The sequence below is a fragment of the Eptesicus fuscus genome, chromosome 3 (genome assembly GCF_027574615.1).
Source record: "Eptesicus fuscus isolate TK198812 chromosome 3, DD_ASM_mEF_20220401, whole genome shotgun sequence".
NCBI classification, from domain to species: domain Eukaryota; kingdom Metazoa; phylum Chordata; class Mammalia; order Chiroptera; family Vespertilionidae; genus Eptesicus; species Eptesicus fuscus.
Window position 1 is genome coordinate 85,830,801 of NC_072475.1, and position 244,815 is coordinate 86,075,615.

At 40.2% G+C, this 244,815-nt stretch overlaps 4 protein-coding genes, 2 non-coding genes and 1 pseudogene across 9 annotated transcripts; 3 read left to right on the forward strand and 4 right to left on the reverse strand.

Moving 5' to 3' along the window:
* Nucleotides 1-31,077: 31,077 nt before the first annotated feature.
* Nucleotides 31,078-31,476, reverse strand: LOC129148613 (peptidyl-prolyl cis-trans isomerase A-like). Its single transcript, XM_054714064.1, has one exon. It carries the CDS (start codon nucleotides 31,474-31,476, stop codon nucleotides 31,078-31,080), a length of 399 nt encoding a protein of 132 aa, XP_054570039.1.
* A 32,994-nt stretch (nucleotides 31,477-64,470) lies between these two features.
* On the reverse strand, nucleotides 64,471-137,174 carry NSUN3 (NOP2/Sun RNA methyltransferase 3). 2 transcript variants are annotated; one of them, XM_054714062.1, is made up of 7 exons: nucleotides 137,064-137,174; nucleotides 136,179-136,288; nucleotides 120,422-120,765; nucleotides 108,688-108,842; nucleotides 107,816-107,937; nucleotides 68,254-68,487; nucleotides 64,471-64,666 (listed from the first exon to the last, which is right to left on the reverse strand). In XM_054714062.1, the coding sequence occupies exons 1-7, from the start codon at nucleotides 137,076-137,078 to the stop codon at nucleotides 64,660-64,662; spliced, it is 987 nt and encodes a 328-aa protein (XP_054570037.1). In that variant the 5' UTR covers nucleotides 137,079-137,174; the 3' UTR covers nucleotides 64,471-64,659. The 2 variants fall into 2 exon arrangements, with proteins under 2 accessions (XP_054570037.1, XP_008153802.2); XM_008155580.3 differs by lacking the exon at nucleotides 64,471-64,666 and having other exon boundaries at nucleotides 66,586-68,487.
* On the forward strand, nucleotides 66,738-66,844 carry LOC114227794 (U6 spliceosomal RNA). Its single transcript, XR_003613869.2, has one exon. It is a non-coding gene; the product is annotated as a U6 spliceosomal RNA (small nuclear RNA).
* A 4,119-nt stretch (nucleotides 137,175-141,293) lies between the features above and the next one.
* On the reverse strand, nucleotides 141,294-222,842 carry ARL13B (ADP ribosylation factor like GTPase 13B). Of its 3 annotated transcripts, none has more exons than XM_054714060.1 (10): nucleotides 222,474-222,842; nucleotides 204,577-204,643; nucleotides 196,421-196,670; nucleotides 165,683-165,788; nucleotides 164,161-164,363; nucleotides 161,451-161,565; nucleotides 157,608-157,833; nucleotides 152,385-152,501; nucleotides 151,345-151,413; nucleotides 141,295-142,098 (listed from the first exon to the last, which is right to left on the reverse strand). In XM_054714060.1, the coding sequence occupies exons 2-10, from the start codon at nucleotides 204,629-204,631 to the stop codon at nucleotides 142,022-142,024; spliced, it is 1,218 nt and encodes a 405-aa protein (XP_054570035.1). In that variant the 5' UTR covers nucleotides 204,632-204,643; nucleotides 222,474-222,842; the 3' UTR covers nucleotides 141,295-142,021. The 3 variants fall into 3 exon arrangements, with proteins under 3 accessions (XP_054570036.1, XP_054570035.1, XP_008153796.3); XM_008155574.3 differs by having other exon boundaries at nucleotides 204,577-204,647; nucleotides 222,474-222,618; XM_054714061.1 differs by lacking the exons at nucleotides 196,421-196,670; nucleotides 204,577-204,643 and having other exon boundaries at nucleotides 141,294-142,098; nucleotides 222,474-222,618.
* Nucleotides 170,532-192,324, forward strand: LOC103298796 (uncharacterized). The gene is made up of 3 exons (XR_008555608.1): nucleotides 170,532-170,783; nucleotides 183,377-183,562; nucleotides 192,226-192,324. It is a non-coding gene; the product is annotated as an uncharacterized LOC103298796 (transcript).
* STX19 (syntaxin 19) lies at nucleotides 186,342-187,318 on the forward strand. Its single transcript, XM_054714063.1, has one exon. The coding sequence runs from the start codon at nucleotides 186,432-186,434 to the stop codon at nucleotides 187,314-187,316; it is 885 nt and encodes a 294-aa protein (XP_054570038.1). The 5' UTR covers nucleotides 186,342-186,431; the 3' UTR covers nucleotides 187,317-187,318.
* Nucleotides 222,843-227,385: 4,543 nt separating the features above from the next.
* On the reverse strand, nucleotides 227,386-227,914 carry LOC129147516 (60S ribosomal protein L17-like; annotated as a pseudogene).
* Between the last annotated feature and the right edge of the window lie 16,901 nt (nucleotides 227,915-244,815).

Consider the following 244,815-nt stretch of genomic DNA (forward strand, 5'->3'; position numbering starts at 1 on the left):
GTATACAGTAGGGTCTCAATAAACATGACAGCAACAGATAAATTCTCCATGTTTCACAGATGTGGAAGCTGAATTCAGAGGTGTAGGGGCTCGTGCAAGGTGGAAAGGCATATCCCAAGCCTGGCTGACATCAGCAGTCCCCTTGCCCTCGCCCACCTTAAGGTCTGGAAGGCCCCTGATGCTGCATTCCTGTCAGGCAGCTTCCTAGAAAGACTGCAGGTTTCTTCTGTTCCTCAAATGAAAGCTGGCTCCAAGAGAGTGACACCTGATTAGTAGGATGCATAGTGGAAAATACCGTTTACCGTAGTGATAACATCCCGCTCACGTAAACTAGTGATGACATTTCTGACTGCTGCCTTACTTCTCAAAGCTGCTAAGAAGGGTCATTTTCTGTTCCTACATGATTAAAATCCCTTGAGATCTTTGTGTGCTTAATGTAATCAAAGAAGAAAAGAGAACATTGCCCCCTATCAAGTGTACTTGGAAGCGTTTTCTCTTCCTGGGGATTACATAACACCTTTCAGACAGTTCAGTGTCAATTAATAGGAAGCAAACCTTCATTGCGATTATGGGTACTTAAGGCAGGTGCGATTCCCCTTGCTGTGTTGAGCCAGATCTCCTGCAGACCCTTTCCATGTAGCACCTCTCAGTTTGGTCTGATCAAGGTCGATTGGCATCCTTTCCAGTTTACTCTGGCACAGCAAGCTTCCAGTAGAATCTTGTCAGTGCGATTTCACACACTGGGAGGGCAGATGTGTTCTGAATATTAGGAGAGGCTCCTGTTTGCCAACGCAACAGGTCTTTTATTCTGAATTCATTTGAAGCCTCACATGAGGTTACAACGGTAAATATCACAGAGGAACAAGTTAACAATGACAGTCACGGTTCTCAAATAGCTTGGCTTTGTCCACCAAACCGTCTAGGAGGAAACTTGCTATACTGTGCTCTGTTCTTGCTGCTTTTTAATTAGTAAGGCTCTGATTGTTTTATTAATGGAAACTATGTTTTGTTTTTCATTGCTTATAAATTAAATGCATAGGGTAGGTAAGATTAACTCTCATTTCTTACTTGATGCATTTTATATTGTTTGAATTTTCAAGTAGCATGTGCTACCTTAGTAAGTTTATATATTAATAAATAATCTTTAAAATAATGGACATTTTTCCAAATAAGCAAACACAAGCACCTGCTTGTTTTTTTAAATTCAAATAATGCCAAAATATACAAAATAGAAAGCAATCCTACCGTCTAGAGACATCAACTGAGAATATTAGTATGTATATATTAAATTGTGAAAATACTTTTAACTTGACTAATATAGTTTAGTTATATATTTATTTTATTTTTTATTTAATTCTTAATATTAGTCTTTATTTTTTAATCTTTATTGTTGAAAAGATTTAATAATTTTAAAAAAGTATTACCTATGTCCCACTTTTTTCTCCCATTAACCTTTTATAGCCTGCCCCACCCCCCAGGCCTCCACCCCCCTATTGTCTGTGTCCCTGGATAATGTATACATGCATATAAGTTTTTTGGTTGATCTCTTCCCATCTACCCACCCACCCCTGCCTTCCCTCTGAGTAGTTATATATTTCTTTGCTTAATAATACATAATGATCATCTGTCCATATAAATGTATGAGTCTCCGCAACTTTATTTTTAAATTATTTATTGTTTAAAGTATTACATAAGTCTCCTTTTTCCCCCACTGACCTCTCCCCCGCTGTCCCCACCCCCAGCAATGCCCTCACCCCCCTACTGTCTGTGTCCATGCAACATTATTTTTAATGGCTTTAAAATATTCCAATTTGGGCATGTCTTAAATATTTTTAACCAATCCCCTAAAAATACATTTATTTAATTTGCTTCCAATTCCTCAATGTTATAAATATGCTACATAAACATGTATGCACTTCTGTGATTAATTCTTTAGGAAAAGGAGGTTGAAGAGGATGCATATTTTAAGTCTCTTGCCAGAGCATCATCCTAAAGTTTGAACCTTTGTATTCCTACCCACAATATAGTAAAGTTACCATCCATTTATAATGGTTATATTTCACCACAGGAAAAAAAGAGAGAAGCTATTTTAAACATTCTAATTAATGAAAATAAAAGTTAGAAAAGCAAAAGTACTAACACCAGTACCAGCTTTGTTCAAATTCCTTTTCTTGGGAGGAAAGAGGGAGCTAACTACATTTTGTGGAGTACCGATAATGGACCAGTCAATCTGCAGTACCTTGACATAAGGTATTCCATTCAGTTTTCATTAATGACCTTAGGGATAGGTACATATTATCTCCATGTTACTGATAATGTCATTGAAGCTCATGAAGATCAAGTATCTTGACCAAGGTTACCTAGATAACCTTGACCACCTGAGATGTGCAGGTAGATTTGTCAAACATTATGTTCTTTTGTCATTCAGATTATTCACCAGATTCCCAACTGGCTACCTGTTAGTGATACATGGCCTTGCTGAGTTCCATGTAATGCAAGGTCTCAGGTACGGAAGAAATACCTGATTCAACATATTTATCTTTTACTGTTAACACAGAAAGCAATTAGGGAGTAAATTAGGAACAATATTAATTTGTAACATTTTCACATACATTTCAACTCAGAGGTCATTCATACTCTGTAACAATTCTCTCAAAGTTTGAGACATAAAACTTTTCAAATAGGTTTTGGGAAAAGACATTATAAGCTGCACACTTTTGCCTTAAATTAAAAAACAACTTTAACTTACTAATGATATGCACCTTGAGAAATAGACAAAGGAAAATAAAAAGGCACAATGAAAGCTTAAAAAGCAATACTGTGCATCAGGAATATGCACTTAAGAACAATAGTGACAACTTCTAATGCATAACTCACATCCCACACAACCCTGTGAAAGGCAACATCTTAGTAATAGACTTAGCTGTCAATTATAATAGCTGTTCTCACACTTAGTGTTAATAAAACAAGCAGCAGGAGAAAACACATTTTTTTGTTAGAATAATTAGGTGACTTCATTTGCTCCAACTGTTTAGGTTCCCTTTGTTGACTACACTTTCAGATTTTTTTAATGTTTTATTTTAATCATAAAGTCACAATTTTGAAAAGAGAATTACCCTCTTGTAATACCCAATGCAGTATCTTGCTAACATGTATAACTTCAGTTATGTATCCTGCAGAAATGATCACTCTTGGCACTTGAATGAAATAGGCAGAGCAACACAAAGGTTTTGTTTTCAGCCTTCTCCCCTTTTCCTTCTATCAAAACCTTTTCTAAAAATATATGCTGTGACCCAATTCTTATAGAAAATTCTCGAAATTCATAGGAAGCTAATCTTGCTTTTTTTGTCTCACAACTTTAATTTACAAATGGAAAATTAAAGTCAGAAAAGAAAGAAACTAGGAACATCCTTGCTTACACTTGGGAGAGAGAAATGTCTTTTTTTCTTTTTCTGCTTGCACATAAAAGCCTAAAGAGGAAAATTTAGGAGCAGAAGTGATGCTGGCATTCTCATTTAATCTAATAGATGTTTGAAAAGCAGCTCTTCATTCTCATTTATCTACTAGAGGCCTGGTGCATAGATTCGTTCACCAGTGGGGTCCCTTGGCCTGGCCTGTGGGATTGGGCCAAAACCTGCTCTCCAACATCCCCCCAAGGGATCCCGGATTGCGAGAGGGTGCAGACCAGGCCGAGGGACTCCACCGATGCACAATTGGGCTGGGGAGGGACCACGGGAGGGCTCTAGGGTGTGTCCGGCCTATCTTACCCAGTCCTGATCAGCCGGACCCCAGTAGCAAGCTAACCTACCGGTCAGAGTGTCTATTCCCCTGGTGGTCACTGTGCATCATAGCGACTGGTCAAACGGTCAAATGAACAGTCGGACACTTAGCATATTAGGCTTTTATTATATCGGATACTGTGGGAAATCAGTTTTAACCATGCTTTGATAAACGACATCTTCCAGAAATGCACATAGGGTGGTATCTTCTATCTAAGATGAAGTCCAAAGTGTTCTTCCACCCTCATCCTCTCTCATGCACACAGGGGGTCCCTGTCTTCCTCACAGAGAACCTTTGGAATACCCCATGTCATCTATTCAGCACTCATCTCAACTGGAGCACTTCTTACATCAAATCAATTATTTTAATCCTCTGAAAGAAATCTCTCCAAATAAACAAATACTAGAATAGTACGGCCTTATATTTACTGAGCATCAGACGTTTTAGATTTAACAACATGCGGTAGAGTGACTAAAATGAATGACTTTCTAACAAATACAAGACATTGGCATCCATTGCTCACACTATTAAAAGGAAAAAAAGGCATGATTATACTATATGTGATGAATCCCAATTTTAAAGGCCGCAGATAAACTCTGTTTAATGTAATTTGTATTGGTCAGAAAGCATCCTTCAATTCTCTTAGACGTATTGGGAACATAGCCTCATCCAGCTCCCATGTCCCTGCCTGAGCAGAGGCAAAAATTCAAAGGTGAGAATTGTGCCATTGGAATGTGTAAGAGGCAGGACAGCTGTGCTCAGCTCGGCAGGCAGTGTTCATTAGAACTCTGGGAGCTGAGGTCTCTCACCAACTCAATTTAAGTAACTTTTATTTACTTAACACCTAGAAAGCTCATAAAGAAAGAGCAGGTAGCCTTCAGGCTATTCCTAAATTACCTCAGGAATAATACAGCTCTTCAATTCCGCTGGGTAGGGAATCCACTTACATTTCCAGAGAGGAGTTCTACTTTCCCTTTCACTTTTATTGACAGCAGCATGGGTCTTCTACTGAGATTCAGGCCTGGGGGCAATTTTAATTAGAGCAGACAGAGGCTTCTTAAGAGTCTTACTATTATTTTGACCCAACTGCCCTAATACCCTGGGTTGGACTACACACAGATTGGAAGCTGGTGTTTATACACAATCTATATATCCATCCTTGCTACATTACCAAAAATGTAAGATTGGAACACTGAAAATGATGGTGAGGGTACACTTAAAGTCATTGGATTTTTTCCAGACCATGAAAACGCCACCTGTGCGGCAGACCTGACATTACTATATGTACATTAATGAGCAAATATAAAGAGCAAACACACAGTGCTTACTTAGTACTAGTCACTGTTCTAAGTGCTTTACATATATTAAACTCCCTAATCCTCACAACCCTACAAGGTGGGAACTGCTATGATCATACTGTTACAGAATAGAGAGCTGCAAGTTTAAATAACCTATTCAAGGTCACACACCTAATAAACCAGCTGGTGGAGCTAGGTTCATGCTGCGGCATTCTAGCTCTAGAGTTCATGCTCTTATTTTTTTTTTTAATATATTGATTTTAGAGAGGAAGGGAGAGGAGAGAGAGATAGAAACATCAATGATGACAGAGAATCATTGATTGGCTGCCTCCTGCACGCCCCCTACTGGGGATCAAGCCTGCAACCCAGGCATGTGCCTTTGGCTGGAATCGAACTTGGGACCCTTTAGTCCGCAGGCTGACGCTCTATCCATTGAGCCAAACCAGCTAGGGCTAGAGTTCATGCTCTTAACCATCATATTATACAACCTATTTTCAGTTTTTGGAAAATAATTACAATTTACTTTTCCTGTAAACCACCATACAGAGATATTAACTTGATTTATTCTCAGCACTCAATCCTTCCCTCCATTTCCAAATGCCCTGAGTTTATCATAAAAGTATGCACATTGAAGTTTTTATTTTCTCAGAGATGATTTTGTAAATAACATAACATTCTTTGAAATTCCCAATTAAATGCAAATAAAATTTTGAGTCAACATTTGATGTGCTAACAAGTTGTGCCAAAGCAATTTTTATTAGCATAAAAGGCAAGTTTCAATGGCCTGATGAATCTTTTGTTTATTTATTTATTCAATTATTTATTTATAACATCTAGAGCATCCGATCTTTTGGGTTAATTTTACAGATGAAAAATTTCAGAGATTGGAGAAAATAACAGATGGTGTAATTCCAGGAAACTTAGTAGTTTTCTGCATAGCGATTTAAAGTAAAATTCATATCAAAACTGAAACTGATGACTAGTCAAAGAAGGCAATCTGTTGTCTGGGTTAGAGTTTATAGGAAAAGCTTAAGTTCACCAGTAAGCATATCATCTCTGACTCCAGGGATGTTCCCACACCCTCTCGTTGGTGCCATTCTGTACTAATCAATACATCACAAGCACCTAACAGACACTCCTGCGGATCCTGGGGAAACAACCTGCACCACAGAAAGCCTTGTAGCCCTGAATATTCATAGCCAAGTGCAAATGTTAATTCATGCAGTGCTTGCGGTAAACTGGTCTAATTATCTACTGAAGGAATCTGTTAAAGGCACGCTGTCAATCCTACCGATTGAGTTCAGCAAAGTGAAACTGAATTGCATGCCTTTTCAGCTATTTACAAGATTCTGCCTGGCATGCTTTAAGAATGGTAAAAAAAAGTTACACACAGCCAGGACACAGCTCCCCAACACACACTGTCTCCTTTCTTATCATCAAGAAAATACAAGACATGATGATACAAGAAGAGAGGCACAGCCGAAACCGGTTTGGCTCAGTGGATAGAGCATCGGCCTGCGGACTGAAAGGTCCCAGCTTCGATTCCGGTCAAGGGCATGTACCTTGGTTGCTGGCACATCCCCAGTGAGGGGTGTGCAGGAAGCAGCTGATCAATGTTTCTCTCTCATCGATGTTTCTAGCTCTCTCTCCCTCTCTCTTCCTCTCTGTAAAAAATCAATAAAATATATTTTTTTTAAAAAGAAGAGAGGCACAGCCTAGGAGACCTGTGTCCCTTCTTTACATCTATTACCTATATATATAAAACCCTAATAGGCAAATTGACCCCTCAGGAGTTCCACCAGGAGACCTGGAGTTCGATCGCTCACTATGACGTGCGCTGACCATCAGGGGGCGGCACAGAACGAAGGGAGGCCCCAGCCAGCAACCAACAGCAAGGGAAGGGAGGCCCCGGCTGGAAGCTGGAAGGCCCCAATCGGGCCTGATCGCCAGCCAGGCCTAGGGACTCTACCCGTGCACGAATTTCATGCACTGGGCCTCTAGTGGTCTCATAAGGAATGTGGCATGCCACAGGTACCCAGATTATTAAGAAATCTTAAGCTGCATATAATTGGTTTTTTACTGCATTTATTGCATAACCAATAACTTCTAAACACTTAGAGATATTCCTCAATGGCTATATTTTGTATTCCTATATATTTAGCTAAAAATATTCTGTCTATAGAATTATGTTTGCTTTTGTCTCCAATAGTAAACTGAAAAACCAAGAGGCTAGTGGGAATCTTCCCTTCTGCTTCTTCTACATCCTCTAGCTTGACTGGGTCTCAACTTTCAACCAGCTCATTTCACACTCAGACAATGCTGAATAGACTTTATAAGGAGTACAGAGAAAGCAGTGTATAATATAGCAGTATCTAGATAATATACTAAAATACTTTGTGGGGTGGAGCCAACTTGCTGTCAAAACCAGATATTCTTTTCCTCTACCTGCCAATGTTCACTATCACCCAGTCCAGCCAGAATTTCCATACCCTCTTGTCATACAGGTTTCATACCATCCACACCTGGGTTTAAAACAGATAGAAACACTAAATTCAAGATAATAACCCTGAGCTATCAAATAGGCTTCTTCAGCATCAGCATGTTATTATGGAAGCCACACAGCATTGAGGATATTTTACAAATATTATCCTCAAGGATTAATAAAGGATTGATTATTATATTTTTCAGAAAATACACACTGTATTTATATACTATTCCTCTTTCTCTCACATGACATGTCTAAAAATAACATCATGTCTTGCTTAGACCACAGCAATAGCCTCAAAATCTTCATATATGATCCCACCTTTGCCCCTCTCTTAGTCTACACAGAGTGGCCAGATTATTATGATCTCTTAACGCATAATAATCTAGCCACTCAGTGTGTGTGTGTGTGTGTGTGTGTGTGTGTGTGTGTGTGTATGTATTAGAGGCCCGGTGCATGAATTTGTGCATGGGTGAGGTCCGGCCAGCCTGGTCTGGGGGAGGGGACATGGGCGGTTGGCAGGCCTGCCTGCTGGTCGAACTCCTGGTCAAGGGGACAATTTGCATATTAGCCTTTTATTATATAAAATATACACTGAGTGACCAGATTATTATGCATTCAGAGATCATAATAATCTGGCCACTCAGTGTATATCCCCTTCACACAGAAGCCATAAAATAGAGATAATATAACCTAATAATACCCAAACATGCAAATTGACCGCACCTTCGCTACGCCCACAGCCAATCAGAGCGAACAAGATGGCGGTTAATTTGCATATGCGGGTGCTGAGCAGCCTGAGTCCTGTAAACGTCCTCTGGACCCAGGCTGCTCAGAGCCTGTAGGCCTGCGCTTAGGTCCTGAGCGGCCTGGGTCCCCTAAACATCCTCCGGACCCAGGCGGGATCGCTTAGGTCCTGAGCCGCGGGGACCCCAGAATGCCCCCTGGCCACTGGGAGCCTTGGTGGGCGGGAACATTCCCGCGTCGCCATAGCGACGCGGGAATGTTCCCGCCCCCAAACACTTGCAGCAGTCTGGGGTCTGGGACCTAAGTCACTCAGAGCCTGTAGGCCCGAGCTTAGGTCCTGAGTGGCAGGGGCCCCAGAAGCCCCCTGGCCACTGGGAGCCTTGGCTGGGCGGGAACATTCCCGTGTCGCCATAGCGACACGGGAATGTTTCCGCCCCCAAACACGTGCAGCAGTCTGGGGTCTGGGAAACATCCTCCAGACCCAAGCCTCTCAGATCCTGTAGGCCTGCGCTTAGGTCCTGAGCAGCCTGGGTCCCATAAACATCCTCCGGACTCAGGCGTATCGCTTAGGTCCTGAGCGGCGGGGGCCCCAGAACGCCTCCTGGCCACTGGGAGCCTTGGTGGGCGGGAACATTCCCACCCCCAAACACGTGCAGCAGTCTGGGGTCTGGGACCTAAAGCTGCTCAGAGCCTGTAGGCTGGCGCTTAGGTCCTGAGTGGCAGGGGCCCCAGAACGGCCCCCTGGCCACTGGGAGCCTTGGCGGGGCGGGAACATTCCCGTGTGGCTATGTTCCCGCCCCCAAACACTTGCAGCAGTCTGGGGTCTGGGAAACATCCTTCAGACCCAAGCCTCTCAGATCCTGTAGGCCTGCGCTTAGGTCCTGAGCAGCCTAGGTCCCATAAACATCCTCGGGACCCAGGCCGATCAGAGCCTGTAGGCCTGCACTTAGGTCCTGAGGGGCAGGGTCCCAGAATGCCCCCTGGCCACTTGGAGCCTAAGGGTGCAGGCGCCAAGGGGCTGGGTCCCGCAAACATCCTCAGGACCCAGGCCAGTCCGAGCCTGTAGGCCCCTTGCTTAGGTCCTGAGTGGCAGGGTTCCCAGAACGCCCCCTGGCCACTTTGAGCCTATAGGTGCAGGAGCCAAGGGGCTGGGGGCGGGGTGGGGTGGAAACATCCCCTGTCACCATAGTGCCCCCAGCCGCTTGGGAACGCTCCAGCACCAAGAGGCAGTTTGGGTCCACGCCCCCAGCCTGGCGCACACGATGGGGGGCTGGCTGCTGGCCTCTGGGGTGTGTGGAGACCCTTGGGGGCCACCACTGCGTGCGGCCCAGGGGTCCCTGCATGCCCCCCAGCCTGGCGCCCATGGTCAGGGCTCATACAGGAGGCAACCAATCAAAGTGTCCCTCTCACATTGATGTTTCTCTCTGTCTCTCCCTCCCTAAAGAAAGTTGTCATTTTTTCTTGGTGAAGGGACTGGAGTCCGTGTTGATGAAAACACCTTCGTGGCTGTGGTGACTGGTAGTGGCTGCAGCAGTGGGGTGATGGGGCTGGTGCCTTCCCCTGATCAGCCCGGTTGCCTCCCACAAAGGAGAGTGGGGAGCGGGCCTAAGCCATCAGTAGGATATCCCCTGAGGGCACCCAGTATGTGAGAGGGGGCAGGTTGGGCTGAGGGACCCCCCAATCCCAGTGCACGAATATCGTGCACCGGGCCCCTAGTATTATAATAAAGTCAAAACATAAAAATCATGTCAAAGTGAAATAAGCCAGTCACAAGATGACAAACACTGTATTTTTTCACTTAGATGAGGTAGCTAAGTAATCAAACTCATAGAAAGAGAAAGTAGAATGGTGGTTTACAGGTGTTGGTAGGAAGGAAAAGGGGGGAGTTGTTGTTCAATGGGTATAGAGTTTCAGTTAACCAATGAAAAAGTGTTTGAGACCTGTTGCACACTGTGAACATAGTTGACACTACTGAACCATATAGAGAAAAATGGCAAAAAAAAAATTTTAATTAAAAATTCATGGCAGAGCTTATCTTTCCTCTACTCAAAAATCTTCTCAAGGCTTCACATGTACTTAATGAAATTCTAAATCTTTTCCATGACCCAGAGGGCTAAGCATGATTGGCTCCCAAAGCCCTGTGCAGGGTCTACACCAGTGCCCACCTGTCCTACCTTACCTCCCACTCTCATTCTCTCCAGCCAAACTGGCCTTCCCTCCGTCTTTAACGCGCCAAGCACATGCCTTTGTGAAGCACAGTCTTTCTTCCAGAGAGTCACACTATCACTCATTTACTCCATGGAGGGCTCTGGACAAATATCACCTGTCAGGGATGATGCCACTGAACTATCTAAAATCACACCTGTGAGCAGTACCTTTTTCCTGATTTACTTTTCAGCATTTATCAGCACCTGATTAGTTTTCTATCTAGTTCTTCTCTGTCTTGCCCAACTAAATATATAAACTCCAAGAGACCAGAAACATTTTTTTCTTCACTGCTCAATCCCCAATACTTGGGAACTGGTCACTGGTCAAGAAATATTTATTGAATAACTGAATGAATAAATGGCATGCGTGAATGTGACTGTGGATAACTAAACCATCAAGGGAAATAAATTTCATTAATTTTTGTTTGAAAAATCATTACAGCAATTCCTGACCTCACTTCCTAAGGACGCTCAGCTTAACTCAATATTATTTTTACTAAAGTGGACAAATTTTTTATAGGAACTAGGAAATATGTTAATATAAGATGTACAAAAGTAGTTTTGTCTAGTTTTTTTTTTATTATTGTTTAAAGTATTACAAATAGTAGTACATACATCTCCTTTTTTTCCCCAATTGACATTCCCCCAGCCTCCCCTACCCCCGGCACATGTCCTCACCCCCCTCCCAGTGTCTTGCGTCCATTGGTTGTGCTTATATGCATGCATACAAGTCCTTCAGTTGATCTCTTACCTCCACCCCCCAACCCTCCCCAGCCTTCCCACTGTAGGTTGACCGTCTGTCTGATGCTTCTCTGCCTCTGTATCTATTTTTGTTCATCAGTTTATGTTTTTTATTATCCATAAATGAGTAAGATCATGTGGTATTTTTCTTTCACTGACTGGCTTATTTCGCTTAGCATAATGCTCTCCAGTTCCATCCATGCTGTTGCAAATGGTAAAAGTTCCTTCTTTTTTATAGCAGCGTAGTATTCCATTGTGTAGATGTACCACAGTTTTCTAATCCACTCATCTGCTGATGGGCACTTAGGCTGTTTCCAAATCTTAGCTATGGTAAATTGTGCTGCTATGAACATAGGGATGCATATATCCTTTCTGATTGGTGTTTCTGTTTTCTTGGGATATATTCCTAGAAGAGGGATTACTGGGTCAAATGGGAGTTCCATTTTTAATTTTTTGAGAAAACTCCATACTGTTCTCCACAGTGGCTGCACCAGTCTGCATTCCCACCAGCAGTGTACAAGGGTTCCTTTTACTCCACATCCTCACCAGCACTTGTTGTTTGTTGATTTGTTGATGATGGTCATTCTGACAGGTGTGAGGTGGTACCTCATTGTTGTTTTGATTTGCATCTCTCAGATGATTAGTGACTTTGAGCATATGTCTCTTGGCTTTCTGAATGTCCTCTTTCGAAAAGTGTCTATTTAGCTCTTTTGCCCATTTTTTGATTGGGTTGTTTATCTTCCTTTTGTTAAGTTGTATGAGTTCCCTGTAAATGTTGGAGATTAAACCCTTACCAGTGGTAACATTTGTAAATATGTTCTCCCATGCATTGGGCTTTCTTGTTCTTTTGCTGATTATTCCTTTTGCTGTGCAGAAGCTTTTTATTTTGATGTAGTCCCATTTGTTTATTTTATCTTTAGTTTCCATTGCCCTAGGAGCTGTATCAGTAAAGATATTGCTACGACAAATGTCTGCTATTTTGCTGCCTATGGCTTCTTCTAAGATTTTTATGGTTTCCCATCTTATGTTTAAATCCTTTATCCATTTTGAGTTTGTTTTTGTGTATGGTGTAAGTTGGTGATCTAGTTTCATTTTTTTTTTTTTGCATGTATCTGACCAAATTTTCCAGCACCATTTATTAAAGAGACTGTTTTGACTCCATTGTATATTCTTGCCTCCTTTGTCAAATATGAAAAGAGTATAATGGCTTGGGTCAATTTCTGGGTTCTCTATTCTGTTCCATTGGTCTATATGTCTGTTCTTGTGCCAGTACCAAGCAGTTTTGAGAACTGTGACTTGGTAATATAGCTTGATGTCTGGTATTGTGATCCCTCCAACTTTGTTCTTCTTTCTCAAGATTGCTGTAGCTACTCAGGGTCTTTTTTTTTATTCCAGATGAGTTTTTGGAGAGTTTGTTCTAGATCTTTGAAATATGCCATTGGTATTTTAATAGGTATTGCATTGAATCTATAGATTGATTTGGGTAGTATGGACATTTTAGTGATTTTGATTCTACCAATCCATGAACACGGTATGTCCTTCCATTTGTTTATGTCTTCCTCTATCTCTTTTTTCAATGCCCTGTAGTTTTCCAAATACAAGTCTTTTACCTCCTTAGTTAAGTTTATTCCTAGGTATCTCAGTGTTTTTTGTGCAGTGGTAAATGGGATTTCTTTTTTCATTTCTCTTTCTGTGAGTTCATTATTGGTGTCTAAAAAGGCCATAGATTTCTGGGTGTTAATTTTGTATCCTGCTACATTGCCAAATTCATTTATTAGGTCTAGTAGTTTTTTTGATGGAGTCTTTGGAGTTTTCTATGTATAGTATCATGTCATCTGCAAATAAGGACAGTTTTACTTCTTCTTTTCCAATTTAGATGCCTTTTATTTCTTCTTCTTGTCTGATCACTATGGCTAGTACTTCTAGTACTATGTCAAACAGGAGTGGTGAAAGTGGGCATCCTTGTCTTGTTCCTGTTCTTAGGGGAAATGATTTTAGTTTTTGCCCATTGAGTATGATGTTGGCTGTAGGTTTGTCATATATGGCTTTTATTATGTTGAGGTGTGATCCCTCTATTCCCACTTTGCTGAGAGTTTTTATCACGAAAGGGTGTTGGATTTTGTCAAATGCTTTTTCTGCATCAATTGTTATGATTATGTGATTTATGTCTCTCAATTTGTTTATGTGATGATTTATTGATTTGTGGATATTCTACCTTTCTTGCATCGCCAGAATAAATCCCACTTGGTCATGGTGTATGATCTTTCTAATACAATGCTGAATCCGATTTGCTAGAATTTTGTTGAGGATTTTAACATCTATGTTCATCAAGGATATGGGCCTGTAGTTCTCTTTCTTTGTGGTGTCTTTATCTGGTTTTTGGATTAAAGTAATGCTGGCTTGGTAGAAAGAGTTTGGAAGTGCTCCTTCCTCTTGAATAGTCTGAGGAAGATAGGTTTTATTTCTTCTTTGGATGTTTGATAAAACTCCCCTTTGAAGCCATCTTGTCCAGGGCTTTTGTTTGTTGGATTTTTTTTTTTAATTACTGCTTCAATCTCCTCCATAGTTATAGGCCTATTCAGATGTTTTTGATTCCTCCTGGTTGAGTTATGGAAGGTCATATTTTTTTTTAGGAATATGTCCATTTCTTCTAGGTTGACCAATTTGTTGGAGTAGAGTTGCTCATAGTATTTTTTTTACGATTCTTTGTATTTCTGTGGGGTGTGTTGTTATTTCACCTCTTTCATTTCTGATTTTATTTATTTGGGTCCTCTCTCTTTGCTTCTGGGTGAGCCTGGCTAGAGGTCCATCAACCTTGTTTATCCTTTCAAAGAACCAGCTCTTGGTTTCATTGATCTTTTGTATTGTGTTTTTTTTGTGTGTGTGTTTTTGGGGGTTTTTTTTGTTTTTGTTTTTGTTTTTTGGTCTCTATGTCATTTATTTCCATTCTGATCTTTATTATTTCCTTCCTTCTGATCACACTGGGCTTTTCTTGTTGCTCTCTTTCTAGTTCTTCAAGTTGCAGAGTTATAAGGTTTATTACCAATTTTTCTTGTTTTTTAAGGTAGGCCTGTAATGCTATGAACTTCCCTCTCAGGACTGCTTTCATTGTGTCCCAAAGATTTTGGATTGTTGTGTTTTCATTGTTGTTTGTTTCCAGGATGTGTTTTATTTTTTCTTTTATCTCTTTGGTAACCCATTCATTGTTTAATAGTGTGCTATTCAGCTTCCAAGTGTTTGAATTTTTGTGATTGTTTTTACTGTAGTTGATTTCTAATTTTATGCCATTGTGATCTGAGAAGATGCTTGATATGATTTCAATCCTCTTGAATTTGAAGAGACTTTGCTTGTGTCCCAATATGTGGTCTATGTTTGAAAATGTCCCATGTGTGCTTGAGAAGAATGTATATTCTGTAGTTTTGGGGTGGAATGTTCTAAAGATGTTGATTAAGTCCATCTGATCTAGTGAGTCATTTAGGATTCATGTTTCTTTGCTAATTTTTTATCTAGAAGATTTATTTAGTGATGTTAATGGGGTATTAAAATTTCCTACTATGATTGTGTTGCTGTCAATCTCACCCCTGATACCTTCCAGAAGTTTGTGTGTTTGTTTGTTTGTTTTTTATGTATTTGGGTGCTCCTGCATTGGGTGCATAAATATTTACCAGAGTTATATCCTCTTGTTGTATCATTCCCTTTAGAATTATGAAGTGGTCTTTATTGTTTCTTGTTATGGTCTTCACTTTGAGGTCTATTTTGTCAGACATAAGTATTGCTACCCCAGCTTTTTTTCATTTCCATTTGCCTGATAGATATTTTCCCATCCCTTCACTTTCAGTCCGTGTGAGTCCCTTGTTCTGAGGTGGGTCTCCTGTAGACAGCATATATATGGTATGTGTTTTCTTATCCATTCAGTCACTTGATGTCTTTTGATTGGAGCATTTAATCCATTTACATTTAATGTTATTATTGATAGGTACTTGTTTATAGCCATTTCTGTACTTTATGCCTGTGTTCCTTCCTCCCTTTCTATTTCTTCTTTTTACAGCATTCCCTTTAGCATTTCTTGCATTGCTGGCTTGGTAGTGATAAACTCCCTTGCCTTTTTTATCTGCTATGCTCCTGATTTCCCCTTCAATTTTGATTGATAGTCTTGCTGGATAGAGTATTATTGGATTCAGTCCTTTGCTTTGCATCACTTTGTATACCTCCTTCCATTCTCTTCTAGCTTGATGTGTTTCTGTTGAGAAATCATTTGATAATCTGATGGGGGATCCTTTGTAGGTAACTCTCTGTCTCTCTCTTGCAGCCTTTAAGATTCTCTCTTTGTCATTAACATTTGCCATTGTAATTATGATGTGTCTTTGTGTGGGTCTTTTGGGATTCATCTTGCTTGGGACTCTCTGTACTTGTATGACTTTTTTTCTTCCCCATATCAGGGAAGTTTTCTGTCATTATTTCTTCAAATAAATTTTCTAATCCTTGCTGCTCTTCTTGTCCTTCTGGAAGCCTTATTGTATGTGTGTTATTTCGTTTTGCATTGTCCCAAAGCTCCCTTAGGCTCTCCTCCTATTTTTTAATTTTTTTCTCCATTTGCTGTTCAGATTGGGCTTGTTTCTGTACCTTATCTTCTAACTCACTACTTTGGTCCTCTGTTTCTTCTAGTCTACTATTGAAACCTCCCATGGTGTTTTGATTTTAGCTATATCACTTTTGATTTCTTCGTGATTTTTGCATAGGCTGTTGATTTTCTCATCCATCTGGTGTATGAACTGTATGACCATTACTCTGAATTGTTTTTCTGTCATGTTCCACACCTCAGTTTCACTTATTTCCTTTCTTGGCGATTCCTCCTTTTCTTTCCTTTGGGGATTTTTTTGTTTTCTCCCCATTCTAACTAACACCAGAAGGTTCAAATGTCAGGTTGCAGGGGCGTGGGCAGTGTGCAGTGGGAGTTTCACATCCCTCGAGTGTCACTGAAGAGCTCCAACACCAAGACTTGTGGCTGCTGTGGGTTGGTGGGAGCCACGCTTGCCCAGGATCAGAGTCACTGGCGCTCAGTGTGGCCTCGTGTGTGCACCTAGAATCTGGAACCCTGCCTGCACTGTGCTGAAACAGAGACCCTGCTGGCATGTGCCAAAAATCAGAGTCCCCTAGCATGTGTCAGGAGTCAGAGACCCTGTGCCCATGCCAATAATCGAGTATCAGAGTCTCTGTTGCTTGGTGCAGCCTTGCACCGAGAATCAGGGTCCCTGTGTGCACATGTGCCAAGAATTGGAGTCACTGGCTCTTAGTGTGAATGCACTGGGAATCAGGGATCCCAGTCGCGTGCGATGAGGAACAGAGTTAAGTCACCTGTGCTCAGCGCTGCCTCTCCTGTGGAGAATCAGGGTCTCAGGTCTGCTTGGGAGACCAGGTTGCACAGCTGCCCTGTGTTGGCAGGAGGTCCACTCCTGCCCTGCGGAAAAGGCCTTCCATGTGCGCTTGCCCTGAATCAAAGTCAGGTGGCACTGCTGCCCTGTGTGGGCATGGGGTCTGGTCACGGGAAACAAACTTCCTGTGTCCCTGAACCTAGACTCAAATTCAGCACAGCCTCCCTGTGTGGGTGTGGGGCCTGGTCGCGGGAAACAAACTCCCCAAGTTCGCACACCCAGGCTCAAATTCAGGTAGAGCCACCGCTGCTATGTGTGGGCAGCAGGCCTGTTTGCGCAGAGAGGGTCTGGCAGTTCCTATGCCACTGCCATGGGCTGGCAGGGAGGGGGATGGGCTCTGTCACTCACAGAAGTCTGCAGCCGGGGTGTCTGGATTCTTGGTGTCGGTGGGTCTGCAGCTGTGGTTGCAGGTCTTTCACCTGAGTGGCTGTAGGGTCCCAGTTTGTGACTGAGACCAGATTGGGTAGTGGCAAGACCAGGATCCTAGTCTCAAGCAGTTCTGTTCTTACAAATGGTGTGGTCTCTGTGCTGGCAATGCCCTCCCCGGACTGTGTGTGGTGGCAGAGGGGTTTCCCCATCTAAGACTGCCCGGTGTGGCAGCCCCTTGGAAGACCTGCACGATCTAACTGTCCCTAGCTCTCTCACACACACACACACACACCACACGTCCACACACTCCTCTATCACTTCCTCCCTCTCTCACACACTCTCCCTCCTTACCTTCTTGCCAGTCACCATCTTGTCTCCCATTTTGTCTAGTTTTTGATGTTGTATATTTTTTCCATTCTCCTAAAGTCATAATATACCCAAAGACAGCATGTGATATGAACAGTATTGCTTAGCAAAGCTGTCCTGTAGCACAAGTATTGAATGGTCTCATTTCTGCCAGGGGGTGACACAGGGAATTAGCCATAAATTACACGTCAATTAAACACACACACACACACACACACACACACACACACACACACACACTCACACACACACACATCAAAATCTGTGTTTTCTAAAGCTAAACTTTAGCCTGCAATCCCGACTGCTGATATGAATTGGTGTCAAGAGGTCTGTAAGGATACATCTTTTAAAGATAGGAATGTAAAGAGGAGAAACATTGTTAAGAAAACTGGAGCAAAAGGTATAAACAAAAGAACACTTCATTTGTAGCAGGCAGATAAATCAGAGCCACTTTAAAAAAATGAAAAAATGCAATATCAGAAGTTAAATAAGGTCATTCATAAGAGAATATCTGTAGCAGGTTTCCAACCCACTGTGGGAGTAAAACTCATGAATAATATTAAAGGTATTTACATGATCCACTGTTCTCCTGAATAGTTCTTGCTAATATAGTAAGACATGGGTAGCTTGAGCAAAACACAAAATTTGCAGTTATAAGACCTAAACCTGACTGCCCATGTTATTAAAAAGAATACAGTAGTTTACATGAATATCATCACTCTGTTCCATTTGTTACAGATCATTGTGATTAAATTAATACTCAGTAATACTTATACTATACTACCCATGATATTCTATTCTCCTCTTTGAGTAGACTTTGATGTTGGTTTCATTTAAAACAATCTTAAATTAGAATTTAACTTAAACAATCATAGACTTCCTTTGTAAAGTAAATAACGTGAGAAAAATGCAGCTTATCCTAAAGAAAACAGAATATTCTTTAATAAATTAAAATTGCTCATCTTTCCAATTTTTATAAAGTCACTTTTTTCTGGTATTTTTGCAGTTATTTAAAGTGACTTTATCTTTTATTAAATTTATTGGGGTGACATTGGTTAATAAGATCATATAGGTTTCCAGTGTACATTTCTATGATACATCATCTGTACTTGCCTTGTGTGCCCACCACCCAAAGTCGAATCAGAAGAATTGTCCAGATGACTCACAGATGACTCTTCCGTCACCATATATTTGAGCTCCTTTCCCCATAATTACCCCCTTCCCTCTGGTAACCACATACTGTTGTCTGTGTCTATGAGTTTTTATTTGTTTTTCTTGTTTGTTCACTTTTTTAAAACATACATCTATCTTATTTTCTTCTAACTTTTAAAAATTGACAGATTCACATTTAAAATGCAAAAAGCAAATATTTATAGTTAAGAAGCTTTCCTCTTTCTATTTTTTTAAATCTTATCTCAGTGCACATATGTATATAAAAAATCCTTGGAGGAAAATGAATAAAATAACTCCTTTATTAATATCAAAATTTCTAGCAGAACATGTCTCTCAAATTCTCTGAGTAAGGATCTCTTGTCTTTATCATTTAACTGTATTTTACCTGAAACTTATCTCCAGATAGTTAGGTCCTCGTGGGAATAATTTAAATGCTTGTTGTAAAAGGCTTGTTTTATCCTTTATTAATATCATTACCTTGGTTCAACTAAGGCAAGCGTTTTTTAACCACACCTTTCCTGTTCCCTGAGCACAAGTCTATATGGCTTTGGCTCCAACAATTTTAATTTCGCTGTGGCTCAGGGCAGAACTTCCGGCCCTTTTGCTTCCCTTCTAGTTGTTTTGTTGTTGTTCTTAGCCAGCATTTTAATTATCCGAAGAAATCAATCCTTATCTCTCCTCAGAAGCACCAGATGACTGTTACTAAGTCAAGTTGAATGTGTTTCAGTTTTCCTCAATAAATAGGGGAGTATTCCAGCTACCCAAAAATAATAGGAAAGCACCTTGAGTTACAGTATGTACATGCTCCTTTAGAGCCACGTGGGTGTGGAAGGACATCTCAATATGGCACTCACTCCCTGTGCTCTTTATTGCAGGTTCGTATAATTGATTCAGCAAATATTCTGAGAATCTGTTCTGTGCAATGTGCCATGGAAGATGAGACGAGTTAGGTATGTTCCTTGTCCTCAAGGAGCTCAAAAAACCTAAGGATTTACATTTCAGTCTTATGTATCACAGTAAGTTACGAAACATACAGAAATAAGACAATCGTGTAAAATGTTTGGCAAGCAAAAAGCTCTGTATGAGCATTCTATCAGATACTGAATCTGTAAAGAAAGAAATGGTGGTAGGTTGCCAAAATGCCCTCAGTTCCTCACCTTCTCTGCATGCCCTTTGCAGTGTGATTCACTCCTCCCTGCTAAAGGTAAAATCCATTTCCCTACCCCTTGAATCTGGACTATCCTTTTAACTTGATTTGGAAAGCAGAAAGTGCCAGAAAAGTCCATGTGCCAGTTCCGAGCTTGGGTTTCAAGAGGCTTAGATCACTCTTCTCTCCCTTGGAACCTTCCCAACAGTATATGAACAAGCCCAAGATAGATGGCTAAATGGTGAGATACACCTGGCCTGGTCACCTCCATCACCCCAATCAGCAACCAGCACACAGACAGATATGAGTTAGGCTACTCTAGATGAGGCAGCCTCCAGATGTGCCAGATTTCCATAGACATGTGAGCTAGCCCAGCTGAGATCCACTGAGCCTGGTCCAGATCAGCAGAACTGTCCAGATGACTCACAAGCTAATAAGCAATAATACAAGTTTATTCTTCAGAGCCCCTGAGCTTGAGACAGTTTATTGCATGGAATAATGTATTGTGGTGGTGATGCATAACTGATAAGGGATAGTGGATGTAGCATTTGTAAGTGCATGGGGAGCCATGGCTTTCTCTACCAGTAGTATGTGAGTGCATCTCTGTAATTTGAGTTGTCTATATATTTCAATGTTAAAAATAAAATAAATGAAATTTCATCAACAGAAGCGTACGTTCTACAAAAACATGTAATTTTTTTTTCTATTTTATTCACTGATGGAGCCCAAGCATAAAGAGGAGTGACTGGCTCCAAAAAGTTTTGTTGTTGTCGATAAAATAAGTGCGTTTAAGCAAGTATTTATTTGATTACCTCTGAATGCAGAGTTAAAGCCTCGGAAAAGGCATTTAAATGGATTCTGAGGAAATGAGTAGAGTCCAAGAGGAAAATAGAATGCCGCAGTGATATTCCAGATGCCCTATAATGAGATTTTAAATTGGAGTGGTGACAGCAAGAACAGAAGAAGAAGGACAAGATCAATCTGGCCCCATTAAACAGGCTGCACTTGCCCCCAAATGTGTGTAACAACCCATTCTCTAGAATCCCTTCATCTGTCCACTTCAAAAAATAATGAAAATGTGGTAGAGTTTCCAACCTCAAGTACTCACAGTCTAATGATGAAAACATTCTAGCCATGGCTCCTTTGTATTACAGCTCACTTTGACAGTGCCATGATGAAGGGAAATGTAGGCAGAAAATGGGGATGCAGCAGAAGCGTTTTCCTGGGAAAGGTGATCTGTTGTTGAAGCCAAAAGAAATACCCACATAAAGGACCAGGTGAAGGATGTGTAAGGGAGAAGCAATGAACACAAGGAGGTGAGGCAAGAGAGAACATGCATTTGGAAATTGCAAATAATTCAGTCTGGCTGAAGTAAAGCTCCCAAGAGGAAGTGAGGCAAGGGAAGAAGTAATCAGGGATTAGCCCATAAAGGACCTTGGAGATATCGATAAATTTTCAGGCTCATGAGGAACCTCCGAGGTTTTTTAAACAAAATGAGGATTAGAGTTTAGAAAGATCTTCCAAATGTACCATGGGGGTTGGGTGGAGAGAAGCAATAATGATGCCAAGGAGCACATTCAGTAAACTGCCTCAGTGCTCCCAGTGAGAAATGGTGGGTGCCTGATGACCGCACTAGCACTGAAGATGTGGGTATATAGATAGATTGGATATTTTTGTAAAGGAAATATGAGGCAGCAAAGAGTAGATAAATAAAATTCTGACTTTGGCAACTTGTGGGTGGAAAAGTCAATAATGAAACTAGAAGATACAGGGTGGGTAGCAGGCTAGAGGGAAGATGCTAAGTTCACTCTTTGACATGTTATGTTTGAGATCATTTGAATCCTGAGGTAAAGGTGTGCAAAGAGAAACCATCCTCTTATCTAGCCTTTTGTCTAGTCCTGTGTGGTACCTGAAAAACAATCAGTGCTCAATAATTAACTTGTATATGAACAAAAGAAGCTCAGCAAAGAGACCTGGACTTAAATGCAGAAAAGGGAATTAATATATACCTAGAAGAAGTTAGATCTGATCTGTTCAAAGTGTGGACTGCACACAATGCTGGTTGGTCCTCAAACTGTCACCTGTTCTCAATGAGATAAGTATAGATATTAAAAATAAGCATTTTGAAATTTTTGTAGCAATTGGACAGAGTCATTTTGTTTGAATGTTGTAGTGATATTCCAGATGTCCTATATATACCTAATATAAAGAAATTGATCTAGTAGTCTATGTTTTTGTTTTCCTTTTTAAATTGTATTTCTCTAGTAATTTATTCTCTTTGTACTTTTATAAAAGCGTCGGCCTGTAATGGGTTGTATTTAAAAGCAAACAAATAAACAAAACAAAAAGTCCTGGTCCCTTACCACAGGTACTTTAAGTGCTGAATTAGACCATTTGGGAAAATGTTTATAGCAGCTCCTCTTTGACCCATTCTTACCTTCTATTCTTCCTTCTTAACTGTTTTTCTAAACCAACTTTATTTCCTCTCTGGGATCCCAATAGTAAACTAAGGCCTCTTTTTGAATTTTGTATGCTTATCCAATTTGGCTCCAAAACTGTTTCTATCCCAAAGATAAAAGGCACTTCTTTTCCTTGCCTGAGTCCTGTAGAAAATATAGTGTGGGAGACAAAATTCTAAGGTAACTCTCTGGTGTTATGACCTGTATAATCCATAGTCTTGGCAGGACTATGACTTGCCTCTAGCCAAACGAATATGGTAAGCATGATTGAATGTCACACTCTTGATTGTGATAGAAAGACACACAGATAGGCAAATTCACTCTTGCACTGGCCCTGAGGAAACAAGCCACCATATATTCTAAAACAAAAGAAAGAAAGAAAGAGAGAAAGAAAGAGAGAGAGAGAGAGAGAGAGAGAGAGAGAGAGAGGAAGGAAGGAAGGAAGGAAGGAAGGAAGGAAGGAAGGAAGGAAGGAAGGAAGGAAGGAAGGAAGGAATAATTTTATCAACAACCTGTCTGTGGGGCCTTAGACATAGATCCTTTCCCAGTTGAGCCTTCAGATGCAGCCTCACTCTCAGCCAGTATCTTTACTTTAGACTTATGAGACCCCAAACAGGGGACCCTGTTAGTCATGCCTGAAATTCTAAGCCAGAGAAAATGTATGTTGTTTTAAGTGGCTACATTTGTGGTCATTTGTTATGCAACATAAACAACTAGTACAATTAGACAGGCAGTAGTTTCTTGGATTTGGGTGAAGAGAAACTTGGATAAATGGGCACTGGTGGTGCTATTTCTATCATTCAAAGCATGAGGAGGGAAAGAAAATTAATTTTGATGGAATGAATTTATAAGACTGAAACTAATAAAATATCTACGTATCTTATGCTTACAACTTAGAAGAGACACACATTTGTTGTCCACTATTTGAGTGAATCATTATTAAAGGAAATGTCATATAACAGAAGAACACAGAGAGGTTGGAAAGAAGAGCTATGGGGACGCCAGGAGTCATGAGAAAGTCTCAGAAATGAGGAAAAGAATTCATGAAGAAGAGAATTGAAAACCAAGTAAAGTGCTTAAGAGATGTCAAAGAGAAGAATTATGAAAGGCCATTATATGTCATAAGAAAATGGAAAATATCACTGGGCCTTTTGAGGGCAGCTTCTCTAGACTATGGAGCTTCAAAATCAATATTGTAAGGAACTGAGAGAGGATGGATGGTGCAAATTTGGAGATACTGACTATAAATAAACAGAATAATTTTTGGAAGTTAAGGAAAGAAGAACTGTTTAATGGAACTTGGGTGATACAGAATGAGGATTAAGGAAAGCACATTTCAAGATGGTGGAAGTAGAAAGAAGGAATGAAGTTGAGTAAGTAACGATGCTGGAGGAAGAGATGAGGAAGGCATGACACCTGGAGCTTAAGTGAAAGTGTTGGCCCTAAAGAAAGATACCTTTACTTGTAAACTCATTTCATCTAAAATTAATTTTCTTTCCCCCTCCCAGTTTTCCCCCTCATGCTTTGAATGATAGAAATAGCACCACCAGTGCCCATTTGTCCAAGTTTCTCTTCACCCAAATCCAAGCAACTACTGCCTGTTAAAAAAAAAATAGACAAAAGAACATGTAGAGAGGATAGGATATTTTTTTAAAGCTTCCATATAATCTCTAACTTCTTGATAAAGAAGAGAAGTTGTCCACTTCAAAATGAGAGGGAAGAATGGGCCCCTGAATTGGAAGTGAGTGAAGGTTTGGAAAGCTCTTGTGCAGACTGTGTTAGAGGATCAACAAGAGATTAATGAAAGGATTAAGAAGCAATTAAAGTCAGGCAGTGTGAATTGGTAGGAGGCCAAGTCTGCAGAGTTTCGCTTGAAATCTGTCACTGATGCCGGGTAACAGCTAGCAGAGAAGCTGGATTGATGACGAATCGCTGGCTCATAGAAAGCACAGCATACATCACTAAGAATGAGACCTGCCTACACGACTTGATTCGAAAGCTCAGCCAGGAGATGGAGATTTTACCAGAGTTGGCAAAAGTGCTTTCAGCTACCTATGACACTGGTCAATTTTTAAAATTCAACCAGTAGAAAATGGAAAACACACTAAAGTGCTTTTATCACAGCCTAATATTGCATTTTCCTTAATAATACAGTTAACTTCTTTAGACCAGTACTTTTTACTCCCAAGTTCCTTATATATTTTACTTAAAAATATGTATGAGAAACTGCTATTTTTTTTAAATGTTTAAAACAGAAACAGCATGGCCTATAAGGAATTTGTAAGTAGAGCATAGTGTCCTGATTCACTAGTTTCATCGGGAAAGTTATTTCATCTCTCGGTGCCTTAGATTCCTTATCAAAGGAGGACAATAATCTCCGACTCTCAGTGTAGGTTTGATCATTAAATGAGATAATTTGTATATTGGTACCATGGCGTGTATAATAACGTTATTTAACTTTTGTCGTTAAAGCAACATTATTCCATATACTATTTTTTTTTTGTTTTCTAAAACAAGAAAAGCCAATGAAATACTGAGAAAAATTAGAACACACATAAAAATAAAAGAAAGAAGGTAAAAGTGATTTTTTAAAAATCCAGCATCTAAGCATTAACACTTTTAATATTTTAATACCAACTGTGAAATTTTACAACGTTGAAGCCATAAATTTCAATCCCTGCCTTTTACCGATGAGAAAACTAAGGAGCACAGAATTCAGCTGGCTTTCCTAGGAGCACAGCGCTTATTAGCTACAGAGCCAGGGCGAGCACTGAGGTCTTCCATCTCCAGCGCTTCTCCACTCACTGCGATGAGGTGGGTGAAGCCCTGCACTGTCAACAACCAGTATTTATTGGGCCCACACACACTCGGGGCACTCACTGCTCTGGGTGTATAATCATATTTGTTATAATTTCACACCTATTAAGAAACCAATTCAAAGTGTACATGTAGATCAGCAAAAAGACAATCTTCCTAAATAAAGTGGAAAAAAACACCTTATACCTATGCCTTCAGCATAAACTGTACAAAATTCATTTCCTCCAATATCACAGTTTGCAAAAAGTCTATTTTTGCAAGAGAAAAACATCATTTTTTTCAACTGTCCTTGATATCAAGGAAAGCATGATGGCTGTAAGTCATCCACTTTGTAGCTCTTAAAACTCAGTCCCAGGGGCCCTTGTGTCTTATCAACAGGCCTAAATGATATAAATTCGTTCAGGAAAAAAATTTCCCAGTTGTTAAAGACCTCAAGCCTAGCCCAGGGACTCCGTACTTAGCCTGCGATGTGGTAAGATGCAAACTAGCATTCGGAGGTGAACAAGGGTAAAAAACAAGGAGATATAGAGTAACCTGAAAATGATGTTCCCTGGAGGTCCATGTTTGAGTTCAATTTGCAGATGATAATTTAGCAAAGAAATAACTGCAGAATATTTTCTTGTAATGACTTAGACATTAGTTCCCCAAATCTTGTTTACACAATTTTAAAGTTATTTGCAAAAAGAACACTTCTGTCTGCTTCTTTTAAACCACTAAGAAGTTGAGGATTATTAATTGGACAGCATACCAGCCTAGGGGCATGCCTCTAGCTCCAGGTATGTTTATGGAGTCTGTGCATGTTTGGTTAATGTTTTTGTTTGGTCAATGTGAAGAGCCAGCTTTGGTCAGTGCAAATATTTTAATTTGGGTTAATAAAGACTCTCTGCCTACTATGTGTTAGGTTTTTTTTTTTTTAGGCCCTTGAGGATACAAAGCTAAGAAAGTTCCAGGCCCTGCCATGCAGAATTCTATAATCTTCTCAGGGAGGCAGACACAAAAACAGATAGCTTCAATATGTTAAATTAGAGATATAATGAGGACTCTATTTTGAAGCACAGAAGGGAAGTGGGTGGGTGGGTGGGCAGTATTAAGCCTCATCTTTGATTCAGGATTCCTGAAGAAGATGACTAATGAATGTACTGGATAGGATGACTAAAGAGTTAGCAAGGCAGTAAAAGTTCAGAAAGGTATCTAGGCACAAACAAAAACCTAAGTAAGGCATGAGACAGTATAATATGTTCTGAAAACTACAAGCTGTTAGGTACTGCTAAAAAACACATTTCAAAGCAGAGAGTAGAAAGCAAGAAGGATTAAGAGGTACTTATGGCCAGTTATTGGAGAGACTCATGTACTTGATTCTGTAGCTCACAAGGAACCAATCAGGCAGGAGCGTGTGGTAGAAAGTTCTCTCGGCAGTGTGGTGGGTGAATTTAAAAGGGACTGGACGAGAAGGACTCTACTAGCTAGAAGGGTCCAGAGGAGATATGATGAGGATCTCATAGATAGATAATAAGTGTGCATGGAAGGAGTTCATAGATGAGAGAACGATTAAGGAGAGGAGGTAAGCTTGGAGGAAGCCATGATGTGTCCAAGCAGGAGAGGGAGGAGTCCAGGAGGTCGCTGCGGTTTCTGGCATGTGTGCCTTGATGTTTTTACCTATAGTTAGGAAGACAAGAAAGAGCAGGGCGCGGGGAAAGGAAATGAGTTCAATCTGGTACATGTTGAAAGTAAGGTGTCTGTGAAACATTCAAGATAAGTGGTCTGGCAGGTGGAGGCTGCTAAGACTGATGTGCTGGGGTTTCTCGTGATGACTACCTTCCTTCTGTCCGATAGCTTATGGCAATTCTTCCCGGCACCTGCCCCAGGAAGAGCTAACCCAGAGAATCCGGCTGGAAGCATATTCCCTTTGCACATGGAATATATTCCCGCCTAGGAAGCCTCTCCAGCGTGGCTAGAGAGCTAGCCTCCGAATAGGGACCGAGAGACGCCAATAGGATTGTGTGGCACGTAAAAACTGCGGTGCCTCATAGGACACCACAGTCAGTTACTTCTGTCAACCTGTTTCTACTGACCCGGGGGACAGCTCCAGGTACCAAAGGCAATGGGGTGGCCAACCATATTCCCACACCCTCCATCCCAGTACATCTTGTAGCCTCTTCTGTTTTTGTCTCCCAACCTCATAACAGAATCCCTCCCCAATGGAACTGGATGGCTCAAGACCACATTCAAGTCTAACTGCATGTCCCAGACACCCACCTTTCCATCTTCCCTTGCTTCATGCCAGACACTTCCCTCTGCCACCTCTGCCTCACCCACCACCCCACACCAGTCAGCTCCTTTGGTCTTGCATTTCACTCACAACATGAAGGATTCTGAATATAGATCTTATTTAGTAACATATGTTTTCCTTCCACATTACAGACTTTGTAGCCCATTTTGTAAACTCAAGGATTTTTTGTTTGTGGTGAGGTGACACAGTGGACTTGGATTTGTATCCCAAATCTACCACCGGAATATGAAAATATAAGTGGAGGTAAAAATATTTCCTTTTTTTTTAGATTGGCATGAAGATTAAACAAGAAAGCAGGTTAAAGAGTCTGGAAGGTGGTAGGTAAGCCGGATTCTCTGGATTAGCTCTTCCTGGGGCAGGTGCCAGGAAGAATTGCCATAAGCTACCGGACAGAAGGAAGGTAGTCATCACGAGAAACCCCAGCACATCAGTCTTAGCAGCCTCCATCTGCCAGACCACTTATCTTGAATGTTTCACAGACACCTTACTTTCAATAAGCATTCTTTCCCTTCCTGCCCTTTCTTTAATTCTAGCTCTCATCTCTTCTTCATAGTGCATTTCATTTTTGTTTTTCTACTTTCATGTTTTTTTTGAGTTTTTATTCCTCATCCAGTTTCTCTCCCTGTAGTAACTCCTTTCTGGTTTCATACTCCCGGTGCAGAGATGAAGTAGAGCTGTGAAGAGAAACCTAGATTGTAAAACATGTACAGTTATGATATCACAGTTTTCTTCTCATATCTCTCATTTCTTTTAAAGATAAAGTCTCCTGGAGCAAGACATATCTTTACTTATTTCTATAGCTAAATAACCACCAAACAGATACTTAGTCAACATTTCTAAATCATTACTGATGTGTATCTCAGTGGATTAAGTATAAGTGAGTCTCCTTTTTCTCCACCACTTTTCTGTGCTGCTCCTCTTGTCCCCATACTTTAAGACAGAGGTAATCTGCTCATTAGTGCTTGTGTTTCTCACCCCTGTGTCCTGAGACAACTTCTCTATAACAAAAGGTTGCAGATTCCTTTCTATTCATTAATACCAAGCCCGTAGCTATGCAGCTCACTCCATAAATTAAATTAGGTAGATTAATAAGATCTCAGGTCTCCAAAGCTGTTTATTGTTTCTTTAACCATGCTTGAAAAGGAAGGAGATTTTTGTGTGCTGTTTAATTAAAGCATTAAGGGAATGGCAGACTCCTCCATAGGAAAAAAAAAAAAAAAACCTCTACAAATTCAGAGTATTTATTGCCTCAAATACACTTACAGCTTATTAACAGAAAATTCACTAAAAATGGCTTCAAACTTTATCTCATATTTTAGAAGTCCAGAAGTAGCATTCATTTGTGGTTAATTCAGTGGGTCAGCCTTGTCACTAAGGACCCAGGTGCTTGGCATTGCACTAATCTGCCATATCCTGCATGTCAGCGATCCTTGCCTCACAGATTACACAGCTGCAGCAGAGCTAGGCCTCATTTACCAACAAGACCATGTTTAGCAAAGAACAGAGGCTTCCTCCTTGTCTATTCCTTTTTATTAGGAAGGACACTTTTCCCAGGAGCACCGCAGCAGAATTCCTCGAGGTCCCACTCACCAGGACTCGATCACATATTCATGGCAACCAATCACTGGCCAGAGACCTGGGCACCATGCTTGCCTTAGACTTATCCTGACTCAAAAATCATGACACACCCCGTGGGGGCGGGAAGAAGCTCATTCCTGAACACAGAACTCTGTGGAGGCACCTGAATAAAACTCAGTCTGTATCAGCTTGACAAAAAGAAGTGGCTGTTAGAGTTACAACCTACAGTGTCTTGCCACAGTCATAGCAAATATTGGTTAAGTACTATTCCCCAGCATAATGCAGTGGATCAGAGCCGAGATTAGGGCACCTGAGGCACAAAATTTAAGGCGACATTTACTCTTTTTGTTGTTGTTACTTAGTTTTTATTTCATAATCATAAACTTAATTCTGCAATCCAGCTAGACTGGGAAGGGTAGGGAAATTATGGAACCCAATGAACTGGGGCAAGAGCACAAACGTTAGAGAACACTAGAGGCCCAGTGCACGAAATTCGTGCGCTGGGGGGATGTCCCTCAGCCCGGCCTCCACCCTCTCACAATCTGGGACCCCTGGGGTATGGTCCCTAGGCCTGACTTGGGATCAGGGCCTATTGGGGCTTTCCTTCCCCCAGCTGCCGGCAGCTGGCCCCACCCCACCGCTGCCACTGCTTGCCATCTGTGTGGCGCTGCCCCCCCCCCACTTCCCCACCACTGGTGGCCTCCCTCTGGGGGTGACATGCATGGGGTGAAATCACTTGGCTGGCCTGGAGTGCAATCACTTGACTTCCTCTGTTGGGTGATCACTGGCCGGCCTCGCACACCCACCACAGCGTCCCTAGCTGGTGGCCTGGGCCTCCCTGACTGGGTCAATCGATGGGGAGCCCTGTGATCAATGGGGAGCCCTGCAATCCATTGCCCCAAAGAGGGAGGCCCAGGCTACCTGGCCGGGGTTCCATGAACCATCACCGTGCAGAGGGAGGCCCTGCCCACCTGCTGCAGCCCACCCGCAGGAGCGCAGCCAGGTATCCTGGGCCTCCCTCTTTGGGACGATGGATTGAAGATCTCCCAATGGATCACCCAGCAGAGGGAGGCCCCACCCTCTTTGGGGAGATAACAGAGGACCCCCTCCCCCATTGATCACCCTGCCAGCCGGTGGCCTGGGCCTCCCTCTGCGGGGCGGTCATGGGGTGATGGTGCCCCTTGACCCCCCCCACCACCAATTGCATCACACCTGCCTTGGCTGGCCTCTCTCCCGTGCATGTTTTAGCGTGGTCTTTCAGATGGTTGTTCTGCTGTTGGGTGGTTCAGTAGATTTGCATATTACACTTTTATTATTATAGACTAGAGGCCGGGTGCACAAAATTCGTGCACGGGGGGGGGGGGGTGTCCCTCAGCCCAACCTGCACCCTCTCCAATCTGGGACCCCCTTGAGGGCAGTCAGACATCCCTCTCACAATCCAGGACTGCTGGCTCCCAACCACTTGCCTGCCTGCCTGCCTGCCTGATTGCCCCTAACTGCTTCTGCCTACCAGCCTGATCACCCCCTAACCACTCCCCTGCCAGCCTGATCGACGCCTAACTGCTCTGCTCCCCTGCCAGCCTGATTGCCCCTAACTGCCCTCCCCTGCCAGCCAGCCTGGTCACCCCTAACTGCCCTCCCCTGCTGGCCTGGGTCTCCCCCAACTCTCCTCCCTTGCAGTCCTGGTCCCCCACAACTGCCCTCCCCTGCAGGCTTGGGTCCCTCCCCCAACTTTCCTCCCTTGCAGGCCTGGTCCATCCCAACTACCCTCCCCTGTTGGCCTGGTCTCCCCAAACTGTCCTCCCCTGCTGACCTGGTCTCCCCCAACTGCCCTCCTCTGCCAGCCTGGTCACCCCTAACTGCCCTCTCCTGCTGGCCTAATTGCCCACAACTGCCCTCCCCTGCTGGCTATCTTGTGGTGGCCATTTTGTGTCCACATGGGGGCAGCCATCTTTGACCACATGGGGGAAGCCATCTTGTGTGTTGGAGTGATGGTCAATTTGCATATTACTCTTTTATTAGGTAGGATTCCAAGCTGTTGGGGGTGAGGGGGTGCTCTTCTGAGTTACAGAAGGAATGGTCTGGTAGTTAAGATAAAACACAATTCAAACATATATGAGTTGTCCACAGTCAGCAATGGTGATCTTCTTGCTGGTCTTGCTATTCCTGGACCCAAAGCACTCCATGGCTACCACACATCCATGGCCTCTCTCAAATGACAGAAGACCACAAGCTTGCCATCCAACCACTCGGGCTTGGCAGTGCAGATGAAAAACTGGGCACTCTTTGTGTTAGATCCAGCATTTGCCATGGACAAGATGCCAGGGCCTGTATGTTTCAGGATGAAGTTCTCGTCCTCAAATTTCTCCCCACGGCTGGACTTGCCGCCTGTGCCGTTAGGGCGTGTGAAGTCACCACTCGGGCACATAAATCGCGGACTAATTCTGTGAAAGCAGGAACCTCTATTACCAAGTCCTTTCTCCCCAGTGCTCAGAGCACGGAAGTTGTCTGCCAACAGCTCGAAGGAGACGCGGCCCGAGGGCTCGCCATTGATGGCGATGTCAAAGAACAAGGTGGGGTTCACCATGGCTGGTCATGGCGGCTCCAGGGTGCCGGCATCTGCAAAGCCGTGACATTTACTCTTTGCACTTGTCTGACCCTAACCGTAGATGACTTCTTACATTTTGTGTCCTAGGAACCCTGCTGGCTTCAACCTAGTCCTGCTGCTGGCTGTGGACATAGTACAAGCTCAATAAATGCATTCATTTAATTTTAAGGTGTGTTAGGAAACCCATTTGCCCATAAATATCTCAACTGATTCTTAAAATTCTATCAGTAGCAGTTTATTCCTTTGTGTAAAGCCTTGCCTTCTCTCTATGATATATTTTCCTACCTTCAAATGCCCCTACAGAAGGAGTTTATTAAACTATCACAATCTTTGCTCCTACAGAACAGATACATTTTGTTTTTGGTGTGTTGTTTTTCTTTTTAACTTTAAGATAGCATTCTTCTTTTTTTAATGTTTATTGGTTTTTAGAGAGAGAGGAAGGGAGAGGGAGAGAGAGATAGAAACATCATTGATAAAAGAGAATCATTGATAGGCTGTCTCCTGCACACCCCACACTGGGGATCCAGCCCGCAACCCGGGCATGTACCCTTGATCAGAATCGAACCCGGGACCCTTCAGTCCACAGGCTGACACTCTATCCACTGAGCCAAACTGGCTAGGGCCAGATGCATTTTGGAATCAAACCAGTGGGTTATTTGCACACATTATCTGTGTGAGACTTGGGATGCTTAAGGCAACTTCTCTGGGAATGTTGTACGTCAGCAGAGTGCCTTCAAAGCACCATGGTATCTTCATACATTTTGAGGACAATATCACTGGAAAGGGATGAAGTAGGAGAGGGTAAAGGGAATGATGTTGTAAGCAGTTAGCTTTGGCTGCAGAACAAATCATCATCAAACATAAGAGGCTTAAAACAACAAACGCATTAACACTCTAGAATCTATGCATCAGCTGACAGGTTCTGCTGACTTGGGATAGACTCAACCGATATCCCTTCGGCTCACTCATGTGTGGTTTGGACAGGAGCTGCGTGGCATTGGATAGTCTCACTGTAGTGGGCCATGTGTCTTCCATCAACCAGCAGGCAAGTCCTGGCTTAAAACCTTTCTCTTTTCCATGTATAAGAAGAGCACAGGAGCAACCCCAAAAGTGCAAGCGCTTTTGCAGGCCATGTTTGTGTTATTTTACTCATGTCCTATGGGCCAAAGCAAATCACACTGCCAAGCTGAGAAGTGATGTGTGAGGATGGGTGTGGGGAACAGGATGCTAACAGGGCGTATATAGAGGGTGTCTGGGTGTGTGTGTGTGTGTGTGTGTGTGTGTGTGTGTGTGTGTGTATTCGTGGCCATTTTTGCAATATGATACAGGAAGAGTTCTTGTAAGGCACCTGCAGAAGGATTCCAGAAATTGCTGACAGGCTTGCTATGGATGTATGTGAACCAGAGGAAAACCTGTTATGTAAAGAAAGAGTATATCATTCAGAATAGCTGTTTCGACAAAGCTGCCACTGTGGCCAATACTGGCAGTATCTATCCAGGTACTGTCAAGGGGAGGGACACCCACAAAATCCAGACAGACCTTCTTGTCGCCATGTATATCCACCTGTGGAGATGGAGGAATCAGGTTCTTTGAATCACAAGCACCTTTGCCCTACTTCTTGCTCATAAAGCAAGCCTCCTGCACTTCAACTTATGAATTTAGTCTTTAGAAGGAACAATACAGTAAAAACAAATTGAAGATTTGGTTGCTATTCCTCTGTAAAAATGACTACATTAGCATTGCAGCTTATAGACTTCATTATTGTAGGAGATCTTAACAGTACCTTAGGCATTAATTCCAAAACAAATCACAGATCTTTTCACATCACATTGCTACATGAAATATTTGCAAGATACGATTTATGTTCATCACTGCTTCACCAGAACTTGTTATTTATTGAGTTGATAAAGAGACATAGATTACCATAGCATAAAATTTTATAACTGTATTTTAACATAATTTTTATTATAAATAATCACTGGCAAATGTATTTTATTACTTTAAAAATTATTCTGAAAACAGATCCTCGAGCTTAATAAGATTACAAAGGGGGAAAAAGCTTTTAAAAGGTTATATATCCTGAGTTACCATAAGCCAGCCTTACCTGATGTAATAAAATCTAAAGCACTGATATGAGTTATTGGACTTGCAAAGCTAAGAAGCAGATCCTAAACCAAGTAAAATTACTATGGATATGCCACTCTTTGTATTGTAAAATTACATAGATATCCTCCCATACTTAATAGTGAGCTGGAAATACCAGGGGTGATCCTGAAATAAGGATATTGGACTGGCCAACCTCGAGTGGCCATTTCAGTCTAACATTCTGCATACAACTCTGTCCTCCCTCACGCCCCAGACCCAGTCATTCCGTAACTAAATGGAGAAACTTTTATTTGGTCTTTTAGAATTGGGATCACAAACTCCTACCCACAGGTCCACTAACTGCTTTGGCCTTGCTTGTGAGCAAAGACTGTTTTCTACATTTTTAGTGGTTGAAGATGTCTGAAGAAGAATATTTTGTGACACTTCAAAATTGTATGAAATTCACATCTCAATGCCAATAAATTATGCTCCATTGCAGCACAACCACATTCTTTCGTGTGTGTACTGTCTATGGCTGCTTTTATGCCACCCTGGCAGAGTTGAGTAGATGCGACAGAGACCATATGGCTTGCAGAGCTGGAAATATTTACTGCCTTGCCCTTTACAGAAAAAGATCACCAATCCCTGTTCTGGAGGAAGGAAACTGAGTATCTGATCCTCCGCTTCTCTGTTCCCATTAATGTTCCTTCTCAGATTAAGCAGACCTAGAATAACCCGCTCCCGTCCCTACCTCCACTGCTGTGTGGACAGGTTTCAGTGTGTGTTCCACACCACTGGTAGCAAGTCAGGCAAATCACACATATAATTCACATTTTAAATGAGTTAATTATTTAAGTGCTCAATCTTTTAGTCCATCAGCCAGCATTATAACTAGGAAATGAATAAACATGAGGACACTTCATCTCCCTCCCCCCATCATTCATTAGAAACATTTCAGAGATGCATTAGGAGTTTAAGCAGCCTTTCTAGTAAGGAGGCTGATAAGATGCCAGGCATTACGCTCCAACGCCAGGAGTATCGCCTAAATGGAGGCAGTGAAATTCCTGTCAGCTCAGTAGAAATTAGCTGTGACTCAGCCTCTCACTGCCTTTCTCTAGCTCTTCAGGAAAATCTAATTCCATCTCTGTGATTTATTTAAATTGCTGGGAAAATGGTGAAGCAAATAAAGCACTTGGATGCATAAAATGAGGTGTCACCTGCATACCACGGAGTGCTTTCTGTTCTATCGTCAGGAAATGAAAGAGAGGAAGAAGAAAACAGGCAGTCTTTAAAAGGAGTTTAAATCAGAACACTGCATACCCAGACTCTCTCATGGCTCCTAAAAGCCTCCAGTGTACTTTGTCCATTTTATGACTTTACGATGGCAAACGTGTTCTTGTACTTTAAATTCTCTTTCCAAAACACATGGTCGCTTTTAAACAGCCACACTGGCAGCGCCTCTGAGTAACTTGTGCTGAAAGGCACACAACTGTCTGTGTCTCGTTCTGAGCTGCCTGTTGGTCCCGCTGTCGTCTCACAGGACATGGGTTGTAGCAGGGCGGTGGACAGTGACCTTCAGAAAAGTCCCTCGGGTCCAGAGTCTTTTGGTGGCATTTCATGATATTTCGTCTTTATGGCCTCTTGCAGTTTCTCTGCTCTCATCTGGTTGTTGTGCTCATTCGGGAGCTTATTAAAAAGAGCATTATGTTTCCATAAAGGAGCAGTCACTTGAGAGGGGTAACGAAGAAGGGGTTTGTGCTTCCATTTTTGTGTCAAGGTCTGGAGCATTAAAGAAAATGAGTGCCTTTTGAATGCTTGTAGTTTTTGCACTTACTCTTCGTCTTGCAAATCCCTGGAGTTCATTCAACCGGCGTCCCCGGTGCCAGCGTGGCATCTGTCCGCAAAGGCGGGCCCGATGAAACTGTCGACTCCTGATAGCGGGCTTCCAGTCCCGTGGGTCGGAAGTGTACGCCTCGTGGGCAGAAGTGTTTGTTTTGGCAGAAAGGGAAAGGACAGCAGATTGGAGCCTTGAGCTGCCGCTTAAAATTAAAGTCGGCCTGCCCCCTACGAAATGGTAACACTTGGCAGTGAAGTGCTTCCAACGCAAAATAATGAGCTCGCTCATTAAAAAGCAATAGTTTGCAAAGTAAAATTTCAAAGCATAATTGATGAGCTTGTGGAAAGTGCCAGGAGAACGGTAGCCTAAATGTCAGTGTTGAGTGTGACATGAGTTTATATGTGGCCGGGGGGATATTCGCTGGCAAGGTTCGAAGGTTTACCCAAAACCTCAAACAATTTTTTCTTTCATAAACGTATTTTACTACTTTCTTTACCACCCGTTGCTGATCATACTTCTCTTGAATTCAGAGTCTAAAACATTTTCATTGAAGCTTTAAAAAACATATGTAAATTGTCATCTAAAAGCTATTAAAATGTTTTTTGTGAGAGCCAATCACTATATGCCTCAGACTAGAATGATTAAATTTTCCAATGCAAAACTTTGAACACATGGTCCCACAGAGGAACAGAATACTTAAATCAGGATTGTTCCAGCAAATCCAGGATATTTGGCTACCATAATAAAAAGTTTAATATTGCAAATGCATTTACTCTTAGTGTAGTAAACCCTGGTGCCTACTACGTTTGTCTGCATAATACGCAAGCATCCCGTCCCTCCTTTTCTGTTGACAAATACTGCCCAGTCCCCCATCCCCTGCCAAAAGAGTGAGCAAGGGTTGGCCCTGGGAGCTCATCACACCATCCTGGCCTCTGTGACTCCTTCACGGGAGGGTAAGCGACCAAGCAGGGATCCAACAGAGACTCTTCCTGGCATTTCAAATGGAAACTGGGGGGAAAGTCTTGGCTCTCTTTGAAGATGAAAAGCTGGTATTCTAGAGGCAGAAAAGGGATGTGTGTGTGAGGGGGGGGGGGGGGGGGGAGTGCCAGCAGAAGAAAGCTGGAAAGCAATAGGAGAGATTGAGGCTAACACACACACAAAAAAGAGGTAGAGCTGAGTAGTAGAGAGAAAAAGACCTGAAGACATCATTTGTATCCTGGGTCTGGTCATACTTGGTACCACTTTCTTTTCTTTCTACCAGGTGCTTAATCAATAAAGTGCATTGTTTTGCTTAGGCTGGTTTGAGTTGAGTATCTGTCTCTTATAATTTAAGAAGATCTGACAGTCTGTCAATAGGGGAGATAATCTCTCATAAAGAGTGCGAAGTCTAGGTATAATGAGAAAGTTATTGAAACTGTATTTAATCAACTCCACGGCAACTGTATACCAGGGAATGATATAATTCGCCCTTTTCTAGTTAAAATAAAGAGGATATTGAGCAGGAAGAAACAGAAGATTAATGATAGCTATCTTCAGAATATTAGTGCCATAGAAAAATGTTAGATGAACTGGCCACCTTAGGGAGTCCACAGAATTTATATAAAATGAAGAGTTTAAAACTATAAAACAGACAATAGCAGGCATACTGATTTTGTTGAATTTTCAGAATTTGGGGGCTTTTGTAATTTTCCAGTGCTTACTATTTCAGTGCCACATAGATATTTCCATGTAGATTAAAAGAAAAATTCTCTAAAAGTTCCCTGTCAATGTAGGATAGAGGAAAACTGAGGATATATTCATGAAGGTAAAGCAACATCTAGGACTGGGGAGCCAAAACCTAAAGAGCGAGCCCTGGTCGTTGTGGCTCAGTTGGTTGGGCATCGCCCTGTGCACTGAAAGGTCGCGGGTTCAGTTCCTGATCAGGGCACTTGCCTGGGTTTCAGGGTTGGTCCCCAGAAGGGGGTGTGCAGGAGGCAGCCAAGCAATGTTCCACATCAATGCTTCTCTTTCTCTCTCCCTCTCCCTTTCTCTCTCTCTCTCTAAAAAAAAAGTCAATAAAAATATTAAAAACAAAACAAACAAAAAAACTTAGAGAAAGACAACTTTTCAAATAATGATTTCAAGGTTGTGCAATCTTAAAATTGGTTAAGACATGTTGGCAGCACATGCATTTCTTCAGCAGCATAGACCGTAACTGAGCCTAGTTAGCAAGACAAATTAGTCAAAAAGCAGCAGCTGCCAGGTGGTGCACGTTGTTAATCATCCCATCTGTGAATTACAAGGCTGATTTGTGGGTACATTTGATGCTTCTTTTCTTGGACAGCAAAGTCAGTAGTAAGAGCTTTCTGGAGGTGCCTGGGTGCTCTAGTGGCTTCACAGGTAACTAAGTATCTTCTCAGCCTGGAATTTTGAGGAAAAGTGGCTTCTTCAAGCCCAATTGTGTCATGCTACACAAAGAGCAAACTGTGTCACTAGTACTTGGGGTTATAGTGAATGGTCCCCTTTTTCAAAATCTAGGAAATTCGTAAAATGAAGAAGTCTTTAGAGTGTTAAACTGTAACCTGGATAAGGATATAGATGTGCAAAGTCACTCAAAGGAGCCAATCCTCTAGGCCAGTGGTCGGCAAACTCATTGGTCAACAGAGCCCAATATCAACAGTACAACGATTGAAATTTCTTTTGAGAGCCAAACTTTTTAAACTTAAACTTCTTCTAACGCCACTTCTTCAAAATAGATTCGCCCAGGCCGTGGTATTTTGTGGAAGAGCCACACTCAAGGGGCCAAAGCGCCGCATGTGGCTCTCGAGCCGCAGTTTGCCGACCACGGCTCTAGGGAGAGGAGTTTGCGTCCAGCCAGGAAGCAAAGAGAAAGGAAGGAACGGGGTCTCAGTCTTGGCAGAGCCTAACTTTAGCTAAATGTAGGGGGAAAAAACACTCAACACTTCAACTGACTTCAAGGAGTCCTAGTCCCACTGGTGAGGTTGGATGGAGGTGGCATATGGAGGCTACAGGCAACACATTTTGAATCTCCAGGTAGGTACATACTAGTAGACATTTCAGACTAGTGGCATTCTGATGTCATTAGATAGCTTGATTCTTTGGATAATCTATTTTACTTTTGTTTTTTTGTTTTTATTGAATTTATTTGGATGACATTGGTTAATAATATATGCATTTCAATTGTACAATTCTATTACACATCATCTGTGTATTGTATTGTGTGTTCACCACCCCAAGTCAAGTCTACTTCCGTCACCATTTATCCCCCTTTACCATCTTCTACCAACCACCCCCTTTTCCCCTGGCAATCACCATACTGTTGTCTGTGAGTTTGGGCAGCTTTTTAGCTTAATCCCTTCACTTTTCTCCCAGCCTTGCAACTCCCCACCCTTCTGACAGCTGTCAGTCTGTTCTCTTATTCTGATTTCAAAAGCAAACGTCTGAATCCAAAATTGGCCAGTCTATGCTGTAGAATGTTCTAATTATTTGAACCTCAAGTATTTCTATGCATGTTATAGTAATTTTAAACTTCATAAAGTGCTTATTGATAATTATTGTCTTTTCATGTATTAAGTTAAACCTTATAAATGTGCTAATATTTAACTATTTTTTTAATGAATCTTTATTGTTCAGATTACAATTGTTTCTCCTTTTTCCCCACATATCTCCCCACCACCCAGTTCCTACCCCCCCTCTTCCCTTACCTCCCCCCCCCCGCTGTCCTTATCCATAGGTGTATGATTTTTGTCCAGTCTCTTCCCATACTCCCCACACAGACACCCCTTTCCCCCTGAGAATTATCAATCCACTCCCATTCTATGCCTGATTCTATTAAGTTCACCAGTTTATTCTGTTCCTCAGATTTTTAATTCACTTGACTTTTAGATTCACTTGTTGATAGATATGTATTTGTTGTTCATAATTTTTATCTTTCTTCTTCTTTTTCCTCTTTTTAAAGAATACCTTTCAGCATTTCATATAATACTGGTTTGGTGGTGATGAACTCCTTTAGCTTTTTCTTATCTGTGAAGCTCTTTATCTGCCCTTCAATTCTGAATGCTAACTTTGCTGGGTAGAGTAGTCTTGATTGTAGGTTCCTGCTATTCATCACTTTGAATATTTCTTGCCACTCCCGTCTGGCCTGCATGGTTTCTGTTGAGAAATTAGCTGATAATCGTATGGGAGCTCCCTTGTAGGTAACGAACTGTTTTTCTCTTGCTGCTTGTAAGATTCTCTCTTTGTCTTTTGCTCTTGGCATTTTAATTATGATGTGTCTTGGTGTGGTCCTCTTTGGATCCCTTTTGTTTGGGGTTCTGTGCGCTTCCTGGACTTGTAAGTCTATTTCTTTCTTCAGGTGGGGGAAGTTTTCGTTCATTATTTCTTCAAATAGGTTTTCAGCATCTTGCTCTCTCTCTTCTTCTGGTACCCCCATAATTCTGATGTTGGTTCGCTTGAAGTTGTCCCAGAGGCTTCTTACACTATCTTCAACTTTCTGGATTCTCTTCTCTTCATGCTTCTCTGGAGGAGTGTCCTTGGCCTCTTTGTATTCCAAATCTTTGAGTTGATTCTTGCAATCCTCTAGTCTGCTTTTGGGTCTCTGTATAATATTTTTTATCTCAGTCAGTGTATGTTTAATTTCTAGTTGGTCCTCATTGAATTTATCGGCCTTTTCCATGAAATTCTTGAAAAACCTTATAACCGTGGTTTTGAACTCTACGTCCAGTCGCTTGTTCTCCTCCATTTCTTTGGTTTGTGATCTGTTTCCTTGCCTTCTCATATTCTCTGCTTCTCTAAGTTGGTAGGGTAGTTTTGTGTATTAGGTGTCCTATTGGTTCAACGGGTCAGCCTCCTAGTTACTTGAGGTGGACACTCTTGGTGTACCCTTGTGTACTGTGTGTCCCCCAGCAGGAGCTACAGCAAGGGCTAGTTTTCTCCTCCTTTGCTTGGGCGGTTTTGGAGCAGTCTGACTGGAGCTGCAGTTAATTTATTTAACTATTTTTAATGTACAAAATAATACCTTTATAACTTGACTACATCAATAAAATGAATAAAAAACACAGGCATCAAGAATTTTTTTTCTACATGTCACTTAATTTATTTTGCAAGTTAATAAACTGGAATTCTAGTGTCTACCTCAGAACCATTTGCCTTTAAGTTAGTGTAATACATATAATCATGAAAAGTCATAAATGGAGAGTACCAGGTATCTCTAATTTTACAAAAGAGTAAACCAAAGCCCAGACTGGTTCAGTGACTTGTTTGAAGGTGCACAGCATCCCAGTGTCAGAAGTAGGTCCTGACCTTGGCTTCCAGTAGAGTGGTCTTTCCAACATATTGTGTGGAATATGCTATGCACCAGAAACAGCTAAGGAAAAAAAACTGACCCAAAATAAGAGATGAAAACCTTGTTCTAGCTCTTCCTTCAAGCTTTAACTGTTCATGCTTTTATTATTATACACACTGTAAAAGGTACTGTACTATTAAAAATATATAGTATTCTAGTTATAATTTTAAATGTCTTTACTATAGAAAAATTGGAAAATGCACAAATGTATGCCAAATAATAAATATGATCTGTAATTCTACCCACACAGAAAAAATGATATTAACACTTGACATATCTTAACAGAACTTTTTTCTAGGCACACATTTGTGTGTTTTGCTTCCTCCGCATGCCCAACAGTACCTAGCAAAGAAAAGGAAGAACCTATGTGGATTAAGAACACAGACTTAAAGCAAAACCATGTTCTAATTGTACTGACCATGTGACCTTAGGTAATTAATAACTTTCCTACTCATGAGGTCAAAATAGCTCCTACTTGATTACAAAGTTATAAAGATTCAGTGACATTAATATTTGGAAATGCTTTGAATAGTCCCTGGAATATAAGTGCTAGATAAATATAAATAAAATAAACAAATAGGTACTTAATAAATATCTATTGGATAAATAAATATATGTGTATACACAGAATAAAAACTATTATAATGAATATAGAGTTTGTATCCTGCTTGTTTCTCTAAATACTATATTGTTAACTTTTCCTATGTTAATAAAAGAAATCCAGTTTCATCAGTTTTTCACTTTCTACTGAATCATTCCTATCAGTTTACATATTACTATTTCCCTTCAGATTTCTGCATAGCTAACACCATCACTCAATCTTTGGTCATACTGCCTTCTCTGTGAGACCCACCCTGGCCATTTTGTAGCCACCAACCCCAGCCCGCAATATTTTGCTCTAATGTATGTTCTCCACAGCCTTCATATTCTATAAATATTAATTATAAATATTAATTTATTATATTTATTTTTGTCTTCTCCACTAGTCCATAAACTCCCTGAGATCAGGGAAATTATTTTGCTCACTGATATGTCCCAAACTCCTAAAAAGAAAATCTGTTACAGAGCAGGTGTTCAGTAAATATTTGCTAAATGGAAAGGGTTCTTTCCTCTTTTTTACTATTATAAATAATGTGGTGATGAGCATTTCTGTATTTAACGTTCTCTCACAATATGTATTTATGTCTTTCATATCCTAAAAATTGTTAGATTAAATTATGAGAGCGCCTTTAAAGTTCCTACTATTTATTGCAAAACAGTTTTCCAGAAAGTTTCTCTCTTAGGGAAGATAAATTTACCAATTGTATAGTGTGTGGGGGGCGGGGGAGGGCGGGGGGGGGGGGAGTGTGAAGTGAAATATCAACAACCAGCCCTCCTCCATGCTTCTGCTGTGCCAACCCGATTCCAAAGCCATGGGGATATGCTAATCTGATCCAAATCCTGGACATTGATTGGTAAAAACATAGAAGTGAATGAGGCAACTTTGTACTATATTAAAAGATGTGGCATCTATGTGTGTTCTCTCTCAAGTAGTTTTCTTTATTGGAGCACCTTCAGGAATTGTAAACACACACCTCCTGAAGCAGCCAATTATCTTTTTAGTTCTTTTGATTCAGTCTATTTTATCCTATGCATAGGGTCTAGGTCCATATTCTGAAATTTAACTAAAAATACAAATCTTGAGTCCATTGAGTTTACTAAATATTGGAATATGTTTCTCATATGACATAGATTTTTAAATATCCTAACATTTTGAATGTTCTTATGTGAGGATAGCTTTGTTTGTTTCCATTCTTTTAACAATTTGCTATTCAAAATATAATGCAATATTCCAACAACTGTCTGAGCAGAGTATGCTATCCCCTTTCTCATTCTAGATAGCATTCTTCTGTTAATACCCATTGGTTTTATTGGCTGCCACAACACCCTGTGGCTCATTAAGTTTCTTGTTGAATTTATCTTCCATTTGGCAATTTGTGCTGACACCCAACCTCCTCTTCTCTATACATATGTCCCTGTATTTTGGAATTAGGTTCCAGGTCTTACATAGTGTTAGTTCTCATAGAAAAGAGATTAATATTCACCCCATAAAAACCATTTGTTCATTTCTAGAGAATTTTCCCAATTCTAATCTCATGTTTATAATAAGCATTGTTAAAAAAGAAAAGAAATATAAACATGGTATATGGGGGTATGTGGCATACGCAATCAGAAAGGGAATTTTCAGCATTTTCTGTAGCAAAATTCTAAGCCAATTTTAAAGGATGCTGACTACAGAAAACTGGTACAGGAAATAAGTCAGCAAAAGAATTTAAAACACAAAGGACAATAGAAGTACTAAGCACAAAAATGGCAACATGAGTTGGTTTATACATATGGCAAAATTAGACTGTCATCTTTAAGCACTCATTAATTAGATCTTAACTTTGTACCTCTTTCACAGACATAAGTTTTGTGTCTAAATCTCACGTGTTTAAACACTCAGATTATATATCTGTATTACTTTGGTGGAGTACCGCTGGGAGAATTGCTTTAATTATATTTAACCCTATTTCAGACTGATAGAGAAGCATTGTAAAATATTGGAGGAGGAGGGTAGATGTAAAATTCAGGTCAGAGATTTTCTATGTTCTTATGTATTTCTTATGTTCTCCCTCTAGTATTGCATATAAACATTTCTAGGATGAAATAGTTGGGTAGCAAACCTAGAAAAACTGGAGGAAATATGTGCCACTTGCTTTGAAGAATTGTATCTTTCTTTGAAGGCCATACTTGATGGAGAATTTGTGAAATGACAAATTATATTTCACATTTTAAAATCATGATTCCTGTGTCTCTCTCTCTTCTCTTAATGTAATTTTCCCTGATCTCCTTCTACCATCTAAAGTTCCCTCTCTTGTGTTTTATTCCATTGGGAACCAGCTAGCTGACTAGCTAATTAATAACTTAGCATGAGATAAGGATTGTTATTTTAGAGAACCTATCTATTGATCTTAGGGAACTGTGGGAAGCTTTGGACAATTCCTGAAACTCACCTTGTGCCTTAAAAGAAACATAATGAAAGTGGTTTATGGTTGCCAATTTCCCAGGTACCATGTTCAGACACTACCAGCAAGAGCCTTGTACTACTCAGGACAGCATAGTGGTTAAAAATAAAGTTTGTGCCGAAACCGGTTTGGCTCAGTGGATAGAGCGTTGGCCTGCGGACTCAAGGGTCCCAGGTTCAATTCCGGTCAAGGGCATGTACCTTGGTTGCAGGCACATCCCCAGAAGGGGGTGTGCAGGAGGCAGCTGATCGATGTTTCTCTCTCATCGATGTTTCTAACTCTCTATCCCTCTCTCTCTTCCTCTCTGTAAAAAAATCAATAAAATATATTTAAAAATAAAAAAAATAATAAAGTTTGTGATGAAATTCTAACTCTTACACTCACCTAATGTGTGAAAAGACCTTTCTAGGACTCCATTTTCTCATCATATAATGAGAATAATGCGGCCAATTCAGAGGATTAGTATGAGAACTAAATCACTGCTCGTACATGGAAGGCATTCAAGAAGTGCAGCGATTATTATATTCATTAACTACTGCTATGTAACAAATTACTTCAAAACTTACTAGCTTAAAACAATGAAAATTTTTTATCTCATAGTTCCTATGGGTCAGGAGTTGGGAGCAGCTTAGCTGGATGGTTCTGCCTCATGGTCTCCCATGAGAGTGTAGACACAATGTTGTCCAAAGCTAAAGTCATCTGAAGGCTTGACTGGGCCTGAAAGATGCACTCCCAAGCTGGTTTATTCACAAGGCTGTTGGCAGGAGGACTCGTTGCTTGCCCTGTGAATCTCTTCAGAGTATTATTTTAATGACCTCCTGACATGACACCTGGCTTCCCCCAAAAGCAAATGATCCTAGAGAGAAAGCCTGAAGCTGCAGTGTCTTTTATGACCTAGCCTCAGGTAATCATGTCCACAATATCCTACTTGGTTGCACAGGTCTTCCCGATTCAACATGAAGAGAACTACAAAAGAGTGTGAATTCCAGGAGGCAAGAATCATAAGAGCCATCTTGAAGACTAGGTGATGATACCAATGTTGATGGCACAGACTCCAAGATTCAAGAGCTCACACAGAACCCAGCCGAAATGAGTGACACTCCTTTTGCCTCAGAGTACAGAAGAAGAAGCTGGGTATTCAATGTGACACTCTGATTATTTTACAGTGCCTTGGAGAAAGTTCCTGAGTGAACTGTTCTCTTGAAGAACTATATAACTTACCATTTTCCAGGTTCCTAAAATATAGTATATTCTAACCTTTCTCAACAAATATTGCTAAGTGCTAGGAACTCTTCTATTTGCTTGAGATACATCAGTGAACAAAACAGGCAAAGATTCCTGCCCTAGTAAAGCATCTATTATAGTGGAGAGAGAAGCAATAAAAACTAACAAATTATATAGTTTGTTAATGATAAGTGAAAGAAAAAGAAGGTGCACAGTATAAGGGGGATCTGTAATGTTGGAATTGAGTAGGGGGCTGATGCAGGGCTAAATAGCTTATAGGCCTACCTCTGGGAGAAAAAAACTTCGTTTATATACACTGAGGAACATAACTTAAAACACTAATAAAAGCAGTAGCTTATAGAACCTGAAAGACATACTCCATGCGGTGCTGGGCCTCAGAACACCAATGAGAGTAGCTGTTAGACTGGACACATTAGGAATAGCACACAGAGGCCGTGGAGCTGGACACTGTGTGTGGCAACCAATTATCCAGTGCAGTACGATCACTGTGAATGAGGCCCAGCCAAGAGAAAGGGTGGTGGACTGGAAGCTTCTGCCTATCTGGAGGTCTCCAACGTGTAGGCCATGCAGTAACCTTTATGGCAGAATTAGCATCTATATTACACAGAAGAGAAAAACAACTATTCAGAAGCCAAATGGCTTGTTAGGCACCCGACTCTTTTCAGTGGGGATCACCCCCAGAAAAGCCTGCATTCAATATGGCAGCAGTGGCTACTGTAAGGGAGGAAAACTTTTCCTCAACCTTCTTAGGGTCCCTGGCTGAGCCCACAAATTGAACTGACAAAGATTAGCAGGAGAAATTCAACAAATGTATTTACATGACATGGAAGCCTTCATAAGAAAATGAAGACCTGAAGAAATAATTAACCTTGAATGTTTTTATAGTAGGTTTGAGGAAGAGTGGAAAGTTGTGGGGAAATGTGATAGGATAAAAAGATATACCGTAAGCTAAAGATACAAACTGAGGGAAACAGCAACACCCATTCCTTTAGATTCTTCTCCGAGACCCTCCAGAGATAAGACCCTCCCTGATCCTTTGGGTAGAGGGAAGGCATCTCTCACATAGGATCTTATGACCTGCTGTGGGAGAAGAGGGAGGTCACCTGCTGATCCTCAAATTCCTTCAGTTTAAAATATTCAATATGCCAATAGGTCGGTATTTGGGAGTAGCATGTTCTCAATCCCATGACTATGAATTTGGATCAAATGGCTCTCACTTAATCAACTCTGTTGACAAGTACACAGAATACAACTAATCCTTAATAGCCCATTGGAAAATTCCATTATGTGCTCATACTTATGATTATTCCTTAGTGAAGTTGGACTAGACGATTTACAATTCTTATTTTTGATACACAAATAGCTTGAATGCTAAAACAGCATGCTACACTGGAGACAGAGATAGAGAAGACCTAAATATGTATTGCCCAAGAATTTTGAAGGGCTGGTGATCCTTATGTCATTTTTCTACTTTCTAAAGACCATTTTTTGTAGCCTTAATAGAAAAGAAGGAGAGCATAGCGGTGACAGCTAAAGAAATCATGCCCCTAGGATGAAATGAGTGGTGTAGAGCCGTGGTCGGCAAACTGCAGCTCGCGAGCCACATGAGGCTCTTTGGCCCCTTGAGTGTGGCTCTCCACAAAATACCACGGCCTGGGCGAGTCTATTTTGAAGAAGTGGCGTTACGTTAGAAGAAGTTTAAGTTTAAAAAATTTGGCTCTCAAAAGAAATTTCAGTCGTTGTACTGTTGATATTTGGCTCTGTTGACTAATGAGTTTGCCGACCACTGGTCTAGAGTATTCCTCACAACATACAGAGGCAGCTCTCATCCCATGGGATTCTTTGGAGACTTCTTGTAAATGGTCCAGTGGCCAAGCACCTGTCCTCAGTCTATGCCCTTGCTGCATGGTATTAAATAACTGCATGTGGCATACCAAATGTATGCTGATGGCTTAAAAGCAAATGAAGCCAACAGTAACTTGCTGAGTAAATACAACTACAACCTCACCTTGCTCTTTGTAAAAAAAAAAAAAAATGTATTCCTATATATAAATCATAAACCCACTAAGCTCAGCCTCAGAATTTGAAACCAATCTTTTCTCTTGAGAGTCATTACTCAGGTCCTTATCTTTGAAAGAGAACGGTGACATTTTTGCTTTAAAAGGAACTCATTTTAATTTTAATTCCTACCCACCATGCATATTAAATTATTAAACCCAGCAGTGTGAGCGGTGGAATGCTTGCCTCTGCCCCTGCCAGGCCCAGAGAAGCCAGGCCAGGGGAGGGAAGAGGAAGAGAAACACCAGACAAGCCTTTGAGAGCCTGAGGATGCTCGGGGCAGGCAGAGGCCTCAGCAATCAACACAACCTTTGACAGTTGTCACGTCACTGTTGTCATCTCCCTTTTACCAATGTTTAGCTCTTATAATTTTCAAGAATTAAATTCTCAACTTTAAGGGGGGAAAAGAATGGAGATAATGTTTATTCCACATACTCTTATCTCTGGTTTGCCAAGCTGAGTTCTGAATATGTAAATGCATTGCGCATGGAGATGTAAAAGACTGTCTTCATGCTCTTGTTAAAGATAGGAATTAAGCCAGAATGTTCTCAGGGTAGGCTGACAGAGAAGGCAGGGAGGTATATTTCTACTAGGGTAGCTGTTGAAGCTAATTTATCTAGAAATCCTGACAAAATGACTAGGTACTTTGTAATTGCTGTTTTAGAAATACAGGTTTAGGGTAGCTGGGGGAGGGGCGTTGAGAGCAAATAAAGGGCTTTAAGGAGAAAGCGTGTTCCACTGTTGACAGGTTTTTGTTCCAAGGTACTCACCAGCGAGGCAGCCTGCCAGCATAATGCATGGCTCTCTGAGCAGAGCACGGGCATTTGCTTAGCAATAGCAGCTTATGGTGAGACGCTTGGGAGTCATTAGGCCTTTGAGGTATTTTAATCTGGCAGTGCTTGAAATTTGTGACATTAGATGCTATGAGTAGAGACACATCACACTCAGGAAATAAAATACTCTTATACTTCAGAGTGAAATATATGATTAGCACTTTGCCCATTTCTTGAAATAAAGCATATTTGTGCTCTACATTTGGAAACATGCTTAAGTATTGATAAGCCATTTTTGACGGAGACCTTCACATAAGGTTGAACATTCTGGTACATCTTTTTGCCCTCTTGGCTGCATTTCAGAAGAAATAAAAAGCCAAAAGGGAGACTGAGTGGCAAAAAAAATACATTACAAGAATGTTAGAGGGACAGGATCAATGCATTCCTCTGTCACCCTATGACCTCCTTTCTAAGTCCCAAGTCTTTAGTAAAGGTTACTGACACCCACAGAAGTAAAATCTGTTAATAATTCTGAGGGACAGTTTGAGGTTTTTCCTTTGACTGAGAGCTACGATTGTATTTACAAACACGCTGAGAGCTATTTCTACTGGAGTTAAATCAGAAAAGCAGGCACAAGCGAGGTGAAGGTTGTGCCAAATACCTTTTCTCACAACTGTTCTTCGATGAGGTTTATTGAACATTGCATTCATTCATTCCTTCACTCATTTATTCACTCACTCCTTCATTCCCTCATTTATTCAACCAGCATTTACTTTTTAATTTTTAAAATATATTTGTATTGATTTCAGAGAGAAAAGAAGAGGTAGAGAGAGATAGAAACATCAATGATGAGAGAGAATCATTGATCGCTGCCTCCTGCACACCCCCACTGGAGATGGAGCCTGCAACCCGGGCATGTGACCTGACTGGAAATCAAATTGTGACTCCCTGGTTCATAGGTCGGTGCTCAACTATTGAGCCACACTGGCTGGACTCAACTAGCACTCATTGAATGCATACTATATTCCATCATTCTAGGGTGCCAGAGATAAAAGCTGAGTAACATAAAATACCTTCCTTTAAGGAGCTCACTATCCTGTGGCACTCCTCTCAAGCTGCTGGGATTCTGCAAATGACAGAGATGAAGCCTAAGAAAAATGAAATTACTGAAAGCATCTATGGACAGAGAGGCTGATCCTCCGTCATGGATATTGATACAAAGGAACTGCTCCATGAGTTCACTGAAAGTTATCCTATCTAATAAAAGAGTAATATGCAGATTGATCATCACTGCAACACACAATATAGCTGCCCCCATGTGGTCAAAGATCCTGCCCTCATGTGGACACAAGATGGCCACTACAAGATGGCCAGCAGGGGAGGGCAGTTGGGAGGCACCCGGCCTGCAAGGGAGGGCAGTTGTGAGGGACCAGGCTTGCAAGGGAGAGCAGTTGAAGGTGATCAACCCTGCAGGAGAGGGCAGTTAGGGGTGACCAGGCCGGCAGATGAGGGAAGTTGGGGGCAAACAGGCTGGCAGGGGAGCAGTTAAGCATCAACCAGGCTGGCAGCGGAGTGGTTAGGGGGTGATCAGGCTGGCAGGCAGAAGTGGTTAGGGGCAATCAGGAAGGCAGGCAGGCAAGCAGTTGGGAGCCAGCAGTCCTGGATTGTGAGAGGGATGTCCGACTGCCCGATTAGGCCCGATCCCAGTTGGGCAGTCGGACATCCCTCAAGGGGTCCCAGATTGGAGAGGGTACAGGCTGGGCTGAGGGACAACCCCCCGCCGTGCACGAATTTCGTGCACCAGGCTTCTAGTAATATATGAATGTGTAAGATTATAATTCCTCATAAAATAATAATTGTGTGAGAGGATAATGGAAGTATTTTATCATATTCCAGAATTAAATTATCAACTTTGAGGGGGGGAGGGGGAAGAATGCAGATAATGTTTATTCCCACCAATGGTGGAGGAGTACTTGCTTCTGTATAAAGGGGTCCCCTTAGATGAATCTCTTGCTTAGACACCTATGACATGCAGAAACAGCATTAAACAGGGAAACTCAATGTTCATGTTCTAGTCTTAACTCTACCACTAATTCACCATTATCAGAATCTTAACTGATTTGGGTATATTAGCATCCTTAACTGCAAAGCAAGAGGGATAGAATATATAAGATTTGGCTACGAAGTTCCATAATTCTTTATATCTTGCATTCCTGAATCAACTAGTAATGGGTATAATCAAAAACTAATAAAATCCAGCCCTGGCCGGTTGAACTCAGTTGGAGGGGTTGCCAGTTGGATTCACAGTCAAGGATACATGCCCAGGTTGCAGGCTCAATCCCCAGTGGGGGGCATGCAGGAGGCAGCCCATTGATGTTCTGCTCTCACATCAATGTTTCTTTTCCCTTCCTCTCTAAAAATCAATAAACTCTTCTTTAAAAAAAAAAAAAAAAAGGGTAATAAACTCCAGATAGGCCACTGCTCTTCCACTCTTAAATCCTCAAGCCTCTGTTCTCACTGCTCTGTTAACAGCTCAGCATTCACAGTCACCATCTCTGAACCTCAGAATTACCAAGTCCAAGCGGCTGTTGTTGCTGTGCTTTCCTGTGAGCTCTCTATAGCACTTGACGCTGGTGGTCAATAGCTCCTCTTCACAATTAGTTCTTTCCCTGGCAACTGTGGAACCATCCTGCTTCCATCTCAAACTGTTCCTATGACTGAGCTCTGAGCCTGACTAAACATTGGCGCTGTGATAGCTCAGCTAGAGTTTCTCATCTGAGCATGGCATGCAGACCCCACGCTTTAGTAGTCACCTCACTGCTTTTCTCCCTCTCCCCAAAGTCTTTCCAGGAGATTCCATTCTTACTAGTGGTTTACAATTTCATCTCTCTCTCTCTCTCTCTCTCTCTCTCTCTCTCTCTCTCTCTCTCTTTCTCTCTCTCATTTTCCTGAAATCTCAGTTGGGTATCTCCAATTGCCTGGAAAATAGTTTCAATTGCATGAGAGAAACCACCCTCAGACCCACCATATCCAAAATGAACTTTTTGTCCCCTCAAAGTAGTTCTATTTTAGCTTTTGCATCAACAATAATACAGGTTCACTATCCTATATCCAAAACCCTTGAGCTGTATATGATTTGAAGTTAGATATTTTCAAACATTATAAAATTAATATGTTACATATACCATGTATTTTTTAAAAATGTATAGGAATATCTCAGTTGGTACTCAAATGTGTTCCTTTAATTGAGCAACAAAACAAGATGAGGGCTATATATTTACAAAGATGCTAAGGAGTTGAGTCAGGAAAACAAGTTGAGTCAGACAAATCGAGGTCATGAAGTTGAAGCAAATATCTTCTCTTACCCTAAACATATTAATATTCAGGGATCAAAACATATTATTATCTACACAGTAAATAAAATTCAAAAAACTCCTCAGTTCAGGAAAAGTCATGCTACTAAAAGACTTCAAGTCAGGTGATCAAAAAATATAGTTTCAGAGCTTAATGGGTTTGGGGCTTGTGAATTAAAAAATATGGTCATAACAATTTTAAAATTATTTTACTAGAAACCAACAAGCACTCAAGCACTGTGCTAGACATTTTATATATATAACAATAATAATACAAACGTGTGCTTACTATGAGTTAAATACTCTCATTACCTTATTTTACACCCAGGAAAACTATGAAGTACTACCATCATTTCTTAATAGCCAGGCTGGAAATCCAGTCATTTTTAGTTCTCTTCTTTCTTCCTTCCCCATACCTAATTAGTCTTCAAATCCTATTAATTATTCCTTTCCTTCTATACCTCCTTTTGAAGTCCCATTGCTATGATATGACCTAAGTCAGATTCTATGACTCCATAGGCCATTTCTCAGATCCATAGTGTTATATAGACCAGAGCAATATTCTCTTTCCTCGCCCTAACCCCGTGGTTGGCAAACTGCAGCTCACGAGCCACATGAGGCTCTTTGGCCCCTTGAGTGTGGCTCTTCCACAAAATACCGTGGCCTGGGAGAGTCTATTTTAGAAGAAGTTTAAGTTTAAAAAATTTGGCTCTCAAAAGAAATTTCAATCGTTGTACTGTTGATATTTGGCTCTGTTGACTAATGAGTTTGCCGACCACTGACCTAACTGGTTTGGCTCAGTGGATAGAGCGTTGGCCTGCGGACTCAAGGGTCCCAGGTTTGATTCTGGTCAAGGGCATGTACCTTGGTTGTGGGCACATCTCCAGTAGGGTGCGTGCAGGAGGCAGCTGATTAATGTTTCTCTCTCATCAATGTTTCTAACTCTCTCTCTCCTTCTCCCTTCCTCTCTGTAAAAAAATCAATAAAATATATATTTTTTAAAAATGTTCTCTTTTCTCCAATTCAACCTTCCCCCAATTATTACTCTCCTTAAAATAGTATGTTTAGTATGTATTCATTCTTTTTATCTAAGAACACTTATTCAATATTACTGTGTGGCATTCATCTTCTGAAATAAAGGCCAAAGGATTGCCATTGCCTATTGAATTAAGTCCAAAATCCTTGGATTCATATTTGAGGATTCAAATAATATCTACATTTTCTACTTTATCTCTTCCCATTCATGTAGTTGAACTGTGGACTGCAGCCAGACTGCCACCAATATATTTCACTGTGTACACATCTGCTCATGTTATCCCAACCTCCTGGAACATCCCCTTCTATTCCCTCCATCTGGCGACACCCTGCCCATCTCTGTAGTTTTAGCTGTGGTCCTCACTTCCCATAGCCATCTTTGACATCGCTAGTCTATAACTCCATTATTTAACACTCTCTATTCATTTGGCTTATAATTATATACTGCCTTCTACAGACACTTAACTCTTCACGTTTGTAACTTACCTTTACAACTGGATTGAAAACTTATTGATAATAAAGGTAATTTAATATTTTGTCCTTTCTACAATGTTGACTATAATTCAACTGAAAGTTATAACAAATTTTCTGTCTAAACAACTTGGTACAGTACAGATTTTAAAAGGAAAGAGAGAACCAATATCTTCCTAACTCTTTACCATTTCAATCATATTTCTCTCGTTGGTTATCTCAAGGTGTCCTAGATAATAATAATAGTACTAGGAACAATATACTAAGGTGGTTTCTTTATTAAATTTTGGGTCTAGAAACAGAGTATTAAATGTAAATAGCATATAAAATATTGAAAAGTCTCTTAGGAAACTGCTATATTGGGGATCTACAAGCTACCAATAAATCTAATATATCCAGCTTTTCCTCCAATCTTAGAAAAAAAAGTGCTGGATCTTCAATTTAGCACCCTAGATTAAGTAGATAAGGGCCATGTTATCTAATTAATATGTGTATATAAATAGTAGAGGCAGACTGAGAGTGACAAAATGTTCACAGTAACAAAGGCCTACAGTGAGAGTACATCAGCCACAAGCCTCTCATCTTATACTCACTAGAGTATAAATTCTCACTGAGTGTGGGATGGTGGAATCAAATGTGACTCTCTCTTTTTAGTCACTTGTTTCCCAAAAGTTAAATGCTTGTTTAGAGAGGATCTGAAATTACTTCTTGTGTTAGGCAGAATTCTAAGATTACCACCGCCTATGACCCACACCCTTATATAATTTTCTCTTCTTGAGTGTGAGACAAAACTGAGACTATGATGGAATATTCTTCCCACTATTGGTTTACTTATAGGTGACTCTGAGTTCATCAGAAGGGAGATTATGCTAGGTGGGTCTGACCTGATCAAGTGAGTACTTGCAGGGACTGGGAGACTTTCCTGAAGGAAGAGATTAAGAGATTCATAGAGTGATACAGGTGGAATCTAAGTAACAAAATAAACTGATGAACAGAGTGGATCCAGAGACATGGAAGCATGGAACAGAGTGCAGAATCTCAGAGGGAAGGTGGGGGAGGATGGGTGGGTGGGTGGGAGGTAATCAACCAAAGACCTTGTATGCATATATGCATAGCCCATGGACACAGACAATAGGGTGCTGAAGGCCTAGGGTGGGGTGCAGGGGCAGGCTGAAGGGAGTCAATGGGGGAAAAACTGTGACATATAATACTTCCAACAATAAAGAATTATTTTAAAACAATTCGTAGAGTGAGAGGGCTTATGGAGGGGGCCATGTGACAAGAATCTATCAGTGAGTTCTAGCTGCTGAGAGTGGTTTGAGGCGACAGCTAGCATAAAAATTACACCAATAATCTAAGGGAGCTTAGAGGTACATCTCTCCCTAGGCAAATCTCTAAACATGGCTTATACCTTCATTTTAGCCATTTGAAACCATATACAGACGGCCCAATGAAAATATGCTTAACTCTTGACTCATGAAAACTGTGGTAATAAATTTTTGTTTTTTTAAGCTGCTAAGTTTGCAATAATTTATGACACAGTAAAAGAAAACTTAATACATCTGTTTTTTTATATATAAGACATTGTGCTCAGCACTTTAAATTCATGATCTTTTAACTGTCCTTAGTGTAAAGGATCTCACATTTAAAGGAGTTATATAACTTGCCCAAGTTTGCATAACTGTGAAGTGATAGAGAAAGGTTTTTGTATCCAGATTTACTAACAAAGCCCATGTTCTTAAACATGGCTGATACGAAAGTTGAGCATTCTCCTTTGGTCTCATGGTGTCAGCTAATGTTCTAAATATCAAATTCTCTGTGCATTCATCAAACTCTGTGGGGATTTTCACTCCTTTTTTACTGAGATTGTTTTTGCTTTATTGACATTGAAAGGAACCTGTTTAATTAATAAATTTTATTAAAGATTTATGAAACACCTACTATAGGAAAACACTGAATGAAGTGCCAGGGGAATCCAAAAATTAATAAGACAGTCCCTGACCCTCAAGCTTCTTGCATAATGATGGGAAAATAAACTCAGACATAAATATAATGAAGGAGTAAGTAAGAGGTAAGGTGGAATCACCCAGCCTCAAGAGTCCAAGACAAAACATTCATCTGTTTTCATTTGACAAAGGGACATTTATAAAATGAGATGCAGGGACACATTTATATGCTCACTCAGGTGTTTATGGGACTTGTCTGATTCTGTAACCCTGGGAAATAGGAAACCTTAACTAATTGTATATTCGCTTCTAAAGACCTTAGATGGCACTGGTAATTGCTTCATTCATTATCCCCTTATTATAGGCTAAGCAATGTTCTAAGAATTTAAAATTATTATCTTATTTAGCTATAACAAAACTTACATTATATAGATATTATTATTATCCTAATTTTACTGATGAGAAAATTAAGATACAAAGAGGTTAAGTAACTTGCCTAACATGACAAACTCAGCTGTTTAACTCTGGTACATATTCCCTTAGCCAGTACATCTTCCACAATATGATCATTTTATCAAAAAAGGAGGATAAAGGGAGAATAAAAGCCATATGGAGAATGGGTATGTGAAGGGAGATAAAAATACCTGCTGCAACTGATGATAGTATTTAGCTATGGTTCTCACCACCCAAGCAAAATGAGGGGAAAAAACATTAATTTACATAGGCTTCCTAAGCTCAAAACATTCATTGAAATCTAACAGAAGTTCATAATAAGGGTCCTTACATGGGGAGGACTTTGAATGACATAATGCACCATGTCATTAGGTGTGTTTTGTGTTGTTTTTTTAATGTTTTGAAAGTGACTCTTACTTAAACCAAGAACAAAAGAGTACATAGAAGTTCTGTAAGGACACATGGAAATCAATTAACATAGTACAGTTATGTGCCCTTTTACTTAACTTCACACAGAAGGGAATGGCTGGTTAGCAGTGGTCTCAAACTGCAAACCACAAACCATTAGTGGGTCATGAATTCAACTGAATGAGTCACACCATTTTTTTAAAAAAAAATTCCATATGGGCAGGTATATCTTAAGTTTAAGAATATTGTGGAATAGAAATGTCTATGGGTTTGCATGTGTGTGTCATTTTGCAAATGTGATTCACATTGTTTTACAGAAGTTTGAAATCCACTGCCCTAGCTGAGACTATTCATTTTGGCTATCAATTATCTCAGCTGGGATCTTGTCAAAGCTCCTTAAAAAATAACATCAGAGTCAAGTCATTAGAGAGTGCTTGGAGTGTAGCATCTGAGCTGTTGATTAAAAGGAGATCCTCATGCTTTAGATTTCAGGCAGAGAAGTGGAAAAGAAGTCATCCAGATGGGGGAGCATCTTATTTCTGCAGAAAGGGGACTGTAGGAAAGTGTGCGGGAAGGACACCAGCCCTTCTCACGAAGCATGAGAGCTATTGATCTATTCAAATGAATGAGTGTCCACCCTCACCCTGCCCCATGCTCATTTGGGGAGACCACCTGATCTGTGTGCCCATGATAGTCCTAGTTACACTGGTTGTCCATTAGTTTTTTAAATATATTTTATTGATTTTTTACAGAGAGGAAGGGACAGGGATAGAGAGTTAGAAACATCGATGAGAGAGAAACATTGATCAGCTGCCTCCTGCACACCCCCTACTGGGGATGTGCCTGCAACCAAGGTACATGCCCTTGACTGGAATTGAACCTGGGACCCTTCAGTCCGCAGGCCAACGCTCTAGCCACTGAGCCAAACCGGTTAGGGCTGGTTGTCCATCATTAATAGCTTGCCCTTACACTCTCAAACATATCCTGGTTGTACAATAAATTACATGACCACCTTTTCCATTAGCAAGGAAAAATGTCCCTGGCTTGGAAAGAAACTTTTGTAAGGAAAGGCTGTGTACAAAATATGTTTTTCCTTTTATTCAAATTATGACTTCCCTGTGCTTTCTTTCTCCTGGCAAACCCTCTGAGACATACTTGTCAGAGTAGACTCCACATTTTCCTATTCGGGAGTGTTTATAAAGACCAGATAAATGTTTCTCAGACTGAAGCTCATGGACTTGATGGTTCTCAGATAATTCTCATGTAACTGAGCTCCCTATAAGAATTTGGGTAATTTTATATTCCATTTAAAGCTATTCTAAATTTAAAAAATAAGATGTAGTCATACTCTGCATCATCTAGATGATTACAATAATATTACAGTCCTAAAGATGTTTCTGTTATCATCTAGTTAAATCAAGCAGTACTATTTTAATGTCTGTTACATAATAATTTAAAATCCCCAAAAGTGTTCTTAATATATAAATTCTGTACTCATGAAAAGTTGGAGACAAATAGGATGCCTCAAAAATGAAGGTGTTTTTTTCCCCTACAGTCCAAAGAGAGAAAATTGGTGAAAGAAGTGAGAGATTATATGATGCATGGTAGCTGAGATAGGCTGAACTCCAAAGCCCTGTATAATAAGTACCATGCTTGGATTTCAAGTGGTACTAGAGTTTCAACAGGACAGTATCATCTGAGTTGTTAAATTAATTCTGTTAATTTCAACTTTTAAAAACCTTATAAGGTTTTGTGGGCTTTAGAGTTGTATAAAACTATACACATAGAAACTTAACATACCATTCTGTTTTAAATAGTTGATAAAACACTGAGGCCTCAGAGACTGTTTGCTTTTAATAAGGGGTACCTATATTACTAAAGTGTGAGGTAATAAGAGTGAAAAACATCATGCTTGGAAACAAAGACTGGTTTTCTGCAAAAAAATAAACAGAAGCAACCAGGCTTGCTGGCATGTTGGCTTAATAGGAATGCCAGTTTAGCAAAATGAATGTTAATTGCCAAGAATATGAACTAAAGCGGGCAGCTGTCCTCTCCAACTAGGCCCTTCTGTCTGCTTCTCCCTAATCAGCCCCATTGCCTACTCAGACTTGCTCTTCTATTTATCAACTCCTCTTAGATCTGCTTTGGTCTCCACTACTGACTATTTTCCTTCTTGACTTTTGTAAACAGAGTTAGCCCTTTACCTCAAACTCAGTTACAGTTAGAGAAGTTTTAGGAAAAAAAGAGATTGGAGTACATAAAATAACAAGTATGTAAATACTTAAAACAATGCCTGAAATAGAGTAATGTCTCAAAATATACTCAATTTTCTTAAAAATAACCTTTTACTTAAAAAATAAGGCAACCAAGGTTTAGAAAGTCCAAGACCCATTTAATGTCATAGATCAAGTTGAAGGTACAAGTATTTCTGAATCATATTAATTTTCACATTTCAAAAAGAGAAAAAAAAACACTCTGGAGTAACTGATAAGTTTATATAGAATAAGATTTTTTTATAGTTTCTGCAAGTGCTGCTTTAATAATCTATTTTTGACTGTCCTTGATGTGCTGAAGTACAATTTCTTTTTCTATTTTAAGACATTCTTGTCTGCTGTTCTGCCCTTGGATATTCCTTGTGGGTTTGAAGTATCCTCCAGAAGACAATTACGAATTTATCCATTGGCATTCCAACCTTATTATTGAGCCTATTTCATTTTGAAATTTTCCCACACTGTATGCATGACTAAGCATGCCCATAATATAGTGGATTCTCTATTCATTTACAACTCTGAGTCTAATGCACAAGCTTTTGAAAATAGTTTCACTATTATTTCAAATTTCTATGGAAAAACTAAACAGTACAGCCTAAAATATACCTTTTTCACATAGGGGTATTGTAACAACAAGACTATACTTTTAAATATCTAGAACAATTAGATAAAAAATAACATCAGGTTCTCTAGCAGAACTCTAGCTAATTATAGAGTAAAAAATGTGGCCCGTTACTTAAATAGTATCCCAAACAATAAGTTTGGGATGCTTTCTTTGTTTGTTTTTTTAATTTCTCTTTTTTTGTTATTGAATTTATTGGAGTGACATTAGTTAATGAAATTCATTTTCAGGTAAACAGTTCTATAATACATCATTTGTATATTGTATTATGTGTTCACCACTGTAAGTCAAATCTCCTTCCATCATCATTTTCCCCCCCGCCTTTTCCCATTTTTACCTCTCCCCATATGGTAATCACCATACTGTTGTCTGTGTCCATGAGTCTTTCTTTTTTTCCTTTGCTTAATCCATTAACCCTTCTCACCTAGCCCCAAACCCCACTCCTATTACAGCTCTCAGTCTATTCTCTGTATCTATGAGTCTTTCTCCACTTTGTTTGTTAGTATATTTTGTTCATTAGATTCCACATATAAGTGAAGTCATATGGTACTTGTCTTTCTCTAACTGGCTAATTTCACTTAGTATAATACTCTCCAGGTCCCTCGATGCTGTCACAAATAGTAAGATTTCCATCTTTTTTCGGCCAAGTAGTACTCCATTGTGTAAATGGATCACAGCTTTTTTATCTTCTCATCTACTGATAGGCACTTGAGTTGCTTCCAAATCTTGGCTATTGTAAATAACACTACTATGAACGTAGGGGTAAATATATTCTTTCTAATTAGTGTTTTGCAAACACTCGGACATAAGGAAGTTCCATTTTTAATTTTTTAAATGTTTTGTTGATTTTTTAAAGAGAGAGGAAGGGAGAGGGGTAGAGAGATAGAAATATCAATGATGGAGAAACATCAATTGGCTGCATTCCCCCACAGGGGACTGAGCCCGCAACTCGGGCATGTGCCCTGACTGGGAATTGAACCAGTGACCACTTGGTTCCTGGGTTGATGCTCAACCACTGAGCCACACCAGCTGGGCCATCTTTAAATTTTTTGAGGTAACTCCATACTGCTTTCCATGGTGGCTGCACCAAAATGTGTTCCCACCAACAGTGCACAAGGGTTCCCTTTTCTCCACATCCTTGACAACACTTGTTGCTTGTTAATTTCTTGATGACAGCCATTCTGACAAGTGTGAGGTAATATCTCACTTGCAATGGCTACCATACTGGACAGGGCAGATAAAAAATTTCCAACATGTAGAAAAGGTCAATTGAGAGTGTGGCTCCAGACAATGCCAAGTTCTAAGGAATACCCAGGAGTGTGAGTTGCTGAAGACACTGGAGACAAGAGCCACTGAGGGAGAATCAGGAAGGTAGGCTATTGGACAAGTTTTTCATAGAGGTGTTCAATTCAGCCTGTGGCAGGAGTTGCAATGGAGAAGATATGAGCTAGACACTAACATCCTCAGTGAATACAGAGGGTGTGACCAGGCATATGAACACATAAACCTTGTTGGGGGTTGTAATGTCCTTCCAGTATCCTAAACCCTTCAGGCTATCATAGTGTCCTTCACTTCTGAAACATGTTTGACTGACTCATTCCAGACCCTACTCCCGAGTGATATTCCAGTTCCCACTTAAACCTCTTCAGAACCACTCCCTTGGTTTATAAAAACCACCTCTTCTGAAACTAACAACTTGCTTCAACTCAATACTGAGGGATGGAAAAGGAGCCTGAGTTAACTCTATGTGGTCAAGTTAACTAGATAGCTAAAAATATTGCATCTATGGGCACAGCTCTAGCTTCATAAGGAAAATGTAACAGAGATTATCTGTACTAGAATATATGAATAAAGAAATCTTTTTATTAAGGAGCATAGGTAGTTTGTGTATATCTGTTGAATTTACTAAACACACTTGTTATAATTTAAGACTTACACATTTTTTTATGATTAAGTCAAGACAGATGTCTATCAATGTGGAAATGTGGTATAGCTAGTTATGTTGGCTAATCATGTCTAAAAATATCACACATCACCCAAAACAATTTCCAGTAGCATCATGCTACTTGCCACTACCATGTCCCCACTTTCCTTTTCTTACGAGTTGGCAGCTCTGAGCTACAAACGGACAGTAATCCTTCCCACTAACAAATAATGAGTACAAATTCTTCAGTCCTCTCAATTCTTCCACCCCTCAAGTCAGTGTATTACTGAGAAATAAGAAGGGCAGAAAGGTTTACCATTTTGGAAAGTTATTAACATCTTGTTTAGGTGAGTAAATGAGGAATCTATAATAATAAAAGGGTAGTATGCTAACTAGACCGGGAGACCTTCCAGACGGCCTTCAGGACAAAGCCATGGTGGCGGGGCCAAAGCAGAGGCAGTTAGGGGCGATCAGACCAGGAAGGGAGGGCAGTTGGGGGCAAGCAGGCCAGCAGGGGGGGGTGGTTGGGGGCGGTCAGGCTGGCAAGGGGGGCAGTTGGGGGTGAGAAGGCTGGCAGGGGGGGCAGTTGGGGATGAGCAGGTCAGCAGGCAGAGTGGTTAGGGACGATCAGGCAGGCAGGCAGGTGAGCTGTTAGGAGCCAGTGGTCCCAGAATGCGAGAGGGATGTCCCAGATTGGAGAGGGTGCAGGCCGGGCTGAGGGACACCACCCCCATGCACGAATTTCATGCACTGGGCCACTAGTCTCTCTATAACTTAATTATAAACTGGAATAAGCCCAGTCTCTCTTTTCTCCTGTCACCAATGCTAATCTCTCTTACATTTATTCATTCTTGTTAATATGTGTAATTTTACTCCTACTTATTTTTAAGAACTAGGGAATAGCTGGGAGCTATAGTCCTGTTTTTGATTTTTCAATAGGCTATACATTTTGACTTTGTTGAATCTGTTAGGTTGAATAGTTATTTGTGTATAATAGGCTCTTCCACAGCAATATACAGCAGAAAATTCCTTTTGACAAGCCATAGCAAGCTTAATTTAGTCATGACGTATTCTATCAAATAGCTTCCAGTGAGGAAAATAGTCCTTTTTCTAAGGTAGCATATGTTTTTGCACAATCTCATCATGACTTGTATGGTCTCACATGATTGAGGAAATTACTTAATTTATGAAAAGTTACAGAAAGGTATGGAGTTAATATTTGATTGAGCCAATTAAATTTTAAGGAGGTATACACTCTAGTCTCAGAGGGAAGGTGGGGGGAGGAGGGCAGGTGGTGAGGTGTGAGTGGGTGGGTGGGAAGAAATCAGTGAACTTATATGCATAATGCATGGACACAAACAATGGGATGGTGACGATCTGGTGCAGGGGGTGGAGGTGGGCTACAATGGGTACATGGGGGAAACAGAGGGCATATATAATACTTTCAACAATAAAGATTTTAAAAAATAAATAAAGAAATAAGTATACACTCTACCAGGCTTTCTTCCTCCCTAGATTTAATGAAACCTATTTTCTTTTTTTTTTTTTTTTTTTTAAATTTCTTTATTGATTAAGGTGTCACATATTTGTCCTCATCCCCCCATTCCCATCCCACCCCTCTCCCCACGCATGCCCCAATCCCCTGTTGAACTTAACCGTTGGATAGGCTTATATGCATGCATACAGGTCCTTTGGTTGAACTCTCCCCCTCCCCCAACCCTCCCCCTACCCTTCCCTATCCTCCCTCTGAGGCCCGATAGTCCGATCGATGCCTCCTTGCTTCTGGTTCTGTTCTTGTTCCTCAGTCTATGTTGTTCATCATTTCCTCTAGATGAACGAGATCATATGTCACTAGATATATACTAATAAGAACTGAATGTGAGACGAGCAATAATATTTATGCTGACAGGCAAATGAATCAATCTGTAGCGAGCTTCCCCCTGGACCAACAGTTCTTTTGAGACCCAATTTCGATGTCCAGTAGTTCCTTATGTGTACATGTCAGCACTGACCCCTCAGCTCTGGATGGTGGACAAATGGTGGTAACGGAGGTCCGACTCCCTCTGGTTTGGTCTCGGCCGAACCCAGGGGCACGGCGTCACCCAGACTAAGGGGCACGTGGCCTCACCCATACCCAAGGGGCGCGTGGTCTCACCCGGGCCTGGGACCCAGCCTCACCCGGATGGATCCAGGGGCGCATGGCCTCACCCGGACCCAGGATCTGGCTTCACCCGTACCCAGGGACGCTTGGCCTCTCCCAGACCCAGGGCCACTTGGGCTCACCCGGGCCTAGGTGCACGAGGCCTCATCCGGATCCAGGGACACATGGTCTCACCCAGACCCAGGAACGTGTGGCCACTCCCAGACCCAGGGCCACTTGGGCTCACCCGGGCCTAGGTGCACGAGGCCTCACCCAGATCCAGGGACACATAGTCTCACCCGGACCCAGGGACGCTTCGCCTCTCCCAGACCCAGGGGCACGTGGCCTCACCCGGGCCTAGGTGCACGAGGCCACATCCGGATCCAGGGCGACATGGTCTCACCCGGACCCAGGGACGCTTGGCCTCTCCCAGACCCAGGGCCACTTGGGCTCACCCGGGCCTAGGTGCACGAGGCCTCATCCGGATCCAGGGACGCATGGTCTCACCCGGAGAAACCTATTTTCTTAAAAACCTTACTACTGAATTACAGGTCAATTTTTACTTTTTTTTTTTTTTTTTTTTTACTCTATTGTTTAAGCATTTCCTAATGAGAATCCCAAATCAATTCTTTTTTTAATTTATTTTAAATGTCATACAATAATATGAATAGAAACTATTCTATCAAAATAGTATTTCTTTTTTTAAATTTATTGAAGTAATGGCCTATATACTAAGGAGGTAATATGCAAATTAACCCTCCTGTCCTCACAAGATGGCTGCCTACGACCAGGTTAGCAGGGGGGTTAGTGAGGGACAACCAAATGACTGAACAAGCAGGCTGTGTGGTGTGACCAGGCTGGGGGGGTGGGGGTAGGGGGGCTGTGAGGGGCAACCAGGCCAGCAGAGGGGGGCAGTTGGGGGTGACCGGTCAGGCAGGCAGGTGAGCGATTAGGAGCCAGTGGTCCAGGATTGTGAGAGGGATCCCGGATTTCCTGCACCAGGCCTCTAGTTGGTTAATAACATTATATAAATTTCAGGTATATAAAATGTAAATTGATACAGCCACTATGGAAAACAGTATGGAAGTTCCTTTAAAAATTAAAAATATAGCTACCATATGATCTAGCAATTCCTCTACTGGGTATTTACTTGAAAAATATGAAAACATTCATTTGTAAAAATAGTATTTCTGATTCACACCCAATAATTTTGTAGCCTGAAGCCACTTCAAATTATGACATTACTTTTAATGTTTTCAGGACAGATGTTGTTAGGGCTTTTGGAACGGAAAGTAGATTATCAGCAGATATTAGTTAACTTATGAACTTTCATCTGAATACCCTTCAGATACCCATGGGACCTGGGTGATATCATAGCTCAATGTCAGCCTGAAGAGTTGCATCAGTCATGGGCACCATCCTTTCTTCCCTCCATAATGCAGTAATAAGGTAAGGGAGACTATAAACCATTGATTTGAACCATATAAATGGGTTGAAAATAAATTGTGCTGTTATATTTGTCCCCAAAGTCAAATTTACCTAGCACATAATACAAGTAGCCCATTCAATTGCATCAAAGGACTTCCAGGTATCTAATAAAAGTGTTGCTATTGGTTCCAATATTTTCTTTGTTTTCCAGATGAGTTACATTAGCCTATGCAGATTATCTGATGCTTATCTCCCAAGATACAGCCTAGTTGGGTAAGGGCCTATTAGATTTGCGATAATTTAATTTAGTTGCATAGCCAGTGGTCTGGTCTCTATTATTTTATGTCTACTCACCCTGTATAAAAGGATATTTTTCACAATACTGCTAAGGGGATAACATGCAATCTTGAGCATAAGGCTAGATGGATATATATAATTGGATAAAAGGACTGCAGACTGCCTTGATTCCAAACCACAGATAGTATCTGATGCTTTAAAAATTCAGTACACACCATTTAAATGCATTACATTTATTCATAGTCTATTTCTGAAACTAGTGGCTGTTCAGTGTGCTGATGGCAGAGAGAAGTTAATGTGTTGGTAAGCAACCTAAATTTTTATAAAGCTATTTTGAAAGTAACTCAATGCCACAGAAAGTAATATCAATTACTCCTTGCTTTTCAATTGACATTGCAAGGCTGCTCCAAATTTCTATTCTTCAGTTCAGCATCTGCAAAGAAAAGGAAGGCACAGAGTATGTCCTTGGGATATTTCTGGGTATGACAATCACAAGAAGTACTTCTTTAGAACACACCCTGAAATATTTGGGGTTAAAAAAAAACACAAATATTGACTAACCCTTAGATGACCTGTGGATAGGGAATTGCTTTAGAAAACTGAGCAATGGAGAATAAGGGTAAAGCCAGTGGGTAACCCTGAGGGTTCTTATAACCTACTAGAGGCCCGGTGCACGAAATTCGTGCACAGAGGGGGGTTCTCCCTCAGCCCAGCCTGTACCCTTTCCAATATGAGACCCCTTGAGGGATGTGCGACTGCCCGTTTAGGCCCGATCCCAGTGGGATCGGGCCTAAACGGGCAGTCGGACATCCCTCTCACAATCCAGGACTGCTGGCTCCCAACTGCTTGCCTGCCTGCCTTCCTGATTGGCCCTAACCACTTCTGCCTGCCAGCCTGATCACCCCCTAACTACTCTGCTGCCAGCCTGATTGATGCCTAACAGCTCCCCTGCCAGCCTATTTGCCCCCAACTTCCCTCCTCTGCCGGCCTGGTCACTCCTAACTGCCCTCTCCTGGAGGGTTGATCACCTCCAACTGCCCTTTCTTGCAGGCCTGGTCCCTCTCAACTGCCCTCCCTTGCAGGGCTGATCCCTCACAACTGCCCTCCCTTGCAGGCCGGGTGCCTCCCAACTGCCCTCTCCTGCTGGCATTCTTGTGGTGGCCATCTTGTGTCCACATGGGGGCAGGATCTTTGACCACATGGGGGCAGCTATATTGTGTGTTGCAGTGATGATCAATCTGCATATTATTCTTTTATTAGATAGGATAGAGGCCTGGTACAGGGGTGGGGGCCAGCTGGTTTGCCCTGAAGGGCGTCCCAGATCAGGTGGGTGTGGGGCGGCCTGAGCGAGGGGCCTGTGGTGGTTTGCAGGCCGGCCATGCCCCCTGGTAACCCAAGCGGAGGCCCTGGTATCTGGAATTTATTTTCCTTCTACAATTGAAACTTTGTAGCCTGGAACGGAGCCAAGCCAAGCCTGGGGCTCCCTCCTAGGCCGCAGCCATTGTGTTGGGGTTATAATTGAAACTTTGTTGCCTTAAGCAGGTGAGCCCGGCCAGGGTGTGTGGAAAGCTTTGCTTCCCCTGTTGCCGCCGGCAACCCTGGCCTGCTCTCTCAAGCTCCATTCTGCCGCCATTTGTTTGAATTTGTTTACCTTCTATAATTGAAACTTTGTAGCTTGAGTGGAGGCTTAGGCCTGGAAATGGCAGGCGGAAAGCTTGGCCTCCTCTGTTACCTAGGAAACCTTGCTCTCTGTGGCTGTAGCCATCTTGGTTTGGGTTAATTTGCATACTCGCTCTGATTGGATGGTGGGCGTGGCTGGTGGGCGTGGCTTGTGGGTGTGTCGGAGGTATGGTCAATTTGCATATTTGTCTATTATTAGATTAGATATCCTGTGAGACAGCATAGTGCAGAAAGGGACAAGGGCCTGACCTTTGAAGCGAGTTTTAATCTTGGACCCAAGAATAGCACTGAGCTTCGTTTTCTCATCTACAAAAGGTAGTTACAATGATCACTCCTGAGACTGTTTAAAAGATCAAAAAAGCTATCTATCTTTTTTAAAGTTATATATACTTAATCAAATATTTAGTGGTCAATAGATATAGGTCAGCTGTTTCATTATAATGATTGTTAATAATAAAGTGAGATATTTATATACACATATGTAGTTGCATTTTTGAAGTAATCATAGGAAGGTCTAATCCAATGGCACACTAAGTACTCAGAATAGGCTTCATGGCATTGTGTTGGTGAAATAATGACATTCAATAAAGTGCACTGTGGAATTTTACTTTGTGATTAACCTACTCAGAATGAATGCACTTTTTAAACCTATAGTATCTAAAGACAGGATTTCATATTGAAAAAAATTAATAAGCACACACATACAAACAAATATATTTTTCCATTATCATTAATCTTCTTTATTAACTCAGTATATCTGATTGAATCTAAGAGATCCAGCTTTCCTTTAGACATATTGAATAGATATAAAGAAAAAAATGGTTGCGCTCGCTTCAGCAGCACATATACTGAAACTGGCACGATACAGAGAAGATTAGCATGGCCCCTGTGCAAGGATGACATGCAAATTCATGAAGCATTCTAAAAAAATAAAAAGATTAATGGAATGAAGGTATAGAATAAACATTCTTCCTCAGACTTCCCAGTTACAGTAACCCAGTTATATATGCTTGCAAAATAAAAATAAAAAGTTAATAGGTAGTCTATTTACGTGAACAGAATAGAATAAACAATTCAAAAATATTCAACTTCAGCAGAATTTTATATTTATATAGTCAGAGGTGGGGTTTTTTAATGCATATTTCCAAAATGATATAATCTTTTGAAGTGTGTATACTTTTTCTTAACAGTTGGAAAAATATGTTTAGACTCTAAGTGAAGCAATTTCTAGAGAAAACACATGATCCACCCTGAAACTAAAACTCTAAGTACATATACAGAAATGTGTACAACATTCCCAAGATATATATAAACAGGGAGAGCCACTTAGTAAATGTATTGGGTTTTGGTAATAGTATAATCCACTCTCATTACGCATCTCCCTCTTGTGCATTAACATGTGACATCATACTCTCTTATAACATTTCATAACAGAGTGAAATAAAAAGCCCCTCCAGATTGCAACTGTAAGATAATCAGATTCAGTGGTGCTCATTATAACTGCAATTATGTAACAAAACTCTCCAAATATAGTTCAGTTATTGCAGTTATTAATCATTCTGGTTTTGTTTCAAGCACTTGCTTTATAGTCTGCTGGATAGACTCCATTATTCTACAAGCTGAATGTCGAAAGTCAAACATGTGCATGTGAATCTGCTCTTCTAATGGCCTTTCAACATAATTCCCCCTTTCAATTTGTATTTGTGAATACAAAAACGTGGAGAAATAAAGCTGGTGTCAGTAGAGTCACTGACCTTTGCAGTAAACAGAAGACAGTCCTTAACAAAAAACAACTTAAGAAGGAAACATATTTTGCTAGAACTAGAAATAGAGCTGCTTAAGAAGTTAGTCTCAGAATACCAATCAGTTCTTAAGAAAAAGGGGGAAGAAAACTCTCAAAGAATCTGTATATTTGATAAGGAGAAAAATTATAAAAGGGACAGCAAATGTGCATTTTTAAAGGTTCAAAGTACCAACCTCATGGAAAGAATGTACTTCTAAACATCCTATGCACAAAACCATGTAGATTAATTTAACTACAAAATGCCAAGTAAAAGCAATTTTATTATACAGAATAAACACCATCTGCACCACCTTAAATCACTGCTGTGGATGTATTTCTAGGAAAAATATATACACCTGGAAAATTCTCAAGCCTAAACTCTGAGATGCTAGAGTACTAAGTAGGATTCCAAAACATCCAGGGAAACTGACTCCGTAATTATTTAAATGTTCACAAGTAGAGAGTCCAGAAAAATAAATACAATAGTACATTGACAATAGTAAATTGCACATCACCAAGTTCATACTGTCCATGATTTTTTCAATTTGGCTACGTACATGGGGCCCCACGCTTTGCCCTTTTCTGGAATCACCAAGAGCCCACACTCCTGGCCAGTGGGAGCAAATGCGAAGTCTTGGGAGCAAGTCCTTGCCATTTCCTCTATGTTCACAGGCATGATATCACGGCAGGAATTTAAAATTTCACTGATCACATCCTGATTTTCTGCTTTGGAAAGTGTGCATGTAGAGTACACAAGTAACCCTCCAGGACGCAACGCCTTAATTGCAGACCTGCATGTAATCAGGAAAATGCATTAGATTGGTTAGGCACATTAAAAGCAAGCTACGGCGTTTGAGGGCAAGGAAGCTTACATACTTTAAAGTTTTTTGCAATCCTGACTCAGATTGCAATAACTCTGGATGTTTGCTAGCCTCACAACTATTTCTGTCTAACGTATCCCTGGGTGACTAGGAAAATGGTAATCAAATCAATCAACATGGGAAAGACAGTGTATTTGATTTGTTCACTCTTGATCTTTTAAGGATAGGAGGATGGGGGTAGAACATGATGAAAAAATGGGTTTATTTTTTACTATATTGAGTGGTATGTATGGGTAGGTGGAACAGAGCAGCTGATCTTCAGGAAAAAAATTAGGGCTCAGTGATAGTTGAAGTCATGGGACTAAGTAGGATTTCCCAGGAAAAGAGCAAGAAAAGAAAAAAGTGGACTACAGACAGACCCTCAGAGAATGCCTATTTAAAGGGAGGCAGAAATTTAAAAAGAAATTAAGTCTTCACTAGATGAAAGAGTAGCTTCAGGGAAAAGATAGAAAGAAAGATTTATCTGTCTGTCTGTTTGTTTGAAAGAGAAGACTTACAAATATTTATAAATGCAGACCCAGGAGAAGAGCAGTACCAGGTTTCAGACTACAAATGGAGAAGTTAGGTTTTGAAAAGATGGGGTTCAGCTCTTCATGAGAAACAGGATGGGAGCATGGATAGGAAACCAGGATGTTTTAAGGTAGTGAAAGTTCATGATAGGCCCGGGTGGTGTGGCTTAGTGGTTGAGCTTCAACCCATGCACCAGGAGGTGGCCAGTTCGGTTCCCCATCAGGGCGCATGCCCAGGTTGCGGGCTCCATCCCTGGAGGCAGCCCATCGATGTTGATGTTTCTCTCTCATCAATGTTTCTATTTCTCTCAAATCAAAAAATCTTTGTTTTTAAAGAAAGTTCATGATAGCCTCAATAAGAAGAGCAGAGTGAGAGGCAAGGTGATCTACTGAGACATAAAACTAAAAAAGTTTTAATCTTGATGCTGTGGTGTTAACCCCAGAGCAATTACTAATCAGTAACTTTAAAAAAATCATGTTCCAGAACCTCTACTAATCAGTAAATTTAAAAAAATATCATATTCCAGAACCTCTACTGGATTTGAGTCCAGTCAGCTCCATGTCTCACATCTATATTTAAACAATTAGAGTGCATCCCCAATAATTGAGATTTAACAATAAAGATCTACATGGCAGAAGGATATATGCAGATGTGATAAAATTAAGGTTCTTGAGATGGAAAGATTCTGGATTATCTGAGTGGGCTTAACGTATTCACAAAGATATGGAAAAGAGAAGTAAGAAAGTCAGAGAAAGAAAGGTGATAACTGGTGCTACGGTTGGAATGGCAGGATTGCAGCCAGCAACAGGCCAGGAGCCAAGGAATGCAGGCTGTTGCTAGAAGATGGAAAAGGTAAGAAAATGATTATCAACTGGCTTTACCTGTGTGGTCAGTTCAGGCTGCTATAACAAAAATTCCATAGACGAGGTGGTTTAAACAATAAACATTTATTCCTCACAGTTCTGGAGGTTGGAAAGTCCAAGATCAAGGTACTGGTAGGTTTGACATCTGGTGGAGACATGCTTCCTGGTTCGGAGATGGCCACTGTGTCCTCACATGGTGAAAGGGGAGAGGACCTCTCTCCAGGCTCTTTCATAAGGGCACTAATCCCACTCACGAGGGCTCCACCTTCATAACCTAAGCACCTCCCAAAGTCGACATTAACTAATACCATCACCTTTGGGATTAGAGTTCCACATATAAATTTGGGGAGGACACAAACGTTCTGTCAATTGCACTCCCCTACAGCTTCCAGAAGGAACACAGCTCTGCCAGCACCTTGATTTTAAAGTTTTGACGTCTAGAAGTGTAAGATAATACATCTGTGTTATTTTAAGCCACTAAAATTGTGGTAATTTGTTATAGCAGCAATAAGAAACAGATACACACTCGGTGATTTTTTTTTTATATATAAAGATATACTAAGGCATCAGTATATTTTGCTACAATTGTCTAAGTTACAGCTTCACTCAATTTGGATCACTTTCAACTGACTACAGCAATGGACAAAAGACTTTCTTTTAAAAAGTTAGAGTATTGTGCAAGGGATATAGGCAGATATGAATACAGATATCTGAAACTTATAGTAAAAAGACTTTTTTTTTTATCCTAGTTTCACAATTAGCAAAGCCAGTCCTTAATCAAGTAAGTATAATTCTTTCTCATTACAGTTATACAAAAGTATACAGAAGCCTCATCATTCACAAACAATAAGTTTCTGGCTTGATGCAAATTTAAATTAATTTCTATAATGTTGCCAATGTTGGCTAATTCTTCTGCTTTGTTTTCATTCCAACATTCATAATTTATCTTTCTAAAATTAGGTTGGTATAGTTTAACTGGTCTCATTAATTTCTAAACAAGGAAAAGCTTTTTTACAAATTGGGTTAATCTCAACACCCTAGGGCAAGTGTTAGGGATTCCTGTCAAATGGCTGTTGCTGTTGTGCTGTTCATAACTGTTCTTTAAATACCATTTCTATCCTTTTGCTGGTAGTACTTATACATTTTAAAAATACCATAATTTGTATTCAAAGATCAAGGAAAGTAGGCAATGTGAGGGGAAAAAATCTCTCCCAGGATTCATATAGCCAAGACTTTTCTATACTAAGAAATATGTTATGCCATAGAAGGCATTTTTCTCATGAATTGAACCAGTTCATACTGAGGTCCACACTGGTTTTGCAGGAAGTGTAAATCTATCTCTACATTAGCATTTATAAATACACAAAAGAGTTTCTTTGTTTTTGATACATAAATGGCACTAGGTACTCAATTTTAATTAAGGCTAGAGTATTAACCACTCTATAATCAAATGATTTAAAATCAATACTTTTGGTATTGCAATAAAAATCAAAAGACAGAAAAACCAGCCACTGCTAATGTCAGGACAAGCTGCACTGAATAATGACCCCCTGCCCTGGTGCCAGCCAATCAATCAGTGGAGACCACAACCCTGAAAGGACACACATGAAAAACTGCTCAATATGCTACTGAGATCTTCCCTAGGATCTCCCCTAAAATCTCCACCCTTAAAATCCTCAGGAAGGATTTCCCTGTGCACTCTCCCTCCTGGGAGCATGCCCCTGTCTTTTCCCACCCTTCCTCTTCCCCACCCCCAAGGCCTCTTACCATAAGCTCCCTCACTCCCAAGTTCCAAGGGCCCTTCCTTTACCTCCATAACGCGTTTCCCAAGCCCATTTCTTCTAGGAATTTCTTTTTCTACCTCTATATTTACACAATAAATGTTCTCTTACAAAAAAAAAAAAAAAAAAAAAGATAAATGTAGTGTTTTACATATAGTAAATGAAAATTAACACATAAATATAAGTACCTAAATATATAATACTTTGCCCACTACAGTAGTGCCTAGGATAAATCATCTGCTTCCATAACAATTCACACATGTTTTGAAACAATCCATCAGATTCTAGTAACTATTATTATATGTTTCATCCAAATCATAAAAAGAAGACTGTGTATGTATTTAGAAGACAGGCAGTAGGGTGTGAGAAAGATTGTGTTGCTCTGGAGAGAAATGATAAGAAAGGAAGAAAGATACTACTTAGTAGTTCTTAACAAGCCAGTAAGAAATTAAAAATTCTGGAAGGTAAGAAAAAAAACAAAAAACATTTAGTAGTTAGAGAGACTGGAGTAGCACTAATACTCTGGCAAAGTTGTGGTAATCCTATCTAATAAAGAGGGAATATGCTAATTGACCCTCACACCATCACAAAGATGGTGGCGCCCGCAGCCAATAAGGAGGGAATATGCTAATTGACTACCCCGCCCTCAAGATGGCAGCACCCACAGCCAATAAGGAGGGAATATGCTAATTGACTGCCACACCCTCAAAGATGGCGGTGCCCACAGCCACAAGATGGCAGCGCCCAGTCCTCTCATCCCCACTGGGGTGGCAGGTGTGTGGCAAGGCCTGGCCTATCCCAAGGTAGGCCCAGCTGCTCCACGCACCTGCCTCCAGAGTCCCCCAGTCTCCTCAGCCCCCAGCCGCCCAGGCTGGCCCAAGGCGCAGGCAAGCCTCGGATAGTGGCTGCCAGCCACCCAGGGCCGGCCGAGGCTTGCAGTGCCAGCAGTGGCAGCAGCAGAGGTGTGATGGGGCATCACCTTCCCCTGATTGCTGGGTCACCTCCTGCCCCTGAGGGCTCCCGGACTGTGAGAGGGGGCAGGCCGGGCTGAGGGATCCCCCCTCCAATGAATGAATTTTCATGCACTGGGCCTCTAGTGACCATATAAAAAGGTAAGTCCGGATCACAGAAGAAAAATAAGAGATGTTGGATCTAGGTTCTGATAGCAAAGAAGGCAAAGAGTTCTCAATGCTTGTGTCAATTTCTGTGCCATGCAAAGTTATTCTTATGTTTATTTTTAAATAAGAGGAAGGAAAACCAAACAACTAACTAAGCAACATCCATTTTGGCATAATGCTATCTTATGCTAATCTCCAAATGAGCCGTACCCCCTGATTTTTTAATGACTATATGTTTTATGGCTTAAGAAGATCCTGAGTAATGGATTATTATTCATCTGTACTACACCACTAACTATATTCATGAAATTACTAAATAACAAGTTGTATTATGATTGGAATTATTTACCATTGAATTATGAGTGATGCTAAAAAGAGGGTTAGCAGAGCTTTCTAATCATACAGAAGATATCATAACTAACTACAGTAGATGAAGCAAAAGTATTATTCTGATCAGATTAGGGAGAAGGCAAACCTAATATTTTAAACAGAAATGGGAACTAGTAGACATCATCTCAGGTTTTATAGTATACATTATTCAATACACAATGTCCAACTATAATACAGGGCTGGGGGAAGCAGACTTGACACATAATACAATCCTTCACTCATTTTCCTGAAACATATATGTTCCTCCCAGAAGCCTCTTATCTAAGTGCTGATTAGACTTAACCCTACTTGAAATAAGAAATAAGATTCTATCTCACAACACTGTTGCAGAAAATAAAACTGACCTTGATTAATAATATAGCATAAAATAGAATGGGAAATGCTTTTACCCAAAGTACTCCTAACAGAAGAAGAATGATGGTTTTCTTACAGCAGAATGTATGCCTGATACCCTGTTGCTTTATGGCAGAGATTGGCTGTACACATTTCTCCAAATCTTTGATTGTCTTTCAGTATTTATGGAATCGGCTGAAATACATTCTGTGCTTGAACCACGTAGTTAATAAAACAGAACAACACATATTTTTAAAAATAAAACCATCTACACTAATAAAAGAGAAAAATGCTAATTGACCATACCTCCGCTAAGCCCACAGCCAATCAGGAATGATATGCAAATTAACCCAGCAAAGATGGCGGGTAAATTTGCATATGCATGCGGCACAGGCAGAGGTCCTATGCGGCCCATGGGATCCAAGCTGCAGTCGGCCCATGGAATCCAAGTTGCAGGCAGCAGGGGGCAGCGAAGCCGCAGGCGGATCCAAGCTGAGATGGGGACCCGAGCAGGCAGCATCAGGCGGCTTGAACCTAAGCAGGCGACACCCGATGCCGCCTGCCCAGGTCCAAGCCGCCCCACCACCTGCCCGGGTCCAAGCCGCCCTACCACCTGCCCGGGTCCAAGCCACCCTGCGATCACTGGGTGAAGAGCCCGGAGCCAAGCTGCCCTGCGATCATGGGGCGAAGAGCCCAGGTGGATCTGCCCAGCGATCATGGGGAGAACAGGCCAGGCCGAGCTGACCCGCAATCATGGGGTGAACAGGCCAGGCAGAGCCTGGCCAAGCCGCCCTGCAATCCCAGGCGAAGAAGCCGCTCAGCTGACCAACCTGCGCTATGGACCTGTTCCAGAGTCCAGGGCCTCTAGCCTGCAGCCATGGGAAGTCTCCCTCTCCCCAGAGTTAGGAGCACCAGCCCAGGTCTACCCAGCAGCATGGTCCTGCAGGCTGGGGTTTGATCCCCACGCATTGGCAGTAGGAGACCAGTGCCTTTGTTATTGCTGTGTGTCCGGGTTTTAATTGGACAAATGCCCAGCGGTCCCGGTTGCCAGCTTAGCAAAATCTTTTAAGAGGAGAATTCTGTCTGGGTTTCCTCAAATTCCCTCAGCCCCTACTCACCCCTCTGTAAAGGCACAGAATGAGTGAGGCCCTTAAATAAAAATCAGAGGTCTCCATCAACAGTGGGCCTCTCTCATCACAGTCATTTGGACTGGATGGCATTTGAGTATTTATCTAGGCACCATGACAGAGAGACACAAGCTCAAGTCATGATCTCTGCCCTTAAAAAATTCACAATCTTATTAGAGAGAGTGGATGATAAAAGCGCAGTAATAACATCAGAATGTAAGGCAATAATACAGAGAGGAACAGAGGCAATTGCTAGGATGATTTTTCACTAATTAGTACTAAGAGCATGTGCTATGAATTAAATAAATAAAAAATGTGTGGAGGTAGCTGCTTCATGAGTATAGCATCCCTTCCTATTTTAAAGGAAGCTGAGTTCCATGTGAACTGTGTACTATGCTATGATATCTGTGGCACAGGACAAGGGAGGCCCTAAGTGTACTATGCTTTGATATTTGAGTCATTCTTTATTGTTCAATGTCATTTATTTCTGTACATCTCAGTTTTGTAATAGTTAAATTACTAGAATAATACATCTTGCTATAAAATATTACTAGAAGATCAAATGATCAGGTGACATTTATTGTTATTTTCTATAAATGAACACAATCTCTGGTATGCTAAAGTGATAGGTATTATAAAAATATTCAGATAGAGAGACCTACAGGCTTGATTATAAGTGAGGCTTACTATCATAACCCAAATTTATTGCTTAAAAAAAAGCAGGGAGCCAACTAGAAACTGAACCAAGTATAAGTCCTTGAAGGGCGAATGTAAATTAGATAAGCTTTGCTATTACAAGAGCAAGAAGAAAAAATTCAGATGCAAGAATGAAAACCACATTGCATCCACTCTAAGTAGCTGTTAAAGAAAAAGAATGGTATACTATGAAAATACTTAATACAGATTGTAAAGACATTTGTTCAAAGAGGATTTCCTAGAGTAGGTGATATTTCAGTTAATTTTTTTAAATGTGAAGAGGTTAGCTAGATAAGAAAAACATGTAGGGGTCCTGAATTGCAGAGGGTGCAGGCAGAGCTGAGGGAACACCCCCCTCCGTGCACGAATTTCGTGCACCAGGCCTCTAGTTAAAAATAATATAATGTTAAATTAAAATTTCCCTATTTACAAACAGAAAACCTTACTGATTTTTGGCAGTTTGCAGAGTAGACTGAATAGTATTTACACACAGTTGTGAAGGCCAAGAAGCTATGCAACCTACATTTTTTTCTTAAGTTTGTGGAAAACTCATTTAGCCTCAAAATCTGACCTAAACTGATGTAAAGCTATTTATGGTCAAGACTTACCTCCTGTGGTATAACTCTTCATACATTTTGCTGAAAACATATTTATTTTTTATTTCAGGGTGCTTGCTGCCCTAGACACTACTGGGGAAGCTGGTGATGTGATACACCAAATATGTACATCATTACCTTTTTAAAAACAAAACAAAAAAATGTGGGATTCTGAAACACATCTGGCCTCAAAGGTTTGGAATAATATTTTGTTCTTGTATTTTAGATTCAAATGAGTTATAAATATATTATATACTCTATCAACATAATAACCTAGCCACATAGTTATATGATGAAAGCTCAATTTAACTACTTTTTTTAAAAAATATATATTATTGATTTTTTTACAGAGAGGAAGAGAGAGGGATAGAGAGTTAGAAACATCGATGAGAAACATCGATCAGCTGCCTCCTGCACACCCCCTACTGGGGATGTGCCCGCAACCAAGGTACATGCCCTTGACCGGAATCGAACCTGGGACCCTTGAGTCCGCAGGCCGATGCTCTATCCACTGAGCCAAACCGGTTTCGGCTTAACTACTTTTTAAAAGTTAACTATTTAAATGTTAACTTAAATAGCATCAGATAGGCAAATCTGCAGTCTAGATGCAGGAATCCATCAGTGTTTTCTTATTCTAACACAAAGTAAGAAGGAAAACTGGATTGTTTTGTGTTCTCTCAGTGCATCAAGGCTCCCTCTGCAGCCTCCTCCAACCCTACTCAGCAAAAAAAAGTGTTTTAATTTGTATGTTTGTTATTATTTTTTAATATATTTTAACTGATTTCAGGGAGGAAAGGAGAAGGAGAGATGAGAGATTGATCAGCTGTCTCCTGCATGCCCCCTACTGGGGATCGAGCCCGCAACCTGGGCATGTGCCCTGACTGGGAATCGAACTGTGACCTCCTGGTTCATAGGTCCATGCTCAACCACTGAACCACACTGGCTGGGCAATGTGTTTATTTTTTAAAGAACAGTTTGTACAATCAATAATAAAGGCATTTTTTCAGGAGTTCATTTTGTCTTTTTGTTCAGTGCTTTCACTAAATTTCTCCATCCTTGAAAGATCTGCTTAGAAAAAAATAGAGAACTAAGTCCCAAGAGTCATTTAAGATACTGGCTTAGAAACAACATGAGAAAGTGCTGCTTTCCCAGCAGAAGAGAGACTACTTTTATATTTCCAGATTTATAGTCCATGTAGCTTTCCAACTATCAAGTAAGTAAAATATAATGACCCAGGAAAATAAAAGAAAAATAATTACCTAATTGTAATAACTTGAAAAAAATAAGTGTTATCCTAATGAAAGCATTAAGTTCAATGACCTTGAAAAACTAAACAAACAAACAAAAAAAAAACTAAAACATCTTGGAACCCTGACAATTGTCCAAGTTCCAGAGGGAGGGTATTTCAAACTTAATGATAACTGAAAACATGAGGCAAGGTGTCCTGTTGTTCCTATGGCAAATCTCTGAGTCTCAGAGAATGTTATTTTTATACTTAGCTATTAAAACAAGCTAACAATTTTTGAAATATAAATTCCACTCTTCTGGTCCATTCTTCAGGTCCTTGATTAGAAATCTAGCATTCTATTGGGAGGGTCAGTATAAATTAGATCACTAAATTTTACTGTTTTCTGCATTTAAAAAGACTGAGCCCAAATTGCAGAAGAAAATACTTAGCACAGCAATAGTGCCATCTTTTGTCCAAAGCAGAAAGTAACTTTTCCCGCTTTTCATTAATTCCTCCTGATTTATCATCAGGAGATATATAACTTCTTTTTATGTCTTCCTCGTAACATGTTTCAAGCTACAACTACTGTCTCTCCTATAATTTGTGATGCAGAAGTAAAGCAATCATACATGCCTATACTCTTGAAAAATTTAAGATTACAGCTAAACATTACTGCAATTAATATATTTATTCTTTATCTTTCTTCCTGACTTTTCTATTACAATTAAAGCATCAAGGCAGGCATCCTCAAACTATGGCCCGCGGGCCACATGCGGGTGTTTTTGCCGTTTTGTTTTTTTACTTCAAAATAAGATATGTGCAGTGTGCATAGGAATTTGTTCATAGTTTTTTTTAAACTACAGTCCGGCCCTCCAATGGTCTGAGGGACAGTGAACTGGCCCCCTGTTTAAAAAGTCTGAGGACCCCTGCATCAAGGCAACAGCTACCATTCTTTCAGATGTAAATATGGGGAAGCAATCAAGTGAAATAGACTTAAAGATTCCTTATGGTCACAATATTAATTAGCAAGCCTGTCCCTGTCCCCCCTATCTTAGAAACTCTGGCACTAAACATTTTTTAAAACGAAGTATGACTGTAGTAATTTAAAAATTTTAAAACCATAGGAGCATCAATCCTGCAATTGGTTCTTTGTAACCATTTAATTCAATTGATATTTCAGAGATTCTATATAAAGCTACTTTATAAGGTCACTTACAACTTATGAGGAAAACAGTTTTATAATTAATAAAATGAAAAAAAATGTATGAAAGCTCGGGCAGTCTTTGTATCTTAACTGACAATTGAACTAAATCTAAAACTAAGAAGGCGAAATGCTTATAGAGGACACTGTCCACATTCTTCCATGAGGAAATTATTATTTTCAAAATAGGATAGGATAGGATAGGATAGGATAGGATAGGATAGGATAGGATAGGATAGGATAGAATAGAATAGAATAGAATAGAATAGAATAGAATAGAACAGAATAGAATCCTATATAATAAAGAGGTAATATGCAAATTGACCATCACTCCAACACACAAGATGACTACCCGGGGAGGGCAGTTGTGGGCAATCAGGCCAGCAGGGGAGGGCAGTTGGGAGGGACCAAGCCTGTAAGGGAGGGCAGTTGGGAGGAACAAGGCCTGCAGGGGAGGGCAGTTGAGGGCGACTAGGCCAGCAGGGGAGAGCAGTTGGGGGGACCAGGTCTGCAAGAGAGGGCAGTTGGGGGAGAACAGGCCTGCAGGGGAGGACAGTTGGGAGGAACAAGGCCTGCAGGGGAGGGCAGTTGAGGGCAACCAGGCCAGAAGGGGAGGGCAGTTGGGGGGGACTAGGCCTGCAGGGGAGGGCAGTTGGGGGTAACCAGGCCAGCAGGGGAAGGCAGTTGAGGGCAACCAGGCCAGCAGGGGAGGACAGTTAGGGTGACCAGGCCAGCAGGGGAGGACAGTAGGGAGCGACCAGGCCAGCAGGGGAGGGCAGTTGGGAGGAACAAGGCCTGCATGGGAGGGCAGTTGGGAGAGACAAGGGCAGCAGGGGAGGGCAGTTGGAGGACAACCAGGCCTGCAGGGAAGGGCAGTTGGGAGGGACAAGGCCTGCAGGGGAGGGCAGTTGGGAGGGACAAGGCCGGCAGGGGAGAGCAGTTGGGAGAGACAAGGCTTGCAGCAGAGGGCAATTTGGGGGGACCAGGCCTGCAGGGGAGGGCAGTTGCGGGGGACCAGGCCTGCAGGGGAGGGCAGTTAGGGGGGACCAGGCCTGCAGGGGAGGACAGTTAGGGGCAACCAGGCTGGCAGGGCAGGGCAGTTAGGGATAACCAGGCTGGTAAGGAAGGGCAGTTAGGAGCCATTGGGCCAGCAGGGGAGCAATTAGGCGTCAATCAGGCTGGCAGGGGAGTGGTTAGGGGTGATAATCAGGATGGCAGGCAGAAGTGATTAGGGGCAATCAGGCAGGCAGGCAGGCAGGCAGGCGAGTGGTTGGGAGCCAGCAGTCCTGGATTGTGAGCCGGACATCCCTTGAGGGGTCCCAGATTGGAGAGGGTGCAGGCTGGGCTGAGGGACACACACACCCCCACACCCCCACCCCCATGCACAAATTTCATGCACCGGGCCTCTAGTAGAATAGAATATTCCTGAATCAATGGGAATGTGGATTTGGTCCAGGAATAAAATGAGATGCTGATGTTATCGAGTGAGGGACAGGTGATCAGCCTACCTTATTTTCCGGCGTATAAGACAACTGGGCGTATAGAAGATTTTCCTGAGTTAAAAAGTCGTCTTATATGTCAGAAAATACGGTAATTAAGAATTTTACCTTATGTTTATTTGGTGCTTAATTTAAAGAGTGCTTCACACATGGAGTCTTAATAAAACCTTATGAGGTGTGCAGGGTGAACAGTCTGACCCAACTTATCAAATGGAGTCATAAAGACTCGGTGACTTGTCTGAAGTTACACAGCCAATTAATTTAGCACAAAGACTGCCAACCTAATCTAACACCAGGAAAGGGACTAAAAACTTTCCCAGGGCTACATATCCTGAAGCAAATATTACCACTGCTAAAATAAGATGGAATCTGGGGCAATAAGACAGAGGACGCTGCATGCATACATTGTATCTTCCCAACTGTCCCAAATACTCACTGAAGGTAAAGAATAACTATGTACTTTTAGGCCCTTTTAATATACTAGTAAAGAACTAAAAATTAATAGGTCTGAAACTGTACCCTGAGAATCTGGGCTACCTGCTTTTATAGAGCATACAACCTTCACCTATCAAAGTGCTATTGCACAGAATTTACGATGAGATAAATGAAAGTACCTCAAACTGAGACATAATTTGAGGCTTTTCATTACAGACTGGCATCTAAATCATAGTTTTAAAGAATTTTAACAAATTAGACTCAACAGTTAGAAACTCAAAGGTAGTTACTTCATTAACATTCCAAATAATTTGGAGTAATTTGGTAATTATTATTATTTTTTTAAATTTGGTAATTATTCTTAATTCCACATAATCTGGTAATTCATTTAACCAAATTTTATTCCCACAACTCTAAAAGGTAGATATGTTTTCCTCAGAAACTTGTTGGTAAAGTCAGTACAAAACCAGTCTAAGTTAAAAGACTTATTTTCAGCCCTCATCTTACTATAACTGTCTATTGGGTTCTCCACTTCAAAACTTTGTACCACTTTGGCTTCCCGGATGGGACTCTTTCTTAGTCCATCTCCCACTTTTCTGAAGTTTTCTTCTGGCCTCCTTCTGTACCTTTCCTCTTCTTCATATCCCTTAAAAATCTGCTTTCCCTAGAACTTTATTATTGCTTTATCTATTTTCCTAAGCTTAGGTGCTGTACATATTATTTCATTCAACCTTTCAATTAAGTTTTGAGATATGAATTATCAGTCTCACTTTTCAGGTAAGAAAACCCAGGTAAGAGAGTTAAGCAACTTGTACAAGACGACTCAGTTAGTAAGTGTCCAAACCAGGATTCAAATCTGGACACTAGAGCTGTACGTAGCATGCTCTTAACCAGTTATCCTTGACACGTTCTTTTCCTTCCCACTCCAGAGCCAATCAATTACCAAATTTAATTAGTTCTCCATTGAAAATATGTCCACATGAGACTTTTGTCATCTACTTCTTTCAAATTGGTTTTCTTATTAATTTTCAGTGTTCTCTGATCAAGGGATTTCCAACTTGTGACAGATACTTCAATTGTTCTTCAGTATCTGTTCTCATTTTTCTTTAGTAGTAATGAGATTTTTAATTGGACATAGCTAAGGCTAATTTCCTAAACTGCCTTTCACTAAAGGCAGCCATATGACTGAGTCTGACCCATGAGATGTGAGTGAAAATAATGTGCAGTATGCTCTTTTAAACTGCAAGAGCTGGAATAGCAACCCTGGACCATGAGGTGGAAGACAGATGCGGCCTGAATCCCTGATAATAGTGAAGTCTGGCAATCAACTGGTCACCAGAGCAACCCTGAGAAACCTGCTCAGACTTTCACTTAAGTCACTATTGTTTTGAGTCTCTCTGTGTCTTTCTCTGTGTGTTATATTAGGGGGGAAAAAAAAAAAAACTTAACTGATACTGAAGTTGGCACCAAATGTGGAATTGTTTCAGCAGGATATAAAAGGCAGAACTGGTGGTCAGCTGCTATGGCTCAGTGTTTAAGCGTCGACCTATGAACCAGGAGGTCAAGGTTTCATTCCCAGTCAGGGCACATGCCCCAGTTGCAGCTCAATCCCTGGTAGGGGGTGTGTAGGAGGCAGCTGATCAATGATTCTCTCTCATCACTGATGTTTCTGCCTTCCCGCCCCCTTCCTCTCTGAAATCAATAAAAAGATATCAAACAAATAAATAAATAATAAAATGCAGAACTGGCTTATTAGTAAGCAGGCAATAGGGGACAAAGTCAAACATATACTACAGCTAGAAAGCCAGTGATTACTAATTTTATATGTCAACCTGGCTGGGCTATGGTGCCCAGATGTTTGGTTAAACATTACTATGGATGTTCCTATGAGAGTATTTTCGGATATGAGTGACTCTTAAATTGGTGGACTTTGAGTAAAGCAGATTGCCCTCCATGATGTGGGTGGGCCTCATCCAGTCAGGTGAAGGTCTGAAAAGAAAAGGCTGACTGACCTCCTTTGAAAAGGAGGGAATTCTGCCAGCAGACAGCCTCGGACTTGACCCACAACATAGACTCTTTTCTGCATCTGCAGACTACTAGCCCACCCTGCAGATTTTGAACTTGTCAGTCTCCGTAATCATGTGAGCCAATTCCTTTTAAGAATCCCTTTACACACACACACACCCTTTTGTTCTGTTCATCTGGAGAATCCTAATACAGCCATGGAAAAACATTTTAAAAATCACTATTTATGATATATTGATAGATCACATGCTAAACAAAGCTTATATAACTGTAGGATGACTAGAAGAAAATATCAAAATGTTAACATGTGTCAACAAGAGAAGGCTCAGGAAATATCTTGGGAATTTGGAAGCAGAGATGGAAGGAATACAGCCTGTGGATTGTCATCTAAGTCAACTACAAATTCAGTAATTTGGGCCTTGTAGGATTGGAAAAGTCAGCAGGTTCTGTGCCCCAAAGTGAAGCAGTGATAAAAAAGGTATCCCTGAGGAGGCAGCTCCTACAGAGATAAGATGGTGGCCCAAAGCCCTGCTCAAGCACTTCTGAGTAAATGTTCTTGTGTGGACAAGAGGATCCAGTTCAAAAGCAAAGATGTTGCTTTCATACCTCACCTAATAAAATCGAACAAACTTCTGATACACACAATATGATAAACTTCAAAAACATTATGCTGAGGGAAAAATCCCAGATAAAAGAATACAAGTTTGGTTACCCTTTTATGTAGTTTGAGAACAGGCCAAGTTGATCTTCAGTGAGAGAAATCAGAGCAATGGTTGCCACTGGTGAGTGGTGTGAATGGACTCTGAAAGAGCACTAGGAATCTCTCTGGGTGATGAAAATGTCCTATACTTGATAGGGTCGTAGGTTAAATATGCCTCTGTAACTGTCAACATTCCTTGAAATGAATATGGAGCTTAGTGTACCCACATGTTTTTACAGATCCACTGGCTCAACTTGTGGGTGGGGTGGGGGGTCTTGGTTTAATTACCTGAAGAAACTTCACCCTAGCAGGAAGACTCCAAGTCCCATTAGTCCCATTGTTTCTGAGTTGCCTAGCAAGAATTTTCCTGCCATACATGTTCCACTCTTCCTCAATTACTTGTAAATCATCTATCCTCACTTATATCTAATACCCTCTCCCTCCCGCCGCCGCCCCAGTTCTTCTTTGTCTAAAAATTTCTTATCACCGTCTTGGAAATTTTTATGGGATACCCCATGCACATGTATTAAAACTTTGATTTCCCCCCCTGTTAATCTCTCTATCAAATTTGAGTATTAGCCCAATCAGAAGAACGTAGAAGGTAGGAGGAAAAGTATTAAAATTTCTCAATACCCACAATAGAAAGGCATGGCTCCTCTTTCTCCTTCTGGGTTCTAGTGTGCCTTTGTCTTCCCCAACCCTCCACTTCATGTGCTGGCCACTGATCCTGCTAACTTTGAGCCCCACACCAGAAGTAAGGAACAATTATACACAATTTCTATAGAATGCTTAACCAGCTCCCATGATTAAGACCTAATTCCTATAAGAAACTGCTTACATCGCTTGCAGGGACTCCTCTCTGACCAAACCCTGACAGTCAGCAATACCTCTGCCCCATGTACAGTAAGACAGACAGACACAGTTGTATAATTAATTATCAAGTCAAGGAATTAAAATTCATTCTTTGCCTCATCTTTCTTGATGCTAAACAAGTTGTAATGCTTACATAATTATTGTTCAGTTTCCTTTTGACCAGGCAAACTTTTATTCTTCATCTTTCTAGATCCACTTCAAAGCTCACATAGACTCTGAAACCTTCCCTGATTCCCCATAGGATTCTTCCCTTTTCAATTTTTCCCAAGCGATACATTTTTGGCTTCTTGAAAACAGGGTTTATATTATATTCATTTTGTATTTTTTATATATAACATGACTAGAAAGAATGTTCCCCAAATAGGTTTATTAAAAAAGTAAATGAATAAGTGCTATTTTAAGAGGCAGGTCAGGCAGAGAATTTTTCAGTGTAAAACAAAGAGATATATATTTTAGCATAGGTAGCTAGATATTAATAAAGGAAGGGAGCAAAGGGAATCAGACATCAAGCCTAATAAACTAGGAAGCATAAGCCTGCTTTCCTAGGAAGTTGCAGCATTCATAGGCACCCCAGAGGATCTCAGCATTTCTCTGACAAGGGGATTAACACCCCGCCCTCCCTGTGTAGGGAGAAAAGACCAGCTTTCCAATCTCCCCAGGGTACAAATGCTCATTCCCCACAGATGATGGGGGTGGCGGAGTGGGAGAAGGATTGAAACAATAAAGGGGAAATTCCTCTGCTGGGCACAAGGCCAGTAGAAGCCAAGGTGGCACATGGGAGGTGCTTCTACTATGACACATGTGCAATAGGAGCCAAGCTGATGACCAGAGACACCTGTCAGTATAGCCTGGAAAAAGGATTAGATTGGATAAGGGACACAGAACCCCGGAAGATCTAGAAAATGGGTTAGGGGGAGGATCCAGTGCCAGCCCGAGAAAGCTTGGGAAGATGATTGGTTAGTTTGAAGAAGTGCCTGGTCCTTTTCAAACCCGAGATAATATAACCCAAGCTCAACAAACAGCTCTCACGCCCTCTTGCCTGGTAACATGCACTCGCCTCGTTTGTGCATTCTCTCTCCATAGCACCCATGTGGGCACTAGTAGCTGCCTGGGGTCTGCAACCTGGCCTCGAGGGTTCCAAATGTGGGCCGAGGCACAGCCAGACAGAGTGCAGCTGGGAATCCAGACTAAGATAGCTGGGCAGTGACAAGCCCTGGATTGGACTGAACCAATGGCATAGAATTTTTGGATCTAGGCCTTTGTACTGGACTTGATGAAGACAGAGCTATACCTTTTCTATGATGGGACATATGGGGATGCTGTGGTAAGCAATTAGACAGACATGAGCAAGGCAAGCACGAGGAGCCAGGCACAGATGGTCACCAGGGAGGAAAATCTCAGGTGCCTAGCAGCAGACAATTGTAGGGTGGGATCTCATCCCAAGGGCAACCTTTCCTCTCCTAGCATAACACTGGTCATATAGTTTAGACTTTGACCTTTCTTCCCTAGAGATAACATCCAGGCCTCAGTTATATTTCAGCTCCAGGCCCAGAAAAGCTGCAACACCAGATAATCAACACCACCTCAGGTGAAGCGACACTGAATAAAGACCCTTGATGGGGTCGGGGGGGGGGGGGCGATCTGGGGGGGGGCTGGGGGGGGGTGATCAGGGGAGGGCCAGCTGGGGGGAAGTGCTGCCGGCTGATTGGGAGCAGGGCTGGCAGGGGGGAAGGGAGGGGGTGTTTGGCCAGTCTCCAGCTCTTGATCGGGGTGGGAGAGTCTGATCTGGGGCAGGCTGGCAGCAGGGAGGGGTCAAGGGGTTGGCCAGCCGGCCCCATCCCCTGATCGGCTAGTTCGCTGGCCACAGTGGGCGTCACAGCGACTGGTCGTTATGGTTGTTATGGTCGATGGCTTTTTATATATATAGATGTCCTCTTACAGTTTGATTCATGGCTCTGAATTCTTTCCTAGCCAGAACTCAAGTATAGAGATTGCTGAACCCAGGTCTGGTCTGATCCCACAGATCTAACACCTGGTGCCATTCCCACTGCTGACAACAATGGGACATCGGGAATCTGGGGGCATTCTTCTATTTCCACCCTAATAAATCTTACCATGAAACCACAACCTCCCATGCATGGGTCTCTCTAAATGCTTTTCTCTTGACCCCGTGAAAGGACACCATTTCCACTGGCAATATAGCAAGCATCTAACACTCAAAAATTCTGAATAGGGAACAACTCACACAACCTACCACTCTTAATTTTAGAACACATAAAAATTACAGAAGCCAGAGGCTTTAAGAAAAAAGAAAATAAAAATTTTGTCAACAAGTAATTTATAAAAGTAAGAAAGATTTTTTTCCCTCTTGTCAATAGGGGACATAGATAAATTCCTACAGAAGTAAAACAATCTGCTAATGAAGGTTAGGCATTATGGTGTCGTTTCTGGTTGAACTGAAAAGTTTGGTAACTTTCAGAAAGTGAAAATGGACTCTATGAAAACTATGGCCACTACTTTTAAACGAAGATAGGTGGTACTGTGATGCTGTGATTCATAATATGAAATATATATTTGGTCTTCATCCCCTTTTCTGCACACAGCTCCTAAAACCATGGGATTTCCTAAATGATGAGAGCAACAAAACTGTCTTCTGTTATGCTAGCAAGTGACCCTGGGAGGGCACCTAAGTTTGGGGGCTAGTTGCCAGGGGAAATAACCACAGGACTAGTGGACTTTCAGATCAATCCTTTGACTCTGGGGAGGGAAAAGGGGCTGGAGGTTGAATCAAGTGCTAATGGCCAATGATTTAATCAGCCATACTATGTAATGAAGCCTTCATAAAAAAAACATAAAGGATGAGGGTTAGAGAGCTTCTAGGTTGTTGACCAGGTGGTGGTGCTGGGAAAGTGACATGCCCAGAGAGGGCGTGGAAGCTCTGTGTCCCTTCTCATGTACGTTACCCTATGCATCTCTTCCATTTGGATGTTATCTGTAACCTTTATTATATCCTTTAACAGACTGGTAAATGTAGGTAAACTGTGTTTCTAAGCCCTGTGAGCTGCTGTAGCAAATTAACCAAACCCAAGGAGGAGGTGTTGGGAACGTCTGGTTTACAGTTGACAGGTCAGAAATACAGGTGACAACCTGAATTTGCAATTGGCATCTGAAGTGGGGTGGTGGCAATCTGGTGGGACTGACTTGACTTAGTGTGGGATCTGACACTATCTCCTGGTAGATAGTTAAACTGTAGGACACCCAGCTGATGTTGAAGGAAATTGCTTGGGGGTGTTGGGGGAAACTCTCCACACTACATTGGAATTTGTACCAGAATACTTTTTAGATATCAAAAACTCCATCAAGACATATTTAACAACAAAAGTTATCGCCACAACACTACCTTTCTGGAAACAAGGAAAATCTAACAGGAGGTTCATGTAGGGAGCAGGCAATCTTATTTAAAAGAAAGAAAATAAATCTAGTCTTTAAAAAAAATTATTAGCCTAATTTTTGATGTACCTACGTGTGTGTGTGTATGTGTATGTGTGTGTTTTGTTAATCTTCACCAAGGATATTTTTTCCATTGATTTTTAGAGAAAGTGGAAGGGAGGGAGACAGAGAGAAAGAAACATCGATATGAGAGAGACACATTGATTGGTTGCCTCCCACACATGCTCCAATCAGGGCAGAGGATTGAACCTGCAACCGAGGTACATACCCTTGACTGGAATCAAACCCGGGACCATTCAGTCCGTGGGCTGATGCTCTATCCACTGAGCCACATTGGCTAGGGCCCAATAGATACATTTTAATTTCCACAAGATAACTTAACAAATGGTAAAACTACACCTTTAGCCAATTGTTATGAGCTCTACAAAGCTTTTATTTTTAAGTTGTTCCTTTTTTGCCTCACCGCACACTAAATGTTTATTATCTACATTTCCTATCTTTTTTCCCCTCTCGGCGTTTCAGAGATTTTTGTTTCATTTACTTTTTCTTGTCATTCCATATAATTTTTTCTATGTTATATTGTTGGCTTCTAGTATTCCTTTCCAATTTTTCTATTTTTGTTCCTTTTCAGCAGTTTTCATTTTTCCACTGCTTGTTTCTCATCATTTCACTCATTTGATACATTTGTATCAGTTACTATTTCTGCTGGTAAACAGCAGTCTGGGCAAGAAAGCAAATAAAAAATTCCTACCACTATGATACACTAAAACTAAAGAAAACATTAAGGTGAAAAGTAGAAGTTCATGTATAATCTATCAAATAAATGCAGATTTAATATTAAGTTTCAGGTACTATAAGTACGTAAAACAGATATTGTATTTCTGGGTTGATAGTTACCTCGTGCTAGCATCGTTTTTTTTGTGTTGTGTGTGTTTTTTCCTAATATATTTTCGTTATTGATTTTAGAGAGAGAGGAAGGGAGAGGGAGAGATAGAAGCATCAATGAAAAAGAAACATCGAATGGCTGCCTCCTGCAACCCGGGTATGTGCCCTGACCGGGAATCGAATCAGTGACCTCTTGGTGAATGGGTTGATGCTCAACCACTGAGCAACACTGGCTGGGCCCTGTGTTTTAAAAGTATTTTACAAGCCTTGAGGGTACTCTTTACTGTGCTCACAGTAAGTAAACAAAATTCCAGATACCAGGGAGCATTATCTTAATTCATTGATATTCTTCTTCCCAGCAAATAAACTCACAGAAATCCTTTACAGGTTTGAACGTTTCTTCACGTTAACATGTATTAAGAAATGATTCAAAAATATTTATTTCCATTTTAAAAAAGGGAAAAATTTTTCTAGATACTGAACTGTTTATTCTTGAAGAAGTTCTGTAAATTTAAGAGAAACATGACTCCGCTTGCAATTTTCAGAGATACTATACCCAGCAGCTATTCCTTTGTCAACCTAAGAAACAAAAACAATGCTGATAATTATCTTTCTCCACTAGCAATAAGTTTTTACCTTGAAGAAGGTTATCTTTATACAGTACTGGTAGAGCAGAATAATGACACTAGATACTCTTGATACAGATTAAAAATGACAAGTTTTTGCATATTTATAATCAGTTTCTACTTGGAGAGTTCTAGTTTAATACATCTTCACAACAGTTAATTACCTCATTAAGACGTCAGAGGAATGGCTGCTACAAGGGTGCAACTTTTCCTTTCCCCCTGACATTTCAACAAGTTAACCATCTATACAATTCAACAAAGAAATCCCTGCTCAACACAGACGCACGCCTGATAGACCCGTGCAGTTAAACATCTAAAGGCTAAGAGATGAGAAGGGAGGAAAGTGCAGACGGCCTGCAGACGCAGCCCTGCAGCTGGGAGCTCGCGGCTCAGCTGGGAGAGGGGAGAAAGCCAGTAGTAGAACAGAGAGCTGCAGAAGGGAGGGCAGGGGCAGCTTAGCAGGGTGAGTGGCAAGTTGAAGAGTGAACAACGTCCGAGTCAGCAGATGCCTGACAGAGCGTGGGCTTCTGCTGTGCAGCTCCCCACTGTCGGGCTGGGAGGTGGTGTTTCAGACAAAGAAATGGAACCACAGAGACCTGCCGTTGCTTGGACTCCCAAAACTCTCCTGCTGTTGTCATTGCAGTCTGATCCAGGAGCATATTATCTGTAAACTAAGAGCTGTTACAATAGAATAGCTGTTTTTCTCTGCAACTGATCCGCAGGAGGGTAGTTTGGGGCAAAACTCCACAGAGGTCAGGGGTTGCCATTACTACAAGGGTGAAACAAACCCCACCCCCAGGGAGCACAGCTGTACTGTCTTATGGAAGCCATGGAGGTTCAAGACTGGAAGACCACATAGGTAAAAATCTTGTGATTCAGCACCATCTACTGGAAAAGAGTAGAAATATTTCTTTAAAGATAGATGCAAAAATCAAAGGAGGACAGTAAATTCCATGAAGAGCCACAGTAATGACGATGACCAGAAAGAAAATGAAAAATCTCCAGAAAGCAGGCTAGAAAACATGGCAATATGTGATATAAATGACAAAGAATTCAAGATTGCAGTTCTGAAAATACTCAATGAGATGCAAGAAAATACTGACAGGCAATTCAGTGCACTCAGAAAACCAATCAATGAGAGAGGAAACCAAGATGGCGGCATAAGTTATACACCTGTACGTGCTGCCTCTCACAACCACACCAAAACTACAAGTAAAAGACAAAACGACTATTACCCAGAACTATGGGAAAGCTGGCTGAGTGGAAGTTCTACAACTAGAAGGAAAGAAAAAAGCGCATTGAGACTGCGTAGGACCTGGAGAGCCACTGAAAAGCAGAGGTACATAAGGCGCGTGCGGAGAGGGCTGGCAACTGAGTACACAGCTGTCTTTTTCAAGTGGGAGGGAGACACGAGCTCCCAACTGCTCTGAACTCCAGTTTCCTGCGAGACTCTGGGGACCCAGACTCCTATGGGGAGAAATTGGACTGTTTGGCATCAGGTCGGAAAGTGAGGGTGGCTTTTTCACAGAGGTGTGCACAGGAATCATTCTTTACTGCACTGGGGCTCTGGACCCGGGGTCACGGCAACACGGAGATGCAGAGAAAGCTGACTGGCAGCCATCGCTGTTTGCCATGCCCTAGTGATTCCCTGAGACACCACCCCACCCAATTTACAAACCCACTGGAGCTGTGAGCAGCGGTTTTTGCATATGAATGGCCTTCCCTTTTGCAGCTTAACCTAACAAATTTGCAGCTGGGTCAGACAGTTCCAAAACTTCCAAACCCCAAACAAAGAGGAAAAATTTGCAGCTCTCGTTGTAGTTCCTGCTGGGTGGCCTCAGACAGTAGCTGACTTGCACCTCCTTGAAGATCCAGAAGCCAGTGTACCTAGTGGTCAGTGTGAGACGACATCAGATTTCAACTCTTCACACCCATAAGCAACACACTCAAGAGGCAGACTCAGTGAGCACCAAAGCCCCATTGAAGCAAGTCCTGCCCCATAAGGGTGTCTCCAGCACAGAAGTTCTCCCATCGTAGACACAGCTGATCCTCACAGCCAATTGGCCTGGAGGTCAATTCCTCCCAGTCTACCAACAGCAATCAAGGCTTCACTACAACAAGACTGTGCACACAGCCTACAAAGAGGTGCACCAAGAGTGTCCACCTCAGGTGATGGGGGAGGCTAAGCCACTGGGCCCTATCAACAGAGCCACTCCATCAACAGAGGGAAGCAGCCAAACTGTGGAGACAACGAAACATGTCATGAATGAAAGAAATGGAGGAAAGCAAACTACTGGATATAGAATTCAAAACCACAGTTATAAGGTTACTCAAGAATCTTCTAGAAACCGCCAAGAAACTGAGTGAGACCTCCGAGGAACTTAGTGAGACCTTCAAGGATCTTAATGAGAATACCAAAAAAATGGAAAAGGACCAGTCAGAAATTAAGCATACACTGTCTGAAATAAAGAATAATATACGGAAATCCAACAGTAGACTAGAGGACCCCAAGAATCAAACCAAAGATTTGAAATATGAGGAAGCAAAAAACACCCAACCAGAAAAACAAAAAGAAAAAAGAATAAAAAAATATGAAGATAGTGTAAGGAGCCTCTGAAACAACTTCAAGGGTTACAACATCCAAATTATGGGGGTGCCAGAAGAAGAGAGAGAGCAAGATATTCAAAACCTATTTGAAGAAATAATGACAGAAAACTTTCCCTACCTGGTGAAAGAAATAGACTTACGCCAAGACCAGTTTGGCTCAGTGGATAGAGCGTCGGACTTCGGACTCAAGGGTCCCAGGTTCGATTCCGGTCAAGGGCATGTACCTTGGTTGCGGGCACATCCCCAGTAGGGGGTGTGCAAGAGGCAGCTGATCGATGTTTCTCTCATCGATGTTTCTAACTGTCTATCCCTCTCTCTTCCTCTCTGTAAAAAATCAATAAAATATATTTAAAAAAAAAAAAAAAAGAAATAGACTTACAAGCCCAGGAAGCGCAGAGAACCCCAAACAAGAGGAACCCAAAGAGGACCACACCAAGACACATCATAATTAAAATGCCAAGAGCAAAAGACAAAGAGAGAATATTGAAAGCAGCAAAAGAAAAACAGGTAGTTACCTACAAGGAAGTACCCATACGACTGTCAGCTGATTTCTCAACAGAAACTATGCAGGCCAGAAGGGAGTGGCAAGAAATATTCAAAGTGATGAACAGCAAGAACCTACAACCAACATTACTCTACCCAGAAAAAGCTATCATTCAGAACTGAAGGTCAGATAAAGAGCTTCACAGATAAGAAAAAAACTAAAGGAGTTCATCACCATCAAACCAGGATTATATGAAATGCTGAAGGGTATTCTTTAAGAAGAGGAAGAAGAAGAAAAAGGTAAAGATAAAAATTATGAACAACAAAGTGACAACAAATACATATCTATCAACAAGTGAATCTAAAAGTCAAGTGAATAAAAAATCTGATGAACAGAATAAACTGGTGAATATAATAGAATCAGGGGCATAGAAAGGAAGTGGACTGACTATTATCGGAGGGGAAGGGGACGTAAGGGGTGCGGGAAGAGATTAGACAAAAATCTTACACCTATGGATGAGGACAGTGGCAGGGGGTAAGGGCATGTGGGGGGAATCAGGTGGAAGGGAGCTATCGGGGGAAAAAAGAGGAACATCTGTAATAATCTGAACAATAAAGATTTATTTTAAAAAAAAAAAAGAAAACCAATCAATGAACAAAACAAATACTTTACCTAGGAGAATGAAACTAAAAAAGAACCAATAAGAAATCCTGAAAATGAAACATGCAATTAAGGAGATTAAGAGTAAAATACTGAGGATAGAAACAGAACCAACAAGATAGAGGAAAGAACTAGTGATATCTAAGATAGGAATTAAGAACTGATGCAGAGGGCCCAGCTTGCATGGCTCAGTGGTTGACCATCAACCTATGAACCAGACGGTCACGGTTCAATTCCCAGTCATGGCACATGCCTGGGTTGTGGGCTTGATCCTCAGTAGGGGGCAAGAAGGAGGTAGCTGATCAATTATTCTCTCTCATCAATGATTCTCTCCCTCTCCCTTCCTCTATGAAATCAGTAAGAAAAAAATATATAAATACACACACACACACACACACACACACACACACACACACTAGAGGCCAAGTGCACAAATCTGTGCACAGGTGGGGTCTGGCCAGCCCATTGGGGCTGTGCCTGTCAGGAAGAGGAGACAGCAGGAAGTAGGCCAGCCGACCCCCCGCCCCATCAGGACCGGGCCAGCAAGGGGGAGGGGCCGTGGGCAATAAGCTGGCGGGCCCTGCCCCCGATTGGGGTAGGGGGCTGATTGGAGGTGGGGCCAATCAGGGGCCACCAGCCTGGGGGAGGGGCCATGGGTGGTTGGCTGATCGGCCCTGCCCCTGATTGGAGTGGGGGGCCGATTGGGGGCAGAGTTGGCTGGGGGGAGGGCCTCAGGCTGATTAGGGTGGTGGGGGCCCATCAGAGGTGGGGCCAGCTGGGGAGGGGCCACAGGTGGTTGGCCTGCCAGCCCTGCCCCTGATCGGGGGGGGGGGGCGATCTGGGGTGAGGCTGGGCAGGGGGGGCTGCAGGAGGTTGGCTGGCTGTCCCCGCCCCCTATTGGGGTCAGGGGGCAATCAGGGGTTGGGCTGCCCAGGGGTAAGGGCCGCGGGGGATTTGGTCGGCCTCCCCACTCTCAATAGGGGTGGGAGAGGCTGATCAGGGGCAGGGCTTGCCGGGGGGAGGGTCCGTGGGAGGTTGGCCGGCTGGCCCTACCCCCCAATTGGGCGGTTTGCAGGCCGCAGTGGGCGTCATAGCGACCGGTCGTTCCACTAGTTCCAGTCGCTGGCTTTTTATATATATAGATATCTCATATGATCTTATCAATAGACTAGAGGCCCGGTGCACAAAATTCGTGCTCGGGGGGGTATGTGTCTCTCAGCCCAGCCTGCACCCTCTCCAACCTGGGATCCCTCTCACAATCCAGGACTGCTGGCTCCCAACTGCTCGCCTGCCTGCCTTCCTATTGCCCCTAACCCCTTCTGCCTGCCAGCCTGATCACCCCCTAACCATTCCCCTGCCAGCCTGATTGATGCCTAACTGCTCCCCTGCCTGCTTGATTGCCCCTAACTGCCCTCCCCTGCAGGCCTGGTCACCCCCAACTTTACTCCTCTGCTGGCCTGGTCACCCCTAACTGCCCTCCCCTGTAGGCTTGATTGCCCACAACTGCCCTCCCTTGCAGGCCTGGTCCCTCCCAACTGCCCTTCCCTGCTGGCCTGATTTCCCACAACTGCCCTCCCCTGCTGGCCATCTTGTGGTGGCCATCTTGTGTCCACATGGGGGCAGCCATCTTGTGTGTTGGAGTGATGGTCAATTTGCATATTATTCTTTTATTATATAGGATGCAGAAAAAGCATTTGATAAGATACAACATCCATTTATGATTAAAACATTCAATAAAATAGAAATAGAAGGAATAATAAAGGCCAGCTAATATCATACTTAATGGTGAAAACCTGAAAGCTTTTCCTCTAAGATCAGGAACACGAGGATGTCCATTCTCACCAATATTATTCAACACTAGAGGCCCGGTGCACAAAATTCTTGCACTGGGGGGCGGTGTCCCTCAGCCCAGCCTGCGCCCTCTCACAGTCCGGGACCCCTTGGGGGATGTCCGCCTGCCGGCTTAGGCCCGAGCCCCCTCGAGCAGTCTGGGACCCCTCGCTCCTTACTGCCTGCCTGGAGTGGAGGCGGGAGAGGCTCTCGCCTCCACTGCTGCACTCGCCAGCTGTGAGCCTGGCTTCTGGCTGAGCAGCTCTCCCCCTATGGAAGTGCACTGACCACCAGGGTGCAGTTCCTGTGTTGAGTGTCTGCCCCCTGGTGGTTAGTGCACCTCATAGTGACCGGTTGTTCCGCCATTTGGTTGATTTGCATATTAGGATCTTATTATATAGGATAGTGCTGGAAGTCCTAGCAAGAGCAATAAGGCAAGAGGAGAGAGACATAAAAGGCATGCAAACAGGGAAGGAAGAAGTCAAACTGTCACTTTATGCAGATGATATGGTTCTGTATATAGAAAACTCTACAAACTCCACCAAAAAACTATTAGAAACAATAAACAAATACAGTCCAATTGCAGGATACAAAATCAATGTGCAAAAATCCATTGCCTTCCTGTATACTAACAACAAAACTTCAGAAAAAGAAATGAACAAAAAAATTCCTTTTGCAACAAAGAATGTGAAAATCTTAATACTGAAAATTACAAAGCATTATTAAAAGAGATTGAAAAAGACACAATAAAATGGAAAAATATCCCATGTACATGGATTGGAAGAATCAACATACTTAAAACAGCCATATTACCCAAAGCAATATACAGATTTAATGCAATACTCATCAAAATCCCAATGTCATTTTTTAAAGAAATAGAATGAGAAATCATAGATTTGTATGGAACCACAAAAGACCCCGAATAGCCAAAGCAATCCTGAGAAAATAGAACGAAGCTGGAGGTATCATGCTACCTGACTTCAAATTATACTACAGAGCTATGATAATCAAAACAGCATGGCATTGGCAAAGAAACAGACACACTGATCAATGAAACAGAATAGAGCCCAGCTATAAAACTGTATGTATATGGACAGATAATTTTTGACAAAGGAGCCAGAATGGAGTAAAGAGAGTCTCTTCAATAAATGGTGCTGGGAAAAATGGAAAGCCACATGCAAACCAATGAAACTGGACTACAGTTTGTCCCCAGGCACAAAAATTAATTCAAAATGGATCAAAAACCTAAATATAAGACCTGAAACAGTAAGTTACATAGAAGATAATATAAATACCAAACTTATGGATCTTGTTCATAGAGAACATTTTATGAACTTGACCCCAAAGGCAAGAAAAGTAAAGGTAAAAATAAATGAATGGGACTATATCAAACTAAAAGGCTTCTGCACAGCAAAAGAATCTGACAACAAAACAAAGAGGCAGCCAACCAGATGGGAGATAATATCTGCAAATAATAGCTCCAATAAAGTTTTAATTCCCAAAATATATAAAGAACTCATAAAACTCAACACCAAAGGACCTGAAAATACACCTCTCCCAAGAAGACACAGGAACAGTCAATAGATATATAAAAAGATGTTCAACCTTACTGGCAATTAGGGAAATGCAAATTAAAACTACAATGAGATACCGCCTTACCCCTGCTAGAGTGGCCATTATCAACAAGACAGGCAATAACAAGTGTTAAGAGAGGTTGTGGGGGAAAAAGGGAACCCTCATTCACTGCTGGTGGGAATGTACATTGGTACAACCACTATGGAAAGCAGTCTGGTGATTCCTCAAAAAATTAAGAATAGAGCTCCATATGACCCAGCAATCCTTTTCCTGGGTATATACTTGAAAAACTCAAAATCATGTACTTGCAAAGATATATGTACCCCTATGTTCATTGCAGCATTATTCACGGTAGCACGACAGGGAAACAACCAAAGTGTCCCACAAAAGAGAACTGGATAAAGAAGATGTGGTACATATACACAATGAAATACTACTCAGCCATAAGGAAGAATGAAATAGCACCATTTACAACAACATGGATGGACCTTGAGGACATTATGCTAAGTGAAGTAAGTCACTCAGAAAAAGCTAAGAACCATATGATTTCACTCATATCCTATCTAATAAAAGAGTAATACACAGATTGATCATCACTGCAACACACAATATAGCTGCCCCCATGTGGTCAAAGATCCTGCCCCCATGTGGACACAAGATGGCCATCAGGAGAGGGTAGTTGGGAGGCACCCGGCCTGCAAGGGAGGGCAGTTGTGAGGGACCAGGCCTGCAAGGGAGGGCAGTTGGAGGTGATCAACCCTGCAGGAGAGGGCAGTTAGGGGTGACCAGGCTGGCAGAGGAGGGAAGTTGGGGGCAAACAGACTGGCAGGGGAGCAGTTAAGCATCAACCAGGCTGGCAGCAGAGTGGTTAGGGGGTGATCAGGCTGGCAGGCAGAAGCGGTTAGGGGCAATCAGGAAGGCAGGCAGGCAAGCAGTTGGGAGCCAGCAGTCCTGGACTGTGAGAGGGATGTCCGACTGCCCGTTTAGGCCCGATCCTGGGATCGGGCCTAAACGGGCAGTCGGACATCCCTCCAGGAGTCCCAGATTGGAGAGGGTACAGGCTGGGCTGAGGGACAACCCCTGGCCGTGCACGAATTTCGTGCACCGGGCTTCTAGTGTGGGATATAAAACTGAAACTCATGAACACAAACAGCAGTGTGGTGGTTGCCAGAGGAAAGAAGTAGCTAATGTAGTCAATGAATGGCATCTGTTGTTATTATCTGACTAGTAGATGGAGATCAAATGGATAAAGTCACTATTCATTAGCATTAATGACCTCTTGTTTTCTTGGACCCACCTGAGCTCTGGTACAACAGGTCCTATCCCTTCATCCTCTTAATCATGATTCCATGCACAGGATATAATCATGTTCCTAGCAGCTGGCTAGATGAGATGATTTTCAAGATTTAGATGTGAGGCTGGAATAAGAGGTTTGCACTTGGGACTCTGATCCAAATCATGTTTTCAATTTAGCTTCATTAGAGGTACCTAGTTGGGGTTTAGAGGTGAGCTAAAACAAAGGATTTGATTGTCAAATCAGATTCTCATGAACCAGAGATCTTAACTACTATCACGTTTAACTAATAATCTCAAGTATACAAGCAGCCAAGTGTCACAAGAGAAGCAGGGACATTCAATGTGGCTTCCTAAATCCTGTTTCTAGCTCAGAATGTTTTCTAGTCAGTAATAATAGATGAGCTCTCTAAGCAAAGTTCACTGATGACCTCACACATGGTAAGCATTTAGCTTGTCACCTCTCAAGAGTTGAACAGCTTACAGGATACTCTCCAAGAAGCCATGCCTCATAAATGTATAGATTCTAAGCTGTGTTTATCACAGGCAGTTCTAACCAAGGACATCCTCCTCAAAGCATGCCATACGTAAGAGGTTTCCTCTTAGAGCAGGGGACCTCAAACTTTTTAAACAGGGGGCCAGTTCACTGTCCCTCAGACCATTGGAGGGCCGGACTATACTTTAAAAAAAACTATGAACAAATTCCTATGCACACTGCACATATCTTATTTTGAAGTAAAAAAAACAAAACGGCAAAAACACCCGCATGTGGCCCGCGGGCCATAGTTTGAGGACGCCTGTCTCAGAGATTCCCTCTTAGTAAAATTCATTAGTCTATTTACCAAAGAGGTCAGTTATCAACATGTTTAACTAGGTTACCTACCTACTTTCTTTCCATGGGAGTGTCTCCCGGGAAATCAAAAGAGAAATGATCACAGGCCACCTGCTAACTCCTTCCCCAAAAAGTTATCAGGCTCTTGCTTGGATCATTAAAAAAACCTCATGTTTTAATCTCCATTAAGACATGTTTTGTAATTATTTCTTTTTTTTTTTTTTTTTTTTTTTTTTTTTAAATATATTTTATTGAATTTCCACAGAGAGGAAGAGAGAGGGACAGAGAGTCAGAAACATCAATCAGCTGCCTCCTGCACACCCCCCACTGGGGACGTGCCCGCAACCAAGGTACATGCCCTTGACCAGAATCGAACCTGGGACTCTTGAGTCCGCAGGCCGACGCTCTATCCACTGAGCCAAACCGGTCTCGGCTGTAATTATTTCTTATATCAGTGAGATGCTATTAGAAAAAGCAGTCTTTCATAGTCCTACCTGAATAATTGAATGAATGAAGTGATTTCATATGATGTCATTTCATAAGTATGATTTCAAAGACTACTTAATAATTAAATGTTCCTAATAAATTAAGTAGAAAAAGATATCAAATTGTATATCACTATGATATCTATTTTATAAATGCTATATGCAGTCAAAGGAAGTAAGTCAGTAAAATAACAGTTTCTTTCAATAGATGGCTTATTTTCTTTATATTTTTTGTATATTCCAAAGGCTTTATGAGACTATATTACTTTCATGATTTAAAAAAAAAATTTAGAAAACATATTTTCAGTTTAAATATATACCTGTTTCTTGTTTGGTAAAATAGACCTTCTTAGGCCCATACCATATCCTTATCCTCAGCAAAGTTAGGTGTCCCCCCTCTTGCTCCCTCTGCACCCTAACTATTTCTTCTATTATTATATTCTTACTATGTTTATGATAATTGCCCTGCAGACCTTCAGAACAAGGATCATTTCTTATATATTTTAGTATCTGCAGTTCCTAGTAACATTCCTAATACAAAATAGATACTTAATATATGTTGGATAAATTAATAAAGCTGATAAATTCTTATTTTAAACTAGAAGCCCGGTGCACAAAATTCGTGCACCGGGGTGTGTCCCCCTCAGCCCAGGCTGCACCCTCTCCAATCTGGGACCCCTCAGGGGATGTCCGACTGCCGGTTTAGGCCCGATCCCACAGGGATCCCACAGTTGGACATCCCTCTCACAATCTGGGTCTGCGGGCTACCAACCACTTGCCTGCCTGCCAGCCTGATCACCCCCTAACCACTCCCCTGCCAGCCTAATCGACGCCTAACTGCTCCCCTGCCAGCCCGGTCGCCCCCAACTATCCTACCCTGCCGACCTGGTCCCCCCCAACTGCCTTCCCTTGGTGGCCTGGTCACCCTAACTGCCCTCCCCTGTTGGCCTGATCGCCCACAACTACCCTCTCTGCTGGCCATCTTGTGGCAGCCATCTTTGACCACATGGGGGCAGCCATCTTGTGTGAGGGTCAATTTGCATATTACCTCTTTATTATATAGGATACTAGAGGTCCAGAGCATAAAAATTCATGCACTGGAGGGGGGGTCCCTCAGCCCAGCCTGCCCCCTCTCACAGTCTGGGAGCCTTCAGGGGCAGGAGGCGACCTGGCAATCAGAGGAAGGCGACGCCCCCATCACACCTCTGCTGCTGCCACTGCCGGTAGCACAAGCCTCGGCCGGCCCTGGTTACCTGTGCCTCAGGCGGCCCTGGGCAACTGCGCAGCTGCCATCCGAGGCTTGCCTGTGCCTCAGGCCGGCCCTGGGCAGCTGTGGGGCTGAGGAGACTGGGGGACTCCAGAGGCAGGCGTGCAGGTGGGACTGGGTGCTGTGGACCCTGCCATCTTTGATGGCGTGACAGTCAATTAGCATATTCTCTCTTTATTAGATAGGATTGTATGTCATACTGTTAATCTACATTGATACATAGTTTTATGACAGAAAATACAATAGCTACACATTATATCTATGGATGTCTCCTCAATCTTTTATAATTTCACTTAATGTGGAATATTTTGATCTGGATACTCTTACTGAAAAGAACTTTGCCCAAACAAATTACAGACTTCTAATTTCAGAATCTCTGACTCTTGAAACCTAACTTAAAGAAAACAGAAGAAAAAGGAGGAGGAAGAAGAAGAGAATTAGTAGTAGCAATCGTAGTAGTAGTAGTATTAACAGTGGCTTGCCTTTGTTTTAGAGATTTCAAACATAAAACTAAGCATATGATGATAGTATGCAAAGTTAAATGAATTAGTTAGCTTTAAAGAGAAAATATATACATATCTGAAACAGTGGTGGGAATATTCCATTCTCATATAATTATATGTGTAAAGATTATTTTCCACTATGAACACATCAACGTTTTGGGTGCTGTGTTGATGAATGATGAAGGCCCATGCTGCACAGTCACTAGGTATCTCTTAGCACAAGAGCATAACAGAAGCAATGTTGGTGCTGTTTTTGCAATGTTTCTTTTGAAATACAATTTTCACTGTCAAAGAACTACTTTTTAAGGACTGTTATATGGATGATTTATAGGAATTTTCAAAATGTTACAAAATAATCTAAGCTTCCTTTTTCAATGAGTTCACAAACTGGATTTTACTTGTCAACTGATGAGAAAAGAAAACCCGAAGGGGTCAGTATTTTAAATGCGATTGACTTCCTCTGAGGAAATGGATGACATGATACATTACTGCAATAAGATACCTATATTTTTGTTATAAATCATACTCTTCAATTCATACTTTCCCACCTAAAAATCTTGCAGAGAAATCATGGTCACTTTCTAAAAAGACTAGATATATATCATTTTTAGCATATTTTCCCTCCGTTTCTCTTAATATATTAAAATTAAAAATGAGGCAGAAAATCTGATTACGTAGTATGTACATGTATAGTATGTAACAGAAATGGTCTCAGAAATTATTTTGAGAGATAATAATAATAAAGGTTTCAATCGGCACTCTATAATTGGAATAGGCTTCTGTTCAATTATTCCTTATATCCCTTCCTACATTCTCATCTTCTGAAAATGATTTGGAGGACAGATGTTTGAGAGAGTTGTATATAACTTTTTTCTTCATGTTTCATCAAGTTAATAGAAGATTCTAACTTTTCTAATTCTGTGTGGACAAATCAGAGAGTCCTTAATAAGTGTACAATGAGCTCATCTGCTTTGAGATCTTTCTCTTGTCATCACTGTGCCTTCCAGTATGCTTTTCATGTTAAAATATCAGGTTAGATTATTATTTTCATGATTATATACATTCTATACATACATTAATTTTTTAAAGAACTTTTGAAAGACTATTACATATATTTTTCTATACCATATCCATTAACATTAGTCCTTTTAAAAAATTTAACATCAAGAAACTTCTAATAAATAAAGTATCTATTTTCATTTAAGTATCACATTCATAAAAATGTGTACAAGATTAATATTTGGTTGCAGAATATAGTGTTTTTATAAGCTAAAATTCTGAATACTATGCAGGCTGCCTATCCTATATAATAAGAAGGTAATACACAAATTGACCATCACGCCCTCACAAGATGGCTGCCTACAACCAGGCCAGCAGGGGGGTTAGTGAGGGACGACCAAATAACTGAACAGCAGGCTGCATGGGGCGACCAGGCCGGTGGGGGAATTAGTGAGGGACAACCAAACGACTGAACAAGCAGGCTGTGTGGGGCGACCAGGCCATCAGAGGGTCAGTTAGAGGCAACCACGCCAGCAGGGGGGGCAGTAAGAGGTGACCAGGCCGGCGGGGGGGGGGGGCAGTTGTGGATGATTAGGCTGGCAAGGGGGCAGTGAGGGGCGACCAGGCTGGCAGGAGGGGCAGTAAGAGGTGACCAGGCCAGGCCAGTGAGGGAGGGGCAGTTGGGGGTGAACAGGCCGACAGGGGGTCAGTAAGGAGTGACCAGACCGACGGGGGGGGGGGGGAACAGTTAGGAGCAACCAGACTGGCAGGGATGGGGCAGTTGGGGGCAACCAGGCTGGCAGGGGGGGCAGTAAGGGGTGACCAGGCTGGCAGGGGGGGGGCAGTTAGGAGCAACCAAACTGGAAGGGAGGGGACAGTTGGGGGCAACTTGGCCGGCAGCGGGGGGCAGCGGTGACCAGACTGGCAGGGGTGGCAGTTAAGGGCGATCAGGCCAGCATGCAGAGGCAATGAGGGGCGATCAGGCCAGCATGCAGAGGCAGTGAGGGGCGATCAGGCCAGCAAGAAGGGGGAATTTAGGGGTAACCAGGCAGGCAGGCAGGTGAGCGATTGGGAGCCAGCAGTCCAGGATTACAAGAAGGATGTCCAAGGGGTCCCCGATTGGAGAGGGTGCAGGCTGGGCTAAGGGGATCCCGCCCCCATGCACGAATTTTGTGCACCGGGCCTCTAGTTTACTATAAATATGAATGGTTTCTGATTAGGTAAATGATTATATAGCCAAAGAGAGCATCAAGTACCTTTGAATACCACATCTGTCAGCAAGCAAAAGCAGATACAAGTTTAGGCCAATCAAAAAGTTTTCCTGCCTGACCAGAGTGGCTCAGTGGTTGAGTTTCGAACTATGGACCAGGAGGTCATGGCCCAGTCAGGGCATGCCCAGTTGGGACCATGCAAGAGGTAGCCAATCTCTTATCATTGATGTTTCTATCTCTCTCTCCCTTTCCCTTCCTCTCTGAAATCAATAAAAAAAAATTTTTTTTTTTTAAGTATTCCTTATTTGTCTCTCAAATATCCTTTCCATTCCTTTTCTCCCCCTGAGTGCCATCTTCTATCAACAATACCAGGTTAGGCAGTATTTACTTGCTAGCTTTCTTTTTTTTTTTTAAATATATTTTATTGATTTTTTACAGAGAGGAAGAGAGAGGGATAGAGAGTTAGAAGCATCAATGATAGAGAAACATCAATCAGCTGCCTCTTGCACCCCCCTAATGGGGATGTGCCCGCAACCAAGGTACATGCCCTTGACCAGAATCGAACCTGGGACCTTTTAGTCCACAGGCCAACGCTCTATCCACTGAGCCAAACTGGTTTCGGCTAGCTTTCTAATTGTTCTTTGCAAATGAAAATGAGGATCCACTATCAATCCAAAAAAAAGAGAAACTTTTTTGTATGTGATACAGTGATAGACTCATCCCTGATGAGAAAAATACTATAGACTTTCTTCATTTTTTGGAGTCAGGAGATAAAAGAGATTGTGGCTAGAATTATTTTTGTCCCATTATCTTTTTAACCCCCAGACTTTTAGATTTCAGAGAATTAGAACCATTTTCTGTGCCTATAGCTGGGGTTATTGCCACCATCCCCTTTATCATTATAATCACACTGCCAAGGGGTTCAAGAGTTCCAGTTGCTTCAAGTGGCTCCAAAACCTCACACAGACCAGGCATCAGAGTCAAGGAATATAGTTTAGCTGCTCAAGGAAAAGGATGGGCGATGGCTGGGATGATGGTCTTTCCCCATCACATATGACTGCATGAAAACCTACACACATTGTGACTGAGATGTCAATTTTGTGCCCTTTGAATAAGCTACTAAAGTGATGTGGTGCTAAAGCCAATCCTTTGGGGGAGTAAGATGATAAGAGAGAGGAGAGGCCACCAAGAAAAAGCCCCAGTTGTTAGGACATAAGAAGGTGCCTATGTGAGCTTTACGTAAATGCAGGATCTTCGTGATGATGATTGAAATATTATACGATGTTAAGGGAAATGTATTACATGGGGGAAAACTAAACTAAACTAAAACCATGCTTTGGTTAAGTTAGAGCAATACTAATCAAAATAAATTATGTGAATTGCTTTACATTTAAGCCTAATTACCATGTAGCACAATAATGATTACATCATTATTTTTGTCAGATTAACTTTGCTCTAAATTTAATTACAGATGTGAATTCTAAATACTCAGCCCTTGTAATTTCCTGTTTTTAAAAATTATTTATTGACCCCCTTCTACTTTCCAAACAACAAATCCTATAATGGGAATAAAAACCATTAGACAATCCCTGCTCCCATGGGGCTTACAGTCATGTTGAGGAGAGAGACAAGTACTGGGCAAATGTCAAGCAGAGGAACTAACAATCAATAAATTTTTAAGTAAAGTGAAAGATAGAAGAGGGATATCAATCTCAGTCCTAGGGAGTCAGAACCAGTAGCATTAATCAAGAGAAAGGAAGATAATGAGTTAGAAGAACTTTCAAGCAAAAGGAACAGGAAATGCACTGGCCTCAGAAATGAGATACTGTAAGGTGAGTGTGAGGAGCTGCACAATTGGAATACAATGCAAGAGTCCTGAAACATGAGGTAAGTGAAATAAGAATGAACCATATCCAAAAAAGACTTCAATATCATTCTAAAGAATTTGACATCTTAATGACAATGAGGAATTACTGCAGAATTTCAAAAAGGAAAATGACAAGATCAGACCTATATTTCAGATCAGATTTGGCTTTATTATGGAGAGTGAAGTAGAGCTCACACCTGGAAACATGCAGGACAGTGAGGAGCCAGTGCAATAATTGAGGGGACACATGCCGGTAGCTTAGATTAGGCTAATAAGGATGAAAAGAATTAGATGGGCTTGAGAAATATACAGGTACAACTAAAATATCATAGTGATAGCATATGAGAAAGGGGAGTTGGAGATGAACTTTGATTTGGGCAAATGCAAGGTGGTATGCATGGCAATTATTGAGATACTAGAGGGGAGAGTCCCTCAGCCAGGCCTGCACCCTCTGCAAGCTGGGACTCCTAAGGGGATGTCTGACTGCCTCTCGCAATCTGGGACCACTGGCTCCTATCCGCTCTCCTGCCTGCCTGCCTGATCACCCCTAACCACCTCTGCCTGCCTGATGGACCCTAACCACCTCTGCCTGCCTGCCTAATCGCCCCTAACTGCTCTGCTACTGGCCTGATCGCCCTTAACCACCTCTGCCTCACCCCACACCCAGGACCCAGGATTCCCTCCTCTGGCTGGTCGCAGGCACCCGGGACCCAGGCTTCCCTCCCTCTGGCCGGCCGCAGGCACCCAGGACCCAGGCCGGCTTCACTCGGACTGGCTGCAGCCGCAGGGGACCATGGGTGGGCAGCTTCGTCTGGGCCGCAGCCGCAGGCACTGGCACTGGGACCGCAGGGTGTGCGGCTTGTCCCTCTCCCAGGCCGCAGGTACAGACGCAGCCACTGGCACCTGGGACAGCGGGGCGGGCAGCTTGTCCCTCTCCCGGGCCGCAGTCTCAGCCGCTGGTGCCCAGGACTGCGAGGCAGGTGGCTTGTCCCTCTCCCGGGCCGCAGCCTGGCTGGTCCCCATTCCTCTCTCACGAGCTCATTTGTGCCTGGCTGGTCCCCATTCCTCTCTCCCCAGTGTTGAGTGTCTGAACCATTGCTGTGTGAGGGCATGATGATCATTTGCATATTAGCTCTTTATTATATTGGATTCTACCAGAGATGTCTATTTGGAAGTCCCTCAGAAATACAGAACTCAGTTTGTCAAGAGAGAACTCATAATATCTAGTGATCTTCTGCCCCACCCATTAACAAAATAAAAAACAAAATAGAAACCCCACCAACCTGTCTCTTCTCCTCTCTTCTATCCTATATAATAAAGAGCTAATATGCAAATGGTCATCACACCATCATGCCGTTAACGGCTCAGACACTCAACACTGGGAGAGATGAATGGGGACCAGCCAGTCACAAATGAGCTCATGAGAGAGGAATGGGGACCAGCCAGGCTGCAGCCTGGGAGAGGGACAAGCCACCTGCCCCGCGGTCCTGGGTGCCAGCGGCTGTGCCTGCGGTCCGGGAGTGGGACAAGCCGCCCATCCCACGGTCCCAGAAGCCAGTGGCCGCGGCTGCACCTGCGGTCCGGGAGAGGGACAAGCTGCACGCCCCACAGTCCCGGGCACCTGCAGCTGCGGCCCAGGCAAAGCCACCTGCCCACGGTCCCCTGCAGTTGTGGCCAGTCCGGGTGAAGCCAGCCCAGGTCCTGAGTGCCTGTGGCCGGCCAGAGGGAGGGAAGCTCGGGTCCTGGGTGCGGGGCAAGGCAGAGGCAGTTAGGGGCGATCAGGCCAGCAGGGGAGCAGTTAGAGGTGATCAGGCCAGTAGGGGAGCAGTTAGGAGCGATCAGGCAGGGCAGGTAGAGGTGGTTAGGGGCGATCAGGCAAGCAGAGGTGGTTAGGGGTGATCAGGTAGGCAGGCAGAGGGGTTAGGGGTGATCAGGCAGGCAGGCAGGGAGCAGTTAGGAGCCAGCAGTCCCAGATTGCAAGAGGCAGTCAGACATCCCCCGAGGGGTCCTGGATTGGAGAGGTGCAGGCCGGGGTGAGGGGACCCCCCTTCCATGCACGAATTTTGTGCACCGGGCCTCTAGTATCTTCTATATATATAAAAGCCTAAGCGACCAGTCGCTATGATGTGCACTGATCACCAGGGGGCAGACACTCAATGCAGGAGCTGCCCCCTGGTGGTCAGTGCACTCCTACAGCCAACCTCCTGCTGCCAGCTAAACTCCCACTGTCCCTCCCCCTGGCAAGATGGCCCCGATCGGCCCTGATTGCTGGCCAGGCTGAGGGACCCCACCCGTGCACGAATTCGTGCACCAGGCCTCTAGTATATAATAAAGAGCTAATATGCTAATTAGACCAGACAGTGGAACGACATTCCAGAACGACCAGTGGGCGGGGCCGCAGGGCAGCCCAGGCCGGGAGGGCTGAGGCAGCTGGGGCTGCGAAGGCCAACTCTTGCCCGAATTTTGTGCATTGGGCCTCTAGTTGAATATAAAGCTCTGAGACAAAGGAGAAAGATCTGAGCTTAGACCTTTATTTGGGAGATAGTGTCTTATATCAGTTGAAGCCGTCTGATAAATAGAAAAGAGCTCTAACTAACATCAGTTGCTTAAGGAAACCCAAAATTTGTAGGATAAGCTAATTAAGAGCAAATTAAGAATATAAATAGAAAGAAAACCAGAAAAACATAGGATCCAAAGCTGCATTCTGGTTCAAATCCTGAAGAAAGAATAGGGTGATGAAACCTAGGTTTGGGATGATCCCAATAAGAAAACAATTTAAACCACAGTAAAATCACTTGTGCCTTTTAAAAGACAGTGCACAGTAATACTGTATTTCATTAACAGGGCAGGGGAGAAAGAACATTCCAGCATGAGAACTGAAAGGGAAGAGATTGAGAATTACCTGGGTCTTTGGAGGAATAAGATTGATAATTACATGGGTGCAGCCTCTAAAGGAGTAAGACTGAGAATTACGAGGATGCAGCCTTTGGAGGAATAAGATTGAGAATTATGTGGGTACAATCTTTGGAGGAATAAAAGGGAGAATTATGAGGGTGCAGCCTTTGGAGGAATAAGATTGAGAATTATGTGGGTACAATCTTTGGAGGAATAAAACGAAGAATTATGAGGGTGCAGTCTTTGGAGGAATAAGATTAAGAATTTTCTGGGTGCAGTCTTTGGACATCTACATAAGAAACCGTCTATTTAGGGACTTCCTTGTGTCATGTTTTGTCACATCTATTTAAATTACATGAGAACCAATATAATTGTTTACATTAACAGCCCTTACCTTAAGAGTTCTATCTGTAGAACTGGCAACTTTCTCCTTTGGCTTATCCTACAGGCTGCCTTCTGAGAATCAGAAGAGAACAACCAACTTCGATCATTTGAACATGGAGCATCAACTAACACCTAGGGAAAAAGAGGATACATAATGCAAATATGTGCTGAAAATACATACTCAGACACAAAGTATATAAGGAAGCTCTGTAAAACATGACCAAAAATAGCAAATAAAGACATTTCTTTTAAAGCCAAAAATACACCATGGTAATTCTTCTTTATGACATTTCTTTACTAATACTTTCAACAAAATTTCCTGTGCACTTTCAGTGTTTGGGTTTTTGGAGGAGAGAGTGGGAATGGGGAAGGGGAGAAGGACTAATATTTCATATTCTTGACAACTATAGCAAAAAGTTTTTATAAAAGTGACTCATTTTAAACAGATATTATATTTCTGCATTCTCAGCATTTATTTTTAGGAATATTTCAATTTCTGTTTACTGAAATGCTCTTTTTCTTCAACTATCATACTCTGATATGAAATGTTACCAAATCAGAGCAATACAATGCACATGTTTGTGTACTCACACAAGTAATATCTGATCTTTTCCTAAATATCTTGGAGGTACCTGGAAATAAAAAACATTCTATAATCTCCAATCCCAATGTTACCGCTTCCTTTGAACCATGCTGACCATCAAATGAAAACTACTTCCAGGCTCACTTTATCAGAATTTCCCAGGGTACTAAGAAACTGTATCAGGCTCTGTCTGGAAACAGATGGAAAACAAAACCAAAAAAAAAACAAAAAAGAAAAACCACAACACAACAGTGGTATCACTGCGAGTCCATCAGTTTGTCACAATGTAATAAAAGTACCTTGTCAAACTTTTCAGGCTGGGCATCTCCCATTTCTCTGCCATCCAATTCAGACACTTTAATTACATTTTCCAAAGACTCTGGGATGAAAGATTCTAACGTCTGCCTCAGCCACCTCAATCTCAGACTATCATATTCATTGCAATGAAGATAACCTAAAGATAAAGAATTTAAAAGTTTTAAAATGAATGCAATGGAATTGTTAAACTTCTACTTTTGGTTGACTAAATTTAAAAAGAAATAAATTTATTATATTTATGCAGAAATAGGGCTCAAAGGTAAATATTATTATTCTTATTCTGAAAAAAAAAAAAAACAGAAACTCACACACACTACATAAAACATTAATAGTTTTGCTTTTATACAGCTTCTCTCAATATTTACTCATTCAAACTTAATTTTGGAAGTAAAAAGCCATAATATACAACAAATACCTCAGTTCTCCCTTAAAGCTATTAAGAGTAAATGACATATTCTGTTACATATACAGAGCTCCTTCCAGGACAGAACAGCTTCATGTTAAATAAAGGAAGATATGTGTTATGTGGGCAAAAGCATGTAAAATGCAGTTATCACTATGGTTAGAAAGACATGGGCCCAAGTTATGAGCCGTAAGACTTCAGTGGGTGGGGTATAGAGACAGCATGGTTAAGCCAAACTAAGGGATGATTCACATCTGGGGCAGGATGGAGCAGGACAGTGCAAGATTTCATTATGCTACTCTGAACGGAGCACAATTTACAACTTCCTGTTGATTTCTTGAATTTTCCATTTAATATTTGAGAACATGGTTAACCTTGGGCAACGGAAACCACAGAAAGAGAAAATGTGGATAAGGGAAAACTACTTTACAGAAGGCACTTAGCAAATGCTTCTCTCCCTAATAAAATCGATGTTTTGATTTTCCTTTATTTGAATATATATATATATTTTTTTCATTATGCTATGTTATATGTAATATAATTATATAATATATATTTAAATACAAGTATATTTTTAATTCATACAAGTATAAAGAAAACACATAAAAATTACCTGAAACTTTGTCTTCAGATAACTGCCATTTAATATTTTGATAAATAAGCATACTGTATCTCTTTATACATATACCAGCACAAAAATTTACACAAATAGAATTATATATTTGTGGTATCATTTTTTCATGTCATTCTTCAGCTACCCCTTCCACCAACTGCCCAACTACTCCATCAAAAGGAACCTATATAATTATTTATATACCCAGGATTATATTTATACACATCTCTGCCCCCTTATTCTCCACATATGCCTACTTCAAAGGAAATACCATCAAGTCAAGTGATAAGAGATATAATTTTAAAAGGCTGCTAAGTCGTACATGGAATAAAGGTGTCATCCTTTATTCAACTATTATCAACTGTTGGCATTCACACTGTTGTAATAACAATATTCAATAAACATCCTTGTTTTATTTTCATAATGTGCTTTAACTATTAGAGATAGTATCAGAGGGATGGATAGGTTTGAGTATCAGAGGGATGGATAGGAAATTATTAGTTTTAGTAAATATTACTACCATGGCCCTCCACCAAACTCCCACAAGAAGTGTTATTAACCTGACACGGGATGCGATGTGGTGTAATCCTTGATCTCTAACAATTGAGCATCTTTCCATTTGTCTATTCACCATTTGGCTTTGCTTTTCTGTCAAGTGCCCATTCTTAGCCTTTACCATTCTTTTTTTCCATTGCACTATTTATTTTTCTTATTAACAAGATATATATTATAGTTATTAACCCTTTATCTGCCATCTGATTTGTAAATGTTTCCTAAGTTATCTTCTGAATTCATTTGAAGTATCTTTTTTAATATATGTTTCACAATATTTTTATGGTCAGTCATATCACTTTTATAATTTTGGTCTTATTTAAAGTGGTCTTTTCACCGTTTGATTTTCATCTGGTTTAACTAAACATTCAAGCAGACCACATTTGTCATCAACCTACACAGGACAGAAACCAGCTTACCAAGAGGGCAGGGTAAAACATGCTCTTTCATGGAAGGCCTTCTGATGGTCCATACAGGATGAGGCTCACATTGGGCAGGTGGAGCTGTCCTGGCTTAAAAGCCTCACATCCCACAGGTGCCCATACCCCGTCTAACAACTCCACAGGCATAACTTCCAAGGCCTCTACAAGGGACATGCTAAGTTATAAGAACCACTGCACTTAGGGTTTCTTTATTCTTTCTCCCAGTGCACATGCATTTTACCAATCAGGGTCATTTTTATCATAAGCAATGTTGCCTAGAAACATAGAGATAATCTCTGCCAGGTTACCAGGGAAGCAAAGTAAGAGAACTAATTGAAGATGAAACTCTAATGCAGAGGGGAGTAAATTTTTATAAACCCTTTTCTCAAATACATATATGTATGTACACATGTGTGTATGTGTATATACATCTCTATATATTTATAACATGAGTTGTCTTCTTCTGATTGTCACTCTATTGTTAAAAACTTTTAATTGACTTACCATCATCCTATCTAATAACAGACAAATATGCAAATTGACCATACCTCTGACACACCCACAAGCCACACCCACCATCCAATCAGAGCGAGTATGCAAATTAACCCATCCAAGATGGCTACAGCCACAGAGAGCAAGGTTTCCCAGGCAACAGAGGGAAACAAGCTTTCCGCCAGCCGTTGCAGGCCTAAGCCTCCACTCAAGCTACAAAGTTTCAATTATAGAAGGTAAACAAATTCAAACAGAAATGGCGGCAGAATGGAGCTTGAGAGAGCAGGCCAGGGTTGCCACCGGCAACAGGGGAAGCAAAGCTTTCTGCACACCCTGGCCGGGACCACCCGCTTAAGGCAACAAAGTTTCAATTATAACCCCAACACAAATGGCTGCCGCCGCGGAGGGAGCAGCAGGCTTGGCTCTGCTCCAGGCTACAAAGTTTCAATTGTAGAAGGAACATAAATTCCAGATACCAGGGCCTCTACTTGGGTTGCCAGGGGGCGTGGCCGGCCTACAAACCACCACAGGCCCCTCGCTCAGGCTGCCCCACACCCCAAGGGAACCCCCACCTGATCTGGGACACCCTTCAGGACAAACCAGCTGGCCCCCACCCCTGTACCAGGCCTCTATTCTATCTAATAAAGAGTAATATGCAGATTGATCATCACTGCAACACACAATATAGCTGCCCCATGTGGTCAAAGATCCTGCCCATGTGGACACAAGATGGCCAGCAGGAGAGGGCAGTTGGGAGGCACCCGGCCTGCAAGGGAGGGCAGTTGAGAAGGACCAGGCCTGCAAGGGAGGGCAGTTGAGAGGGACCAGGCCTGCAAGGGAGGGCAGTTGGAGGTGATCAACCCTGCAGGAGAGGGCAGTTAGGGGTGACCAGGCCAGCAGAGGAGGGAAGTTGGGGGCAAACAGGCTGGCAGCGGAGTGGTTAGGGGGTGATCAGGCTGGCAGGCAGAAGCGGTTAGGGGCAATCAGGAAGGCAGGCAGGCAAGCAGTTGGGAGCCAGCAGTCCTGGATTGTGAGAGGGATGTCCCAGATTGGAGAGGGTACAGGCTGGGCTGAGGGACAACCCCCTTCTGTGCACGAATTTCGTGCACCGGGCTTCTAGTCCACTAAATAAAATTCAAACCCCTAGCCTTCAATTCAAGGTCTGTAATATTGAAACCTCAAGACCACCTTTCTATTTTAACCTCTCACTATTCACCAACATACTCTGTACTCCGTCAAATCTGGCTGACTAGTCCGTTTCTCAAACATATTTTGTGCCTCTACTATAGAACTTACCATATTTTTATCTCAGATGAGAGGTGTTCAAGTGTATTGCTTACCTTTTCTACTACCAGGGCTCCAAATTTCTATATGGCAAGAGCTCAGGACATGGCATCAATTTTGTTAAAGGGAGGAAGAGGTAGAAAATCAACTTAGAGCTGCATTTGCACAGGTAGGATATTTTTTTATTATTTAGTTTTCATGTTTATTTTGGATGGTTTCTGGAAGATTTGCTAATGAAGCTTATGGATACGTGTCTAAAAGTTGTGTCTTAGCCTGGCATCACTAGAACACAGCCTAAGACAAACGTTTATGTTATCAAAAGGGTGCAATCCCAAAAAAGCATGAGTGAGAGAAAAAAGGAGGTAAGTCATTCAAGGAGGGAATACTAATGGAAGAGGGTAACAGCTTAGCTCAGTCTCTCAGGATATGTCCAGAGTCTGGAATTACTGAGCCTTGGAAGAAAAGACAAAGAACAATCTGCTAGTTTCTTCCTGTCTCCCACCTTTCCTTGGTTAATGTTCATTCCAAGTGTGGGTAACTCCCACACACGGTGGGTTTGTGTTACCTGGCCCTTCCAGGCAAATGCTAAGGAAGCCAGAGAGTGCCGAGGCCAGGTATTGCAAGCACTCAGGCGTGGTCATCTCTGCTTGTCAGCTGGCCCCCTTCCAGAGGCTCCTTGATTAGCGGCAGTGGTAGCATTGGCAGCGGACACCGGCAGGAAGGCCATGAGCCTTGGCTAGGTTTCTCCAGTCTGGAAATAAATCAAAGCAACTCAAGCTTTGGGGGGGGGGGGAGGCGGGGGAACGCAAAGCCAAGCAAATCTGTGTGGTTCATAAACTGGGGCAAAGAGAGCCCCCCAAAGTTACTCCCTGTCTCCGCCACTGCTTAGTAGGTACTAAGAGCCTCAAAGGGGAAAAACAAACAAACACGTCTTAATTACCTTCAATTCTACTTCTCCATTTTATGGTTTACAGATTTCATAGTCTATTTCTAGTCTTTTAATAGTAAGCCTTAAGGTTTTAACATGGATATGTAAAAGAAACATCTAAATTAAGTAAATCTTTACAATTCTTCCTAAAAGATACAAGAAGCTTAGAATCCTTACCAAATTAGATGCCACTGTTATTATATAAATGTGGGTTTTATCTGGGCTCGCATTTTTAACGGCACAAAACATTATCATTGGCTTCTGTAGTCAATGCCTGCTAGATTTTCCCACCTGCTTTGCTCTTTATTTTTTGCTATCTTCTACCTTTCAACTAGGATAGAGTTTTTCTTTTTTCCTGAAGCATATCCTTCAAAATTGTTGGTGGCAAACTCTTCTCTTTTTCTCTTTGTCTAAAAGAAAAGGGGTGGGGTGGGTATTTCACTTTTGCTCCTCCAAGATATTTAGGTGACTGTTCTTCGGGAATCACAGTCATCTTTTCTTAGCCCATTGAAAACATCATTCCTCTGAATGCGGGTTTCCCTTGTTACTCTCAAAGGTCAACTCTCAGTCTAACTGTTGTTCCTTTGCAGGTAAAATGTCCTCCCTGGCTTCAGTTAAGATCTTTTTGTTTTCAGTATTCTGCATCTTCCCTATAATGGTATACACTGGCTTAACTGTGGCTACAAAATTTCAGAGGGTATTTCCCGTCCTCTGCCATCACCAAAGTTGAACACAGTTTCTTTTCAGTCCCTTGGAGAGGACAATTTCTTCCTAGTTTACCTAACATGGGGAGAACAGCACTTTTATGTAACTTAATCTAGTAGATATTCTACTTGGGTAGTTTCTGGCTTTGTCTTCTATTCCTGTATTATCATGAAGTAATAAAAATCAACATGCAAGTTATTTCAGATTTAGTAAATGCACTCAAGTCAAAAGCCACCTTCAATGCTCAATTTACCTTCTAGGTTCCTCCTGTCTCTTAGATTTTGACCACTGAGTATTTGGAAATGATTAATACATTTAAAAAGATTTTGTCTTTTTTAATATTATACCCTACACTTTTTGGTTGTTTTCAGTGGGAGGGTTGGTTATGGTACCTAGTCTGCCATACCTCAGGAAACAGAAGTCTTAGTAAATTCTATATCCCTTACTGCTCTACACCTACCATCCAATGCCTTTCACAAAATATGTACTCACTAAATGTGGCTGAGTTTATTTGAAACATGCCATTATAATAAAAATACTTAAATATAATAGAATATTTACTATAACTGAAAATCAGGTAGTTTTTCATTAAATTATAGCTTAAGATTCCCAATTTGGTGCTTTAAAACACAGATTTATGCAATGTGATTAATATAGTCCTTGGTACATACTGAGTGTTCCAAGTTGGTTTTTATTTTTATTATCACACAAAGAAGATGCATCTAATGCAGGGAATTTAGGGAAGTGGATTCTTGAGTGAAAACCTGAAGAATGTAAAGGAGTTAGCAGGAGAAGAGGGGAGAAATAGCACCTATAGGTATGAAGGAAGCCAAGAGCAATTCACAGTAAAGAAAGGAATCTTTTTAATCTTCTCTATCACCAAAGATTAACCTGATGTCAAAAATATATCATTAACAACAAAGAGAATTTCATGCCTGGAGAGATACAGCATGAAACTGATCAAGCCACTCTGCCGAGGTAGGTCATTCTTCATGTATTAATGTTTTTCTATTTTGAATCTGAACTGTTTGCTCTTTTTCTATCAAGACTTATCACAGACTGTGTTGACCAAAACAAACAACAACAACAACAAAACCAATGGACAGTCCATCACTGTGCTTACAGGTGGGAGCAGCTGGACCAACAGAGAAGTAGAATAATTTTTTTAATCAACCTAAAACATGAGCTTTTTAATCCTTCAAAGCTGTAAGCCTCTTAGCCCAGAACAAAGTTCAGTACTGATCCAAAGAAATTTGGTGTATAAATGCACATTTAGCCAAGCCATCATTTTAAATTTTGCTTATAAAAGCTTTGATTAGCATTGCTTCTGCATTCCAAATTCAAGCACTGTAGCTAACCTAATTTGGGCTTTGAGCATCAGCATGAAGACATCTGTACTTCTTAGTAAACCATTATCATTAGTCCTACTTAGATGAAAAGCTACTTTACTTGGACCACTGCCTGTAGTTCATTACCCTTGATGTAAGAACAGAAGGTTCTTCACTTCAAAGTCCTAGAATATATCAGTTTGTCTTAGGATTCCTCAATCACCTTCAAATCATCTTTCCTACCATAAGCATGTAAAATATTTACAACCTACTAATACAGATAATTTAAGGTTAAAACGCCCTCTCTTCAAAATGGTACCAAAAATTGACATTTCTTTTCCATCTTTTGCAATACTAAAAATTATATTTTCAAAACTGATGTAACAGCCAAAATAAGAATACTGTCAAAGAATACAGAGTGAAAGTAAAGCCCAGTACTCCTTATGACACATGATTCCATAAAACTTCAGCTTAAATTATTACAAAATAATCTCTTTTGTTATTTCTTACATAAAAATGCAGCAAGTTGCAATATCAGAGTTTTAACCACAATTCTGAAACACACAGGATGTTTGCTCCTAAATATACTGTTAACTATATATTTGTACCAATGCTTAGTACAACTGGATTCCTGGTTCTCAAAAAAATGTTTGTAATCTGTTTCGACAGGGAATGCTCTCAAATGGAGATATACATTAGCAGTCTTCAAACTGGGATACGCATGGCCCGAGGATACGTACAATGTTCTAAGGGATATATGGGCTTGGACAGTTTTGTAAGAATCAATTTTCAGATCAACTTCTTAAAGGAGGAGAAGGCTTGAGTCAGGGCACCTCCTTTCCCAATGGCCCTTCACCAGCTTTACATATGAGGAACCAACTTCCTACCCATCCAGAACCTTATTACTGAAAACTGTGCCAGGGTGTAGAAACCACCAAAGCACCGAAGTTCAACACACTGGAGCCTTGGCTGAGAAAGTGAATGAGTTCAACAACTAGGTGACAGACACAGCCTTTGTAATTGAGATGGTTCCAATACTTGGCCTTCAACAAAATAAAAAAGGAACCCAGAGAGTGCTCACCTAGTTGATAATTAAAATAAAGCTGGATGAAAGACAACTGTGTGATGTGGGCTATAACTCAAGAATTTAAAAAAACTAGTGAATCTACTATATAACACAGCTCCCATCTTCTTACCTATGTGAACAACAGCCATTTGCATTTATTTATAAAAGCAAAACCATCAAACAAGCAAAAAAGATAGAATTGATGCTAAACCCCATCTCATCTAGCTATAGTAATTTTTTTAAGTCCCATGGTCTCATTAAAAAAATAATGATGATGAATGTTGACTAATTGCTTTTAACAAATATTTATGAAAACATACATTACATACATTTCATCGTTTTTGTACTAGTAATGATGGTAAATGACAATTCACTTCAAAAGAGCTTCAAATCTTTTGGAATTGCACTGTCCCACTTGTGGGCTGGTTCCAATGAAATGTGCTGTAAGTATAAAACACACACTAATTTTGAAAATTTTCTAAGAAAATGAGAATGCAAAATATCTCATTAAGATTTTTATTCTGATTTCATGTTGAAGTGAAATTTTGGATGTACTGGATTACAATGTATTATAAAAATTAACTTCATCTGTTTCTTTCTACCTTTTTAATGAGATGAAAAGGACCAAAGTTTTGCAACCCTAGAGCTGACTTTTGGGATATTGACTTTAGTACTCAGAAAGAACATTTTGATACTGCTGTAATTAACCTAGTTATTAATAACAGGAAAGGAGCAAAAGAAAGGCCAGCCCTAGCTGGTTTGGCTCAGTGGACAGAGCGTTGGCCTGTGGACTGAAGGGTCCCAGGTTCGATTCCGGTTAAGGGCACATGCCTGGTTTCAGGCTTGATCCCCAGTAGGGGGCGTGCAGGAGGCAGCCGATCAATGATTCTCTCTCATCACTGATGTTTCTATCTCTCTCTCCCTCTCCTTTCCTCTCTGAAATCAATAAAAATATATATTTTTTAAAAGGCCAAATATTATAGGCATGCCATTTGTGCAGCTTTGCCAGGGAGCTGCAGTTTAACACTCCCCAGGGAGTCACCAGTCTATCCCCCACAGATTGCTGGGGGAAGGGAGTGGACAGGGGGAGAAGAGACACATGCCCAGTAAAGTCTGGATAAAATAGGGAAAGTACTTGTCTGTCAATCACACCTGGGAACAGATCATTGGCCAGAATGGGCACAGCCACAGCAAAAGCTCAAAATTTGGGATATTTAATCCCCAAAGCAAAGGAGTTTGCTCTCTTGGTTCCTCTTGGTTGATTCCTGGCTTGCAGGGCTCTGGCTCCTGTTTCCTGGCATTCTCCTGTGTGCCCACGGCCACGTGGGTCCCACACAATGGACTAATGAACTGCAACTAGCCTGATGCTGAACTGGACCCAGCTGCAATATGGAATGGAAACTCTACACACTGGCTTTCTCTTTAGCTCTACCAAATCCCCAACTACACTTCTTCCAGGACTGGATTAAGGGAAATGGGATGTTTGAAACACAGAGATGTAAGTGTATGCAAATAAAAATCACTTATCCTCCTATGCGAATGTCAGAAAATTATTTTTCTTAAGATACTGTAAGGACTCCACCCCCGGCACAATAACAACTTGACTCTACCCTTTTCCTGTCCATAAGATTCAGATGGGAAGACTTAGCTTATTCATCTTACCCTAATTTGAATTAAGTATGATGGACAGAAGGGCTCCAAGCAGGGGCCTGGTAACTATATTACTCCTTGTGTCCCACAGAGTCTGGGCTGCCCAGTAAGAATGTGCCTACAGCCTGGTCGCCATGGCTCAATGGTTGAGAATCGACCTATGAACCAGGACTCACAGTTCCATTTCCAGTCAAGGCACATACCCTTGTTGTGGGTTCGATCCCCAGTATGGGGCATGCAGGAGGCAGCCAATCAATAATTCTGTCTCATCACTGATGTTTCTATCTCTTCTTCCTCTCCCTTTCTCTCTCAAATCAATAAAAATATATTTTAAAAAAGAATGCACCTACAATGCTTGTTCTGCTATTCCTCAACTAGCTGTGAAATCTCAGACTCCTGCCCTCTTTCTCTATTGTCCACAAAGACATATAAACTTCAACATCCCAATGCATTTTGGGGTCTCATATTTCATGACAACCTCTGGCATGTACATCTGTAATAAACTTTGGACATTTCCTCCTGTTAACCTATCTTTGTTAATTTGATTATTATAGGAAATAGGCCTCTGTGATTCATCGTCAGCATAGACCACTTTTAGAAAAAACTAACAGCATGTGGCCAGTTTGTAGGGAGGAGGGGACAGGGTATAAGAACAAAGAACTGTATATGTGACCAGTAGCCCATTTTCCAGGAAGACCCGCAACAACTAAACAAAGGGAGGTGGATCCCTTGGCCTTGCCGGCGATCGGAGCTGATCAGGGCCATCTTACCCAGTCTGGGGGGAGGGAACACGGGAAGTTGGCCAGCTGCAGGAGGTTGGCTGTGGGAGCACACTGACCACCAAGGGGGCAGCTTCTGCATTGAGCATCTTCCCCTGGTGGTCAGTGCGCATCATAGCAACTGGTCGACAGGTCGTTCGATCGACTGGTCCTAACGGTCGCTTAGGCTTTTATATATATAGATAACCCAATGGGAGACAATAGACCTAGGCAACGTATGGGAAAAACTGTTAACTCCATAGTACTCAACCAATGAGGGACTCTCACACACTAGGAATAAATAGCCTGTGATCACCGCTCTAAGTGTGTGCCTGTTCAACCAGACACCTGATCTTGCAAGACCACATTAAAAGTCTTGTTTTCGCCATTCCTCTGTCTCCGAGTCCATTATTTGAATTTGGACAGGTGAGCGTTTCTCACAATTATTAACTGGGGAAAAACATAAAACTATTTGTTTAGCCCCCACAAAGACTACTCAAAAGTTTTAAATTATATGTAAAGGTCACATTATATTTCTACTAGAGGCCCGGTGCATGGGATTCGTGCACTGGTGAGGGGCGTGGCCTGCGGGGATCGGCCCGCTGTGGGAGCGCTGCTCATCCCGGTCAGCCGAGTGGCTGTGGACCCGCCCTCTGAGCGGCTGCTCCCTGGTCCAGTATCTTCTGTGGAGCCGGAGCACTCACCTCTCCAGGAGACAGAGATAACAGCACTGAGAGGCAGCAGAGTCCCATGGCAGCCCCCACTCCCAGCCTCCAGGGTCAGCTCTGCGAGCCCAGAGGCAGCACTGCGCAGCCTGCGGGCATCCGGATGAGGCAGCAGAGAGCGAGGAGGAGGAGCCTGGGGTGAAGAGAACGATCACAGCCCAGGTTCCTGCCCATCGGCCTGTGGTTTGCAGCAGGAGCAGCTGCTCATCCCAGTCAGCTTAGTGGCACTCCCACTGTGGTAGCACCCTGACCACCAGGGGGCAGCCCCTGCATTGAGCATCTGTCCCCTGGTGGTCGGTGCGCGTCATAGCAACTGGTCAACCGGTCGTTCTGATCATTCCGCCAGTCGGTCACTGGACTTTTATTATATAGGATTGGACAGAACTGCCATAGAACCGTGTGATCCAATGATACCAAAAAATGATTTTAAAGGTATATGTTTCTGCTTCATAGTAGCATGACAAGGAAGTCAATATGACTCAAGTATAAATGTAATAAAATTTTTTTAAATATTTGTTATTGGTTTATCAGAATTCATATTATCTGATAGATTTTTATTCCCAAAATATAATTTTGTTCCTAATTATCTATTAGGATTAAGTAACTGGGGAAAAATATTATTTACACTGATTTCCTCAGCTAAAATTTCCATTCTCTCCATATTGTCCTGGTTTTCATGCTTTCAAAGTCTGCAAACTCAATCTTATGTTTCTCCCCCAGATATTTTAAAAGCACTTTATACAGATGGACATTGAAAAGTGGTTGATAACTGAAAGAAAAGCATACTACCTGGATAAGCACACTGCAGCAGAGCGATTGATTTGCCTCCAGGAGCAGCACACAGATCCAGAACCTTCTCTCCATCCCTTAATTCAAGAGCCAGTGCTGGGAGAAGAGAGGCAGCATTCAGGAGATAGTATTTTTTTAGGCTTCCAATTTGGTGTCTTTCTGAAGGCATCCGGTGGGGAATTCTGCTAAGATAGCACTTCATTGATTTAGGATAATAGGGTAAAGATCCTTGAAAGAGTGTGTGATAGCCCTTGAATTGTAAATCCTTTTCCAGTTCAAAAGGGTAACTGAATCGGTTAAGAAGGACAGCATGTTGCCAGCATGATGGAGATGTTAGTATATCCCTAGAAATACAAAAACAAAAGAATATTATTATAAACACTAATACAATTTTATATTACTAATCTAGGAACCGTGGTCCTAGTTTCACATTTTACTTACCTGAGATTTTCAGAGCCAAGATCAGTATTACTGACTTTCCTTTTGCCTCAGGCTCCAATATGACTCAACCCAGCATTTATAATCCTGTCTTTATTTAAATCTTTGACATTTTGTTCATCTTTGGTTTTTCCTTTTATATCAATTTTGGCCATTAAAATGTCATTTATGTTGATTATAGGTAAACTAGAGGCCTGGTGCACGAAATTCATGCACTGGGGTGGGGGGTCCCTCAGCCTAGCCTGCCCCCTCTCACAGTCTGGAGCCCTCAGGGGATGTCCTACTGACGGGGAGCTGGCCTAAGCCACAGTCTGGCCTCCCTCTGTGGGAGGTGACCGGGCTGATCAGGGGAAGGCGCCACCCCCATCACCCCGCTGCTGCTGCCACTGCCGGCCACCGCAGCTGCCAAGGTGTTTTCATCAACACGGACTCCAGTCCTTTCACCACAAAAAACTGACAACTTTCTTTAGGCATTTTCAAGATGTCTCTTTCATAGGATATGACATTTCTTTCTTTCTTTTTTTTTAATCCTCACCTGAGGATATGTTTCCATTGATTTTTAGAGAATATGAAAGAGAGAAGGAAAAACAGAGAGAAATATCAATGTGAGAGGGACACTTCGATTGGTTGCCTCCAGCATGAGCCCTGAACTGGGCCCCAGACAGGGAGGAGCCTGCAACCTAGGTACATGCCCTTGATAAGAATCGAACCCAGACCCTGCGGTCAGCAGGCCGAGGCTGTATCCACTGAGCCAAACCGGCTAGGGCAGGATATGACATTTATTAGCCCCTCCAGCAGCAGACCTTCGTTTTTTTCTCCAGAAGTGTGGTGGAAAAACCCGAGATCACCTTCTTGGATTTTTATTATCCAAGTTACCAAGAATATTACCAGTGGCGTACAGAGAGCTTAGCCAATGAGCGGTCAGAAAAGGTGTTTCCTCTGCAGCTCACGTGCAGAGGCACCCCTGTGTGTGTCTGCTGGGGTGGGGGCGTGCTCCCAGCCGCGCCAGTCGTGACTGTTAGGGCTTGGAGCTGGTCGTGACTGTTAAGGCGTCCCAGACAAATTTGCATATTATCTCTTTTTATATATATAGATATATATAGATAGATAGATAGATAAATGTTAGGTGCCCTTAAAATTCTGCATCATTGAGGAATGCCTCACTTGCCTCAGCTTAGTCCCTCCCTGCAGAATATCTTGCAAAAAAAAAAAAGAAAACATGGCCTGCCTTTACATACCTCTAAATCCATCAAAATAGATTCTAGTCAATCATTCTTTGCACAAGGAAGTGTTTTTCTTCGAGGCAAAATTTAAAACCTGAGACTATTAATATCAGAAGGAAAATTACTATCATTAAATGGTGTTTAAATTATGAGTATTAAAATTTTCCTTACGAAGATAAGAGTATGGAAAGCTAACTACAGTGAACTGTACAGTAACAGAGTTAAGGAAGTGACCAGTGGATGGCTTAAAAATCACTTATGGATGGTGCAGGCTCTCACCCCTTCCTGCAGCAAATTTAACTTCTTAATGTTTTATTTAGTCCAATAGTTAGATCTCTTGACAATCACAGGTTCACATCAACTGGCAGATGATACAGCAGGAAATATTTAATTGCTCTACCAGCTGACCTTTCTAGCCGAGTTATTTGGCAGCCTCATTAACCATCGTCAATTAAATAAATTCCAGCTGCTGCTCACGCTGGAGTTGTCCACGTGAGGAATGGCTGAATTGAAATGTAACACCTGTGACTTGAAGTGTGCCACATGAATTTCCATCAGGGGCTTATTTGTAAATCTGCTTCCTCCTTTTTATTATGATGGTGCGTCGTATGAGCCCAATGCATCTGTTCCAGTATTCTAGAGGATGACAAACCCTTTGTTTAATAATGTGCTTCACAGACTTTAGCATGCATCAAGTGTCCATAAAAGACTGCTGGGCGCTAATGCCAGAGTTTCTGATTCAGTAGGTCTTAGGTGGGGCCTGAGAACTTGTATTTCTAGTTAGGTCTCATGTGATACTGATACCGCGATCCCAAGACCACACTTTGGGAACCACTGCATTAAAATGCACCTCAAAGGGAAATCTGTGAATGCCACTAATGTAAGTCCATCCTAATCTTACTCTGCAAACTGGGTAAAAATCTACCCAAGGTTTTAAATCATGTAGTAACAAGGAAACAATGGTTAGAAACATAATGAATACAGACTGGAGTGGCTTGGCTTACATCATGTGTCCACCCCTTAACTGACAAGGGTAGGAAACTTCCAATTGGTTAATATCTGACAGGGCAAATCTTCATTCTTTTTTTTTTTTTCTTCATAATTTCCAAAACTACTTTATGTTTATTCTTTCAGATGAACTTTAGAATCAGGTAGTCAGTTTAAAATAATTATAAAATATTTGTGTAGCTAGATAGTAACCTTGATTAGAATTATATTAAATACACTAAATTTGGGGAAAATTAACATCTTTATTGTATTCAGTACTTCCAAACCTAACCACAGTAATTATTCACCTTTCTTTCAGATCCCTTAGTAAAGGTTATTAATCTTGCATAGTTCCTTTCAGCCTTATTGTATGAAAGGATTGTTAGCTTAGGAACACTACCGATTTTTGTATATCATCCACTATCTTAAAGGATGAGAAGGAATTAGCCATAGGACGCAGTGAGAAAGGAAATTCCAGGGTGAAGGCAGCGGCACATGTCCAGGCACGAGGTATCAAGGACAGTGCATTTGGGGAATTAATAGCAGTCCGTTGTGGCTTGTGAGAGACAATTATATGGGTCAAGTATAATATGATAAAGTTTTAAAATTGTATCTTATAAGTGATGGGAAGTCACTGGAAGAGTTTAGGGGGGAAGCTCATTAGACTCAAAAACAAGTGCTTATGGCAGAGGAAGGCAAGAATCTCCTGAAAGTATTCTCTCATTCTTTAACAACACCATCAAAATAAAGCCTTACTTAGAACAAATACATTTTCCGATCCCTCCTAACCCACACCCAGTCCTACTGAACTTCTTGAATTTCCTGTACCAAGTTTCCTTCAGCCTTTACCAGGTTCAATATAAAGTGTTCCCTCTGCCTGGAATGATCTCTCCTTTCACCCACTTGTAGCCTGGCTGGCTCTCCTACTCTCTACTCGGGGGCAATTTAGGCTTTATCTCCCCAGGGAAGCCTTTCTACCAACCACCCAATCCACCTCATCCAGATAATATTATTAATAATAAAAATTACTGGTCAGATGATTACAATGTGCATTCTACATGCTTACCTCATTTAACCATCACAACTGTGGTTAGGTAACTGAGGCTTTCAGAAATTTGATATCTTACCCAAGGACACGTTGCTATTAAAAAGTACCTGATTCAAAAGCTGGCTGGCTTCAAAGCTTAACAGGGGTGTGAGACTCTGGTACTGTAGCATTAATGTATACAACAGAAAGGAACAGAGAACTTCTACTCTAACCTTCGCCTAGTGCCTGTGGCCCCGCCTTCCTGCTATTGTCTCTTAAAAAGGGAAGAACTTGACACATGCTGCAACAGGACCAACTCAATGAAAATACTGTTCAGGCTGCTCAGGTTGGTGCTTCCTAGCCCCAAGAAAGCAAACTGGTGGGTCTCAGCTACCCCTTCACACACACACACCCACCCACTCACTATCGGCAGGTGAACTCCCCTCCCCCCAATACAGACATGCACACACCCTCCAGTGCTTGAACTGGTGGGATCACAACCTGGGGCTGGCAGGACAGAGGCTACTCAAGTCTAAAGCTCTGATGGATGGGCTACAGCCCAACAGATAGCAGAGTGAGTGTACATTAGAAGACTCAAGACAACGCCGGCCAGGTGCCATACTGACTCATGAGGAGGAGTCTGAAGCTGCTCCGCTGACTGATCTCCAAAGCCCGAAGTTCAAGTACACCAGTAGCCAGCAGAACTGGGACCCAAAAAGTCAGTGGCTGGCAACTATTTTGCTAGGATATTCACTGATATCATTGTAAAAACAACGATGCACCCTCTGGCACATTTTCAGTTGACATCAAAATCTTCATCATATGTTTAAGAATGTGATTTCCAGTGTACTGTAAAAAAACTGACATTTAAAAAAATGTTATATTACTTTTTCAAGTGTATCCCATAGAACCTAAATATCAGAGTGATTTTGAAACCCATCATTGTCCATTTAAAACTTCATGGACTATTCTTAAATAACTTCTTCACTGATACTGTCCCTAGGGCAATGGAAGCTAAAGAGAAAATAAACAAACGGGACTACATCAAAATAAAAAGCTTTTTTACAGCAAAAGAAACGATCAACAAAACAACAAGAAAGCCCACTGTATGGGAGAACATATTTGCAAATGGTATCACTGATAAAGGTTTAATCTCCAACATCTACAGACAGCTTATACAACTTAATAAAAGGAAGATAAACAACCCAATAAAAAAATGGGCAATGGACCTAAATAGAATCTTTTCAAAAGAAGACAGAAGGAAGGCCAAGAGACACATAAAAATATGCTCAAAGTCACTAATTATCCGAGAGATGCAAATCAAAACGACAATGCGGTACCATCTCACACCTGTCAGAATGGCTATCATCAACAAATCAACAAACGACAAGTGTTGGCGAGGATGCGGAGAAAAAGAAACACTCGTGCACTGCTGGTGGGAATGCAGACTGGTGCAGCCACTGTGGAGAACAGTATGGAGTTTCCTCAAAAAACTAAAAATGGAACTCCCATTTGCCGCAGTAATTCCACTCCTAGGAATATATCCCAAGAAAACAGAAACACCAATAAGAAAGGATATATGCACCCCTATGTTCATAGCAGCACAATTTACAATAGCTAAGATTTGGAAACAGCCTAGGTGCCCATCAGCAGATGACTGGATCAGAAAACTGTGGTACATCTACACAATGGAATACTATGCTGCCATAAAAAAGAAGGAATTCTTACCATTTGCAGCAACCTGGATGGAATTGGAGAACATTATGCTAAGTGAAATAAGCCAGTCCATGAAAGAAAAATACCACATGATCTCACTCATTTATGGATAACAAAGAACATTATAAACTGATGAACAAAAAGATATATACAGAGACAGTAAAGCATCAAACAGAATGTCAAATTACAGCGGGAAGATTAGGGAGAGGTGAGGGAGATAAGAGATCAACCAAAGGACTTGTATGCATGCATATAAGCATAACCAATGGATGCAAAACTCTGGGGGGTGAGGGCACGTATGGGAGTGGGGTGGGGGGGCAATGGTAAGATATGTACACATATAATACCTTAATAAAAAATGAAAAGGAAAAAAAAACTTCATGGACTATTCTTGAACAGATGAAAATTGTACACTCCTCCTTTTTCTCTTTTATTTACATTCTATTTTCCTATATAACTTTATCCTAATATATTATTGTGCTTTAAATCTTTTTTTACTATCCTACTAGTATACTTCTTTGACACACACACACACACACACACACACACACACACACACGTATATACTAAATTTGCTTTCAACGTGGCCTTAAATCTCTAAACATTAAAATGGTAACTTCTGGATTCAGTTATAAATATAATTATTAACAATAGTTGATCAAAATAACATTACAAATTTGATAATTATTCAACATAAAAAGGAAAGACTGATAGAAAACGAATCTCTTAATGAAATTAGTGTTTGTTTTTTCATATATCCAGGGATAAATATACCTGGTGCTATGATTCAGATATTCAACATTAACTTTAGCCCTATTTTGTGATTTTATAAGGACCGAGAAAAAGCCTCACTTAAATAAGTGGGTGAGAATTAAATACATTTGTTATAGATATGTCTCCCTTTTGTTGAAATTTTTTCTAAGTTATATTCCCAAATAACTTAATAACCTATCATCAAAAATATTTTAACTCTAGCCGATTTGGCTCAGTGGATAGAGTGTCAGCCTGTGGACTGAAGGATCCCAGGTTCGATTCCTGCCAAGGGCACATGCCTGGATTGCGGACTCGATCCCCAGTAGGGGGCATGCAGGAGGCAGCCAATCAATGATTCAGTCTCATCATTGATATTTCTCTCTCTCTTTCCTCTCCCTTCCTCTCTGAAATCAATAAAAATAAATTATTTTTAAAAAGGTCTTTAAAAATATTTTAAATGACCTGATAGCTGGCAGGGAAAACAATGGAACCTACCTGACCTGTCAAAAAACTTTAGTCATAAGTCACTTAACTTTCTAAACCCTTACAATGACATTCCAGTAGACTGGCATGTGGAGGTTCTGACACCCAGAGGAATGCAGTGCAGAAGAGTCAGGATTTGCCCTTCTTTGTAAAGAAAGAGAAAGATAATTATATAAAGACAGGCTGGGAAAGAATATTACCCCGTTAGGCACATAGACAGCAGAGTAATTTTCCAAAAAAATTATGTGAAAGTTGAGGATATGAAAGTTGACTGTTATAATTTGATTGGGCCTACATATCCCTTAAAAATTGCATAGTGTATTATTTGCACAATGTTTGTCATTTGATAGCATGATTTTCATTCAATTTTTCTATAACTTTTATTCTTTTACTCTTCTATTATCCATTACAGCTTCCTATATGAGAACATTTTATCTAGAATGTTTTATCTAAAAATTGCTAAGCACAATTGGTATCACCCTGTAGATTACAAAACCAATTAAATTTCCATGGTTAAAAAAAGAAATCCCTGCCCTGGCTGGTGTGGCTCTATTGGTTGGAGCATTGTCCTGTATACCCCGTCAGGGCACATACCCATGTTGCTGGTTCAATCCCTGGTCGGGGCTTATAAAGGAGGCAACCAGTCGATGTTTCTCCCTCTCTCCCTTCCTCTCTCTAAAATCAGTAAAAAAATTTTAAGAAGACACAGTGGAATACTATGCAGCAGTAAAAAAAAAAGAAGGAACTCTTACCATCTGCAACAGCATGGATAGACCAGGAGAATATTATGCTAAGTGAAATAAGCCAGTCAGAGAAAGGTAAGTATCACATTATCTCACTCATATGTGAAATCTAATGAACAAAATAAACTGATGAACAAAACAGATCCAGAGACACAGAACCATGGAACAGACTGATGGATTTCCATGGGGGTCTGGGAGGAGAGAGATTAACAAGGAACTTGTATGCATATATGCAGAGCCCACGGACACAGACAATAGTGTGATGAAGGCTTGGGAGGGGTGGGTGCAGGGAGGAGAGGGTCAATGGGAATTAGGAAAGAAAATAAAAGAGTTGTTAGCAGAAAACATTATTTAGTATAATTAAGGAAAATAAGAAGCAGATCATTAAATGATACAATTGCCTTTTCAAAGTATACTTCTGGTCACATATATCAAAAAGGGCCAATGTTGATATGAAACTAGTTTTCAGGACATTTCCTATGAAGAGATGTTGCATTTGAAGAATGCCTAGTATGACAAGTCCAAATGCATTTCACAGGTGTCACAATGTCTTACAATCTTCATGCTTCACGAAAATCTTCTACAAGATTCCTCTAATGGTTATGTTTATTCTTATTCATTTACTTTCAAGTTCAAATCAAGTCTCAGAAATTTGAACTAGAGGGGAACTTGGAGATGATTTCATCTCTTCCCTTCCAACTCATTTTCAGATATGATTTATTGAGACCCAGAAAAGTCTGATGATAGGTCCAGTGTCTTCATCCGGGTGGTGAAAGGACCGAGACTGATTGAAACCCTGGTTGCATGCCTCACTGTCCATCGGTGTTGCTCTCACTATACCACTTGATCAATGATCTTGCATGGTGCCCTGACAACTTCTTTGGAATTTCATACTCTCCATAGCCATCTGAGTGCATTGCATCTGGACATTTAAAGAGCAAGTTAAAAAAGAAGCAGGAATATGTTCATGGAATTCGGAACTAGCCAGGCTTTGTCTAAGTCACAGAACTATTGTAAGATCAACTGACATGAAGTAGGTAAACTGTTAAAACAGCAGGTTTTGTAACCTGTAATGAATGATACATATGTAAGAAATGTTCAAGGTCATAAAACCTAAAATATAACTATTGAAAGTTTCTTAAGGAAAAACCTAGATATCTTGTCAAAAATGTAGGTATGCCACAAAATATCTATGCCAAATTTTACCCACAAAGAAGTTGATTGGATACATTTTAAAGATATATTAAATATATATTGTTAAGAGTAATCTTATAAAAATATAACTGAGGTAGAAATAACCTGAAATTCAGTAAAAATGTAACCAGCATTTGTAGAACTTTGGATGCTTTCTAAAACTGTACCAAAATGTTAATTCTAAGAGTAAAAGGTTAAATAAAATCATAATTTCATATTTTCATTTAATTAAGAAATACACTTTAAACTTAAAAAGAAAAACAAATTTTTTTAAAAATTCCTTTTGTTTTATTACTATTATTATCCACGAGAGGGCGCTCATTCCCTCACTTTTAAAGTCTGGGTTAGAAATGAAGAATAAATCAATTCATGCAAGTGCACCTAAGTATGTTTTCCAGCCATTTCGTTTTTATTCTTCAAAAATTCTAATGACGAGAATTTCCTCCTACTCTTTCTTGGCATTGTTTCCTCCTTGTCTCTCATAGAAGGGCAATCTATGTCCATATTTGTTATCCACAGTTTTCAGATAAGAAGTCCTGAGTGAAGGTTTTTGTTTGTGGTGGCAAGACTGAAAACACTGCACACAAGGAGTCCCATCTGTAAGGAAAAGGTGAGTATACTCCCAAGACTGGGACTATAGACCCTTCATCGCAGCACATTTGGTAGAAGAAAAGGCACAGACTTTCGAGTCACAGGTCTTATTTGGCCAAAAACTGAGACACCTGGCAATTTTTCTAACCTTTGACTAGGAGGGGCTGAAAGTTTCTATCTCCCAGTGATTTGCACAGATTAATGTTAAAAATGTACATAGAGCCAACATAAGGATAAAACAGAAACCAAACTACTAGTTATTTCTGCTTTCCCCAACTACCTCACTCCAGTCCACCCCCGCCCCCTTCAGATTCTGGCAATGCAATCTGGTTATATAATATTTTCCCCTCTAAATGTGAACTATGTAAATTCTGGGTTAGTGAAGACAGTATCCAAATAAAAAGTATTTACAGACAGGCCAGGCTTAACAGAGGCTTCCCTGTCCCCCGACCATGCTTTCTTTCCCGCCCCCCCCCCCCTCACGCCGCCCCATGCTTTCTGCAAAGTGACCACAAAAATTCCCAAAGTTCATAACACTTCCAATTAATCATCCCCTCATATATATTTGAGGACAGAGTATATAATCCATTGTTGTATCCCCAGTGCTTAACAAAATGCCTGGTATATAAACACTAAATTGTGAATAAGTAGATGACCTGCCCAAATCTTAAGGTATTAGTTCTTAAAGACCCTCCCTTGACAGGGAAGAGACAGCAAGTTACTAAATTATGACAATTCAATCTTGAAAGAACTATAACAGTTGTGTCAATAAATTGCAATGGAAACACAAAGGGCACAATCCCATTTATGATCGCACCAAAAAAATTAAGATACCTAGGAATACACTTAATTAAGGAGGTAAAAGATCTGTATGTGGAAAACTACAGGACACTGAAAAAAGAGATAGAGGAAGACATAAACAGATGGAAGAACATAACATGTTCATGAATTGGTAGAATCAACATCATCAAAATGTCCATACTACCAAAGCAATCTATAAATTCAATGCACTTCCCATTAAAATACCAACAGCATATTTCACAGACCTAGAACAAACTTTCCAAAAATTCATCTGGAATAAAAAAGACCCCTAATAGCTGCAGCAATCATTGAGAAAGAAGAACAAAGTAGGTGGAATCTCAATACCAGATTTCAAGCTGTATTACAAAGCCACTGTTCTCAAAACAGCCTGGTACTGGCACAAGAACAGACATCTAGATCAATGGAATAGAACAGAGAACCCAGAAATCGACCAAAACCACTATGCTCAATTAATATTTGACAAAGGAGGCAAGAGCATACAATGGAGTCAAAGACAGTCTCTTCAATAAATGGTGTTGGGAAAATTGGACAGATACATGCAAAAAAATGAAACTAGATCACCAACTTACACCATACACAAAAATAAACTCAAAATGGATCAAGGACTTAAACATAAGACGGGAAACCATAAAAATACAAGAGGAATCCACAGGCAGCAAAATCTCAGCCATATGCCAAAGCAATATCTTCACTAATACTGCTCCTAGGGCAATGGAAACTAAAGAGAAAATAAACAAATGGGACTACATCAAAATAAAAAGCTTTTGCACAGCAAAAGAAACCATCAACAAAACAATAAGAAAGCCCACTGCATGGGAGAACATATTTGCCAAAGTTATTTCCGATAAGGATTTAATCTCCAACATTTACAGGGAACTCATACAACTTAACAGAAGGAAGATAAACAACCCAATAAAGAAATGGGCAACGGACCTAAAAAGATACTTTTCAAAAGAGGACATAAGGAAGGCCAAGAGACACATGAAAACAGGCTCAAAGTCACTAATCATCCGAGAGATGCAAATCAAAACGACAATGAGGTACCATCTCACACCTGTCAGAATGGCTATCATCAACAAATCAACAAACAAGTGTTGGCGAGGATTTGGAGAAAAAGGAACCCTCGTGCACTGCTGGTGGGAATGCAGACTGGTGCAGCCACTGTGGAAAACAGTATGGAGTTTCCTCAAAATAATTAAAAATGGAACTCCCATTTGACCCAGTAATACCACTTCTAGGGATATATCCCAAGAAAACAGAAACACCAATCAGAAAGGATATATGCACCCCTATGTTCATAGCAGCACAATTCACCATAGCTAAGATTTGGAAACAGCCTAAGTGCCCATCAGCAGATGAGTGGATCAGAAAACTGTGGTACATCTACACAATGGAATACTACGCTGCAATAAAAAAGGAGTTCTTACCATTTGCAACAGCATGGATGGAACTGGAGAGCATTATGCTAAGCGAAATAAGCCAGTCAGAGAAAGATAAATATCACATGATCTCACTCATTTATGGAATATAATGAACAACATAAACTGATGAACAAAAACAGATCCAGAGACAGAGAAACATAGATCAGACCGTCAAACCTCAGAGGGAAGGTAGGGGAGGGTGGCGGTAAGGGGGAGAGATCAACCAAAGGACTTGTATGCATGCATATAAGCCTAACCAATGGACACAGACAACAGGGGGGTGAGGGCCTGAGTCGGGGGGAGGGGGGTAATGGGGGGATAAGGACACATATGTAATACCTTAATCAATAAAGAAATTTTAAAAAAAAGAAACACAAAGGGCAGAACTAATTTTGCCAAGGGTATATGAGACAGCTTGATGGAGAACTGGTTAATCACAGTAACAATAATAAAAGAACACTAACACATATGAAGGGCATACCATATGTCAAACACTATTCTAAGCTATACATACACACACACACACACACACACACACACACACACATATTTCATTTTACTTTCCCAAATAACTATATGAAGTAGATACTATTTTTTTTCCCATTTTACAGACAAGAATGGTGAGGCACAGAGATGTTAAGTCACCTAGCTAAGTCATATGCTGTAATATGCAGAAGTGAAATTTGAAAGCACACTTTAACCACTGTACAGAGGAAGAAGGGAGCTCATTCCTGGCAGAGGGAAAAGGACCTAAAGGATAAAGGACCCTGTCTAGTCATGATAAATATTTAGTCTTAACAACGCAAATATCAGGGGAGCAAAGGAGGCTGTACTCTAGTAGTGACACAATGGATACAGCTTCATTAAGAAACAGCTTGACAGAGTGGATAACACTCCCACAGCTCTTCCAAATGTGAGCTGTATATCACTGGGCAAGTTACTTAAGCTCTGTGTGCCTCAGCTTTCCTATCTGTAAAATGAAAATAATAATAACTACCCCACAATGTTGTACAAAGGATTATGTCACTATTTATAAAGTGATTAGGACCTTGCTTGGCATGTAGTACTTGCTAAAATAAGCAAGCAAATGAATACTGGAAGTGAGAGATGATGAATTGACAGCATAGTGAGGGAAGGTTATAGACATGCCATGAGGGGGCTCACTGAAGGGGGGTGTTGCAATATGTCAGGTAAGAAACGATGAAGACCTAAGTAAACAGTAACAGTGGAGACAAAGGGAGATCCAAATTAAGAAATTTCTCAGGCAGAACAAAAGTATTGGTGGGCATTTAGACTTGGATGGGGGCAGGGTAGTGGTGTGTGGGAGTACCTAGGGGAATCCCCGAGACCTACCGCAACCTCTGACACCAACTATAAGATCAGGGTCCCCATGACCACTCTGAGGTTTACTTATTAGCTAGGAGGACACACAGAACTCACTGTTATACTCACGGTTATAGTTATGGTTTATTACAGCAAAAAGATATGAGTTAAAATCAGTCAAGGTAAGAGATGCATGACGCAGAGTACAGAAAATTTCAAAGCATTAAGCTTCCAGTTGTCCTCTCCAGTGAAACATGGGTAAGAATAACTTTTCCTTGCCACAATGTGTGATAATACGCAGTGTGTATTATCACACTGCCAACTATGGAGGCTCACCAGAGCCTCAGTGTCTACATTTTATTTTGCCTCAGCCATACGAAGATGATAGACAGCCTTATGTGGCTGATCTTCGGCCCCTCCAGAGGTTGGAGATCAAAGGTCACAGGCCAAGCTGATGTTGTGGCCCAAAGCCCTCACCATAAATCATATTGTTAGACTTTACGGTACGGCTCAAGCCCCCAGGAAAACAAAGATACTCTTAGGCAACGTATGGCAAGGACTTAGAGACCACCTCTAAGGACCTAAGGGAAATGTCAGACCCGTTTTTGAGTAAGGGTCATTCTTTACTGCAAAGGTAGCGAAGGTATAGAAAAGAGAGGAAACGAGATGGATGGGATGCCTTCAGTTGAGATAAAGTATGCAAATAGCAAATAACAAATTAGAATTGGAAAGGAAAAATAATAAGGTGCTTTTGAGTTTGCTTGGCATAAAACTAAGTGAAGTTATCAGAAAACACTTAGAAGTATGGGACTGAAGCTTGGGAAGGACTGCATAGCTTGAAATGACAGTGTAGTGAGGGAAGGTTATAGACATGCCATGAGGGGGCTCACTGAAGGAGAACATGCAAGCAACAGGTAGAGCAAAAACTGAACCAGGGTAGACTTCAACTTTAAAGGGTTGCCCAGAGTTCATTACAAAACAATAAAATTAAAATAAATACTAAATCTTCTCCTCTACCACAGGAAACTGAAAACATTGAGCAAATTACTTTCTAGGTAGGACTAAAATAGCCTCGCCTTTCCCTGGAAGTAGACTGCAAACTAGATTGTACACAACATTATGTCTTGCAAATAAACAGTCTAAAAAAATATATTTTTTTTTCTTCCTCCATGCTATTTTTCATGCTCAGACTACTTTCTAAGCTGAGAAAGCCTTTATTTTGCCTACGGCAAATTTAGCACATGTTTATGCAAAACTTAAACTACCATGAAAACCCAACAAAAAGGTAGATGAAGCAGAAGGCACAGCTAATTAAATGGATTTGAGGTTCACTGCTCATTTTGTTTAGGGTCAAGTAATAATTTATAAATTTGACTGAGCATATTGAAGACAAAAATAACTCATTACAGGGTATGGGCAGCCAGATTACTATAAAGTCTGAAGACAATATACCTCCTGAAATCTGTGGTTTTTACCAGTAAAAAATCATCCATGTATGTATAATCACATCACAGGTATGAGAAGCATACAGAATAGAAGTTAGCAGTGGGAGTTCTTGAATCAGAGAGCCTGGACACTAATCTCAGCTCTGCCACTTACTAAATGGATGACCTTAGGAAAGTTACTTAAACTCTAGGCAGTTTCCTCAGGTTTGAAAAATGGGAAACAAATCTCATAAGTTTATTCTGAGGATCACAAAGTTAGTATTGGGTGGCACATAATAAGCATGCAATAGGAGTTTGGTTATTTGGTTGAATACATTGCATACTGAAAACCTCATGAATTTACTGTTCACTATCCGTTCTTTCTCATTTCTTCTCTGTGATAGAAAATACCCATTTTAAAAACCAGTTTTGGGGAAAATAAGCGCACAAAAATAAAGTACATTTTCATATTACAGTATTTACAAGTTATAAAACTGCTTAATTTGTCCTAAAATTATCTCACAATCACCTCAGACTTCAATAGTCAAGACTTAATCTCTTTTGTTTTAAAAAGTGATTTAAACTGTCCTTTGTAAAAAAGGAACTGTTATTGAGTTGACCCAACAAGAGATGATTAAGACAGACATCTGATCAAGTTCCAGATATTATCTATAGCCATGTAACTTTTCTTCCCTGAGCAAAATGCACCAGGATTTTGTCCCTGACTTCACAAGCAATGCTCTCCTCCCTCCGTCTAAAATGCCTGGCTCCTTTGGCCAAGGTAACTATAAAGTCACCAAGACCTGACTTCTCCTCAGGCCTTTGCTGGCACCATCAGATAAGACCAGGTACCCCTGCCTATTTCTATCAGGATCCTTACGGAATTAGAGGTTTACACAGTTTTAACCACGTCCCCTCTCCCCGTGAACACCAGACTAGCCGCGCACGGAACACAGACTGCCTTGCTCTTTGCATCCCACAGGGCATGGTATCTGAGGAACTCAGTATGAAGAGCTCATAGAGGAACATTCCGAAAAAGGAAAAACTCACTAAACATACAAATCAAACTTCCCTCACTTACTTCTATGGATTAAATGCTTATCTGTTTTCTATAATACATTCAAGGAATCTTGTGTATACTGTATATGTGTGCGCAAGCTCGCATGTGTGTTCAAAACATAGCCAGCCATATAGAGGGAAGAAATGTGATTGCCAAAATGACTTTAACTAAGATAAAGCATTGTCGGCTTTAAAGATGTGCTGTATTATCTTCTGAACTTCAGAAACAGGTCAAATATCCTCAAAAGCTTAAAAAAGATTTTTGCTACAGTATAGTTAATTTTGTCAGATTGGTGGGCATTCCTGTTTCAAAGATCAAAGCAATTGTTCAAGGCGAGGGCATAACAACTTTTGTTTACTGTCACTCCAGTTTTTATCCCCCTGGCTATGTTCCCATGACTTAATCTACTTCCTCCTAGTTCTTCCCTTCTGTGGCCTTGGTAGAAATCACAGCCAAGTTCAGATTCCTCTATCTTTTATCCTCACAGCGCCCCTCCCCCACGGCGGCTCCTTTCTTATTCGATGGCAAAGATCAGAGATGAATTATACTAACCTTACTGCACTCCAGGCATCGCCAAGTTCTTTGGAATACTGTTTCTCAAAATGGTCCAGTACAACTTTGCAAATCTGTTTTGTAAGCTTCCCCTCTGATTTTGCTTTCAGCTATGATGATAAGAAAAAGTTGCTGACACACTCTGATATTACACATTTATTGAACGTCCACATTAGCAGTCTTTTTTTCTTAAGGACACTTGAGATAAACACTAGTTCTTGCAATGGGAGCAGCACCTCACACACAAGCCAACTGTATTACCGTGCTCTACCTACTTATTTTAACAAGTGTTTCTCCAGTTGACTATTGCTCCGATGGAAAACAATGGAAAAAGCAGAGTCTAGTGTTGTTAACACAGAAAGCCAACTTGGGTAAGTCATTTTAGGTGTTAACATGAGGGGGAACTGGGTGAAAAGCATATGGGAAGTCTGTATTATCTTTGGAGTGTTTCTGTAAATGTAAAATTATTCCAAAATAAAGTTCACTTAGGAGAAAAGTCACTCTGGTTTCCTCGGAGACTTCCTGGCCATTGTTTCATTTACGCATCCAAGAAAAGCGTATCGAGGGCCAAGGATGTAACAGGCACAGTTCTGTGCTCCCAGGACCGGGCAGCGACAGCAGCTCCAGCCCTCGAGGAGCCAGCCTTCCGCGGGAGCGGCAGGGGGCTGCAGGGGGCGGCAGGGAGCAGGCACTCGGGTCTGCGCGCTGGGAGGCACACAGGTGACCCGAGGCGGAGGGGGTCTTGGAAGAAAACCTCGGCAACGCTCACGAGCTAGCGTTCTGGACACTGAAACCAAAGAAACCCAGAGGTCCCCCAAGTTCCCTCGGCCCAGTCCCCTCCGGCCCCACCCAGGCCCTTAAATAAGCGTCCGGCCCGACCCTCACCCGGGTCAACAACATCCCGCCAGGAGATGCCAAACAAGAGGGCTACACGGTCCGACATCTAAAGCACCGGGGAACCAAAAGCGCCCGGCTGCGGAGTTTCGCCGGAATTCTCTTCCTAGCCGTCTTTTCAACTTCTCGCGAGACACTGCTTTGCCAGCGTTATCGAAATCTCGCCAAAGTGGCGTAGGTCCCGCGAGAGGCACTCGCGGAGTTCCTTCCCACCGTGGCTGGAGGAGGCGGGGCCTAGTCCCGGGGGCGGGGCCTGGGCCCCCGGGCGGACCCGCCTTAGACCGCAGGCCGCGCGCTGAGCCGGCTCTGACGTTGGCGCTCCTGGGGCTCCGCAAACTTGTTTTTAAATGTTCTCAGAGGCCAAGCTAGTTGTCGAATTAATCTACCAAGTCTCACGACGTCCCCGTTAGCCCAGATACGCAGCACTCAGGATAAAAGGATGGATATGGTGAAAGAGAAATGGTCACATTTCCTAGAGATGGCCCATTGGGATAACCTTTTTTTTTTAATGAGGAGGGTTAAATGATTGAATTGATTAAAATAAACAAGTAGAGCGCTTAGCGCAAAGGCTAGGAAGCAGTAAACGCTCGCTTGTTAGCTGCTGCTGTGTATTATTTTCACTATCATGATCTTGATGACTATCAAGTTCTGATACCAAATGCCTGAAGGTCAAAATGACCCTCACACTGCCACCTGCCCCACCTGTGCTAAGGGCAGCACTACTGGCTCTCAGGTGAGGACGGCAGTTTAATTTGTTCTTTAAGTGTTACTCTTTAGTTGCTCCCTTGTAACAGCAATCGGCATCCTAACAGAGAAAATCAGTGCTTAACGTGATCCCTAATATTTAATGATAAGCATCATGATTTTGAGACCCTTGACACTCAAAATATCAGTCAGTATAGGTGTATACTATAGGTGCAAATCTTAGGACCATGTAAACAGATAAATGTTATTACCACTAATGTGATTTGAAGCTTGATATATTTATGTCAACAAGTTCTCCAGTAATCTAAAAATAAATTTGGATTTGGTGGGAAACAAAATATAGTATTAAGAAGTAAAATGAGCACTGTGAATATGCTCAAACTACAAAGCACATTCACTGTTTAGAATAAAGCATCTTAATAAGAACTTACTACTAAACAGGAAAATTTTCTTTTACAATCTTAAGCAATTTTATTGTGAAGTCATTTATCTAAGAAATATTTCAGAACAAGTATACTTTATAGACTAACTCCTACACTGTTTATGAATAAGACATCTCTCAAAAACCTTCATGTGTATATAGAGGTGTATGTGTCAAAAGTAAAGATAGACTTTATAGTAAAACAATCTGACATTAAGAGAACATCAGGATGGCAGAAAAACACAGGAGAAACCTGCCATCAAAGCAGGAGAACCAAGCATAGTTAGTTACAGGCACTTGGACTTGGACTTCAGGTGAGAGTAGCTAGTTAGCTAAGGCTCTCAATTTAGGCTTCCAAAGCGGTGTGTACAAATTCCAGTAGACAACCCACTGGGACTGGGAAATAAATACAATAACTTGTATTTTAATTTTATCTAATCTTTAAAAAATGTTTAGGGGGATATACGTATGAAGTACAATGTAACATATATACAGTAGTAACTGTTATGGGCTGAAATTACCCCCTCAAAATTCATATGTTGAAGCCCTTAACTCCCAGTCCCTCAGAATGTGACATATCTAGAAATAGGGTCTTTCTAGAGGAGATTAAGTTAAAAGGAGGTCGTTAGGGTGGGTCCTAATTCAATCTGACTAGTGTCCTTCTAAAAAGAGGACATTAGGACACAAGGAGAGAACATACACAGAGACAAGGCCATGTGAAGACACGGGGAGGAGGCCATCTATAAGCCAAGAAAGAAAGATTCCAGAAGAAAACATCCCTACACCTTGACCTGGAATTCCAGACTTCAGAATTATGAGAAAACTAGAGGCCTGGTGCAGGAGATTCGTGCACTGGAGCGGGGGAGGGGGTGGTCCCTCAGCCTGGCCTGCACCCTCTCGCAGTCCGGGACCCCTCGGGGGATGTCCACCTGCCGGGAACCCCCAGGGATCGGGCCTAAGATGGCAGGCGGACATCCTTCTTGCAGTCTGGGGGCAGTCCGGGACCCCTTGCTCCTTACCGCCTGCCTGCAGTGGAGGTGGGAGAGGCTCCCGTCTCCACTGCTGCACTCGCCAGCCGTGAGCCCAGCTTCCAGTGCACTGACTACCAGGGGGCAGCTCCTGCACTGAGCGTCTGCCCCCTGGTGGCCAGTGCCCATCATAGCAAACTAGAGGCCTGGTGCAGGAGATTCGTGCACTGGCGGTGGCGGGGTGGGGGTGGGGTGGGGGAGGGGGAGTCCCTCAGCCCAGTCTGTGCCCTCTCATAGTCTGGGCTCTCGCAGTCCAGGACCCCTTGCTCCTCACCTCCTGCCACCAACGCTGTGCTCACCAGCCATGAGCCGGCTTCTGGCTGAGCAGCGCTCCCCCTCTAGGAGCGCACTGACCACCAGGGGACAGCTCCTGCATTGAGCGTCTGCCCCTGGTGGTCAGTGCGCATCATAGCGACAGGTCATCCCGCAGATTGTTCTGCCATTCGGTTGATTTGGATATTAGGGTTTTATTATATAGGATTGTATATATGTTATATATGCATTTAACATATAAAGGCATATAGAATTACCTTTTATATAAGTAAAAACATATATTTTGGTCAGTATCTTTAACTTAACAAATGACAGACATCAAATCATAGAGAATCGTAAGATGATATGATCTGATTTTTAACTGTCTTTAAATTATTTCCTACATATATGAAACCTTTTGCAAAGTTTTTCGATGTAAAACAGCAAAAAATATTTTAATCTACTTAAAATATCTTTCAACAATTATATTTTAAAAGCTTTCTATTATTTTATTACCCCAAAGAAATAATTTAAATTTATCAAATGACAAGAGAAAACAGAATACTGATATGTTATGTTTATTGTTGAAATTGTCATAATTTATGATATATTAAGAATAAAAATGCAGCATATAAATAGGCATTTAACTATTAAAAGCCACCTGGATTTACAAAATTTCTTTTAAAGTATCTTTAGAATGCTTTAAGAATACAAATTAATTTTTGAGATATATGAAACATGAATTCCGCTTCATTAAATATTTAATTTCAAAATTTATTTTAATTAAACAGCCTCAGTGATTATTGTATACTATAGTAATCACAAATTAAAAAAAAACATTTATTCTCAAACTAGATGAATTTTTAAAAGATGGCAAAAGTATGAGTTCAGTTTCTTTTTTTAATGAAGAAATGTAAATGTTACAAAAGAAACCAAAAAGATGTACAAATGAGTTTTTTCTCTAAAATCCAGTTCAAAATTTACATCTGTCTCCTTGTGTTGATTTTCCTTACATTTCAGCTGCCTATCACATTTAGGTTATTACGAATTTTATATCTGAAGTAGAATGCTAGGTGGGTTCCATGTACAAAACTTAATAAAGCTGACTCAAGTAATAAGTGAACTGATTAATGAAAGTTCAGGAAGTTTAAAATTGGAATAAAAGGTGATGCTCTCAAGTAAAACTTTCAAATAATCACACTAAACTGCCTTAACATACTTCTCTTATTGTTGTCAGTACAAGTTACCAAGCTGACCAATTTTGACAAGGTTATATAGGAATCATACCGTTTGTAGTATTTTTACCTTGAAAGGAATATGTGCTTTCAATTAAATGCAACATTTGAATCTACTCCTCAAAACGTACATCTAAAAGCCAGACTAACAGAGAATCCTATAAATGCCATTCTTCAGTGCAAGAAAAATGCTATTATTTTAAATTGAGAAATTATTTTGGAATTATTTCTTTATAAAAATTATTTTGGAATTGTTTCTTTATTCTTGCTTGAGTACCCAAGTATATCCCTGTTATGAAACACAAGTTTCTGAACCTTCAGGAACTTTTTCGGTCTTTTTGCCTTTAATTTCAAGGCACTAAAGATTTACAATAACCTATGAGTCACTGCAGCTGCTGATGACAAAGGAGTGACAAGGAGCAATGATCTCTGAAGGGTTTCACCTTTTAAAGAGGGGTTTATTGGGACTTTTAATAATATCTCAAATAACATTTTTATTTTATTTTTTCAAGTCTCTTTTATTAGAATCATCATCAAAGAAAACAACAACAAAAAATTCAACTCTTTGCTTGGGTAGTGCTTTCAAGTAATATAATTTGTTAGAATAAAGATCTGAGAATTTATTTTTAAAAATATCATTTTAAAATTAGGTCAAATTAGTATGTATACTTCAAGAACAATACTATTATAAAACATACCTCAAAACATATAAATATATCATTTGTATAGTTAATGTTTGTCCAGTATATGAACTCTATTTTCCAGATACAATTTAAACAAAGCATCTATAGAAAAGTATACAGTCAATATCATAGTAATTAAAATTCTTAAACAAAAGTTTTAGAAAAATATAAAAAGTTAAAAATTTAGGTTATAAATTCCCAAGAGTTCCCCTTCCATGCACATGTATCTTACAAAAAAGGTTTACGGTACAGAAATAAAGACTACTAAACAAATAGTAATGAAAGTGTGCAAAGTCCATTGGCTTTTTCTGAAAGGTTTTCCTTCAGGAATATGCCCATGAGTGGGGATGTATAAACCAGAGTTAATACTAACTCTTGGTAATTTGGTCCATAATGCTCATCCCATCTGCTGGTCTTTTTTGCTTCCTTTTTTTTTTTTATTAAACCACAAACAACATGGATAAGTAATTATCAGATCAGTGAGATCTTTGGTTATCAATCTCTTCACTGAAATTGCTATGGTTATCTTGCCCCAGTCATCAATGTACAGGGTTTTTCTTTTTTGAGAAAGAAGGTCCTCTAGTTCATCTTGCTGATATTAAGACGGCTCATCTGTACGACTTGGTTATGAGATCATGTCATGAGCATCACTGTTTGGTCTCTGTCGCACTGCCAGCGGAGGCAGTGGCTTCCCATAAAAATCTATGTAGAGAAAGAATAATAAAAATACCAAACTGTTATGGTAAATAAATATTTCTGACACAATTCATTATTTGCCAACTAATACCTTAAAAAATAAAAAGAGACTCTGACTTGACAGATGAAGCATGGGAGAAAACAAATAAAAATCCAAGAAAACTTGAATAAATTTAAAAAACAACAATAGGGTAAATTCTTAACTCTAGATTATAAATTAATCTCTACTTCATTTAATAAAAAGCTACACCTAATGTATACATTATTTTTTTGTTTCCAATTACACATTCAGATTAGAAGAAAACAAATAACAAATACTCCCAATCTATGGTCAAAGCCCTGATAAGTCAGTATTTGTACAATCCATGTTCTTATTCAATGGTGATTTCTTCTAGGTATTTTGGGAGAAGAAGTAATTAATAATCTTAGTGTAAGTAGGAATTTTTACAATGATGCTTCAAAATAGTTCACTGATTTAGGACATATTTGATACAAAAATGTCTTATTAACTTAATAAGCTCCTATCCCTTCATTATCACAAATTGGCTTATAAATTTAATAGCATATCTAACATTCCAGTAATTAATTGCTTTCTGGCCTATTCCCTTAAAATTGTTCTAGAGGCACAGGTGTTCAGGATCATGTGAAACAAATATACGGAAAATGTATTAGGGGCCCATTTCCAGTTGGGCCTGTGTCTATAGTTTATCTAAGCTAGTCCATGGTACTGCTGCCTCAACATTCATTTTGTTTGGCCGAGGGACCTGTGGGGACCTTAAACAGAGCAGCCCTCATGCAAGCACATGCTGTAGGTAACTGCCTGCAGAGCTGTAAGTGAATGTAAGTTCTTGGTATGACTTCCCCAATGGCCCTGTGCTCAACACTATCCCTCGCCGAGCTTCCAGGGCCTTTTTTCAGATAAGACCGCGGTGGAACTTCACAAAACTCCTCTATTTGGTTTGAATTGACCAATGTGGCCTTAGCCTGAGAACACCAAAGCATATCACCCACAGACCCTAATAAAGGCAAGTGCCCAGTCCTGCAGCTCTCTCAGCCTGCACCCTGCCCTGGCACCCACTGTGGAACTCTGGAGGCATGCCGTTACTTCCTCCAGGACTTGTGAGTAATAACTTCTCTATTGCAATGTCTCTTGTGGTCTTTCAGGACCCAAGCTTACCATCCAGCATGCAAGGGGCTCTACTTCACAAATGTTAATTTAACAAAATCCTAAGAGCATTTAAGGAACTTGGAAGTCATCACTCCATCCTAAGATGAAGTAAATAGCTGAAAAGACTGAAAAATCAAGGATTCTTCCTGGATCTGTAAAGGGGAAAAGGAGTCACAGGACAAACCACTGCCTCAAATATTGGACAGACAGACAGGCAAACATAGCGAATCTCAATTTACTGGAGACATTCATGAACAGAAACTGCCGAGGGAACCAGTGTCCAAGTAGGAAAACCTGGCAAGAAGTATTTTTTTCACCTCCCAAAATATTATTTTTGCAGTTGATTTTGTATTCTTTGCCAGAAAATTTAAATCATTCTACAAAGTATGTTTCTTATTGCCTTAACTGTAGGATATGTAAGTTGATCTCAGTGCCTAAATGGTATGACCAATTTAATTAACACCCATTTTTATAAAGGGTTCAAACACTTTTAACATGAAAAACTGAAAATTAGTAATATTAGATACAAAATTTGATCTTTGTTCATATTTTAAAATTTGAAAATATTCTTTAGTTTGTACATTTGGTGTTTTTTTTAATAAATCTGATTTATTTCTCATAATGTATAATACATAACATATTGATGAAGTATGGACTGAGAGTTTACAAAGGGAATTTAGATTGTCTCTTCTCCGAATGCATTTGTCTTATCTGTTACACTGAATAAGCAGTACAGATAATAAAAGCAATTAGAAAAGTAGAATCAAATTGCTATGAAGGTAAATGTCTATAATCAAAAAACAAGTAAGAATCTTCCTTAAAAATTCCCATCTGCCCTAACCAGTTTGGCTCAGTGGATAGAGTGCCAGACTGCAGACTGAAGGGTCCCAGGTTCGATTCCTGACAAGGGCGTGTATCTTGGTTGTGGGCACATTCCCAGTAAGGGGTGTTCAGGAGGCAGCTGATCGATGTTTCTCTTTCATTGATGTTTCTACTCTCTATCCCTCTCCCTTCTCTCTGTAAAAAAAAAATCAATAAAATATATTTTTAAAAATTCTCATCTGACGATAAGAAATTGTTTTTCATCACAATACATTATAAGTGCCAAGCCAATTACAGTTAATCTATAATTATCTACGCTAGTTCATCATGTATCTGTCTACTTTCCATGAACCAAATGTAAAAAAATGTGTATAAAATTAGGGGGGAAAAGACTATGCAATTATAACATTGGCACCTATCAGCATCTCAGATGAAGATCTCATGATAAACCCTAAAAATCTATTGGTTTTTCAATTTATTTATTGCATATGTTTTATTTTTTTTAAATCCTCACTGGAGGATATGCAGAGAGAGAGAGAAGGGGGGAAGAGAAACATTGATGTGAGAGAGTGGAAGGGAGGGAGAGAGGGGGAGCGAGAAGCATCTATGTGATGCATCAACTGGTTGCCTCCTAAACACGCCCTGGGGCTGGGGATCCAACTTGCAACTTAGGAATGTGCCCTTGACTGGGAATCGAACCCAGGACCCTGTGGAGCACAGGCCAACACTCAACCACTGAGCAAACACTGGCCAGGCCTCCATATATATATATTTTTATCTTCAAGATCATTAATTGTTTTTTCTGCTTCCAAATTCTTCTAGTAAATTTTACATTTTAGTTATAGTTTTCAGCTTCAGAATTTGTGGGGTTTTTTTTGTTTGTTTATTTGTTTGCTTTGTTTTTTTTTTTAGGTTTCCTGTATCTTTAGTGATATTTCCATTTCGTTCACACATTTTTAAAATTTTTTCTCTACATCTTCCTTTAGTTCTTTGAGTATCCTTAAGATTATTGTTTTAAAGTCATTGCCTGCTATATGTCATTAAATCTTTTTTAGGGACAAATTCTTTTTAATATATTTTTACTTTTGAATGAGCCATATTTTCTGTTTCTTTATATGCCTTGAGATTTATTTGTTGAACACTGGATATTTGAATCTAATTATGTGGTAACTCTAGAAATCAGATTCTCCCCTTCCCCCAGGCTTTGCTTTTTTTAGTTGTTACTGCTTTTGTTTATTGTTTTTGGTTGGTGTATGCTGTCTCTATGCTGAGGATCAACCTGAGGTATAAATTTCATGTATTTTTATGTCTTTTCTGAGCTTTTCCTTAGGTTGTGTAATCTGTTTCTAATTTAGCTAATATAAGCCGTTGTTTTTTAATGTCCTGTTCTTTGATGTTTGGCTCCTCAAAGGGCAAAAGTGAAAAATGAAGGAAAAATAAAAGGGCACTGGGGGGGTCTTGTAAATTTCCTGGAAGTTACTTCAGCCAGAGGTAAGAGGAGCTTGCAACAGTGTCCACATCTTTGCACCTCTGAGTTCAGAAGCAGCAATCAGAAATCAGAGCACACATCCCCAATACTTAGGAGACAGTCTTTTGCCTACCCTAGTCCCACAAGCTATATATAAACTTCTCTAGAAACATGTACACAGCTGCTTGCCATGGCCGGGTGTGGTGGATGGGTAGCTGCTACTGTGCTAAGAGCTGAAATTGACCACAATTGACCATTCTAGTTTTCCTCTGGAAGTTGCCTTCAACTAAAGCCAGAATTCCAAAATAGTTACAGCAGACAGATTCTGCCAGTGCCACTGGTGTCTAGGTAGGGGCACATTCCTGATGCTTCCTACTCTACTCTTTCTATATTCCTCTGTCTATTTTATGTTTGTATTGATTTTTTTAAAAAAGATTATCTCCTTAAAAAAAAAACAGAAACAAAAACAAACATTGATGTGAGAGAGAAATACCAATTGGTTGTTTCCTGCATGAGTCCCAACAGGGCCAGGGATTGAACATGCAATTGACATACATGCCCTTGCCTGGAAATCAAACCCGCAACCCAGGTATGTGCCCTGACCAGGAACTGAACTGGCAACCTTTCAGTGCACAGGGTAACACTCAACCAACTGAGACACTCTGGCAGGGCTATATCTGTTGGGGTTTTTTTTCCCTCCATTAATATAATCAGAAAAGATCATACATTGTTTTTTAACCCAGCTTAGGTATACTCTTAACTTAAACTTTATGAAAAAAAGAAGATATTTTAAAAATTTATGAAGTTATAAGTGTTTTCTCCTCTGCTCTGGAAAACTAAATTTATTGATACAAACTGAAAGTAAACAGAAATATAGGAATACTAGAGGCCCGGTGCACGAAATTCGTGCACTGGGGAGGGTGTCCCTCAGCCCAGCTTGCACCCTCTCTAATATGGGACCCCTCGGGGGATGTCCAACTGCAGGTTTAGGCCCGATTCCTGTGGACATCCCTCTCACAATCCAGAACCGCTGGCTCCTAACTGCTCACCTACCTGCCTGATTGCCCCCTAACTGCTTCCTTGCTGGCCTGATTGCCCCCAAATACCCTCCCCTGCTGGCCTGATCACTCCCAAGGCTTTTATTAGTATAGATATGACCCTGCACAGAAAATTTTACTAACCCTGCTTTACAATAAGGGCTTGACGATTGAATCATTAGGACCAGACACCAAGATTTCCTTTCTTTGAATAGTGGAGGGAATACTTATGTTGTCTTTAAGTTGCCCAGAAATTAAAATGAGATAATGACTTAGAAAAGTATAAAAGCACCATATAAAGACAACTGTCTTTTTAATGAAGTGGCAAAATGAAAAACACTTTTTATTCTCCCCTTCCTTCCTTTACAGCTTTTATTTAAACTTTGAAATTTATAAAAATTTCACTCCAATTTTCATTTCTTTACATTCAACATTATTTTGTATTGGTTTCAGGTTTTATATTAGTTACAGAATAGTGGTTAGACAATCATATACTTTACAAAGTGTTCCCCGATATTTCTAGTACTCACCTGGCATCATACCATCATTACAACACTACTGACTATATTCCCTATTTAAGTGACAATGGGTTTACAGGTTCCTTTTAGTCTTTCTTTTGTGTTTTTTTGTCCTTCCTTTTCTTTCTCACTTCTTCCCTCATTTTCTTTATATAGTATCTCAATTGGCCATCAAAGCTCAGTGAAGGCACTGGGACACGCTTCATCCATTTTACAGACCAGGAAACTGAGGCCAATTCCAGTTGGCTGTGGAACTTGACTCAGCACACAGGAAGCCCTCAGAGCCATGCTCTTTGCACTTCCTAAGGGGCAGCGGCCCAGCAAACAGAACAAACCTTCCAGTCAGGCTTCCCAGCCTCTTTCTCAAGCACCTCTTCATTGCGGATGCTCCACATTCTTTCCTCTCCCCCCATTCTTTACTGCCCCCCCTTCTCCGAAGCAGGTGGAAGGCTTCCCACTCACTGCCTAGGCATGCTCTGCCATGGGGCAGGGTGTAGCGAGCTTGCTTTTGGGTGAAGGCAGGAGCGAGGCCCATTAGCACTGGGAGCTTCTCTGAATCACGTCAGTCAGTCCAGTACCCTGCAGTGCAGCACCCCTTCACGGAGGTGGCTCCACCCCTCAACCCCCGCCTCAGGGGTGAGGGTCCTTGCCCCTCCGCCAGGAGTCCTTCCATGCCCCTTGATCCCTGGCTGGACCTACCCACGTCTTGGGGGCACTGCAAAACCCCCATCTGTCTCTCTGTAGATGAGGGAGATCCCTGCAAAGCTATGAATCTGTGGCCAGAGGTCTGGGTCTCAGCAACCACATGCCTGAAATGTTCCCAGGGACCCTGGGAGGGGCTGGGTGAGTCCTGCCACACGTCCCCCAGGGTGGTGATCTCCCCAGGGACCCCCGGGAGGCAGCTGGGTGGGCCCGGCCACGCCCCCCCGGGTGGCGATCGCCCCCTGGGACCCCCGGGAGCGCCTGGCTCGGCCCAGCCACGCCCCCCAGGGTGGCAGCGCCTGGCTCGGCCCAGCCACGCCCCCCTGGGTAGGCGATAGCCCCCGGAACCCCCGAGAGCGCCTGACTCGGCCCAGCCACGCCCCCCCAGGTTGGCAGCGCCTGGCTCGGCCCGGCCACGCCCCCCCAGGGTGGCGATCGCCCCCAGGACCCCCGGGAAGAGCCCGGCTCGGCCCAGCCACACACCCCTGGGTGGCGATCGCCCCCGGGGCCCCCGGGACCACCTGTCTTGGCCCGGCCATGCCCCCCCGTGTGGCGATCGCCCCCGGGACCCCCGGGGAGCGTCCGGCTCCGCCCGGCCATGCCCCCCGAGTGGCGATCGCCCCCGGGACCCCCGGGGAACGCCTGGCTCGGCCCGGCCATGCCCCCCCAGGTGGCGAACGCCCCAGGGACCCCCGGAACTAAGAGGATTGAGCACTGCCATCTTGGTCTTCTCAAGTGCTGGATAGGCCACCCGGAGTCCCGCCCCCAGCCTCTCGCAGGCCCAATCATGGGCATAGCGGAGGTGTGGTCAATTTGCATGTTTCTCTATTATAAGGTAGGATGATGGTCTTAAACTTGGTTAAGATATTATCATTCTTTCCAAGAAGTTCTAATTAAAAAAAAAAAGCAAGGAAAAACAAAACAAAAACAATCTTCTTAGCCCATTTTCAACCTCTTTTTTCACTTGCCCTTAACTATAATTTTCCCCATAGATATTATCATTAGTTCTTCTCATTCTACATACTTTCCCTCAGAAACAGGCAACTATTATTCTCTGAACTGCATTCATTCATTCATTAATTACAGAGCATATGGTCAAAGCACTCCTATTGTGTGATGACAACTGAAATTTAAAAAAATCTACCTACACACTATCCCACACACCAGTTCCCTTCTTTTCTCCTGAACTCCAGAATCTTACTTGTACTGGACTGCAGACATTTCCAAATAGATAAGCCTACAGACACCACCAAAGCAGGTTTCCTTCCTCCTCGTGTATTTTCAATCTCACAGGTAGCACCAACCTTCCAGCTGCTTGAGCCAAATAATCCTCTGTTCCTCTCTCAGTACATACATCCATTTATCAAATATTACTATTGATTGTTAAAATATTTGTTGCATACATTTTTTACTCTCCATTCCAACTTCCATTCGTCACTTCTCACTTTGATTACTACAACAGCCTGCTAACACAATCCTTTCTTACCTCAGGTTTGGCCACCATCAGGTCTGTACTCCACACTGTCAAAAATAGATTTCCTTTTTTTTATTAAAACAAAAAAGTTTTCATAAATAAATCTAGTAACACTATTTCCCTGCCTAAAATGTATAGTGCCTCTTGCAAGTCCAGACATCTTATCTCAACATCTATGTAAGGTCCTTCACAATCTCTCCCTAAACCATAATTCCAGTTTCAACACTCTCTACAACTTTAAATTTCCTCTCTTATCCACTCTACCCGCATGGACATAAGCTCAGAAACTTTATGCTATTTTCCAAATACCCAATGTCTTTTCCAACCTCTACTTTTGAAACTTGTTTCTTCTACTGACAGACTTTTCATATGTTCTAATACCACTTTCTCTAATTGTCCCACAGTTTGTGCACAGTACTCCAATTTTACACCACATAACTTATTACAGTCTAGTGTGAATTTTGAGATAGTAAAGTAAGCTGAAGTATGGTCTTCTCTATTAGACTAGGATCCCCAGAAAGGCAGAACTTATGTCTTATTTATCTTGATATCACCGATGTTTTAGGTAAAATCAAATACAAAATAGTTGTTCATTGGATACCTGACTCAATAAGAGAAAAAAAATCTGTCATTGGTGATATTAATATTTTCTATATATACATGTTTGGGTATATATACATACTTTTTTTTTCTAACAACATACTGAATATTTAAACTGAAAATGTATTTTAACCTACATAATTTCAGAGTATAAAAAAATAGGAACTAACCTATCATAGTAAATAAAAGCATTGTGATGTAAAGTCAGTCAATCAAACAGATGTGATTTCACTGTAATTCCAATATGGCCTAAGGACAAACTTTTCTGTCTGTATGTAGGTATTTATTTTATTGATTTTGTGAGAGAGAAAGAGAAACATCAATTTGTTGTTCCACTTATTCATGTATTCATTGATTACTTCTTGTATGTGCCCTGACAGGATATTGAACCATATCAGGATCATGCTCTAACCAACTGTGCTACCCGGCCAGGGCCAAACTATTCTGTCTTTATAAATAAAAATAAATATTTTAAAGAAATATTTCATTACTGACCTATAGTATTCTTAAAAAGAAAGCAAAGAGCACGTTTTATTTACATACTTTTTGAATAAAAGTATTTTATACAGTTTGATATAATTTCAAATTATATAATAAAATAAAGCTTTTTTAAAGATTATACTTCTGACTTTTTTTTTTCCCCTAATAAATGGGTCTCTGTAAGCAACCAAACTCTAGATTAGGTAAACAGAGTCATCAAAAAGCAAACTGGATGTTATTGATGGAGAAACTTATTGAGCTGTAATATACATATATTATCCTTTTGCAGTCCGGAAATATTTCTTTGAAAGAATTTGGGCTGATGCTCTAAAATCAAAACTTCTGCCTGGTACAAGGCAGTCCTCTACTCCCAAAAGGCCCTTTCTCTAGTTTTCCAGTGTGGAGTTCTAATGCCATATGCTGGCTGGACTATACCTTATATTAATTTCATCCAAAGAAAATTACTTTCTTGAGGCAATAAAGCCCTCGTAACTTTCTAGTTAGCCGAAGTTTATTTTGTATACTTTGATTAGTCTCTGATTCTACAACTGTGTTGATCTTTTTACTGCATTTTAATATTCAGCAGCTTGGTGTCTTATTAGAAGCAGAGGAAGAATAATTATATGACATCACTGAGTATATTGAGCACATACATATAAGATAATGCAGTTTTTAAGCACTATAACTGTAATGTCTATTTAATTTTAATTGCTTTTAAACCTTTCCCTATCCATCATTATTTACATAAATATATAATGGATGAACATTTTTATCTCTGTATTCTAAGGTAAACATCAATTCAAATTATTTAGAGGCAAAGAGCATTAAGAATAAAACAATTAAATAGAAAAAGAAGATGTATAATGAAAAAGGATGGCTGTGGATTGAAAGGCTTCCAAAAATAAAAGTTTGCTAAAGAAATGAGGTAAAGAAAATTGAATGTAATATGTACAGATATTTGAAAACTGATCCTTTTGCATTACCATTATGACGTGTTTCACCAAGAGGCTCAAGTTTTGGAAGTCTAGTGACTTTGGGAGTTCCCCAGCCAACTAAAGAAAAAGAAAAACATTTAAAACACTGTTAAATAATACATCTTTAGATTGGTTGAGAGGATCCCTCCCTGGACAGGAATGTATATAACATTTATTGTCAGCTCATATATACTAAATGACACAGTACTGAATAGCCGTAATCCCATTTTAAATGAGTTCTATTTTAAAATATCACTGTAGGCTGGTAACATTTGCTTTAAATTTTTATTTGCCTTCAGATAAAAATATAATCATCTTCACCACTACCATAAAAAACTTTAGGCTATTGTAACCCCTACCAGAGGCTATAAGAAATGTTTACTTATTAAATGGAATACTAGAAATGAGTCTTCAAATAATTGTCAAAGGAAAATGTTACCATCTAAAGCCTTCTGGCTGAGCTAAAAGGACACTATAAACATATATGTTTAGATATTTATTGAGCACGTATAGTATACAAGGTATTGTGTCTAGTGCTGAAAAATTACTCACAATTATTATGCATCTAATAAGTCCCACCACTTTACATGCAGTATTCTATTTAATCCTCATAACAAACTTAGAAGGTCAGTACGTAAATTGAAAATATAATGGAAAAATTCACATATGTTGGTTTCAAATGTTTACTTTCAGGATGAAAGATGCAATTTTTTAAAAGCTCATATTAGCCATCCATTCAATAAGCTTAAATTCCTTTTAGCATCTGTGCACTGATATTTTAAATAAGATTTTAATACATTCTAGGAAGTGCCTGCGTAAGGTTTTTTTAATTAATTTTTACTTATTTTTTTACCTTTACATTTTACATTGTTAAAAAAGCAATAGGTAACTTATGTTGATAAATTATGAACAAAAGAGAGCAAAGAACTCTAACTTTCACAAATTCACAAGATAATGAATATACTGAATAAAAACTACACAATTACTTTCTTTTTCTTCATTGTTTAAAGCAGTATTTCTAAATTCAGTATCGATATTAAATTACTCACCAGGAGGGGGCGGCGGGGGTGGTGTTGGGCTCTTAGGAGCAGAGTCATCTGTATTAACGGGTTCTACACGGTGACTTCTTTTTATTCTTAGTCTCTTAGTTTTCTTTTTACTGTTATCTACAGAATAGAAACATGGAATGGGGAAAAATTAAACTTCTATAATAAAAATTAAGAACAGAACTAGAATACTGGTATCATTATTACCATAGAAATATACCTTCAATTCAACTTTGAAATTATTACTAGTAATGAAATGTGAACTTGATTTTACTAAGAATTAAGTTATTAGCCCTAACCAGTTTGGCTCAGTGGATAGAGTGTCAGCCTACAGACTTAAGGGTCCCAGGTTCGATTCCAGTCAAGGGCATGTACCTTGGTTGCGGGCACACCCCAGTAGGGGGTGTGCAGGAGGCAGTTGATCGATGTTTCTCTCTCATCGATGTTTCTAACTCTCTATCCCTCTCCCTTCCTCTCTGTAAAAAATCAGTAAAATATATATTTTTTAAAGAATTAAATTATTAATTAATGTTTCCTTATTAAATAATTAATGAATATGATACACATAACAAAAGCCTATATTCTAGGTTCTAAGAGAAGTTATTCAGAATACAAAGAAAGTTCATATAATATATTCTAGGTATAAATAGTTCAAAATAATTCTTTGAAATGTGAAAAAGATCCCAATCAAACCTAAAAACATTACCCATTAAAATAACCCCCAAATAAGATACGCCCAAATACATATATATAATCAAAATCCACATTAGAATTTGCAGAACTGAATTTGTGTTCTTTGAAAAAAAAATAATTATAGTGTATTTGCAGACTCCACTTAAGCACATAATAACATTTTAAGGACATGTATGTTGTTAACATGTAGACTTTAACATTGTAAACCAGGAATGGCATAATAGTTAAATAACCAAACATTAAAGTTACTGAAACATTTTCATTGACAATCCCAAACTAACTTTATATACTACATAATATATTTTCTAAAATGGGAATTATCTATTACTTAAGAAATTACTTTAAAAAATGTATACACACTGTAACAGCTGATAGCTCAATTTTGAAAATTAAATGCATTTTAATAAACACTGCCTTTATAATTACTCAAAGTATGTGTATACATTTTGGGGGGACACCCTATTGTCAACAAAGCAATGAGAAATACAACATTTAGAAACATATTTTCTAAATCAGTTAGTGTCATTCGACACATTTACTCCAGATAGAAACAAAGACATCTTTCTATAATTAGGACTGCAAGCTTTACAGCTAAGGGAAAGGAAAGAGAGCCTCCAGAATGTTATGGTACTTTAGGATGGACAGTAACTTGGGTCATGAAAGAGCATAAAAGATAGACCACATGATCTGAGGTGGGGTCTCAGCCCAGCCACACACAAAATGTATGATCTTAAACGCCATAACCATCTATAGACGCTTTAAAAAATAATTTTTTGTGAGAATTTTCAACTGAAAATATTCAAGAACACCTGAATTATGAGTAATATATTTACTGTTATAATATTCATTGCAAATTGATTTTTTAAATTAAATTAAAAATATCATGGCGTGTGCGGATGGTTTCCATTTTGGACGCGTGGCAGTTAACTTTAAATAAGTTACTCAACCTCTCCAAGTCCCTGGTTTCCTTTTCTGTATAATGGGAATAATATACCCTAGGACTGCTATGCTAAATAACATAAGGCATCTGAAACTATGTTCTAAATTATAAAATAAAATGTTAATTATAATAATTATTATAGTTATATGATTGACTATCTTAGATCTTCCTACACTTTATTTTCAAATATCTGTCAAATGACTTGGCTTTTTAACAATGTATTTGTGTTAGAAAAAGTTCTTTAAATATATTGAGAGGCTACTCTAAGTCTACCTTCTGTGTAACTCTGCTAACTGAGCTATGGGTCCAAATATGGTTACTCTAACTTCCCCACTTACAAGAAGTATAGCTTTCGAAGAAAACCAAGATGGCGACATAGGTAAACACATGAACTTGCTGCCTCGCACAACCACTTCAAAACTACAACTAAAAGACAAAACTGACATCATCCAGAAACCACAGGAAGGCTGGCTAAGTGGAAATTCTATACTAGAAGGGAAGAGAAAAGCACACTGAGACTCAGAGGAGGTGCAGAAGTAAAGTGCAGAGGTACAGAGGCATGCATTCGGAGAGGGCTGGCAACTGAGTATGTGGCTGGCTTTTTCAATCCGCAGGGAGACACAAGCTCCCGACTGCTCTAAACTCCAGTTCTGGGCGAGACTCTGGGGACCCAGACTCATACGGGGAGAAACTGGACTGTCTGGCAGCGGGCAGAACTTGAGGGCGGCTTTCTCACAGAGGTGCTTGCAGCGATTAGCAAGGGACACTGAGACCCGGGGGCCTCTTAGGGCAGGGCTGACGGGAAGCCATTGCTGTTTGCTCTGCCCTGAGACTCCGCCCAATCCAAACTGAGCGCAGAGGCTTTTGCATATGAATGGCCTGGTCCTTTGAAATCTAAAATTACCTAACAAACTGCAGTTGGGTCAGAGAGACCCAGAACATCCAAAAGAAGGCCCAAGGCCCCACAGCAGCTTGCACTGCTTCACAGCTGGGCCTTATCTAGGCACCTCCAAAACCCAAACAAAGAAGAGGAATCTGCAGATCTCTCCGTATCTACTGCTGGTTGGCCTCAGGCAGAGGCTAAATTAGCACCTCCTTGGAGATCCAAGAGCCAGTGTACCCAGGGGTCAGAGTAGGACCACCCAGATTACAACTCCTCAGATCCATAAGGGACACACTCAGGGGGCAGACTCAGTGAGCACCAAAGACCCACTGAAGCAAGTCTTGCCTCATAAGGGTGTCTCCAGCACAGAAGTTCTCCCATCATAGACACAACTGATCCTCACAGCCAATTGGCCTGGAGGTCAATTCCTCCCAGTGATACCAACAACAATAAAGGCTTAACTACAACAAGACTGTGCACACAGCCCACAAAGGGGTGCACCAAGAGTGTCCACCTCAGGTAACTGGGGAGGCTGAGCCATTGGGCCCTATAGGACACCTAGCACACAAAGCCACTCTATCAACACAGGGAAGCAGTCAAAATGTGGAGACAAAGAAACAGGTCACAAATGACAGAAATGGAGGAAAGCAAAATGACTGGATATAGAGTTCAAAACCATGGTTATAATGTTTTTCAAGAATTTTCTAGAAACCGCCGATAAATTTAGTGAGACCCTCAAGGATATGAAAAAGGACCAACTAGAAATTAAGCATACACTGACTGAAATGAAGAATAATATACAGAAATCTAACAGCAGACTAGAGGATCGCAAGAATCAAGTCAAAGATTTGAAATGCGAAGAAGCAAAAAACACCCAACCGGAAAAGCAAAAAGAAAAAAGAATCCAAAAATATGAAGATAGTGTAAGGAGCCTCTGGGACAACTTCAAGCGTACCAACATCAAATTATGGGGGTGCCAGAAGAAGAGAGAGAGCAAGATACTGAAAACCTATTTGAAGAAATAATGACAGAAAACTTCCCCCACCTGGTGAAAGAAATAGACTTACAAGTCCAGGAAGCACACAGAACCCCAAACAAAAGGAATCCAAAGAGGACCACACCAAGACACATCATAATTAAAATGCCAAGAGCAAAAGACAAAGAGAGAATATTAAAAGCAGCAAGAGAAAAACAGTTAATTATCTACAAGGGAGCACCCATACGATTGTCAGCTGATTTCTCAACAGAAACTATGCAGGCCAGACGGGAGTGGCAAGAAATATTCAAAGTGATGAACAGCAAGAACCTACAACCAAGATTACTCTACCCAGCAAAGCTATCATTCAGAATGGAAGGTCAGATAAAGAGCTTCACAGACAAGAAAAAGCTCAAGGAGTTCATCACCGCCAAACCAGAATTATATGAAATGCTGAAAGGTGTTCTTTAGGAAGAGGAAGAAGAAGAAAAAGGTAAAGATAAAAATTATGAACAACAAATACATATCTATCAAAAGTGAATCTAAAAATCAAGTGAATAAAAAAATCTGATGAACAGAATAAACTGATGAATATAATAGAATCAGGGGCATAGAAAGGGAGTGGACTGACAATTCTCAGGGGGAAAAGGGTGTGGGGAGTGCGAGAAGGGACTGGACAAAAATCGTACACCTATGGATGAGGACAGGGGGGGGGGGTTAAGGGCATGGGGTGGGGTGGGAACCGGGTAGAGGGGAGCTATGGGGGGGGAAAAGAGGAACAACTGTAACAATCTGAACAATAAAGATTTAATAAAAAAAATAACTTTCAAATCTAATTATTGCTAAATAGCCAAATATCCATGTTAGCTAATCTATACCTCAAAATTAAAATCTTATTTTTATAAACTTTTTGACACTGTATAAAAATTCTCATATATAGTGGAGCCATACTGCTAATGAGGAATGGCAAGGAACTAACAATTACAGTACTAGGTAGCTCCCATGTGTCAGGCCTGTGCTCGAACACTTTAGAGTTATTTTTACCATAAGTAATCCTAAAATCCCTGTACAAAATGATGCTTATTTCCATTTTAGAGACGAGGAAGACTGAAGAACGTCATATAACATAGCACGTGTCTAGTAGATGGAAAAGTCAGGGTTCTATCCCAGGTTGTCTGATTCCAGACACAGGCTGTGTCTTTATGATACCAAAAGACACGAATTTCCTGTTAAATTACATAACCACTGAGAAAAAGAAAAGTAATTATGAACTGAAAATTTGATGATATTAAAATAAGAGGAAAATAACTATTTGATAAGACTTTTATAATGTTCAACTGATTATGTCTGTATCCTACAGAAATAGCATGTCAATAAATAAAGTGATGCTGATTGTAGCATTATGAGGCTTAAAAAGAAACAAACAAAAACCTCAAAAAGCCTTAAAGGTATTAACTACATTCCAAGGATTCCTGGGGCTATGCTATATTCCAAATTTATGAAAGTAAAATTGAAAAATTTCTGCTGAAACTCAAGTTACAAAAGACTACATTTTAAGGCATCATGAATAAAAACATAAGTTAGCAAACTAATGAGTAAAAACCATGAGAAACCCATTATACATACTGCATTTGCAGACAAAAAAATATTTTTTGTGAAAATAATTATGACAGGTGAAAGAAGTTATATATATATTATATATGTATATCTTTTTAATTTAATAACTAGATTTACCTGATTCTGATGATGGCTGGTCTGTTTCATCTTCATTCTCCAACTGCTGTGTTAATGCTTCGTTATAATTTTCTACGGTTCCAAACTCATTGCTTTTTTGGCTACTGTCACTGATCTGGCTCTGTGTCTCCACCTGCTCATGCTCCATTTTATTTCTCAGGGGGCAAGCATCACAGTCTTTCTCCACATTTTGCCTCTTTTTCTCTCTTTCAAGTTTTTTTTCATTCTAACAAAAATGAAATATATCATCTTTAATATAACAGTTGTATCTATGATAGTTTTAAGGGAAAAATAAAATAATCCAAGAGCTTTCTGTACCTTCAGGGAACTGTGATATTTCCATTAAAATTTTTTGTTAAAAACACTGAAACATACTAATTGCCAAACATTCAGAAAACAGATTGTATAAAGAAATGAAACAACTACTACCAGTAATTCCACAATCTAGAGATGACCACTAGTTGGTGTATAATCACTAAGAGATGCTTCTCTTTGCCTATCGCACACATACAGACATACACCACCCACAAACATACAAAAATGTGATAGTTTCTCTATATATACATATTTATGTATTTGTTTTTAAACAAAAAAGAACTAAAGTTTTTAATTAAGAATATATTTTTTTCTTAGAATAGTGCCTGACACTTCATAAAGTGTTAGCTATGATTACTCTCACCAATTACATTATCATTTTGAATTGTTATACCATAACTTATTTTACCAATTCCCAATCAATGAACTAAGAGGTTACTTTCAATTTTCACCATTAAAAAAAAAACACAACAATTGAATTATTTATAATAAATTCCTAACACTAGAATTGTTGGTAATGGGTAAGCACATTTTAAAATGTGACACACTACAAACTTCACTTCAGAAAAACTAATGTCAATTTACACCCTAGGCAAAAGGTTGAAACTAATAAATAAATGTTTTTACCTTAGTGTTGGTTTAACCTATTGATTTCAATATTATTTATCACTATGAAGGTGAACTATTAAATACTTCTATTGCCATATTTCTTTTTCTTTAAGGAATTAACCATAGTAATCCAATGCCCACTTTTCTATTTGATTATCATTATTTTCATAGTAATTTTTAAGATTTCCTTTTTTGTCCTATGTGTCTCAAATATTTTTCACTAGGGTTTGGTCATTGCCTGTAACTTTGCAGAAAAGCTCTTAAAAAATGGAATATAATAAGATCTATTTTTATTTCTTGACTTGTGGTTTGATTGTCCTGCTTTGAAAGTTTTTCCTCCTACACATATGTACAAATGTTTATACTATGTGCTAGTATTTTTAAGGCTTATTTTTTAAATACCTTTAAGTCTTCTGGGGTTTAATTTGGTATATACAGTGTTTATTAATTTTACTTTTTTCAAAATGATTATTCAGCTGTCCCAAAATCCTCTTCTCCTACATTTGAAATGTCACCTTTATCTTATACAAAATGCTCAGACATAATTATGTTTATTGCATGTTTACCAATGTTCCATTAGTCTCTCTGTCTGTTCTGGAACCAATACCTCACCAGTTTTATTATTTGTGATAAAAATAAAAGGAATGTGAGGTGCTTCTCTAAAATACAAACATTTTGAAATTTTGTGGAAAAAAGAAGAAAATATACTTGGTATAAAATAGACTACAGGTAATTGGTTTTCATTTGTTTCATATATTTACTGATCATCTTCTTAAAATTATTGTAGCTTAACAGCATAATAAGTGCATGTTCCCCATGCCACTAATTAATTCAGGGATTTTCAATATAAGACATTGTTTACATATTTATTCAGTGAAAAATACAATGTTGGTAGAAGTACTAAGGCCTTTTCTAAGTAACCATCTATAATTCTATAATAATAAAAGCATAATATGCTAATTAGACCTGACAGCCAAACGACCTTCCTCACGACCTTCTGGACGAAGCCACGGCTGCAAGGGCTGAGCCCCTTGCATGAATTTCGTGCATCGGGCCTCTAGTGGTACTATAAAATTGGTCATCATTTACAAGGTGAGCTTTATTACACACATAAATAAATGTTTCAAAGTGAAAAGTCAAAGTTGATTTCCCTCTTCTTCATCAATATTTTTAAAGAGCATAAAAGAAAACTTGGCAAAAATAATATTTAATAGGATGGAGACAAAAGGATAGCTTAAGTTATTAAGACAACTTTACTATCCTTAGAAAAGCACACAGTTAAATGCAATGGGATTAAAAAAATACTAAGTACCATTAACCTTCTGGTACCTAAGAAACTTAAATACAAATAGTTCATATTACCAATTAATTTGCAAAATAAAGGAATACCAAAATTATCCAATCATCTTCTTACCTACGGAGCTGCCTCCCTCCTCAGCAGCAGCCCCAGGAAGAAACAATCATCCACCTTTCCAGATGAGCACCTGTGTGGAAGGAGGCAGTGACAGGGGAAGAGGAATGGAGAACATGCAGGCAGTGGGATCAATAAACCAACTGCCACATTAAGCTCTGGTGACTGGAGGGGAAGTTGAGGAAGCTCTGCCTCTGAGGAGGCCTGGCTGCTGAGGGCAATTAAAGTAGGTCTAACACAAATTCTCTGTCGAAAATGAAAACAAAGACACAAATACGCACGCGCGCGCGCGCACACACACACACACACACACACACTAAACTTCTTCATGATTATAATCTACAAATTAATTTTGGTAAAATTTCTGATAATTAAAATAAAAAATAAATCATATTCACATATAGAATCCTATATAATAAAAGAGTAATATGCAAATTGACCATCACACAAGATGGCCACCCCCATGAGGTCAAAGATGGCTGTCCCCATGTGGACACAAGATGGCTGCCACAAGATGGCCGGCAGGGGAGGGCAGTTAGGGGCAATCTGGCTGGCAGGGGAGGGCAGTTGGGAGGGTCCAGGCCTGCAAGAGAGGGCAGTTGGGGGTGACCAGGCCTGCAGGGGAGGGCAGTTGGGGGGAACCCAGGCCTGCAGGGAAGGGCAGTTGGGGGGGACCAGGCCTGTAAGGGAGGGCAGTTGGGAGGGACCAGGCCAGCAAGGGAGTGCAGTTGGGGGAGACCAGGCCTGCAGGGGAAGGCAGTTAGGAGGGACCAGGCCAGCAGGGGAGGGCAGCTGGGGAGGACCAGGCCTGCAGGGGAGGGCAGTTAGGGGCAATTGGGCTGGCAGGGGAACAGTTAGGCGTCGATCAGGCTGGCAGGGGAGTGGTTAGGGGGTGATTAGGCTGTCAGGCAGAAGCGGTTAGGGGCAATCAGGCAGGTGAGCGGTTGGGAGCCAGCAATCCTGGATAATGAGAGGGATGTCCGATTGGAGAGAGTGTAGGCTGGGCTGAGGGACCCCCCCCCCCCCCGTGCATGAATTTCGTGCACCAGGCTTCTAGTTTATTATAATTTCAAACACTCTTAAGTATCCTGAGTAAACAATTAGAAATTCATTTATGCATCTAAACATTACTGTAAAGAGATGATAGTAACAGCAATACAGGACAAAGAGACAATGTAAATAATAGTAAATATATTACTACCATCTGAAATAAATGCCAAAAAACGATTTATCAGAACAGTAACTATTACAGTTGCTACATTCAATCTTCATTTTGATTCTCAGTGAATTCTGAAGTCACCTTTCCTGTTTATGCTAGATCTGAAGATAAATTTGAAGAGGATGAAAAAGCAGCAAATCTTAACCTGTCTCTCCCACTTAATTTTTTTTAGAAATAATGGTAATTGGCCTCTGGTGAAATACTTACTTCTACCTCCCTACATTCTTTCCCAATTCCCTGCCAACTTTAAAACTTACAATATAAAAATCACATTTGCCACCATCCATACCTCAATGATTACAGTTGCTATCGGCTGGAAAGGATTAACAATAATTGGTTCTGGATCCACCTCAGCCAGACCACTGGTTCCATCGAGTTCAGCCTGCTCTCGCTCTCTTTGTTCTCTATTGTTTGAGGGGAAAAAATTGTAATTCCTGAGAAAATGCTGAACCATGTTTAAGAACACTTGAAATAGTTTTAAGGCTATTAAATTTAGTAATTTAAACATCTGGATATGGCTTTAAATTACTGAGAGATTTTCAGAAATCCTTATGCAGTTTACAGGCCTCTACCCCTCTGTAAAGATTATTCATTTGAATTTTTAAAAGATAGAAATGACAAAAATAGCATTCCCTATGACTGATTTCTTAATGTCAACAGTGCATATTAATTATCCTATGTGCTAAGTTATTATATTTATCAATTTATTAATTACCATCCCAAACCAATGCTGTCCTCTTCATTTATGTTAACAGATAAATGAGTCCTCTTCTTAACCCTCTTCTCAAGGGCTGTGTCAAATTACTTATCATATATGAACTAGATAATGACTGCTGCTTTGCATAATAGAAGAGGCTATAAAGATAAGTTGCACTATATCACTTATATTAAGTATTTCCATATTTGTTACTACTGAAACATTTACTATCTCTGTGACTTTTAGTTAATGTTGCCCCATACATGAAGAGTAATTAAGTTATAAACAAGTAGCTGATGACTAGTGTAGATGTGCAACTGGGCTGCAAGTATAGTACAGCAATGTGAATGTTCATTACTATGACATTTATTAATTATGTCCTCTGATGGAAAGGTCTATCCTTTCATTCTGAACATAGCAAACCAAGATTTAGAGGTCTGCAATTTACAACCTCTGTGACCTTGGACATGTATCTGGATCTTTAATGACAGTTTTCCCATGTGGATAAAAATATCTACTTCATAGGGTTGTTTCAGCTAAAGTAATATATGTGAAAGCACTTAAAGGACAGTAATTGTTATTAATGTTACTAATTTATTAGCAAGCAGTTTTAGGTATCTAGTGTTATAATACTATTTTCAGATACCAACAATAATTTTTTTACAGTTTTTCAAAAATATCTGAATCTTTAAGATTGGATTTAATGAAGTAAAAAAGTTTTTTTTTTTTTAATAACTCCTCTCTAAATGCCAATTTACTTTTAATTTTGGAGACTGTGCTCAACAGGAGAGGCCTTAGACCACACGTAGTATGGCTAGGAGAAAGGAGGAAAGGGGAATGGGTATTAGAAAAGCCTGCCATCACATGACCTAGAACATCTTTATGGAAAAGGTAAGAACTTGAGGGCGGGGGGGATGACTAACATCAGATTTCTTTTATCCAGCTCAATATTTTTTGTTCTTTTTGTTTGTTTTCTTCATGGAAAAAAAGCAAAGGAGTCTTCAGAAAAGTATGGCCATATATTTTATTTTTATAAGTATATAAAAGGTAGAACTACATTAATGATTGGTTTACTGAGCTTTATATCTTTATACAGTAGGATAGAATACCAAATTTCTCACAGGAACTAAAACCTCATATCAGTATCAAGAGAGATCCTAGATAAATGATCTGCTCATATTATTAAGCATTTGGCAATGGGGAGTTATCTCTACAAGTATTTCTTTCCTTCAAGTCCTACCTCTAAATTAAATGAAAGATACCTTTAATCTGAGGATTTCCTTTCATTGTAAGAAAATACCTCACAAAGGCACCACCAAGGGCAGTTTAGTGGGTTCATGTCTACTAGGCTGCAAGTATGTTAGAGCATATGGAAGGCTAATATTTCTTAGGTAGATGGAAGACAACTTTAGATCTTGCAAGAGCTCACTTAAATATCTTTTGATTTCTCCCCTCCCCTACTATGCAACTATCTAGTTGGGGGGAAAAAAAAAAAAGAGAAATCTTGGGATAAAGTACTAAATTTGACTTTTAATCAAATATGAGTACTTTTTCACAGCATTAAGATTATTAGAAGTGATTCTGTGGTATAATTTATGAAATCATTGTTTTTTAATTCTAAGTTTGCTAAATTTAGCTTAAAAGTTTCCTTTCAGGAAATATATTTTTAAAATAATTTGAAAAATATATTTAAAAAACCCAAGACAGTATAATTTAGTTTATTTTGTGAGAAAACTAGTGTTGAAGATCAGATTTTACTTCAGTTGATTGATCCACTATCAGCTTGCCTTCGGTCTTTGCTGAGATTAAAGAAGGGTTTCTCAGTAAGTGACAGTGGACTCACTAATTGTCTGTTGTAGGGGACTGTCCTGTGTAGCACTAAATGTTGAGCAGCTTCCTGGTCTCTACCCACTAGATGCCAGTAGCACTCCACCTCGTCCCCAGGTGTGACAAGTAAAAATGATCCTACACATTGCCAAATGCCCTCTGAGAAGCAAAATCAGCATACTGATTGAAAACCACTGCAATAAGAAATAAGAGATAAAAATTTTAAATCTGTTAGAAATAATAAATACATAAGGAATAAATTTAACTACCATAATACCAGCAGGAAAAGTAGAATCCTATCGCCCAAACTTGTGTAGAGAAAGATCCATAAAAACAGAAAATTTGTACAGTGTCTTCCCTCAGACACAAAAAAGAAACTGAACAGACAGAACTAAGAAATTATTCATAAAATTGTGGTGTTTTTTGTTTGTTTTTACGTTTCAAATGCACTGTGGTACAAAATTAATCTACTTACCTTTCTTCTCGTAATTTTCGCACTCGTTCAGCCCTTTCTCGTTTCTCTTGCTCCTCAAGAGCACGTTGTTCTGTTGTGTCCTTTTGGATGCGTTCATTTAAGGCATCAAAGTCTCTTGCAATGATATCTAGCAGCCAATAAAGGCCCTTTTTAATGGACTTGTCAATTTTCTTTCCAGATCCCAAGATTGCTGAACAAGGTTCCTGAAAAACACCAGTTTATTTGGCTTAAACATTAAAACTAAAAGTTCTCCACAAAAATCTACTCAAAAACCATTAAGTATAATTATTGGTAAATCAAAATTAACCTATTAAATTAATGATATAAAGCACCTGCTTATTTAACTCACAAAACATACCATTGCAATGACCACTAACATTAGTACATAGGAGCTGAAATATTTCAAGTACAATATCTGTAAGCTGTGAGAAATACTATAACACAGGAAGTCAACAGTGCCAGTTAAAACAAACTCCCTGGAAGACAAAATCGAACTTCCAGTCCTTAAGGAATTACCGGTAATAGCAGTAATCATCTTTTAAGACTGACAGTCTAATGTCCCCATCTTCTGAAACCAGAATACTTAAATCTTCGCCCATCTTTCTTAAGATTATATAACTCTCCTGATAAGATTTTTCAAAACTCATTGCAAACCTCTCGTATGTTTAAATTTTGTATTGATATGTTTTCTTTATCATTTAAAAAATTTGCCTGTTTGGCATGGCTCAGTGGTTGAGCATCAACCTATGAATCAGGAGGTCATGGTTTGTCGATTCCCTGTCAGGACACATGCCCAGGTTGTGGTCTCAATCCCCAATAGCAGGAGTGTAGGAGGCAGCCAATCAATGATTCTCTCTCATCATTGATGTTTCTTCTCTCTCCCACTCCCTTCCTCTCTGAAATCAATAAAAATATATTTAAAAAATATATAGCAAGACGTATAGCTTGTCAGCAAGTCCTGTCAGCACTATCTTAAACAAAAAGCAAATCTAGAGTCTTTGAAATCTCAAAAGACAGTTTATGGAAGTCAATAACAACTAAATTGAAAACAAATATTACAATCCTATATAATAAAGGTGTAATATGCCTAATGACCTACCACGTAACGATGGGATCACAGATAAGCAGGAAGGTGGGGCAGCAAGCTACAAGCGGACAGAGGAGAGCTACAGGAGTGGGCAGGGCAGCAAGCTATGAAGGGGCATGGGGGGAGCTACAGGAGGGCAGGGCAGCAAGCTATGAAGGGGCGTGGGGGGAGCTACAGGAGGGCAGGGCAGCAGGCAGAGAGCTACTGGAGGTCAGCAGTGAGCTACTGGTGCACGGATTTGTGCGCAGGCTATTAGTATTAAATAATAGCAACGAAACAGTGAGAATGTGATTTCCTGGGTAAAAAAAAAGTTCTTTTAAAACACTAATACATTATTTTGTTAGCTGCCACCTAATTGCCTTTCACCTTTACAAAAACTAAGTTATACTGAACATATTTCATAGGGAAAAAAGGAAAACAAACCCCCAAACTTACTATCTGACATAGGCACTTGTGTTCATTGACCATTTTTTCCAGAGACAGACATTCAATCACATCAGCTTCTCCTAAAGCCCCTTCCTTGTCTTGTTTATTTGCCAACCTATAGAGATATAAATAATTTTTATAGCAAATATGTAATCAGACAGCCACTTAAAAATATTTTCACCATGTTCTCATCCCAGAGTTTTAAACCTACTGACTACAGAATATACTGGTTTAAGAGAGTACTACAGAATCTATTTCACCATTTTTTCCTTTATTTTACAGCTAAAATAAGTTCTTAAGAATTGACCTAAGAAAGAGAAGTCAGGTAGGTTAAGAAAACAAGCAGTAGGTCAATAGGCCATCAAGATAGAAACAAACTAGTTTTCATAGCCCTCAGCCATCAATTCTAATTTTCACATTAATTATGTCTTTATCTTCTTAAAATACATGCATCATGATGCAAATACCCTTATCTTATGTCCTTATCTTCTGAAAATACAAAATATTCATGTTTTAAATACTCAAATGTTCATTCTGAGCTTGTAATATTTGAGCTCATCTGTATTTCCAGTGTGTGAATGTGTCCGCATAAATCATGCAATTTACTGGAGAGGTGGGGCCACTTCTATCTCATTTATTTTGCATAGCACTGCACATAAAGAACATTATATTCAATTAGAAACAAATTGGGAAACAGCAAAAACAATATATATATATATATATATATATATATATATATATATATATATATATATATATATATATATATATATATATATATATATAGCTTTTGGTGTTTTTCATTTTGTTGTTTTTGCTGTTTCCATATATATATATATTTTTTTTTTAATTGATTTCAGAGGGGAAGGGAGAGGGAGAGAAACATCAATGATGAGAGAGAATCACTCACTGATCCGCTGCATCCTGCATGTCCTAAACTGGGGATCAAGCCTGCAACCCAAGCATGTACCCTTACTGGAAATCAAACTGTAACCTCCTGGTTCATAGGTTGACGCTCAACCACTGAACCATGCCAGCTGGACCAAAACAAGTTCTTAAAAAAAAAAAAAGAAGTTATCACAAAATAACACAATTTGTTATCAGATGGCAGAGGTAAAAAAGTTTAATAACACACTGTCTTGGTCAGGGTTTGATAGATATTTCAGGTGAAAATATATTATTTAATAATTATATAGAACAATAAATCTAATGAACCCTTATCACCTATCTTTAAAAATTATCCACATGGCCCGGCTGGCATGGCTCAGTGGTCGACCAATGAACCAGGAGGTCACGGTTCAATTCCCAGTCAGGGCACATGCCTGGCTTGCTGACTCAACCCCCAGTGGGGGTTGTGCAGGAGGCAGCCAATCAATGATTCTCTCTCATCACTGATGTATCTATCTCTCTCTCCCTCTTCCTTCCTCTTTAAAATCAATAATATATATATATATATATATATATATATATATATATTTTTTATTTTTTTTTTAATTATCCACATTGTGCTGGTTACTTTGAAGGCATCTGGTTGTACCATTTAGTGATGTAAAACGGATCAGTGGATTCAGCTGGAGTCAGCCTGATTCAGCTAAAATACTTCCATCTAATGAATTTAGCATCCACCAATGACCTTTGCTAAATTCCATTATTTTATAAGAGCTTATAAAATCATGACTTTTCTAGTTCTATATTCCTTTTGCATTTACTGGCTGAATTTTTGCTAAAAACTAAGTTTCATCAACTACTTGCTAACTCTTACTTAAATACAATTCAGAGAAAAGTCAAGGTAAATGTTTGATCCTTTGGCTTCATTTCCTAATTTTCATAAAAATAAATTGATGCTCTATCTACCTCCAAAGGTGATCAAGTTGCTTTTTTTGGTTTGTGTGGCATATCATTATGAAATAGATTTTTAAAATATATTTGTATTTCAATATATTGTAGCTACTTTTTAAAGATTTTTTTCATTGATATTGTGAGAGAGAGATGAAAGGGGAGGGAGACAGGAAGAAACATTGATGTGAGAGCAAAACATTGATCAGCTGCCTCTCACACTCCCCATATGAAGACTGAGTGGTGGGAGGGGATTATTTTTGAGGCTCAAAGTTACACAATTTTATCAGTGGGAATCCCCATGGTGTTGGCTTCTGTGTTCTTCTCGTACAACTCCGAGTTTTTTATATTTTCTTGCTTTTTGTAAGAAACAATATTCCAGACCTGGAATCATCCATCTCCCTAAGGAGCCCTTGTTCCTTTCAGTGAGGACTGATATTTTAAAGACCACAATCTGGGTGCTATGAACATTTATTGCTATTGCCTTGCCATTGTTTTCTAGACCCTTTTTCAGTGGACAAAGCTGGGGGGGGGGGGTGTAGTTTTTTTAAGAAAGAAAAATTTAAATCATGAGCCCATATTGATTTTTCTATTTTTAATAAAATATTATCACACTTTTGCTTAACTTCTTAAATTGTATCACTTTTTTCTTATGCTGAAAACTGCAGTTCCTAATAACACTGACATTGACTATTTGCTTTATCCTACAATATATATGTTTCAACACAAGAATAATGATATCGTTGTAATTAACTAGTTATGAGTAACTGGAAAGGAGCAAAGGAAAGGCCAAATATTAGAGGCATGCCCAATAAATAGGGAAGGTACTTACTTGCCTGTCAATCACACCTGGGGACAGGTCATTGGCCAGGATAGGTGTGGCCACTGCAGGTATGGGAAGATTTGAGATACCTAAGCTCCTAAACAAAGGAGTTTGCTCTCTTGCTTCTTGGTTCCTGCTCCTGGCTTGCAGGACTCTCATGGTCCTGCATTTGCCCACATGGTCCATGGCCATGTGGACCCCACACACAATGGACTAATGGACTGCAACTAGCCTCATGCAAAACCAGACCCAGCTCCAACATGGAAGAGAAACTCTGGACACTGGCTTTGCTTCTAGCTCTCCTGAATCCTCAGCTGCACATTATCCAGGACTGGATTAAGGGAAACGGGACTTTGGAAACAGAGGGGTAAAATTCCACACACACAGAGCTTTCTCCCACATCTCATCCTCCTGTGAGTGCCTCCGGAAATGCCTGTTCCAGCAGCAGCACTCCGAGAACCCCGCTCCCTCTGTGGAGAAAGACTATCCATACATTTCTCCGGTAGCAATGCCAACATTATTAAAGACTACTAAATGCAGGTTAAAATCTCTTTGTGATTATTCTTGTCTCTAAAATATATTCCATAAGAAATGCAGTCAAAATACTGAGTTTTCAATTACTTATATAATCCCTCTCTGGTTACAACACCATCTAGATATATAGCTAGGTTCACTTTTTCAGGCTGCTTTTGCTTTTTAGTTTTAAGATTGAATTTTTAAAACATTTATGTGGCTCCAAGGTCAAAACTATAAAAACAAAGTACAATCAAAAGTACTAGTATTACCCAACTCGATCCGTTTTCCTCTTTCTATTCCATCCATTCTCCTATAAGTAACCCTTTCCATTCCTTTTTAGTTCAACGCCCCCACCCATTATTTCTTTTTGAAAATATAAACATGTGTTTGTGGAAAACGATAAAGGTCACAATTTGGGCCCTATAGATATTCACTGCTATTGACTGGTTGGGAGATGTTTGTGTATGTGTGTCTCCACACTCCCTTTCTTTCTCAAAAACTAGAATGTTATATATACTCTTGCTTTACACCTTCTGTTTTTTTTAAACAGTAAATCTTAAAAGTACCCTGAAGTAATGTAAAGACATTTTTCTTTATTATTATATTCTTTTTTTATTGACTTTTTACAGAGAGGAAGGGAGAGAGATAGAGAGTTAGAAACATTGATGAGAGAGAAACATCGATCAGCTGCCTCCTGCACAATCCCTACTGGGGATGTGCTGGCAAGCAAGGTACATGCCCTTGACCAGAATCGAACCTGGGACCCTTCAGCCAACGCTCTATCCACTGAGCCAAACTGGTTAGGGCTATTATTATATTCTCTATAAATGAGCAAAATGCTCATAAGCTGTTTTATCATTTATTCATCAAGGCCCACTCTGAAGGAACTTTTGGGTTGTTTCCAGTATTTTGTTTTCACAAGGAGTGAAATTACTGTGGAAACAAGTTATTTTTTATTTTGGGAACAGATTCCAGGAAGTAGGGATACTAAATCAAAGAATAAAGGCAAACGTCACTTTGATAAAAATTATACCAGTACCCCTCCTCTTACCCTCAAATCACAAAAATCAGGCAGAAAAAAAAGGGATGGTAAAGAAATTTACTAATGTTAGAGACATTTTATTTCTAATTTTTCAAACAAATATTTCACTCTGGTAAAAATTAATTTTGAATTGTTATATTAATAAAATAAACTGTATAACATTGCAGCCCAACTTCCGTTTTCTATATTGAAAACTCTGGAAGAAACTTATTTTAAAATAAGAATACCAGGTCAATAGCAAGAAAAGTGGGGTGGAAGGTTTAAAGACAGGAGCTCTTTTCAGGCAGTAGTCGTCCTGAAAATCAATGATTTTATGAGTGAAGCCCTTGGGATTTCCTAAAATAAAATAGAATTCAATCATTTTAAAGTAAATGGAACAAAAAGCTTTTACACCAAGCTTCTTTCCATTCCTATTTATTCTGAATTCTGTATATTTTAGCAAGTTTTGATACCTAAAAAACAACAACAAAGAAACCTTTGTTTAATTACAACCCCCTTTTTATTAACTAATGTATTTTACATGTAATATAGAAATGGAATTACAGAACCTGTGCCAAATACTCCATGTAGGCAGTTTAACAAGGACTTCCTGTTACCAACTAGCTCCAATGAAAATGATCTTCCTTTAATCTAAAGAATGGGCGGTTAACTGGCAGAACCGGATTCTCCGGGTGTGAAGTAAGCAATTTGTTCTTCTCAGCAAAAGGACAACTTTATCTCTAACTTATTTGGCTTTCAATTAAGTTAATGATACGAAAATGTACAGAAATCGCCTGTGAACTATAAGATAGAGACAAATCATTTGATCAAAACGTTACAGATGACAGGTTTTCCTCTCAAAGGCAGGACTTCAACACCGCAGGTGGAAAAGCAACAAAAGGAACAAGACAAAGGTAATGAACCACTCTTTTCTGTGTTTTTTAATGTGAGACACCTGTAGCCTGAAGTTTGTGACATTTAAAAATAGCTCAACAGATAATTAAAATCACTTGTTTTGTTCATATTTAGACCAGACTACCAGCAGCTGATATGCTCATATATATTGCTAATAAATTGAACAGGGTATGGGTTTAGAGATCTCAGAAATAGACGACCATAATAAAAATCAACTTCTTCTTTTAAGTCCTTTAAAAAAGAGCTTCTCATTTTGGAAACACGGAAATTCAGATCCTATAAAAACAAACTTAAAATTCTTGCTTTTATAGACTGGTCATAAATTAGTCATACTGTGCTTGCTTTAAAGAACACAACACTGAATTCTGAAAAGAAGCTTATGCACAGATGTGACACATATGGATAACCTTTAAAAAGTTAAGATAATTAATTTATTCATTGTTGTTTCCCAGAATATTTTAAAGTTAATCTGAGGAAATTGGAACATAATCCTGTACAAGAATCACTGTGAAATATCAAAGTATTAACTTTTAAAATGTTTTAGCTAGTGTATTAAAAGTATGTAATTGTAAAACTTAATATATTATAGTTGATTTGATAGTTTTACATTTTTTATTCAGAATCATTTAATTGCTACCTATATAGGATGTCTAACACTTCCAAAATAAAGCAATATATAGAGAGAGGCTTAACCAAAACACAGTTTATTTTCTGATATTTCTTCAAAGTTATTTTATAATTGTTACCAAAGTATGTATGCACAGCATACTTTCATCAGGTAAGTAAGAGTCTTAATATTTAAACAAGTCAGTAACAATTAACTTACTTAAGCTAAATTAAAAGTAAAATAAAATAAAAAGAACATCATATAATTAAAACTTTGAGAAAATATATACAACTTGCAATATTTTCTTTTCTCACTTAAGTAGCCAAAGTGGTGACTATTCCAATAACATCAACTCCTTTCACCTTGAACTAGGGAAATTCTTCAAGCTGGTCTCATTCACAAAAGCCAAAAATAAAATAAAATGCCCCATTTTATGTTAGACAAGAACTGGTTCTGGTTACATTTCTTGAAATATCTTATTTAATCAATATAGTAACTATAAAAAGAAAACATCTTTAAAAATCTATAAATCTATCCCAGGGTATATTTCTTAAAGCACTAGGTAATTTTTATTTATATTCCTGTTCCTGGAAATGTTCCCTGTCTGCATTAGGGTGGAGAAACTTTTGAGTCATACAAGTTTACTTTTCTATTTCCCAGTACAAATTGTCGAAGTTGATTACCATGTTTATAAATTAATGTTCTTTCTTTTTCCAAATACGTTTAACCTAAAAAATATAGTCAATTATTGACAGTACAATTCAAAACAGTATAGCAATGCATTAAGTTAAACATGATGAAAGATGATTCACATTTGAATAGAACTCTCCCAACATTAAGAAAATAAATTTATAGTATAGTAAAGATTGTGTAAAATGGCAGTCTCTTCTATTTCACCTAGCCTAAGCCATTAAATGATAACTGTGAACTTAATATTTTATGTTCATGAATTTTGTCTCTTCTTTTTAAATTCTAATATGATTAAATGTCTCACTTTGCCTAATATTCTATTTTATAAAGATATATGATTAAGCAATTAAATTGGATAGTTATACATGTAGTTATGATATGCAACTACTAGAAAATGCAATTTGCATACAGCATGTAAGTGCAACTGAGTACCTAAATTAAGTCAATTTCTGCAGAAATGAACAAGGATTTGAGGAACATTCTGAATTATGTTAACTCTGTAAAGATAATCATTATGGCTCTGGCTGGTTTAGCTCAGTGGGTGGAGTGTCAGCCTGTGGACCAAAGGGTCCTGGGTTCAATTCTGGTCAAGGGCATGTACCTTGGTTGCAGGTTCCTCCCCGGCCCCGGCCCTGGTCGGGGCTCATGCAGGAGGCAGCCAATCGATGTCTCATTGATGTTTCTTTCTGTCTTTCCCTCTCTCTTCCACTCTCCCTAAAAATCAAGGGACAACTATCCTTAGGTGAGGATTAACCACAACAAAAAAGATAATCATTATGACCTTCAGTCAAGATGAACAGAAAAGAAATTCTTCCCTCTTCTACATACAGAAGTGTTTAATATGATATTGAGAAAAGAAAGACAAATTTTAAAACTACATATTATATTTGAAGTAAAGAAATGTCCAAGTGCCAGAGATAAGGAGGGAACATACTCATAACCAAAGCAGAGAGCAGAAATTAAAGCAACTCCATGAGCTACTAAAAGCTGAGTTTTAGGTGGTTTTTTTGCATAATAGGGAACTAAAACTGAGCTTCCTCGATGAAGCATGAACCAGAAAAAATAGAACACAGTCTATATACAGAGATAAGAAAATCTCTGTTGGCTAGTCCACAATTACAAGAAGTGAGGGATCCACTCAGGCTATAAAAGTTAGGCCCATATTTTTTATACTGCCTGGGTTACTCCATGGTGCCCCCAAAGGAGATAAGAATGTATCCCCATGCAGGGCACTGCAGGCATCCTATCTAATAAAAGAGTAATATGTAAATTGACCATCACTCCAACACACAAGATGGCCGCTCCCATGTGGACACAAGATGGCCAGCAGGGGAGGGCAGTTGGGGGGAACCAGGCCTGCAGGGGAGGGCAGTTGGGGGCGACCAAGCCAGCAGGGGAGGGCGATTAGGGGCAATCAGGCCGGCAGGGGAGCAGTTAAGCATTGATCAGGCTGGCAGGGGAGTGGTTAGGGGGTTATCAGGCTGGCAGGCAGAAGCAGTTGGGAGCTAGCAGTCCTAATAATGTAAAGAATCTTTAACATAAATACCCTTTAACTATTCAAAGGAAATAAATGAAGTTAGGGGCAATCAGGCAGGCAGGCAGGCAAGCAGTTGGGAGCTAGTCCTGGATTGTGAGAGGGATGTCCGACTGCCCGTTTAGGCCCGATCGAGGGGTCCCAGATTGGAGAGGGTGCAGGCTGGGCTGAGGTACACCCCTCCACCGCGCACGAATTTCGTGCTCCGGGCCTCTAGTTCTTATATAATTCCCCAATGAAGATAAACTACTGATAAACTTCACTAAGTCCACTTGTCCACCACCAAGAGAAAAAGCTCGTGACTACAACAAATATATTTATTCCTCAGAAACCAAAATAACCTAATAATGTAAAGAATCTTTAACATAAATACCCTTTAACTATTCAAAGGAAATAAATGAAGATATGGGACCCATAAACCAAGATGAACACAGTATATAAACTTTATAGTTAATTTTATATAAACATCATGGACTATATTATGCATGCCATGATATAAAACCCTAAAAGGAAATGTTTTTCCTATAGTATCAGTAACATATATTCATATAAAAAAAAAGATTCAGCATATTTACTTGTTTTTTTCTAGTCAAATTATTAAGATTAATGAATACAAAATACATATCAATATATTTTGAAGAGTTCCTTAAAGTAACTTTTATTCAAATATGAAAGTATGGTACTCCTTCAGGAAACTGTTCTTCCACAGACAGGAACCCAGGGAAAGACAACCTTTACAAAGGTCAGAGTCAAATATCTTGGATTCCACAATCAGTGACAGTAACATTCACCTTCCTAAAGTATGTTGTAAAGGTATACTGTGCTACAATATCAATTTGAAATATTCTATTTCTGAAAAGCAAAAAATTTAATCTATGATGTTTAAGAAAAATAGGATTTTGATAAAATATGTCATTTATTTCTAATTTAAAAAAGAGAAATATCTATCCAGCCATAAAAATGTTAAAGGAGGTTGTGTCAGGATTTGTTCTAAGTCATACTACCAAAAAGAAAGTTGGAGACCTTGTAGTTTTTGATAAATTTAAAGGTTGCTAGACACTTCTTAGCAGTTATATAAACATCTTAGATATAACTTATTCTCATAAATGAAAAATCAAAATGTTTTGTTTGCATCCCCCTCATTACTCATTTGAGCCTCCAATACGGTTACTCTTCTCTTTTTCCCATATTATCAGGATCACAAATTTAAAAAACAACAGTGCACAAACAGCATATCTACTATATACTTTGAAGCTATAAGAATTCATAGTTTCACGTTAGTACAAGAATAGGAAACAGGCTCAGCTGGCATGGCCCAGTGGTTGAGCATTGACCTTTGAATCAGGAGGTCATGGTTTGATTCCCAATCAGGGCACATGCCTGGGTTGCAGGCTTGATCCCCAGTGTGGAGCATGCAGGAGGCAACAATCAATGATTCTCTCTCATCATTGATGTTTCTATCTCTCTCTCTCTCTCCCTTCCTCTCTGAAATTAATCCTATATAATAAAAGGGTAATATGGAAATTGACCCTAAAGGCGGAACTACCAGGAACAACTGGTCGCTTTGACGCGCACTGGCCACCAGGGGCCAGATGCTCAATGCAGAAGCTGCCCCCTGATGGTCAGTGCGCTCCCACAGGGGGGACTCCACTCAGCCACAAACCAGGCTGATGGCTGCGAGCACAGCAGTAGTTGCAGGAGCCTCTCCCGCCTCCTCCACAGTGCTAAGGATGTCCGACTGCGGCTTAGGGCCGCTCCCCACAGGGAGCAGGCCTAAGTTGTCAATCGGACATCCCCTGAGGGCTCCCAGGATGCCAGAAGGATGACTGATTGCCAGCTTAGGCCTGATCCCCTGGGGAGCAGGCTTAAGCTGGCAGGTGGACATCTCCCGAGGTCTCCCAGACTGCCAGAGGGATGTCTGACTGGCAGCTTAGGCCCAATCCCCCGGGGAGAGGGCTTAAGCCAGCAGGTGGACATCCCCCAAGGAGTCCCGGACTGTGAGAGGGTACAGGCCGGGATGAGGGACCTCCCCCACTCCAGTGCATGAATTTTCGTGCACCAGGCCTCTAGTAAAAATATATATTTTTTAAAAGAACAGGAAACAAATATCTGTATGTAAATAGGAATGAAGTATACTTCACTTCCATCTATGTTATCTCAGCCTATGACTATGAGCTAAGGCACAAGAAATTATAACAATCTCAGTTTCTACATGATGTCAGGGTAGGATTCAAATTTTCTTAGAGACTTCCTGTGACATAGGTGTATGAGATCAGTACTAATTCCTTTTCCTCTTCTCAACTGTAAAGTGTTTAATTTGGTCTGATTAAAGATCCTAATAAAGCTGCAAACAACATAATTATTTTAGATCTGATATGCTCTATTACCTTCTTTCTGCAAGAACTTTTTCCTTTTAAGCATAGTATTTATAATAATACTAGAAGCCCAATGCATGAAGATTCATGCAGGAATGGGCCTTCTTTTCCCTGGTCCCCGGAGCCGCCTCTCTCCGCTCCGGCCCCCCAAGCCACCTCTCTCCACTCTGGTCCCCAGAGCCGCCTCTCTCCACTCTGGCCCCGCCTTCCCACGCTGCCCAGAGGCCCTGTGCAGCTGGGGTGGTGTGGAACGCAAGCGTCCTGGCCCTAGCCAATCAGTGCCTGTGTATGCAAATTAACCCGCCATCTTTGTTAATTTGCATACTCACTCCTGATTGGCTGGTGGACATCACAAAGGTATAGTTGATTTGCATCTTTCTCTTTTATTAGTGTAGATTTGATACACATCAACTTCATTTGTATGTTTCACTAGGATAATCTATCACCATGAATTAGGAAAAAAGAACAAGTCAGGCAGATTTATATCTGAATGTAGGCTCTGCCACTTTTTAGTTGTGTGGCCTCTAGCAAGAAACTACCCTGCAGACACTAGAAAAATTAAAGTAGTTAAGGAAGTCACCATCCAAATAGGGGAACTTCAAAGAAAAGTATACAAAGAAAATTGAGAAGCAGAAGTTCTTTTAAAAATTAAGATCTCTGCCCCCCAAGAAAATCCTAAACACATGAGTTTTCAGATTGAGAAAGCTACTAAATGTCTAGCAAATACTGAATAAGGACCTACGCTGGACATCTTATTGTGACATTTTAGAACAGTGGTTCTCAACCTTTCTAATGCCACGACCCTTTAATACAGTTCCTCATGTTGTGGTGACCCCCAACCATAAAATTATTTTCGTTGCTACTTCATAACTGTAAATTTTGCTACTGTTATGAATCATAATGTAAATATCTGTGTTTTCCGATGGTCTTAGGCAACCCTGCTAGCAGTTCTCAACCTGTGGGTCGCGACCCACAGGTTGAGAACCGCTGCTGTAGAGCCTAAGACCATCAGAAAAGACAGATATTTACATTATGATTCATTAAAAGTAGCAAAATTACAGTTATGAAGTAGCAACAAAAATAATTTTATGGTTGGGGGTCACCACAACATGAGGAACTGTATTAAAGGGTTGCGGTATTAAAAAGGTTGAGAACCACTGTTTTAGAACATCAGAAATAAAAAGAAAAGGCCAAACATTTCATGAAGGAAATTTTTTAAAAATCTCAGATTTTACACAAAATATCAGGAATCATATGGCAGATTCCTCAAGGGCAACAAAAGAAGTTAGAGAAAAACAGCAAAATTGTCAAAATGCTAAAGGAATATATAATTTTCAAGTAAGAATTATATCCACAGAAAACATATCATTCAGGTGTAAAAAATAGAATAAAAATATTTTCAAAAATAAAAGTTGTTAGCACATTTACATTTTAAAAGGAAGTATATGGCAGGAGACACACAAGAAAGGAGAAAAAAAATTCCAACACAACAGCTATGTGGTAAATCAGGTCAAGCTAGAGGGATCCAGGGAAGAAGTCTCGAAAGATAAAATAATACAACAACAGAAAAAAAAACAATATCTACTATATTTAAATGTATTAAGAGAATATTTTCAGCTCAACTTAAGAGTTTTGGAAGGCATTAGTGATGTATACTTAGAAAATGAAACAACTGAAAAACTTAGGTAATAATTTTAAGAAAAATTAAAAAGTTAAATAGTTCTTGATCATTGTGATGATTATATGGGTATGTTCACTTTGTGAAAAATCATAAAATTACACATTTTGTTTTGGACACTTTCTGTATATGTGGAAGTACATCAATGAAAAGTTTTCCTAAAATAAAAGTGTAAATCTCTTAGTTCTAGCCACAGAAACAAACAAAAAACAAACTTAAGAAAGTATATAGTACTTTAGATGACTCTAATCTATACATATAAAGAGGTAATATGCTAATTTGTCCATGATGGTGTCCCCGTAACGACCAATTTGCATACTGATGCGCATGCAGCAGAGGGCAGGCAGCTGGAGCCAAGTTCCCGGGTATCTGAGGAGAGCTCCTGACAGGAGCCCAAAGTGCAAAGTAGGAAGAGGAAGTGGCCATGGGGAACTCTTCCAATCCCCCTGCACCGACACCCTACCCCAGCCCCTGTACCCCTGGGGGGAAGGACGAACACCCTACCCCAGCCCCCGCACCCCCAAGGGTATGGGGAGGCTGACCAGACAGGGAGAAGACCCAGCCTGGGGGGTAGCTGCAGCCCGCACCTCCAACTCCCGATCTCTTCCCCTGCCACCCCCACCAGGGGCGCCCACAACAATAGCACACTGTCGACCACCCGTCAGTGCCCCCGAGGGACCCAGGGACTGCAGCCCACCAGTGCTGGGCCCCCTCTGCTGGGGCTGGGCACACCTCTCCTCCCTATAACTCCAGACCCGGGTGGAGGCAGGCCTGAGTGGCCCCCCCGGGTCAGACCCTCCCCTCCCCCCCCCCATAGCAGCAGCGCAATCTCTGCAGAGGAAGCGCACTGAACCTTGCTGGGGATTCAGCAAAACCCACCCTCCTAGCCTGCCTGGCTCCACCCTGGCCCAGCCCCGACCCCGCTCCAGGAGATTGGAGCCCCGCCCTGAGCAGGTACAACTGCGAAACAGCCACATTTAAAGAATGGCGCCAAGCGGGAAGGTTTGACAGTTACTCCCCCTTCGACCTCGCCACTCCTCCTAGTGCCCCCCTAACTCCCTGCTGCCCCCCCCCCAACAGCGCCTCCAGGGATGACCACTGCTACAGGGATGCTGGCCAGAGCCCGCCCCTCCGAGGCCTGTGGAACCCTCTGCAAAGCTTCCATAGCTACAGTCCCAGGAAACAATCATGCCCTCCTCCCCTAATCAGCACCTGCTGCTACCTGCGAGGGTACCCATGGGCTTAAAAATAACAATCCCTTCCCATTTAGACATCACTTATGTGATGAAACATTTCTAGGTTTATTAGCTCAGAACCTCCTCATGACAACCCAGTGAGGTAGGTGGAGAAGAGATTACAGTTCCCATGGTATATGCGTATGTATTCAGAAATGAAGCTCAGAGAGGAAAAGTGTCAAGCCCACTGGTTCCCAAGGTGCAGCACATGCCCCACAGGGGGTGCAATTTGATTTTAAGGGGGGGATAATTCGAGAATGAGTTAACAGTGAATTTTTTGCATTTCTTATGGTTCTAAAGGGCCTCATCTACAGCGTATCCTACATAATAAAAGGCTAACATGCAAATGACCGAATAGTGGAATGAGTGGTCACTATGATGTGCGCTGACCACCAGGGGGCAGACACTCAATGCAGGAGCTGCCCCCTGGTGGTCAGTGTGCTCCCACAGGGGGAGCACCGCTCAGCCAGAAGCCCAGCTCATGGCTGGCGAGCATAGCGGCAGTGGTGGGAGCCCCCCCCCCCACACCCCCTCACCCCCCCCACCCCCCCCACCCCCCCGCTCCGTGGCAATGCTAAGGCTGTCCAATCGATGGCTTAGGCCAGTGGTCGGCAAACTCATTAGTCAACAGAGCGGCAAACCGTGGCTCACGAGCCGTATGTGGCTTGCGAGCCGCAGTTTGCCGACCACTGGCTTAGGCCCACTAAGCTGTCAGTTGGACGTCCCCCCAGGGCTCCCGGACTGTGAGAGGGCACAGGCCAGGCTGAGGGACCCCCGCAAGTGCATGAATTTCGTGCACTGGGCCTCTAATGTGTATATTTGGTTATAAATGCAGAACACTGGTTAACCCAAACTGTGATATAACTATATTGAAGTAAAAATTGAGGAGATGGTGAGGTATAAAAAAAGGCTAAATCCACATCTTTCACAACAGATATTCAGAATAACTTTTAAATCTGAAAATTAACACCTACATAAGCAGATTACCAAGAAATAGGGAGTTTAAAAGCAACTTATATCTAAGGAGCTGACAATGACTCCCTTTGGGAACTGAAAATGAGGTGTGATGGGGCAGGCAGGGGTTGGCTGTATATCGTTATAAGCACTGAAATGATTTGACTTCTTAAGCTGTGTATATGTAATACTTGATGAAAACGAAAAGCATTTAAAAAGAGACAATTTGTATTCCCACCAACAGTACACCAGGGTTCCTTTTTCTCAACATCCTCACCAACACTTGTTGTTTATTGATTTATTGATAGCCATTCTGACAGGTATAAGTTGATATCGCATGATAGTTTTGATTTACATTTTTCTGACGATTAGTGACCTTGAGCAGCTTTTGATATGTCTATTAGCCATCCATATGTCCTCTTTGGAGAGGTATCTATTCAGGTCTTTTGCCTATTTTATAATTGGATTGGGGTTTTTTTTTGGTGTTGAGTTTTATAAGTTCTTTATAAATTTTGGAAATTAACCCCTTATCAGATGTATCATTGGCAAATATGTTCTACCATTCAGTGGATTGTCCTTTCATTTAGTTAATGGTTTCTTTTGATGCAGATTGGTACAGCCACATGGAAAACAGTATGGAGTTAACTAAAAAAATAAAAACTGCCACGATTCCACTTACACTAATTTGAAAGAATATATGTAGTACCCCTATGTTCATTGCAGTGTTATGTACAATATACAAGATTTTGAAGCAGCCCAAGTGTCCATCAGTAGATGAGTAGATAAAAAAAGCTTTGGTACATTTACCCAATGGAATACGACTCTGCCATAAAAAGGGAAAATATTTACCCTTTGTAACATTATGTATGAACCTGGAGAACATGGTTAAGTGAAATAAGCCAGTCAGAGAAAGAAAAGTACCATATGATTTCACTCATATGTGGAATTTAATGAACAAACTGAACTACCAAGCAAAATAGAGACAGACTCATAGAGAGCATGCAGACAGCTGGGTGGGGGTGTGGGTAGGAGATGGAAGATGAATGAAAAATGAAGAACTCATGGACAAGGACAATAGTGTGGTGATTGCAAGAGGGGAGGGGATAAGTGGAGGTGGAAGAGGGAATAGAGGGGATAAATGGTGGTAGGAAAAATAAAATAAATTTAAAAAGCAACAATTTAAAAAAGGAAAAACTATTGCTATATCAAAAGTGACATGATATCTTAAACACTTTTTAAAAATATTTTTTACTTTTTTTATTTTTTAAATTTATCTTTTATTGTTGACAGTATCACAGATGTCCCCCATCCCCCCCTTTACTCCCTTCCACCCAGCCCCCACTCCACCACAGGCCTTCACCACACTATTGTCTGTGTCCATGGGTTATGATACATGCATATAAATTATTTGGTTAATCTCTTCCAGCCCCACCCTTCCCTCCGAGATCTGTTCCATGCTTCCCTATCTCTAGACCTATTTTGTTCGTTAGCTTATTTTGTTCATTAGATTCCACATGTAAGTGAGATCATGTGGCATTTGTCTTTGACTGACTTATTTCGCTTAGCATAATCTCCAGGTCCATCCATGCTGTCTCAAAGGATAACAGACCCTTCTTTTTTACACCTACATAGTTGCCCATTGCATAAATGGACAGCTTTTTTTTTTTTAATTCTTTATTGTTGAAAGTTTTACATATGTCTCCTTTTTCCCCTATTGACCTCGCCCAGCCCGCTCCTACCTCCCAGCACAGGCCCTCACCCCCCCTATTGTCTGTGTCCATTCGTTAAGCTTATGTGCATGCATACACGTCCTTTGGTTAATCTCTTACCCCCTTCCCCGCTCCCCTGCTTCCCTCTGAGGTTTGATGGTGTTTGATGCTTCTATGTCTCTGGATCTATCTTTCTCCGACTGGCTTATTTTGCTTAGCATAATGCTCTCCAGGTCCACCCATGCTGTTGCAAATGGTAAGAGTCCTTTCATTATTACAGCAACATTGGGTAGATGTGCCACAGTTTTTTTTAATCCATTCATCTGCTGATGGGCATTTTGGCTATTTTCAGATCTTAGCTATATAAATAATGCTGCTACAAATATAGGGATGTATATATTCTTTTTGATTGGTGTATCTAGATTCTTAGGATATATTCCCAGAAGTAGGATCACTGGGTCAAAATGCAGTTCCATTTTCAATATTTTGAGGAAATTCCATATTGTTTTCCATAATGGTTGCACCAGTCTGCATTCCCACCAGCAGTGTACTAGGGTTCCCTTTTCTCCATATCCTCACCAGCACTTATTTGTTGATTGATGGTAGCCATTCTGGCAGGCATGAGGCAATACCTCATTGTGATTTTTAATTTGCATCTCTGATGATTAGTGACATTGAGCATTTTTTATATGTCTATTTGCCATCTGTATGTCCTATTTGGAGAAGTGTCTATTCAGGTCCTTTGCCCATTTTTTATTGGATTGTCTTCCTTTTGTTGAGTTGCATAATATATTTTGGAAATTAACCCCTTATCAGATATATCATTGGCAAATATGTTCTCCCATACGTGGGGTCCCTTTTCATTTTGATGGTTTCTTTTGCTGTGCAGAGGTTTTTTAGTTGGATGTAGTCCCATTTGTTTTTTTCCTTTGTTTCTCTTGGCCCAGGTCTAGGAGATGTATCAATAAAAATTCTGCTACGAGAGATGTCTGAGACTTTATTGCCTATGTTTTCTTACAGGATTTTTATGGCTTCACGATTTGCATTTAAGTCATTTATCTATTTAGAGTTTATCCTTGTGTATGGTATAAGTTGGTGGTGTAGTTTCATTTTTTTAAATTGTTTCAAGCAATTTATTTTCTATTTTTTCTTTTACAGTTCTCTTTTTAAATTTATTTTTATTGTTGAATGTATTACAGATGTTCCCTTTTTTTCCCCTTTGATCCCTTCTAGCCTGTCCCCACTCCCTGTCCGCCCGGCCTGCCCCAGGCCTTCACCACACTATTGTCTGGGTCCATGGGTTATGCATGTGTGCATATAAGTCCTCTGGTTAATTCCACCACTGCCTTCCCTCTGAGATTCAATAGTTTGTTCCATGCGTCTATGTCTCTGGATCTATTTTGTTCATCAGTTTATTTTGTTCATTAGATTCCATATATGAGTGAGATCATGATACTTTTCTTTCTCTGACTGGATTATTTTGCTTAGCATAATATTCTTCATCTAGTTTCTTTTATTTTTTCTGTTAATCCTCACCCAAGGATATTTTTCCATTGATTTTTTAGTGAGATTGCAATGGAGGGGAAGAGACAGAGAGAGAGAAACATCAATGCGATAGTTTCATTTTTAATTGTATACTGTCCATCTCCCCTTGGATAGTAAATTATTCAGGATAGGTGTTGTTAAATATATATTATAGCACTTAAAACTTTGCTTATAGTAAGCCGTAGTAATTAATTGATAAAATGTCAGTCCTTTAAAAACAAAGGAGTATTATCAGGACATTGGTTTAACTTTTTATGCAATGCAGACATCATTTTTACATCCTCAACTGGGTCATCATTGAAGAACATCTTGAACATCTCCAGTGATGGCAAGCTTATTATCTCATGAAGCAGTTCATTTCATCTCAGGACAGCACTACTTGCGTGAAGAATCTTCTTTATACTAAATTAAACCTCTCTCCATGTAATTTCCACCTTTGGAGTTAGGCCAAGTAAGTCGAATTCCTTTTACATATCCAGACCTACACATTTTAGAAAACAGTTGTAGATATTGCCCATATCTTCTCTTTTGCAGGACAAATATTTCCATTCCTTTGAATAATTCTCCATATATTATGTATGGTCTTTCAATCTCATCCTTTCCATGACAGTTTGGAAATTTCTAATTTATGAATTTTCGTCACAAAATACCACACTCAGAACTTAACATAATCCCTCTCCCATTTGCTTTGACTAACATAGTCAGTGGAACAAATACCTTTCTTAGCACTATTACTCAAGAGAGCAAAATGACTATTCTAGTAAGTTTTGATAGAAAGCTTGTATGTAACTAAAATCTCCAGTAATTTTCATAAGCCCTGCTATGAATGCAAGGGGCTTCCATTTTGTAGATGTAAATTTGTTTTCTAAACAACTGGTGAACATTTTATATCTACCCTGATTAAACACATTGTTGTAACTTTTATTATAGTGTTCCATGTTATTTTAATCTTTGAATCCCAACTCTGTACTTCAACATAATAAAGACCCCTCCAAATTTTGTCCCATCAACATATTTGATAAGCATGCCTTTATAAGAACATTTAAATCACTGATAAAATATCTGCATAAATATCCCTAGCCAGTTTGGCTCAGTGGACAGAGTGTCAGCCTACAGAATGAAGGGTCCCAGGTTCGATTCCCATTAAGAGCACATGCCCAGGTTGCAGGCTTGATCCCTAGTAGGGGGCGTGCAGCAGGCAGCTAATCAATGATTCTCTCTCATCATTGATGTTTCTATCTTTCTCTCCCTCTCCCTTCCTCTCTGAATGCAATAAAAAATTTATTTTAAAAATATTTGCATAAATATATTAAAACTGAGTCCCATAGCATAACAGCGTAACATTAGAGTTCTTTTCTTGTGATTGACATTGATTCTCTGTGTAGTTCAATGAGGTGTTTGTAACTCCCTTAACAGTTTCTTCTTAGCTGCAAAAATATGATGAAAGGTACTTTAAATACCTTTCTAAAGTCAAGATGCTCTATGAAAATTAAATATTTTATTAATAAAGACTGCTTTTTATTCACTTCATTTCAGATACATATAAGTATATATCATTACATATAAATTATGCACATCAACTTAATCCTATGGATAATTATCAACACAATGTCAATATTATCAGTGCCCCTAAAATAAGATTTTATATTAATATTCAAGGCCCAGTGCATGAAATTCACAGTCCGGGAGCCCTCGGGGGATATCCAAAAGCCAGCAGTCGGACATCCTTAGCACTCCCATGAAGGCAGGAGAGGCTCCCGCCATCACTGCTGAGCTCGCCAGTCATGAGCCTGGCTCAGGGCTTCTGGCTAAGTGGCGCTCCCCGTGGGAGTGCACTGACCCCCAGGGGGCAGCTCCTGCTTTGAGAATCTGCCCCCTGGTGGTCAGTGTGCATCATAACGACTGGTCATTCCGCCATCGGGCCGAAACCGACCCTCTGACATCCCCCAAGGGGTCCCGGATTGCGAGAAGGCGCAGGTCAGGCCAAGGGACCTCACCAGTGCACGACTGGGGCCAGGGAAGGACGTGGGAGGTTGGCCAGCTGGGAAGGACTGTGAGAGGGCTCCAGGGCTTGTCCTGCCCGTCTTGCTCAGTGCCAATTGGCCGGACCCCAGCAACAAGCTAACCTACCGGTCAAAGCATCTGCCCCCTGGTGGTCAGTGCACATGATAGCGACTGGTCGACTGTCTGTCCCCTGGTGGTCAGTGCATGTCATAGCAAGCGGTTGAGCGGCCTTAGCATATCATTAGCATATTATGCTTTGATTGGTTGAACAGCCAACTGGACAACTAGACACTTAGCATACTAGGCTTTTATTATATAGGATATTCTCATGTTTGTAAAATATCTCTTAACATAAATTTTGTTCTAAGACAGTCTGGATATCTTTGCAGAATAATGCTACAATTGAGAAATCAGCAAAATCAGACCAAGAAGAGGTTTTCATATGTATGCAATGGATAAGAAAACAAAACTATATCAAATAGTGTGTTACTCTGGAAGCCTCAGTTATTTTAAGATAAATTTAACATTATCTATATTGCTTAAAGCTCTCATATGAAATCTTCCCTGTCACTATACTGGTTTTAATTAAATCATGTATATTTAGCAAAATGAGTATATTTTTAATATTACATGGACCAAATTAACCCAGAACAGTAGTTTTAGTAATAAGGGAACTTCCAGGTGCCCTTTCCATTTTAAAAGTTAAAGATATGGTCAAGTAAAATCTTCCATTCTAAGACATATCTTCCCATATCAAGAAAAATCTAGTATTATGTGACAGCATCATGACACAAAATATTATTTTGGGGAAGCCCGGCCAGTGTGGCCCAGTGGTTGAGCATCGATGCAAGCATCAAGAGGTCACCGGTTCTATTCCCAGTCTGGGCACATGCCCCAATTGCAAGCTCATCCCCAAGAGGGGGTGTGCAGGAGGCAGCTGATCAATGTTTCTATCTCTCCTCCTCTCCCTTTCTCTCTCTCTAAAAATCAATAAAAAAGATCTTTTTAAAAATTATTTAGGGGCAGTTGTATTGCTATCACTACTTTCTCAGCTACTTCACACAACTGAATGGACTCATAGTAGCCCCACAATCATGCAAAGTAATTTAGACGTTATTTTACATCACATTTTCTCTTTTAGCGATATTTATCAGGAAATTACTGATTTTTTTTAATTTTTTAACCTCTTTTCAGAAAACTAGGAGGATTTCTCTGGGAGACAGATATAGCTTTGTGAAGCCAACTGATCAAGGGGGAAATACGCACCTTTTCTTTGTTCAACTCAACCATTTTTGCTTCCTAGGAAAAAAGGGAAGATGAAGGATCGACTTCAAGAACTAAAGCAAAGAACAAAGGAACTTGAACTCTCTAGAGACAGGCACGTGTCAACTACAGAAGCAGAGGAACACGGAAGGATTCTGCAGCAAGCTGTTATTTATGAAAGAGAGCCTGTAGCTGAGAGACACCTACATGACATCCAAAAACTTCAGGAGAGTATTAACAGTTTGACAGACGATGTTCAAAAATTTGGGCAGCAACAGAAAAGTCTGGTGGCTTCAATGAGAAGATTTAGTCTCCTTAAGCGAGAGTCGAGCATTACGAAAGAGATTAAAATCCAAGCAGAACACATCAAGAAAGGTTTGGATGATTTAGTAAAAGAAGCAAAAAAATCAGAGGCTGAAACTGGTCCATCATCAGTGGTCACAAGGATACTTAAATCTCAGCATGCCGCAATGTTCCACCATTTTCAGCAAACTATGTTGATATACAATGACACAATAGCAACAAAGCAAGAGAAATGCAAGACATTTATTTTCCGTCAGCTTGAAGTTGCTGGAAAGCAAGTGCCTGAAGAAGAAGTAAATGATATGCTTCATCAAGGAAAATGGGAAGTTTTCAATGAAAGCTTGCTTACAGAAATCAATATCACTAAAGCACAACTCTCAGAGATTGAACAGAGACACAAGGAACTTGTTAATTTGGAGAATCAAATGAAGGATTTAAGGGAGCTTTTCATGCATATATATCTTTTAGTAGAAGAACAAGGAGAAAGCATCAACAATATTGAAATGACAGTGAATGGTACAAAAGAGTATGTTAGCACTACTAAAGAGAAATTTGGACTAGCTGTGAAATATAAAAAAAGAAATCCTTGCAGGGCACTGTGCTGTTGGTGTTGTCCATGCTGTGGCTCAAAATAAAGAACCTGTTTTAGAAACCTCTCCGGCTTTAGAATGAAGGATGCTCTGTATTTCAGTATCTTGTTTTTCTTCATTTCACAGATTCATTCACATACTTCCATTATTATTGTTATAATTTCCTCCTTTAGCCCTTACCCACTAGAATTGCATACACTTCCAAAGCCAGTGACATAAGACGTCTTCATTTACTAAACTAAAAACATTATGCTGAGCTGTTGAAAGTGAGGTGAATGATCTTGTTTCTAATCAGGTATCAAGCTCTACCATATATTTTTGTAATTTCCAATGTCTTTAGGAGATAAACGTCAGTAAGTGACAACTACTTAAACATTCTTTTGGTTCATTTGAGAATATTTTGGTAGTTAAGAATTGTATAAAATAAGACCTCAAAGGATACTATATTTAAGCAAATTTAATGGCAGGTGTATCAAATCTTTTATGTCCAGATATTGCAGATAATTCAGTAGTCAACTAAATCCTGATAAAATCCAGCTATACTTGATGAAGACTCTAGTTGGTAACTGGGAGCTGAATCTAGTTTAAAGCCTAAGGCAAATAAGGCACTGTTTTCCTGAACTTGGGTTCATTCAGGACACCGTGTAACATACAGAGTAGGAAGGTTGGGAAATGAAGTAACAAATAAAGGTATTCTCAAAACTTTCTCCATCACTTTTTTGTAAAGCCAGACACTAAACTAGGGGTTGGGGATATAGTTTGAACTCACAAAGGCATAGAAATCTGTAATTCACATTCTAGTGGAGAAAAGAGATAACAAACAAACACAAATATCAGATTATGCTAAGTCTTGGCAAACTTAAAATAAGGGTATGGTGAGTTAGAGACTATCACTACCAGAGTGGCTTCTTTGGGTTGGGCAGTAAGAAAGGTAACATTAAGTGAAAATCTAAATGATGGTATATTCCAGGCATAGGATACAAACAGTAGAAAGACCCTGAGGAGGGTAATTTACTCTAGTCAAAGAAAAATGAATAGTACAGCTATATCACAGTGGCTAAAAGAGCAGTAAGGGAAGAGATGAAGTTAAGAAATGTAAGCAGGGGCTAGAATTAAGAGTCATGTAAGTCTGAAATTTACCGCAAGTATAATCAATGAAAAGCCTGCAGATTATTTTTTGGCCTGGGAATGTTATATAATTTATATCTGAGAAAAATCATTCTATTGTATGCAGAGTGGGTTAGAATGGATTTGGGGCAGGTGAGTGGAAAACACGCATATAGGTAGAGAAAACAATTGGAAGGTTAATGAAGTAGTCCTCATAAGAGATGATAGAGGGTTAGACTAGGATGGGAATGGAGGTGGTGATGGTTGTAGAAGCAGTATTCATACTCAAGATGAATAAAGTACTGCTATGTTCCAGCATAGTTCTAATAATTTCACAAGTTTACCAACAAGAACAGTGAGATATACAGCAAGGTTAAGTAACCTGTCCCAGGTCATAGAAACTATATGTGGAGAATCAGGATTTGAACTCAAGCAGTATGATTCCAGAATCAGCTCTTAACTACTATATACTATACAGTGGTGATTTAAAAAAAATAAGACTAAACGGTGATAGATTTAAGAGGTAGAAACTACAGGGTATTGATTGGGTGATATTGCCATTTATCGAGATGGGAAAAGACAGAAATGAAGGTTTGAACACGAGAATCTGTGATGATAATAAAATGTTCAAGTGGAGGTTTCTAAGATATTAGTTAAATCAGTAGGAACTCTTGGGAAATGTCAGGGCTGAAAGTATAGATTTGGGTTATTTGAGTAAATAAATGGTATTTAAGATCAGCTGACTTTGGGATGAAGTCATCTAAAAAGTATATAGCCGAAACCGGTTTGGCTCAGTGGATAGAGCGTCGGTCTGCGGACTGAAGGGTCCCAGGTTCGATTCCGGTTAAGGGCATGTACATTGGTTGCGGGCACATCCCCGGTAGGGGGTGTGTAGGAGGCAGCTGGTCGATGTTTCTCTCTCATCGATGTTTCTAGCTCTCTATCCCTCTCCCTTCCTCTTTGTAAAAAATCAATAAAATGTATTTTAAAAAACAAAAATAAAAATAAAATAATAAAAAGTATATATAAAAAAAACTGGAGGTCCAAAAATACTGGGGTATTTAAAGCAGAAAAGGAGTTACTGAGAAGAAACCATCAATAATGTAGAAACCAAGAAATGTGCTACCAAATGCAAAACAATTGTGTTTAAGAGGAACAAAGTTGAGGAAACTGTCAATTTTACAGTTTGGCCAAGTGATAAATAAGAACGGCCAAGTGACAGGGGATTTGGGAACATGGAGATATTTTGCTGAATCCAACAAGAGCAGTTTTAAGCAATTGTAGGGATGGAAGCACAAGTGGAGTATATTGAGGAAAGAATATGATATGAAGAACTACAATGGCCACTACAGACAATTCTTACCAGAAGTTTGAATAGAGGACTATAAAAAGGAGTCAGGAGCTGGGGAGGGATGTGGAGTCAGGACTCTGTAATAATTAAAGTTAAGAAACATGAGAGCACATTCTGCTAATGGGAATAATCCAGAGAGAAACTCTTGATATAACAAAGGGAAGAGAGAACATGAAGTAGAAAGGGGTGGGATCTGGAGTACAAATGGAGAAGCTGGCCTAGGATAGGAACAGAAATAATTCTTCCATATTATAGGAAGAAAGGAGAGGGCTAGGAATGAAATCAGATAGTTGAGCAAATTTGGTGGTGGGAAATGAGAATTCTTATAAATGACAGTTTCTATTTCCTCAAGGAAGTATGAGGCAAAATTATTAACTGAAAGCACAGTGGGATTAAGAGAACAGAAATATACATACACATACCTCCTAACACTATAATTTTTAATTTATAAAATATAAAGAAATTGAAGAGCTTTCCACTCTGTCAATTATCAACTATTACTGAAGAAAAAGATGTTTCACATATGCCAGCTTCAAATGTTTCAGGAACATTATAACAAAGATAAATGTAGAACCGATGATAAACTCTCCAGGTAATGAGTGGTAGCAGTCATATTTCTTCTGCTCCTCCCAAAGCTGTGCTATATGCTTTTATCTAGTGCCTTACTCATATTTGTTAACAACTGTTCCTAATTTTTTAAATCATGAAAACAGAGAATATTAAGTACTATGTAATGTTCACTGGCATAATTATATCCAGGTGGATTTATAAAATAATAATTTTCTAACAGCACTTATAGCTATAAAGTACTTAGCATTTTAAAGCAAGACTTCAGCACAGAAAATTTCACAGCAATGTATCACATCCAACTTTGCTATATTTTAAAACCATAGTATCATGCTAACTTAAGCAACAAAAATAACATGATAATTAACTAATTAGTTGCTGAACATTTTGCATATTTTATTCACATAGTTAATAGGCACTAATAGTAATTTTTCCTTAAAATCACTACCCTAATAGAAAAAAATTCTTAATTATCGGAGGCACAAAATATTAGTAACCTACGGTTCTGAAAGTATGCAATATTAAAAATAAAAGTATTATGAGTACTTGGGCTCATATTCTTACCCACTACACTCTGTCTCCTCTAATCAAAAGCTTCATGTAGCCTAAATTCATATGATAAGACACTGCCAAACTGGATCTCCTAATTCATCTCCATTTGGACACAACATATCATCAATAGTAATTATTCATATCCACTATCACATTTATAGAACACTAGTGAAATACTGCACTAGGTGCTTTAAGCACAGTATTTGGAATTCACATGACGACACAGGCATTAAAAACCTTATTTACAAGTGGAGACACAGAAGCTCAGAAAGATTAAGCAAGCTATCAAAGGACTGACTCCAAAGCCCACACTTTCCCATATCCCAGGAGTTCTCAGTCTTTGCTGTTACCAGAATTATCTGAGGAAAACATGTGAAAGAAAAACAGATGCATTCCTGGCCCTACCCTCTAAAATTTAGGAGGCCTGGGCTGATATTGAAGCAGGTGTTCCCTGGACAACATCTTGCTGCCTAACAACCCCGTGAACAAGCTTTTCTTTGTTATTTTGTCTTTAAACAGAGTGTGTTGGGATGTGAGCGGGGAAGGATGGGCACCTCTGCAGGTTGCTTGTGCATAAATTACGTAGGAAATAAACCAACTGAGAGGCTTCAGTGTAAACTCCAGCTGCCAGAGTGCAGCTGGATGCCCTAAGAGACAAAGGAAGCCCTCAGCAAGAAAGTGTGGAGGTGAATCAACAGCATAACTAAGATTTATGAACATGAAAGCTTGGTAAAGTTTCACTGAAATAAGAGAAATCTTAAGCCAATGGACCTTATAAATCTAGTGAGAAGGGGTTTCAGATGGTAAAAATAGTAAAATTAGGGGACTCAACACTATATCTGAGGATGAAGTGAATCAGTGACATAGGTAATCCATACTTTCATACTTCTGGGTCTCCAGCACTCTATAAAGGACCCAGGTCCTTGTAGTTATTTAAACTTAAAGGTCTAACTTAGTAAAAGTATGTTTGATTCAAATTCCAATGAGAGTATTAGTAAAATCATAACCAAGTTAACTTCTTCTGGATACATATGATAAAGAATATGATATTTTTTAAACCCAAAACTTGCAAAGTAATATTTGCCTATAATATTATCTAGAAAGAAGGTGAGTCAAGTAGGCATATAAAGGTCAGAGATGAAAATCCCATATTGGAAAAAGTAATAATAAAAGCTTAGTTATTGTGCCATCTAATACGAAAACTCACTGTCATAGTTTTTAAGCTTTTTGGTCATAAACTCCTTTCAGTGTTTGATGAGAGCTACATTCTGCTCCCAAGAAAAATGTGCATGCACTTAGAATTGTGTACGTGATTTCCCAGGGTCCTGGGAGGCCACCCAGGTGCACAGACCTCTAAATCAAAAATCTCTTTTTTAGATATTGACGCTGTGTCATCCATCTGCTTCCAGAACAAGTACCCAGGCCCCTCTGATATCTCCTGAATGAGAACAAGGGGATTTAATAAATGAATTTTAAATGTGGAAAAAAAGTCTTTTTTTATTGAAATGTTCATAACATTTAGTAAGATCATGTCAGAGATATTATGTTTTCTTCCCTTAGTGAAATCCCTCTATATTCATCACTTTTGTTGTAAAGCATCCAATTTGTGAGATTTGGTCAAAAGTTAAGTTAGGTCGTATGACTCCACAGAAAAGCAGACAGTATATAATGAGACAGTGGCGCCATTCCAAGCGTTCAAATGTGCTAACACAGGTAGAATTGTTATTATCCTGGGAGGAAATATTAACATGGATCTCCAGAGTTATTCCAATAATAAATATTAGGAGATTCAACCATAAAAAAGAGGGTAATTTACTGTTTCTCTGAGGCTAACTATCAAGACTACACAAGACAGAGGAGATGTAGAAAGAGCATGTGCCTTCTTATAACATCAATGTAACCTTGGGCTTCTGAAAATTCAACAGGCTGAGATGTTTAAAATAGTTCCCAGCTCAGTTCTTTCCATGGGTCATCAACAAATGGTACCTTGTATTATTATTATTGGAAACTTTTTATGATGGAAGTTGAGTTTCAAATTTGGAATTACTGCTGATTTTAGTACTTTTTAAAATTGCAAACGTTACTTTTTCTTGGAAATGTCTTCTTTATCTGTCAAGATTACCAAGTTTTAGGCTTAAAATTAAGTTACAAATAGGCATGAGGATAGATAACATAATTCACACCGTAATAAATCAGAATATAGGCTAAAGTTAATCTCTATATAGATATGAGAGAAAAAGACTTTCTTGGAAAATAAACAGGTGAATTACAGAGCAGAATGTTTGCATGGCATCTATTTCTGCTCTCTTAAGAAGGAATACAAATCACTTTTACCTTTTTACTGAAATGGATTCTTGGGATAACTACAGTATGGTTCATGTTACTATATGTGGTTGAATACAAATGCATAATTATAATACTTTACAGCTGCTTTTATTATAGAAGAGATAGCCAACCACTATCTGCAGAACAGAACTTCTGAGCTAATAAAATGCAGAAGCCTAGTGATGTTGTATGATTTTGATCTTTCAGGAGAACCCTCAAGTCTATGACATAAAGTGAAATTTGGCTGAGCTTCATTTGCAATGACAGTTGCTGTCAGACTCATGTGCATGAGCAAGTTAGGCAGAGGTAGATTGCCCAGGACCTCTGTGGTCATCTACTCTGCTTCCCATACTATGAATGAATCTGGCTCTACCAATTTGTAATTTTATGATTATAGAAAAGATTCTCATTCTTCAGGTTTATTTTCTTCTGTTGAATGATTGGATCTTCTCGAGGTCTGTGGTTGTTCTCTATGTACTCATAACAGGGTGGGAAAAGAAAATTATCTAGGTGTTTAAGTGAGCTCTAAGAGGCTTTGTGGGACCTACTAGTAAACTAGTGTAGGCTCAGACAAGGGGTGAACAGAAGAAATCAAATGCTGTAATTGGATTTTGCAGTTGAGAGGTCCAGATGTCTGTGGGCAGAAAGGAGGCAGCTGTGTGCAACTGTAGAATGCCTCCTAAGTCAGGTGCCCTCCCCATACTTCTCCATAATCCACCTGCCCTTAGTACTGAGCTTAGTAGGATTCAGCTGGAGGTCTTTCCCACTTATTATCCACTAGACTTTTCAATGCTACAACTATTAGGTGCTAGAGTTATATCAGTTAAAAAACAGAATTTCCTAACTGCATGGCCCTATGAAGGCAACCTGAAGGTCTTAAGCAGAGGAGTAGCAAAATGATCAAATTTGCATTTTAAAGAAGAAAGCTCATATTCTTTATATATTCTTGCTTTATATCACTTGTTAAAGCATCTAAAAGCATGAACCAGCTTTATAATTTTAAAAACATCAAATAAAAGAGCTCCTGCTAGAAACGTAGAGGAGATTGGGAGAATAGGCGAGTCTGCTGGCAGGGAGAGAAACCTGTTAGGAAACCACTGCTCTCAGTAACATGGAGGAAGTGAAGAAGGGATGAAAGGAGGTAACAACAAAGGGAATAGAAAGTAGGAGGGATATGAATGATATTCAGTCAGTAACATCAAGAGGAAGAAGTAGCAGAACTTTCAAATATGGGGCTTGGGGAGATATTCAAGAGGAATATAAACATAAAAAAGAGTAGGATACAAAATTGTATATATTATGTGGTCACTGCATATATTATATTTTTATAAATATATGCACAGGAAATTCATCAAAATAGAAGTGGTTCGCTCTGCATGGTAAGTCAATCATTTTTTTAAAACTCCTTCCTTAAATCTTTTAAATTTATTAAAAATATACTTTTTTGTACATTCTGTATATTTTTGAAGCACATTCATTTCAAAAGCAGTTTACCTTCTTAATAAAAGTTCTATGGTTGTAAAACTCCCTTGAGAAAAATTGGTCAAATGGCAAACCATATTTCCTAACACGTTATACCACCTATAATTAATTCTCATGTCTTTGTGAGAGCTCATTGACTATGAAATTAGAATGGTGAAGCAATCACCCTAGCTGTGGGTCTTCTCTTTCTGGTCTAGAAATTCACAGTTGAGAGAGGTGACAGAATTGCCGAGAATCATTTGGTTACTCAGTAATCACTGTGGTCACTTATGAATTGCATGCTCCTGCCTAGGGACTTTTCCACTTCCATCTGTGTGACTGGTTCTTTCATCTCAAGTGTCATCCTCTCAATAACATCTACTATGTTTATCCTGATTATAAGAATAACGTGTCCCTGTCACCACCATCACCACAGATTCCCAATATTGTTTTACCTGCTTTGTTTACAGTGCACTTATCACCTAATATGTGACATAATTTATTTATTATATTCAGTGTGTTTCACCCCCTAGAATATAAGTTCCTGAAGTCATACATGGATTTTTATTGTTTTTGTTCCCAAATGTGTCCCCATCACCAGAACACTACTAGCACATAATGGATACTCAATAAATATTTGTTGAATTAACATATGCATAAATGAATAATGCATGAAAGAATTAAATAACTATTAGATTTAAACAATCATATACAATTACTTTACAAATGAATATCAGTCATTACTATTTTTTACTTTAGAAGTTGCTGATTTTCCGCTTAAACATTTGTAGAGACTAATTTAGCCTATGGGGTTCAATAAAGTTCACTATTCTTATATATGTATCTATTAAAGTTTCCTTTAGATTAAAAAAGGTGAGGATTGTATTAATAAAATAATTTCTCTAATTAGTTAAATGTATAAAAATTAAACATATAAGCTTTACCAATAAATGATGCAATAAAATTTCACTTTTTGTAATTAGAGCTACCAAATTGTCTTATTTAAAGATATTCATTTGTGGTTGAGGACACTGAGAAACCATGCTCACAACTTCTCATTTAACCACGTTTGTCTAGTTTTTTAAATCTTTAGTAATGAACAACAAGAATGAGGGCAAATGCACAAGAAGGCCAGGGCACACATTCAACTTCAATTATAAGAGCAATTTAAACTACTTTACTGTGTCTTGGAGTTATGGCACCCTCTAGTGTTTGCTATGCAGAAATGCTATGAGAACAAATAATGCAAAGTCTTTTAAAAAAAAATTTAGGCAGCTGGACAAAATATAAGCACATGACTAAGTGACAGATTATATGTTTAATTTTGAAATATAGAAGGAAAGTTGAGAAATCAAGGTGGCATAAGAAGAATAAACCATTTAAATAATTTTGAAACAAGAATACTCCAAGAAAAAAAGGACAAAGGCAAATTAGTTATTAAAGAAGGAAAAATTTGAAAAATATTCTAGAACTCTGTGAATAAACCATTTCAAAATGTAAAATTTGATAAAAGTAAGTTATCAAATAACACAAAGAGTTTATCTTTGAATACCCAGGAACTATAATTATAAGGCTTTTTCTTAATTATAAGGCCTCAACTCTTAATCCCTATGGATAGCATTCTAACAAGGCCTCAGTATATTAAGAGCTCCCAGGTAATTAAAAAACATTTTATTATACTAGGGTGTGACTATTTTAGCTTATTCAGTATTTTGTAACTTAGATAAATTTCTTTATTGGCTAACGCTGCTGCAGGTACATTTACAATGACACTAACATTACTTACACCAATATAGGCTTTCCCGATATCCTAGGATGTCTTAGCACTTCTGACATTGTCTCTTTTGTCTCTTCCATTCTCTCTTCATCACTGGAATCCACAACAAATATTACCCCATAGGACTCAGCATAGTAATTCTTCCAGATTCCACGAATCCTTTTTCCACCTCCCAAGTCAAAGATGGTGACTTCAAACTTTCCTTGTCTAAGGTCAATTTTGGAAAATCCAACAGTAGGAGCTACGTCTTCAGGATATTCTGTTTTGAATGATATGAAAGAAACAATCTTTAGACTTTAAATTAATAATTTAACTTCACAACTTAAATAACATACAATGGAACGAAACATGATGGAATGGAATTTTGGAATAGAATGTTTATTATTTCCTTACACAATGAGCATTACATCTAAGCATACTGGTCTGGGGGAAGGGTGGATAATATAAAATACCCAACTAGAATTCACACTCCATGCAGATAGGAGTTTCTGTCTATTTTTATTCATTTGTTTTTATTAATATACTAGAGGCCCGGTGCATGAAATTTGTGCGGGGAAAGGTTGTATGTATCCCTCAGCCCAGCCTGCACCCTCTCCAATCTGGGACCCCTCAAGGGATGTCCAACTGCCCGTTTAGGCCCGACCCCAGATCAGGCCTAAACGGGCAGTCGGACATCCCTCTCACAATCCAGGACTGCTGGCTCCCAACCACTCGCCTGCCTGCCTTCCTGATTGCCCCTAACCTCTTCTGCCTGCCAGCCTGATCACCCCCTAACCACTCCCCTGCCAGCCTGATCGACACCTAACTGCTCCCCTGCCGGCCCGATTGCCTCTAATTGCCCTCCCCTGCCGGCCTGGTCACCCCCAACTGCCCTCTCCTGCTGGCCTGGTCCCCCCAACTGCCCTCCCCTTCAGGCCTGGTCCCTCCCAACTGCCCTCCCTTGCCGGTCAGGTCCCTCCCAACTGCCCTCCGCTACAGGCCTGGTCACCCCCAATTGCCCTCCCCTGCTGGCCTGATCGCCCACAACTGCCTTCCCCTGCTGGCTATCTTGTGGCAGCCATCTTGTGTCCACATGGGGGCAGCCATCTTGTGAGTTGGAGTGACACATTACTCTTTTATTAGATAGGATAACCAGCTCCTAGAATAATTGCTATTGTATAACAAGTACCTAATAAGTATCTGTAGAATGAATAAATGAACTTTTGCCTTTAAGATATTTACTCTCCAAGTTACAAACAATAAAAATGTCAATCCTTCAACACCACAGACATCTTCAGGAACCATAACAACATCTACACAGTTATTTTTTTTTAAATCTGAACATTTAGAGAACAGTTTAAAACAGTGGTCGGCAAACTCATTAGTCAACAGAGCCAAATATCAACAGTACAACGATTGAAATTTCTTTTGAGAGCCAAATTTTTAAACTTAAACTACATAGGTAGGTACATTGTTATTAACTTAATTAGGGTACATGGTATTTTGTGGAAGAGCCACACTCAAGGGGCCAAAGAGCTGCATGTGGCTCGCGAGCCGCGGTTTGCTGACCACTGGTTTAAAAGAACCAAAGAATGGCAGAAGCTAAGGACCACTCTTTTTTAATTAACTGAATTCAAGCTATAATTAGATTTAATAAGACTTGTGAGGGCAGCTTATAAATATAAAACGTAGATTTCATTATTTCTACAGGAACATGTTTTGGATGTTCTTGTAAATTTATAATTGAATTTTTTTTTTACTTCTGTATATGACAAAGATGGTACTAGAAGTATATGATTATAACTGCTAAGGATTGGTAATGACAATATGAGATTTAAAAAATCACTAAGGTTCAAGAAAGACAAACTAGAAGCTGGGATTTAGACCTTAAAACTAGGAAGGATTTAAACAGAAAAAAGATCTAAGTAACAGAAATGGTAAAGGCAAGAATTACGGACAAGTTGAACACTGTGGCTGGAGCAAACCCTTAAGATTATTAATGCAGTTAATGCAGACTAAAGAGAGTTCTGAAGAGAGAGAACTGTGAGCCACAGAAGATATTTGAGCAGACCAATAATATAATTAAGGTGACTAAAGTGTGATTCATTAAGATTCATCTTTGCAAAAGCCTCAAGAACTGACTGGAAATATGAGTGATAGCCACTTTTCAAAGTGGAATGAAAATAAAAAGAGAGATTATGAAAGAGTAATAGGACCTGATGTCTCAATGGTTATGGAGAAAAGTTTAAACTTCATGTCTGTCTTTTCCATTCTGTCTCCACCACTAAAATCCACAGCAAATATTATTCCATTGGACTTTATTTTCAGTTGCAGGGCTGCAAACTACATGGGGCTTTTAAAATTTAAACCAATCAAATTAAATAAAATAAAAAATTCAGTTCCTCAGCTGCATTAGCTACATTTCAAGTGTTCAGAAGCCATTATGTGGCTAGTTGCCCACTTTACGGGACACAGCCAATCTAGAACTACCCCTCATTGCAGAAGGCTCTAATGAATAACCCTGGTTTAGAGGATCTTATCCCGCCTCCTCAACATGTGCATTACAAAGATAAATTTGAAAGGCTTCTGCTGCTAGGCTTAAGTGTGACTGAGAAACAGACTTGCAATGTACCGCTTCCTTTCACTAAGCCCTCTAGGGCACTTCACACAGCTTCCTAGAAAGCTAACAGAGACGTTACAGGCCACATTTTTATAAGAGTTCCTTATTTAAAAGGAAAAAAGGCAAGTGTAGAAGCAATATAAGCAACCAGATATTCCAAAAACAGGATTACACTAGACATTTAAAAATGTGAAATCTAGTCCAGGCCAGAACTGATTTCCACAGTTAAAATAGGCAGCTGGTCTTTGAGTAGGATTTGAGAGATATCCTCAGGACATTATCAGTGAAAATAAATAACTATGCTGGAGTAGGGATAAGGGAACTAAAATGTACAGAACACCTACTGTACCAGGATTTGTTAGGCATTAGGATGTACAGGTAAATCAGATAGGGTTGCCCTCCAAGAATACACAGTGCAATACAGAAAGACAGAATATTAACGAGATTTTAGCATAAGAACCAATATATTCTGTGAAAAACTCTGGAGAGGATACTGTCAAGGTGTTATGGACTGCATGTCTGTGTTCCCACAAAACTCTTATGTTAAACCCCAGACCCTGAATGTGATGATATCTGAAGGTGGGGCCTTTGGGAGGTAATTAGGTTTAGGTGAAGTCATGAGGGTGAAGCCCCCATGATGGGACTAGTGTCCTTGTGAAGGACGCAGAGAGCCTGTTTCCTCTCTCTCTCTTCCACCTGAGGACACAATGAGAAGGTGGCTGTCGGTAAACCAGGACGAGGGGAACACCAAGAAGCCGGCCACGCTGGCACCAGGACTGCAGACTTCCAGTGTCTGGAACCGTGAGAAATAACTGTTTGTTTTTGAAGCCACAGTCTCTGGCATTCTGTTACAGCAGCCCAAACTAATAAGATGGTGAGCATTGTTTATGGCATTCTGTTACAGCAGCCCAAATTAAAGCAGAGGGCATTCAAGAGGAAAGGGATAAAGAGAAAAGAGAGGTGAGTTATGGTCTAGAAAGGCTTCAGAAAGGAAATGAAATGGGAGTGAAGTCTGAAAAGCTACAAAATTATAACAAAGAAGGGAGAAGAACATTCTAGGCAGGAAACCAATGTAAACACAGATAAAATGAAAGCAATATTCCCAGGAACCCAATTAAGATTAAGTAATTTTTTCAAGGCCACATGGTAGGCAGAGCCAGAACTCAAATACAGGATTCTAAAAGCCTGCTTATTTTGATACATCAAATGCCCTACCCTTCTTCTCGATTCTTTCCTCTGGTTCCTACGCATGATTCTGTGTTTCAAGATTCAAGACTAAATATTCAGGTTACAATCTTCCCCTAAATCTTTCTCTGATGATCCCTTCCTACTTTCAGCATCATAAATTTTCTTCTTGCTGGTTTTCACAATAGTCTATACCTTCCTAATAGCTGGGACCTATCTCTGTATTCTTAGCATTCAGCACAAAGCATATAGTGACTCAATTCATAACACCAGATAGCTGAAGCTGCTATCCTTATGTCCATCCTTCTTTTTCCTTCCATATATTTATCCATCCATCTATGCTTATAATCATTTATTGAGAGTCTATTATATGTAGATCAGGCATCATACAAGAATCAGGGGTAAAAAGACATATGGTTCCCAACCCTGAGAATTTCATAAAGTATGTGTTAAGAAGACAATCCCTATAAAGTCTAAGATAAAATGAAAATACATAATCAATAACTATTTACTGAACATTTGTTATGTGCTAAGCACTGTGTAAGGTACTAGATATATAAAGATTAATAAGGTCCAATCTCCTGATCTTAAAAAGCTATTACATAAGAAAAATAGGAGGAAACATATATAAACAAATAACTATAATATAATGAAGATGTATTAATATCCAACAATCGTAGGGCAAATTTACACAAAGAATTGTCCCACCCAAAATACCAATAGTTCTTTAAGAACTTTTAGGAAACAGCATTGGATAGAGAATCCTGGATTATTTTAGCTGAGCACACAGCTTTTTAGGATAAATACCACAGTCCCTAGTCTCTATGGCAGTTAGGTGTGGCTGAGAGAGCAGGTTCTAGGTAGTGTGCTGGTGGTATACTGTTAGACGTTTAACTGGGTCAGTGGAACTCTGATAGGTAGGGTTTGCCACGTCCATGGTGAAAATACTCCCACTACGGACAATTTCAAACTACCAACATGAGACACCAGAACACAGATTGGAAAAGAGATGTGCACATTTGGCTCCTGCTTAACTGATATGAGGCAATAAGCACAAGTAGGAACCAGATCCAGAACACCACTGATTCCAGTCAATGGCAGGTGGTGTCTTCTGGTCCCACACTTAAAGGAAAGGAGGAGGGCCTCCACTTGCCCTTATCTCTTCCTTCCAGCTGAAATGAGCCACCGTGGACCAGGTAGGCAAGGGAGAATATTTGTAATGGCAAAGCAAACAAGAGAAGGAACTTGATGCCGAAACCGGTTTGGCTCAGTGGATAGAGCGTCAGCCTGCGGACTGAAAGGTCCCAGGTTCGATTCCGGTTGGGGGCATGTACCTGGGTTGCGGGCACATCCCCAGTGGGGGGTGGTGCAGGAGGCAGCTGATCGAAGTTTCTCTCTCATCGATGATTCTAACTCTCTATCCCTCTCCCTTCCTCTCTGTACAAAATCAATAAAATATATTTTAAAAAAAAAAAAGAGAGAGAGAGAAGGAACTTGAGTCCCTAACTCCATGGAGCTACTATACAAGCCACAGACTACTTTTGACTGCATTGTTATGAGAGAGAAATACACTTCTATTTTGTAAAATCACTGGTATTTTGGGTCTCTGTTAGAACAACCACATCTATACCCAATTAATACAATCATTTTGACAACCCTGAAGAAGAGAAGTTGATGCATAACCCATGGACACAGACAACAGGGTGGTGGGGGCAGTCTAGAGGGGGTCAATGGGAGGAAAAGGGGACATATGTAATACTTTCAACAATAGAGACTTTTTTTAAAAGTGAGAAATTAAGCTCAAGATAGGGAAAGTACTCTTAGATTAGGAAGCTATAGTAATGCTATAGGTGAAAGATACTGTAGGTCTGGATTTAGACAATGGCAATACAGTTAAAGAGGAAGGAGATATATCTCAAAAGAAACAAGCAAATATCAAACACAAAGAAACAGAGAGAAGAGCCAGAAATAAGCTGAAGAGAAGTCATGAGTAAAATGTTTTAAGAATATTGGCTGCTACACTTAAGGTGTGGCCTAAACTGCAAAACAAATAAAACTATCCTTTGGGAATTTACAGTTTGGAGAGGTGGAGAGATACATAAACAAAAAGGCAATTAAGTAGTGGTTCAAGCAGGTTTAGTAAAGGTAAGAGTAGACCAAAACAGAGGAAATAGTTCTACTCATGATAACAGATGACGGCAGCAGAAGATCAGAAAGGAGTTCATTAAGAAGGAGACTATATTACAAAAATATATATTCAGAGATAAGTAGATATTCTATCTTAAAGGCTCAATTTGAAAAAGTTCAAGTACTTCTTTATAACTGGAATCTTTAAAAAAGAAAAACATCAGTCCCTGGAGTATGATGAATAGTAAATATGAGGTGAAGAACAAAATCAGAGCCAGAAAGGAGCTCAAAGTTAAAGGTAGTTTTGACTATTTGTTCGACACCTTGAACATTTTCTAACTCCGATAAAGAAACTAATGGATACAAGAAGGTGGAAATCGGCAGAGGAAGGGCCACAGGGGAGGGAACCTTTTTTCTGCCAAGGGCCATTTGGATATTTATAACATCATTTGTGGGCCTTACAAAATTATCAACTTAAAAATTAGCCTGCATTTGATCAAACATTTAATTAACTCACCCCTAATGCCTTGGCAGGGCCACACCAAATGATTTTGTGGGCCTTATATGGTCCGCAGGCCGGAGGATCCCCTACCCCTGCTCTAATGGAAAAAGGATACTCTAGGTACACATAACTAATTAGATGATCTGATGAGCAGATTCTTAGAATCTGTTCCCTTCAATGTTAAGACTTTGAAGGAATAGAAGAGGAGAAGATGTTTAGATAAAGGAGTCATGACTGGAAAGCCAAATCTGGCTCACCAATGTTGTTATTTTTTTAATCCTCATCTGAGGATATGCCTTTACTGATTTTAGAGGGAGATGGGTGCTCACTTTGGCAGCACATATACTAAAATTAGAGAGAGATGGGAAAGGAAAGGGGGAGAAAAGGGAGAGGAGGAGGGAGAGAGAGAAACATGGATGTGGGATGGACACCAACAGATTTCCTCCGGCACATGTCCTGACCTGGTGCATGGGATGACGCGCCAATTAACTGAGCCAACCAGCTAGGTCTTGCCAACTTTTTGTTTCTTTGTTTTTAACAGGTGTTGATCGTCACAGGTTTTGCTACAAGAATCTTTGATTCTGAAATATAGGAGCCTGTGTAATTTTATCTCTAATTTTCCAAAGGCACCAAATGCCTGCCATTGACTTTTTCATTGAGTGCCTACAACAAAGAATGTGTAAATCCTCTCTCATTTTCTGCTCTTGTGACTGCAGTTTTTGAGTTCTCAGGCTAAGAATTTGTTTCACATCCTACCTAATAATAGACAAATATGCAAATTGACTATACCTCCAACACGCCCACAAGCCACGCCCATCATCCAATCAGAGCGAGTATGCAAATTAACCCAAACCAAGATGACTACAGCCACAGAGAGCAAGGTTTCCCAGGTAACAGAGCAAGCCAAGCTTTCTGCCTGCCCTTGCCAGGCCTAAGCCTCCACTCAAGCTACAAAGTTTCAATTATAGAAAGTAAACAAATTCAAACAAATGGCGGCAGGATGGAGCTTGAGAGAGCAGGTCAGGGTTGCCGCCAGCAACAGGGGAAGCAAAGCTTTCCGCACACCCTGGCCGGGACCACCCGCTTAAGGCAACAAAGTTTCAATTATAACCCCAACAGAAATGGCTGCTGGCCTCGGAGGGAGCCCCAGGCTTGGCTCCGCTCCAGGCTACAATTTTCAATTGTAGAAGGAAAATAAATTCCAGATACCAGGGCCTCCGCTTGGGTTGCCAGGGGGCGTGGCCGGCCTGCAAACCACCACAGGCCCCTCGCTCAGGCTGCCCCACACCCCAAGGGAACCCCACCTGATCTGGGACACCCTTCAGGGCAAACCAGCTGGCCCCCACCCCTGTACCAGGCCTCTATCCTATCTAATAAAAGAGTAATATGCAGATTGATCATCACCAGTGGGATCGGGCCTAAACGGGCAGTCAGACATCCCTCGAGGGGTCCCAGATTGGGGAGGGTGCAGGCTGGGCTGAGGGACACACACCCCCGCGCATGAATTTTGTGCACCAGGCCTCTAGTTAGCTGATAAAAGATCTCAAGGAGCCTCTTCATCTTTGCATTTATTCAAATATGAAACATGGTAACAGGCTGGTATTATTAAGACGGATTCTATTCACCACATTAGCCACAGTATAGTGAGAATATAAAATAACGGAGTGCACACTACCTGTACTCAAGGAATATGTAATAATGTAAATAGATAAATAAATCAGAATAATTTAGTAATAAATATTTTCTGCTTACCTCCTTGGATTCCCTTTGCCGTTGCTGTTTTACCAGCATTATCAAGCCCCACCATCACAAGAGTCACCTTTCTTAAAAGAACAAAAATTTAAAAATCACTTTGAGTTAATTCAATACTGGAAAAAATAAAAGCAAATACACTCATTCAAGCAACATTTAGGAGGATCTACTATACAAGACAATCAGCTAGATATTAAAGGTAAAATGATGAATATATGTAGATTAGAAAGCAAAATTCATAAAGAATACCTTTAAAGTGTTATTCTTTCATTCTCTAAGCAAAAAAAAAAAAAGGGGGGGGGTTGGATTATACAATAGAAACCCAAAGGATAGAAAAGAAATAAGGAAAAAAAAGAGAGAAATGGAGGGAGGGAGATGGAGTCTAACATGAGTTATGTATCATGACTAAAGATTAAATGTTCTGGTTAATTGAATTCTAAGGATTATCAGAAATCTGCTTTTTCTTATGAAATTACATAAGAAAAGAATTATTGTTATATTCTAGGCACTACTTGTGTGCTAAATTCTGTTTTTAGAAATATGTAGCACCTTACCAAGTATAAATTTTCCATATAGTATAGTCACATGACTATTAAATGCTAACATATTTTCAAAGAGCACTACAATTATAAAGCTTGAAATGTATCTGATGATGTAGCTAAACTTCACAGAATCAGAAAAAAAATACAGTCTAGTTCAGTTTTACAGCTGAAAAGTCATAAGCCTGGAGTTGGAAGACATAGGACAATGAATAGGTTTAACAAGAACCAAAACTTAATTCACCTAAGTCCTAGGAAATTCTTTAACCTGGGACAGGTACAAAGGAACAAACCTATTATACTGATCCTATGAACATGACAATTCAGTCTACCACTAAAACTCATTTCTGTTCTAGGCTACACTACTGCACAATATGAGATGAGACCATCCATTAACAGCATGGATTTGAGAATACAGAGAGAAAGCCACAGCATAACACAGTAAGCTGCTGGGTTAAAACCACAAGGCACCCTAGCCGGTTTGGCTCAATGGATAGAGCGTTGGCCTGTGGACTGAAGGGTTCTGGGTTCGATTTCGGTCAAGGGCACATGCCCGGGTTGCAGACTTGATCCCTAGTGGGGGAGGGAGGGGTGCAGGAGGCAGCCAATCAGATTCTCTCTCATCATTGATGTTTCTCTCTCTCTCCCTCTCCCTTCCTCATATATATTTTTTTATTTTTTTTTTTAAAAAGCACAAGGCTACAGGAGGCAACCAGTCAATGTGTCACTCTCACATCGATGTTTCTCTTTCTCTTTCTCTGTTCCTCCCTTCCACTCTCTCTGAAAACTAATGGAAAAAATATCCTCAGGTGAGGATTAATAAAAAAAATAAAATAAAATAAAATAAGTAAATTATGATTTATATAGTATGTTGGAAGGTGATTAAGTACTATAGGAAAAAGAACAGAGCAGGATAAAGGGGAGCAATAGTGGGGATAGGAGGTGGGTTGCAGTTTTATGTAGGGTGACCAGGGTGGGTCTGATTGAGAAGGTAAAGCCTGATCAAGGCCTTGAAGGAGGGAGTTCGTCATCTGGGGCAAAAGAGAACAGCTGGACCAAAGGCACTAAAGTGGGGACATACTGGCATGTTCCAGTATCAGCAAGGAAGCCACTGTGGTAAAACTCAGTGAGAGCCCCAGCCCGATGGCTCAGTTGGTTAGAGAGTCGCCCCATGCACTAAAAGGTGGTGGGTTCAATTCTCAATCAGGGCACATACTCACGTTACAGGTTCCATCCCTAACAGGACCCATATGGAAGGCAACCAATTGATGTTTGTTTCTCTCTCGCTTTCTCTCTAAAATCAATAAAAGCACATTCTCCAATGGGGGTTAAAAAAACAAACAGTGAGAAAGGGGCAGGGAAGGGCAGGAGATCAGAAACACATCAAAGGATCAAAGGCAAGATCATGTAGGACCTTATACACTATGGTGAGGACTTTGGCTTTTGTGAGTGAAATTAATTTACTCTCTGTATTAATTTCCTTTGTTATCCCGAAGCCTTAGTCTTTTCCAAATGTTTCAACAATCCCTACCCACAATGGGGAATAACGGAAGGATGTCTATGCTTGAATCAGTGAAAGATCAAAGTAAGCCACAATTAGCAGCATCCCCATACACCATGCCCAGTCAGCCAGTGCTGGGATCAGAGAGAATGCCAAAGAGATCAACAGCAGATTATGAATTTAAGGAGCTGAGATAGTATGTAGGTACTACTATCCATGTGAAAATTTTACCAGCATTATCAATTTTGAAAAATATCAGTTTACTTCGTGAGAAAACTGTGAGGTATTTAGAGTATAATTTATTATTTTGTTTGAAGAACAAGTAACTACCAAATATTAAGGAATGAGATTTAAATGCAAAATAATTTTCTAAACAAAATATAGTAAATGACTATACTAAAAAAGATAAATAATGTAGCATTTTAAGCAATATTTTAGGAAATTCAAGACACTACATATACAATGAATTAGATTAAAATTATGTTCAAATTAATTACATTGTTCTTTAATAATTTATAAGCCCTAACCGGTTTGGCTCGGTGGATAGAGCGTCGGCCTGTGGACTGAAAGGTCCCAGATTCGATTCCGGTCAAGGGCATGTACCTTGGTTGCGGGCACATCCCCAGGAGGGAGTGTGCAGGAGGCAGCTGATTGATGTTTCTCTCTCATCAATGTTTCTAACTCTCCATCCCTCTCCCTTCCTCTCTGTAAAAAAAAATCAATAAAATATATTTTTTTAAAAAATAATAATAATTTATAATGCAGTTCAAGATCTACAGTGCTACTAACATCACCATGAGCCAAAACAATTACTTTTGGGAACAAATCACCATTTACTGCTTGTTTGCACCATTTATTCTATAGATATTGATTAAGCACCTATTATACAATAGCAAATAAACATCCACAATCCCCTGCCCTCATAAACCATAGAGCCAACAAGAAAATAGGCAATGGAGAGGTAATTATGTGTGATGACTGTTGTCAAGGAAAAGCACAGGCAGCCACAGGAAGAGATAACAGGCAACTGTGCCTATTCTGGAAGTCAAGGAAGACCACACTACAGATATGCAGCGACTGGGTTAGCAGTTCCTAGAAACATCATAAAACCTTTCACATCCCTTATGAGACAAAGTAAAACATCTTAAGTTACCTTTTAAGGAAAATGGCCCCTCATTCTCTTAGATGGGTAGTATCTTATGTCCACCTCCCCAACTCCATCCTTGTTAATATTTCAGTTTTAAAAAAAATCTTCCAGCCCTGGCTGGTGTGGCTCAGTTGGTTGAGTGTCACCCCATGCACCAAAAAGATCAATGGTTCAGTTCCTGGTCAGGACACATGCCCGAGTTGCAGGCTCAATCCCCAGTGGGGGCGGATGTGCAGGAGGCAGCTGATACATGTTTCTCTCTCACATCAAGGTCTTTCCCTCCCTCCCTCTTCCTCTCTCTAAAAACATTTTTGAAAAAATATTCCAAATTATTACTATTACACATTGTTCTTAAAGCTAGCTACCAAGAATGTTAGCTTTTTCCTTAAATGTTTTCATTGTTTAAAAATGTATCTTGCCCTAGCTAGTTTGGCTCAGTGGATAGAGCTTTGGCCTGCAGACTGAAGGGTCCCTGGTTCAATTCCAGTCAAGGGCACATGACCGGATTGCAGGCTCGATCCCGGGGGGGGGGGGGGGGAGGAAAGGGGGGCGTACAAGAGGCAGCCAATCAATGATTCTGTCTCATAATTGATATTTCTCTCTCTCTTCTTCTTCCTTCCTCTCTGAAATCAATAAAAAAATATTTTTAAAATGTATCTTTATTGTCGAAGGTATTACAGATGTCCCTCTTCCCCTCCCCCCTCATTGACCCCCTTCACCCTACTCCCCCCTCCCCCCGCAAGCCTTCACCACACAATTGTCTGTATCCATAGGCTATGCATATATTCATATAATTTTTTAACAGGATATTAGGTTCAAATAAAAAAAATTCTTCAAACATGAAAATCACTTGGAATATTGTAATCATGCTGAGACTAGCACAAAATAAGCCTCTCTCCGGATTTCTATTTTTACTTTGACTAGCCTTGCAAGTTAGTTAATTTTGAAGATCAAGCCATATACTTGAAAACATGGATTTAATTAAATATTTGGGGTAATTAAAGCCTTAATGAATAAATATAACATTAGCAGTACAAATAAAAATCACACTGTGAATTCCAACATTCCTAATAAAACATTAAATTTGTACATTCATAACAGAATAGGTTTACAAGGTTAACATTTACCTAACACTCAAAATTCTATTTAACTCTTTATATAATGAAGTTGTTACAATTTAATGCATGTTAAAATGTACATGCCTCTATAGTTTTTTAAAAATATAGTAAATTATCACTGACTGGAAACAGTTTGGCTGTGGTGCTCTATGACCAACACTAAGAAGAAAGATTGTCTATGCCTGTTAATCTTATAATTATTGGTCAAATACGTTAGTCCTTCAATTAAAAAAAATAATATACTGTGTTCTTAGATTTATAGTATATAGAAAAGTTGCCTAGTAATAAATCAATCATTTAGTCATTTGGTCAGACAGTAATTCATGAAAAAGTACATTAGGCACTAAACATTGTGGACACGACAATGCCTGAGACATATTCCCTATGCCAGAGTGCTCATCCTCTGAGAGTGACTAAAATGTACACAAATATTGGTAGATTGTGACATGATAACAGTTTAAAATGCTCATCTCTATACACAAGATTCTAAAGGAAAGCAGAGCAAGGGGACTTTATCCAGCCTAGAGACATAAAAAAAGATCAGGAAAGCTTCTTTCACAAGGTGATGCCTCAGCTAAGTTCTTAAACTGGAGGAGTTTGCTAAGCAATGGGAACGTGAAAGCAGAAAAAAGGAGGAAGAGATTCCAGACTGAGAACACTGCCTAAGAAGACACCACATCAAGGGGGTGGGAATTGGCAGGGTGTTCAGTTGCTGAACCCAGGGGTTAAGACCACACTTCAGTACAGCAGCCTTAAACAAAAGGAGAACATGCTCGTTAGACTCATATATAATCACAAGTCAATACAACCATGTATTGAGTCTAAAGGGAACTTGACATCTTCTACTTAAGAAATCAGTATTGCCTGGCCGGTGTGGCTCAGTGGTTGAGCATCGACCTATGAACCAAGAAGTCACAGTTCAATTCCCTGGTCAGGGCACATGCCCAGGTTGCGGGCTTGATCCCAGGTGGGGGGCATGCAGGAGGCAGCCAATCAATGATTCTCTCTCATCACTGATATTTCTATCTCCCTCTCCCTCTGAAATCAATATATATATAACCAGTATCATCAAATAGTAAATAATCTGACCTTTCCAGAAGCTGAAAGTGACCACTTCACTCAGTACAGTTATTCCTGATCTTTAATTATATAACCAAACTATAAAGGCTGATATGGGAAGAACTCTGGTATTGTAAGATATGTATTACATTTGTATAGTAATAAGTAACATAAAAGGGATTTAGGCACTCATTTATAGCCATAAACCTAGTGTAAGATCTGTGTTCAAGTCACAGATTTGCCACTTCCAAGCCATCTGACCTAGGACACATTATTTAGTTTCTCAGAATTTCATCAGTAAAATGAGGATAACAACAATATCCAACCCAAAATTAAATAAGACAATGCAAGTAAGGTGCACAGTGCTTGTGGCACATAGTAAGTGCTCAACCAACAGCCACTCTTATTAGTATCAAATTTAAGACAGAGAGTCCACAAGATGAGACCAGAGAGATGGGCAGGGACCAGGTAAGGAGGAGGATTAAGGGGTTCAGTTTTGCACATGTTAACAGCGGTGCTTGTCTGACACTGAAGTCTGAAGCTGGAGGAGAGATCTGGACTGGGTTTATGAGACATATCCGTGGTAGTTGAAACTATGAGAACAGACAAAAAGATCCAGAGAGAGCACAGGAGGAAGAGGAGTCGTGGACAGGGGAGCATGGCACTCTGAGAACCTTTGAAGAAACACTTAAAATTGTGGTCAGAAAGAAATGAGCAGACCAAAGACCAAAGACATGGCAGCACTGGAGCAGTTTCCAGGAGGTAAAAAATTAACACTATAAAATAGCGCAAAGTTTTGTAAAACAAAAATATGTTTCTGCTAGTTTTCCCAAATTAAGTACCTCAGAAATAAACGCTTTCGGTTTTTCCCAAACCGTGCAATAACCAATGCTTTGAATTTATATAGCATGCCTTGACAGTTCAAAGCTATTTTATCCTCTCATTTATCTTCATACTGTCCCTGTAAGTGGAACAGGTACAATTTACCCAAGGTTATGAAAGGAGTTAAAGCAGAATTAGGTAAGCAGTGGAAGGGGTGGAAGAAGGAGGAATCATGGAGCTAGCTAAAACTACAAAATGTTTTGCAGAAAAACAGGATAGCAGAGACACAGGATGTTTTTCTTGCAAGTGCAAAATAAAATGTTGTAAAAAGGCCAGGAACCAGAGAGCAGCACAGATAGACAAAGAGCGGGCCTTTAACAGATACAAGGGGAAGAGCAGAATGCTTTGGTAGGAAACCATTTGGGTTCCCTCCCCGAGTGGGGAGTCTGTGTTTGCCTGCAATAAACTCCTGCCTTGCTTGAACTCCTCTGGTCCATGGCTTCATTCCTGGATTCCGTGAGACAGGACCCTGGGAAGAATTCCTGCTCACCAGGTCCAATATCAGTTACAGTGATAATAAGAAGTTAGTCAATAGCAGTTTCCATGGGAAGTTTAAATACAATGGTTTGTAAAAACAACTATTATTATTATTTTAAAGGGTAACTTGAACCATTTTGCTTACCCTAAGATTTACTCACATTTATATATATACACATAGATATACATCAGGTATCCAGGTAGTCTGCCTCGTTTCCATCAAGATAGTTTATAATTTTTTTCCCCAGATTTAGGCCTATCAGAATCATAACCTAGTTCCTGGACGTAATAGAATGTATATTACCTAGTTATAGGTAAATTAACTAAAGTCATAAATTGCATGCTATTTATAAAAGCTACCCATGATGTTGATGAAAATCAAATCATAGTATTTTTCTGCTTGAAGTCCTTAAACAGAATCAAGTCCAAACTCTGTAGACTCTTCTTCTGCCACTCCCCAGCAGGCCTGTAAGACCAGGAATTCCCCCAGTCCTTCCTGACCATCTGTGTGACCACAGTAAACAGACCCTAACTTGGTGGTACAACTTGTCATACAGTCTCCTCTACTAGAATCTCTCTTCATCAACTCTGTAGCCCCAGGATCAAATGTGCGAGGCACCTTTACTGAAGGAAAAACATAAATGTAGTATGTCATTTCCCCATTTGCTGAGTAAAAATTAAGCAAAATTAAAGTATATAACTTTAAGCAGAAAAAGTATATATAGAATTTATAAAAATCTTTACCTCATAGTAAAAGATCAGCATTAAAGAATGTAATTAAAATCACCTATCTTCTAGCATCAAACTGGCTAAAGTTTTCTGAAAAAGTTTACATGCTCAGGGTTTCTGGGTAATAAATAACAGTGTTTATTTCAATTAACAGTGAAAAAGATTTTTAAAACTGAAATAATTTCCAGTAAAAAAAAAGGAGATTAGGGATTAAGAGAGTAAAGGCCTGTTTTACATATTTTATCTCATGATCTCTTTTTATATAAAAATGTACAACAGAGCATACCAGGAATATAAGCAACATAATATTGGAGTTTTAACTTAGAAAACATTTGAATTTGAATCTTTTCTGAATGACATTACTACAATCATTTGAACATCTACAACTCTAAACTCCATCTGCCAACTAAGGAAGACAATACTTCAAAGGAGGTCATTACATAAATGCTATTTCTAAAAAATATATACAAGTTAAAATAAAATATTCCATTAAAAAACAAAATTTGAGACATCAAAACTGATATGTATTACCTAAAATATTTAAATCTATATGGGGCAGGTTCTAAATTTACAAGTAACAAACACATACATGAAAAGGGATTTGGAAACAGTTTTATAACAGATAGTTAAGAGAATGAAAAAAACTATCATTTAGAATTGAAGGTGAGATATAGAGCTTCACAGACAAGAAAAAACTAAAGGAGTTCATCAACACTAAATCAGTATTACATGAAATGTTGAAGGGTATTCTTTAGGAAGAAGAGAAAAAGAAGGAGAAGAAAAAAAGAAAAAACATGAACAATAAAATGGCAATAAATACATAGCTATCAACAATTTAATCTAAAAATCAAAATTAATAAGGAATTTAATGAACAAAATAAACTGATGAATAAAATAGAATCAAAGGCATGGAAACATGGAACAGACTGACAAATCTTAGAGGGAAGGGGGTGGCGGAGGAGAAGTAGTTAGCCAAAGAACATATGCATATATGCATTAACTATGAACACAAAGTATAGGGTGGTGAAAGCCTGGGGCAGGGCGGGAACTTGGTGGAAGTGGGTATTACATTTGTAATACTCGCAACAATAAATATTTAAATTTAAAAAACACAACTCCCTTTTTAAAATTCTCTGATTTCTTTTCCTGAATTTTTAAATCTTTCTGCCTTTTTCCTTTTCTGTGTCTACTTGCCAGTTAGCCTTTCTTCATCTGACTCCCCAAGTTTGCCCAGGGTTTGTCTTCAACTCTTTTCTACATATTCTCCCTTTGTGGTCAATCTCACCTAATATTGGGACTTCAGCTACCACCTTAACACTCAATTCCAACTACAAGTTTCCAGCACAAAGACTCATCTACCACTTGAAGACATACATATCTAGTTCACAGAACCCTCAATCTTTTGTGCTTTATTCTCTTAAATCATCAAAATCCTTTGATTTCTACCTGTTTGTTTTTTTTATCACTTAATTATCTTGCACTCTTTTCAGCTTTGCCATACCCAATGCTCTATCAATTATTACATTCTCTCCCAGATTTCATTTTTTTTATAATATATTTTTTATTGATTTCAGAGAGGAAGGGAGAGGGAGAGATAGAAAAATCAATGATGAGAGAGAATCATCGATTGGCTGCCTCCTGCACACCCTCGCAGCCCCAGCTTTATTTGGAAGGTTGTCGGACAGTCGTTCTGCTGTTTGGTCTAATTAGCATATTAGCTCTTTATTATATAGGACTAGAGGCCCGGTGCATGAAATTCGTGCACAGGGGTTGGGGGGGGGGGGGGGTTCCCCTCAGCCCAGCCAGCACCCTCTCCAAAAATGTCCAACCGTCATTCACTTGCACAATAAAATCACATCATGATTTTTTTCATTGTATCATTTTCTTTGTGGTAGGGGGTCCAGGAGAGTCCAGTGGCTCAGCCTCCCAAGTCATCTGAACTGGGCACTCTAGGTGCTCCCCTGTGTGGGCTGTGTGCACAGTATAGTTGTAGTTGAGCTTTGATTGCTGTTGGTGTCACTAGGAGGAACTGATCCCCAAATGGCTGTGAGGACCAGCTGCAACTGCAGTGGAAGAGCTGCTGTGCAGGAGACACCCCTATGGGTGTCTCAGTGGGGCTTGGTGCTCACTGAGTCTGCTCCTTGAGTGTGCTGCACCTGGATGTGTGGAGCTGTAATCTGGTGTGGTCTGAAGCTGTCCTCGGATGCATTGTATCTTGGGTCTCCATGAAGGTGCAAAGCCAGCCACTGCCTATGCCCTGCCTGGGGCCACCTATCAGGAGCTACAGAGTGATCTGCAGATGGCTGATAATTATGTTAGGCTTGGAAGTGCCCAAGAGAGGCCAAGCTGTGAAACAAGTCAGGCTGCTACTAGTTCTGGGTCTGGGGCCACTTATTGAGTGGTATGGGGCATGCTGATGCCAGCTGCTACTTGAGAGATTTTAGGAAAGTCTGAAGCCTGAGCCAGGATAGGCCATTCATATGGAAAAGCCGCTGCAAATAGCTTGGGTGGCACTGCAAATTGGTTGGGTCAGGATGTCAGGGAATCACCAGAGTGGAGTGAACAATGTGAGCTAGGCTGATGGAAACTCATATACTAGTATAGTACCTGCCAGTCAGCTCTGTGAAGGGGAAGGACTCAGCATCAGAACAATGACTTCTGCCAGCACTTTTGTCTGGGAGAAAGGCTCCACCATGATCTTGCCCTGGTGCCAGACAATCCAGTTCCTCACAGTATGTCCCTGGGTCCCCCAAGTCGCTGCCCCAGTGCTGGAGCTCAGAGAGAGCAAGTCTGAGTAAGTCCATGCACCAACCCTTTAAGAGGAACTGCCTGGGACTCCAGCAGGCTCTCTGTCATTCAGCCACTCTCCCCACTGGTTTTTATAGCCCGAAGTTACAAGGATTGCTCTTCCCAGCATTGGTCTAAAGGCATCTGGTGTGGGGTGCGACCCCTTGCTCCTATGGGAAACCGCTGCAACCTATATATCCCTCCTAATTTAAAAAATGCCAAACGTGGCTGTTGGACCAGCACATTCTATGCCTCCACCCCTCCTACCAGTCTCAATGTGTTTTCTTCTTTCCTTCTCTAGTTGTAGGATTTCCATTCAGCCAGATTTCAGGTTCTAAATTATGACTGTTCTGTATTTTAGTTGTAATTTTGATGTGGTTGTGGGAGGAGGCACGGACCGGCATTTACCTATCTGCCATCTTGGTTCTCTTCAAAAAGAGATTGGTTTTATATGTCAAATGATGCCAAGAGATTGAAAATAATTCATTGGATATAATAACCAGGCTGTATCTAATACAGTACAAACAACTAAAATGAAGGGTCTAAGCCAAGCATGTTGAAATCAAAGGCTAACACGGGCCAAATAAACAAGGTTTAAGTTTATGTGGGTCTCAAAAAAACAAAAGTTTCAATTTTCATAGAAACGTAGGTTTATTTTAATAGAGACATGCTGAATACAAAGGGCTGAAATAAACAAGTAATCATTAACATAAATAATAGAACATTTTAATAAAAATTAATATTTTTTCTTGAACATTAACTTACCAAACACTGAACAACTGCACAAATTAATGAGCATAACACAAATAAACCTATTTTTCTTGTTCTCCGAAAGGTAAATACTTCCTGTTGCACACACCAAACAAGTCAGTACAAGACTAATGACTTGCCAATCAGCTTCTAAAATATTTGCTGCTGGTAACAGTGAAGAGAAATGGTGCACCTGTGCATAAGGTGTGTAAGGGAAATGAATGCAACACGATTATAGTAATCAGTTATTAGCAAATGTTGTAGTTCGTTATTAATAACTTTGTATAACAGGATATTGTAAAAATTAAGTTACGAAATTTTTATTAAAATATTAGGGCCCGGTGCACGAAATTCATGCATGGGTAGTGTCCCTAGTGGCTGCCGGCCAGGGCCTCCCTTCATTCCGTGCTGCCCCCTGGTGGTCAGCACACATCATAGAGAGCAACTGAACTCCCGAGGGGACAATTTGCATATTAGGCTTTTATATATATTGACAAGAGGCCTGATGCACGAAATTTGTGCAAGAGTAGGCCTTCATAGCCCCGGCTGCCTCGGCCACTCTTGCAGCCCCGGCTTCATCCGGAAGGTCATTCCGCTGTCTGGCCATTCATTGTATTTGCATATTATGCTTTTATTATTATAGATGTCATACATACCATTATATTGGCTGGGCTGCAAAAATATTCATTGTGGGCCTCGAGTTTGACATGCTTGGTCTAGGCAGAAATCTTCTAATGAAAGATGTTAAGAAATATATGAGAGGGGAGGGAGTTGAGAAAGTATCTGTTAGCCATTGCCAACTGTTGAGTTTGGGGTGAAGGGAAAGAGGAAGGGTAGTTAGTGACTGCAGGGGAAGAGGGTTATTTAATATGGTAGACACAGAAAAATGACCCCCAACCCCCAGATGTCCACATCCTAATCCGTGGAACTTATGAATATGTTACCACACATGGCAAAAGAATTTTGCCAAAATGATTAAGGATCTTGGAGGGGAAGTATATCTTTGAGTATCCAGGAAATCACAAGATTCCTTATAAGGGAAAGACAGAAGATCAGAGGAGAAGATGCTATGCTGTTGGCTTTGAAGATGGAGGAAGGAGCATGGGCAAAATAACAGACAGCTTCTTCCTTTGCTGGAAAAGGCAAAGAAAATAGATTATCTGCTAGACCCTCCAGAAGGTATGCAACTCTGCTGACCAACTGTAGGCTTCTGGAGTCAAAACTATGGGATAATAAATTTGTGCTTCTTGAAATCACTAAGTTAATATAATTTGTTACAGCAGCAAAAAGAAACATTTAGTTTGCTTTGTTTTTTTAGGTAAGGAAGCTTAGGGTCTTTTTTTTTTTTAATATATTTTATTGATTTTTTACAGAGAGGAAGAGAGAGGGATAGAGAGTTAGAAACATCGATGAGAGAGAAACATCGATCAGCTGCCTCTTGCACACCCCCTACTGGGGATGTGCCCGCAACCAAGGTACATGCCCCTGACCGGAATCAAACCTGGGACCCTTGAGTCCACAGGCCAACGCTCTATCCATTGAGCCAAACCGGTTTTGGAAGCTTAGGGTCTTTATGACTTTAATTAAATTTAGTTTTAAATCCTAGTTCTAGAAATCATATCTATCTCTATATATACCCCTAAGAGACCCAGGCTTTCCCCCAGATAATCAGCAACCCCCAAGGCAGAAGACAGTAGCCTAGACCTGACAAATGGTCACATCATCTGGACCTCTGGCGGGCTAACCACAACATCTTGACCCAAGTTATGTTTCAGTTCCTGAGCCCTAAGGTGGAACGACCACTGGCTATTTTCCCATGAGACCAGACAGAGAGACCCTGGAAAAGATCGCAGAGCTGTCCTCACGACCTGAAGAGATGATTCACTACCCTTACCCCACCTCCAACCAATCAACTCCCAGCTCAATCCAAAGCCCTAATCCACCATGTCTTGAGATTTTGCCTTATATCATCAGTAACCTACGTGCCATAGAGAAGTTCCAGCTTTTGGGCATTCGCTTCCCATTCTCCTGGATGGTGCCATTCATCAATAAAACTAGAGGCCCGATGCATGAAATTCGTGCACGGAGGTGTGTGTCCCTCAGCCCAGCCTGCACCCTCTCCAATCTGGGACCCCTTGAGGGATGTCCGACTGCCCGTGTAGGCCCAATCCCAGTAGGATCGGGCCTACACGGGCAGTCGGACATCCCTCTCACAATCCAGGACTGCTAGCTCCCAAATGCTTGCCTGCCTGCCTTCCTGATTGCCCCTAACTGCTTCTGCCTGCCAGTCTGATCACCCCCTAGCCACTCCCCTGCCAGCCTGATTGCCCCTAACTGCCCTTCCTTGCAGGCCTGATCCCTCCCAACTGCCCTCCCTTGCAGACCTGGTCCCTCCCAACTGCCCTCCCCTGCTGGCCATCTTGTGGTGGCCATCTTGTGTCCACATGGGGGCAGCCATCTTGTGTGTTGGAGTGAGTCAATTTGCATATTACTCTTTTATTAGATAGAATATCCACTGCAATTCTCAGGGTCTAGTGTTTGGCTTTGCTAGGGCTGAGTGAACAAACTCTTTCTGTCCTATAACAACAGTAAGAGGAGCTTGAAGATGTTTATGTACTAAAGAAGAAATAGAAGTGAAGCTCTGAGGGAAATACAGATTTATTTTGTTGAATAACAAAAATGAATAATAAATTTTGGGATAAAAGTTTAGACTTATTCTTGCATCCCAGAATTCCTATCATTGATCTCTGGCCAAATGCTGAACAACTGAAGTTCACCAGGAAGTGGGAAGAAATGAAAAAAAGAGCACAGGCGTAAGAATTAGCCTTACAAAAGAAAATGGTCCCTTCCTCCACTAACACAGAAAATGATAAGTGTAAAATGAAACGAGGAGGGTAATTTACTAATCAGCACTTGTCTCCTAGGATCATAGGTGTTATTTACTGCGTAAGTATTATGTGCAAAGCATCAAGTACTTGGGTAAATTTTCTTTCTCAAAATGCTGCATGACAGAAATTATCCACACTTGACACATAAAAAATTGCCCAAACTCCTAGGATTCAAACTTGAATCTGTTTGAATCAAAACACTATACTGAGAAATTGGGCAGACACCATGATACCAAGTGATCAAGGTTAACACCACCAGTAACAGCACATATCAATATCACACACCCGTGGATGTAATGATACTCACCTTTGTGGTATCACTCTGCCCAACTAATGCAACAACACCTTTACCAAATCATAAGAAAACACAAACACATTGAAGGGGTGGTTCTACAAAACATTTAACAAATACTCTTCAAAGTCTCAAGGTTTTAAAAGACAAGGAAAGACTGAGGAACTACTACATACAGATTGAGGGAGATCAAAGAGACATGGCAAAGCAATATGGAATCCTGGAATAGATCTCTGACAGAAAAAAAGGGCATTAGGTGTTAAAACTGGTAAACTCAGAATAAAGTCTGTAATTTAGTTAATAGCATTGTATCAAAGTTAGTTTCTTAGCTTTGACCACTATATTGTGGTCTCAAAATAAAAATTATTTTTTTAAAAACCCACACTGCCTGGCTGTTGTGACTCAGTGGTTGAGCATCGACCCATTAACCAAGAGGTCACCAGTTTGATTCCCAGTCAAGGCAAATGTTCTGGTTGCAGGCTTGATCACCAGTATGGGGCATGCAAGAGGCAGCCGATTGATGATGTTTCCCTCTCATTAATGTTTCTATCTCTCTCTAAAAATCAATAAAAATATATTTTAAAAAATAAATAAAAACCCAACACTAGATTGCACTGCTTCTATAGGAGCACAGCACTTATATAACTACTAGAGGCCCAGTGCATGGATTCGTGCTCATTGAAAGGAAATTAATTAGAAGGTGGCCGACGGGGTGTGACTGGGCCAGAAGGGTGTCTGCAGAGGGAGCGGGGTCCCTCCAGCAGGTGGGGTCCCTCGGGGATCGGGCTGAAACCAGCAGTCCAACATCCCCCAAGGGGTCCTGGAGTGCCAGAGGGCACTCTGCAAAGTTGCTGTCGCTCAACAGCTCCTGTGTTGAGCGTCTGCCCCCTTGTGGTCAGTGTGCATCATAGCTACTGGTTGGAGCATTTGCACGTCATAGCTAATGGTCGGACAGTCGAATGGTCCAGATGGTCGCTTAGGCTGTTATATATATAGATAGGTCTAGCTATTAGTCTATTCAAAACTAATTTACATAGGCTGAAAGCCTAGTTCAGGTTCTGACTGGAGGTTAACAATAGCATGCCTGTTGTCCTTGAATTGCCTGGCATCCTGGTCCTCACTCCTGACCTAGACTGGTGCCTTAACAACTGATCTCTGACTCCTACCTTGTCCTTATCACAGGTTCCAAATACTGCATCTAATCCCTGGTTATTGTAGTTGTCTACAATAATGTGCTCACTGGGAAAGCAACTAAGTGAGGACGGGTGGGTAAACCCAAAAAGTGCAGGATATATTAGGTAAGTCAGCAAAGTAACCTCAAAACATAATGTATTAATAAACATCATCTTCTCTTACATGCTCACATTTGTAAACATATCTCCATAAAATATAAACATGAAGAGAAAACGCAATAAGGAGCAGCATAACAAAAAAACCTTCAAATTACAAAACAGTAGCTCATAAAAGCAAAAATTTGATATATACTTTAAATCAGTTTGCTCACCTCTCATTTATTCCAGGAACTGCAACTACTTGCCAACATTATTTACATTAGGGTGATTATTGCTAAGGAGTGATCAAAATACATACAATATTTTGCAAATATTTACTTAGGCACTATTATGAACTAGGCATTGAGCAATAATACTTAAAAATGGGTGTAATCTAACTTGTTTTTAATTCCTTTGACCGTTAACTATCCAACAATGAGAGATATTTACCTATGCCTCTATATTAGGCCATATAGATCAGGGAGTTCCCATAGAATTACACTGTAAACCATATATGTAAGTTTAAATTTTCTAGTAACTGCATTTTAAAAGTGAAAATAAAAGGTGAAATCATTTTACTATTATATCTCATTTAATCCTCTATATCTAAAGTTATTTCAACATGTAATCACACTGAAAAAAAAGACATGATATTTACTTTTCTTTTTTGCATAATAAATCTTCTAAATCCACTTTGTATTACATTATATATTTCAGCATCTCAATTAGGACTAGCCACATTTCAAATGCTCAACTGCCACATGCAGCAAGTCCCTACTCTACTGGACAACACAGATCTAGATGCTACTTGGACAAAGATACATTCTCCTTTCTCTGAACTCTATCTTTTCTTTAAACAATTAACCCCGATGTTACACTGCACCTGCTAAGAGAAGCAAACACAAAGAATGATGAATTAAACTGAAAACTCCTTTGGAGTGCAAGCTTTTTGGGTGTTTTAGTTAAAAGAAGACCTGGTAGCCCTAACTGGTTTGGCTCAGTGGATAGAGCGTCGGCCTGCGGACTGAAGGGTCCCAGGTTCGATTCCAGTCAAGGGCATTTACCTTGGTTGCGGGCACATCCCCAGTAGGAGGTGTGCAGGAGGCAGCTGATCGATGTTTCTCTCTCATTGATGTTTCTAACTATCCCTCTTCATTCCTCTCTGTAAAATATCAATAAAATATATATTTTTAAAAAGACCTGATATTGTTCCCTCTTCTAAAAACAAAATGCATTTTTAAAAAGCAGAAATAGGAAAAAAAGAAAAGAGACCATTTATTATGAGTGATCCTCAAATCTTAGTAGAGATTCTGTTATCAGCACATAACATGATTGGAACAAATCTATACACCCAAATTTGACTCTATCAGTCAATCATATTACTTATATTTAAAACATTCAAATCCAGTTAAGAGGAAAGAATTTTAAAAGTTTTGTTTAGAGCACATTTCTTTTCCAAATGTAGACATATTATTTTTTCCTTATAATATACAATAGCTTTTCAGATTTACTCTTTAAAGGATAGCTCATCCTTTACTGCAAATACTATGCTTGAAATGTTAATTTAAAAAAAAAACACGCACAAAAAAATTTTACTACAAATTACCCCTGGCCTAATTCCAAAGTAGAACTGTAAGAAGTCGTTATTATTTATAAAGAGTAACAAACTTAAGCTTTCTTTACAGGTTGAGCCCCTCAATTTTAAAAAACATCATTTTCACTGACTCCTTCCTAGTATAGTGCTTCTGGCCCATAATATTTTCTCAACAAATATCTGTTGAGAAGTGGATGAATGAATATCTAGTCTCGGGCAATGAATATTAATATATCTAGCATACCCTACAGTTAAGAAAACACTTTCCATCAGTTACTCGCATTTAATACAACACTCCTGAGGCATAGATGTTATCACCCCTCATTAAATATATGAGGAAGGTGGGGCCAAAAAATGTTAACGTCATACACTGTAATTATGAATTGTGAATTATGAATTATGAAGCCAGATTTCAAGCCCAAGTAAGTCCCCAAACGAAACGTGTGTGTGTGTGTGTGTGTGTGTGTGTGTGTGTGTGTGTGTGTTGGAAAGGAGTGTGTGAATGTTATGAAAACGATATCCCATGCTTCTCTACTTAAAAAAGAAAATTCTCATTACAAAAACTTCAGAGGAGAAATACACACGTGTACAAAATCCACAACTTTTAAAGTATTTGAACCCATTTAAATTATGACAACAACAAGCGCTCTTGATGAAGCCTTAAATGCAACTAGACCAGAAGGTTGCATCCTTCGGTTCTTGCCTCCAGGGACACATCAAACTGGGAGGAGGGCATCCCCCGCGGCCCGGGACCGGCTCGCCCCGGCCCCAGCGGGGAGGCGGCTCCCCTCCCAACTGCTCGGCGCGCAGCGGTCCCCGTCTCCCGTCTCCCGGGAGGGCGCGGGCCCGCGGCTCCAGCCTACCTGACGGGCTCCTGCCGCCGCTGGAACCAGCTGCAGCAATTGGCCATCAGCCTCAGCATCCCAGGCCGCTCCTCCCTCCGCCTCCCATCCGAGCCTGGAGCGGGGATGGGCCCCGGGTGGCCCCGGGCCGAGTCCCGAACCGCCTTCCCTACGAAAAGCCTCCGCGCGGTTGGCCTCGGAGGAGGGGCCGGGAGGGAGGTGAGGGCGACGGTCAGTCCGAGCGGAACCGGTGTAACCGCGCCGGCCCGCGAGCGGACAACGACTGCGCCCCTCGCCGGGGATGGCGGAGGAGGAGGCACAGATTCGCAGACCCGGGCTGGGGTAGCGGGCCGAGCGGAGAAAACCCCCGCGTCGACGTGCTGACGTCCCTCCCCGGCGTGGCAGGCCCTTCCAAGCACCGCCCACACACCCCTCCAATCATCGTTCGAGGGCCGGCGGTGGGGGCCTCTGAGTGGCTGGAGGGGCCGGCTCTCCTCCCCCCGCGCCCCGCCCCCCCCGTTTCTGCCCGAGAGGTGGGAGGAAGAAGGGGGCGGGTCTAGGAGAAGGAGGTGGAGTCCCGGGAAGATTATTCTCGTTACTAGGCAACGGTAGTGTCCAGCGATGATCAGAGGAATCCCGGACAACAAATCCCAGGAGAGGTTTACCTGTACATCCATCCAAAAGTGTGTTGTAGCCCAGGGTGCTGCTCCTCCTCTGTCTCCAATCACAGCTGAGATCCAAAGATCTCAGGTCTTGTGCGTGTTTTGTTTTGTTTCATGCACCAGGGATAGGGATCCACTGGGATCACAGCAGACTCTGACTGCACAGCTATAGAAACAATACATTGGGGGAATGATTACACAGACAAGGGGAAAAACTCATTTCTAATTATATCAATAGTTCAGATGAGAGCGACATGTTCACTTGTATAATGCTATTGCTGTTTGTTACATAAAGTGTGAAATGGAATTGTATACTTATTGTGTGGGGTGATATGATTACTAAAGAAATATATGTTTATTGTAGAAAATGTAAAAAAAAAAACAAAACTAAAAAAGGAATAAGATTTAGACAATAAGATGTCATACTCACTACCCTAAGATAACAAGTGTTAACATTTTGATGTATGTCCTTTCCAGGTATTTTAGATACATAGATTGCTAGCTATTTGGCTTCTGCAAGATGGAGTTGGTGATCTACTGGCTCTTTTGCAACCTGTTTTGTATTATTTAAAGAGACTTGTAATATCTTTTTGTAATATTCTTGGAAAAAGAAATGACAAGTGCATTCCTATAAGAAAAAAGTTCATGCAAAATATATAAGGGCCTGTGTATGCATTCAGCTTCTACTAATAAATTTTCAAATCCTGGTAAAAGGAGAGAAGGCCCTGGGAAACGCAGTGTATCCAGGGGAAAATAGTGGTTTGGAACTAAGATAGAGTTTTAAAATTATTCTTTGTCCTTTACTAATTTATGTAATCCTAATTCAAACTCATATACATTACTTACAGTTTACTTATTTCTGAAACAAAGTACCCCAACTATAAAAGGAGAATAACAATACCTCCTTTGCAAGGTTGCTAAGATGATGAAATGAGAGAAATAAATCTCAAGTACTATTTGTAACAAATGAGAGCAGATTTTGAAGTTGGTGTTACCTGTCTCATAAACATTAAAGGCACATATCCTCATACCTTTTTCCAAACAGCAAGGATCTTATTCACCACTATTGACCCAGTGTTGCAGAAGATGGCAGAAAAACCAAGCATCACTTAGAGAAATGGAGTCACACTTTATTATTATTACATACGGACCCAGAGAAAAATGTCTTTCAAATTCTGGGCCAAGAAACATGGAGGAAGCTTCCCTATTTATACTTTTTCCAGCTCTTTGTCTCCCAAATAAGGGTGTTTCCGGTCCCCTTTGCAAGTTCTTAAAGAGCCCTATGTGCTGGGGCTTTGAGACCTCAACCAAAGGCCTGCCCTGGTGCCAGCACTGATAACTTCGTCTGGGGAAGGTTTATGGCCTCTCTGGAATTGGAGTAGTCTTATTTTCCTTATTATTTAAGCAAGCAAGGGTTTACAGAAGCTAAAATAGCAGGGTTAAAATTTCAAACAGCAGTTTTTATATAAGATGGATGCTTCACCGGTACATGGATTCCTGCACATTGAAAGGAAATTAATTAGAAAGTGGTCGGCAGGGCAGGACTGGGCGAGATGGGCTGGACACACCCTGGAGCTAACCTCCTGTGGTCCCTCCCCCGCCACCGCACCTGGGGCAGCTCTGTGGCTTGAAGGGCATCTGTGGAGTGAGCAGGATCCCTCCAGCAGGTGGGGTCCCTCGGCCTGATCTGCAGGGGTCAGGCCAGAACAGGCTCTCTGACACCCCCAAGGGGTCCCGGAGAGTGAGAGCTCCCTCCTCTCTGGTTCTGGGGTGCATCACCGGAGAACCACCGCTGCCAAGTCACGGCAGCTTGGCAGCTCCTGCGTTGAGTGTCTGCCCCCTGGTGGTCAGTGCACATCATACCTACCAGCCAGCTGGATGGTCGGACGGTCGCTTAGCCTTTTATATATAGATTCTCACTCTCCTGCCTTCATAACATCAATTTTCTTTTCGATTACTCATGGATGTATGACCTCTACCGATTTTCCTAGTTTAACCTGCCCTTCCTCATCAGTAAGAGGTGCTGCCTCTGCCCAGACTGTTCTGGCGCTATACGGAAAGGTCTCTGTAGTACAGTACTAATGAAGAAAGTTGAATGACACCTTCCACACATTTTCTTCCCTCTCTGTTATTCCTGTTTCTTCTTCTTTTCTAATATCTCGAGATATCTATAGTTCCTCTTTTCCAAGGTTAACCACTTTCCTGGGACTTTGACAAACAAAATTTTCCACTTTTCTGAAATCCTGATCCTTCAATTATTTCTTCTTCCTCCAACATCTTAAATATATCCCTCCTCATTTTTTCTTCCCCCTAGATCTTAGGTTACAATCGCCAGGGTGAGATGGGGGTGAGAGAGCAGAGCAAGATAAGGCTATAATTCCTCCTTAACTATGAGCAAGGTTATTACTGTTCTGGTAACTCTTTAATTTCACAACCCAACTTCTTAAACTAATGGTTCACAAACCCTAAAGCACTATTTTTTTAAAAGCACTATTTTTGCTGTTCAATTGTTTTAATCAATTTACTGTGATTAGGTTTCTGTCCCATCAAGCTACTCAAACCATATTTTTATATAACTTATGTCTTCCTTACCAAATCAGTTCTCATTTTCTTTCACATCAGTTAATACTTTTAATACAGTTAACGCTTCTAAAGCTCTTTCCTCCCTCCGCTTTTCACAATTATGCACTATTCTGGTTCTCTTCTGATCTCACTGGTCATTCCTTCTTCAGCTTCCTATATGTATTCTCAAGATCCTACCATATCCCTCTGCTTTCTTTCTTCTAAAAAAATGTTTTTATTGATTTGAAAGAGAGAGAGAGAGAGCAAGAGTGAGGGAGAGAGAGAAAAAAGCATCAATAAAAGAGAACCATCAATCAGCTGCCTACTGGGGATCCAGCCCGAAACCTAGACATGTGTCCTGACTGGGAATAGAGCCAGTGACCTCTCAAGTGCATGGAATGATGCTCAACCCACTAAGCCACGCTGGTTAAGACTCTCTCCTTTCCATTTTAAGAAAATTTTCTCTTAGAGATTCCAATGATTACTTTTGTGCCTGAGGGCCTTATTATGTGATGTTTCTTGAGCATTTGGAACCATACTCAACAACCTGTTTTCAAAAAATATTCTCAACCCAGCCCTACTTCATGGCTTTCCTAGTCCTGATAGTGATACAGTAACAAACATTTGTGGTGCCAACATACAGTGAGTCAGTCAGTTAGTTAATTAAGTTGACTATTAGCTTTCAATATAGTAAGTGATTTGGTAAGCATAAGTGTGCTCCCTGTTTCTAGTTCTCTTTTCCTCACAAGCACATGAAATAGTTATCCCCACCCTCTCAAAGTCATGGATTTGTTTCCTCCAGTAAAATGTGTGTGGTAGTAGTTGTGTCACTTCTTGATGAAAACATTTAAAAGCTTGTGTACAATTCACTGTGTTCTCTCTCCCCTTGCAATGTTAATTGTAGAAGCCTATGTTAGCTTTGAAGTAATATCAAATCAAAGCAGCATGGAATACTGAGCCAACACATGGAGGACAGCTGCTTGGAAAGTCCTACAGTGGACTTCCCAGGAGCAAGAAATAACTTTGCCCTAGCTGGTTTGGCTTGTGGATATAGAGCGTGGGCCTGGAGACTGAAGGGTCCTGGGTTCAATTCCAGTCAAGGGCACATGCACAGGTTGCAGGCTTGGTCCCCAGTGGGGGATGCAGGAGGCAGCTGGTCATTGATTCTCTCTCATAATTGATGTTTCTATTTCTCTCTCCCTCTCTCTCTTCTTCTCTGAAATCAATAAAAATATATTTTGGAGAAAAAAATAAACACTTATCTTAAGCCACTGTAATTTTGTGGCTGTTTTATCACATTATAATCTATTTCATTCTGAATGATGAAAACAGTCTTACTGCCATCATTCTAGTCAAGAATCTCATTTCATCTCCCAGAGATTGTTGAAATAGAATCCTAGATATTAATTGGTTTCTGTTATTTTTTTCCAGCTTCATTGAGGTACAACTGATAAACAAAATCATAATACATTTAAAGTGTATAATACAATGATATGATATATATATATACATTGAGAAACAATTCTCAGAATTGAGTTAACACACTAACACTTTTTTTCAGTGAGAACATTAGAGATCTATTCTTTTAGCATTTTTCAATACAGTATAATTAAGTATACTCATCATGCTGCACATTAGATCCTTAGAACTTAATCATCTTTTTTTGTTGTCTGGTTTTTACTTTTATTAGCATTTATTTTGTGCTCAATTTACTCCCAGGCCATAAGTCTTTGTTTCTTCTGTTATATCCTTTTCTTCTGTGCAATCTCCTCTTCTGGTTTAGGAACCATCTGGTCTTTTTCAGTAAGGATCACCTCAATGTGGAAGGGAGAGCTCCCGTATGGGCTCTGTGCCTTGTCTTAGGAGCTTTGTTCACCTGGATATGCTGAATGACCAGAGAATCTCCATCTAAACCTTTAAGTTCAGCATTACTCTCTGCAATTTTAAGCATGTCCAGCAATAATTAAGCACTCTTTTGGGGCCACAGACCCTGTGTCCAGCCTACTGTTTGGCATGAACACACCTACAAACTCCACCATTGTAATGACAGAATGGCACACATTGCTTCTGTGAAGTGACATCCTCTAGATACTTGGTGGCTTTACAGATATGCATACCCTTGATGGCCTGGGAAGTTTCACAAGTGTTCTTTAAGAGAACACAAAAATTTGAACCTCTTGTTTTGCATGATTTTGTGGGGTTTCCTGAGTTAAGTGAATAGTGAACAATTTTCAGAGGTCACCTCAGGCCGCTTTTGGAAAGAGAACTTATTCATCTTACAATTGAAAATTGATACGTTTTGCCAACCTCTCCTCTTTTCCCATATCCCTCAGTCTCTGGCAACCACCATTCTACTCTGTTTATGGTTTAATTTTTTTTTAATTCCACATAAATGATACCATGCAGTATTCGTCTTTCTCTGTTGGGCTTATTTCACTAGCATATTATCCTCCAGTTTCATCCATATTGTCACAAGTAGCAGTATTTCTTTCTTCCTTTCTTTCTTTTGGAGGGGGGGTAAGGCTTAATAATATTCTATTATATATATATATTTAATGTACATATATATGATACATATATAATTCATAGTATATTTATATATAACATTGGCTTATCCATTCATCCATAGATGGACACCTAGGTGGTTTTCATATCCTGGCTATTGTAAATATGATGAACATGGAAGCACAGATATCTCTTCGCCATAGTGATTTTATTTCCTTTGGTTCTATACCTACAAGTGAGATTGTTGGATTATACAGTACTTCTATATGTACTATACATATAGTAGTTCTGTATATATAGTTCTATTTTAGTACTTATATAGTATTTTATGCTACTGTAAACATATAGTATATATATATTCTATTTTTTATTTTTTTAATAAATCTTTATTGTTCAGATTATTACAGGTGTTCTTTTTTTTCCCCCATAGTTCCCCTCCACCTGGTTCCCCACCCCACCCCATGCCCTTACCCCCCGCCACTGGCTTTATCCATAGGTGTAAGACCTTTGTCCAATCTCTTCCCACATCCTTCAGATACCCTTCCCCCTGAGAATTGTCAGTCCACTCCCTTTCTATATCCGTGATTCCATTATATTCACCAGTCCCTTCTGTTCTTCAGACTTTTTATTCACTTGATTTTTAGATTCACTCGTTGGTAGCTATGTATTTGATGTCTTTTTGTTGTTCATAATTTTTATCTTTACCTTTTTCTTCTTCTTTCTCTTCTTAAAGAATACCCTTCAGCATTTCATGTAATCCTGGTTTGGTGGTGATGAACTCCTTTAGCTTTTTCTTGTCTGTGAAGCTCTTTATCTGACCTTCAATTCTGAATGATAGCTTTGCTGGGTAGAGTAGTCTTGGTTGTAGGTTCTTGCTGTTCATCACTTTGAATATTTCTTGCCACTCCTTTCTGGCCTGCATAGTTTCTGTTGAGAAATCAGCTGACAGTCATATGGGTACTCTCTTGTAGGTAACTAACTGTTTTTCTCTTGCTGCTTTCAAGATTCTCTCTTTGTATTTTGCCCTTGGCATTTTGATTATGATGTGTCTTGGTGTGGTCCTCTTTGGATTCCTCTTGTTTGGGGTTCTGTGTGCTTCTTGAACTTGTAAGTCTATTTCTTTCACCAGGTGGGGAAAGTTTTCTGTCATTATTTCTTCTAATAGGTTATCAATATTTTGCTCTCTCTCTTCTTCTGGCACCCCAAAAATTCGGATGTTGGTATGCTTAAAGTTGTCCCAGAGGCTCCTTACATTATCTTCATATTTTTGGATCCTTTTTTCTTTTTGGTTGGGTGTTTTTTGTTTCCTGATATTTTTTGTTTTCTCTGGTTGGGTGTTTTCTGTTTCCTCATATTTCAGATCTTTGGTTTGATTCTTGGGGTACGTTGATCTACAGTTGAGTTTCTGAATATTCTTTATTTCAGACAGTGTATGCTTAATTTCTGACTGGTCCTTTTCCATTTTTTTTGACATTCTCATTGAGGTCTTTGAAGTTCTCATCAAGTTTCTCCACAGTTTTTAGAAGATTCTTGAGTAACCTTATAAATGTGGTTTTGAATTCTACATTGTCCTGTAGTTTACTTTCCTCCATTTCTTTCATTGGTGACATGTTTCTGTGCCTTCGCATTTTGGCTGCTTCCCTGTGTTGATGGAGTGGCTTTGTTCGGTAGGTGAACTATAGGACCAGTAGCTCAGCCTCCCCAGTCACCTGAGGTGGACGGTCTTGGTGCACTCCTTTATGAGCTGAGTGCAAAGTCTTGGTTTAGTTAAGCCTTGATTGCTGTTGGTACACTGGGAGGAATTGTCCTCCAGGCCAATTGGCTGTGGGGACCCACTGTGTTTATAACTGCTGTGCTGGAGACACGCTTCTGGTGCAGGACTTGTTTCAGTGAAGCTTTGCTGCTCTCTGAGTCCGCCTCCTGAATGTGTCACTTATGGATGTGAGGAGTTGAAATCTGTGTCTCACACTGACCACTAGGTACACTGGCTTCTGGATCTCCAATGGGGTGCAGGTCAGCTACTGTCTGAGTCCACCCTGCCAGGGCTACAGGAGAATTCCAGTCCTCTCCTCCCTGCTTGGGATTTGGAGATTTTGGAGCTGTCTGAACTGGTTGTTGGGTTAAGCGGCGATTCATTCATATGCAAAAGCCGCTGCTTGGAGCTTGGGTGGGTTTGTAGGTTGTGCGGGGTGGGGTCTCAGGGCATCACTAGGCTAGGGCATGGCAAACAGCAATGGCTGACAGCCAGACTTCCCGTGTCTCCGACCACATCCCCACGTCTTGCGCCCCAGCGCCACAAACAATTATTCCTCCGTGCAGCTCTGCAAGCAAGCCACCCTCACTTTCCGACCCAATGGCAAACAGTCCAGAGACAGAGAAGCATCGAAGATGCTTCTCCCCATAGGAGTTTGGGTCCTGCGCGTTTCCCCTTTGGGTTGAAGAAAGCAATGCCCGCCGCCAGCCCGTATCGCGCACGCGTGCATCATACCTCAGCTTTTCAGCATTTATGCCCTGAATACGCCTCTCTCGGTCTAGTTGTAGATCTTCCACTCAGCCAGCCCTCCCGTGGCTCTGGGTGATATAGGTTTTGTCTTTTAGTTGTAATTTTGAAATTGTTGTGCACGGCCGCAGTTTAGATGTTTACCTAATTCCCACCAAATGTGTACAAGGGTTCCCTTTTCTCCATATCCTTGCCAACATTTATTTGTTGTCTAAATGTTACTTTCTAATCTTTCCCAGCTCTGATCCATTTTGTAAACATTTCATAAGGTAACATTCTTAAAATACAACCACAAAAATTACTATCCTTTCTTACACAAACAAACATAGACTACAAACAAAACAAGACTAATCCTTATTTCCTATGGTGTAAACACTTTAAGCCTGGTTGTTTGTTTTCACCAGGGAAATATTAAAATATTATTGTAGAGAAATAAAATGTACCATTGTTCATATGGAAAATAATACAATAATTAAATAATAATACAAGAATAAACTGTGTTTTGCATACTCACAACTGTAAACCTACTTTTGCCCCACCCTATATAAATCAAAAAAGAAAATGATCCATAATCCCACCATTAGAAATGATCTTTGTAGCTATTTTGGCATAAATATTCCCAGAGTTGCACCATTAAATTGAATTTAGTTGAACGTTTATGTTCCAGTCACTGTTCTGGCACTAGGAATATAGTTGTGAACAAAACATTTAAAAAATTTTTCTACCATCAAAGATCTACATCTAGTAGTGGGAAGGATGAGGCAGTAATAAACATAATAAGTAAACTAGACCATATATTAGTATAAGATTATATGAAGAAATATAAAACTGGGTAAGGGAATGGGGCTAGAAGTAGAACTGGGAATGGTTTTAGAATTAGGACTGGGAATGGGATTAGATTAGTAGTTACATATTGGATAGGATTAAGTTGCATATTTAGAAATGTATCAAAACCAAATTTTGGCCAAATAAAATTGACCAAGTATTTATTGATATTGAGCTAAAGCCAGATATCACCATCTCAGATTTTTAATTCTGAGATAAATTAAAAATCCAAAAATTTTATCCAAAGATGTGTTATTTAATTTTATTATTAAATTTTTCTGTATATAATTTTTCATTGTTTGATGTTACAATATATGCAGAATACATAATTTTTCAGCACTGGCTAGAGTTGCTGGTGCTGTAATACACCTTTGTGATATTAAAAGTTTTTAAAATTTTGCTGTCATATACATATTTTTTTTTAGAACATCACCTTTATTTGTGACTTAGGTGGAGTGTGAAACACAAGAGATCAGATTGTTCTCCAGATAATTAACAAATACACAAAAACAATAACCATAAATTATATGTTTAAAATCAAGTAAAACACCAGGATCACTGTACATAAAAAATAAACAAATTCTGCCCTAGCCGGTTTTGCTCAGTGGATAGAGCATCAGTCTGTGGACCAAAGGGTTCCCAGTTCAATTCCAGTCAAGGGCACATACCTTGGTTCCAGGAGGCAACCAATCCATGTGTTTCTCTCACATTGATGTTTCTCTCTGTCTTTCCCTCTCTCTGAAAAAACCATTGGAAAAGTATCCTCAGATGAGGATTAACACACACACACACACACACACACACACACACACACACACACACACCAAATTCCCGGAAACTTGCCCTTTCAAAAATAAGCTAATTCAGCCCAGCCAGTGTGGCTCAGTTGGTTGAGCATCATACCATGCAGCAATAAGTCGAATCCCATTGCCCAGGTTTTGGGCTTGACCCCCAGTACAGGTGCAAAGTGCAGGAGGCAGCTGATCAATATTTCTCTCTCATTGTTGTTTCTATCTCCTCTCTACCTCTCCCTTCCTCTCTCTCTCTTAAAAAAATCAATAAAAACATATGTTTTTTTTAAAGCTAATTTAAATCCCAAGCCAGCCCTAACTTTTCCCCATCTTCGAATTTCTATAGTACACTTCAATAATACATAACACACTCTTTGTTTCTTTTTATGTGTTTGTTTTTTAAATATAGTTTTATTGATTTCAAAGAGGAAGGGAGAGAGAGAGAGATAGAAACATCAATGATGAGAGAGAATTATTGATTGGCTACTTCCTGCACATCCCCTACTGGGGATTGAGCCCACAATCTGGGCAAGTGCCCTTGACCAGAATCAAACCTGGGACCCTTCAGTCCACAAGCTGATGCTCTATCCACTGAGCCAAACCAACTAAGGCCATAACACACTCTTTGTATTGTTCTTGGTGCTTTAATACAAATAGGGATTAATTATACTTCGAACTAGACAGTAAGTTCCTTAGAGGACAGAGTCTTGGCAGCATATATCACTACTGTGTAATAGGCACCTATCAAAAACTAGTTGTCATTTATTTTTTTATTTTTTTTGTCATTTATTTTTTAGCAAGCATTTCTCTATGATCTGGTTGTAGTGAGAAGGATGATGTGTGCTAGTGGTAGGATATAGATCTAGGGCAGTAAAATACAAATTACAAAACAGAGAGTCAACATCTAATGGGCATTCAATGCAATCCCTATTAAAATACCAACAGCATATTTCACAAATCTAGAACAAATACTCCAAAAATATATATGGAATCAAAAAAGACTCCGAATAGCTGCAGCAATCCTGAGAAAGAAGAACAAAGTTGGAGGGATCACAATACCAGATATCAAGTTATATTACAAAGCCACTGTAATCAAAACAGCCTGGTATTGGCACAAGAACAGGCATAGAACAGAGACCCAGGAAATTGACCCAAGCCATTACACTCAATTAATATTTGACAAAGGAGGTAAGAGCATACAATGGAGTCAAGACAGTCTATTCAATAAATGGTGTTGGGAAAATTGGACAGATACATGCAAAAAAATGAAACTAGACCACCAACTTACACCACACACAACAATGAACTCAAAATGGATTAAAGGCTTAAATGTAAGTCGTGAAATCATAAAAATCCTAGAAGAAATCATAGGCAGCAAAATCTCAGACATCTCTCATAGCAATATGCTTGGAGATACATCTCCTAGGGCCGTGGTCGGCAAACTGCGGCTTGCGAGCCACATGCGACTCTTTGGCCCCTTGAGTGTGGCTCTTCCACAAAATACCACAGCCTATGCGAGTCTATTTTGAAGAAGGGGCGTTAGAAGAAGTTTAAGTTTAAAAAATTTGGCTCTCAAAAGAAATTTCAATCATTGTACTGTTAATATTTGGCTCTGTTGACTAATGAGTTTGCCGACCACTGTGATCTAGGGCAAAGGAAACTAGGAGAAAATAAACAAATGGAACTACATCAAAATAAAAAAATACATCAAAAGAAACCATCAACAAAATGAAAAGGGAACCCACTGTATGGGAGAACATGTTTGGCAATAATACATCTGACAGAGGGTTAATATCCAAAATATATAAGGAACTCATACAATTTAACAAAGGGAAGACAAACAATCCAATTAAAAAATGGGCAAAGGACCTAGGTCAGTGGTCGGCAAACTCATTAGTCAACAGAGCCAAATATCAACAGTACAACGATTGAAATTTCTTTTTGAGAGCCAAATTTTTTAAACTTAAACTTCTTCTAACACCACTTCTTCAAAATAGACTCACCCAGGCAGTGGTATTTTGTGGAAGAGCCACAACTCAAGGGGCCAAAGAGCCACATGTGGCTCGCGAGCTGCAGTTTGCCAACCACGGACCTAAGTAGACATTTTTCCAAAGGGACATACACATGGCCAAGAAACATGGAAAAATGCTCAAAGGCACTGGTCATCAGAGAGATGCAAATTAAAATGACAATGAGGTATCACTTCATACCTGTCAGAATGGCTACCAAAAAATCAACAAATGAGAAGAGCTGGGGAGGATGTGGAGAAAAGAGAACACTAGTGCACTACTGCTGGTGGGAATGCAGACTAGTGCAGCCACTATGGAAAACAGTATGGACTCTTCTCAAAAAATTCAATACAGTACTGCCATTTGACCCACTTCTAAGAATATATTCTAAGAAACCCAAAACACCAATCAGAAAGAATGTATGTATCCCTATGTTCATAGCAGCATAGTTTACAATAGCTAATATCTGGAAACAGCCCAAGTGCCCATCAGTAGATGAGTGGATAAAAAAGCTGTGGTACATTTATACCATGGAATACTATACAGCAGTAAAAAAGAAGAATCTCTTGTCCTTTGACACAGCATGGAGGGACCTGAATAGTATTATGCTAAGTGGAATAAGCCAGTCAGAGGAAGACAAGTATCACATGATCTCACTCAAATGTGGAATCTAATGAATAAAATAAACTGATAAACAAAATAGATCCAGAGACACAGAAACATGGAACAGACTGTTGAATCGCAGAGGGAAGGTGGGGATGGGTGGGTAGGAAGAAATCAACCAAAGAACTCGTATGCATATATCCATATCCCATGGACACAAACAATAGGGTGGTGAAGGCCTGGGGTTGGGAAGTGGGGGCGGCTATAAGGGGTCAGTGGGGGAACAAGATAACATATGTAATACTTTCAACAATAAAGATTTTTTTTAAAGTCTAATGGGCTGCTGCCTAGACACAAGGGCTAATATAGCTTTGATTTGCTAAGACTAAAAGCCAAACTACAGTATAATTCTCAACAGTACAATATTTAAATGGGGAAAAAAACCTAAACACATGCACACTTTATTACAATCAAAGATTAGATAACAATTGTAGCTACTACTCTCTTTAAGTTCATCAACATTGTAGGTAATGTATAACCCCAAAACATGCTGAAGATACTGTCATTCAGTCAAAAGCAATTCTGATATTGGGTTCCTGCTGCTTGTGAAGAAGATCCTCAAAAATCTGTGCTACCTTCCTTTGCAGCATGCCTTTTGGTTAACCACCATAGAGAGTCCCTTTACTTTCAGCGGAAGTTTTTGGGAGAGTAAAATTTTTCTTTTAGTAATTCACTTTTCTGTTTCTCTAATATTTCCTTTTTTAATAATCTTTTCTTTTTATGTCTATATTGGAAGTGATTTGTTATGAATGTTGTTGAATCACAATTTTGGAGGTTTTCCCTCCTTGTGAAATTTTGGGATCTCAAAATTGATATTCTACTCTTAGTTCTTTCTCACAAGATGAGAAAGGCCCGTGGACTAAGTGCATTTAATAAATAAATATGGTACTTAAAGGTTATTTTGTATAATGATATGATGGCTAGCACACCAAACAAATTGAAAGAGATTAGAATATATTTATAATTTTAATAATTTGGGGTTAAGAATAAAGTGGTGAATAGACTGACATGGTGGAATCAGACACTAAAAAAGAAGAGAACTTAAAGGAGGGAAAAGTTAAAAATATCAATAATTCCTTTTTTCTTATAAAAAAAAGTTATTTGGCTGTGCTTGCTCAGTGGTTAGAATGTCGCTAATGTCCCCCCCTCCCTCCCCGGCTCTACCAAAGGGTCACCGGTTTGATTCCCAGTCAAGGCCACATACCTCAATTGCAGGCTTCCCAGCCCACCAGGCCTTGTGCAGGAAGCAACCAATTGATGTCTCTCTCTCTCTCAATGCATGTGTTTCTTTCTCTCTGCTCCCCCCGCCAACCTCCCTTCCACTCTAAAAAAAAAAAAAAAAGCAATGGAAAAATATCCTTAGGTGAGGATTAAAACAAAACAAAACAAAAACTGACTATCCTACACTTCATCCAGTTGGATCATAGAAGTGTGGTAGGCAATTAGACAGATGTGAGCAGAGCAGGGAAGAAAGCCCTAGGAACCTAGCAAAGCACAATTGTAGGGTGGGACCTTGTCCCCAGGGTGACATTTCCTCCCCTAACATATCGCTGGTCAGGTGGGCCAGCCAGAGCTAGCACCTCAGGCCCCGAGGGCAAATCCTGTTGCTCTCTATAAGATTAGAAACTGGGAGTAGGAAAAATGGCGGCTGAATAGAGACGTGTTCTAAGACTGGTCCTGTGGGGGAGAGTAAGAACAGCTGAGGTTCGCACGGGGAGTGTCTATTGGCAAGCTAAGGGACAGCTAAACTCCAGGAGAAGGTGGGGGAGTGCTAGGCAGGGTTTCCCTGACCGTGCAGCACCCACAGCGGCTGGGTCCCCTCCCGGAGCTGTGGGCTCAGAGGAGGAAAACTCGCCATCTTGCAAGGAAAGGAGGGTTTTATTGGAGGCCTGACTTTCCGCGACAACGGCGAACACTGAACAGCTGTGAGCACCAGAACACCGGCCCCCAATCTGCGCAAACACACGGATTCAAAGGAACTCTTCACTGCACCAAGAAAAGGTCAGATTTTGCGGGGATAAGTTGAGGTTTCTCATCCCGGGGGCGGGAGAGGGAAACGCGCGAACAGCGGGAACTACAGGACCAGGGAAGTCTGTGCCTAAAAAAATCCGCGGCTGTTGGAGCTGCCGAGATCCGTGAATGTGGAAGGGGGTCCTCTGAGCTGCTAACAGAAGGGTTCTCTAAAAATCAACCCATTTTGGTCTGACGAGGAGGGTAAGACTAAGAATTTTTCAAAAGAGTGCAGGCTGCTTAGTCTTGTGCAGAGATCCACTGTCCGCACACTTGGGCTTGTTCCGATTCTGAATACTAAGCCCAATACATAGGAAAACCCAGTTGGGGAATACCCTGAGAGACTGCAGGGGGAAGCTGTTTCTCCGGAACCTGGGGAGCAGAGCTGGGGATGATCATCGGAGAGGCAGCTCTGAGGCGCACACTTCCACAAACCGGTAGTGAGTGCCATAGGGGGAAAAAAAAGCTAGAGAGGCCTGGAAGTCAATCCAGAAACACTGCCACCCAGGGGCTGAAACACAAATTGTCTCTGGTGTAATCAAAAATAATTACGAGAAATTAAGACACCGCTTGCTTAAAAATCAGGAATGGCTTACAACACTGAGGAGCAGTGGAACGAAGGGAACTCCAATACAGCCCAGACCGGGAAACAGGCATACCAAACAGAACAATAGAGGAAGTGAATGAACGCCACTATTGCACATTTTATTCTTCTTATTTTTTATTTTAATTTAATTTTAATTTTTTATCTTAATTTTTTATGTTTTAATGTTTTATTTTTTATTTTCAGTTTTTGCATCTTTTACTTAAGAAACTAAATATTTTTCCTCACTCGATTTTCACCTTTTTAATTATTACATTTTTATTTTCAATCAGCATTATATTACTATTATTTTACTTTTTTTTTTTAAGTGTCATTTAATTTTCTCTTTGTTTTATTTTGGGATTAGTGTCCTACATTCTACTTGCATCTTTCCTGTAACATCGTTTTACCCTATCTCAACACTAACTTTATGCCATCACTCTCTTCCTAACCTTTTCCCTTTTGGTCTCCTGTTTATCTTAACCCTTTCTGGCTTTAGATTTTCCCTACTCTTTCAGATTACCCTCTGCTAAAATTTCACTCTACTTATATATATAATTTCCAACCCCCTGCTCCATGTCCATACACACCTCTCTCTACGCTACCTTAACTAAAAAAAAAAAAAGAAAAAGAAAAAAAAAGAAAAAATTGTTTTTCTCTCTGGCCTTTTGTTGTTGTTTGCTTAAATGTTGATTAGATTGAATTTGTATGCTTTTTTATGAGATTGTTTTGCTTATTCTTTTTTTGTTTGTTTGGTTCTTTTGCTTGCTTTGTTTTTGTTTGTTTTTTACTTTTGTTTTCCCTTGCCTCACTTGATACCAGTTGGTGTTGTAGTTTGTATTAATCTCCAGGTTCGTGTAGCTGGCATTTTCTGGGATTAGTGGTTGTTCTATTGCAGTTTACTCCCCATATTTATAGTTTGTACCCCTTTTCTCTCTAAGTATCGTTCTTGTCTCTCTTGCTTTTTTTTTCTTTTCTTTTTTTTCTTCTTTTTTCCCAAGTTCATTTTCACACTCCTTTTTTTGTTCTTTCTTTTTACTCTTCCTATTCCTTTCCTATCCCCTAATTTGTCTTTCTCTGGGGGACACCTTTTTTGGAGGTTATTAATATTGTGAATACAATTCTGTTCAGTGCCTTGTGTGTTGTACCTGGTTGTGTTGTATTTTATACCTTTAAATCAACGCAGGAGAGAGAGAACTATATAACCAGACATCCTGAGAAGAGAGACCATGGGGAGACAAAGAAATAGCCCCCATAGGAAAGAAAAGCAGGCATCACCAGAAAAGGTAATGAAGGCCACTTCATAATACTAAAGGGAGCAATCCAACAAGAAGAAATAACTCTTGTAAACATATATGCACCCAATACAGGAGCACCCAAATACATAAAAAAAACTCCTGGAAGATATCAAAGGAGAGATTGACAGCAATACAATCATAGTAGGAGACTTTAATACCCCACTATCACCATTGGACAAATCCTCTAAACAAAAATTCAGCAAAGAAACATCAATCCTAAATGACTCACTAGAACAGATGGAATTAATCGACATCTTCAGAACATTTCACCCAAAGCCACAGAATATACATTCTTCTCAAGTGCACATGGGTCATTTTCAAAGATAGACCATATGTTAGGACATAGGCAAAGTCTCTCCAAATTTAAGAAGATAGAAATCATATCAAGTATCTTCTCAGATCACAGCGGCATAAAACTGAAAATCAACTACAATAAAAACAATCCAAAGAAATCAAACACATGGAGACTAAACAGCATGCTATTAAACAATCACTGGGTGACCAAAGACATCAAGGAAGAAATAAAAAACATCATGGCAACAAATGACAATGAAAACACAACAATCCAAAATCTATGGGACACAGAGAAAGCAGTCCTGAAAGGGAAATTCATAGCTCTACAAGGCTACTGCAAAAAAACAAGAAACAATGATAATAAATTACCTAACCCAACAACTCAAAGAGTTAGAGAGAGAGCAACAAGAAAAGCCCAGTGTAAGCAGAAGGAAGGAAATAGTAAAGATCAGAGTGGAGATAAACGACATAGAGACCAAAGAAACAATACAAAAGATCAACAAAACCAAGAGTTGGTTCTTTGAAAGGATAAACAAGATTGATGAACCTCTAGCCAGGCTCACCAAGAAGCAAAGATAGAGGACCCAAATAAACAAAATCAGAAATGAAAGTGGTGAAATAACAGACCCCGCCGAAATACAAAGGATTGTTACAAAATACTACGAACAACTCTATTCTAACAAACTGGACAACCTGGAGGAAATGGACATATTCCTAGAAAAATATAACCTTCCAAAACTCAATCAGGAAGAATCTAAACAGCTCAACAGGCCAGTAACTATGGAAGAAATTGAAGCAGTCATCAAAAAGCTTCCGGCAAAGAAATGGCGACGGAATAGATTCGGGTTTGGAGTCTGTTCCTGGGGCGGAGAGTCGGAGCAGCAGAGGCTCGCAGAGGGAGTGTATGTGGGCAAGCCAAGGGACAGCTAAACTCCAGGAGAAGGCGGGGGAGTGCTGGGCAGTGTTCCTCTGACCGCGCAGCACCCACAGGGGCTGGGTCCCCTCCTGGAGCTGCGGGCTCGCCGGGCGCCTCGCCATCTTGCAAGGAAAGGAGGATTTTAGTGGAAACCTGACTTTCCGCGACAACTGCAAACACTGAACTGCTGGGAGCACCAGACCACCGGTCCTCTATCAGCGCAAACATTTGGATTCAAAGAAACTCTTCACTGCACCACGGAAAGGTCAGATTTTGTCTGAAATAAGCTGCGGTTTCTAATCCCCGCGGCGGGTGAGGGAAGCGCTGGGTGAGGGAAGTGCGGCAGCCGCAGGACCGGCAGGATCCGGGAGGTCTGTGCCTAGAAAAATCAGCGGCAGTTGGAACTGCCGTGATCCGTGAATGAGGAGGGGGGTCTTCTGAGCTGCTAACAGAAGTGACCTCTTGAAAGCAACTCATTTTAATCTGACGAGGAGGGTCAGACTAAGAATTTTCAAAGGAGTGCAGGCTCCTTAGTCTGAGGCACAGACCCACGGTCCGCACACCTGGGCTCTTTCCGACTCTGATTGCTAAGCCCAACACATAGAAAACCCAGGTGGAAACCCTGAAAGACTGCAGGGGGAAGGTGTTTTTTCGGAACCTGGGGCCAGAGCTGCGTGTGACCATCAGAGAGGCAGCTCTGAGGCGCACACCTCCACAAACCGGTAGTGAGTGCCATAGAAGGGGAAAAAAAAAAAAAAGAAAAAAGAGCTAGAGAGGCCCGGAAGTCAATTCAGAAACACTGCCACCCAGGGGCTGAAACGCTAATTGTCTCTGGTGTAATCAAAAATAAATACGAGAAATTAAGACAGGGCTGGCTTAAAAAGCAGGACTGGCTTCCAACACTGAGGAGCCCTGGAATGAAGCTGAACTGAAATACCGCCCAGACTGGGAAAAAGGCATAACAAACAGAATAATAGAGGAAGTGAATGACAGCCGCTACTGCACATTTTAGTCTTCCTATTTTTTAATTTTCAATTCTTTTTTCAATTTTTTAAATTTTTATTCTCATATTTTTTTATTTTCATTTTTTGCATCTTTTACTTAAGAAACTAATATTTTTTTCTTTTTCCTCACTTGATTTTCACCTTTTTAATTATTACATTTTTATTTTCAATCAGCACTATTATTACTATTATTTTACTTTTTTTTTTTAATGTCATTTGATTTTCTCTTTCTTTTATTTTTGGATTAGTGTCCTACATTCGATTTGCATCTTTCCCTTACAATCGCTTTACCCTATCTCAAAGCTAACATTATGCCATCACTCTCCTCCTAACCTTTCCCCTTTTGGTCCCCAGTTTATCTTAACCCTTTCTGGCTTTAGATTTTCCCTACTTTTTCAGTTTACTCCCTGCTAAAACTTCACCCTACTTATATATCTAATTCCCAACCCCCTGCTCCAAATCCATACAAACCTCTCTCTACGCTACCTTTAAAAAATTATTTTTCTCTCGGGCCTTTTGTTGTTGTTTGCTTGAATGTTGATTAGATTGAATTTTTATGCTTTTTTATGAGATTGATTATTCTTTTTGTTGGTTTGGTTGGTTCTTTTGTTTGCTTTGTTTTTGTTTGTTTTTGACTTTTGTTTTCCCTTGCCTCACTTGATATTAGCTGCTGTTGCAGTTTGTATTAATCTCCAGGCTCGTGTTGCTGGAATTTGCTGGGAATAGTGGTTGTTCTAGTGGAGTTTACTCCCCATATATATAGTTTGTTCCCCTTTTCTCTCTTAGTATCATTCTTGTCTCTCTTACTTTTTTCTTTTCTTTTTCTTTTCTGTTATTTCTTTTCTTTCTTTCTGCTCTTTTCCCAATTTCAGATTCACACTCTTTGTTGTTTTTTTTTTCTTCGTTGTTGTTCTTTCTTTTTACTCTCCCTCTTCCACTCCTATTCCCTAATTTGTCTTTCTCTGGTGGTTACCTTTATTGGAGGTTATTAATATCGTGAATACAATTCTGTTCAGTGCCTTGTCTGTTGTGCCTGGTTGTGTTGTACTTTATACCTTTAAATCAACGCCAGAGAGAGAAATCTATATAACCAGACATCCAGAGAAGAGAGACCATGAGGAGACAAAGAAACAGCCCCCACAGGAAAGAGAAGCAGGCATCACCAGAAAAGGAAGTAAACGATTTAGAGGCAAACAACCTATCAGAGAAAGAATTCAGAGACATGGTCATAAAGTGGCTGAAAAGGATGGAAGACAAATTCGACAATATGAGTAAGAACCAAGAAGAAATGAAGAAGAACCAAGAAGAAATGAAAAATGACATCGCTGCTGTAAAGAACTCAATAGAAAGCATCAAGAGTAGACTAGATGAAGCAGAGGACCGCATAAGTGAGCTAGAAGACAAGATGGAAAAAAATACCCAATTACAACAGCTTCTAGAAAAAAAAATTAGAAAGATTGAGGAAAGCGTAAGGGAACTTCGGGACAATACAAAACAAAACAACATCAGGATAATAGGGGTGCCAGAAGGAAAGGAAACTGAGCAAGGAATAGAAAACCTGTTTGAAGAAATAATAACAGAAAACTTCCCTGATATAGGGAAGAAAAAACCCACACAAATCCAAGAAGCTCACAGAGTTCCAAGCAAAATGAACCCCAAAAGACCGACGCCAAGGCACATTATAGTTAAGTTGGCAAACACCAACGACAAAGTAAGAATCTTACAAGCGGCCAGAGAGAGACAGACAGTTACATACAAAGGAACCCCCATCAGACTAGCAACTGACTTCTCAACAGAAACTCATCAGGCCAGAAGGGAATGGAATGAAATATACCAAGTCATGCAAAGGAAGGGTCTAAATCCAAGAATACTGTACCCAGCAAGGCTATCAATCAAAATTGAAGGTGAAATCAGGAGCTTCACAGACAAAAAAGGACTAAGGGAGTTTATCACCACCAAACCAGCAATGAAAGAAATGCTAAAGGGTCTGCTGTAAAAAAAAAAAAAAAAAAAAAAAAGAAATAGGAAGCAAAGAAGGTACACAGGGGTATAGAATAAAAATGGCGTCAAATAAGTACCTATCAATAATAACTTTAAATGTAAATGGATTGAATGCCCCAATCAAAAGACACAGGGTAACAGATTGGATAAGAAAACAAAACCCAGATATCTGCTGTCTACAGGAAACCCACCTCAAAAAAAAGGATGCATACAGACTGAGAGTAAAGGGATGGAAAAAGGTTTTCCAGGCAAATGGAAATGAAAAAAAAGCTGGGGTTGCAATACTTATATCTGACAAATTAGATCTCAAAGTGAAGGACATAACAAGAGATAATGAAGGCCACTTCATAATACTAAAGGGAGAAATCCAACAAGAAGAAATAACTCTGGTAAACATATATGCACCCAATACAGGAGCACCAAGATACATTAAAAAACTCCTGGAAGATATCAAAGGAGAGATTGACAGTAATACAATCATAGTAGGAGACTTCAATACCCCACTATCACCATTGGACAAATCCTCTAAACAAAAATTCAGCAAAGAAACATCAATCCTAAATGACTCACTAGAACAGATGGAATTAATCGACATCTTCAGAACATTTCACCCCAAAGCCACAGAATATACATTCTTCTCAAGTGCACATGGGTCATTTTCAAAGATAGACCATATGTTAGGACATAGGCAAAGTCTCTCCAAATTCAAGAAGATAGACATCATATCAAGTATCTTCTCAGATCACAGTGGCATAAAACTGGAAATCAACTACAATAAAAACAACCCAAAGAAATCAAACACTTGGAGACTAAACAGCATGTTATTAAACCATGACTGGGTTACCAAAGACATCAAGGAAGAAATAAAAAACATCATGGCAACAAACGACAATGAAAACACAACAATCCAAAATCTATGGGACACAATGAAAGCAGTCCTGAGAGGGAAGTTCATAGCTCTACAAGCCTACTTCAAAAAACAAGAAACAATGGTAATAAATTACCTAACCCAACAACTCAAAGAGTTAGAGAGAGAGCAACAAGATAAGCCCAGTGTAAGCAGAAGGAAAGAAATAATAAAGATCAGAGCGGAGATAAACGACATAGAGACCAAAGAAACAATACAAAAGATCAACAAAACCAAGAGCTGGTTCTTTGAAAGGATAAACAAGATTGATGGACCTCTCGCCAGGCTCACCAAGAAGCAAAGAGAGAGGACCCAAATAAACAAAATCAGAAATGAAAGAGGTGAAATAACAACAGACCCCGACGAAATACAAAGGATTGTTACAAAATACTACGAACAACTCTATTCCAACAAACTGGACAACCTAGAGGAAATCGACATATTCCTAGAAAAATACAACCTTCCAAAACTCAATCAGGAAGATTCTAAACAGCTCAACATGCCAGTAACTATGGAAGAAATTGAAGCAGTCATCAAAAAGCTTCTGGCAAACAAAAGCCCGGGGCCAGATGGCTTCACAGGAGAGTTTTATCAAACTTTCAAGGAAGAACTAAAACCTATCCTCCTCAGACTATTCCAAAAAATTCAAGAGGTAGGAACACTTCCAGGCTCCTTCTATGAAGCCAGCATTACCCTAATACCAAAACCAGATAAAGACAACTCAATGAAAGAGAATTACAGGCCAATATCCCTCATGAACATAGATGCCAAAATCCTCAACAAAATTCTAGCAAATCGGCTCCAGCAGTACATCAGAAAGATCATACACCATG

Excerpts from the sequence above, each read along its gene's own strand:
- LOC129148613 (XM_054714064.1), bottom strand. The coding sequence starts at position 31,476 with ATGGTGAACCCCACCTTGTTCTTTGACATCGCCATCAATGGCGAGCCC.
- NSUN3 (XM_008155580.3), bottom strand. Across the intron at positions 120,766-136,178 it reads GATGCCTGGAGTGCAGTAAG|GGATATACTAACATCTCCAT; the intron begins GTTAGTATAATT and ends TTGTATTTCTAG. Across the intron at positions 108,843-120,421 it reads GCTGCAGTGTGCTTATCCAG|GTTATCTTCATTGCAATGAA; the intron begins GTAGTATGCTTT and ends CTTTATCTTTAG.
- STX19 (XM_054714063.1), top strand. The coding sequence starts at position 186,432 with ATGAAGGATCGACTTCAAGAACTAAAGCAAAGAACAAAGGAACTTGAA.
- ARL13B (XM_008155574.3), bottom strand. The coding sequence starts at position 222,532 with ATGCTGAGGCTGATGGCCAATTGCTGCAGCTGGTTCCAGCGGCGGCAG. Across the intron at positions 204,648-222,473 it reads CGGCGGCAGGAGCCCGTCAG|AAAGGTGACTCTTGTGATGG; the intron begins GTAGGCTGGAGC and ends TGTTCTTTTAAG. Across the intron at positions 164,364-165,682 it reads ACAAGTGCCTATGTCAGATA|GAACCTTGTTCAGCAATCTT; the intron begins GTAAGTTTGGGG and ends GGTGTTTTTCAG.